This window comes from Cyanistes caeruleus, chromosome 1 (genome assembly GCF_971803275.1).
Source record: "Cyanistes caeruleus chromosome 1, bCyaCae1.hap1.1, whole genome shotgun sequence".
Lineage (NCBI taxonomy): Eukaryota > Metazoa > Chordata > Aves > Passeriformes > Paridae > Cyanistes > Cyanistes caeruleus.
The window spans coordinates 132244673-132533030 of record NC_141701.1 but is presented as its reverse complement, the minus strand read 5'-3'; the positions used below and the strand labels follow the sequence as shown (position 1 = coordinate 132533030).

General features: G+C 39.3%; 4 protein-coding genes across 13 annotated transcripts; 3 read left to right on the top strand and 1 right to left on the bottom strand.

Moving 5' to 3' along the window:
* The first annotated feature begins 21126 nt into the window (after positions 1–21126).
* On the top strand, positions 21127–68351 carry ST8SIA6 (ST8 alpha-N-acetyl-neuraminide alpha-2,8-sialyltransferase 6). Of its 4 annotated transcripts, none has more exons than XM_086859776.1 (9): positions 21127–21393; positions 21621–21716; positions 30604–30702; positions 36161–36247; positions 46977–47121; positions 49473–49585; positions 50731–50823; positions 53726–54198; positions 68033–68351. In XM_086859776.1, the coding sequence occupies exons 1-8, from the start codon at positions 21299–21301 to the stop codon at positions 54192–54194; spliced, it is 1197 nt and encodes a 398-aa protein (XP_086715902.1). In that variant the 5' UTR covers positions 21127–21298; the 3' UTR covers positions 54195–54198; positions 68033–68351. The 4 variants fall into 4 exon arrangements, with proteins under 4 accessions (XP_086715902.1, XP_086715893.1, XP_086715882.1 ...); XM_086859767.1 differs by lacking the exon at positions 68033–68351 and adding an exon at positions 58454–65959; XM_086859756.1 differs by having other exon boundaries at positions 21147–21393; positions 21621–21737.
* Positions 68352–82906: 14555 nt separating this feature from the next.
* Positions 82907–92945, bottom strand: VIM (vimentin). Its single transcript, XM_023945926.2, has 9 exons — positions 90820–92945; positions 90611–90671; positions 86506–86601; positions 86204–86365; positions 85591–85716; positions 84684–84904; positions 84548–84591; positions 84055–84140; positions 82907–83548 (listed from the first exon to the last, which is right to left on the bottom strand). Exons 1-9 carry the CDS (start codon positions 91746–91748, stop codon positions 83507–83509), a joined length of 1767 nt encoding a protein of 588 aa, XP_023801694.2. The 5' UTR covers positions 91749–92945; the 3' UTR covers positions 82907–83506.
* A 10976-nt stretch (positions 92946–103921) lies between these two features.
* On the top strand, positions 103922–132814 carry TRDMT1 (tRNA aspartic acid methyltransferase 1). 7 transcript variants are annotated; one of them, XM_023920262.2, is made up of 12 exons: positions 109815–109980; positions 111374–111531; positions 112078–112187; positions 113836–113912; positions 115374–115445; positions 118867–118932; positions 120348–120417; positions 121701–121784; positions 122282–122655; positions 126545–126602; positions 127607–127736; positions 132204–132814. In XM_023920262.2, exons 4-12 carry the CDS (start codon positions 113875–113877, stop codon positions 132302–132304), a joined length of 993 nt encoding a protein of 330 aa, XP_023776030.1. In that variant the 5' UTR covers positions 109815–109980; positions 111374–111531; positions 112078–112187; positions 113836–113874; the 3' UTR covers positions 132305–132814. The 7 variants fall into 7 exon arrangements, 6 of the variants coding, with proteins under 6 accessions (XP_023776028.1, XP_023776029.1, XP_023776033.1 ...); XM_023920260.2 differs by lacking the exons at positions 109815–109980; positions 111374–111531 and adding an exon at positions 103922–104061; XR_002861501.2 differs by lacking the exons at positions 109815–109980; positions 111374–111531 and adding an exon at positions 103931–104061 and having other exon boundaries at positions 126430–126602.
* An 8450-nt stretch (positions 132815–141264) lies between these two features.
* Positions 141265–283476, top strand: CUBN (cubilin). Its single transcript, XM_086859110.1, has 67 exons — positions 141265–141510; positions 141672–141801; positions 142124–142216; positions 143192–143230; positions 144017–144118; positions 145009–145112; positions 148738–148864; positions 150302–150470; positions 151203–151334; positions 152525–152620; positions 153168–153289; positions 155444–155630; positions 157360–157478; positions 158945–159176; positions 160503–160684; positions 161472–161634; positions 161838–162028; positions 165926–166082; positions 166840–167018; positions 167513–167675; positions 167916–168132; positions 169124–169254; positions 177303–177489; positions 181029–181189; positions 181693–181874; positions 182536–182692; positions 185150–185337; positions 198136–198295; positions 205593–205774; positions 211952–212126; positions 213733–213914; positions 219065–219221; positions 220910–221026; positions 223295–223408; positions 225019–225147; positions 225441–225573; positions 228522–228727; positions 229638–229819; positions 231405–231594; positions 232244–232441; positions 232774–232920; positions 233800–233990; positions 234284–234467; positions 235777–235951; positions 236990–237168; positions 239001–239210; positions 239512–239652; positions 241110–241291; positions 242855–243026; positions 243580–243786; positions 246712–246861; positions 247706–247827; positions 249675–249900; positions 251759–251946; positions 254184–254340; positions 255591–255740; positions 262841–263041; positions 265248–265377; positions 266253–266470; positions 276463–276668; positions 277538–277700; positions 278138–278346; positions 278977–279124; positions 279235–279416; positions 280528–280693; positions 282516–282751; positions 283140–283476. Exons 1-67 carry the CDS (start codon positions 141392–141394, stop codon positions 283245–283247), a joined length of 10902 nt encoding a protein of 3633 aa, XP_086715236.1. The 5' UTR covers positions 141265–141391; the 3' UTR covers positions 283248–283476.
* Positions 283477–288358: the final 4882 nt, after the last annotated feature.

Below are 288358 nucleotides of genomic sequence, written 5' to 3'. Positions count from 1 at the left end.
AGATTTAAAGACCTTTTCCTCCTGGGGACACTGAGCACTGTTGAATATGGCTTGATAGGCCTGGGCCAGGCCCCAACACATTGCAGTGTCTTCTGTGGAGTGCCAGGGTGATAAGACACTTTTTAAGAATATTTTGTTTCTTTCCTGGATTCTGCACGTATTGAGGGGTAAGGTACAAACACCTTGGAGGTGGTCACTGCCCTAGGGACTTGCTCATGCAATCCCACTCACCCCACCACTCTGAACTTTCCAGATTTTGGGGAGATCGCTGGGTAATATTCTTAATTATATGTCTGTCCTTAAAAAAGGCCTGAACCATTTGCAACAACATGCTGGCTCCTAGCAAAAAGACCAGTTGGGTTTCAATGTTAGTCACAGGATATTCAAAATCTTTAAAATTCTTTACTACTGTAGTCAGCCTGGAGGACAAGAAAGAACAGAGGAGGGGAGGGAAAAAAAAAATAGGAAGGTGTTTCTCCAATACATTGTTCCTCTGAGAAAAAGCCAAAGGTGTGATTTTTAATTGTTCCTAGCAATTTTTGGTGTTTGTTGTTCCACCAAAGCACAGAGGTGCCTGCAATACTGAATACATCCACGAGGCTGGTATCCCGACAAGCAGCACTGTCATCATAAACCCAGCCTATGAAATAAAGAGAACATGTGCTGCAAGTCAGGTGTTACAGGTATAACCTAGACAAAACACCACAAATGTGGTGGCAAACCACAAAACTCAAAATGTGAGGGCAAATAAGTCCACATTTTAATTAGCAACTATTGTTAATCCAATACAATGAGGGTTTATAACAATTTTAACACACTCTGGCCCTTATCTCGATCTTTGGTTCCCCTGTTCAGGTGCCAAAAAAGGACTGTCATAGTTTTCAGCCTGGCTGGAGACAAAATACCACCCCAGCTGTTCACTCAATCCCCCTCTCTCTGGTGGAATGGGGAGGAGAATTGAAGTAAACCTTGTATGTTGACACAAGAGCTGTTTAATAATTGAGAATAAATTAAAATACAGTAATGATGTAATAATGATAATAAAAAGGAAACAAGCCATTGATGCAGAGTACAATTGCTCATCACCTGCTGACAGATGCCAGACTTTCCTTCCCAAACCCAGATCAGCCATGCTTCCAGGTATCCACTTCCCCCCAGTTTATATACTGGGAATGATGTTCTGTGGTGTGGGATATCTTTTAGGTCAGTTTGGGTCAGCCCTCCCATCTATGCTTCCTCCCAGTATTTTTCCTTTTTTGTGCATCTCTTCATTGAGACAAGGAAAAAAAAAGTCCTTGACTTAGAATGGAATAACTTATCCAAAAAATGTATCAGTGTGTTATCAACACCTCTTTCATTCCGAATCCAAAATATGGCTCTGTAACAACTACTGAGAAGAAATTAACTCTATTCTAGCTGAAACCAGGACACTGAGATAGGTAAAATAGTTGTTAAGCAATATCCAGAATGCTTTCTGCCATAATACCCTCTCTGAAGCCTGCTAACTCAATGGATTTGAACTTCCCTGTGCTTTGCTACACTGCATGACTACAAATTTTATTTCAGGGAAGGAACAGAACTGGTGCATCCACCTGTGTAAAGAAGTGATAGGGAAAGGTTCTGAGGAGTCATGAAGTAAGGAGCTGGAGGCTAAGGAGCTCTGTGAGGGGGACATGGACACGGACAGCGCATGGACACCCTGACATACAATCAGTGAATTTAGTCTCCTGATTTTGCTAGGCCAAAGATGTGGCAGCTGACACATTCCTAATTGAATTGGAAGCATCAGAGAGCCCCTACTGCTATCCAGATCAGCAAAGGCAGAAACCAGCAGGAGCCTGGCAGGAGCATCTGAATGGATGCTCATACTGCTGAGTATGGCTTGCAATAGGAGTGGGTCTGTGGGGTGAAAGAGTTGCCAATGTCCAATGTCCACACTGTCCAGGGTGGGGGCATGGAGGAGACTATTAAAGCCATTAGTGGTTAGATCCCACTAGATACAACCCAACCCAGAAGCCTGTCTTCTGGTTTAATTTAATCTGAAAGCAGCCCATCTTGTGTACTCTGAGACAACTCTGCAAAGCAAAGAAAAAGAGGATTGATAAGGGTGACTGATTTTAAAAACATTCCCTGAGTGAAATGCCCTCTCCATTTCTCTAACAGTATATAACAATAACCTGAATGGAAATCATTCCCATGGGCATGAAAAAGCTTGGTTAAGAGGTGAACTAATACTCATGGGAAACAAAGCAGTGCTTGTTCCAGAGTTCTCTGTTTAGGATGTTGAAGTATTTCTCACGCAGCTGTTAACAGTTTGTAAAATACCATAGACCCATAACTCCAGCAAATGCTGATCACCTGTGCCTGGGTCTCTGGTCTCTGGCACCACAGACCTCTGATCCTGCTGTGGGGCCTGGGGTGACGCTGCATAGCCAGTAACACAAACCCATTTCTATTTCCTCTGATCATTAATCACTCAGAATTTCATTGGTGCTTAATGGCGATACTTCGGGCTCTCCTATAGAGACTATAAGATTTCATGTACTTGGAGCCCTTCTGCCTTTCTAAGGCACTCACATTTTCTTTTTCTAGGAATAGCCTTGGCGATAAAATGAGTCACCTAGGCCTCTGCCAACAGTGAACATGATGACTGACACTTAAATGGCACCTTTCACGCTAGGAATGTTGAAACCTATGTGTGGAATCCTTCCCTGGCTGCTGGCTGTGCTGTCAGTACGATGCCAGAGCCTTCCTACATGCACAGACCAGGAGGTCTCAGTGTGAGGATTCAACACCCTTCGTTACTGCCTTGGAAAGGATCTGTGTGTGAGGCTCTGACATGGCTGGCAGGCACAAGTATTACACAGGGAGTTATGGTGCTCCTGTGCCATGCTGCAGGGAACAGCAATGGAAGGGAACCGTGCAGGTCCTCTGGTGAGGTTTCTGCAGCCATGTCACAGGCATCTCTTCTCATCCCTCCTAATGAGCCAACAGCTTGATTCTCTAGCACACCAGTGGTCTCCTGAGTGCTGCAGAGATACAGGCAGTTGAGCATGAAAAGGTAAGTGACATGAGCTTTATGTTTATTCTGTTCCTACTGGCTTAACATAACCAGGACTTCACTGTGTGCCTTAGAAGCATGAATTAATTTATAAGGAATGTGGAACCTAGCAGCACTAATGATAGAAAGAAGACTAAGTTTTTAATATTGATAGTTTATGGAACACTCTTCATGGTCAGAATCACAACAGAAAAGCATCTGAGGAGCAAACAGCTCAGCTGTTCCTTCAGCCAGCCAGCCAAACACATCTTCAGCTTCTCTACCACAAACTACCTGATTCAGAGAAACCCACGAACTATAGAAAAGGAAATAGAAAAGTAAAACTGAACTTCTTTTTTTCTTTTATGAAACTTGAACTTCTGCAGGGCTGATTCACAAGTTCTTACATGATAATACTGCACGTATCAAATAAGAATATACTTCAGTTACAAGGGAAGTCAGTGTTGCTACAGCCAGAAGCAAGCAAGTGGGAGATTGAAGAGGATGGTGTCATTCAGTGTTGATGGGAGCCTTGGTCTTTTGAAAGCCTGTGCACATCTGCCCAGCAACATCAGTAGTTTTCTATTTAAAGTCAAACATTGGTTCGCTGAACCTGACTCAAAGATAACTGCAGCTTGTTTCAAAAACCTGGAAAATTAATCGGTGTGAAATGTATTGGAAAACAGAACGGTTATTCATATGCCTCAGCAGATTCCTTATTAGGTAAAACAAGCTTTTGATTGTTCTCCCAGGACATACAATACCTCAATATGCTGCAAAATAGGCTGTTAGAAAATGAGCCAGCACGACTTGCATACCTCAGTGACCACTTTTGTGACAAATGCAAATGAATATTTTGAATCCAAGGTCAAAGTCTAATCATTGAAATGGCAAAGGCTTAGTCACTAACTTTAGATGTACTCTTCACCCTATATGAACAGCCTGCCCTGGGCTGACTGGGACCCAGTGGGGTTTGCAGAGGGCAGGGACCACTGGTTGTCCCTATAATGAGTTCCCTAGACAGCTACAATGTAAATTCTTCACAGCAGATGCAAAAGAAATAAGCATGGGATCAAAATCCTCCTATGGAAAAGGAAAGTACCACACATTAAAATAGCAGTATTAGAAGCTCATAAAACAAAAGGAAGGCTTAGGGTTCCAGATGTATCATCTTACAAATGGTCTTTTACAGTTGGCTCTACTCCTTGGAACCACTGAATCATTTCCTACTTGGGCACGTTTGGAAATGTCAGCTTTTTCCAATTCAATCCTATCTGGTTGCATAGACTGAAAATTCAGAGTGGCTCAGTGCCTAAGTGTGGGAAAGACAGTTGCATAGAAGAATATAAATGAATTCATCATGCCAGCAGAATTAAGCTCATTTTAATAGCACCGCCCCCTACCCTGAACAATGCTAGAATAAAAATTAAAAGGCAAGTCCTTTAGCAGGAAGAAAGTGTTCCTTTTTTGGTCTACATTGCTTTTCAGTGAGTAATGATAATAGCATCCATAATAATTGGATGCAGAAGGTCTGGATGCTCTCTGCCTCTATCCCTGAGGTATGGGGTGATGAAAAATTATGTTGACTTAACCATATGTCCAGAAGGATTAATTTTGATTCTGTAGTCTTGGTATCAGCTGCTACCTCAAAGGCGATGAGTGTGATGGTGATATTTCTAGGCTACTGATTACTTGCTATCCCTGACCTGAAAAATGACAAGATCCCTGATTTTACATGTTTCCAGCCTGACTACAGACTACTGCTAGGAGAGAGAATTATAAGAGATGGTGAGACTGCTTTAAATACATCTTTATGTCTGGCCAAGACACCTATTTCCTAGCCCAAGATGTTATTTCATGGTATGGGTTCATTCAAGTAATATCTGGGATGAGGTTAAGTCAACACCACATAGTGCATACCACAGCAAAATCCCTGCCCAAGCTGGCAGAGCCCCTGTGGCCAGCAGCACCTGCACAGGCATCAGATCTTCTGAGCTTCAGTGCTTGACTTATGTGTCCATGTTATGTGGGCAATATAAAAAATGTGATTTGCTTGATGATTTTGGAGTGCAGACAAGTAATTTTTAAAACCTTGTCAGCCCCTCTGTGGTTTGTGCCCTCCCTGGGGCAGCGCTGCATGCCTGTTCACACCACACAAATCCTCCAGGGTGCCCCCAGGCCACCCCCAGCAGCTGGTGGATGGACTTTTTGTGCTGGCAAGCAGCTGGCCTGCCACCTCCTGCCTCATCCCCTTCCCCACAGGCAGCACCCAGAGCAGCTGTATGGGGCTGATGCTGTTGTGCCATCAGACAGAAGCTTCTCTTTCAACACTGTCCAAGTGACTGGGATTTTGAGTGTCTGGTTAATGGCACTAGTACAGACTAATGGAAAACCAGCTTGATACAAATAAATTGTAATAATCTCCAAGTGAATGATTTCTAATGTTCTGTTAATATTTTTAAATAAATCAAACACCACATTTCTAGAAGATGTCTACATTGTGAGTGGACTTTTTCACTGTACAAAGGGTTTCACTCTGCTGATGGCTGTCTGCAGGAGAGTGGAAAGAACTTGACCACAAAGCAGCATCCATGGACATGTAATTTCACAGCATCACAGAATCACTAGGTTGGAAGAAACCTCCAAGATCGTTGAGTCCAACCCTGCCCTAACACCTCAAATAAACCATAGCACCAAGTGACACATCCAGTCTTTTTATAGGCACATCCAGGGATGGTGGCACCACCACCTCCCCAGGCAGACCATTCCAATACTCTATCACCCCTTCTGTAAAAAACTTTCTCCTAATATCCAACCTATATCTCCCTTGGTGCAGCAACAACACAACATTTATACCCTAACCACACTGCGTTTTCAGACATTCATTTGTAAGGATTTTCTTTTTCTCTTCCTGAAAAAATTGCATTTTTATGGGTAAAACAATCAGTGAAGGTAGCCACAGTGCCACTATCCCCTTTAAATTATCAAAAATAAAAAATAAGCTGAAATAATACAAAGCACAGCTTTGATGTGATGATTTCTGGATGTCATCTATTATTCATACACACTGTCAATGGTTCATAAGTTCTGGTCTGTTTTCCCATGTAAAAAATCTTGTTTTTCATGCCTACAGTCATGCAGTAGAAAAAATAGCATGATCAATGACCTCAATACAATGAAAATAACCCATTTAAAATGATCTGTTTGCATACAGTCTAGAAGCTGAAAACTTCACATCCCATTTCTGAAAAAAACCCCAACCCAACAACATGTCAGGGAAACAAAATTTATTTTCAAATAGAAATTAATTCTTTCTTACTGTTTTGAGTGAGGTATTTGAATGAATTCTTGCAAATAACACTGGACGAAATTGGGAGGCGTTTTTAAAAAGCCTGGAAAAAGGAAAAAAAATTGCATTTTCTGATAACGTATCCCTCTTCATAAAAATTGCAGCTAGTCCTACCTAACTAGGAGCTGTTTGTGGGCATTTCTCAAAGTGATGAATGGTGTCTCAGCGTTTCCTTCTCTCTTTCTGATGATCTGTTATAATGACAGCAGCTTTTATCATATCTCTATTTGTGAGGGCCCCTCGCTTTCTTCCTTCTTTTACTACAGAAGCTCTCAAAGGAAGCCTTTGTGTGTCAGGAGAAGCCAAATTAACATAATACGTAGCATCTATAAATAGTTGCTTCAAATTAGGCTTCTACAAAACCTTGAAGCAATATTTCTTTGGGTTCTTTTTTTCCTGCTGCTGGTAAAAGATACAATGTCGTATCACATTTTTTCCTTCATAAAACATTAATGTTTTTCTTCGTATTTTGTATATTTTTCAATGCTTTGATCCAGCCACAGGTAAAAGATGGCCAGTTCATCATTCCTATATTTTCAATTTGTGCAAAAAAGACATTGTTAGAAATATGGCCTGTGGTACTGGCAAATTAATTACCAATGACAATGCCAAATCATCTCTCTTGAAGTTAGATCCTGGAAAACATGGATTTTTCATAAACTCTGCTCCTACATTTTTTCAGACCTTTTGAGAATTGCTTCCAGATGTAAAAAAAATTGGAAAGAACTTGTAAACTGAGAAGGATTAAGACAAGGCTAATTAAATCAATGTCTGGTATTATTAGGAGCATGAGAAAATGTTAGCCACTATTTGTACATCATAACGACCGAGTCATGAAATTATCACATATCCAATGCAAATGAAATAACGGAATTATTTCTCTTTTTTTTCACATACTTCCCAACCAAAGTGTGAAATTCAATTCCATGTAACAAAGAAGTTCAAGAGGAATTTGGAAAAATTCCCTGAAGAAAAAACCCTTAGGTTTTTCTTTAACAAGACAGTCAAGAGATAACCAGTAACCTAGAGATTCCACCGAGCTGAGGGTTTGCACTAAGGCAAAGCTTACTGGTTGCATCCCTCTCCTTTTGATTTTTTCTTTTTGGACATTGTTGTAAAGAGGCACTGAGGCTGCCCTAAGCAGATGTTGAATGTCTCAGGTGTTGCCCAGGCTGCACTCTGGAGGCAAAGACACGGTGTCTCCTGGTACGTGTCAGGACGGGAGGAGTGCGCATCAGCCCCGGGCCCTTCCCCACATCTCTCATCTTCAGGACAGTCTGGCACAGCCATGGACTGCCAGCGCATGGGCACGGCTGTGAGATCTGCAGAGAGCCATGGGTATTGCTGGCTGTTTGAGGGCCTCTGCACCGAGCTGTTATTGCTGTGAGTGTCAGTGAGTGTGGAAGGAGGCAGCAGTTCCAGCTGTGCCAGACAGCAGCAATCTGGCCCGTGTGCCGCTCGCCGTCTGCTGCGCTGGCACAGGAGGCTCCGGACTCTGCTCCAACAGTGGCTGCAGCTCTTCTGCCTGCCTGATCATTATTTGTTTGGGGCTCTCTTCTAAGGACCAAAGGGTGAAAAATGGTTCAAAAAATTATCCCTGTGAACTACACAGTCTCTTTTCCACATTAGCTGCTTACTAATGGCTGATATTATCAAACAGAGCTTTATAAAACCTAGGAACACATCAGTTCTTCCAAAATACTATTTTTTTTTTCCTTTTGGTTTCTTTAATATTGAGGACCTTCCTTTTTATTTTTTTTTTTTTTCCTTCAGCAATTTTAAGGAATAATAATAAAGTCTTTAAAGGAAAATCTTGGCTTTTCAGAATCTCATGATTCCAGTGACTAAGCAGTGAGGGAAACACTAAATGACACAAGTTGCCTAATTAAATCACAGGCATGCTTCAGTTTCTTGAGATTTTGTCCTGAGAATATTTTCCTGATCTTCAAAGCAGCTAACATTTTAATCTTGGCCAGGGAAAGGCAACCACTCCTAATCTAATCTGATCTAATCTAATCTAATCTAATCTAATCTAATCTAATCTAATCATATTTAGGTTTTACAATTAAATTAACTTATGACCAAACTGTTTACTTTTTAATTCCATGGCAGTATAATACATTGCTATATCCTGGACAAATTACTGATCCCAGTTCACGTATAAAGGCTATTTATATAAAGTTTAGACTATAGTATCAAACAGCTACTCAAAGAATGCCTGTTTTTTTCAAATTAAGAATAGAAGGTACATTGAAAAAATCCTATGAAAACTATTATTTCGAACTAACAGGGCTCATCAGTAAATATTCTTTGAGAAAAGGCAATAGTTGAATAATCATAAAACCAGCTTCTTGTGTAGCCAAGCTCACTGTGTTTCTGAGGAAGCACCATCTACATTAATTACTACTTCCCCTTCCCCGTAACAGTCACTTCTTCAGGAGGAATTCACAAAATTAAAATACCTTTTTATTGAACAGGGGGATGTTTTGCATGATGGAGATTCTTTTAACACTTCCACTTCTGTAACTCAGTACAATGACTCAAAAGCAACAGACAAAATTTCTTAAAACATGTTCACAGGATATGTTTAAGAGAAGATTTCTTGCCCTGTTTTAATTTGACTGTCATTTTTCAGGAACTGCAGTGAGTCTTTTTTTTTTTTTTTTTCAGATTAAGAGATTTTTAAAATACTCTTGCCAACCCTTTATTCTTTTAAGGAGTTCAGCTCCTCTTTGTTCACTAAGATATTCCAGCTGTACTGTAACCCAGGAAGGCCTCCTGCATGGCTGGGCTGTGTCTGTACTCACCATGTTTTGTGGCTTTCAGGGTTCTTTGTGCCCAGGCACATTAACCTGGCACATTCGTGGCTCGGAACATTAAAACCTGTGGCAGCTCCTTTTCTTGAAGAGGCGTGCTCGGCCTGAGAGAATATGAGTTGAAGAGACACGTAGGTGTGCCACTGAGGGACATGGTTTCCTGATGGGCTTGGCACTGCTGGGTTAAGAGCTGGACTCTATGACCCCAGAGGTCTTCCAGCTTAAATGATCCTACAGTTCACTGATTTGAACCTAGACTTTCATTAATTATTGTTTTTCTCATGAATGCAAATAAAAAAATCAACCCAATATTCTTTCCAAGTCTCATAACTTTGAGGAGAATGGACTTTTGATAATTGAATTCCCAAAGCAAGCACACACTTTGTGACTTTCTTAACTGGAACAGCATGAGCCACAACCCTGGTAGTGCTCTGTGCACCAGTGCCATCCAGTCAGGGTACCAGAGCACTTCACAGATGATGGATGAGTTATTTTTGTGGATGCAGGATTTCTCTGCATAGTTCCTACCAACTAATTCTGCTCTCTGGAGAATTTAACAGCAAAACCGCCTTTGATTTTTTGTGGTAAGTGCTTGAAAAATTCCACCTGCTATAAGGTGAGTGTGGAAGACATCTTCTACATGAAAAGGATAAAGAGTAATTTTCACTGTAAATTCAGGAGAAATTGAAGTAGATAATGTGAATATAGCAGGGTGTCCATGGATTGGATAATTCATGTCAATAACATGCACTGTACCAAATCTAAAGTATTTTTCCCACATAATTAAACATGCAAGTGTAATTAAACCCTATATCTACCAAGTTTAGTCCATGTCAAAATGTGACTTGATTCAGCATTGTGTCTCTAGCAGAACTTGTGTGCCAGACTATGCAAGTAATACTCATTTCAAAGCTTGCTGTCACCTCATAAAATAATATGTCTGAATACATGAAAAAAAAATCAGTGTTTTCAGATGAGGACAGGAACACTTTAAATTCCCCTAAATATTTCTCAGGAGAAGAGGGCTTTACCTCACCTGGAGCTGAAACAGTCTCTGGGTTTTTTACGCACATTATAATAAATATCAGGTTAAATATGTTTACTTTTGGATGAGATAAATTTCTCTCCAGAAGTGATTATCATTCATTTAAGTCTAAATGGAGCCAGGGTGAATGGTTCAGATGTGAATGTATATATTTCATATGACTGTATCTGATAATATGAAACCCAGCCACGATGTGCCATCTGTGTCCTATAAAAGTAAATTTTTGTGTCTTTGTTTTTTAAAGATCTTCTACATAAATATATCTAATGAGGTTGATACTTGGACTGAAAGATATATCATTTCAGGTTGCTCTTACAAGGTTTTGTATCTATAACTCGCAAAACCAGGTTGTTTGTACATAATTTATTCATTTTGCAACCTGTCTAGATAAACACACTATCTATAGGCTATTTAAAAACCTTCCCTGTGAAAGGGGAAGTAAGTTTATATTTCATAACTTACTTAATTTCCTGAAAATGCTCTCTTTACAGAAATAAAAGTAACTACCTATATTCTCAGGAATCTAACCCAAACTTCCAAATTTTATACTATTTTACCCTTACGATTACAGAATAGGTCAGTACAGTCAAATGCCAAAGGGGGAGCTCTGTCACTTTTTCTGTTATGTTAACTGAACACAGAAGCACACATGCTATAGCCTACAGAAAATAATGCCTGTTTGCTATAACCAGGAAAAAACCCAGGTGAGATCTGATCTTCATGTGCCCACCGCAGAGCCCCCTCAGCGTTTCTTCATCCAGACCCTGGGGAAAACACAGCTCCCATCCCTGCTGTCCCCTCCAACAGCTGCTGCAGCTTGTGATTAGGATGATGCTTTGTGTGGGGTGAATAAGTGCGCAGCTCAAAGCACCACCACGCATGTCACATCCATCTTAGGACCTCAGCCAGCTTCTACCCAGGGCATGGGCTCCTACTGGAGCTCTACCAGTGCTATTCTCCGTGCTCTGCTCACATCTCCCTGGCCCACACCTCTTTCCCTAGCTTCCTACAGAACATCTGGCAACACCTTCTCATCATGCATTGGAAGTACACTCACGTAGTAATGTGTTCTTGCTTTTGTTTAGCATGAAATATTTTTGTATCTGCTAAAAATTGCCTCTGTTTATGAGTCTAGATAAAATACATGCTCAATAAACGTAAAATGTCAGCAAATGGTAAAACAGTATTTATAACTGGACTAATCCAATGACCAGTCTAAGGCCAAACACTGAGTTATAGTGCTGTGTTGCAGCTTTACGAATTATATGATGTCTGAACAGAGAAATCAACATTTTTGAAGTCGCTTGGCACCTTTTAATTTTCAGAGATAATCTTACTTCAGATCTTGACATGCACCACTGATCTAGACAGGAAATGAGCCCTGGACACTGCTTCCTGTCTTACAGGGCTCAGTAGGCTACATGCAAACATCCTGTGCAGCAAATCTTTCAGATACCAGCCACTACAAGACTTCCTCAGCTAGATGTTAACGTGCCTCAGAAATGCAAACATGCAATTCAGTGCTGAAATTTTTGTTCACTGTGGTTGAGGAAGGGTCCTGCAGTCCACAACTGCAGGACCATGTCCAGAGAAGATACAGTTACCAGGAACCAGCATGGGACACCAACGAGACAGGCTTCTGTTCATGAAACCATTTATTCAGCCTGGGAACAAACTCAGATTCAGAGACAGAGAGCACCGAACAGAGGCAGGGAGATGGGTTTTGAGGGACAGAACCAGGGTGGAGTTCAGGGTCAGGGACCAGTAGGAACACAAGGGAGAAACCCCAGGGGCTCAAACCCAACCAGAATACCCTGGGCTGCCCCCAAGGAGGGGTCTGGGGCAACTTCATCTAGGCCTCACATGGACCATCCCCCAAAGCAGGAGGTCAAAATTCACACACATTGCTTGCAGCCATGCCTCTCACTTTAACAATGCTTATCTAAAACTAAATCTTTGCCTCCCTGAGGCACCTCACAACAGAAGGGATCATGTTCCATCTCCTCCAATGTGGACTGAATTTGTGGTCTCAATCTCATCCCCGGTGAAAAGATTGCTGGTTGCTGGGGTCTTTTTCTCCAAAAGGGAAATTATTCCACCATACACATTACTGAAGACCGAGGCACACAAGACATAAAAAGATGTTGCAAAGGCTGAAGCACTGTCTCTCTTGAAGAAGAGCCAAGTAATGGGGTTTGGGGCAGCTCTGGGAAGTGCTGCTGCATCTGCTTGCAGCTCTCTGTGGTACTCTCTGGTCAGCTGTCACATCAGGGGCTCATTCAGTTTCCATGACCATACCCAACAAAAAAATTTCACATATTGCTTACTTGTTAAATTTTCAGTTTGCTCTTAAGGACAGCCAAGCTGAGCCTGAGCGCATCTGGGGAGCCTGAATAAATTTTCTCCAGCTGCAGGTTCCAAGTGATGATTCCTTGCTTTAGAATTGACTTTTACACGCACTCAGCTATTCGGTCAAATGCATACTCATGCAATATGCAAACACGACATTAAAGGCAAAGGATTTTAAATGCTGGTATTTAAAATGCACATCTCCCCAGCACATGATAATGGTACTTTAAGTATCAGCATTCCTCTCAGCTGAAAATGCCCTCATTCTCCCTCCCCTCTGCCCTTAGTGCTCAGGCTCCACACACTTCACATGCCATCCTGTCCTCCACACTGAGCCCCTGTGCTCCCCAAGCACCTCTTCACTGTCCTGGAACCTCCATCCTCCTCTCCTTGCTCCTGCTCTCCCTTTTGGGTGCTCTTCCCAAACGTTGATACACCTTTTAGATTTCTTTGGATCTACTGGTGATGCCAAGGCTGTTCAGTGTAGAAGACTCAGAAATGGTGTATGCAAACCATATATTTATAAACTTAGTCTATTTAGATGGACTTGTTAACTGTAGGGGATATCCAAATAAGTAGTCTGGTGATAAAGCTCTCAGGATTAATAAATGAGGTTGGTCAATCTGTAAGAAGAAAATGACCATGTCCTGCAGCAAGTCTCACCTGGGAGCTAGGTACTGAATGCCTGTTCTGAAAATAATGCTAAACATACGGGTTGTTATTGATCCCTTTTGCTCAGATGACACTCACTCTTCCTAAGCTACGTTTGGTTTTCCCCTCTGGTAGACCTTAATTCTTTTCTGCCAGGCCATCAAAGGTACTGGATATAATAACCTAAAATGTGCATTCTCTGGAAGTACAGTAATTGAGAGGGAGACAAATAGATAAGTGACTATCTGAGGACTGTAAGAGAGATTCTGGCTCACCCAGCACACAGATTTTGCAGGAATGGCAGTATATTTGCAGAGCCTAATGAAAGTGAGCCAGGGCTGCAATACAATCAGCAAGGCCTGCCACTGAGGTATGGGATATCAGCATATTTACTGAAGTCCCATACCTAGAACTACATGTTTAGAGGAGAGAGACAGAGAGAGGAGAGAGCTGAGCCAAATTGATGATGATCTTCCATGAGAAGGAAAATGCCCTAACTCCCTCCCCTGGCCACCTTCCACAACCCCAGCCATGGCACGGGCCTTCCAAGGTTTCTCACTTTCTCCCTATGCCAGAGAGGGGCTGTGCTGCTTTGCAACTGCTTGAGAAGCCCCAACCCAGGTGCCCCACTGCCAGTCCTTTCCCCAGCAGGACAGCAATGGTCATGCACTGCTGAGATGGCTCTCTCATATGTTGGCATGAATCCCGGCATGTTTTGGCCCCTTTTGGACCCTGGTCTACAACCAGCATAATTCAGACAGAAAATTACTTCAGAATGGAGAAAAAAAGACATCTGAGCCAACTCTGGTATACAGCAAGCATTCCCAAATGTCTTTATATCTTGCTAGCTCTTAAAGTACCCTGGATTTATTTCTGTTTGGAGATAAAAGCTTTCAGTTCCAGTTTATAAATGGCTCAAGATGTTACTAGACAAATAGAAATAAAGAATTGTGTAGAATTTTTTTCTCTCTTTGCTTTCACTGATGATTCTGAAACAGAAAGTCACCCTAATGCTAAGAGGTAGATTTTTTTGTATGGCTTATCTTCCTGTACTATTTCTCCTCCCAGGATGTGCTGAAGGTTCAGTGACTGTCTTGCTTTTCCTCATCACTGCGTGGATATGCTCCCTGACCTGTGTAAACACTGATGTTTCACTTCAGAGACACACTGAGCTTGCAGAGGACTCTGGCAGGTGCCTCACCAGAAGCTCAAGACTGGCCCCAGGTTAACACGTGCTTAAAACTGCATCTGAGCGAAGGGAACTTGTCAAACCCTGACTTCCAAGCACCCTCACAATTACTTTACTACGCAGCTTTTACACAGATTTATGGGATATGGTTTCTTCTCCAAGTGATCTCCTTTTCACAGCAAGGTATCCCAGTCACAAGCCCCATCTGGCTGATCCCACTGTTGACACCCGCATTGACACCCACATCCCTCACCTGCACACCTTTGGCACTCCCTGTTGTATCATAGACTTATCAGCATTAACTTCACCACTGCAAATAGCCTAAGGTATCTTCATCTACCTGATGATAGAAGAAGGAAAATCTAGTATTTGGAGCTGCTATGTTTCTATGGAGCATTGAACAATTTTTACTGCAGAAGAGACTGTGAGAATCACTATTATGTAAGAGTATGTCTGGGCTGCAATCTGGGCAGTTATATTTTTAACTCTGTTTAATGAGGTTAATGGCTTTTTCCCAGTTTAAAGACAGAGGTCCTGTCTTTCTACCTCAAATCCATGAGTTCATGGTGCTCTGTACCACTTTTGTGGTGTTCTTCCATAGCAATGAAGTAGTCTATCCCCATACTTTGGCACATTCTTCCTTAATTTTACTCCATCAATTTCAACAAAGTATAGGAATGGTTAAAAAAAAAAAAAAAAAAAAAAAAGCTCTAGCCTTTTCAATGCACTGTGATCCCAAAAAGACATTTGAATCTGATCAGTCAGGCCACCCTCTTCATGAAACTCATTGGATAATCTTCCTATCCCAAGATTATGCCTTCATACATTTGTCCTTTTTTTTCCTTCTTCCAAGTGATCCATGCTATTTGCTCATACCATGTATTTATTTTCCTGAATTGTTGCTCTGATTTTTCATAAACATAAATTATGCTGTCTGGTCATCACACCCCAACACATGTATTGTATTATAAAAGATGATTCTGGACTCTACTATGGCCTCTCATTTCTATCACTGTATATTTTATATGCACACTTCAACAAACATGTGATCCCAAACAGGATTTTTCTGCAGATGGGCAGCTGGGCTCACTGTTTCACACTCAGTGATGGAAAGAAATGTTTTGTTTGACTTAATTACCTCAACCATTGACCACAGTGCCCAATGAGAACCCTTCCATTCCGTGACATCCTTGGAGGCATATTCCCCCTTCAGCCATGCTGGCATTTTAAAAGCCTCTGGGAGCTGTACAGTCAGTCTGCATGCTGATCTATGACAAGTAAATGCTGCTCCAACAATTTTTATCAGTGCTAATTTACTTGCTTTGTTTGTTTGCTTGGGATTTTAATAATTGTATTAAAAGTCTTTGCTCCTGATGTACTTGACATTGTGCCATTGGTCCATTAGGATTTGGTTGAGTGTTGTGCATTATTTTTAATTTGCATTCACAGTATGCTCTGTAATAACTCCCAATGAATTCTAGCAATGGATGCTGTGAATTTGTATTAACAGCAGCACTGTTTGTGCAACTGTAGTGAAATTCTTTGCAAAAGAATACTTAGTGCATCATCTCCTTTAGCGATGGAGATCAGAGCTCCAAATAACAACAGAGACTTGGAAATTGTTCCTGGGCTAATTGTAATGGAAGGATTCATCTTGGATGGAAATCATTGCCACAAGCTGCTGTTGATGCCAGAAGTTTACATGGTTTCAAAAACCAATTAGACACAATTATGGAAGGAAAATCCATGAAAGGCAACTAAACACAGCTAGCTCTAGTTCAGAAATTCCCTGAGCCATTGATTGCTGGAAGCTGAGAAAGGGTCCTAGGGATGGATCACTGCACAGTTCTTCTCTGGGATTGTGCTACTGGGCACTGCCTGAAGAACACACTGTTCTAGTCTGACCCAGTATGGCCTTTTGCATAGTGTCATGTTAAGATGTCATGCTGAGAGCCTTTAGGAAGAAAAGAGAATGGGGAAAAAAATTATCTCCCTTCAGGTTAACAACTTTCAAATTTTTCAGTTTCTGAATTAAATTCCTCCTTTGTACCTAATTGTAATTCAGATCTCCTTGGCCCAACAGCTTCCTTTGGAAAAGCATGCATGCTGGACTGAACGACAGTCATGGGCACATAACCTGCAGTGCCCTTAATTGGATGAAGGCTCACACAGTGGCTGGCAGTAGAGCACGCATTTTCAGTAGTTACTGGCCTCAAGATTGCTTATGCTACAAGACTTTTTTTGGCAATGAGTATTTATCTGCCACTGGGCTGCATCATCGTTGCTAAAGAGGAGAAGCTGGTTTCTCAGTTAAACTAAATAAAGGAATCTGGTGAAGTGCACACAATATCTTACTCTGATGGATATAAAAACATAGCTTACAACAGCAAAAAAGCATTTATTTTGTGCATTTATTTAAGAAGCAAGTCCTGCTGTTGGTTACAACAGGGAGCTAATAACACCAGGTCATGTGTTCAGTCCCCATACAGATCATTCACTTAAGAGTTGGACTTGATGATCCTTGTCTGTCCCTTCCAACTCAGAATATTCTGTGATTCTGTAAGTATGACATCTTATGAGACACTCAGAGTCCTGAAGACTTCTCCATGTGCCCTGATTTTTTTTTCACCTTGACCTTCTCCAAGGAGTTAATGGTGCTTGACTGGATGAGTCATCACTGGCACACTTGATGAACACCTCAAAGTGATGGTACATGTGACTGCTTTTAAACACCTGATAATTTAGCCAGGTTTATGTAGATCTTAACAGACTGTTTACTGGCTGAATTTAGTTATTAAATTATTATTTTAATAAAGCCTATTTTTTAAGTTGCAGGACACAAAATTCTGTCCCGAAAAAATAGAGAAAAAACATTAAAGCAAGATAAAAAGCATAGCAGCAACAGCCACACAAGGTGATTATTTGGTTTGAACTTTTTTTTCATTTTAATGGGGTACAGGAATGCATTACTTTTTGTGATTTTCCTTTAGTAGAATGATTGGGGCCATTTGATGTCTTGGAGTCTGGCAGACGGCACCTTAGTTCTTGCAGTTTATCATTATGTAAAACCACATTGCCCAAAACCGTGGGTGGAAATAAATGAAGTTGTGAAATGCAATGAACCAATGATTTTTTCCCAGTTTGAAACACATATGTTTCAGTTTTGTGAATTTGTTGGAAGTTTTTTTGCTAAAAGCACTCATATTGTGAGTGCACTAAAAATACCAAAACAGTTGTCTCGCACCAACACCTCAGTCTGGGGCCTCTCATGCTTCCCCAGAACATGGGACTCCAGTTTCACTGAACATCTTTAGTACCTTTCTCTTCTTCTTAATTGTGACAGTCATTTCTCCTCCTATTTGCTATAACTAATATCCCTATGACAGCCATTGCATAGATGAGAAGGCAGCACTAGGAAAGCATTTAATGAACATTAATTGCTTCTTAATATGATTTAGCTGCTGGAAATAAGAAGGCTAAGCTGGCTCCATGTGACCAGCAGCCCTACAGGCACCTCCACCAGACTCCTTTCGAGATGCAATCCTGCTGACCTGGGGGACAGCAGCTTTTCATGGATGAAAACCGAGGCTGCATTTTGCTTTTCCAAATTAGCAGCTAAGTAGGGCTGTAGGAGCTCAGTAACAAAGTCATGATGATACCACCTGGCTGATTAGTGATCTCTTCCTTCTGTGCAAGCCAGCAATTATCAATTCCTGCTGACTTCAGAAGCTAATGGGAATCAGAGGATGGGGGATGCTGCCAAGATGCAGCAGCTTCCAGCTGTGAGGAAGATGACGAGATGGAACAGAGACTCTACGTAGGCTGTTAAGTCTCTGTCTTTTCCTGTGTGGCATCTTTGGCACCTGTGCCTTTATCATTTTGACCATCTTCATTACATTACAACACTTCTGACATGGCAACACCATGTAAGAGAAACTTGGTCTTTTGAATTCAGCATTCCTAAATTTGAATTCTGATTCACCTTGATTCTCATCTCATGCTTCAGTAGGGTCACTTAACCTTTCTACTAAGCTGCTGTGGCAGGAAATTAAGGTTGGTAACAGTTAATGATACTGTGACAATCAATCAATACGTTTGTAAACTTGTTAGTAAACAACAAGCACCAAGTGCCAAGTCTAGTTTAAACACATGTTGTTTATAATCTTCCCATTTTCTTTGCAAGAACTTTAATGACACAAAAATTAACCTTCTGATCTTGGGGGAAAAAAAATAAATCTTTACTTGTATTATAGACTACCGTTGGCAGCAGACCTCTAACTTGAAATATGATGTCCTAACTGGCATCACTAAATTTCCCATGGATTAGCTGACAGTGATACCTCAGGACTCACGGGAAAACTGTATTGCAGAGAGAAATGACAGTGAGGGCGAAAACCAAATCTTTTTCTGGACTGTAATTCTTAGTCTTCTTTCATTCAGAGCTGGAATTGAATACCAGTAGGCTTTTAAGATGAAAGATGTATTGTTTTACATAGGGTATTTAATGGGTATTTTGAAATAGCTGATGATATCCACTAACATAAGCAGGAGCCTTCATGTTTTACAGAGGTGATGGGGGATTGATATTTTTTAGTATCTGCTGATCAGTGAACAGACACATACCTTGAAAAGCTTGACTGTTAGCCCCCTACTTGTTCTTATACAGTGTCAACTGGTTTTATAGGATAGGCCCAAAGCAGGCTTTTGGGAAATGGTGATGAACATGAATCACCTTCATATTCAAGCTGTTTATAATTCATTACAATCTCAAACCAGCAAACTTCTTCAGGACTTCAGAAGTCTTCACACAGGCTTTGTTTCACTATTACAACTAAGTATCTCAAAGCCAAGAAGACATCTGAACTGCATTCCCAGGAGGACTGTGCAGCGAGCCAGTGAAATACCTGCAACCCCTTGAGGAACCAGCCAACTGCTTCTAGCTCCCTCTCACCAGCACCCACAGTCCTGCTCACCAGCAAGCTAATCAATGCCCCAAAAACATCATTAGATGTTTTCCTGCATAGCCCATCACGATCACAGATGGTGTTGTGCTGTTCCTCTGGGGTACTATAGGCATGCTGCCTCTTATTGTCATATCTAACCACTCACAATATCAAGTCAGTGTTACTTCATTAATATAGCTGCAGCAGAGCAATGTTGAGACTTTCTAGCCATTGTTTGATGAGCAGCAACATCAAGGCTTAAGGAAATGCTCACAGATACAGAAAACATGAAGGATGGGGAAGAATCTGCAAAAACAAGGTGTCAGACAGCTCATGAATGAAAGGCTGCTGTAAGTCACAGCATCTCTTCTACCCACTCTTTTAATAAAGGGGGCCTAGTTATTGCCACCTTGTCACCTTTACTAGGTTTCTCATACCAATGGCTGGCTTGTAAAAGCAACACCGTATTGGCAATTGAGAGACAGGGACATCCAATTCAAGATCAGAAGACGATTTTATTTGGTATACAAAGCATTTATACAGGGTTTTACTTGTATGGCACTTACAGAGAGTTCTATTTTTGGTAACATTGTTTACACATTCTTCATAACATCACTTCATCTGGTAACGTTATCTTATCACAAAATTTCACATCATGTTTTCTTGGCCACTTATTGCCCAGGGAGCACTTATCTGTGTCTGTCTCTCCCATGGTTTCTGCTCGATTAGGCCTAAGATATTAGGCTCCTTTATCAGTTCTATTGTACTCTGTTTTATTCCCCATTACACTGAATGCACCATTAGGTAAAAAGATCCAAGCTTACTACAGAAACACTTCTTTACCAAAACCACTGCAAATCACAGAGTCATAGAATGTTTTGGGTTCAAAGTGACCTTATAAATCATCTGGTTCCAACTGCCCCTTGCCATAATCAGGGACACCTTCTTCTAGGTCAGACTGATCCAAGCTTGCTTGAACACTTCCAGGGATGGGGCCTCCACAGCTTCTCTGGGAAATCTGTTCCAGTGCCTCAGCATGCTTGCTGTAAAGATATCTTCCTAATATTCCATCCATACCTGCCTTTCAGTTTAAAGCCATCATGGTTGTTCTATCACTCCATGCCCTTGTTAAAAAGTCCCTCTCCAGCTTTCTTGTAGGCCTCCTTCAGGTATCAGAAGGCTGTAATAAGGTCCCCCCAGAGCCTTCTCCAGGCTGAACCACCCCTTCTCAGCCTGTCTACACAGCAGAGGTGTTCCATCTCTCAGATCATGTTCATCTGATGACCTCCTCTGAGCAGGTCCACATCCTTCTTATGCTGGGGGGGCCCAGAGCTGCACGCAAGTATTCCACGTGGGGTCACTTCTATCCATAATATACATACTTTCATAACATACCTTTTATAAGAGAAAACACAGGGCAAGTTGGCTATTATTTTTTAATTCAGATAGAGAGCCACTGAAGTAGCAGCGACTTCACTACACCAGCTACGGGGCAGAGCTGTCTGCCCTCACCGGGCATGCCCCGCACCCCGCTCCCGCCGCCGTCCCGCACGGCGCCCCTCTCCCCTATTAAAGTTTCGGCAGTTCCGACTCCCTCGCTCCGCGGCCCTCGACACCGGGCAGCGCCCCGGGCAGCTCCCCGGGCGGCCGCCAGCACAGGCCGCCAGCACAGGCCGCCCGGGTGCCGCCCTCACGCCGGCCGAGCCCACCGCCCCCCCCAGCAGCGGCGGGCCGGGCCCGCGCGGCGGCCGCGGTGGCTGTGGGGCGGGGGGGCCGATGGCGGCGGCGCAGGGCTGCGGGCGAGGGGCGGAGCGCAGAGACCCTGTGGCTGCCATGGCCGCCTCCCCCTCCCCGCAGCTTCCCTTAAATACTATGGGGCGGCCGTAGCTGCGACGGGCGCCGCCGCTGAGCGCACCATGCGGGCTGTCATCGCCTTGGCCGCGGCGCTGGGCAGCCTGCTGCTCGGAGGCTGTCTCCTGCGCCTGGGCGGCCAGCAGCCCCTCCGCGCCAGGTAGGGCGGCCTCGCCCGCGGTCCGGAGCCGGCTGGGGAGGGCGGGAGGAGCGGGACGAGCCCCGCGGGGAGCGGCGCAGCCTGGCGCGGCGCCCCCGGCTTGCTCTGGGCTCGGCGCGGGCGCTGGCGGCTCCGAGCGGGTCGCGGGCAGGAGAGCGGCGCCGCTCTCGCCGGGTGATGTTCTATCACTGGTCCTGATAACTTTGTTTTACCGTCTCGCTTGCCAGGGGCTGGGAGGAGGAGGCAGGAGTAGCGGCTGTCACGCCGAAAGTGGTGCGAGCCCTCAGGTCTCCCCTGACGCCCCTTCCTCACACCGAGAACAGGTACGGGCTGGCCGCCCGCAGGTGGGTCCGTGAGGTCGGGTCTACAAAAGCAGAAATTCGCCTTCGCTTCGGTTCATTCTTCCTTTTGTTTCGGCAGCTTGATCAGAGAGAGCGTTAGAGATCATTAGAGCAAATGACACTTTGCTTTAACTACAATGAATTATTTGCTCATGGGCCCTCTTATTGATGTCTGTCACTCTGCCCTTGGTTTTGAGCCCAATAAAATATTGCGTAGACCAGTTTTGTTAGCGTATGATGCAAAAAGTGCCTGCTGAATGGTGTATTCCAGGCACCTTTCATTCTTCTTTCCAGGAAGGTGGAGCTGGGTTATACTGCTACTGTTTTTGTGATCTGTTTTTGGTTAAAAATACAGATTCATAATTTAAAATTCACAGGATGAAGGCAAGACATATGAAGCCTATTTCATTTGGGTTGACATTGTACTTTATGGGAGCCCATTCACTTGATCCTGTGTCTTGACCTTTTAGATCAGTGTAGATCTTTTCTTTACAGTCTGTTATTTTATACTGTGAAGTTTAATATGAAGATACTTCTTAAAATCAGCTGTGAAACATGTTGTGCCATACATGCAGACTTCAGTACTAATGACTATTGTTTTCATGCTCCCCACACACTGTAGGAAAACTAAGAGTGCAGAAGACAGTGGTGTAATCCACTCATGAGATAAATACTATGTAAGAAGTAGTTTTGAAATATTTTTGCTTTCCTCTTTTACTTTATATGGTCTTATTAACTTTGCAATTACCCTGACTATTATATGGTAATATAAATTATGGTCAAAAACACATTATAAAAATTAGAAAGAACTTAAGAATTGGATCTTTCACAGAAACTGTGATGTCCTTGTGTTGGAGACAGTGGTGACAGTGCAGTTAACCTTACTGAGGCCGCTATCTCACCCAATGTAGCTGAATTTGACAGCCTATGCTTTCCCTAAGTGAATGCAAGTGATGTTAGTTATAGTAACAATTGCAAGTGTACCCTAAGAGTGCATATCTTATGTGTTTCTGATGAGAGACCCTTGTGCTCCCTCCCTCAAAATTTAGAACTTTCACGAGCTGTAAGTTTATAGCATCTTTCAAAATTAGAGTCAAAGAAATTCTGCACAAGTTTCTACCTGGTGTTATGAGCTTCTAGCCTGCTCTTTCCTATTCTCATCTTTTCCCTTTCTGCTTTTTTCCCCCTCCTCTCCCCCTCTTAGTAATGATTTTGCAGTATGTACTGTTCTGCATTGTTTTGGGTTTTTTTGTAGCCATTACTCTGTTCTTCTTGCCACTCTGTTTTGGGTTATGTCTGTGGTTTCCCCCTGGCCCGTCTCCTCACGCTCTTCCCTGCTAGTTTCTGAGCTGCATCTCCTTTCACTCAGCCCTTTGTGCTATACCATGGAGTCGAATTGACTAGAAATGCTGGCAAAGAGCACTTCAGAGAACAGTCTAGCTATTTCCCATCTGCTGTTAGTACACTCACAACTGGAGCAAAGAAAGTAAAAACAACACATACCAAAGAGGTATGAAAATCCATGTCATGTTTTCAACCTCCGTAATAGGGCAAGTGAGATTGAGATTTTAAATATGTATTCTTCCTTGTTCTACTTGGAGCATGTTTGCACCAATTTGAAGCTAGTTTTGGTCAGCCTGAAATTGTATTTCTTCATGACTAAGTGAATGCAAAAGTGTGTCAAGTAAATAATTCATCAAAGAAAGTTTCAGTTTACTCAAGCTCCTGTAACCGTAGTGTCTTTGGAGAGATGTCTTGCCAGCTGAATCCAAGAGTGGATGTGCTTTCTCACCTGAGTGACTATGCTCAGTAAGCTGGCCTGACAGGAGTTTGTGGTGCATGTTTGGCCTGTGAGAAAGGAGAGAGAGCTGCTGTACTGGACTGACTGACTGAAGCTGTTACTTCATGCAGAGAGCAGCAAGACTGGGCAGGGAGCCATGCTGGAGGGGTTTGATCCAGGCAGCAGCTGGACTGGGCCTGGCTAAGGGCCATGCTGGAGAGGTTTGATCCAGAGAGCATCTGGACTCCTTCAGGAGGTTCAGACCTATCCCTTGGTGATGGAGATGGATGGTCTGGTCAACAGGAATTAAGATTCCAGTGTGCAGTGGGGAAGCATGATTCTCCTAAAAAACCCTGATCATTTGAATGGTTTTGCTGTGTTATTGACAGCAATGCCATTTCCTGCATAAGAGGATGTACATGGATGTTTCCAGGTGAGGAAAAAGAAAAAAAACCTAGACACTATCCTTGACCTCTAAGTATAAGTAATCTAGACAATCTTCACAGTCACAAGCTAATCTTTTTTCTTATCATTATTTCCTTTGCTGTTGGAGGCATATTTGTAACCAGACATCTCCCAAAGAATGTCTAAGGCCCTATTATTCTGTTGCCTTGCAATATTTAAAGCTAATCTGTTCTTTTACTTTGAGTAATTCTTTTAAAAGGATGGAACTGAAGGATGAAAGGATGAAAAGCAGGGGATTGGATCAGTCTCTTAGATATTTAGGCAGCTATTATGTGCAGCAATGTTTAAATACATGGTGACCAGGCATCTAAAGTTCTCTGAAGATCTGTGTCTTAGTAAATACACTTGATGATGTGGTTTGTCTTACCCCTTTTTCTTGTTAAGCATTAGCTAATTGGAGCAATGTGACTGTCTCTACAGTGCAACTTACATGTTTAGTCTTGGGCTCATTTCACAGCCTACTGTGGCTCTTAGTAGGGTTTCTTACTGAAAAAAGTGGCCACTGTTAGTAAGATATGTCTAGTAGTCCCCAGATTTATTCATGGAACCAATAAAATTTATATTGCAAATTCTCCTATCTATGCCTCATGCTGTCCTCTTAACTTTCAAGCTGTAACTGCAAGAATAATTTCTATTTTCTTAACCAGCAGTACAACCAAAAAAAGAAGACTTGCATTTTTCCCACCTTTAGACCCCTGGTCTTCTCTCTCTCCTTTTCTCTCTCCCCAGCTGTGTTTGTGCAGGCTTAGTTGTTTGTGTAGTGGTTGCATTAATAGTGGAACAGAAGGCTCAGTATTGCTAGTGCTTATCAGGGGAAAATGAAAATAGTAAGAGAAGCTAGGTAGTATTTTCTTTGTTATGAGGCCCAGGGTGTGCTAGGTTAAATTTAGGCAGAAATTCTAGCTCTTATTATACTACCCTGGAATATGTAGCATATAAATAATGTCAGCTCCTGCAAGGGAAGTGAAAATAGCACTATTTATGTATACTTATAAAAAAGTAACAGGGCTGCAGTACCCTAAAGAACTGACCACCGTTACTGTGTTGCCAGTTTTAAGGCATTCACTTACTATTTCCTTATATTGCTGTCTGTCTTTGTGGGTCCAAGGCAAGCACAGTGTGAAGACCACTGAAGTAATTGAACAGTGGGAGGACGTGATTGAGGAGCTATGAGTAAACAAGTTAGTATTAATAGAGTGTTCCATAGTGTTGATTTCTCCAATTCCTCTCTCAGCAGCAGATCTGTATGCAGGCCTAGGAAATAAACAGCTATACTTAATTAACAATGCTACAGAGACCTGTACATTCAGTGTCCTGTCAAAATACTGCATTCAGGCACTCAGAAGTGGAAGAAGAGACAGGCTAACACCACAATTATGGATTAGTATATAGTAAATTGCACTGATATACTAGTATATTGCACAGATACTTTGCTATGGTTTATACTAGTCAGCAGTGGGGCCCCACTTCACTAATTTTACTGCTCTCTTATTATTTTGCCCCTTCATTTTCAAGTGATGTGTGCAGACATATTTTAGGAGCACACTTTGAACATATGCCTCATGTATTAGTTCTGTCTAAATGAATAGGTGATCAGTTGAAAGCTGCTGCCAGGAGTCATTTGTGTTGTGACAGTGGTGAAAGGTTTACCAGACTCTTTCTGTTTACTTGGTCCAAATGAAACTGCTCTGTCATTCTATCGTGTGCCCTTGTAACACGATTTTAGTGTAAGTCCCTTATTATTTTCACTTCCCCTACCATGAGGCTCTGAATGTTACTTGTCATGTTAGCTGTCATGCAGTTTATGGATTTTATAAATAGAAAGTATCTGACGTTATACATAACCCTGGTGAATGCACAAGAGGGTCTTTCAAATAATTTAAAGGTGCAGTTTGTGCATTTCTTAGCATTCCTTAGATAAGCAATACCTGTATAGGAATTTGAACAAAGATAGTAGGATCAGTCCATTTAACAGTTACTGTGATTAATGTTTCAAGATAAATTCTTACTCCTGTGGTTTGATGAAGCCATTTTTATAGTCCATTTCACCAAGAATTTAAATTGTGTATTGCCTTATTAATCAAGGTGTTGTGAACTTTAAAAATATCACCGTATTCTTATAATTTAATTAATTTGAAATAGTGTCAAAGACAGCCCTTAAGAGCGCCCTTCCTAGGGAAGTATGGATTGTGGTTTTTTTAATAGTATTCAACTAACAGATGATGAGATTCAAATATAAATTAGTCCCTTCAAGGGTGAGATTAAGATGGAAGATATTCACAAACTGGATAATGCTATTCAGTGTCATTTGGTAGAACGATTAAAAATGGGCAATTTTGCATACAGAAGTTATCCTTTTTAGCTGGAGATGCTCAGCTGGAACATGTTTAGATCTCTTCTGCTGCTTCAAGGGCAAGAAGCTTTAGAAAAGAGCAACAACTGGTTCTGCTGGGTGTGGAGTGAATAGCCAATGAGTGGTATTTTCCCTTACTTTCAGTGTGGACTTACTAGGGAGGTGAAATTTTTATTGCTTTACTGATGCCAAACAGTTCAGTTCTGAGAAATTTTGAATACCTCATCCCACATTCTTTGTTTCCACCTGATTTTGAGGGATTTCTAGAGGAGTGGCCTTTCAATCTTCATGTTACAGTATAACTCACAGCACCACTTTTCCTTTTTCCATCTGCTTTTTTTTTTCTTCCCTACCATTCCTCCATCTCATGCCCATTTCATTTTCCAGCTCTGATAAGTGGGGTTGAATTTTTTAGAGGGTTTCCCTTTGCTTTCCCTGCCTGTACCTTGTATCTTTCTGCTCCCCCAGAATGCTGTGTTATTTGACATGCCTCTCTGGTGATTCCCAGCACTACAGTTCCCTATTGTCTCAGGACTGAATGCTACAGGAGCAGCAAAAGGACTTTCCAGATAGTTCCTGCATTTCTTATTCTAAAGGTGGATTCAATCCTTGTCTTAAACAATTTTACAGTTTGAGGATCTGCTGTCTTCCTGAGAGCAATATATAGAATAAAAACGTGCTGATAAATATGGCACATGGTCTTAATCTACTGTGGATTTATTAAAGTACAGATGGTGTACTTCCTGAGTTCCTAGAATTACCATAGGAAGTATGTGGTCCTCAAGCTGTTCGTATATGATTTAAAAAAACCCTGTTTTTCAGATTTGGTCCAATGAGATTGGCTTTGAGAACATCTAAGCCTTAAGGAAAATACAACTGAAATTTCCTTGTATCATCAGTTTTATGAGTTCAAACCAACAGAATGTTTCTACTTCAAGTTCTCATTTAGCTTAATAATTAACAAAATTAGTTGAAAGTAGCCTGATATCCGTGTTGTTAGGCATGTCATTTGATTTCATTGTGGAAGTTGTAATGCAGCTCTAAGTATTGAATAAAGACTGTCCTCAACTAGGTCAGGTAAATTAATTTAGTGGTAAGTGTTGCCTTGCACAATTGTCTGATATGAGCAGAAATTTAATCTGAGTCTGATGCTTGCACGACTTTGCCATGAATAATGCAGTAGAAGTCTGGACTGCTTCTTGCACACCCATTTTTATCTAAATGCAAAAAGATTTCATTCATGTGAAGCAGAGGGCACTCTGACAGTGAAACAGAAATTCAGAAACTTAACTTTTAATGGAATGAGTCATTGTTTCACATCTCTTGCAAATAAATTGTTTTAATTTTGTATCTTTTGCACCACATAAAGAATGTTAAGTAAATTTTGTGTAAAAAGACACAGAGGAAGCATTTTGGTGATCTATCATGTGGGTGTAAAAGCGGTCGTGAAACTTTAACAACAAAACAGAATAGGGACTTGTTCTTTCTTTTTTCTCTGACTTCCTCTTTTTTTGAATTTTTCAAGTCTTGAAAATGAGTGCATAAAAACAATTGTGTTAAAAAATGAGGCAACTTGCTTGCATCGATCTTACGAATTTAAAAGGACTAGAAGTCTGTGGAGTAAAGCTTGTATTTGAGAGAATATTTATTCATTGCCCCACAGGTCTCAGAACACAAATTAATAAGAAGCTGTAAGGACTTGTAATGGCTGTGTGCACAGAGTTGTGAAAGAATGCTGGTGCTCTGCTGCTGCCTGCTAATGCACCTCACAGGGATCTGCTCTGACTTGGCCATCCTGGCAGCCTTCACATGTTAGACAGGGTCTCTTCTGGCCAGCTGTGGCTTAGAAGGGCTGGGGCCACTTCTCAAATCGGCATCCAGTTCTTAGGTTTTAGTTATAATGAAAGTACATGCACTTGGTTTATATCAATAGTTTTGGGTTTTTTTTCTTTTCTTTAAGATGCTGTTTAGCCAGCTAAACTCTTGCCTGTAGCCATTTCTCTTACTTCAAGCTGCAGCTGTAGAATAATAATTTGTGGTTATTGAGTTAGAGAAGCAACAGAGAGGAAGAATGATGTAGTGTTAACTAAATTTGTTTGAGAACTGGAAAGAGCCTACCTGGTTGTTCTGCATAGACAGAACCATTCAGACCAAGCTGCAATAAACCTGTATACATAAATTTTGTAGGCAGAAAATTTGCTAGCACTTGCTATGTGAGATCTGCAGTTCTTAGCTCTGAACTGTGTTCTCTGAGAGCCTTCTGCTATTTCTATTTCACTCCTTGAGGAAAAAAAAATAACATAAAGAGCTGTATTTAAAGCAAAGACAGCCAAGGAGCTCTCAGTAGGCAGTGCTGGCTGTTACTATCTATTGAAGTCACTGCAGAACTGAAAGGATAGGGGTTTATGTTCTGTTGTCTTACTGCTGTCCCCAACAGGAGGCATACAGACTGGATACTTCCTCAGGGGCATTGAGATTACATTGGGAAGAATTTCTTGGTGGTGGGAATAAAGGAAGAGGGCTGTTCTCTCTCCTCTGCAGCCTACATCCTGTGGAATTGCTACTAGGGTGACTGAATCTCTAGAAGAATTAAAGGCAATGAAAGAAAAACAAAGGTGGTTCCTTCCTTTCCTGCCAGCTAGGAACATGAGTCAGTTCAGTAGTAAATAAGCAAGCATTTCTTCTTCTTTCTACTTTAGCCAGTAGTAAATAAGCAAGCATTTCTTCTTCTTTCTCCTTTAGCCAGTATTCTCATTTGAAGTCTTTAAGAGAAGGCTCAAGAGGGACCTTATTGATACCTGAGGGTGCAAAGAGGATGGAGCCAAGTTCTTCTTACTGGTTCTCAATGATAGAACAGAGGCAGTGGGCACCAACTTAAACACAGGATATTCCCTCTGACCATCAGGCATCTCTTCTTCACTGTAAGGGTGACTGGGCACTGGCACAGGTTGCTCAGGTAGATTGTGGAGTCTCTATGCTTGGAGATATTCAAAAGCATCTGGACACAGTCCTTGCTCACCCTCTCTAGGTGGCTCTGCCTAAGCAGGGAGTTTGGACTAGTTGACCTCTAGAGATGCTTTTCAACCTCAACCATTCTGTGGTTCTGTGGCTTGAAATGGCATCTTTGCCAAGCAAGGTCTTTGAAATCAGCTTGTCAGGAATGTTGTTGCTAAGGGGTCTCCATGTTATAGCAGGTGAAGGCAATGGAGTTTTGGTCCTTGTCAGTAAAAGCAGTAATGGCTCAGAAGCACGGTGCATTGTGTGCAAAGGAGGAAGGCCCCTTTGCTTTGTGAGTGCCTCTGCACAGAAATGTTTCAGTTGTTCTCTGAGAGCAGCACACAGCATCTCTGTCTTACATGTTTCTACTTCTGGTGTGGGCAAATAGGGTGCAATGTCCAAGGGCTCTGTAAGTAGTGAATCTGTGGAAAGAAGCAAAAAGGAGGGGGAGTTAGCAGGAAGGAACATGGTGCAGGGCAGGGAAAGTAATGCAAGAGGGAAAATATTTATGATAAATGGCAGTCCACAGAGTGGAAGGCTGATGTTAGGAGAGGGTGATAGTATGAGATTGGACCTAGATACAGGATGAACTGAGGTGAATAGAATAAGACCTTGGTATCTCACTCATTTACTAATTTACATCTCAGTCTTCTACAAGGGCTGCCCAGAGCAAGAGGACCACATGGGAGTCTGGTGAAAATAAGACAGGAATTAAAGATCACTATCTGACACTTGCCTTGGTTCCTTTTACATATATTTGTTCTTTCTGTGTAAATAAAGAATAAACAATGCAGGAAGTATTATGCCTGAGTCAGTAAGGTAAAGTCAAAGATCCACTTCACCTGTGGTGTTTCCTGTATATATTATATTCACTCTGAATATTGCATTTCATCAACAGTTTGAGGAAATCACATCTGCTAAATATTTTACTAATGAATATTTTAAATATCTTCAAAACTTAATGCTCAAGAGGCTTTCCATTTAATTTATTTTTTTAAAATTACATTTGCTGATTATAGTATACAGTGGAAAATATAATTCAGACAATGAAATAAGGTTATTTTAAAGAATCAAATATTTTATTGTCCCTAGCAGCAAACTCTTTTACTAACAGGAGCTTCACAACATAAGTCCATAAGATTTGTTAGGTAATGTTTTCAGCTAAATCAACGGTTATTAATCCTATTGTCATAGCAAAGTGAATGTGACATTAGTAGAATATGTTCTCTCTTTTAAAGTTTATTGTTTTTTTTCCTCCTGCTCCCTTTTAACAGAACGACTCTTAATAAAAATGGAATTTACCAGTTTGAACAGGCTTCAAAATGTAAGGCAATTCAGGACAACATTTTGTCACCATCTATCAAGAAAAAAAGGTAGGTGTTTGTTGTCCTTTCTGCTTTGTTTGTTTTAAATAGAAGGGTAAAAGATTGTCCTTTTTTACATAATTCTTGGTTTATTAATGTGGAGCTATGCAACAGAAAACTGTATTTGTTCAACCAATGTTTGCTGCATTTTTTCTTTTACATGGGTAAGACTTATTCAAGGTGGGATTTTAACAGTTTTATTTTCACAATACAAGATTCCTTCTTATCAATTACCAACATTACATTCAAAGTTTTTCACAAAAATATTGAGTAGAAGTGTGGGGTATAATTTCATTTCTGAGAGTCTTTTCCCTGCCTGGTGGACACTCCTCCCTGTTTTGAGCAACTTCAGTTAATGATTCTGTTTAGCATTGTTGACTAGAGTAAGTTTGGAAATGTACTCGTATGAAGACTTGCTGGTTAGTTGCATGATTGCATTGTGATAATGAGTCCACAGGAAACTAATAGTCCAATTCTAGACACATTGAAAAAACCACCCCAAATTAATTTTGGGTTTCAACTTGCTGTTGTGTATTTTTCTGGCATGGAGAAAAATCCAATTTTAATACCAGTCCTGCTCAAATTTCTCGTGATTTTCCAAGGTGAAAAAGGGAGAAGCAGCCATTATTTTTGACATGTAACATCTTTTCCTATATGAATGCACCAATAAATAAAAGGATGCACCAATAAATAAAACATTGTAAGTAAGAAGGGCTTCCCATTAGGACTGCGTTGCAGCTTAAAATGGATGGTGCCATGCTGTCTTTAAAATTGGGAGCTTCCCTCCCCACACCACTCCATTTGGGAAGAGAAATGGAACGCAAAACAAAAGATGAGCTACAAATAATTATGTGCCTTTCCCTATTCAAAGTACCAGAGAAGTCAAAGTTTTCCTTAATGCCAAAACAACATTAAATGATGATTTGAAAACTTACTCTGTCTTTGCCCCTTCCTCGCCTTTTTATTGCATTTGAAGTTTTTTCACATCTTAAGTCACCGTATTTCCAGCATTTCATCTTTGCTCTTATTATTACTTCTTTATTTATTTCTTTTTCTTTCCCTCTTCTTTGCAACCTCTTATGCCATCAGTATTCCACCTCTTTCAGCAATGCTATCACTGAAGTTTTTATGCTTTTGAAAGGTGCTAGACCACTATGTTACTGATGCAGTCATAGTGAGAGTTGAAATGTAGACTGGCAGAGGTCAAAGAATGCAGTTGACTGAAAACTTGAGAGTGACACCAAGGGAAGGAAAACCAGTCACTGTATTGCTTTGAAAATCCACTTACAGCAATATTAATGCTGTTGTTTACCCCGCACATTGCAAAGTTTTACAGTCTTTGGAGATGAGTCCTACATTTTGGAGCTGAGATTATGTACAAGACCTTCATTCTGTGGTTAAAGGGGCTGTACCATTTAATGAGGCAGAAGATGAATTGGGCAGGTAGCAAGAGAAACAGATGCTTGGAAAAAAGGAGCAAGAGGTTGCTTTTTGCCATGAATATTGCAGCTATTGACCTTCACTGAGAGGAGTTGCAGGGATTTTGTTGCTTTTACAAGGTGTGACCCATATGTGTGGTATATGATGCTTTATTTTTGTAGTTCTAGGCTTGCAGGGACATTCTGGACACTTCTGCTCTTAAGTTGGAAGAAAGAGAAAAGAAATTACTAATTTAAAGGTTATCAGATGATTTGATAGTAAGAAATGCTATGTAAGTGGGAAGTTATTATTATAGCAAGTGTGTGCTGGTGGTGACAGAGAGCCTGAAATACTGAGTTTTGCTAGCAGTTTTCCATTTTTATTCTAGAGCAAGCTCTGTGTACAATCTCCTGAGGGCTTATAAAGCTGTAATTTTTTTTTTTTTTGGTTGCATTAAAGTGTCCAGAGGCAAAACAGAGCCTTCCCTTATTTTGCATTTCATGCCATAGTTTCTATTTTTGTTTCTTTTTTGAGCATAAACTGCCAAGTAGAAATGTGGGATTTTTTCACTCCTGTTGCTCAATCTTCTAATTCAGATACCGTTTTTTTACAAGTTGGTACTTAGTTTTAGCAAATAACCAGTGACACTGCATCTGTCTGTTCTGACATTTTACCTGTTGTCTCGATACTATCTCAATGCTTTGGTCCTTGCTGTTGTCCTTTACATATCTGCCAAAAATTAGAAGATACTAATACTTTGTCAGTGCTTTGAATGTGCATAGTAATTCCAACTTAGCCACTGTAGTTAGTATAGAAGATCACTGCTTACCTGACAAAAACTCTGGGGGGGAAAAAAAGAAAAAGCCTTCCAGGTGTTGTCAGTCAGGCTCATATAGTATAAGTGAGTTTCTTAGGACAGGAAATTATTATGGTTGTGATGCAGGTGGCAGATAAAAACAGGACAAAACAAAACCTGTTTCATTCATTCACTCTTCTCAGCACTGTAATTATTATGTTGTCCAAGTATTTTTATAGCTCAATTTACCTGAGCTTTTTTCATCTTAATAAAACCTTTTTAGTATCAGTGAATATGTGCTGTAGGCTCCTGGGTGCCTGTGGAAATATATGTAATGTGCCAGCTCTTTAAAATGGAACAGTGGAGAAGATGACTGTCTAAGTTACAGCAGAGTCGTGAAATGATTCCCTGATAACGTGAACTGTTTCCTCTGGAGAAATGAGTCCCCAAACCTCCTTTAAACCAGGAAGTGCTAATATTAGCTTTCTGACAGGAAGACAAAGCTTTCTGACCTGTAAACCCAGCTGTAACAAATCTCAGAGCTTCATGTTGAGTCTTTAAAAAATTATTTCTAGGAATACTCTCTGTATTGGAGTTCATTTCATGGAAACTTTTTATTGGTGTGAGCAGATGCCTTGCAGAGCTGCCACAGTTGGGAGCTCCTGTCCTCCAGGACAGTGTGCTGGGTTGTCTGTGCTGCCTGTGGCACTGTGCCAGTTGGTAAAGACAGTCCAGAATATCTTGGTAAGTCACAAGAGGAGCTAAACTGGATGCATGGGGTGAGCAGAGGTGGTGTTCTGACTCGTAAAGGCCTGGAAATGGTGCTCTTCTGTGTGAGCTGGTGAGCAAGAGCAGTTCCATCCAGTAGAGACAGCTGTGGAAAGGCTGCAGTGTTCTTGCTTCATAATTGGTGTTTTTACCCTAAGCACATTTTCGCTTACAAGTATGAGAAGGCCTTACAGCTTCTGACAGTGAGTGCCTGTGTTTCCTATAACGTCTCAGAACTCACATTATGGATGATGCTTTCATTCTTCTTCCTACCAAATGTTTCCCTGTAATTTGCTAATAACTTGTCAGTCCATGACTGATGAATAAATACCATGAATAGATGGTAATTTTTTGTTTAATTTCTGACTCTGATCTTCATCTTATCAATGTCTTCAAGCTAGAATTTTCTTTTTCTATATATTTTTTTCTCCTGGATAATGATAGCCTAAGTAACTCTTCATGGTTTGTTGTCCTATTAATTTCTGAATTTATTTTTTTTTGTGTAAGTCCAAGCATCTAAGAGTGATTTCTTGTTTAGATTAAGGAATGAAACCAGATGAGTTATTCAACATCAGAATAGACTATTTCAGTCTTGTGCTTTTATCTCATCTCCACCCCACAAACACTCCCTGCTCTGCACTGCTACTGACATTTGTCTGACCCCATGGTGACTCAAGTTAGGTATCAGTTTAAGCAGGAAGATAGTTCCATTTTCTCTGGCTGCGGTTCCAAGGCAGCTGCCAAAATAGGAGGGCCTTGATCCCTGTTCATCCATTTCCATCAGTCTTTGCTTACACTGGCTGTGGTGTTAGATTATATCTTTCTTATCTGGTTTAACACAATAAGGAAGAAGGAAATGGGTATGCATATCCTTTTCCTTCTTTTTTTCTTTTTTTTTTTTTTTTTTTCTCCTTTATTTTTTTGCCCTGGTAGTGTAAGTGGCCTATGAAGGCATTTGACAAGTGCAAAAACAAGCAAAATAAAATAGGTGGGGTCAGGTAGGTACCCATAGTGACACAAGGGAGTTGGACTGGAAGGAGGAAGAATGTACTGGACCAGGTCAGATCAGCTACAGCTGCAATAGAGCTGGGTTTTTTCTTTTCCTGCTTCTGCCAGTTGAGTTCTCTTGAGTTGTAGAGGGCTCAGTAGAATCAGTTTAGTCATAATCTTCTAGTTCCATTAAGAGTTTGCTAGGCGTGGAGGATGAAAATTGTACATGTTGTCACAGGTGCAAACTTGAGCCAGAGACCAGCATAATGCAGCATTCCTCTTAAAATTATAATTTATTTTTCCATGTGGAAATTTGACATGCTTTTACTCAAGGTAGGATAAATGAGTTACCTTTAGCAATTGCAGTACTTTCATGAAGCAAACAAGCTGTTTATTCAAATGTGGAGCAGATAGAAGGAAGCTTCCAGGTAATCGACCTCTGCTGCTGCAACCACCAGTGTTTTTATATATTGTTTTTTATTGATTCTCATGCTCCACTTAAAAACAAGTGATCTTTCTTTCCATCCCAACTCTTGAAAAACTGTTCAAATTAGACACTTAAGTGACAGCTTGAACAAACTTGTGATCATATTTTTGTTAAATAAATTTTGTTAATATTTGTTAAATATTGTATTTTTGTTAAATAATGCAAGTTAGATATTAGACTAGAGTCCCATAGAATTTTAGTCAAGGCATCCATACCATCTTTTCTTCCTATTCCCCCAGTTGTTATAAGTCAGTTATTGTTTCTTAAAAGCCTGTCTTATGATTCAGGCACAAATGGGAGCAGTGGTAACATTGAACATGAAAGCAAAAAGTGTCTTCATTCTTTCAACTTGCATATTACAAAATATTTCAGTTATGAACAAATTTAAATCTCTTAAATAAATTTTCAAGAGCAGAGGTCTTTGGTAGCAATGTAACCAAAGTTCTGGATCATGGCAAATAGTAGATTGTTTTATTTTGGAGACAGTTTAAAGGAAAACTTACATCTGTAAATATTGGTCTATTGTCTTTACATAGTTGAGCTTTGAGGACTCTAAAAAGTAAATGAAAGAAAAGGCATAAGAAGTGTTATGTTTTATCTTGGCCTGCAAGAGCCACTTTTCAAAACACTTCTAAGGTTTAAAGCCACCAAGTACAAGAGAGTTATTTATATTATTTTGGAATTTTGCACTTGAGATGATTTCTAATAACTTCAAAGTATTTATGGTCAGTTATGTAAGTTGGAAACAAGTGTACTTTTGAAAGTTACTGAAATTCATTAGGGCACCAGTACTAAGAAGAGATGTTTAATAGGTCACGCTAGTTAAATGAGGATAGTGCTGTTAGAAATTACAAAAATAAAATAGGTCATGGAGTTCTAAAAGCACTCTATTATATATGCACCACACACATTATTATTAATAAATGCATAATTTGAATGTTTTTAGATACTGTTTCTAAATATACATACAGATATATTCTAGTGTTTGATGTTGTTTCCTTTTTTAGATACTCAGAAGATTATTATCTTCACATAGTCACAAAACTGCAGAACTGCACCTGGATAAGGAAACCAGAAGAATCTACAAAATTCAGGTAATTTTCATTGTCTCATTCAGAAAAACTGTTTACCCTAGATTTTTCTAGCAAGTCATAAATTTAAATATTCTCTTTTAAACAGATATTTTTATATACCTTGTTGTCATTTCTATGAATTTTTTTATGCTGGGGTGCTTCTTATTTGTTGGAATTTAGCTAAGCAAACTGAGTAGAATAGAAGATCTACATAAGTAATTTCTAGCTTAGATCACATCTATCTTCACTATGATGAATAGTAAGCTAACAAGTAGAATGAATTAAGCTATTTCTGGCATAAAACCTACAGTGTTAAAAAAGTATTGGCATGTTACTTTGTCTATCTGAACTGGCACTGTGGTAAAAGTCTGTAATGAAGCAGTGTGTTCCTTACCCCAAGACTGTTGCCTGTATTACAGAAGTGCCCAAGGCACTTCATGCCCCTGAGCATGACAGCACTTGATTCCATCTGTCCTTGATTGGGATGGCACAGAAGGACGTGCTCAGTAGGGATGGTGAGCTCTGAAAAGCCTACACTCTCATTTGGAAATCATGCTGGTTTTAAAGAACAGCTTCACTGTTTTCTCCAGGGGAACAAAGCCCACTTGAATTACATTTTTACAAGGATCAGAATTAAAGATTCTGTCATGATAGTTAAAAATAAATAAACTGACCTATCTTCCAACTCTTTGGAGTTAACTAGCATTGAGAGCTTAATATCCAGATGCTCAGTATGATTCCTTTGGAAGAAGTAGTTTTGGGGTGGTGGGGACAGGGTAAAGATTTTGTGCAACATAAATTGCTGTGTTTGCTGTGTATCACAGCTGACTAATGCTGTTTCCCAAACCTGAGGTAGGAATATACATAGAGTTAAAGAAACTGCATTGACTCAGGCAGGCCTTAGCTGTGCACAGAGCTATTAAGCATGATAAGGAGCTCTAAAGTAGCCCATTCCATTTCAGAACAGGCAAGTGTCTTGCACAAAGCTGACAGGAGATGAAGCTGCTCTCATCTGCTCCTCACCCTGCTACATTTGGGCTTTTTGTTTTCCAATCTATTTTTCTTTTTTAACTTCTCTTCCTTCCAAAGGGACCAGCCACCATGTACCAGCTATTTTCTACTGTTTCTGCTGTACTGGGTGTTTGAATCAGTGCCACAGTAGCAACTCCTTGGTCCAGCCTGACATCTTCATTTATTACTTTTACAATCTCCCCTCGACCAGGCCAGCTTCTACCTCTTCTAGGCCTATGGGAATCAAACATCCAAAACTGGATCCATCCATATAAGACTGGACTTTAAGTACAGGAGGCTTACCATTCCTCATGCTGTCTTTGGTTTGCAGCAAGGAGTGTGGGTGATAAGTAGTCAAGGTGGGTTATGCAACGAATGATAAAACTGGAAAAATTCAAAAGACAAGACTGTGGGACACACTAAGCCACCAAAAAAGTGCAGACAGTATGTACACTGAAGTGATCTTACTAGCTTTAATTTAGCTCAAATACCAAGCAGAAAACTATCTTTTAAAATCCATGTTTCAGTAGAGGCTTGACAAACTTGTTGCTGAAACAGTGTTTAAGGGCTGTGCTGTTCTAATTTCCTTGGTTTTTAGCATCTGGAGTATTAGCTAGTTCATATGTACATAACCCATGCTGCAATTCTGATGACAGTACTATGTATTCTGTTCCTGACACTTGTTCTGATTTGATGTCATCTAAGATTTTCATTGATATGACTAAATGACTGGTGCTTTGGTGTGTAGGGCATTGTGAATGATTATTTTACAAAAGATGGGTGCTTTTGCATAAATCTTGTCTTTCTTTTTTCATTCTCAGTCCTCTCTTGTTTTTTGGAAGTAAGATATTAAAAATTTACAGTTGTCCTTAATCCATGACCATACTGGAGATTTTCAAGGCTCTTAACAGTTGGTCAATCGAGTCTCTAAAAAAAAAAGATTTAAAAAAGAAAACCAATTTTTATATAAAATTTTCTGGCTAAATCTCCATGCTGAAAGCTCTCCCAGACTTCTTTATCAGACTTAAGCCTGAAACTGGCTTTGGAAGGGCACTTTAGCTGAGAAATGATGCATTAATGGAGCTATGGGGGAGAAAAAGTTTCTAGAGTTGTAGTGAGATAAATGAATTAATAATCCTTGGGCAGTATAGCTCTCCTTTTTTCTCACTTAGCCCGGTGTCAGTAATAGCTGTGTAATACAAATATTATACAGTCTGAAAATCTCATTAAGTAAGTAGATAAACACACCCATTTGCAGAAGAGGAAATTAATCTCTGAGGGGTTGTGTAGCAGAAATTGGGTACTACAGCCAGCCGCCTTCAGCAGGAGAAACTTGAAGCTGCCTGTGTCACATTATTCACCTGCCAGTGCCACCAGAAGTCTGCCTGCTGACAAGACTGCAGAGAAGCTGCTTGACTTCTTTTCCTGTTTGTGCATCTGTTAAATGGAGTGAACGCTTAGATGCTTCTCAGGCACGGTGTCAATTTTATGACATCTCTCTATTATCCTGAAGTTCTGAAGAACAGGCATGCATATTTATAAGAGAGTTAATGTCTTATGCTTCAGGGCGTAAACTAACCTCTAATTAATAAGGTTCAAGAGCAGCTTCTCCTGGGTAGTTAATTTTTCAGAGCAGCTTTCCTGAATTTTCCTTTGCAGCTTTTGCTGTTGGCTTCCTTCATGCTGCTAGTGGAGTGAAGGAATCTAAGCCAGTAACTCCTATGTTCCTAGAAAACAGCACTGTGTGCCAAGGAGTACACATCCATTCTCATTGTAAGCTGCTCTCCCAGCAGATGCAGGCCAAATAAAGGAATATAAATTAGAAGTGCAGTTTGGGAAAGAAATACTTGTCTTTTTATTTGGCAAAAGGCTTGCAGCTGACAGCCATGTCTGGAACAAACTACAGTGGTTTTGCCAACTCACTGTTGGAGAGCAGAGTGCAGGACTCTAGGCTGACCCTCTACTACCTGGCTGAGCTTTGTCATGCAGCTGTGCAAAATGTGTCCATTTGTTGTCAGTGGGCTGCCCTTTTCCAAATGTGTCCCTCTAAAGCTGCTCTGCTGTGCAGGCTCACATGCTCTTGGCTAGGTTGCTGTCTGGCAGTGCTCACTGGTTCTTGACAGTATGTGATGTTTACACATTCGTTTCTCAAAATCAAGAACTGGGAAGCAAGTACAAGCCATGATCTCTTTAATACCTCCCATATCCACAGTCGCTCTTCTGTGGTTGGTTTTTGTCCAGACTGTCAGGGAACAAATTCCTGACATTTCATTTCTTTTAGTGTCTATAATGGTGACATTAGCATTTCCAGATATAGGCTGCCCTCAGAGGAGCAAGTGTAAGCACTTGGTTCATTGCTCTTGAAACCTAGTTAAAATTTACTGTGCCTCACAGTAGTATTTGTCAGTCACTGTTAAAAGAGTGGTGTAAGTAGCATCCTGCTAACAGTGATTTTGGGAGTCTTCTCCAACATTTACTGCTAGGGACATATAGAAAACTAATTTTTTATTTAGATGTTCTCCTTCATAAAATCCTCTTGAAAATCTCTTGACCTTTGTAAAATTTCTTTTGTTCTTTACGACTCTTCAATCATCTAGCATTTCCACATTATGCTTTTGTTTCTAAGCCCACCTGAATTCTTCCTCCCTTTTCAGATTTACATCAGCTCTAACTTGTTTTAGAGAGAACAAGTCCTTGGATTTCTTTTCTGTAACAGAGAAACTTGGTACCAACTTGGAAAAGTGGGAGTAGTAATCTCACAGCTGCCTGGAAGGGTTATCCTTAAAGATCTAGGAAAAAAATATGTGCTGGGTAGCTTCCTCTGCAAAGGATCTCTAGCTACAGTCAGCAGAGTCTCAAGTTCCCTAGGTAACCTGAATATTAATTATTATATTAGTATTCTTCAAAGGTTTTCCACTTTAAAGAAATATTTCATTACTGCAACAAATTACAGAGCCCAATTAAGTTCAAGCTGTAATTGTTTTTTACACCTCCACATCTCTCTGCTTTACAGACTTTTAAGCTTAATTTACTCTCATTTGGGCTATACACTGATGGTATCAAATAATCTGCAGGTTTTCAAAACAGTTGCAACTCCAGTTTTTGCATAAAGCTACAAAATAGTTAAAACAGGCCTCAAAATGAGGGGAGGAAGGCTGAGCAGATGCTGTGTTTCAGAGAAGCCTCTGAAGATTGTATTTCTGGGCTATCTGACTGATCTTGAAGCCTGTCAAAGCAATGCAACAGCACTTCGGGAGTAGTATCATATTGGAATACTGAGCTGTGGGTACCGGGCCCTCTCCCCATGGAAAGACCATTCCAGATAAACCTTCTTTGCATCTCATAATGTAGGGAGAAGAGTATTCCTTGGTGTAAAGCACAGTTTTAAAATTTCTGATGTCACACTTCAGTCTAGCTGGCAGAATGTTGCCCCCATCCAAAATATTTTAATTTTTTTCTTTTTTTAAAGGAACATTACTACTTTAAAAAAAGAACATAGTCTCTTAAAAAGAGGGTTAAAAGATCAACCATTTTCCTAGTCCTATTATTTGCCCTCTCCCTTTTTATTCCACTTGACCTCTATTGCCCTTTTCCTACTTTAATATCTCTTCTCAAAACTGTGTTAAACATTCCTGCAGATTATAGAACACCACTTCTTGAAGAGATTAGTTTCATTGTAAGCTACACTCTAACCCATATAAGAGTATTGCTTATCACATCTGTGTACTGCAATGAGCCCCAGCTGAAACACAAATAAAACACACTGCAAGGTCAATTTATGCTTATATAAGCTCGCACCACCACATAATCAATAGATTTTTAAACACTAAACAGATCAATATTTCTGCTGTAATCTCTGAAATCTTCCAGTTTACAAGAAAATACACCGAACTCAGACTGCAGAATGATTAAGAATACATTTGCTGCACAGATTTAACAGATGATATATAAGATAATGAATATATATTCAAAGACATATTTTATTTCAGGAAAGAAAAAGATGGGTGGAGAGATAGTAATTAGTGACAGTTTGAAGAAATGCTTGGATCCTTTACTTGGGCCACAGACTATTATATACTTTTCTAAAGGATGGAGATTCCTATGAGGAGAATCTAATTTTGGATTAGTCTGAGCTAATTACGTCTCTTTGGTTTGAAAATTTTATTACACTTTTTACATATTCAGCCTTGATTTCATATTCAACCCTTTTGGCTTTCTTTGTCTTAGATATTTATGATGTTACTTCATTTATAGGCAATTCAGGGGCTGTCAGTGTAGCATTCCCCTTCAATGTGTTCTGTTTCAGATAAGATTTAACCATTCTTTTCTTAAAGTTTGGAATATGGCATAATATGCCTCATTGCACTTTGATTGACACATTGACTTGGATTGATGAGAGCCTGGAGAAGCCTGTATCATTGTCTAGAGCCAGTGCAGTACAATAAGATAATTACTTGCTTATTATAAAATGTTATAGCAATGGACATAGATATAAACTAGTCTTCCTGCTTGTATCTGTGCCCTTGGAATTTTCCTGTTACATAGTGGAATTTTTTGTGTCTTTTTCTACTGTCACAACAGTCTCTGCAGTATGAAACCTCAGTTTTTGATGTCTTCACATGTACAGCACAATAACTCACATAAGGTAATGATTACAAATATCCAAGCTAGGTAAACTGTCAAAACAAACTTAAACGTTTGTGTTTGCTTCTTAAGCAACCACAAAACTTTTTCTGGTTTTTAGTAATCCATGGACTTTTGTTGCTTGAATGCTTTGCTCTTTGTTCAAATGGCCTTACAAGATGTGCTGTGAAGTCCACTTAGCTCACAGGAGTTACAGCTTTCAATATTTGCTAGTTTTAATTTGTGTTGGTTCTCTTTTATGTGATGTTTTGATTTCTAGGGTAACTGAAAATCCACAAGGAGATATGTCTATGTGAGCATTGCTGGTGTCAATAATGTGCAGGTGCTTTTTAACAGGAGTGATATGATACTGTTTTTGCAAACAAACATTCACTCTATAGATGTTTGTAAATGATGACTTAAAATCAAATAGATTTATGCCCTTACTGGAAAAAGTTCATCCTGATCACTGTTAAAATACTCCAGTTGTTGAAATGTTGCACCTTGCCTAGGCACTCTCTTTCAATGTGTTTCCCAATACTGAACTGAAGCTTTCCTAGAGCAAATTAAAATTATTTTCCTCACCCTTCCCATCATGGCCTTCAAGGACAGTTGAGCATCTATTATTTTTAACAGTGTTTTGAAGATTGAATATTTTGATACTTTTGCAGAGTCTATCTCCATCCATTTTTCTCCTCCTCCCACCCCAGTTTAGTCCAAAGCAGTGAAATATTTCACTGTTCTCAGCAATGACAAATGCCCTCAGGCCACAGATCCACAGGCACTGGTATCATACTGAAGCATTTTCAATGGAAAAAGCTTGGAGGAGTGGGAAGTTTTTAAACTCCACAGAAGCTTTTTACATAAAGACAAATTTCACCCTCATCAATTCTTCCCTTGTTACTCAGAGTAAGGGTAGTGCTGGCTTTTGAACCAGCTGAGAGAGTCTGCTAGCCCTTGACTCTGAAATCTCTGATCACTATGTCAGTCATTGATTGTTCTACCTTTTGTGGTCCACGCTGAGTTGTTGAAGATGTTGAGGACGTGTGCACAATGTGACTTGTCAGCAGGCATGTGCAGCCTGTACAGAAGGCCCAAATCAGCTAAAATGGATACATTCATACTAGCACACCAAGGTAGCTAATTTTTCTGCTATCTTGGCTACAGAGCAACTGCCAGAGCTGCAAAGAAACTATATCAGCATAATTAGAGCATGTGTATCCAACTAAACACAGTGCACTATCCATATGAAGTGTTTGTAATGCAGAAATGTTTGGAAACGTGTAATCAAGGCAACTCTGTTACTGTTAACAGTTCAGCATGGAAAAACCTGCATAACAGTTGGGAAGTAACATTATTTGGCTTGTCTCACAAGCCAAAACAATTTTGGTAACTTGCTTCAAGAAACCAGGATTTTTGTAAGGTCTCAGTGGCCATGAAGTTGGAGAAATTATTTGGATACCATAGGCTTAAAATTCTGTACCAGCTGAACAACAATACAAACATCCACAAAGGAAAATATTCAGTGAAAGCATATGCTGAGGAACAAAATACAGTCTTCAGTGCAACTATCTATGACTCTGTGTTGTCTAATATCATCAAATCTTCCCAAACAAATGCTGCACACCCCTCTGCTCAGGTTAGTCCTATGAGATATATATTACCAGTCAAAGTGGTGTAGTCATTTTCCAGGTTCTGATTTTGTTCCTCACTTATTACAAGTGACTGTTCTAGATAATGCAATCAACTCCCTTTCTGCTTATCTTGGCATAAGAAATATCTGTGTTTGGAGTTATGCCTTAGGATTTGAAAATAAGTCTTAGATATCACTTAGCTTCCAAATCCCTGCAGGAGAAATTTTGGAGGAAAAGGCTTTTCCAAATAAGAAACTGTCAGTAATAACCTCTGCTACAGAGGAGATATTTTCCAAAACTAGTGCCCCACAACGCTTGGGTACTTTGACTTAAGCTTCACCTTCAGTCTGGACTTGTCATGCCATGACTGGATTATAAACACCTTTTGTTCTAGGGCAACGCCTCAGTCTCTGATAAAAGCTGGAACTTAAATCTTCTTACTGTAAGCTACATTCATGTTTTGAAAGTTATGAGATGGATGCTCAGCATGTATAGCAGCATCCTATTTTCCAAGAGCTGCTTCCATATCTCAGGGTTTTCTCCCAAACAAAACAGACAATATGAATCACTTTCTAGAAAAAAAAAAAAAAAAAAAAAAAAGAGTTACTACTGTTTGGTGCTGTTACAATCACCTTACAATCATCTTAAGTTTCCCTCTCCCCAAGTGGCAGGATGCATGAGTGAAAAAGTTGTGTTGTCTTTTCAACTCATCACATAGAGTCCTTGTAGGATACATGTGTTAATCTTACAAAGTAAATGCTCTTCAGTGTCATCATCTCCGACCAGACCACATCTGAATGACATTAATACTCTGGTGAAATTGCAGTAATAGATTGCTTGAACTTCCCAGTCTCTACCCGTTCCTCATCATTTGCTGTCAGTTGTAGATTACCACGTGTCACAGCTTGTACAAAATCCTGTGTGAACCAATTGCTGAATGCACTACTGTGGGTATTGCTGTCTGCAGGTTACATCCATTCCCACTGGAGCTCTGTACAGGGATGCTTGAGCACAGTGGTATTCTGTGTCATGATTTGATTTAAGTAAAACATTTCTATTGTTACCACCAAATTTTTAGCACAGATGCTCTAAGAATATTTGTCATTACTCATTATGTATTCTTTTGTTCTTACTGTGTTTCTGGACTAGCTTGCCTCTGTTTTACTTCCTCAGTGAATCCATAATATTAATTTAAACTATTACTTTCTTATTAATTCTGGTATCTGTTTTTCTTCTGCACTTTCTGCTTTTATTGAAGCATTTATTCTTGGAATGAGTAATAAAAAGCAAAGCCATGTCATCTCAGTTAAGGAACGGAATCTGTTATCAGTTTGCCTTCTCAAGATCTGGCAGTCATCACACACAAAAGAGCTGTTTTACTTGAGTTGGCAGGAATATTCTGGCATTATTCCTTTTCCTCTGAACGTCCAGTGGTTAACACAGATAATGTTTAGGTGTGTTTCATTTAGCTTCAAGAAAATAAACAAGGAAATCAGCATTAAGGGTTATGTAATTCTTTATTTACATGTGAGGTCCAGTGAAGGACAGCTGCTTCCTGAGGGGCAGGGTGTGGGATCCCAATGCAGTAACCTGGCCAGCAGAGCAGAAACTGGCAGCTGGGCTCATTGCACCCCTAGCCAGGAATGAGGCAGCCCTAACCCAGGCATGGGCACCTCCCTGGGAACATGATGGACACAACTGGAGACTGGCCCTGCTGTGGTGTCACTGGGGCAGCAACTGATGGCTCTGGAGGATTGAAATAGGGTCCTGGACCCTAGACAAGACCCTGGACCCTGGGCAGCCCCAGGGTGCTGGACAGTAGTGAGGCTTGGTGGTGCCCTTAGGACTTGACAGTGAGATCTGAATCCTCTTATTGCTACAGTATTAAGACTGGAAAGATCTGGTTATAGCAAAAAGGTGACTGAAAGAAAAGCAAGTGTGCTTCAGTCAAAAAACACTGGTTCAATCACATCCAATGTTCTCAGACATTTGACTCTACTACCTTATTGCACCCTTTACCATGTACTTAAAATAGGATACTATATATGTGTAGAGCAATTGTTTTCACCATGTGGTTATCTCCTGACCACAGAGCATAGCTGCAGTTCCATCCACAGCCTTGTACCTAGTGGTTTTCATTGGCCACAAATCTTCCCTGCCCCTTAAGATTTTGAGCAGGGCAGTGGGAATCACCATGTTTAGGGAGTGGAGTCGAATGCAGCTGATGGAAATTTGAGCCTACTGGTTCCTCTCTCAGAAGTGACGTTTCCTGGTTACTCTTCTAGTGTGGTTATTTCAGATCTGTGCCATCCCAGTGCTCAGTCTTTCCAAGTGGTCCTCATACATCTGGAAACTTTGCCTTGGAGGAGTTTTAGAACTTCATTAGGTTCTAATGGTGATTTTTTTTTTTTTTTCTTCTCAATTTACCTTCAGTATAGTATTTTCAAAATTCTGGGAATTCTGTTATAAATGTATTTTCTTCTCTAAATTTTTAGTAATTCTCTTAATATCTTACCTAATGAGAAAGCTGTGTCCTAACAATTGATACATAATGTCTAGCCATGAATATTTCAGCCTTACAGCCTGAAAATCAGATCCCATGGCATCAGAGAGGACGTTGTTGCCTAAAGCAAAATGAATTATAGTGTTTTGGGTCTGATTTCAAAGGTCTGATGGGGATTTTCATTTCATTTCATTTCATTTCATTTCATTTCACTGTTAATAATGTAGACTGTTTGCACACATAATATTTTTATAAGTTTGGAAGCAACAGGGATTGTAAGATGAGTGATAGTCTTCACTCCCACAGAAGGTTTGAGTGAATCCCTGGCATTTTTATTTATTTAAGGAATTCTGCTAGGTGTTTTGGGGAGCAGCTAGGCTATCTGTCAAGCACATAGGTATCTGTCTTCTTTATGTGCAAGTTGTGATGTGATAACACCAGAGGTACTGTACACAGGAAAATTGTGATGAACAGTTGAAGAAATTAATAATTAATTAATTGGCTTGCAACCATCTAGAAGTTCATGAAGTATCATTGCCAATACCTTCCATCTCTATCTCTTTTATTTCCTTTTTAATTTTTCCTTCTTCAGCCTCTTAGTTTCTTGCAATCACTTGTTCTATGTTGGTGAAAATCACATTTTTAATCCTTTGGGGACTGAAGTCTCACAGTGCTACTATATGAATCTTAGCAATTAATAATATTGAGGAGATTGATTACAATTTTTTTCTCAGTGGGAAAAGGAGACCAAGAGATAAAAACAGTTATCAGTTCTTGGTCTGATTAGTTTCTGAACATTTGCTCTGAAAATGGACTTGCTTAGCAAAGCAAGTCAAAGGAAATGACATCACAGAAGGCTAACATAGCCTTTTACTGCTAGTTAATTCAAACTGGTGTTCATTGATCTGGTTCTCTAGCACTGCTTTTCTACTTACTTGCCTGTCTTTAAGCAGGTTTTGTTTCTTTGTGTTTTCTGCAGGTCAGAATTAGCTTCCTGCTGTGATGCAGTTCACAATTTTATTGCTTCTCAAAGCAACAGCCCACTGGGAAGTAACATGAGTTACGAAGTGGACAGTAAAAAGACTATCCTCATTACAGAGGACATTTTTAAGATGCTGCCTGTGGTAAGAACTGTATCTTTTTATTATAATAACTGTATCTTGTTATTATAATCACAGTGTATATATTTTGAGTTAGTAATTGAGATGCAGTGATTCCCCTGGAAGAGAACCATCAGCCCCTGTATGCACTTTATACACTTCTTTATTCAGCTTGCAAGGTAGATTGTTTTGTCTTTCTTTTAGCCTTCCTCTGCAGTGGTAGAGGCATTTACAGATATCATAGATTGGAGGTAGAGTTGCTACAGAACACAAGCAGTGTCTGGCTTGGCAGCCATTTGAATTCAGGAGCAAATACTCTGAGAATGTTTGCCTTGCTTTTATCATTCCCGTTTTTAAAGGCATTTCAATCTGGAAGAACATTTCATGTTCCTCATGTGCCTATGCCATTTCCAGGCTTGGGCATGTAATTTATGAAAGATATTTTGGTGGTAAACCTGATACAGAATAGCATAGAACACAATAGAGCAGAACAGAAGAATGTCAGTTGGAAGGGACCCACAATGATCACATAGTCCTACTGCCTAATCAGTTCAGGGCTGACCAAATTAAAGCAAGTCATTAAGGACATGGTCTAAATGTCTCAAACATTAAATGTCTAAATGTCTAAAACATCAGCTGGGCACATCAACCACCTCTCTTGAAGCCTATTCCAGCAACTGACCATCCTCTTGGTAAAGAAATGCTTCCTAATGTCCAGTTGAAACCTCCTCTGGTGAAGCTTGGAACCATTCTGATGTGTCCTATCACTGGATGCAACAGAGAAGAGATCATCACCTTCCTCTCCCCTTCCCTTCCTCAGAGAGCAATGGGATTACCTGTTGTTTTCTCCAAACTATACGAGTACAAAGTCCTCAGCCACTTTCCATAGGACATTGTAGTGGTTTTAAATCATCAGCCAATCTATCACAGGCATTCGTTCCAGTCCTTTCACTAGCTTTGTTACCTACTGGGGCAGGGTGTTTGTAGCCAGAAACACAAGATGAGAAAAGGCATCAGATTTTGTACCTCAGGATTACAATAGACATACAAGATCTTGAGACTAGACAAAGAATTTTTATTTGGTTTCTTGAACTTAAGAGCAGATGGTATCCCTCTTACCCATCTCTGGCATTCTTGATTTTTGAGATCCAAGCTACCATGAGTCTAGTTCTTCCTAACACTGCTGTGAATCAGTCTTTACTGATTTAATTGCAATTTCCATTGAAATTTTGGATTTGATTCGAAATTTATCTGGAGAAATGAAAAAGTAATATGTTTTATGTACACATATACACACTAAGGTGGCCAGAATTGCCTGGTCTTTGTGTTTTCCTACCATCCTTTCAGAACTGAACAAAATATTTGAATATGTTATGTAATACATAGGCAATATGTTTGCCACTTCCCCTCACACTTTTTGCCTTGTTCATAACAGTGTTCCTTCTTGCTTCTCTTTTGGCAAGCTGATGAGAGAAAAAGGACAATGCTTTCCATAAGCAAGTTTTGACTCACTTTTACAACTGGGTTTAATTTCAGTAAAAATTTTTTACTTTGTTAAAAATATCCCAGCTGTTGGTCTCTGGTAACCGTCAGTGCTCCCACAGCAGAAGAGGTTGAGCAAGACATATGAAAAGTTTCTGAGACTGGGATAACAGCCAGCTATATTAACATCAATCTAAATAGCCAACAATGTACATTAATTTTCTAGGTTGTGAACTGTGCTGGTTCTCAAGTGGATGCACTTAGCTCCCACTCAGCTTCCCCACTGCAAGACAGCAAGCTGTAACAAGAAGAGGAGCAGAGAGGGTGAACAGCCAGAAACAGTAACCTCTTCAGTGAGGCTTCGCATGCACAAAGAGTTAAGCCAGGGCACATCATTATCCATTACAGCATCTTCAGGTTCCCCTGAATTTGTTACTCTGCTTCAAATGTAATTGTGTGATGACATAAGTAAGGAGAATTTATGAAGTTACCTTCTATTAGCTGAGAAAGTAAATTACTATATTACAACCCCCAGTCTGTTACAGTGAAAAGGAAATTGGGTAAAATTAAACCACTTCAGTATAAATTAGTTCCTTAGCTTGTCAAGGTTTCAATCCACTACTAGATAATTTTAGTGTTAAGTATATTTAGAAGGTACCCAGTTTTAACAATCCAGTGTTATTCTCTCAAAGTTCTGATAGCAGAGGTAACAGTTGTCTGTCTGTTGGTGCCTATTTTTGGCTTTTGGCTGTCCAGGTTTGGAAATCCTGTCTGCTAAATGGTGAATGCTTTTACTGTGATTTACCAGATTAAACCTGAAAGAGCAAATAGACACAAAGAAACAATCAAAACACCTTATAAAGAATTGTCTGCATCTTTTTATTTGTTTGCAGTCCTCTCCTCTTTCAGTCTATCCCTTCAAGAACTGTGCTGTGGTTGGAAATGGAGGCATTCTGAAAAATTCCAGCTGTGGAGCTGAAATCGATAGCTCTGACTTTGTTTTCAGGTAAGAGCTGCTTCATATTCCTGAAGTGTGTCCAACATTCTAAAAACTTGGCAGAATTGGAAGTGTGTCAATGCCAGTTTGTAGCAATGAGGAAGGATCTTGACAATTCTTTATTTCTGCCTCTTTAAGGATACTTCTGCTTTGTTGCTTTCTAATTAAAGAGCAGGCTGGATGATACATGTATGTTCTGTGATTGATAAATCACCTTGCAGTGATGTGAAATGTGATTATCTGGGAACCTGACATTTCTGGTCCTTTAACATCCTTTAGGAGACTGGTGTTAAATGTCACATGAGTATCTCTGGTTTAACAAAGCATTTACTTAGCCATAGTTTGGCTCACACATGTAGCTACTTAATTGCCCCGATATTTGTTTCATCTGTTACTCATTTAAAATATTAAGCATCTATTTAAGTAGTGTTTTTAATCTCCCTGGGTAGAAAACCAGGCACACTCTGAGCGTAATTTTGCCTACTCTCTCAGTATGTGACTCACAGTTTGTAGTTCATGCAGAAAAACAGAGCAACAGAGGGAAGGTTCTTTTCTCAGTGATGTTCAATCACACATTCTGGATTTTGTTTCCTTTTCTTACTTTTTCCTAATATTTGGGCTTTTGAAAATCTAAAAAAAAAAAAAAAAGTCTTTCCAGTTAGACAGCTATTTTAATGAAAATGGGAAATCTTTGTAGTAATATGCTAAACTTGCTAAGTAACTGAATTAAAAAAAAATACTTTCTTTACGTTTTACAGAAATCACTGTTTCTGCAGTAAGGCAACTTATGCTGTTGTTAGAAGACACAGTAGAAGACTTTCAGCAGAAATGCATTGTTTAGGCAAGAGGGGTAATAATTCCTAGCAGCCAGCATAGGGCATTCATAGACTGGCTTCTCCTGGGATTTTGACTGTGCTCCTGGTTTGTGATACAATTTATGAAAATGAGCTCTCTGTGCCCTATTTTAACCATCTGTACAGTAGATTAAATATCTTTATTAGAAGTGCTGTAAGCCTTATTTAATATTTGTAAAGTGCTTAGACATCCCTGGGAGCTGACATGAAAGTGTCATTGCACAAGAGAAGAATCTGCAAATAATAACTGTAAAGCATTTCTGGCACACATCTGTTTAAGCAAATGTTTCTCAATTTCAGGTGTAACCTCCCTCCAACCACAGGAAACATTAGCAAAGATGTTGGCAATAAAACAAACCTTGTGACTGTTAATCCGAGTATCATAGCTCAGAAGTGAGTACTACCGCAAATCTGTTTCTGTGCAATGGTGTATAATTGTTTAACATGATTTCGATTTTCATGGAAATCCATTGGGATACCAGCATAGAGAGCAGTACATGTAGATTACCTCATTAAGCCTTAGTTTTCATGTAAAATATGTACTAGTCTAAATGGAAATCTTCTAAACCTGGCCTTTTTTGTAGCATAAAGGAGTCAGCAATATCCAGATTAGCAAGAGCTTTGGATGATACTAGTCAACAATTTATGGCAGACTAAAATTGGTGATTGTAAGTCAAAGCCTCTTCTTTTCCCCCCATGACCTTCACAATCCCAAGCATTTAGAAAGGAATTGTAATCATAAATCAGGAAAGCCTGGAAATGTGTGTCCGACTCTATCAGCAGTACTGTGAGTGCATGTTCCTAGGTAATGTGCTTAGAGGCTGTTCTGATGAAGGCTGTTTCCTGAATGGAGGCCCAGCTTCTGTAATCCATTTTTAAAATCCGTATGAAGGCTTCTTGCTCACACACTTTTTTCTCAGAAGAGGTGGATTTTTTTCACCTTCTTGATGAAAAGAAAATCTAATAAGGCCAGCCTGACTAATCTGACATCTTCAGCAGGCTGGAACGGCAGCTTATCTATGAAAGGGACTGCTGTGCCATGTTATTTACTGCTTGCTAATCTTACTGTATCTTATTGTCTGTCATAACTGTATTGTCTAAAAGACAACATAAGGCAAAGCTTTTTTTTTCCCCTTGAAAGTAAGAAGGAAAATGTGAGTACACAGAAATTATTAACAGACATTTTTCATTGATTCAGGGATAGAACTTCATTTTTTGCAGTGAGTACTAATTATGTTAATGCTTACCCAATCCTTTTTGACTTTAATGAAGACAAATTATTGCTTCTCCAAACATAGATTTAGCTCATTGATGTTAGTGGGCCTGCACAAGGATATAAGGAAAGAAAATTGTCCAATGACTCAGCATCCTTGGTGACTTCTGATCTGATCCACAATTTTTCTAGGCTTAATCAAAATATTCTGTACAGCTGCACTCATTTTTTAGCCAAATCAAGTCACACTAGGTTTAATAGGAGTTACACCGAAGGAAATGGGAGATAAACCTGTGGGAGAATTAAGTGAGAGTTTAAGATGACTTTATGATTTTAAAAAGAGTATTTATTTAAATATTCACAGAAAACTGTAAATGCTTTTGAAGAAGAAGCAGAAAACAACTTGGTACCATTTAGCAGAAATGGTACCAACTAGCAGAACCAAATTTCTTTCTTCTCTCAGAAGACCTATCCAGACATTAGTAATTTCTAATTCTTTGTTTGCATTCTGGCTTAGTCTGATGTTATTATTAAGGTTAATCAGCTTTTGAACTGTTTGTTCAAACGTAGGTGAACACTCTTGGAGAAAAGCACAGTTCTTGCGTATCCTAATGGAACTGAGCTACACTTCTCCTCAGAGTAGCAGAGCTGGAAAGGAGATTGAGACACTGTTGAGCTGTCCAGGTTTCTAGCTAAGAAAGAATAGAGATTTGAATTCTGTTCTAGGGGCTTAGTATTTTACATTGAGTAAAAACAGAGAAATTTCTTGTAGTGGAGGCCAGAAATTCACCTTTTAGCCACTTTTCCTACACATAGGCTCAGGCATTTCTTGCTTGTTTTGGCTGTGTGACTCTAACATACACAGAGGTTCAGGGTCAATAGGAGGGCCTGAGTCTCTCTCATTCCTTTTGTTTCAGAGTCTGGTGGTAACAGCACTTTTCTGGGAAGCAGAAGCTATAAGTTTAAACCCTTTCAGGTTGAGAAGGGGTGTATCACTCCTTGCACTAATTTAGTCGTGCATGAGGTAACTCTTCCAATGAATGTTATGAATGGAAATGGCAGTGGTTGCTGTCCTCTGTCTTGAAGTGCTGCATGAAAAGAGGGTTTGAACCTACTCAAGTTGTGAAGAGAAATGAAACCAATTTTTCCAGCTTCTTCTGGAGTCATTTGCAAAAAGTGGATTCCAATAGCCTTTAAGAGGTGAAAATACACTGCTCAAATAGATGACTCCTACAAAAGAGGACTCAGTGCTTTGAGTCCCAAAGAGGGTGGAAGCTCCATATGTTTAGGTGATTCAGAAAAGTCTGATCTATAGAGGACATAAGTTGAGTGACCCCCTCGCTTGCATCACTTCTCAGATAACTTGGGAATTTCACTAGTCAGTATTTGAGAGCACAGAATTATGCAGTGGTGAGAGCTAAGTCTCTTTGCTCTTTGTTGAGGACCAAAAGCACCTGAGAATAAATCCTTGTCATATGTGAAGCTAGAGCTCTAAGTCTTTATAGATCTTTATAGATCTCCATGTGTTTCCTTCTAGTTGAAGGACATAAACAGGAATGCCTTTATTTTTAGCTATTTTAAAAGTATGTCCTGCCTTGAGCACACACTAATGCTCCAAGACTGCTCACCTGCATCCTTGGATTTCCACACAGGGCAGACAGAGATTTTTGTATACCTGTCAACGTAAGAAACACATTTCACAAACACATACAATACAGATTTTAGTACATGTATTTTCAAACAGAGAAAGTATGAGAACAATATTTTTTGGCATTCTTCTTAATTTCTTGGATTAATCAATTCTGTAAACATGTCCTAGTCTCATTAGCAGTGAATCTGAGCTTCAGTATCTCCTGTGTTGCCAGTTCAGACCTATGCAGTGTGTTCTTATTATCCAATAGTCATATTTTCATAGCTGCACATAGGACAACTTATAATAGGATGATAGAGATTTGCAGTGTAGACAGGCTGAAGTGCTGCAGCAGAGTTCATAGCACATCTTTGAAAGTGCAGTTGTGCTGTTCCAGTCTGTAATGTTTGTATCAATACTACATTCCATTCCTACAATTTTGTACTTTGCAGATACAACAAGCTAAATGAAAAGAAGACAGAATTTCTGGAAAACATTGCGGCCTATGGAGATGCTTTTCTTTTACTGCCAGCATTTTCCTTCAGAAGCAACACAGCCACTTCTTTTAAAGTATACCACACTCTGAAAGAGTTCAAAGCAACCCAAAGGGCAATATTTTTTCACCCCTCTTATCTGAAAAGTCTTGCCCAGTTCTGGAGAACTAAAGGTGTGAAAGCCTACCGGTTGTCATCTGGTTTTATGATCACTAGTGCTGCTCTTGAGCTGTGTGAGAATGTGAAGCTCTATGGTTTCTGGCCTTTCTCAAAATCCATAGAGAAGATGCCAATCAGCCACCACTATTATGACAACCAGCTGCCTAAACCGGGTTTCCATGCAATGCCCAAAGAATACAACCAGATCCTTCAGCTTCATGGCAAAGGCATTTTGAAGTTGCAGTTTGGTAAATGTGAATCAGACTAAAAAGGTAGGTCCTGTTCTTACCACATGAAATGTCTTTATTTCACTAATGTGCCAAGGGAAAACTTGTTTTACAAAGTGTATGTTCTTCCTTAGAGAGACACTTCTACCTTACACTCAGTTAAACTCGTATTCCTGAGTGAAAGATTGGATCTTTCTGAATAAATATGTATCACAGAGTTGAGAAATGTTTTCTAGTTGTGAATACCAGATGGGGAGCATAGCTAAGTACGAAGTATCCCCATAATTCATAGTCAATCAGAAGTTTTTTCTTATCTCAGATACATCTCTGCCAACTTATGTTTGGTTTGGTATCAGTTCCTTTAAGAATTTAAGGTACCAGTCTCCTTTAAGAATTGCTTTATTAAAGGCATTCACACATCCAAAATGAGACACCTAATCATGGCACAGCCTTTCCAGGTGTGTACAGAGAGCAGAGTAAGAATGAGGGTTGTTCCATGAAGGGGAAGCATGCATCTATGGCCTCGTTGCCTCTTGTTAGGTAAAGATTTGAGCAGTGTGCGCTCATGGCCTGGGGCTGCAGAGCAGCTTGTGCATGGCAGTGAGGGAGCTGCCATACACTACAGCAGATCTTGCTGAGCATTTTACCTTGAGGCAGCTCAGAATCTGGGAGTTACAAACATAGGATGAAGTGTCATTCCTTTTCCTCTGTTCTTTCTGTCCCAACCCCTTGGACCTCTACCTTCTGTGTATTGCCTCAGAGAAATGCAACACAGTCTGGCTTCTGACCTTGAGCCAATTTACTGTGTACACACAGCTGACTCTGAAAAGATTTGTCTGCATGTTTTCAATCTTGATTTGCCCTGTTGACAAAATAAGACCAATTTCTGTGAATACTTCTTCATCTTTTAAGCTAACTCAGAAATTCCTAAGCTCACTATACTGTTGTCAGAGTCTTCTTTTACAGAACTCTATTTTTCCAGGGGGTACAAGTTCATATAATAGTAAGTGAAGTGTACAGTAGAACTACCATTGTATTCTATATACTTTAATTGGACTGATGTAATCTCATGACTATATTACTCAAGTTAAATAAATAGCATCATCTTGTTCAAGCCAGAAATTTCAAGTTGAAAAGCTAAGGGTGCTTTTCTTCTTGCTAGGTTCTGAAATGTACTTGAATATATCCTTTGTGATATTTAGAAAACATGTTGTCAAAGATACATTCACACTTAGTTTATCATCAGAGAATGCTAAGTTTTAAAATAGCAGATTGTTAATACCAGGAAGGGACAATTTTATTCAGTTTCAAGGGTTTTTTTAAGAAATAGAAAAATAAATGGCTTTCAGATTATTAGAATAATATAAAACCTATTCATAGGTGAAAAGGGACCTAGAATCCGTATAGTGAATCCATTCTCCTAGTCCATGACAGGAGATTACCTAGGGGGAGTTGAATTGTATATATATATGCAGTTTCATGTGGCAAAGATATGCTTTTTTTGCTTGTAAAAGGTTGCAGTATATTGGAAAGGTTAAGAAATACATAATGTATCTTTTCTTAGTGGCTAAGATGTTTATATCCAGCAGTTTCGATTGTATTTGTTATTCCTATAATATAAATCATTGGAGACAAACTGTGTAATTTTAATTGTAGGAACTACATGAGCTAAGAAAATGCAAGCCAACTCCTTAGAAAAATTTACTCTAGAGAGAAGCAGATAGAAGCCACAAAAATGTTTAAATATCTGTATATGTTAATTAAATGCTGTCCATGCTTGACAGACTGAAAATCACTTGTGGCCAAATTTGCCAAATAAGCTGTAAAGAAAAAAAAACAAACAAAACCACAAGAAGAATAAGTTGTGATGCCCTAATTTGCACTTATATTTACAAAGAGAAAACCAAAGGAATGCTTTCAGTATGAGTTACCATTCTTCTAGTATTATCAGCTATTAGAGATAATTGAAATTCTATAATGAGTATATTTTACTCAAGATGACCTTTTCTAAAAGTTGAACAATCTCCTTTCTCTTTTCAATTTCCATTTTAATTTCTCCATGCTCTGTGTTCTTCCCTCTTAGTGGGTAGCTGGAGGTTCCTTACACCTATGGGTGCCCACAGAAGGCTCAGGCAGAACCTCCCACACACATTACTGGACACAAAAGTTTGCTGCTGTAAATGAGGAGTGAAGGAAGCTTCTCTGCTGGGAGCACCTATAGGGAGAATATAATTGCATCCCAATGAGTCATTTTTGGCAATATTGCTCCTAAACACCATCCTTGCCATTGGAAAGGTGATTTTTGTCTTATTGGATAGAGGGAATTGTCAGATATGAGAGCCCTGTGGAGTCCCACAAGGTGGGAAATTCTGCCTTAATATCCTCTCGTGTACCTTTATGATTATGTTTAACAGACATGTACAGGTCATCACTAAAGCTGGTGCCCACATTTCACAGAGGGTCAAACAGAAAATGCAGCAACAGCAAAATCTTGAAACATAATTAATGATCTTTATTATTTTGTATTAGATTACCAAATCATTTTTACTGTGGCCTCGCAGCTAAAGGAAGTTTTATTTGTTTTGTGGTTTAACCTGATAAGCCTGAAGGGCATGTCATTAGCTCCAAGTAAACGTAGGTTTAAGGAGGGGAAATGACCTGATTAATATTTTAAAATAGAAAAAAATCTGATTAGAAAAATTGTCAGATGATAAATTAATCAGGCTGGCATAAATTTGATTACCCAGAAGCCTGGTTAAAATGCAAATTTTGCCTGACCGAGAATCCATCAGGTTTTCTGTTTCCTAGGAAAAGACAGCAGGGCAGACGAGTATGTGTTGCTTTGACATACAAAGCAGTAACATTAAGCATCTGCTCAGAGAAGTCAGTCAACACAAACAAAAAAAACACAGAAAGGAAGAATGAAACTGAGACTCTGAGCCTGGGGAAGAAAACAGTCCTCAATTGTCTGAGCAGAAGGACTGAGGGAGGAGGGCTTGAGCAGAGGTGTGCAGGGGGTTAGGAAGTATGAACTGCTGAACTCTCCACTGTGTATCTTACCTGGAAAGTACAAAGTAGGTATGAGTTTTTTGACTCCAACCAAATGATTAAATGTGATTTGTTTCTGAAAGCGAGCAGCAATGACTCCCTCCACTCAAGGTGGAGCTGCCAGAGCAGCATCCTGTAAAGCAGGGGAAGGCCTGCTTACTTTCTCAGGAACTAACATAAAAATGAATAATTTTTTTCCAAACTCTGTCAGCATGTGATATTTTTTTGATCTTGAAATTTGCTACAATCCGAGTAAGTGATAAATACTATTACGTGTAACCTATTTATAACTGTAGAATACCAACATGAGCTTGAATTCTGTTGAAATTCTTCTATGCTTGTGGTGTCCCCATGTAGCTACAGAAATGAGAACTAACCCATAGTTCACTTTTAATTACCTTGAACAAAATGATACCATATTTTAAAATAAGGACACCTCTGGATTCTTGTCAGGCAGCCAGATTGCAGACTATTTTTTGACTTGGGCAAATATTATCCAATGTGAAATTATTAGTTATTGAAAGAAATGTTTTCTGCCTTAGAACCCCTGCAGTACAGCTTTTAAGCACCTACTTTGCTCATGCATTCAGTGAATTAAATTAAAGTGTTAAGAATAATGTCAGTAATGAAACAAGTGGAGATAAATTGTTTCTGGTTTAGTTAAAACCTACCAGAATAGAAAAGTATATATTAAATCAAATTAGAATTTATGTTCAATTTCAGTTCAAATGAGGAAGTATTTACATATCTAGAAGGGTTTTATTTTGGTTTCCCACAGCAGAACTATCCCGTTGAAGAAACAGAATAATTGCAATCTCTAGCAATTTCAAAATATGAATAAGATAATATAATTTAGAACATATCAATATTCAAATTAGCAATGAATGTGTCCCCATGAAGGTACTGGCTAGACCTAGCCTTGGTTAGCTTGGGAAGGCTGAAGAGTGTGGAGCAAGTGGGGTAAGTGCAAGCAGTTCTGGGGGTATTCAAATGAGGAGTCCTCCTTTAGAAAGATCAGCTGCTTGAGTTAGACCAAGCATGAGAATTCCAGCTTAGCTAGGAGAATTCTGAGAGCCTTTGATTCTGTATAATAGATTGCACAGACTCACAGCCTGAAATACAGATGAAAAGCTGATGCAGAAGATGCAATGCATACACAGAAGATTAAACTATCGGCTTATTTCAAGTATAACAAGCAGTTTTTCTGCTATTCAAGAAATACCAATAACATATTTTATTGTTTTAATTTCAGGGTGATGATCCTAAGGAGGCAATTTGTGTGTATCTCAGCAGTTCGGTGTTGGATTTGCTCTGATGTGATTTTGTGAGCATTAAACTGCATTATTACAATAGAGAAATATTTTACACTTGGGGGGAAAAGGGAGTGATTTTTTCACACAGTGACTGATACATTTAAAAATTTTGAGTAATCATTTTTTAAAATACAAAGTAACAATAATTTGGAAAATTCTGAAACTCCTTACTGCTGGTTTAATGGTAGCAAAGCACAATCTCAGGATGGTGGCAATATGTGACATTCATCATGTTTTGCTTCTTAGAGGATCATTAAAATATTTTGACATAAGTTCTCTGGTTTTGTTGATATCACATAGTATAGGCAATAGTCTCTGTATGGTGGCTGCATGAGTTGGCAGTGAATGTTTTCAATTAAGATCTTCATCCTGTAAATACTGGCATTTGTCTACATGAGAGAAGTGATGAGAAGAGCTGCAGAGGAGTAATAAATTCAGAGCCATGTCTTTCTTAGTTTGACCCAGGGTGCACAGATGAGAAAATCCCTCAGGTCAGAGGTAGTTAAGTGGTTTATGTGCTTTCATTTTGTGGGCAGTAAGTAGTGCTGTGGATTTAACAAGCTTTCATTTTGTGAGCAATAGATGATGCTGTGGATTTGATGGGATCACTCATATGAGTGATGTTAATTCTAAGAACAAGTGTATGAAGGACCAGAGCTTTATAATTATTTATAAACCACTCTGCTTGCTTGTGTTCCTGTATAAGGTCCAGTTCAGCTCCAAATGAGAACCGTGAACCTGGTTCCACACAACAATCCCCAGAGCATGACTTTGCACACATTCTTGCTATTGCAGCTCTGTGTCTTGTTTGATACATGAGATGAAATTTCCATTAGAAAGATGATGGGTACCAAGCCTATAATTCAATTTCTTTTCATGTAGTATAGCTTGTATTCATGTTACTACAGATAATGAAACTGCACTAAACATTATTAGAAGGATGATCCTTTTACCATCAACCCCAAGCTCTTCTATGCCAGGATGTATGAGAAAGCCAACTACATTCCCCTAATTTATACCTGTGTAGTTCCTAAAGTTTTCCATATGGTCCAAGAACACATATGGAGCAACACCCAGCAACAAGAGAAAGTGAAATATCAGCCCAGAGGAAAGAATCAGTTTAACTTTTACAGGAGCTTTGGCAAGCAGTTGTACCCTAGCTTTTACTGCTCTACTGCAGAAAAAAACCCCAACCAAGCAAGCAATCAAAATTTAAAAATTGTAATAACCAGTTTCTGTTAAGAGTTCCACTGATTATTTTGAGAATCCTTTGATTGGTAAGTTCAAAGACAGAGTGTCCTTCTTCTACAGTCAGATACTATCAGGTATTTTGTTTAGTACAATTCCTTTTGCTACTGCAGCATTAAATCCCAAATCAACTCATTTAAAGAGCATTCAGTATTCCACTCTTCCAGGATTATATCTGAAAAAAAAATTCCCACTTAAATGAATTGGACCTTATGAAATAAGGTTCAGAAAAGCCTTTTAAATGTATATTTCATAAGAGCATTACTGTATTGTAATATTTGAAAGCTTACCTTGGAGCAGTTTTATAATCACATAAACACTCCTGGAAGTATTAGAATCAATCATTATGGTTACAGGTCTGTTGATTGAGCATCTGGATCCATTTCCAAGATAATGATCTCAGAATCCAATATTCCTCCTACCCAAGCATAAGTGTCCATAAATTCTGATTACAGCTATCAGCAATAAAGTACATTTTTTTGAAAATAAGGGGTTTTAAAAAATACGTAGTGCTTTGGGGAAATAACTGATGCCACTAGTACACATGAGGTCCTCTGAGTGTCAGTAGAGCCTTTAACAGAAACAAAGACAGCAGAATTGAGCTGATGAGTCCATCTGCATTACCAACTGGTAACTGGAAGAGGGGAGCACAGGGGTTTTATTTATTCTGATCTGTTCCAGTTCCAGCACCACAATCTACATTTTTTCTTTCCCAGCAATAAAATTTTTGCCATTTTCTGGCCACAGGCATCTATTGCTCATGTGCGGACAGCTGGCTGCTGCAAGAACCTGCACCCATGTTATAGATGGTTGCCTACTGCAATATCCTAGCTATAGATCAAAGATAAATTTGCTCCCAAAAGACCTTCTCCTCTGCTATAAATCACTCACATGGAGTGTTTCTAGTAGAAGCTGTGCAAAGTGATGTAGTTGTCCTTTGGGCGAAGCAAACAGCTGAGGTTGAGAACCTTGCTGCATTTCATCCAGACAGACAAAGGCCACCTGTGTTCATGTGAGGACTGTAACTTATTCCAGTCTAGTGTAGAGCAGTGAGGTGTTCTTGGCTGTGTAGCAGCTACATGGTTTGTCTTGGGAAAAATTCATGCATCTTTTACAGATTTTTACATTGCATCCAGAACAATTGCAAGTGCTCTATGTGCACATAGAGATAATGTAAGATCATTCATTGCTCAGACTAAATTCAGTTAACTACTCAGCATGAGTAAAGGGGAAAAAACTGATTGTGTGAAGTAGAAGATGGGGAGAGGAGAAAATGTAATTTATCTGCAGGGAAGAAACCACTTTTTTTCAAAAGCATTTGCTAATTAGTACCATGTTGCACTTAGTGAATAAGTATAAATAGTGTACCATGACACGCCATAAAGAGCTGAAGTTACTCTGTGTTGGAACTCTTTCTGTGCAGCTACATGATTTGAAACACGTGTATATTAGTAACTGGAAAGACCACCAGAATACATTTTAAGAGATGTTTATCCAAAAAGAGAAAGTCTATTCTGGCTTCCTTGATGAAAAGAGGTCTTAACTGAAGGAATGTGATGTAGCACTCACAACTGAGAGCAAGTGGAAATTTCTGTACTATGGGCAGCCACTGACTTTTTAGCACTGTTTCCACAAAGTTTAAACTTGCCAATGACTTGAAGACCTGATCTTCCATGCTCTCAAGGCTCTCAGTGATTTATGGAACACTGGGCTGATAAGAAATTCTTGACAGAAGTGTTGACCTTTCCTACCCTTTCCTACAACTGCTCTTAACTCTCTATAGAATAAAAATATACTCTGTCAGACTTTAGATTGAGATCCTCAGGCCTTGCTCCAGACATGAAGTTAGTATGAGATGTTAGTTGCATCCACTTCACTCTACAGGAGGGCAGATGTTGTACTCAGCCTTATTATAGCTACTGGTGCTGTGTGCGGGGTGGCTGGCTCGTGTTAATTCGGGTGCAGGCTGGGCAAGTTAGTAGTGGCATTTCTGCACCACAGGGTATCATCAGATTGCTCAAGACTTGCTGAAGTACACTCACTGTGGGAAATGATGTTTTCTTGGTTAGCTGAGTACATTATTTCTAGTTTATTTAAGACCTTTGCCAGGTTAATAATAGTAAATGGATTTTATACCTGGCTGGAAATGTTTATGACACTTTTGCAAGACTGAGTCAACATCAGTTTGGATTAAGAATTCTTGAGCTAAGGTTAGTAAGGACCTTTCAATTCTCTCTATTTCACATCAGAAATACTCATTTTTAGGATTTGTGGGCCTCCGATGCTGTCACATGCTGTGGAATGAATATTGAGATTAAATAGTTTTCTAAAGATAGAAACACTGACAATGTGCTAATATTTCCACTGTACCTTTTCAGACGCTGACAGTGTCCTTGCACAACTGCATCACAGCATCATTAGATTAAAGCCTGCCTTTTATTCCTTTTTCTCCTCAGAATCTCTAATGTTGCATCCTCCTTCAGCATCCAATGCTGTCTTGAGTTGGTTGTCTTTACCCTGTGGAGTGTTATGCAGCTCTTTTTAGTGTCTGTTAGGGAGTTTGTATGACTGAATCAAACACTGCTGTGCTTGCAGCATAATAAAACATTCTGTAAATGACTGGGTTTACACCTCAAGGAAGGCAGCTTGGTGTGATATTCACATTGCCTAACTGGAGCTGCTAAAGTTGGTCTGTAGCTGCATGGTGACTTAAGCTGGAATGGCTGCAAGGTCCATTCCCTGTCCTCGTGCTGCACCTCTCCCTTCATGCTGTGTCTGACCTCAGCCTGTCCCACACACAGCTGTTTTGGCATCCTGAGATGGCAAAACCCTACCATGGCAACAGAACAAGAAAATTGGTTCATGCCAAGAGATAGGGGAATTTCAGAGTCAAAGCAAAGGAGGGGGCAAGATCACTCAGGTGGAATTGTAGGGACACAGTAGGTGCCTTTTGTTATCCAACAGCTGTTGGACAGACCCAGTGGCCCCCTGAAAGCTTGACCACATCCAGAAGGTAACTTCTCTGAGGCTCTGCCTTGTCAGAATGGAGAGATGGGCCCCTGCAAGGGGGATTGGCAACACAGCAGCTGTTCAGGTGGGCCGGAGCCCATCTCTCCCTGTGGTGCCAGAAGGTGCTTAAGGCATCTACACTAAGGACTCTGGGTGCCAACACTGCTGATTATTGCTCACCCTTCTCTCCCATTACAGTCATTTTAACAAGCTGGCGACCCCAGTAGATTCAGAAATAAGCAGAAAAATTCTCAATTCACTGATGGTAAACTTGCATAAACTTGCTTGTTATTCAGCATGCCTTTGCTTTCAGTCTCTTTTAATCCCAGCATCTAAAACAGCATCTGCAGAGAAAAGAGGTGAACAAGGCCTGAGGGGGTTGAGAGTTTGATTCTCTTTCCTTTGTGCATTAGTGAGATGACTGACATACCACCATGCTTGACAAAAGATTAAATTCTCTGCCTTGAGTGACTCAGGAAAAGAAACGAAATTATCTAGGTGACTTCTGGCCTTCTGTGGCTCTCTAAAGCACTATCAAAATTTTCCTGTTAGGTATTAGTTGATTTTATTATGTCCAAATATCTGGATCAGTTAATTCATCTGGGTTAAATTGATCATGTACACCTTGAGCCTGCACAGACTCTGTGGTGGAGCTGCAGCCTACCACAGCAGTCTAGGTTTAGATCCATTTGACCTAGAGATCTTTTTTTGTCTTTCACTTCCTCTCCTGTGACAAATTCGTGGAGGGAGGTTCTGAATATCCATGCAGTAGCTTCTCTAAGGACACTCAGGTCCACAAAGCACACATCCACCTGTATACAGGAGTCTATGAGATCAAACCCAAGGAATATTCTGTGGAGGACTTTATTTTGTAACAAGTCTGTCTCAAACAGCTAATAACCTCTTGCAGCATGCTTTGAAGCAGTAGGCTTCTTACACACAAGTCTTTTAGTTAAATGTATCTTAGTTTAAAATATTCAAAGCAGTTAATCCTTCATCTTGTGCTACTTGAGCAGCAGACTCTTTAGTCTCTAGGTCTGCTAGCCAACAACAGTGACAAGGGGGCAAGTAGTTATTTTAGAAGGCTCAACTCTCTCTTTATTATGAATTCTGTCATTCTAGGATCTAGGATCATCCTTCTCTGAGTTTCTGGACAGAAAAATTTCAAATGTTGTTAATCTCTCAGGCTACTCTGGAGAAATCCTTAAGGCTTTCCACCCACAGCATACAACAAGTGGGCAGATTTATATTTATTAACCTTTGTTTCAGATTTTCATAAAGTATTTAATTGGCTCAAAATTATCATTATGATCAAGTAGAGCAGAAATGCTCTGCAGCATGCCACTAAACAAAGGGAAAATTGCAGCTATTTCATGGTCTCCTTTCATAAGGGCACATTTCAGAACACCATCCTATTCTGGGAACACGGCTCACCAGGAGACTGACCCGGGGTTACTAGGTTACAGCTACAGGGGTAGCAGCCTGTCAGTGAGCTCTCGGTGTCGAGCAGATTCCAGCAGTGCAGCAAGAGCTTAACACGAGGGTAGTACATCAGCTTGAGTTTGCCACTGACCAAGGCGTCAGTGTAGTACTGTGATGTGTGGTGATTGAGCTCACGTCACTCTGAGCACGAGCAATAACTGCCCTTGGGTAGCAGGTGTTGGCAGATGCTGGTTTAAGGATGAAAACAGTCTGGTTGTGAAAGACAAGGAATGGCATACTCGTGTTGCTATCAAAGGAACATTCAAGTCTGCTTTTTGCTAAATCTTGATGCACCTTCAGCAGTATATCAGTGTGTGTTGCCACACCTGGTACTTCTGTGTCTTGTCTTTGTTTCATCCCTCTTTTCTCCAGTGTGGGATAAAACTCGCAGTGCATGATGGAAGTATTTAATGATCCCATCATGGTTTCAAGGTAAGAGCCCATCAGGATGAATCATGCAAATGGTTATGACAGGATAACCTGTTGTCAATATTGCTGGGTTCAAATTCCTCACTATTCACTTTAGTCCCTGACAAGAGGAGATTCTTCACAGCAAGTCTGTAGGCCAACAACATGCTAGGCTTCTCCACTCTTGGCTTGGCTGTGAGATGTTTCCCTAAAAACACTTCCTCCTTGGTGGATTTATTGTCAGTGTTTGCAATACAAACCCATTCTTGAATTCTTGTGACACTGAAGTATAACAGCGGACATTTATGCATTTTTATATGTACTGTTTGTGTAGTGGCTTCATATGTATTCTTTATCTTAATATTCTTGATATTCTTTTGAGTACCTAATTAAAATTATTTTAAATATTCTTATTTTTTAATGTCACCAGAGTAAAGTGTGTGGGAAGTTACATAATGTCATCTAAAAAAACAGCCATACAAGCCAAAATAATTTTAAGGGTATTTGACTGATTTCTGGAGAAGTATTTTCATTAGTCATTTGGACACTTGCATCTTAGTTTTACCTTTCTAAGACAGGCCTAAGAGGCAACCTCTGCTTCTGATTTAGTTCAAGGTCTACAAGGGACAAAACAGGTGAATGGAGAGGTCCTACAGAGGGCCACTCCTCAGGGATGGCAAATGTGTGGCTTTTCTTTTCAGAGACTGGTCCATGTGTCAAAATGTAGTTTCATAAAGTTACCATGATAGCTTTTGCCCAGAGGTTTCATTGTCTCTTAAAATGTATATTGTTTGCATTCATTTCAGCTCCATTCTTTCCAATGCAATTGTCAAAGCAGAGCTTATTCCCCCTTGGAGCTGGTAAAATTGTGCTCCTCCACATGCACCAAACTCTCTGAAGCTGCTAGTGTAGGCTCTGCTGCTGCTGTTCCAAAAAGGTTCCTCAAATTCTCTCCGTGCTGAACTTATGTATGTTTTCAGACGTGAACTTGATATTGTCTGAGTAGAATGTGTGCAGCGTAATATAGAAATGTCTCTGTGCAGGGTTTAGGAGGAGGCAGGAGCCCCTCAGCTGTGTGTCTGTGCTTTTATTACAGAGAACCAAGATGAAGTTGTACTGTTTAGTCACCTGTTTAATTTGTACTTTCTTTTCATGTTTTAAGTGCCTGATGCTTTTTTTGTCAAGGAGGCAATGGTTTCACTGTTATAAGGCATACTTAGAATTCTGTACTTGTTACCTGTTCTGTAATAGAATATTTTTGCAATTTATGTTTGGAAATAAAGACTTATTAGGCATAATTGTGGTGGATTGTTTCTTTTGTGAATTCTTGAGACTAAACAAGCAAAAATGTGTCTCCTGAGGCTGCAGCATAGTAAAATGCATTAGTCTGAAACGTTTGGAACAGTATTAGCAACTGACAGTAAAAATGTGGACAGTTCCTTAAAATTGTGCAAGATAAAAAACAAGCTGTGTTTAAAAGCAAGTATAGGGGATTGGGGCACTGGTACATGTGTAAATATCTGTTGCTTAAATGGTACCTTCAAGTGATTTCAGTCTTTTATTGAATGGCAACACAATTAACTACTTTTGTTGCTTCTAATGACTTTAAATACTTTCAAAAATTATTTATTGAAGAAACATCAAACATGGAAAAGAACCAGATAAGAAAACAATTGTTGCCATCTTCCTCTGAAAATAGCTCTAAAATTTGAAAATTATATCTAAAAATAACCAAATGCTTCAAAAACAATGCTTAATGGAAAATGTTTAAACAACAGATGCAAAAGTTTTTTTTATACAAAATACTGACCATGAGTACATGTCTGATAGATGTGTCTCTAGTAGCTTACTACGCGTATTTTAGTCCCTTACGTTGGGGTTTTTTATTAATATAGCTTTTGGTCACATACAAAATACTTGTAATGGATGAATTTCAAACAGATAAAGTTCAGAGAAGGAATTTTCCCTCCATGTGTTTACTTTTTACTTTTGGGCAGAAGGCAGTCAGAACTTCTGTGCTGCTTACTGTGACTTCTCCAAATAGAAGCTGACTGCCTCGTTAAATCAGGTCAAATATGTACGTGCAGCTGTTTTGTGAGGAGGACTATTATCCTTTAGGGCCCTCTAGGGACTGAACTGCAATTGCCAAATTTTATTGCAGACAGAACAGAGGTTTAGAACTGAAGGCTTTTATTTGTTCTCATTGACCATCAAGTGGCTCCTGCCTGAAGATGAAGATCTGGATCTTTGTGTCCTACTTCCTTCCCATAGTGCATGAGTTTTTCACTGATGATCAGAACCAAAGGGTTTCTCTTTTTTTGCTGTGCTGGCAGCTGGAATGGCATATATGAGTGATGCAGATGCAAATATGTCCCCATAATCAGGGCAGGTTCTAAATCAGAAGTGTGATTTCTGCTGAGGAAAGTGTCTTAGATTGAGTTTAGTGATCTCAAATATTTATGAACAGCTAAATGCTGAAAGAGCAGCACAGCCGGGTGATTAGGACTGCTTGGTCCAAGTACAGAATAACTGAGTGCAGCCCTAGTTGATGCATTGCCTTGTTATTATCCCCTGTTAAGAAGGGGAGCAGTCTGGGGGAAGTCAGCTGGACAAGAGGACAAGGGGAGGGAAGTGGTTGTACACTGAGGTTATGCCTGTCCTGCAGTCGTTGTGCCTCTGGATCACACCAAGATCAAACCATGCTCCTAGGGGCAGAGCACCTACCATCAAGGTGGCACTCCTGCTGTGGAAAACACTTGGTCACTGGCATTAGAAGGGCTTTAGAAGGAATGTTCCCAGGAGCAGTTATATGGTTCAAGACTAGGTTAGGTTTTCCTCTTGCCTCTGTTAGGCAAAAAGTGTCATGTGAAGATTTTACAACATGAGGGCTCTGGCTTACTCCAGGAGAAAATGGCCAAAGTCCACAAGTTAAAAGCCATGGTAGTGGGCTAGGGAATCTAGAATCAAGGCCACAGCCCAGCCAGCAGCTGGCAAAATACACAAATGGGCTGAGGAAGTCATCAGCATTTTAAAAGGTGAAGATAGATTGCCGCCTTCTCAAGGATCCCAGTATGCCCATGTTCTGGTAACTGAATGTGCCTGATTTTTGAGGTAGACAGCTAAGTTTTAGCTTGCCTCTTCTATCCTGTATCAAGTGTCTGTGTCATACTCACTCTGCACTAGAGCAAATTAATACTGAATAGGAATTTTTTAAGGTCTCATGACCACTGCAGGCTGATAGATGGAACCATCTGGTTAATGGAGATACCATAATGAAAGCATTAATTCTTAAGCAAAGCACTGCAGATCTTTTATCATGTAAGTGAAAAAAAAGTGAAGACTGATTTTAAGCTGCTGTCTGTTTTCCACAGCACAGGGAAGCAAAGCTGAATTAGTCCAGGAGCTCACATACTGCTGCTGTCATCAAAGGAAGAAATGCTGGATGTGCTGGTAAAATGGAATAAGCATTAGAAGTTAAACAACTTTCATATTTGAAATTAATTTTATTAGGTTATTTGAGAGACTGTTAAGGCAGAAATATTCTGACTGAATTTTATGCACAATGCTGATTGTGTAAATCCAACCCTGTGGGAACATTGGTCCTTTTTGTTTAGCTTTTAATCTTTGTAATGACAAAAATTGTTCTTTTATTATGTGGCAAGTTTAAATAAAGTAAAATCACTCAGTAAATGTCCCTCAGTTTGAACTGCCCGTTTAATGCTGATAGTTTCTCTTGAACAATATGCATTGTGCAAAACCCTTTGTAAGTCCAAGCAGGACCCCAGGGGGGCTACAGCCTCCCACTGTGTGTGCCCTCTTACAGAGCAGGACCACAGCTCCACCCTCGGGTTCCTGCCTGGAAGGAAGAAATAATGGGTCTGCGTCACCCACAGGAGAGGAAGGAGTTGAGGTGGGAGGTGGCATGCTGCCTCAGTAAATGTCCTGATGTTGGATTATGATATAAAGGAGAAGAAAAAGAACTTCTGTAGCTGGATTTTAAATTAGTTGGTCCTCTTTAAAGAAAAAAAAAAGTTTTTTACACTCTCAGGAAAGGTTTCAAAGCTGGATCAAAAAAGACAACGATGTTCTCAGAGGCATTGGAGTAGAAGAGTAAGAGACAAGTTTAAGATCCTCTGGATATGCCTGTGTGTGATACATCATAGAGAAATGTTACAAAGGAAGGATGAGAGGGTGTGATTATTAAGTGGCAGAAGGAGTGACCAAAAATGGAAGATTGCAGTACTCTGATGTTGAATTCACAATTCTCTATCAAATGCTGGTGTAAAATAACTGTTTTAAAAAGCCAAACATTATGAAGTACTGAATAGCCAAGAGTGGGAGGCAGATGGACACCTCACCTTCAGTTCTAAAGCTGAGTGAGATGACAGGAGGAAATAGCCCGAGACTCATCTCACCACCCACAGTCTCCAGTTTGAGGTAGGGAGACTTTTATGCCAAACTCCACGGTCCTTGAGTACAGGAGGCTCCCTCATAGCCAGCATGACTACTTCATATATAAATTCTTACATCATAAACACCTACATTTACTAGATCAGCCCCATCATGTTCTATGCTTTTACTATCTACACTGAATGTTTTTTCAACAGTGCCTGAATCACAGAGCTCTGAACTCTGTTGGCCCTATTCACTTTGCTGTAATACAGATAATAATTCCTAGGATAAAATCTCTTTTTCTGAATACATTTAACATCTTTCAGAAGAGTCTAAAACAGAAACTCTAAGAACATGAACTTAGAGCACTTTCAAGTTCATCTTACTTGCAGTCCTGAAGTGACAACTGAGGTATGACATGAAGTAATTATACAGATTGTGTTGTATGGGCTCTGCAGGAGCTGAATAATTTGCTAAGGATATTAATTTTGAAAGCCAGACAGCAAGAGATCAGCTGAGATGAAAGATCACTGCACAGTGACCTCAGACCAGGGGAAAAGAAAAAGAAGAGAGGGGAGTGTGGGCCAGCTGAAGAGTTCAGTGCTGTACAGTCTAGCAGTGAACTGAAGTAGATGCATTTTAACACCAAAGGTGGTTTCCATGGAACTGACCACAGGTATCATCACTACAGTTCAAAGTCACCACTGTGGATTCCCTTTATGGTCATAGAGAGAAATGGAGTATAATACAACCAGCTAGTTTTAGTTGTCTAAATTAGCTTGTGATAAATCCTAGATTCCCCAGTTTATGGAGGGAGTGTGCAGTGACTAGCTGGGCCATCACACTCCATGCTGGCCCAGAGTTCAGTGTTCCATCCTGGGAGAGTGGGTGAAATGCAGGTGCAACCCCAGACTGAGCTACCACCTTCCTTATTCATACCCAGCCATGACTTGACTGAGGCCTGATCAGTACCCTGTGGCATTGCATCTTCTGAGCAGGGAAATAGTAGCTAAGTAGCAGACTATGTAACATCCCTTACAGACAGCATATAATGAGATCAGGTTATAAGGATTCTCTGAAAGAGAATAGGGCTAATCTCTGAAAGATTATCAGAAGGAGAATCTATACCAATAGGTATAGATTAACCTTTGTGAATAAAAAATCTAGTGAACTTAATTTCTTTGACCTCTAAAACAATTTTCACAGTCACAAAAAGTTAATCAGAACGTAAAAGCTCTTTATCAAATGTTCACTGTTGAAATCAGTATTGGATTTGTGTACTTGAACTGCTGTGCAGCCCTGAATAGACACATTAAAAGTGGTTTAATCCGATTGTACTTTGGCTTTAGCTTAGTTTGTCAATCTAGCAGTGCAAGTCAAACAGCTTTCACCTTAGGGATTTTCACTGCTTCGCTTGGATAAATTCATTAACAAGCCATAAAGTAGCTGTGAGTCTGAGGGATTTTGGAAGCCATGGAGATGTTCCTGATGGTGCCAGAACCTGGAGGTAAGCAACACTAACCTGGAGGCCAGTTCTCAGTGTAACACAATGCTACAAAGAGAATGTCATGAAGCTTGACTGGGCAGTGTATTCATTGAATCTGGATATCCACACTCAGAGAAGAGGTAAGCAGTAGTAAAACCATGATTTTATGCTAACAGGGACACTCCTCCACATCCCCTTCCTCGATATGTTCCACATGGCTTCATCTGCCATTTGTCAGAAAAAGTGTCAAACTATTTCAGCTTCACTAAAGTGTTCACTTGGCCAAAAAAACAATGTTCTAGTACACCTAGACCAAAAGAAAAGTCTGGAATTGACAGGGTTATCACTGCTACGGAGTCACAGACTTCATGTGGAAACACAGACACACCCTGAGCTGAAGGCCTTGGGCTCAAGGATTTTGAACACGTCCAAGGATCCTTGACCCCTTGTGGTTTTGGCTGCTAAGGCTCAGTCTGTACTGAAGAAAAGCCTGGCCTATGCAGCCTGTCCCTCCGGTAACCATCTGGGCTGCCTTCTGTAGTCAGAAACAGGCCCTTTTTCCTATCCATCACTGTGCTGTTATGCCTCCCCTAACAGCAGAGAGACAGTTTTAACAGGAGGTTTAGGGTTTTGGCAGCAAAATTAAGTGAAAAGATCCCCTTGTTTACTGGTTAAGGTTGTATCCTTGCATGGCACATTAACTGTATCAAAGCTCTGACCTGGGTAGCACAGGCTCTATCCACAGGTGATGGTGAGAAGGGGAGCCAAGCAGTTCATGGCCATCAGGAATCTTTTCTCACTTTCCACACACCTGGAAATGAGGCGAGATGTTGCAATTCAGATGGAAGCATGCATTCGTAGGGAACTTCTCAATCTTTATGTAGTGGGAGTAGGGAGCAATCCCTGGCTTTCTCTATGGCCAAGCACTTAATCCTATATTATTCCCTGTCTGAAAAGTGGACAGTAATGCTTGGTCTTCTCCCAGTAGTGTTATGGAAGTAGATAGTGCATCCTGAAGTCTATTTATGTCCTGTTTGATGGAGACCATGCATGCATGACCTGCAGACAGACAGCATTTCCTGTCCCTGAAAATGGCAGTTTATCTCTCACTGCTGTTTCTCACACAGCTTAATCTATGCTTGGTTGGCTGTGACATAAAGCACAACTGGACAGTTTAGACATATAGTGCCATTATTATGAAATTTAAATTACAAAGATAGAAAACATCAAAACATCAGGGACAGAATTTATCCTTTCTGATCAGCCTTTCTCCTGCATTTTCTTACTATTAATTTTAAACCAGAAGTGTTTCCTTCGTCCCATAGTAATCACCATCTCCAAGAAGTGAAAATACTCTTGCAAAACTAATAAATGGGAATCTATTTGCAAAGATATTTATTTATGCGCCCGGCACTTCAGGGTGCTTAGAGGGTAATCTCAAACTGTGAGCTCTGCACTGTGTAAATTTAGAAGCGATTTTTCTAAATGTCAAGTATTTATTACATGAAAAAAACATTTAGAGTGTAGAGCAGGTCCCCAGTGATATACAGCATTTGGGGAAGGGCTTCTTGGATGAACAGAAATAATATTTGAGAGATGAAAAGCAAATCCTCTATTTGAAATTGCTTTGTGTACATGGAAAGGAGCTTGAACAAAGGTAGAAGACCAGTTCAGTACTTTGTTTTGTCTTATGCATAAAATAGTGGTTTTCCAAGCCTTTATAACCTCTATAACAATCTGTCTTTTGTCATCCTGCAGCACTTCTACCACCTCTGCTTCTCCTTCTTACCCTCATAACAGCTCCAGCAGGCTCCATTCAGACCACAGAATGCAGAATTTATTCATGTAGGATTTTAATCACATGTTTATCTTAAATATCAACATATTCCAGTAGGTATAGGTTCTCACCAATCTCTTGTGGGAAGCCTGTGATGTCTGGTTTTCTGCATGGAAATATGAGAACCATCAGAAGCAAGGGAATTAAAAACTGAAGTTGGCCTTACAACCACATTAGCCAGGTCCCTGAGCACTCTTGGGGCTCAGGGGTTTATGTATCTCCAGTTCTCTGACCTGATTCTCTTCCACCAAAGCACAACTTGATCCAGTGTTTCACACTGGCCTCTGGGGATTCCTGAATTGTTTCTTTTTAGCAAAGGCTGAGTTGAAGAAGTCATTAAGTACCTCAGCCTTGTCCACATCCTGCATCACCAGAACACCTGCCCCTTTCAGCAGCAGGTCCACATTTTCAGTAGTCTTCTTTTTGCCCCTTATGTATTTATGGGAGCTTTTCTTGTTGCTCTTGACATTCCTAGCCAGAGTCAATTCTGGATGGCTTTGACTCTTTCCTAACTATGTCTGTTTGCTCAAAAGGTGTCTCTACATTTATCACAGGTTACCCAACCCTAATTCTACGTTCTGCATACTTCATTTTGAGGTCTGAGTTTTTCCAGGAACTCCTTAGCAATCCACACAGGCCCTCTGACATTTTTGCTTGGCTTCCTATTCTTTAGGAGGGATTGTTCTTCTGCACAAGGAAGGTGATTGTTGCTTATCAATCAGCTTTCTTGGACCTCTCTTCCCTTTAGGCTTCTATCCCATTGGACTTTTTCAAGTGGATTCCAGAAGAGACCAAAGTCTTCTCTCCTAAAGGCCAGAGGTGGGGTCTTGGTCTTTGCCCTGCTGTCTCCTCTCAGGATACTTAACTTCACCATCTCTTGGTCTCTGCAGTCAAGGCAGCCTTTGACTCTCACACCCTCAGGGAGCCTTCCCTTTTTTGTAAGTGTGAGGTCCAACAGGGCACCTCTCCCTACTGGCTTCTCTGTCACTTGGGTCTGAATGTTTTCATCAATGCTCTCCAGGAACCTCCAAGGCTGTGCTCTTCCTCCAGCAGATAATGGTATGGTTACAGTCTGCTCTGAGGACCTGAGCCAGAGAATGGGAGGCTGTGAAAGTCCTCATCTGCTTGTTCTTCCTGTTCAGAGTGGACACCCTCTGCCTCAGGCACCTCCTTGCCTACAGAGGTGCCTGATACCTTGGGCTGGGACTGCTCCCTCTGTTGTTCCACAGCAGCCTGCCCTGTTCCCTTGCTGGGGGAGGTGGGACAGTCCACGGTGGATAAATCATTCCTGCTCAGCCCATGTGGGGAGCATCTACAGTGCTTGATCATCTGATGACAGTAAGTCAAGGTCTGTGGATAGAAGTCCTATGTTTTATTAGTCCATCTAATAGAATTGGGGGAAAATGACAAACTTTCATCTGAAAGCTTTTATTCATATCTGAAAGAGATGCTGTGAAGTTCAAAGCAATTGCTCCAAATTCAGTTACATAGGAGCTCTACCACCCATAGAGGAAAAGGCAGCTAGAGAATCATGGGTTAAAGAAAAGCTGAAAACATATCTTGCAAAGGACAGGGAGAGACAAGTAATTTACAGCCTGTGAGGAAAGTGGAGAGGTTAGTGGTGGAAAGGATATAGCAGACGTATAACAAACACACCAAAAAACGCAAAAAACAAACAAACAAAACTGCAACAAACCCTAGAATCCAGAAAAATGAAAATGCTGATTAGACACAAAGATATTTTTTCAGACACTTTATGTCCTGGTTTTATGTGGGAATAGAGTTCATTTTCTCCCTAGCACCTGGTACGGTGTTTTGGATGCAGGATGAGAACAATGTTGGTAGCACACTGATGTTTTGGTTGTTGCTGAGTAGTGCTTGCACTGAGCCAAGGACTTTTCAGGGTCTCATGCTCTGAAAGTGAGGAGATAGTTGGAACAGAGAAGAGCCAGGACAACTGATGAAGCTGTTATCCCAAAGGGATATTCCATACCACAGAACCTTGTGCTCAGGATATAAACTGATGGGAATTGACCAAGAGGGACAGAGCTCAACTCAGGGATGGGCTGAGCATCAGTCTGCAGGTGGTGAGAAATTGTATTGCACATCACCCTTTTCTCCTGGGTTTTATTCCTCTCTCTTTTTCTTTTTGTAATCTTTTTCATTGTAATTATTATTAGTAGTAGTAGTAATAGTTTATACATTATCTAAATTATTAAACTGTTTTTATCTCAATCCCTGGGTTTTTACTTTATCTGGTTCTTCTCCACATCCCACCAGGGGTGAGGGGGCAGGGAGCAAACAAGTGGTTGTGTGGCACTTAGTTACCAGCTGAGGTTAAACCCTGACACCATATTAAACTGAGAACTGTCCACTATTGTGCTGAACAGCTTTCAAGGAAAAGAAAAGGAAAAAGAAAAGGAAAAGGAAAAGGAAAAGGAAAAGGAAAAGGAAAAGGAAAAGGAAAAGGAAAAGGAAAAGGAAAAGGAAAAGGAAAAGGAAAAGGAAAAGGCTACCCAAATTTAAAAGGACAGTGAAAGGGACTACTAGACTTTGACAGAAGTCATGTCCAAATGAGAAGCACAGGAAAATTTGTCAGTTGAAAAGTAGATCTCTAATGATATGGATCAAATACCTGTTCAAGTGGCAAGTAATAAAAAACACTTTCAGACACATCCAGACCATGATGTCTGCCAGAAATTCAGTGCAGCTTCAAGTGAGATAGTCAAGAAGTAGAAGGATTACTCAGCAAAAGTTTGAAAAAACTTAGATGAATGCAGCTCATTAAGGAAAAGGTGAAGGAGCCCCCTGAGACAGATGAAGAACAATCTCAAACTGGAAAGGTTTTGAAACAAATCAATACATTGACAGGTAAGAAGAAGGCAGAATGGCAACCATCAAGCAGCTCTGCAGCAACTCAGCATGAAGCTGCTAATTTGTGAACTGCAATGTGTCTGGTATCAGAGGAACAGACAATGGCTGGTATAACTTCAGACTCTCAAAAAGCGACTCCAGGGTGATGCTGAAATCTAGAGAGCAATAATGCTAATGTTTTTACCTGGCAAGATCAGGAGGAACTGTGAGAGCAGCTGCACTGGGTAGGATTCCACATGCATTTTTTCCCAGAGAAAGCCTAATGGATGTGGTGGAAACATCTACAGCATTATACAAGTTTTGTGCATAACAGTGGTGCAAATGGAAGATTTTGTCACAAAATTTTGAGTAACAATAACTTCAGAATTCTAAGAGATACAAAGGTCATGTTCTCCCAGTTTTAAGCTAGAAGTCAGAAAATTACATAAATAATGGAGAGCCTTCACTGTGGAAGGAAGCTGTCAGTGGGCTCCCACAAGTGTTCATACAGTGGACTTTACCCTTCAGTACATTCCCCAGAGACCTAGCCAAGGCTGTCCAGCAGGTTGACAAAAGGAAAAAGGGCAATCAATATTAATGCTGAGCTCAAAGATGCAGAAGGGTATTGTGTTCCCAGATAACTGGTTGATCAAATGGGGAATGAAAATTTAATGTTAGTGACGGCAAAGTAGGGGGAAAAAATAACTCATAGCTATTTGTCCTTAGGAAACAGATCTTTGAGTCACTTTGGATAACTTTCTGAAAACATCATCCCAGTACTGAGCAGTGATCAAAAAAATAGCTAGGGTATTTTTACTTACTTTGAGCACAAAACAGGAGTTCTCATTATGTCACTCTGTATTGCTCCATTGCACATGTTCTGAAGATCACATGCTCATAGTCACCTTGTTTTAAATAGATCATGGCAGAACTAGAATAAGTAGAGTGATGAGGATTATTAGGGTTACAGGATGACTTCCTGATGAGAAGGCACTATAGATGTTGAGACATGCAAATGTGCTGGAGGAGAGTGAGTAGATAATCATAGACTCACAGAATGTTTTGGGTTGGAAGAGACCTTAAAGATCATGTAGTTCCAACCTCCCTGCTGTGGGTAGGGCTGCCTTTCACTAGACCATGTGTTCAGAGCCCCATCCAACCTGCCCAGAGAAGGGAAATCTGTCAAATGAGGGGTAACATGGAAGGTTTCACAACACAAAAACTCCTGGAAAGTCAGCAAAATGATCAGAGAATAAGGACAAAATCAAAAGGCAATGTTCTTCCCTGGTATACTGTCATATTATGAATAACACTCTGTTAGAAATGAAAAATATAAAACTACTCAAATCAAGTCAGACAACTTGATCAATAGTCTGGATAAAGCCACTGGCTCAAAAAGCCCCTGATTTTCTCTTTGCCTTAAAAAAAAGACTGTTTCAGGAATTGGAGTCCTCTTGCTTATTCCCTTTTTCCCAGCAAGCTCTATAGGATTCTAGGCAGGTCACTGGCCTGACCCAAAATGGATTTTCCTATGTTGTTGTAGAGCTCTGGCCTTTACTTCCTAGAACCCCCACCCCACCCCTTCCATCTGCCAGGCCACCCCTTTCTATGGATCCTTTTTATGACTAGTCAGTATAATTTGATATGATAAAGCTAAGTTTTCTGGAAGAGGTGATCCTTCCCTTCTGCACAGCCCTGGTGAGACCCCTGTGCAGTGCCATGTCCAGCTCAGGGCTCCCCAGAACAAGAGAGAGAGAGATAGATGTACAAGTCAAACCAAGGGCCATGAGGACAATGATGAGCTTGGAGTACCTGAAATAAAAGTAGAGGAGTCTGAGAGAGCTGAGACTCTTAGGCCTGGAGAACTTTAGTCTCAGGGGGATCATATCAATTTACATCATACAAATACCTGGTGGCAGGAATACCAAAGACAAATCCAGTCTCTTCTTAGTTGTATCCAGGAGAGGGTCTAGAGGAAATGGGCATGAAATGGAAAATAAGAAATATAGTTAACATGTAAGAAAAGCTTTTTCATTTTGAGAGTAACTGAATACAGAATAGGATTTGGCCATGATAGAATCATACCCAACCAATGCAAGAGTTTCCCACTCGAGACCCCTCCTAGATCACAGTCCAGAATTTTTTAGCCTAATGGATCAGGGAAAGTACTTTGTGTGGTAGAGAAACACACTTCCACAGCCACCCAGCTGTAGGGCACTAAGAGCTGAGAGGAAAAGTCAGGCCAGCAAACCTGGAAAGAAGGACTGCTGAAGCAGACAGAAAGCATGTTTGCAATTACGTCTCCAATTTGCAAAGCGAGCTTTAAAAATACGATTGTAATGGTTTACAGTAGGTAGGAGCCAAGGTATGTTTGCAGTAATTAAACTAGAAAACTTAAAAAGCTAGAGATGGGAATGGAAATCTGATCTGCACATGGAGGGCTTCAGACTGCAAAACCTCCACATATTAGTCACTTTTTCATATATTATATATTGTATAAAACAGCAGAGATCTTCTAGCTCATGCATTGAAGTCTACAAAGTGTCTTAAGTTGGGAGATCTGCACTTCAAACCCTCCCCTTAGTTTGGAAAATATGGACTTTGAATCTGGGTCATTCTCAGATCTTGTATATGGCCTCTGCCAGGTACAGAGACACACACCCCTATCTGAATTTCTGCAAGATTCCCAGATCTTCACAGCAGCCCTGGGGGTGCTATGCTTAGGATGTGTGACTAAAACACTGTTGATGGTACACTGATGTTTTTGACTGGACAGTGCTTGCAAGTCATCAAGGCTTTCTCTTTGTTTCCCAATCTGACCCATCAACAAGTCTGGCTGAGGGTAGGAAAGACACTGGGAAGGAACACAGTTGGTACAAATGACCTGAACTGGCCCGCAGGATATTCCATACAATGTTTAAGCAGCTCGATCATCAGCAATAAAGGCTGAGGTAAAGGAAGAAGGTGGTCATTGTTCAGAGAGCAGGTGAGCCTCTGTCTGGCTGTGGGCATAATGTGTGACTGCCTTTAGTTTTCCTGAAGTTTTACCCTGCTTTTTTCTTCACCTATTAAATTGCTTTTATCTCCACTCACCAGTTTTCTTACTTTGTTTTTTCCTTTTTTGTCCCCCATCTCACTGGCAGTGACAAGGACAAGCAAGCATTTCTGTAGGAGCTTGGCTGCCGGCTGAGTTCAACCCACCACATTTCTTCATCCTGGAAATGTATTTATATGCTGTCTGTCGAGTCTGAGACATCTGTTTGTCTCACTGACAGTAGCAGAGAATAACTGCAGGACGGTTCTTGGAGAAAACATCTCTCTCTCCCTTTGCAGCCATAGCACGCACCCTGCAGGCAAGGACCCAGCAGCCAGAAGAAAGGCTCCTTGCAGGCTGCCCTTGCCTTGCAGTTCACGTCACCCACCACAGGGAGACAGCTGCAATACATCTCTGGGAAAGAAACCGGCCCAAAAATGTCAGGCTGAGGAGTTTGTAGGGAATCTATGACACACCACTGTGCAGAGATGTGGCTGCTGTGAACTTGCCCTTTCCAGAATGAAAATTCCAGCAATGAGTTTGGTTGCTGTGGACGGAATCCCACGAGCAGCTTTTCCCTCTGGCCAGCTCGTGGGCCTAGGGAATGGCCTTGGACTGGGTTGGGAGAGGGCCTGTTAGCCAGAGCACTGCTGTCCTTAGTGCAGAAGGAGGGAACGTGGAATGATCTGATATGCTGAGGACAGGAGAAGAGTCTTTTAGCTAAGGTAACTCTACACTGCTGGAGATACCAATTTTTCCATGACTGTGCTATAGCTTTCCTAGCTGAAACTGAGAATTTCACTTAAACTGTGCTTTACATTGGTACCCCATGGTGTGTGAGCTTCATTTTGGGGGGACTTAATCTGAAATCTAGACTGGGAAAATACCTGGACCTGAAATCAGTAAGAGCCTTAAAAGTACACAGTGCTAAACACCTTCCCAGTGGACCCCTGAAATTGGCTTCCACTTCTGATCTTGACTTCTGTGCTCCTTTCAAACAGGGCTGCCAATACCTCACCTCCTGCAGGGGTGTTGCAAAGGGCCATGAAGAACAGCAGAGGATGCTGTTTAGGCTCCATGGGTGCCTAAAGGTGATTGAGAATTTACAGGATATGTTTAAATGACTGACTAATGGGAAAACAGACCAGTCTCAAAGTGCCCAGTAACCCACTTACATGTGGGACCTTGCACCTGCCAATAGGACTCTGAATGTGAGCCTTGTAAGTGCTCTAATAACAGGTGCTGGGCCTAGACTGGTGGGATTTGGCCCAGACCCCAGATGGGAAGTTTCCCAATGGGCTGGGATGAGTGGTTTCCTATCAGCAGTTTTCTGAAAGTTCCTCAGATGCTTTTGTGGCTTTGCCCAGGCCCCTGTCAGTCCATGGGGCAGCACACTGAGGCTTGAGGCTCCACAAGGCCAGCCCCTACCACCATGACAGGCAGCTTGCCACCATGGCTTGCCACCACAGCTTGCCACCATGGCTTGCCACCATGCTCTCAGCAGACTTCAGCCAGTTCCTGAGCAATTTAACCTCACACTTAAGCTGAACATTCAGAACCCAGAGCAGTCTTGTAGGTATTTCCTCCAAGCACTTGTATAAAAAATACAGATGTTCCCAAGCAGCAAAGCGTGGCATCAGTGGCAGCACGAGATTCATCTGGAGAGGAGAGGAGAAAAAAGAAAAAGAAACAGGAACATGAACAGAAAAAAAGAAAAAGAAAAAGAAAAAGGAAAAAGAAAAAGAAAAAGGAAAAAGAAAAAGAAAAAGAAAAAGAAAAAGAAAAAGAAAAAGAAAAAGAAAAAGAAAAAGAAAAAGAAAAAGAAAAAGAAAAAAAGAAAGAGGGAGGGAGGGAGGGAGGGAGGGAGGGAGGGAGGGAGGGAGGGAGGGAGGGAGGGAGGGAGGGAGGGAGGGAGGGAGGGAGGGAGGGAGGGAGGGAGGGAGGGAGGGAGGGAGGGAGGGAGGGAGGGAGGGAGAAGTATATTTGCTGTATACTAAAGCAGACCAACTGGATGGCAGAAGAACTGCGTTAGTGCACGCTCCCAGGGGTTTGGAATATGGAGCCTCTGCCTAGCAGTTTCTGTGCTTTGCAAGATTATTATTAAAAAAAAGAAAAAAAGAAAAAAAATTTAAAAAAAGGAAAACAAGGTTCTGGCTACATAAGGCAAAACAAACTAAATATGAGATTCTCAGTCATCTGAGAGGAGGATTATTTTTGTTGACTGTGGGAACAGCTTGCATATTTGGAGGCACTGACTGTAAGCTCACAGAAGCAGCTTCATGGGGCTCGTTGGAGGGCAGGACAAGCACAGAACAAGAGGGCTGCCCTACTTGGTGCAGCTGCTGCTGCCTGCAGTTATTAGGATGTGAAATACAGTTCTGAGGTCAGCTGCTGCCTCAGCACTAAGCAGTTTTCAGTAATAATATATGAGCATAAGGCTGGTGCCCCTAGAGCAAACACCGAGAAATTTACACAGCCACTGTCCACTCTCCACCAAGAGGGTGCTCTTGCACTCACAGGGGTATGGGTTTCTGAGGTTTCCTGCAATCTTCTTATCCCCTTGGCAACTAGGTTTATTTTTTATTTATTTATTTATTTTCTAATTATTCCCAGGACTGAGAGCTCTTCCACTTGCTACTCTGTGTTCTGAGTAACGCCAGACACTGAAGAGCCAGGAATAACTCCTTTGCTGCAGTCAGTGCTGGATACAAGCACTTCTTTTATCTACTGAGTGAAGCAATCAAAGACAACAGAAAGCACTGAGCCAGGTAGCTGGTGGCAGAGTGGGAGCAATATCTGAAAGACTATCACAACCTCCAGAGGCCAATGTGCATTTCAAAAAGCACACTGTGCTGTGGGTCCCTGCCCAGAGCTGCCAAGGGTGCCTACCATCCTCTAGCAGAGCTGGCTCTCCCTGCCCACACACTGCCAGATCTCACATTGCTTTAGGGGCAAGAAATTACATTTACCATTGTCTCAACTTTTTCAATAACTAGATCCAGAGAAAGATTTAAGTAGTCTGCAACAGGCAGGACATCAGCCCCTTATTCCACTTGTCCTGAAAGGTTGTTGACACTCATGCCTATAAAGTAAGATATTACACATGCCCAGAGCTGTTATTATAACAGAAAATACTTCCCATAAAAGCTCATTTGTGCTTTTTCTATCAGTCTGGTTGTTGAAAGGTAGTTGAAAAGCTAGTGTCTTTAATCTCTGCAACATGAAAAAGGCTGGGTTCACTCTCAGTTTCTAGTGAGACTATCCTACCCATCATATGGTGGACCACTGCTTTGCTGAGGCAAAAGCTGTGACTTGGGCCCAGGCACTCTCCTCAGAGACACTTCTGGCCCTTTTTGCATGAAGGGAGTCACCAGAACAAACACTGGACCAGCTGCAGGACTTTTGGGAAGTACATAAAGCACAAGCTGGACAGGGACATATCCCAGCCTAATCGATTTACATGTATCAGACCATTTTTGGTGTTACAGCAAAGAGAAAACTGCCCTCTGGCCTGATGGGAAGTGGGAGGCTGAAGTCTTTGAACACTTACTGGAGGAAAGTGGGGTAAGAACAACACCATGCCTTGTTTGAAAATTTACGTGCTTTTCTGCTGTGAAGGATAACTGCAGCAGTTCTCCCTGGGTGGCTCAAAAACTGCTCTCATGCCTAGGCCCTGCCTTCAGCTTGCAGGATGCCTGTGTGTTGGAGCTGCAGAGGGTTTCTTGAGCACATCCCCAAGCCCTGTCCACCTCCCTCTTTACTATCCTGGCTGCAGGACTCAACCTGCTGCTGCCACCAGCTGGGATGAGGAAAGCAGCCTCCTACTGCCTCCCCAGTGCCTGCACTACATCCACTCAGTCACACACTTGAGAAAAGGTAAGAATAAGGATGGAAAAGGAATGAATTGTTTTCATCCCTATCAAATGGAGGTAACAGTGAGTTTTCTTTACAGATCAACTCCCAGATCCCAGCAAGAGTGTCTGTACAACATGGAAGTACTACCCTGACCCTGAATGCTACTCATATTAACTGAAAAATTTCAGTTTGCAGTTACACATTCCAGAAAATTTGTACCTCAGTAAAAGCTTACAAGGAAGCAGACTTTACAGAAGTAATGCAGAACACAGCAGCTACTTTTATGGGGCTCTGCTGTGGGCCATTATTGTGTTTAAATTTGAGAAGTGTTTTGATCTGCAGGAGAAAACTTAAGCATTCAGAGAAGACATCAACTTCCACTACTGCCTCCTGAAAGACTATGGCAAGGCAGAGTGGAGCTTCCTTGTTCCCATTCTGCTGCATTTACACTGATGTTCAGCAGAGAACACCAAACATGGTGGCTGGCTCTCCTTCTTTAAAAGGGGTTTAAATACTGGAATTGTCAGCAAAACATCAAGCTAGTGTCTCCTAACCCCCACTCCAGCCAAAGCCTTCATGTAGCTTCTTGAATACCAACAAGCCTTTGGGAACTAGTTTTTCCTGGAAAAAATAAGTTAATGCACCAAGTCAGCTGTTAACTTTGCAAGGTGCTGTCTGAGATAAGGGCTCACATGAACTACTTCTCTGCTACATAACTATGTTTTATAAAGCCAAGTTTTAAGGTACTTCAGGCATTCTGACATTCAGTAACTGCATTAACTAGTATATGGAAGCAAGATTATTTTTTATTAGCTTGAAGTATCATATTTTATTCAAGTGATAAGAAATATCATAATACATTATGCATCTGCCAGTTATAATCCATTTTAATTGGTTCCAAAACCTAAGCAGTAAATGAGTAAGACAGTTTATCTAGTTAAACTGAAAAAAACAGCATTCCACACAGCCAGTACTAGAGATGTCAACCGTATAATAATTCCAGCATTATGTTGTTATGGCTTTCCAGAAAGTCATGAAGTTAACAAATTAGAACACATCAAGAGCCATTTTCCAAAGATTTATTGAAGTAGCGACAGGTTGCTCATACTGTGCTGGAAAAAGCAGTTTTATTGAATTCAGATACTTAAAAACAGTATTGCAGCACAAGATATTGCTATTTGTAAACTAGACTCCATTGTAAACTCTAATCCTTCAGGGAGAGTCAGTTTGCAAGATCTAAGACCTATTTCCTAGCATAATCATCTTGCGCTCATGGAAAAACTGCAGAAAGGCACTTGAAAGCTGTTTCTTCCTTTAAGACATGGACTTTTTCAATCTTGCTGGTAAGAATTTCTCCTTTAGTAAGTAAGCATCTTCACACTTCAGCTTTACTCCAAGTCATCATGATGCTGGGAAGTTTCATTAATAACCTAATGAAAAACAAATGTTTGCATTAAGTTTTAGTAGGAAGATTTTTGTGGTTTTTTTAAGTTAGAAGTGGAACATCCATTTCCAAAATGTGAACAAGTGGGTATCAGTTCTCACTTATGAGAAATTCTAGTTTGTAAATAGCATAGAGAAACCATTCAAGTTAATTAATTACACTAACAATAGCATCTTATCCTAAGCACATAAAGTATCTCTGTTTACTGCCACATGTTTTCCTAAGGAAAAGTTTTGAGCATTTGCTAACTCAGCTAAACTTAAATACTCAATACACAGGTAACAGTCACCAACTAAAAGTCTTACTATCAGATGAATTTTAACTTTTTTTTTTCCAGAGAAACCTGTTTGCTATACCTGTATGCTCACATAGCTTGGAGTGCCCCTTGCTGTTGTATTCAATAAGTACTGCCACATACAAGCTGCAGTAACCAGCAGGGAAACTTAAGAATTTAATATAACCAGCTCTGATAGAAATAAAGTTACCACCAACCTGTCCATCTCTAGTTTCCACAGTCTTAATTAGAAGTGTTCTCTTTGAGTGGGTGTCAACCATTGGCTGAGACTCAATGTTGGTTTCTGCAGAAGAAGATGCATTATTACCAGCAGTCTAGATGAAGTGCCTCCTCAGATAAATGCAGTGTAACAGATTATAGTGTCTACTTTCAGAATCCAAATTTACTATGCAAAGAAGCCTCCTGCTCTGAATAAGCCAGGTCTTCAATATTTTCTCTGTGTCCCCTAAAGCACTTTCAGCAGGTATCCAAATCAATTATTTGCTATGTACCAATATTAAAAATATGTATCCAGGAACAAAAGAGCTGCTACCATCCAAGGTTAACTACTACTGTAGTTAGATTCAAGAAGAGTATTCACAACCAACTGCACTTATACAAGTTTAAAAACCAGCATAAAAGAAAAGCATCCAGAACCCTCATGCTAACAGTAGGGAAACTGCCTAAACTGAAATAGCAGAAACAGCTTACCTCTCAAGTTCAAAGCAGCAAAGGTTGGAATAGGCATGTTAATCCTAAAGGAAAAAAGAAATGGATAAAATCAGACATGGGTATAAAGTATCTCCTAGTAATTCCCAGCTTTAGAAAAGTGTCTGCATGTGATTACCTGCTCTCTTCACCCTCCAGCAGTTTTCTGTAGGTGGCAATCTCAATATCAAGAGCCATCTTTACATTCAGCAGGTCCTGGTACTCGCGGAGATGGCGAGCCATTTCTTCCTTCATGTTCTGAATCTCATCCTGCAGACGGCCAATAGTGTCTTGGTAGTTAGCAGCTTCAACAGCAAAATTCTCCTCCATTTCACGCATTTGGCGCTCCAGGGACTCATTCTGGAAGAGAAGAGTGAAATCAAGCACTGCTGCAGTTCAGTCACTCTTCCCCACCCTCAAGACCCTTAACATTTTAAAGAAGAGAAGTTGTGGCATCCTTTCTGAAAATGCCCAGACATGTCCCAAATTTGTCATGTCCTTATCTTCCCTTTGCAAAGTCAAGGAGAGTTATTCTGCTGCATGATCTGAGGTGTGCCACATACTTGTTCTATTTACCAGGTGGCAAAGCCATCCTTTACAGTAAGCCCAACATATACAGTTCAAGTCAGCATGTAGGCAATCCTTAGTAGAGGAGATTTGCAGGTGTGCTAAACATTTATGTCCATTTCAAACCTGTTTTTAAGTCAGCCATGTTCTAGCAACAGCAAAATTTGCACCTTTCACTGCTCCTCCAGGTTTTTTTTTTTTATAACTTTAGCTGTACCTGGCAGACAAGAACTAACAGTCAATACTATAGCAAGAGAATGAACTTGTTGTTTACAGCTTAAGTAAGTCTAATTCAATTTATCAATCTAGCCAGTGGACTGCTGTGCATACACACAAATTGAGCCCACAGCATCCTTTTCAAAAGTACTAACGTGCTGCTGAATTGCATGGCAGGTCACCTGCATTCACATCCAAATTAACAATTAAACTGCAGAGCTTAAAGCTGCAATGAAGAAGAGCAACTGCTGTCTTCCACTTACGCTTCCCTTAAGAGCATCAACTTCGCAGGTGAGAGACTGGATCTGTCTGCGGTACTCATTGGCTTCCTGCTTGGCCTGGCGCAGGGCATCGTTGTTCCTGTTAGCAGCTTCAGAGAGATCTGCAAACTGGAAAACCCCACACTGGTTAGCACAACACTTCTGCAGAAATGGTGAAACAGACCTTCTGTGGACACAGCAGTTGAGGGCAACTGAAGGTATTACAAGGGTTAGCACCTGAAATGCTTAAATATTAGTATTACTCTTAAAGTGCCTCTCCCTCTCTTTTTAAATGTCATTTTAGAATTCATAGCAAACTTTCATACTTGTTGCCCCACCCTGTACATTTCCCATCTTTTCACTCATTTCTCCTGTACTTCATCCAACATCTGCTTTCAGGTACAAGCACAAGAAAGACTCCCAGTGAGCACCCATTACTTTGCTGTTGTAGCTATGGCACAAAATGTTTCCCGTTGTACCCTTCCCAGACTAGGATTGAAAAAAGACTTTGTGTCACAGTTATGTTCACATCCATTATAGAGACAGAGGGAACAGCAAGTGTTGCAGAAAAGCAGCTAAACAGAATTAGTTCCAGTGCCTAATGCATTTTACTTACTTTGGACTTGTACCACTCTTCAGCTTCCTGAAGATTCTTAGCAGCAACACTTTCATACTGTTGGCGAACATCACGCAGGGCCGCAGTAAGATCAGGCTTAGAAACATCCATGTCAATTTGGATGTGCTGCTCCTGGAGTTGGGCCTGCAGTTCTCGGATTTCCTTAGAGAGAAGCAGACACTCAGCATTATTGCACAAAAGCACACAGATCATACACAGGTGGGGACTCTGGGATAGAACCAGCAAAGAGCTTCCTTGCTAGACAGTCTGCATCTAAACATAGACCTCATTTCTCAGCTTACCTCCTCATGCAGCTTCTTCAAGAAGACAATCTCCTCTTGCAGGGACTCAACTTTGCGCTCAAGATCAAGACGTGCCAGAGAGGCATTGTCAACATCCTGAACAGAGAAATGAACGATTCATAATCTTACAAAACTGATGTAGAGAAGTCTCTTGCAGAAAGTTCAGCAGCATGCAGACTGATACTACACCTGAGCTTTTTAACAAAACAATAGGAAATCCCAAGCTGTGAAAAACCTTTTTGCCACCTCCTGCCTTAGCCTTAATAATATGCACCTTTATTGTAAATTTGAAAAACTATATGACATATATTGATTATATCATCTTTGCTGACATGCTGCTAAGCATGATCAAGAGCACACAGATCATAGTGGGTGTAAATCTTCCAGGTACTTGAGTCAGAAGTCGGCAGTAAGTGCTTCTAGCTTGACTACACTGACAAAGAGTTGCAATTTGCAAACTTCCACTCTTTTCAGTGGGGCTTTTAAGTGCAACACATGTGACTTCATGTCTGTCAGTGGTCTTAACTTATTGACTCCTTGGTGAACGAGCACAGAGCCCCCCTTAGGGCCACAGACTACACTTTTAAAGCACACTTGTAAAGCTGGTGAGGTACATCTAAGAAATGCAGCATTCACTTAATGCAGGCCAACAGCTCTCCCTTGAGAAAAAGAAGGTCTGAGCATAAACACAAACTGAGCTACTCATCATTGCCTACACCCTCACAGCTGCTGGCAAAGACTCCACCTTTTGCTGGACAGAGATAGTCTTAATCAACAGCAAAAATTCATTTAGGGCATAACAGAAGACACGTCATGAATGTCACAAGGGAGCAACTTTAATTAGTTCAAAAACAGAAGACTAAACATTGATTGGCAACTTCTTACATTTTGAATGTGTAGGGCATTTAGTTTGCAAAGGGGAAGATTTTTCCTTTCACTCTAGTTACATACACAACCACATGCTTGTGCTCACAGGGTATTAACATGTCAGGTTCTCACAGCTTACTCTAAAGCTATTTTGGATTGCTGAAAGCATAAGCATTCCTAATCAGCAGCTCTCTTTATTATGGCACCTTTGAAATAAGGAGTGTTTTCTTTAGACTCCTAGAAAGCCTTTCCTTGGATCACTCCTACTCTGGGGTAAGGCCCTTGCTCCAGAATTGTTCTGTTTACTTTATCCAGCAAAATACCCCCTTCATGTGTCATTCTGTAACTTTTCTATCAATTCCAGTTTTACACCCACAGTTCATATCAATTCTGTTTTTCAGTTCAGGGAAAGAATTTCCTAATTAATTTGTTCTCCTCCCCCCAAAACCTCTCAAGATCATTCTGGCAGAAAAATACATGGCTATGACCCAACATGTTTACATAATTGGCCAGACATCCAAAGATTTTCTTAGAGGATTTTACAGAAATCTTCACCCTGAAGGCTATTAAATTTTTTTTATAATTGAATAGCTACAGGATTTTGGGACCTTAAAGTAAATTGAAAACAATTTAAACTGAAGACACTATACGTGGTATGTACTTTACTATATGCTATCATTCATGTATTCCCCATCACACAAGATTTAGTGTTTCAGTAGTTCCCAAATGTGTGGAGAACCACATAAATGAACAGGCTACCTGTGGCCTGAACAAGCAAATACATGTCACAGATACATGAAGCTGGAGTATGCACTGATTTTATCCTAGAGATTCTTCGATGCAAGCCACACACTTAGCAGGGTTGAGCACCCATATTTACTTAAGACAAAGCTCACATTAGCCAGGACATGACCTGGTAGGCTTTTCACAGGTTCAGGACCTATTCCTTGCTGCTAGATTAGCTGGCAAAGCTGCAGGAACTTTCTCACTAACTGTGATGCTTGTCCTGCCCCAAAGGAAAGTCCTCACTGAACTTTCACATATACTTTATGCAGTACACCCCTCAGCATATGAATAAAATCACTTCTTTGCCACAAGATGTGATCAAAAGGAATGAATTACAATACAGTGCATATGAGCTGGTCAGTCTCTGAAACAGGCAGCTTTTGGAAAGAAAAGCTTAAGTATTCATTCTTTATTTTAAAATACTGAAGTACACAACTGCTCCATCAAATAACAAGTAGCTTTAATGATACATCAGAACAGCAAAGCATCTGCTGAAGTGTTTCAAATTTATGAAACTATACAACTTTCCAGTGGAAAAATATAATGGTTTAACAGAACACTGTGCATAGTTTTAAAATGGAAAGCACAACAGGATATTTCAGCTTCAGTGTTCTATGAATTTAATTTCACTTTCAGAAGAACAAAACTTAGACTGAAACAGATTTAGGTTTCAAAACCTGCATGTTAACTCCACCCTTGCCAGTAAGGAAAAATGAGGTACAACTGACATTCAAATCAAGCACATCAGGATACACCAGTTATGTCACAAGTGGTTTTAGTGTAGCGTTTCCATAGACAGTGATTTTCATTTCTCATGCACAAGCTACAGTTTAGAAGGTTAAATGGATCCAATTCTGAATGCACACATCTGCTAGAGGCTGAGCTCCCGAGTGACCCCTTTCCATAGAACAGGGAAGAGCTGGATAATGAGTGTGGGATATGCACAGCAAGCCAAGCTCACTTTAAAGCCTAGAGCCTTCATAGGACTCAACTGGATTGAAATACAGGCATGCCTACAGTGCACCAATTAAATATGAAAGATCATGTAAAAGCCAACCTTAAGTCAATTGATCCTTCAACTGAATTCAGCAATGAAAGAGAGTAGATGAGGTTCTCTAAAACTTAAATTGAATGTTCCTTCATAGAACTTCACACTACATTAAATTGTCTTAGCACTCAAAAAAAACCACAAAAAAACCCCACAAAAAACAAAAAAAAACCCCAGAAGCTTAAATTAAATCTTAAACTAAGGTTGTTTAAAACTTCTGTTCCCAGAACACCAGTGGAGACTGAATTCCCAGGCTCTGAATGGAAATAGATGTTTCAGTTTCCCCACACTATCTCTTGAACACACCTGCTCTCCTTCAAGGACTGTAAATATACTGCAGACAAAAGCCTTTCCCAGGGAAATACTGACAATCAAGTGCTGATTTCCTGAATAGTGACTTCTGTTAATGCCTATGAAGAGCTCTGGGACAAAGTCAGCCTGTACCCAGCTGCCTGGTGATAAGGGCAGTCACTTCCAGTCTGAAAGAATGCTAGCAATGCTGGTTTACACCAGCAGTTTTAGGGAAGAGACCTTGTTTTGAGAAGGCACATTCCTAAATATCTCTTAGTCCAAACAAGGCTTAATCTAAGTTGAAAGCTGGTTTTGCACAAGTGAAAACTTGAGCCTAAGAATTTTTGAACACTGTTTGCACAGTTGTTTCTGGTTGTCATGTAGATTTACTTTAGCTGGATAACATCACAGCATCCTACAAAAACTAAACTCTAACATAACTTGTTTCCTAGGTTAACATCTTCGTTTTACAGAGGATTAAATTCCACGTTTTTAATGGACACCTAGAGGAGGCAAGCTCAATCCTGTGACCTCACCCTAAGGAACATATTGTCTACTTCTTGTCAGCAGACAACACCCGCATGAAAAACCTTAAATTTGAAACTGTTGCCCTGTTGCTGTAATGTACTGACCAGTGATTCATCTAAAAGGAGTTCTGTTTTGTACAAAAACTGGCCCATAATAGACACATTTCGCTAGAAATGTTCCCGCACCATTACACATTTAGTAAGAATGCAGCCCACTGCGCCCTCCCCTCCGACACAAAGGGATCTATTATTTCAATCTGCTGCCACCACACTTGCCATAATGCCTGTATCTGCATTCCACGGTGAATCCCATAGAAACCATTAATACCCTTCAGCCAAGCGAGCAGATGGCCCCCTTTCACTTTTATTGGATCGGAAAGTGATTCCACGTTGGGGCGCTTTTTGTAAAACGGGCTAGACTTGGATAAAGCAGGACAATAGTTCCCCTCCCCTCCCCTCCGACTGCAGCATCCCCCTAAAGAAAACACGGAGGGCTTGCGTGAGAACTGACGGAATCGCTTTGTGCGAGGAAAGCGAACTCCTGCGCTCCCACCCTCCGCCCGACACAGCCTCCACCACCGCTAACCTGTCTGAAGGACTGCAGGGTGTTCTCGGCCTCCTCCCTCTGAAGCATCTCCTCTTGCAACCTGGAAGGGGCAGGATAGCGGTGAGGAGGGAGCGGGGATCACCCAAATCCCCCCGCCCGGTAGCGCTCGGGATGCGCAGGGGCCAGGGCGGGAGGGAGGCAGCGGGAGGCGGCGGCAGCCCCGGCCCGCGTTCCCCAGGCACACTTACTTCTCCCTCAGCCGCATGATGTCGTCGGCGAGGTTGTCCCGCTCCACTTCCACGCGTGCCTTGTCGTTGGTGAGCTGGTCCACCTGTCGCCGCAGCTCCCGCATCTCCTCCTCGTAGAGGTCGCCCAGGCGGGACGTGCCCTTGCCCTTGAGCTGCTCCAGCTCGGCCAGCAAGATCTTGTTTTGCTGCTCCAAGAAGCGCACCTTGTCGATGTAGTTGGCGAAGCGGTCATTAAGCTCCTGCAGCTCAACCTTCTCGTTGGTGCGGTTCGCCTTGAACTCCGTGTTGATGGCGTCGGCCAGGGTGAAGTCCACGGAGTCGTGGAGCCGCATGGGCGGCATGCTGCTCCGCAGCCGCACCGACGTCGTCTTGCTGGCGTACATGCCGCCGGGCGAGGCGGACACGTAGCGGGCGCTGCTGGGCCGCAGGGCGCTGCCCAGCGAGTAGCGGCTGCTGGACGTGATGTAGCGGCTGCCGCTGCTGGGCCGGCTGCCCCCGCCGAACATGCGGCGGTACGAGGAGTTTTTGGTGCTGATGCTCATAGCGACGGCGGCGCGGGCTTTGTAATCCGGGAGCGGAGCGGGACGGTCAGAGCGTGCGGAGAAGAAGGGCGGTGGCCGCGGCCAGGGCCCCTTCTTATGGGCACCGCGAACCCGCCCCGCCGGGCCCGCCCCGCTCCGCCCCGCCCGCGGGGAAGGGGCGGCGGCCGCCGACACAAAGGAGGCGAGCGGGCGGCTCGGCCGGCGGGGCGAGGGGCGGCAGCAGCAGCTGCAGTTTGTGCTGCGGCCGAGTCCCCGGAGGCTGGCGGGTTTCCGCCGGGGCTGCGGGACGTGGCAGGGTGGTGCCCCGTCGTACAGCGGGCAGGACGGGGGTGACAGCAGCGGCATCTTCGGCGTCGCGGAAATGGGCGCTGGGTTTCCCCCTTGCATCTCGTTTTCGCGCTCCAGAGTGAGCGCGGAGACTGCAAGAAGGGTTTGGCAAGTGTAATGTTATGTCATAGGTCTGGCAAAAACACTCCGAATAACCTACTAAAACCCTTCTATAGGTATGATGTATGATGATCTAAGAACTTTTTCATTGCCTTTTGAGCTTTCTGAACGAGTAAGATCAAGGGAAAAAATATGCTGACTATCCATAGAGGGTTGACAAGTGTTCAAAATAAACAGCTAGAAAAATAATGTGTGTTGTCTTTAGCAATCTCAGCGCCTATGCTTGAGACACAAGTTTTACACCTTAAATATGTTTTCCGTGTAGCTGGGGAAGTAGTAACAAGCCTACGGCTCAATTCTGCCATTGTAACAATGTAACAGGACATGTAACAATGATCCCAGGAATAACTTAGGGGTTTTTGTGTGGACAGCCCATTATTGAAATTGCTGCATCCAGGGTCTTGCTCCTGAATAATAACTAGGATAGTTATTAATTTTAACAAAGGTTTGTTTCTTCACTGTTGTACCCAACAGACTTTTGCTATTAATTTTGATAGGCACATGGTCAGGGTCTTAGGAGACCACCTGGCAAAATGATAATTAATCATTAGCTATGATCTGCAAATATGTGTGCAACATAAAGGGACAGACAAAAATCACAGTGTTTCAGGAGCAATTTTAGTATCAAAATGGGACTACCAGCAATGGAAAAGAATGATGTAGGTAGTACAGCACAATAGAAATGGCATAACAGAGAAAAACTTTAGTAGCAGCAGATTGTTTCAGCATGAATGCAAGGATGCTTAAGGAAGATGACAGAATCTCTGCCATTTAGATAACTAAAAACTTGAGTGGCCAAAGCACGACTCACACTCTGAAATTCTGCACAGATGCATCAGGTAAAGGACATCTTTTTCCTCTTAGCTATGGGAAGTGAGCAATACATTGTAGAGGTCTTATCTGTAATGTATCATTTCAGCACTTAGAGGATGCAAAACTACCATCGATTTTTGATTCTTTCTAGCTTGCAGTCCTGCAGGAAAAAATATCTTCACTCGAAGTTCTAATAAACATGAACAGTGGGAGAAAAATGTAATCGTCACACCCCAGTTCACACTAGTCAACTATTGTACTTCAGGTAATGTACTTTACAAGGAAGAATGTGAACCTGTGTATTTTAGTAAAGATCTTTTTTGAAGGAAATTCTGCTTTGCTTTCACTCTTTTGGCAACCAGAAGTGCAGGAATGCAGTTTGTATCTAAATGTAGGTCCTTGAGGTTTTAATTTCTTTTGTTCACTGAAGCTTAGTCAAGCAAAGGAAGCTGACAAGGTTGAGCTACTGAAGTGCTTGCAGTATAAGTCCTGGGCTACAGCTCATTCCATTCACCCACTGAATAAGAGGCAGAGGTCACACAGCATTCCTGAGGCTAAGGGTTCCTGAAGCCCAGCCTGGACGCTGTTGTGCTGCCCAGCCCTCTCAGAGCTCTATTTAAGCCATCAAGTTTGAGCTGTAAGCCTTTGTGAGCCCTGGCACAAAAGTACATACTCATTCTATGAGTAGGCAAAAAGCTAAACAGCACATAACCACGAATCTCATGGATTAAAGATGCTGTACTCAGAAATACTGATAGCCTTAGTAGACTGTTGTTTTTTCAAAGGTGTGCTGGTGTCCCATCTGTTTTTTCCTAACAGAGCACAACTTATACATCATAAAATGTTCAATGGCAAGAATAATCCTCATTCAGAAAAGCCTTTTCCCCTAAAATCCAAAGTATTTGTTTTAGTAAATATGACCTACCCACTTCATGTTTCAAGAGTAATTTCCATATGTTTATGTCACTGCTGCCATATGTGCTCTTGGCCACCTGCCTCATTTCCGTGTCTCACTATGAAATGTTCAGATATTGTTGGTTGTTGGGACTACAGTAAACCTTTAAGTGCCTTTTGCTGGTTGGCACTTACACAGATGCACAAATGGAAGAAGCTGTAAGTTTCTTGCAAGCTATAATAAATTTAATGCACATTTGCAATGCAAACCCCGAAGGAGATTAAAACATGTCCCCTTGAAATGCAAAAAGATCCCTACTGTCCTTCTCAGAAACAACTCTGTCTCAGTGTAGCCATAAACATCATGGAGAGTGTATTTTGAATGGAAATGAAATCAAAGTAATCTGTCTAGTTTCATGGAAAATGTTATGGGACTCTCAGAGGCGGTGGCTGATGGAGATCCTAACCATTTCTGACATGAAGAACAGACAGCTAAGAGCATCACTCAGCACCACGCTGGGGATTAATCATAAGCTACTGCTTGTCATCTGTGCTGTTTACTGCGATGCCTTCCCTTGCAATTCCAACATGCAGTCATGCAGCTGCCTGCTCAGCCTGCAACATCACCTCTACAGAAGTAGATCAGAGGTAAGCCAATGGCACTCTTGAAAAAACAAACAGGTATGTTTATCATAAGAGTTTCAGATCACACTGAAATGTTCTTATTTGCCTTTTTTTTTTTGTGGGTTTTTTTTTCAGATAATTATGTATTGATTTACTGCCAAGAATTAAATATGGAATGAAGTCCTAGGAATTTAATAAAAGGACACCTGTATTGTGTGTAGCTTTCATTAATGGGGAAAATGGATATGCATAGAGAGAAGGCACAGGTGCCTGAATGGATTGCGTATCTGTTGTACCACAAATTAAAAAGTCCACAGAACAGAATTTCTGTTATTTCCTTGCAAAATTATGTTCGTCTGAAAATATCACTGAAAAGACTGGAATTCACTTATTTTTTTTTTTCTTTTTTCTTTTTATTTTTTTTTTTATTTACTATTTAATTTAAGCAGTAAGAAGTGAGAGCAATTTAGTCCAAATATTACATGTGCTTTCCAGTTAAATAAACCTTGACAAAACAGATGTAAATGCTTTTCTTAATCAGATTTACACCCTTTTTCTAAAGTTTCTGCTTCCAGAAGGTGTAAAAGCCCACATAAAGATTAAATAGCCATGAAAAAAACATCCTGGCATACAAATACAATAATTTTTGCTTATGGCATCTGTAAGCCCTGGTATGCATGGGGCTGCAGAGGCATTCCTTAACACATCCCCTGCACCATGAATATTAAACAAACTCTGGGTAATAGGGACACACTTTAACATGAGGAAATAAAAGACCCTTAACACCCTACAGACAATTGAACAGGATGAACACTCTGTAGTGCTCAGCCAGAGCAAGTGCTGTGGCCTATCACTTGAGTGACTGCTGTGACTTCTGTGTCTAAGAACACCTTCACCCATGGCCTAAAAACATGAAGACTGCTATGATTTTGAAAATAGAAAGGTCACCATTTAAAAAAAAAAAAAAAAAAAAAAAATTCTGGCTCTAATCTTCAGCTGGGATAAGTCCCTCTCTTTAGTTGAGAGCCAAGTCTATGGAGGAGACCCCAGGAAAGGCCAGTGCATCTAGGGAAGTGATGGTTCTTCTGAACCCTGGTAATCCATCTCCCTACATTCTGACTAGGAGAAGCTGATTTGGATTTCTGAATATCACCAGGCTGTAGAACATCTAAATGTTCCAGCATTGAAATCTCTCCTCGTGAGTAGCTTCCTTGACTAATTTTTTTCTTGAGAAAGAAACTGGCAAATTCTTTTGTGAAATTTATTTTTAAAATTACGTTGCCTATTGTCATTTCCAGCATTGCAAAGCATATAAAATTGGTATGACTAGCTGCTGATTTTTTCAAGTAAATGACTAGGCTCTGTACTCAAAACTAACCAAGTCTGTCTAAAATTTTCTATTTTAATGTATAAAGAACTATATGAAACTAGCAGGGGTTTCATCATAAAGGAAATTATTTGAACATGAGTCAAGCCACCCCATCGCACGATTTACATTTCCAAAGAATTATTATTATCATGAATTAGGTTCCTCTCTACTATCACTTCTAACTGCCAGAATAGGACGTTTTCTGTAACAAAATAGGACAATTCTATACCAAACCAGGTGCTCATTTTCAAAGCTACTACAGCCCTGTGCCCTGAGGTTATCTCAAACATCATGCACACCTCTTGGAAAAGAGATAAGAAGAGACAAAAAGAGAAATTTTTAAACTCTATCACAAGTATAGCAATTTATATAATCCATCTCTTAAAAAAAATAAAAATCAAGAATTACACTCTGTCTCACTTCATTTAACATCAACAGCACTGACTGCTGAATGGCTGCAATACAGTTAGCAATGACTGGGACATAAAGAATGAGGTTTTCCAAACTGAGAAGAGGTTTGGCAAGGTTTAAGGCTCAATGCCAACTGTTTAAGCAGAAACTCTTTAAGCAGAACTTCTTTCTTTAACCTGAAACTCTTTAATCAGAACCAATTTTCAGAATACACAAAGTCTCTCAGTCTTGATTTTGGGTGTCCCAAAATAAATAATTTGAAATTTTATCTCTCCACATCTTTGTTTCATGAACTTTGTATATTTCAAATACAGAACCAAGAAATTGTTCAAGGATCATGACAGGCACTTTATAAGGACATTTAACCTAAACATCAGATAAAATACTTGAATTAAGCAGCTCAGGTTTTCAGGAGAATCTGTGCAAAGTGCATAGTGTGTGTAGCTTCTTTCTGTCCTTTGCCCCATTGCTGACCTGGCCATCTTGACCTTGCAATAGGTTACAATTCTACAGCAAATTTTTGGCCCAGGTAAAAGAGTATGAATGAACAGTCACTTGTCACGTTACAATGGGAAGCCCTGTCTTGGTTCACCTTTTAGATTTTGAGGTTGCAAACTTTTGCAAGGATGAGCCATCCATCCATCCATCCATCCATCCATCCATCATCCATCCATCCATCCATCCATCCATCCATCCATCCATCCATTCTCTCTTTCGGAAAATCTAAAAGAAGTTATCCTTGTACACCATTAATGAACCTTCTCAGTTAAACACTTACTACTTCTTTTTGGCCCAGCTTTTTCAAATCAAACTGCTTAAAGAGCTCCTCTAGCCAAAAAACAATTAAATCTGAGAAGTGATTTAATTCTTGTCTCTTCCCCAATTCCATCACTTACACAAAGCATAAATAGCATAATGTTTTCTTGCCATGATATACCAGGAAATGATGGTCTTGCTGAGGAAGAGGCAGGACACAGCAATGGAATCATTAATTGCGTGCAGCAATTGTTCCATTCTTCCTTTGAGATACCCAGGACAAGCAGAACAGTACTAGCCCCTTGAAGGCCAAGTTTTCAGTGGATTCCTCAGTCCAAGTTCTTGTGCCAAATCCTTGGTTCCAATGAGACTCATAAACTGAGCGTACATTGTGTTAGCCATTCTGGGATTAATTGGCTCCTTTCAAAGGGAAGAGGCGGTGCTGCACACACCCCAAAGCTGAGAAGGCTGAGATTCTAAAAAGACATTCTCTTTTTTACATGCCAGCTCTATGCCTAATTTTCAAGCATAAATATATCCAGTTGGGTTTAAGGAGGGAAGATGATCCAGATTTAAGATGCATAATATATTGTGGGCCGCAAGGAATTGAGTGGAAAATCAGTTAAATATCAAATGCATATGGCTGGAGAAGAAAGAGAGCAAATGTCTGGAAGAGTAGAGGTGTCCATATGTTTTCAGGTGAAATGGTGTCCTGTTTCCCAATAGAAAGAAAATTCTCTGTCTACCTGAAATTTGCCTTAAGAATTTGGTCTTGTATATAGTCCAATGCATATACTGGGCAGGAGAGAGGTTGTGTAGGATGACAGGAATAAAGACCTAACAACTATTCAGGAGCTTTGTAGATGTTTCAGTTTTGCTAACTTAAACTTTTGCCAGTGTTTGTAGCTGTTTATTTGACATGGATCAGGCATTTTTATAAACTCCATGACAGAATTTACCAAGCCTGCCATGTAAGTCCAGCACATCAGGATGAAACAACTTTCAGGTCACATGTCAGCATATTTCAAAGGGAGAGAGAGTCATGGTTTTCCCTGAATATGGTAATGCCACTGTCCCACAGTTGTATTCCAAAAATAATCGACTTCTATTGTATCAAGAGGAATCTTGAGAGATATCCCACAGATGAAGGACACAGTACTATTGTGGTACAATATACATGATGCCTGGACTGACAATGACAGTGTGAATTATTCACAGTTTAGGTTAATTAATTGCTTGAGTTTCATATTGTTAGGTTTTGAACAAAAGTCCTATACTGTTGGAGATGAGTGCTACATCTGACTTGGCACCAAAACTGTGATAAAATCTTCCCAGTGGACAATTCCAGCAATCTCTCATTGTATTTTTTTGGTGAATTATGTGAAACATATTTGCTGGAGTTTTAAGTAAGCCAAACTCCCTATCACTGAATTCTGATACTGCCAGTTCATTCTTGTGCAAGATTTCTCTTCTTCAGAAATAACTATTTTAGGCTTTCTTGGCCCTTTAGGCCAGAATTTTTGGGGCTTCTCTCTCCAAGCTGTCTTGGCAAAAATAACATTTAAATTTCATAGTCCTTTTTCTAAAGAAAGTTTCTTTCAACTTTAGAAAAGCCTAAAGCTTTTGTTCTTAGTTGAGGCAAAAGGGAAAGGGGAATGGACCACAAAAGCAGCCAAAAATGACACTGTTATATTTGTCCTAGATTTCTTTCACAATAACTTTTCAATTTATCCTTTATTTCAGTTTATCCTTACAGAATCTCACAAATTCTTCAAATCTGTGCTTTATTATAGACTATTTTTCAAGAGACTTTTGGGTAGATATTAAATTGGTGTGTTTGAAAGATATCCATAGACATGTCCCAAGCCAGAAAGAGAATTTTTTAAGTACAGTAACTTTTGTAATTGCAATTCATAACTGATATCAAATAGTTTTATATTAGCTTTAAAGTAACTCATTTTCAAATGCTAGCAATAGAACAGGGTAGACCTCTCTGTGCTGTCTAGGCACCAAGTGTTCAGCTTCTTGGGCAGATTTTACAGTACTCACTGTGTACAATTTTGGTTTATCTAATCTGAAGGTTGCTCAGCAGGGCCACAGTTACAGCTCTGCTGTGGCTGCATTAAAGGTTTTCTTTCTCTCAGGAGAAAATACCCTTCTTCTGAAAGCCTACCACCATGGCAGATCTCATTTCCTGTGCTAACACTAGTTGCTAGTCATAGTCAGAGATTAAACTCACCACATGGACTGAATGGAAAAAAAAAAAAAAAAAGAAGTTTGGGCAGGGGCTGAACTCCTTAAAAGCCAAAACTGCAGTGTACAAAAGCTGTAGGTGATGCTAGATGGCCTTGTGATCAGAAGGTGTGACCAGCACTGACATACAGTTTCAAGTCTTTTTCAGTTTGCACAGTAAAATTGTATGAATTATACGGGGATACTGGAGGTAAAAATTCCTGCCTTAAGCAAGAAGTTAAGAGGCATATCCAGGCTCACCGTCTGCATTTCCTTTCTTTCTTTTATCTCCCCTCCCCTCCCTTTGAGAGAGCAGCAGGCACCACATCATTTCCTCCTGCCTTTGCAAGGGAGCTGGGATCTCCCACGCCATTACCTCATCCTGAACTGATCCCCCTTTAACAAATGCCTGGCTCTGTGCTTGCTGTGACCCTTCAAAGGTCTGAGTCACAACACACTCACTAGCAATCTTTTGCCTGACTGCAGGGGCCTTAAAGAACACTGTTTTGTTCAGTCCAGTGAATATAAAATTTTTTATATTACTTTTTTTTGTCAAGCACAGGAATATACAAGTTCAAGAAAGTCGATAACATAATGTAAATATATGTCTCTCATCCGGCCCAGGTAACCACCACAGGCCAAATGTAACAAACAAGCCAGATTTATTTAGATTTAAATGTATTTAAACCAGAAAAGTAAAGATTTAATTAGAGAAGCAATGTATTTTTATTCCTTACTCCCTACAGAACATAAACCTAGCACAAAAACCTGAAAATAAAATCCCGAAATGGAGCTACTAATATCTTTGAAAAGCAAAAGGTTAAAAATGTTTGTGTCTGATCACTCTTCCAAATAATTTCAGCTACTTAAATTTCCCAGATATAGAGTTCTTAGAAAATGTATTGAGAGCGGCTGACAAACCTGGTTTGATGTGGTTCTCATTTCTAGTCTTGCAGAAGCATGGCATATAAATGAAAATCATAGGCTTCCTTAGCCATGCAGCCACAGCCCAGCAGGCTTCCTGGAAGCACCGCCTCTGTGGTTGACAGCTACTTTTACTGAGCACCACTTCTGCAGAAATCGGCTCTGATAAATACCCTCCTGAAACGTAACATCTGATGAAGATTGACTTTGATAAACTGCAAAAGGTTTTTAGTTTTATTAGTAACCCACTGGGCCAATGGTTATGGAAGCAATAATTGATGCCATATGCTCTCAGTGATTTTTTTTCAATTCACTGGTTGCATTGCATTCTTTCCTGGCCACAGTGATTTCTGAGCTAGAACATGAGCTTCGCTTCCAGACAGCTGAGATGTTTGCATACTCTTCCTGATCCTCACCTGGGTATTTAGCAGGTTGTATTGGATCTTTGAACAGAAGAAGCATTTGTTGTTGCTCAGCCATCAGTACTGATATTTGCTTGTACTGAAGTTTTGGCTGATCACTGTGAAAGCCCTTTTAAACATCTGGTGTACAAGCAGAGATAGATTTTCTCACTCCATGTTTTGAATATAGAGGAGATGCGCACAGTCACTTCCCAGCTTCAGGTCAAGCTTTCATCACCCAGCCCTACACTAGGGTTACATTCATGGCCTTGACAAAGCCCAGTGACAGGCACTGCAGACTGGCAGCCTCCTGGCACAGCTGGGAGAGAGCACAGGCCCTGCAGCAAAGGGGAGGGTAGGGAGGAGACTTAACATGTAACTGCTTATGGAGTTTTGTGTGCATTTGTTGAATTATAGAAACAGAGCAATGGAACTTTTCTTCTCACTTTGAGATCAAGATTACACGGTCCAGTCATATTTTTTAATTTTGCTTTTCAGTTGCCAAGTACAATGCAGAATCTTAAGGAAGGGGTTTTGCATGTTTCTGTAATGTTCTAGTGAAGCATTGCTAATTGTAATGTTCTTTACAATTCTAAAGCATTTTAAGAAGTGAAAATATTGCAGTGGTTTCATGTTCCTCTTATCACGTGTAGCTGTTCCACTGGATGTGTTTGTTGATTACCAAGGCAACAATTTCAGACCTAGCATGACTACCTGTATCGTGCCACTCATCAGAGATGTGGGCAAACTCCAGAAACTTCTGCATTGAGGAAACGCTGCTAGCTGGTAGGAGGCAAGAGTTTTCAAAGCTGTCTCAGTGAAAATGCTGATATCACATGCTTATGTCAACAACTTTAAAAATATCATTAAAAGATCAGTTTGCTTAAAATATATTTTACTATAAATATATTCAAGCCAAGCAAATAGCTGCTTCATGAATGCATTATCATAGTTCTATAGATGTTCCCATTTAGAATAAATTAAGATCATTTTGAAAAACCTTTCATTCGTTATTTAAAGACAACTACATTGTGGAGCCAAAATTCATACATGAAAGAGCCCATACTTGTGTCCTAAAAAATGCCAAGTCCAGAGTTGGACTTTGGATTTTAACTCTGTTATTAATCTCCTCTGTTAATAAAATTAAATGTTCATGGAGTTTTACAGGAATCCTACCCATTCTATAAGCATGGAGAAGAGTAAAAAGGAGCTGTCACAATACTCAAATTTCAGTAAGTCAGAGAGTTCCAATTGGGAAATTTTGCAGACACGTGGCTGCTTTGGGGTCACAAGACAAAGTATGAGCAATGTTTAGCCTGCTCCATGGCAGTGGCAGCAAGATTTTCTGAGTGGAGTATGACAATTGCTTTCACAGGGCTCACCCTCTCTCTGCCATCTTTCCGAGTGTTCCTGTGAGAAGAAAGATATGAGAGGCCATGGATCTCAACACTTCTCAGCCATTGCCCCTGTCTGAAATAAGTACTGTGCCTTAAATACTATTACATAAGTTTGGATCCAACAAGTATGGTTATTATTATGTTTACTTTACATTTTTAAAGGGAAGAACAGCACAAGAAACTGCTTCCAGATTCCTTGTTTTCATTTTGGTTCTTTTCGCAGCTGTCAATTAATAACAAGAACCAGGTTAGGGCAGACAGTTATACAGAATTATAAAAGTGACTGTTGCCTATTGTTTAAAAATGAACACTTGGGAAATTTTGGTTCTTCCCATTCTTTGCAAGAGGAAGCCAATAAAATCCCAATCTAGTTTATGAATTTATTTGTTGCCAGAGTGGAGGCATGTTGATCATATTCTCCAGTTTACTACACTGAAAGAGGAAGTAGGTGGAGGATTTCCCCTAGGCAGGGAATGTTCTACTGCCACCAGCACAGTAGTAGTGCTGCTTTTTCCATCAGACTTCACTTTTCCTATGTATGAATGGCAAAATACCTTGGAGTCAGGGAAAGGAGAAGGAAAAACAGGTCTCAGCCCTGTCTTCTTGTCTGCTTTAATCACTCCAGGTACCAGGTTACTCCAAATAAATGAACTGTTTCAGGCTGACTACACCTCTCACTCTACACAGTATCTAGCATTGCTGTGATCTGTAGGTTATGGGAAGAGTAAGACATGAAGCTCAAACTCATTCATCAGCTTTACTGATTCAATAGTCTAAAAATTGCTTTTTTCTTTATTTTCACCTTTCATCTATATTTTGAAGGGGTTCTAATAAAGTGTATCTTAGCTGATAACAACCTTGCTCTTTGTAACCCATCTTTATCATCTTGACCAATTTTCTTCAGAGCCTTCAGCATCTTTGTCCCATGACTCTTTTCTCCAGCAAGAACATTTCTAGTTTTGTTGTGATTCGCTTTTCTCAGCTCTCCAACAACCACCAATGCACGAAACCTTCATGCAGCTGGTTGCAATGCCTGCTGATCTCCTCTGGTATCTCAGCTGCTGCACTTCCTTTCACGTATCCTAGACGTAGACTTGGACTTCTTGTTTTAGTCACCTGCTTACTTCCATGGCTGACAAATAAAGCAGCAGCCCCAGACCCTGATAACAAAGATCCACAAATGACACCGCTGTTTCAAAAAAACTGGCAAGGACTGATATTTTTACTTTGAGATTTTGTTTCTAATTCCACTGTTTTCCACAGGTGATGCACACTGTATTTTGGAGAAGTGCATTGAAAGGCTGCAGACTTAATTATTTTTTTGCTCTTCAGTTTCAGCTAAAAATTCTTCCCCCACTGCAAGTTAATAGGTGGGAGCTACTATGACACGCTGTATGAGGCAGTTTCTAAGGCAAAAATAGCTATTCCTTAAACCCACCGTATTTCTGACAGGTTTCTTAAGGGCTCCACGACAATATAATTAAATCAAGAAACTAGTGGAGAAACATGTTCAGGTTTGGGTTTGGTTTTTTTTTATTATTATTATTTATATGTTTCATCCTCACTTTACAATCTGAATCTGCAAACTGAGGTGTAGATGACTGTCTGCTTGACTGTGGTGGGTAACCCATGTAACAGCAACGTACTCACTCTGGTTGATATATATATATAGACACACATATAAAATATTTGTTTAAAAACAGACACTTTGCAGAGGCAACAGTATCACTGAGTAGTCTCTTCTTTCTCAATTTAGCAAGAAGCGTTGAGGCAAATTAGGGCAGTTTCTTAAGTTATTTCCTTCTTTCCTGTGCGGGCTTGGAAAGGACTTCTCGAAAATATCCCTCTACGCCGGACTCACGGAACAGCCGGGCCCACGGCACCGCCGAGGCCGCAGCCAGCAGCTGCGCTCCGGGCGGGCCAGCACAGCCCCTGTCCTGGGGTCACCAGGGTGACTTAGGTGACTAGCCCTAAACCAGGACACCCCCTCATGAGGGCCAGCCCCGCTGCGGCCCGCACAGCCATTCTCTCGCTACGCCGCCCGCAGTGGTTTGGCCGACGCCCAAGGGAGCCGTGGCGGGCAGCGGGTCCCTCTCCCGCCCCGTCACGGCCAGGAGGGCGCAGGTGGCGGAGCCGCACGCAGCAGCCGCCCCACGGACACCTCAAGAGGGGCAACAGGGCCGACTGCACCGGGGCTGGCCTGGCCCTGCTGACCTCGCCCGTGGCTCCCGAGCGATCACCAAGCCCGGGCTGCCGCTGCTCCGGGGCAGCGCAGGCCGGGGCGGGCGGGGGGAACGAAAGAGCGGCGGAACGGGCGGGCGGCGCTCGGGGAGGCGCCGGGCGGGCCGGCGGGTGAGGCTGGCCGAGCATGGCGGCGCTGCGGGTGCTGGAGCTGTACAGCGGCATCGGGGGGATGCACCAGGCCCTCAGAGGTACCGGCGCGTCCCGCGGGGCTCCGTGCTGCCTGCCCCGCACGGGACACCCCGCCCTCGGGGGCTCCGTCTTCTCGAGGGGACCCCCGCTCTTGAGGGAGGGGGGGCAAGTAGGGTGCTCCTCTTCTCGATGCGGCGGACAAAGGTGGCCCCTCTTCTCCCATAGCCCCTTCCCCAGCCCGGCGTGTGGCGCCAGGTACCCAGCAGCACATTGGGACGGAAATTAGGGATCCCTGCGCCTTGCTTGGCCCAGACCCAGGCTTCTGGAAAGGCCGTGATTTTGTGTTTGTTTTTATGAGCTCTGTGTAGTACAGACGCACCCCGGCTGCAGATGGGACGGGGATCACTGAGATGCCCGGCATGATAACCGCATGAGCCGGGGATTCCCACTGGCATGTACGTGGACTTGGTTTTCATAGGCCACAGTCAGGTGAAGAGCTGAGCTGTGTTCCAGTATGACCAAGCCTGAACATCTGAGGCTGGTGTAACTTTTGATAAATATGACAATTGAATGTGGAATTTGAGCTGGTATAGAGGGTTGACACCAGCCCATATTACCAGGTGAGTTTTTGATCTGGTACAGGGAACCCTGGAGTTCAGTTTGCTGAATTGTTAAAGCATGACCTGGGTGACCTTCAGCAGGTTCTGTAGATTCTCTGTGAATTTGTTTCCTCAAATTAAAAATTGAGTTAGGACTATTGATTGGTTTGTAAAGTACTGTCGACATTACTACTTTGAAGTCCAGCTTTCAACACACATTAGTATAATTTATGAAAATCACCATAATAATTTTAACTGTTACTACAATCCTTCAAATCCTTGAGTCTTCAGGAGCACTAGCAGAGAGCATTGTCATAAAAATATCAGGTAGAAACTTGCCTTATCTTGCTATTTTTTCGGGGAGCTATGGAATATTAAGAGTATGCTTACAGAGTAAAGTCCATTTAGCATAATTTATTTACTTAAAACACACTCAAAATTGCCAGAGCAGCATTTTTCCTACTATCCTATTTTTGCTGTGAATATGTGCTTTATTTATATAAATATGATTATATAAAAGACATTTTATTTATTATATCTAAAAATACACAACAAAATAGGTTCCTACATTGTTCTTAACCACCTGTTTTGAGGATGTGTATTGCTTATTTCCAGAGACATTCTTAGAATATTAAGTGGAAATAAGCTTTGTCTGGAACTGCAGATTTTGGAGGTTTTGTAGAATGAAAAGTGTGTTATACCTTCTATATAGTGTGCACACTAATGGTAGCATGCTGCTTTTCTAGTAACCAGATTTCTGAAGTGATGGCAAGATGGCATGTTTTCTCTATTGGATTTGATGTATTTCCATATTTCCATAAAAAGTGGACTGGTTCTTGAAAGTACTACACCATGTTTCCTTCATTCTTTACTGAATTATCAAGCTGCATTCTTGCCATAATAACAGATGTCTTAGAGCAGTTCAGTAGTGTGCTGCAATGTTTAATAAATTATAATGCTAGATGCAATATCCTGTGAATTTCCACCTGTGACAACATTACTTGCAATTCAATGAATACTTAAAAGGGTGGGAATGTTGAGAATGTCTCATTAGATTATCAGAATACTGTAAACTTTTATCCAAAAGGTACACAGAGTTAGTGATGCCCCGGTGGATAGTTACTACACGTATGAAGTCTTGAAATCATGTCACTTAATGGTGTAGTTTGAAGAGTGGAGGATTTAAGTAAACCCCTTGTATTATTTCCTGAAAAGGTAAATTTACTTCCATGTTTACTGTTTCTGAACTTGCTGAACACAAGTGATTCAGTGTCAGTCTTTAGTGTAATTTCTATTCTTACGGGTTTACATTTGACTGAAGAAATTGCAATAGGTATGAATAGTGAGACAGATTTTTCTGTAGTGGTATCAGCCCAAGCAGATGAAGGGACTGTAAGTAAGGATATTTAACTTATTTTTGTTAATGACCCTAACTAGTTCAAAATGGTCAAGTACCAATTGAAATTTGTGAAGCGAATAGACAAAGCTATTTGCATTACAGTTGGTATAACATTTTTTAATCCTAGTGCATATGTTTTTGGGAAGCATATCAGAACTCAGCCCATAAGTATTGTGTTGTCTCAGGAAAGGTCCAAACCGTACACTTCTAAGTGAAAATCTTGTTTAGAGTCTTGTTAAAAGTAATAGGCAACTTAATTAAAAGGTGTCCCACAAAATTTGCACTAAATTAAGCATTTAATAACAGGTATGAAACTGGTTTTGATGAATTTGATTTCATTTGGTAGCAGAGTGGGCATTTGATAATTTCTACTGGTTTTTAAAGTCCTTTAGACATCTGGATTCAGTTTTCTTATAGTTTATGAAGGAACAAAGTTAAGGGGTATTGAAGTGTTTGCTTTTACGTGCAAATAAAACAGAAAAGAAGTGAATGTTCTTCTGTAAGTACTTTAATAATGTGTTTCTTACATGTTTTTGGCCTGTATGTGTATATGAAACCATGCTGTTTGAAAAGGTTTCTGATCCTATCCTCCATTTAGCAAGTGGCAGATTGTTCAGCATCTTCATTTTAAATCATATATGGAAATATAAGAGGGGTTGTGGGTTTTTTTCCCATATAAATATGAAGTTTGAAAGAAAGGCTTCCATTTTGCCAGTGCTTCCATAAGCCAGATGCATGATAGATGAAGATTATGTATAATAATATATTATCTTGATATGGTTTCTAGTGAATCTATGAGCCAAGAAAAATAATAGGAATATGTAGAAAATAGAGGGAGCATATGGTATTTCAGTGGCAGCATCCCAGAAAAGCCTTTTTCTACAAAAGGGGTTCTGCAGTTCTGGCAGCCTAGTTCCAGGCCATGTAATGGGAGCAATGTAATGGGGCCAGTTATGGTTAGTTCTGCTGGTCCAACTTTCTACTTTTCTGTGAAATTGCCTGTGTTTCAATTGGCAAATAGGTATTTCTCAGGAAAACTGACACTGACTTTTCTACCTTGATGCCCTTCTTGGCTGTGATCTTTCAAAAACTGAGTAATAGGATAGCTTGCAGGATGAGGATGTTTGTTGTTTTGGCATTTGTGATTAACATAGAATGTATTTGGCACCAAATAGCATACAATTGGTTTTGAGATTGTCCTTGCCTACAGTAAAAAATAATTGAATTTTCGCATATTGATGGAAGTTTACAGTCTCTTGTAAGTGTTTCTCTGTAAATAGTACATAGTAGTACATAGTTTCATAGTTGAATCACATTCTTTTTGACAGTTAGGAGAAGGTTGTTTTTGAATTTGGGTTTCAGTCTAAAGCTGATAAAGGAAAATCTTGGGGATTGTCTAGCTCTGTGTTGGTACTTCTGCTATACATAATTCAGCACATGCAGGATTTCTGGTTTTAGATTTTGAATGCTTTATAATAATATTTTAACACTGAAGCTCTGCAAAAAGATACAGTTTAGAAAGCTGAGCTCAGTTAAGGTCTGAAATAAGAGAGTCTGTTCATATTCACACTCTTGAAAGATTGAGGCAGGTAAGGAATGAAAGTACATTTCTTTCTTTCTTCCCACCTTGTACCCTAAGCCTTTTGGGATTTATAAAGATAGATATTTAAGTCATATACATCTAAATCTATGATAATTTTTTTTGTGTGTGAGTGAACTTGCTCTTTATAAAGTGCAGAGCTTCTGCAGTGAAAAATAGTGGTTTATTTTTAGAAAATCTATGGCTATGAATTCATTTCCTTAGCAACTTTCCATCAAACAAACAGCCTGCTCTTCCTCCTTCCCAACCAAAACAAACTTAAACTGGCCTATTAATTTAGGCAGTTTTCCCATGAAAAATAGGTTCCCTGTCTCTGCCACAAGCATTTGTAATTTGCCAGGTCCCTGCAAAAAGTCTTCTTGCATAAAACACTAAAGGACATATTTTAAAAAATAACCATAATTTTGCAGTGTTAAGTTGGTGATATTTTTCCTCTGCAATTGTTATATTTCAGTTTTACAGAGTAAAAACTTTTGTTTCTTGTGCTCTGTCATGCATGCTTGCTCATTTTACTTGATTGTCTCTGTGAATTGCACAGCACAGTAAACTGGTGTGTGTATTTACACTGAGCAAAGCTATTCCACCAGGAGAGGCAAAGGAGACAAAATTGGCAAGGAGCTTTAGGATTCAGCACAATGCAAACCAAAAATATTGCTGGTTAGAGCGAGTTTTTACACCTAAACTAAATTTAATGCTTCTCCAAAATATAGCTCTTTGTTGCACAGGATAGTACCAGTTGTGCTATAATGTAAGTTTCTAAAGTTTATGTGGCTTAACATGATCAAATCCTGTACAAATAGAGCAGTGAAAGAAGTTGCTAAGTATCCTTATGCAGGAAGCAAGTATCAAGTTTGCTGATAGTCATGTTGACTGTAGCCATGGACAGTTCAGCCTAATCATTTCAGCCAAGAGCTGACAACTCAGAAATTAAATCTTTGCTCTCTGTTTTAAAAGGAAGCAGGACTGACAAAACTTGTGACTAATCTTCCCTTTTCCATCTGTTTCCATATACCTGTTAGAATAGATAATTGTTCTGGCTCCTATTTTCCAATATGCTGAAATCCACCAAACTGCCCTTGCTATAACACAGTGTATTACATGTGTTCTGTTGACATTGATGACTCTATTGCAAAAGTACAGTAGTGAATATAAACAGATCTATGTTAATTTTAAGGTCTGCAGAAACACATGACAAAGGAATCAATTCTGAAGAGGAAAAGGACAGATATTGTAATGTCAGAAATTTTATTTCTGGCATTTGAAGGTGATACTCTTTGGGTTTACTTTTTCAAATTAAGCTAATGCAAACGTCCTGTCTTTCTTTGTTTCAAATGCATCACCTTCCAGTGTCCCTTTCCCTCAAGAATGACAACTCCATAGCCAAAAGGACTTGTAAGCATTGTGTATTCAACAAAGTAGAGAACTGGGACCCAAAGTGTGATTGCTGCCTCTTTAGGCAGTTTAAGACAAAGAGTTTCTGCTGTCTAGATCCAAGAAGTTTTAAGCTTTAAGTGTGAAATCAGTACATTACTAATAGGATGATACGAATTTGATTTCACCTGCTTTCAGCCAAGAGAGAATATTACAATCTAGTCTGCCTAAAAATAAGTCCTAACACTTTCCTCAGTAACTTCCCCTTCATGTCTGTGGCTTCCATCTAAACTATATCATCTTGCTCAGAAATTAAAATCCCAGTTCAAAAACTGCTGTTGAGGAATCTTTCAAACCATGTATTCCAGCAGCCTCTTAGTTTCACTTAGGAAATGTGTGTTATTTTTTCTTTAGTCTGAATAAAATGATACTGTTATCTGTATTGTCATAATTCTCTTAAATATCTGGGTTTTGAAAATTGGATGTACTTGTTTGAGTGGGATAAAAAAACTCTCCAGAGCTGTGTCTGTTTCTGTATTGAAATTCTGCTATATATTTTGGGGAGTTGATTTAACATCCCACCAAGTCAGCGATTCCCAAGTTGGTTTTGTGTCTTTTGTCAGTGGGGATAGTTACACACAGTCTTGATTCTGTTTTTCTTAGACTCTGCTTTCAGACTTTTTTATGATGCATTCCTTATAGTAATTTTCAAGTAGTAAATGTAATTTCTATAGAAAATCAGAATATCGCAGTTTGACATAAAGTTATTTAACTTCCAGGAGAAGTTTTTTTAAAATGTTGCATTTTCACATTGTTTGAAATTTACACAAGCTTTTCTTTGTTAGGTTGGATGTGTGAGAGCTGCTTGTCTGCTCAAGCTCCTTCATGCGTTTCCAGGGCATTTCCACACAAATACGCTTAATCAGCTTTTAGAGGGAGTCTGTTCCGTAACGGGAATTCCCAAGTGAGCTGCAACTTTTAGATGAAAAGGAGGAGAAGCTTTTAAAAGGTTACCAGGTGTTTGAATTAGGAAGAGAGGATCTTAGGGGGAATACTTTGTGAAAAGTTTCTGTCCTTTTTCCATGCTGGTTTACATCTCTGGTTTAGACTGAACATTGTATTGGAAGGAGATTCAATCAGCTGTGTACTCTCTCCCAGTATCTCCAGGCTTTTGGGCCTGTGAAGTCCTCAGTAGCTCTTTTTTCTTGTATGTACACAGGGAGATGTTGGATGGATGGCAGTAAAAATGAGTGTCTGAATCATGAGTTGTGAAAGAAAGCACACAGCTTGCTTTCTCCATTTCCCTTTGTGTTAATTTAGATAATAATTTGCGTGTTTTGATTTTTTAAGTTTTATTTTTCTTCTGGAGTACCTGGAAAACACAGCAGGGGTTAGTGTGTTAAGAACCGAAGGAGTAAGTAAGAAAAGTGGTCTCTTTAACAGTATTGGACGTTTGTTCCTGTTATTTAGATACTGCAGTTTTGTTTTAGGAAGATGAGAGTGCTGGTTCTTGAATACATTTGTAAATTGAGACATTCATCCAGCTTCTTTTCACGCTAGGTGTCAGTGTTAACATACCTGTTCTGTAATCTCAGGTGTAGTCATTCCATTGTCCTTGTGGATACACCTGTATTTAGTTCTCAGTTACAGCTTGTGGTCAAAAAGTCAAGACAGTGATGGTAAATAGTGATTTGTATGTTGACCCTTAATGGTCTGTAAGTATTTATCTTGTGAAAATCCTTATCTTTTTACCCTCAATTGCACCAAGTAAACCTAGAAGAACCAGCTTGGTCCTTGTTAAAATGTCCGCTACAATCTTTTCAATAGCCAGATTTCTCTTTCATCCTAGTTTTGACTAAGATAGCCTTGAAAACCTGAAAGATAGTAGATGGATGGTAACTGCATTATTCAAAATTAAATCCACTGGGATCATCCTAGTTGGGCTTTCATCCTCTGAAACTGTAAATAATTAGCTGACTAGAAGTAATTCATACGGTGTCTCATAAGGTCATCCGTTAATGTGTTACTTGAGCTATTGTGAGATTATGCAAAGGCATGTGGCTATTTGCCTTGTTACTTTTGGTTTACAAAAGTTTTTTTTAAATTGCCTGTGTTTCATCTGAGGCTTTGTAATGCTGACCATAATGTAAATATCCTGGTGGTTGATAGTGATCTCAGGTATCAGGAGGAAGGGTCACTTCTCTACCTGCAGCTGTAACAGTAACCACAGCCCATCTTCTTGGATAAAAAGCCTCAGTGAAGGTATTGTGTTTAGTAATAACAAATGGTGTGACATGATGAGCAATGGAGTAAACACTGCTCTTTTTATCTCTTTAGCTGCGGTAAAACCTATTACTCTCTTACTCTATAAATTAACAGTTGTTTATTTACATTCTTTTTAGTTCATTTTTATTTCAGGGTTTTAGCTGTGAGTTTGTTACACTGGCCTCTTCAATAACACCTCTGTCCAAGAGAGGAGAAGGTGCCAAGTTTGGTATTTTGGGATCTGTAGCTCAAAGGAGGCATCAGTTAAGTTTGAGGCCTAAGGCTTTACTGAAATGTAAGTGCAAGTGTTTTTCAGGCAATTTAAAAGTTTTATTGGAAGAATAGACGTATGTTAAACATATTGGTGCTATTTTTTTCATAATGAGAAGTAGTACACCTCTAAAGTAACGCACTTACTTCTTGTAAGTTGTCAGAGGATAAGGCAGTGGCAGTGGGGCTTGGCAGGTTGAGTTGGGGTTCCTGTAGCCAGGGAACTTGCTGGCCACAGAGACCTGTACAGAGGTGGAAATGTTGAAGAGGTGCACCCTGTTTTGAATTTTTTTTTCTACTAATTAGGTGCTGCTAGCTTCCATTTTTGGATATATAAAGAAAGGAAGTATTACCCATATGATTAGAAAAACAGTTCTTTGTTTTTTTTATACAAAGTTTCTAAGACAACAGAGCAGAATTTGATTGTGTAATTCGCCTTTTGTTTTTGAGTGATGCTGTAGCACAGCTGTGTTAAAGCACAAATTAGCAAAATTAGCAAAGTTAGCAAGTACATTTTTCTAAGAGTAGTAAAGAGAAGCTAGAGTTTTCAAATTATTTTCTTTAATTTTAGAAAGCTGCACATATGCAGAAGTTGTGGCTGCTGTTGATGTGAACACTCTTGCCAATGATGTTTATAAGCATAACTTTCCCAGCACACCATTGTGGGCAAAGACTATTGAGGTGAGTAATTAATGTGGTTTTTACTGTAGTTTGGCATTTGTAAGATGTAAGTTGTTTTCACTGTCTTTATTAGTAACAAGAAAAGCATAAAGATTTACGTTATTATGAATAAAACAGTTTTACAATAACTTTGATTGCCTGTGCTGTGGTGGCTTGTTGAAGTAAGAAAGATATTCATACTGCAGGCTTTTCCTTAAAGTCTTGCCTGCTGCATCAAGAAAAGTTATATAAATGTCAAGAGGAATGCTTACCACTGGTAAAGGAATGTCAAAAATTATATTTTTAGATTAAAAAAAATATTTTCATGTACTTAAAAAAAAATTAATTAAATTACTTGGGGACATGCCTTTGTTTTGCAGTCATAATTTGGTTCAGAGAAACACAGCAAAATATATTGGATTGAACACTCTTGAATCCTTTTTTAATGGGCTCAATAGATAAAATGTTTTAGGAGTTCTGTCACTTGCCAAATTATTTGAAAAATAGCTAAGTAAAATTAGATTTTGTTTTAATAAATGAGAGACAAGGTAGGCATGGAGTTTTGATTGGATCGAGTCAGAAATTACCGTATACTTCTTAATCTTCTTTTATGGTTTTACAACATGACAGTAAAAGATACTGTGTCTGTTTTGAGACACCAGCTTAAGTAAGAGTTAAATAGGTGGCAAAAGGTTAAATGCTTATTCAGCACTCAATAATAACTGGCTAAACTATAGTTTATAGTTTTATAATGGAAAAAAAAGAAGAATCCTTGCCTGTGTCATTTTATAGTAGACAAGATCTGATTATTAGAGTCAATAACACCTTCTTCAAATATAATGGAAAAAAACAGCAGCTTTTGTTTGGTTTTCTGAGGGTAGCTATGTTATATTTGCTGTATAGATATCCCTCAGAATATGTAAGGAGTGATTTCTTTGCCCAAGTCATAGTTACCTGATCATTGTCCTTCTTTCCTCCTCTCCCCTTAATGTGTTGACTTTCTAGTGTTGGTGAAAATTTAGTTTAGAGGAATTTCTACCTGTGTAGTTAATTCCTACCACAGACCTAATTATTTCTTTTATGAGCAGAATTATTTTTGTAGAGGAGAATTTCAACCAGACAGTATTTTTGACTAATTTTTATAGGGGAAAATCTGTGAAATAAACTTTATAGGGTGCATTGCCAGTGTGCTCTTAAGAGCTAAACCCCATTGTTTGGATCTGTAAAAATGATAATATTTACAGTTGAGCTACTTTCATTCTCAGATGTTCTTACACATATTTTGAGTATGTTAACACTGGTTTTGATGTACAAAGACTTTGTATCTGAATAATGATACTTTATTTTTGGGAGAAATAACAAGTCGGTATCTACTGAAGGAATCACTGCACACCTCAGAGAATGAGCGGATACAAACCTCAAGATTATGTATAAATGCTAACCTTATCAGTGTTTTGTTTTATATTCAGAGCACTGAATGCATATTTACATTTTATGGTTTTCCAAGGTAGAAAAGATTTTGAAATTGCTAGGTCAAATGAGAGATTAGGTATTTTTTTGCTGAATACAGCATGCAGTGGAAGTAAGAGGGATAGTTTGATCTAAAAGATGTCTTGGGAATTTCATACAGTTCACAACTCAACATTCTTCTATTTTTTTCTGTTGTCAGGGCATAACACTGAAAGAATTTGACAGATTATCTTTTGATATGATTTTGATGAGTCCTCCCTGTCAGCCATTTACAAGGTAGGTACAGAATGCTTGGGAGAAAAGTGCAGTTATAGCACTATATACGGTCAAAGGAGAAATGTTATCACAAGTGACACTGTGTATGGGTGATCTGTGTATCTTTCTCTTCCTAAGAGATTTGTTGTAACTCTCTTCACCATGATGTTTACTGAAGCGAAAGAAGTGCAGCAATTTGCATCTTAATTGTTGATCACATTTCTTGCATATGTGTACATTAATTCAGTTTAAGTTAGGTAAGCTTCTTACAGCACCGATTTTGTGAACTGTATTATTCCTTTAATAGTGAAATTAGTGTTTAGGAGTGCTGCCTTTTCCTTTTGGATATCAATCTAATATTTTCCTGGGGCAACTCCAGAAGGAGGGTTGGAATTTTTCAGTTCTGTCTGAGACTTCAGAGTGTAATCTGGTTCTATTTGTACTTTGAAAATTGCACATGCACACAGATAGTTTATTCTGAAGAATATTTCTATTTTAGCCAAGACCAGAAGGATAATGACTTTGAAATGATTTTGTGGATGATAAAGAGAAGTATCTTCCTGATTAAGGACTGAGTTTACTGAGATGTTATTTGTCAGATTAATTTGTAATTCATATCATTAGACAGCAGTAACCAGTGGGCTAAGATTCTAGTAACTGCACTCATGCAAAGTAGTGGCTTCATGAAAAAAGTCTGTTGATGATGATAATTCTGGTTGTGTAAGAAAGCATATGTCATTGAATGTTCTAAGATTGAAAAGAAATCTCTGTAGAGTGGTGCTGATCTATAAAAATGAATTAGTGCAAACCTATGATGTATACAGTAAACATTTCAGATTTTTTTCTTTATAATACGATGAAAAGAAAAATCTGCGTGACTGATTAATTTAGATGCATGCTAAAGCTCACTAAAGCTCTTCTACAAAGCTTTTATTTTTTTTTTTTTTAATGAGCTAATACAAGTATAAGCTAGGGAAACAGGCGTGGAATCATTATCATTTTTGTAACCTACATAATCTGTACAGTTTAGTGTTACAAAATTGGTTCCGAAGTTATTCACATGGGGATCAATCCTGCTAAACGGTGAACAAAGAGGCTTTAATTCATAGAAATAATTTAATATATTCAGTGCAAAATAGCAGGGTATTCCCAGAAACACAGTGGGGGTTTTTTGTTCATTCAGAGCCAAGTATATTCAAAGGCTTTGCTGGACAAGACCAGAATGCTAAAGACTTTGCAGACTGGGAAGTGGATTTCATTACCAAATGCTTCAATTTTAACCTTGCAGTGAGCTGATGGATTCCAGGGGCAGACTTTCATTCCTTAGAGCATCTCTCAGGACACTGCCTCTGTCTGTACGTGATGCTTTTGCAGAATCCCCTTTCAAAACTCAAAGCAAAGTGTCAGCATTCTGTAGAAAAATGTAACTCAATTGTCAGTCTGCTCTGAGTAATACATTGGTGTTTCTTTATTCTCTCTTAGAATTGGCCTGCAAGGTGATGTGTCCGATCCACGGACAAAGAGCTTTCTTTATATCCTTGATATTCTCCCAAGGTACAAATGAACTTCTATTTCCATTGTAAAGCCCCTTTTGTAACTAAGGCTTTGTTGTAACTAGGTCTTCTGTATTTCTGTGAAACAAGACATCTGTAATGTTTTAGAGGGATACTTCTAGTGTTGTGTTGTATTCTGGGTTTTTATATGTTTTTATATATATTTATATATGGGTACATATGAGCATATGTAACTTACAAAGACTTGTATTTTACTAATGCTGTAATCACCTCATTGTTGCTGTGTATGCTTTTGTTGTCTGGTTTCTGCATGCCAGTTTAAACTGTGCCTAGATGATAAATGAGAAGAAAGAGTTCTTTTCAGTTAAACATCAAATTTGCATAGATTTTACATAGAAGCAATAGGTAATATAATAGTTTGTATATTAGTCTCATGGAAACATGACAAGTTTTTAAAATACTGGGTGCCAAAAGCTTAGATTCAACATACAGTCATCTTTCAAAGAGTTACCATTTGAAAGTTGGTTTAAATATGTTATTGACTGTACACCGTTAGTCATCTTGCAATGTCTTCCATTCTTGAAATCTCTGTCCTTTTTGGTGCTGCTAGGTATCTTGGGGCAAACTGTGTATTTTTGGTTGTAGCACAATGTCTTGTTTGGGGTAGTAATACTAAGGAATTGGAATAGCACTGTATTGTCTGAATAGAGTCTTTGTATTAATCTGTCATTTTTTGCCTGGTCAGATCCAGTTCCTAATAAAAAAGCCTTAATTATTTGTATTAATGGCAGTCCTGTGTCACCTGGAGACTAGGACAGCTCTTCCCTGTATATTCCTCCATGAGTTCATCTTGCTGTAGGGATTGGAGAAGGACAGATGAATGTTTGGTATCTCTTTTTTTGTTTTTGTTTTTTTTTTTTTTTATGAATGCCTTCAACACAAAAGGAAGCCAGTACCACCAAAAAGCCTTTCTTTCAAACTGCTGTTATCACTGGGAGAAAAGGGTTTTCATCCTTGTTCTAGAAACTTCATGCAGCCAACAACCTGAAATGGAACTGTCTATGCCCTTGCCATGAGCAGAGAGAACAATGCCATGTATGGCTGAGTGGCTTGGCAAGGCCATACCTAAGAAATCTGTGTCAGAGAACACAGAATAAACCACAGATATCGTAGCCCAGTAAGTGAGGCAATTTTTAGGTTATTGCTACTCCCTTGCTTCTGTCAGACACACAAAATTAGGTGGAGAATGTGGGTTGTTTAGAAGTTGCAAAGGATGTCTTTTGTGGAGTAAGAAATGTAACACATGTTTCTAACTGATTGTTAAAATGATAAATAAATAAAAGGCAGTTACTGAGTAAGTTAATAATTTGTCAGAATAATAGTATTGTCTATATCCTTAAAGGCATCCTGACCTGGGGATTCCTTTCCATTAAACTGAGACATGGTTAAGCGGCTGGCTGGTTTTGGACATTATAGTGCATGAATATGAAAATATTGCTTCCCAGTTGCTGTGGGCTTAGCTGCATGAACAGCAGAAGCTTTTCCTTCTCAAAACCAGAGCTTTAGACACTCCAGGACCTTTATTTTTATCATGACGATGCAAAAGACCTGGGCTTGGCTGTCTCACTTTTATCTCAGTATTCCAGGAGACACTACTAATGTCCCTTATCTCCTTGGGGAGGGTTCTTGAAGTAGCACCTACTCCAAGTAGTCACTAGAAGGTTCACCATGATGGCTTCTGTAGAGTTTCTCAATTCCAGTGGATTTGTGTTTTACTAAGATAGTACTTATGTGTTTTTTGAATATGATACATTTGTGAGACATTGAGTATGGAGTACTTCAGCCCCAAAAAAGGAAATTCTTAATATAGGAATTATCCCTTTACATTTTACATTGATATGGTATGCATGCAGTTTATGAAAAGTGTGAAATAATTTCTCATCCCTTGGATGTACTTACCTTTTGTTCAGCCTTTTATAATGAAATATTGCTGAAATGAGGTTCAGAGGTAGCCTGGGATGACAAATATTAGAGATAATGGAAAGGACAATTTTAAGATCTGGAAAGGCCTAGGAAATCCTTGAAGCACTCAGCCAGCAAACAAAGTCCAATTCAAATGGTCCAGATACTGTCTGTTTATTGTGTCCAAGCCATAACCTGGCAAAATTCAATGCTAAAACATCAAAGTGCTGCTTTTACAGAAACATTTTTAATGTTAATACCTTGCCAACTACTTAACACTTCCTTGTTGTACACTGATTATTTTCCTTGTGATCTGTCAATCCCCTATGAGTGCTTGCATTTCAGGCTGTGCTCTGGATTCATTGCTGAAAAAGAAGTTTCATAGTAGTCAATGATGAGGAGTGTGGGTAGACATACCAGCAGATATATTCTCCATTCCTCTGCAAGGAATTTGGCTGCTGTTGCTTTTTTCAGCTTAGTATTATTTTTTCACTATTATTTTTAGTATTTTTATATTTGACTTATTTTCTTGCACATTTTCCAGTTTCTTGGAATGCATTGGTTCTTTTATTCATGTGATGACTTTAATTAGTGGTAATTAAAAATGTGCTGAAACAAATTCTGCTATGATTCGTTCCAGTGGAAGTCCAAAGTCACTAACTTCAATAAGTATGAACCTGCTGTCTGGGGGCATTAATATCCTACTTCTGTATGTTGTTCTGAGATCCTCCCAGTGTGTGAGAGACATTCTGTGTCTACAATGGCCTTACTACAGTGCTACAGAATGTTCCCAGAGACTTGAATCTGAATCAGTCTGAATCATGCTTCTAAATTGTTGGAACGATTGTTAGAGCTGCTGGCACAGTTTGGGCATGTCAATTTCTCCAGAAATTTAATATGCTGTTCTTGGAATGTGCCTATTTCCAGACCTTTTTACAGATCTTGCTAAAGCTGAGACACCTCCTTCCCTCCCCCCCATCAAAATAAAGAAGTCAAGTTTAGAAAGTTGAGAATATCTGCAGTTTGAACTCTAATTATGTTGTGTTTCTTAAATCAGTTAAATTAATACTGGTTCTGATGTGTTATCAGTAAGGTTTATGTGACATTTTGACATTGATTTTGGGTACAAGCACTTGAAAACAACAGTTTTATGTTTTATGGCTTAGTAGCAATTTGTGTTCCCCCAACAGTTATATTTCCTATTACATACTGAATCTGTTGAATAATATTATTGTGCTTTAGGAAATGAACAGTGTTAAACATTTTCAAAAGTACATGCATGGAGTACAAGAGGGTACAGCTGTTCATCCAAATATAGGTGGGATTTGTGGTTTTCTCCAGCAATCTGCATTTTTAATATGGTTGTTTTTTAAAGGATGCTAAACTTTAACTAGCATGATGTGGAAATACTTTGATCTTTTTCCTAGCTAAACAGATCAGTGGATGAATATAATGTACGTTACAACTTGTTACTCTGATTTGCTTTTTTTTCCTTGTAGGCTTCAAAAGCTTCCAAAATACCTACTTTTAGAAAACGTTAAAGGATTTGAATCCTCTTCTGCCAGGTAAACTCTAGTTAATATATGCAGGTTTTAGTTTGCAAAAAGGTTTCTATTCTAGAAGGAGAAGTGATTTATTCTTTAGAAGGGATTTTTATTTCCTAGCATTGGAGTTAACAAAGTAGTTTGAGATGGGACAGGAATTAAAATCTTAGGTTGTGAAAAGAACTTGCTAGATAACCTGTTATGTCTCTAAGCAGATAAAATACAACAGTATTTTATTTTTTTATATTATTTGATATTTATTTGATTTGATTTGATGTTTTCTTTAGAAAAGGTCAGAATTTGTTTTCAAAGAAAAATAACAAAAGGTGTAACACTCAGAGGTTTCAGAGGATTGTTCATGACAGGATGCCATGGTATCTTGTGTTATGGTCACAGAACAGTCTAGCAGCTTTCTTGAGTATCTTTGTTGATCGTAGATTATCCCTGGGTTCAGGGCTGCCATTAAATGGTCAGAGAGACACTAAGAAGGTTCTTAGTCTGAAATATGGAAGAGGAAAGGTGTCACTACAGTTACCTAATGACAGCAGGTGCACTCTCCTCTCTTGTGACCAAAGTAGGAGAAAGAGAGTTGCAATCTTCCTTCTCAGTTCTTGCTGGAATAGAGTGGGGTCTTTCCATGCACTCCTTAAAGCACCAACAGCCACCTTGCATATCATGCTCTTAATGAATTTGGCAGGCAGCTGGGAGACATTGAAATCAGCTCTCTCACTGGTTCAGTGATCACAGTCCTCTCTTGTAGAGCCCAGGATTCCTTGCCTTGCTGGCCAGTGCTTGGGACAAGCTGTGCTTCAGAAAACACCTCGGTTATGACACTTGTTTTCTCTTACGACACCTGGGATGCAGTCTCACATGCAGTGCCTGGTACGGGTCACAGCTCCTGCCTTTTGTATAGTTCCAGCCTAGTGCTGTCTGCGTGGAATACAGAAGAAAAGTATTTTTAAGATTCTTTCCCTTAAGTCTTTTTCCATTGTTTATAAAGTAGTCCCACCTCACTTTTATAATCAAAGCCACTGATTTTTGTCATCCCTCAACTTAGCCTTTTTGTTAGGCTTGGCTGGTGCTGTGTATGTGAGCAAAAGGAAGTAGTGAGTCCCAATAAAGAGACTATCTTGCCCTCTGATTGCTTTCCTTGTTGACACATTACAATTATTCTCCTAGAGATGGGATTTTTTTTGAAGAGGCATTTGCACTGTAGTAAGAGTGAGGTGCCATTGAATGTATAATAGTGTGTAACACTGAACTTCATATGTTATCTCTCAAATTCAGTAATGGATGATGTATCAATAATTTGCTGTCCAATTATTTCAATGAATGTTTTGGTAAATATGATGTTGCATTTTATCTGTTTTTATTTAGGATTAAAAAAGGGGCTAATGGCTATGTGAGGGGAGTAATTGCTTTATTATTCCTTTCAGAAATGAACTTTTGCAAACACTAGGAACATGTGGATTTAAATATCAGGAATTTCTCTTGTCTCCAACCTGTGTGAGTACTAAAATTGCTCTAATATTAGTTAATAGTTCAAATTGCACTGAGTCCAAGAAAATTTGAAAATTCTCTTTTGTATTAAAAAAGAGAGTCATGCCCAAAGCTGAAGATACACTTGAATGAGAAAACCAACTGACATGACTTCTAATTTCTCATACTGGCATATTCGTATTGCTGTTTGTGTTCAGATCCTAGTCCCATGTTGCTTTGCTGCCATTTGATATTTTTAAGAAGGCATGAATTTACACTGTAACCAGGAAGGTGGTTTTCCCTGCAGGAGCCTCATTGCTTCAGAAGTGCTGTGCCTCTGGATTTCCCAGCACAGAAAATGTGACTGTTTCTTGTGGGAGGAGGAGCTTTGTTTCCATGTTACCCTGGCAACTGAAAAAAAGTTTGAGAGTGATTTTAGATTGTGCAAGACTAACTGGAATCAGTGAAGTACCATAAATATTTGAGAGACGCTAATCAAGTGTAGCTTGAAAACCAATTGTGGTAGATTTTTTTAATTGTTAGATGTGTTATAATTCCTTGTTCAAAAAGGCAAAGAGAGACTTTTTTGCTTTCAACAGGAAACAGATAGTACCTGTCCCAAGAAATCATGAGGCATGTAAATTTTTCTTCTTGCATCACATAAAATTTTCTTCATATTCAGTTACAGAGAAAGTCAAAACTATGAGATACAAAGTATAATTGCTCACTTGGTTCTTTGGAAGTACCTAGGTATGGAAGTTACAAGTGTGTAGGTGTTATCAACTAATACCCAGAGAATACCCTGGAAAAAAGGAGGCTTCAGGGTGACCTAATTGGAGCCTTCCAGTACCTGATGGGAGACTACAAGACAGAGGGACTTTTTACAAGAGTCTGAAGTGACAGGACAAGGGGGAAATGGATTCAAACTTAAAGAGTAGTTTTAGATTATAATCAGGGGGAATTTCTTTGTGATGAGGATGGTGAGGCACTGTAATGGGTTGTTTAGAGAAGCTGTGGATGCCCCATCCCTGGAAGTGTTAAAGGCCAGGTTGGATGGGGCTCTGAGCAGCCCAGTCTAGTGGAAGGTGTCCCTGCCCACAGCAGGGGGCTTGGAACTACATGACCTTCAAGGTCCCTTCCAACACAAACCATTTTATGAATCTCTGATTCTGTGAATACTGATATCTCTGAAGTCACAAAATATGTTATAGTTCTGTTACTGCATGTAATGGCAGATAACTTGTATACTGCTATAGACCACTTTTTCTCAACAATCACATGGACTAAAGGCTTCTGAATTTTGATTACAGCTTGGCATTCCCAATTCTAGGCTGCGGTATTTTCTAATTGCGAGGCTTCACCAAGAACCATTTTCCTTTCAAGCTCCTGGTCAAGTGAGTCTATTCGTGTTACTTGAATTTATTCATTTCATGAAGATTGAGGGTAAAATTTTCAGTTTGTGTTGACGAATGGAGAAGAAGAATTAGTACTCCAACAGAAAAGTTAAATTCTGTGTGCTTTTTTCAGCCTGGATATTGAGCTTTGTAAGAACTGATGTGCATGTCTGTTGCTTAGATGGCTTTAAACAGTTGGGAGATGTGTTTTCTAGCCTGGTGATGGGCTAGAAAACAGGTCATACTGCTACATTTTTTACACACTTGGAAAAATCTTTTTGCAAATGCAATTATTTGAAGTTGTTCTGACATCATTGCCAATAGATCAATAAATCTCAATGCTATTGTGTTTGAAAACCTCATGAAAATAACACCTAAAGGTTACTTGCTTTATTCTGAACATATCTGAAGGAATTTTTACTCACTGTATGGTCGGCTGTCAAGTTGTTTATTAAATACAGTTCTTTAATTTTATTTTTGTCACAATTTCCTCTTAGATATTGACAAGATTCCCAGATCAGGATCCAGAAGATTTACTCAATGAAGAGGTTGCTGACACAGTGGGTGAAACCAGTTCTTCTTCTTTGTCCTCTGAAAAGAAGAATCTGCATCCAAACATTGATCCAGATTGTAGCAGCAAGGAGAGTTTACCAAAAAGGGCCTTTCTATTTAAGCTTGAAACAGTAGAAGAAATGCAAAGGAAACATAATCAGGATAACGATTCTTCTATTCAAATGCTGAAAGACTTCTTGGAAGAGGAAAATGAAGAAATGACTCAGTATTTTTTATCACCAAAGTCCTTGCTGCGCTATGCTTTCTTGTTAGACATTGTTAAACCCACCTGCCGAAGATCTACGTGCTTTACAAAAGGGTAAGTTGCCAAGAAAATGTCTTGCTAAATCATGTCCTGAAATTTTAACTGTATTTTCTCTCTTATGTCCAGTAAAATCACAGAGAGGTTTCATCAAAAAATCCTAGGCCTTTGAAAGAAATTTCCATATATAGCGTGCTTGTTGGTCCAATGGAATGCCTGCATGAGAATCTGTCTGGCAGAACATCATGTGCCCACTCCAAAAAGGCATTCACAAAAGACAGTTCCCATTGTTGTTGACCTTCACAGAAGCTTAATTACCCCTGCGGAAATATGGTTCCAGTAGACTGGTATAGTGCTGATTCATTAATGAATTTCTTTATATTGCTCAATGAAGTTACAAAGTGTCATGCATGACAGATCCATTCCTCATTAAATCTGTCTCCACTGTACATTTTATTGATTTCTTGGATTTTTCAGCTATGTAGATCAGAACAGCTGTGGATTGTCATGAAACCAGTTAGGTTGTTGTGTTAAAATCATATTTGATGGAGCAGAACATTGGTGCTTTTCTGTCTGTGATTTGTGCCTTGCAAATTTAGGTTTGACATCTGGAAGTTGGTGAGTGTTCTGGAACTCTGTGAACAACTGGTGAAGAGCTTTTCCAATGAATGCATTTGTATTGAAACATTCCAGTTGGAGCCTGCAAGTTCATGAGACTTTTTAATGCTGATAAATTTTTACAATTGGATTTGTTTTTTGAATTTGCTGAGTGTTTAACTAAAATGGCTTGGATAATGAGTTAAAGCTAATTGTAACTTTTTTTTAAATTAGTAGCAATTAGACTGCCAGATTGACAGAATTCCTGCAGATTTTTTTTATTTTTATTTTTAACTTTTAGACAATAAAGAAGAAAAATAATTTCAAAAGTTGGAAATTCATGCAATGGGAAAGGCCTTCTCTCAGCTCTCACTGATATATATGTATGTGTCTTTTCTGCCCTCACTCTTTTGAGTTGAGGAGAGTCAGCAGCTTATGGAATCTCTTTCTTAAGTAGTCAAAAAAACCCTTTAGCCAGAATAGTGTCTGATGTGTCTTACATATGCCTTACGTGTCATTGAAAGTAACTGGCCACTTGTGATTTCACTAGAATACGTCATGGTAGTTGGTGGTCATGTTTATCAAAATCACACTGAAGGAGGCTCCTGAATAGTTCATATCAAGTCTCTGTACACAGCAGTGGAAATCTGACAGCAGGGCAACATGACTCTTATCCCTCTGCTGATACGGAGGTACTTGTGGTGGTAATTCTGTCTGATTTACCATCTTTATTCTGTATTTCAAGAGCCTTTGGGAAGGAAGGTTGCCAGCATGGTTCTCAATGTAATCATCTCGTTTACAGCTCTGTATTAAGAGAAGGTTTATAATTACATTTCATTAAAGTCACTTTCGGAGGCCAAGAATAAGTCCCTGCTGTATCTGTTCCAGAAGTTCTGTTTTCATGTTTCTCTGAAACATGAGATCTAGGAAAAAGACCCCTGAATGGGGTGGAACAGCCCTCCAGGTAATACAGAGAATCCCTCTGCTGCTGTGCCTGTCTGGTGTCTTTCTTGTAAGTTGCACTGGCCATCAGCTTTGAGAATGGGAGAAAATTTTCCCTCTTTTCTCTTTGGTTTTCAGGTATTTCTAGCAAGGTTCATGTGATGGAAATAATCTGGGTATGGCTCCTCTAGTCCTTACTGATTTTTGCTGTACCAGTATATCTTTTGAAAAGCTTTGGTGGAGCAAAATGTAATGGCCTATAATGTGGGAGAGATCAAGGAGGTAATTCTGTGTGCCCTTCTGACACTGAATTCCTGGGCACTTAGTGAATGATTGCTGAGTTCAGGGAGAATACCAACACCATGGTTTCTCTTGGGAATATGTTTGTGGCAGATGAAGTTTTGAAAGGAAATTGACTATTTTAAAGGACAGAGAAAATGAAAATTATATCTAACTTCTCTAGATACGATCATTCTGGACATACTTAAAATTTTTGATACGCTATTGACATGAGAAGCGATACCTTTCAAAATAGTGCAGATACCAATTACAGAAGAGCTTTCTCACTTTGTGAAAATTACTTTTTGTCAGTCATAATATATGACACAATGTACCCAGAAAAAATACACGTATGAAATGAGAAGATTTTTTTTTTTCAAAGCTTACAGAAATAAAAGAGGGAGAGAATCTTGAATCAGATGAAAATTGAAGAAAAATTTCTTAAGCCAACTTCTTTCATTATCACTTGGAATGAAATGTCAGAAAATCAATACTTCATTTTTTTACTGTGACAAAATTTAATTATGTTAATAAATATTGTTCTGGGTCTAAGGTAGGAATGTTAACTTTACCATGGTCAGCAGCTTCAATAATAATTAATGACAATCCAGCTAACATTACATTAGCCATATGCCCACATTTGTATTAAAAAAACACACACAGCCATCAAAGCACATGGACACCAACTGGACTTTTTTGGGGGGGCAGGGGGGAGGAGTTCTGTACTTTAATGCAAGTTATTTAGACAGGAGTATTTATTTCTCCCAATGAAACTCTTCAATACCACTTTGAATTTTATCCCATTTATTTATTTTGGCTCAGTTTTATTAAACTGCACTATTACCAGATGCTATATAAGAGGAAGAGGATGAGAATTCCTCAGTGCTGTGTGTGTTATATTGTTAAACTTGGTGTTTGGGGAATTTGCAGAATGCAGCTAACCCATTAAAGGTGATGTATTTACAAAACAGTTAAGTTCTATGTGTATTTAATCTGTAACAGTGTTTAGGTCTTCTGATCTCGAGGAAGATTTCTAACCACTTTGTTTTAAAATGGGTGCTGCTTTGGCTGTTACTGGCAGATCTAATTGTAGTTTTTTCAGCTGAGGGTGAAATACTCAAGACTGAGCCATGCTGGGTAATTGTGTCTGTGCTGAAGGATGAGTATTCTTTCATTCACTGTGGAATTAGAGAGGCTTGAAACATAACTTGTGCCATGCTTTAAGAATGGGTCCCAAGTGGAACAAAAGACCTTTATAATTGTCTTTATAGTTGTACAGATTAAACTAGAGAAGAGTGTCTGTTAACAATTGATGCAGACCACATCCCTCTAAGGCAGGGGATCTTCTGAAGTTCTTCCACAGGGCAAAGCCATCTGTTGTCTTGACTCACTCTTTCTGTTCAGAATGTTCAAATTGCCATAGTTAAACCAACAGAGCATGTTTCTGAAAGCCCATAATTATATTTAAATGATAGCCTTGAAGAGACTACAGAGTAAACATCTTAAGCAATCAACCACCAAACATGCAGAACAGCTATCATAGGTTTCAGAATGAAAGTTTACTTACTGTTTACTTGGATTTAATTTTTTTCTTCTTTCTTTCTTCTACTGCTCTGCATAGATGCCTGGCCATCTCCCTTCCTTCAGTGGAAAATCCACCAGGAAGCAGAAGTTAAACCTGACCGAAGCACTTTGTTCCTTTGATGTGAAAGCTGGAGGCTCACACTAGTGGTCCTCCTTTTAATAAGGAGAGCTGATTTGAACCCCTGGGGCCATTTGACCATTAATGCATTTTTCCTTAATGTAAAATTGGTTTAGGCAATGTAGATGTTGGTTTTTGGTGGTCCTATGCTTGAATTCCTTGGCTGTGTGTAGTTGTCATGCATAAGACACTAGTGTGGATAAACCCTTGAGCACTGAGGGCAGACTCATCCCCAGAGAGCACATTCAGAGGGTACTGCACTCCAGGGGTTAGCAGAGTTTATAACAAGGCTTTCTGTTTTATCTATCCAGGAGGCTGTTTGATCATCCAGGCAAAGGAACCCAGATAACCTCCCTGTGTCTTTGCAGTTGTCAATGCTATGAAATCCTGTGAAAATATTAATTTCAGACTGTTGTTGTTGTTAAGGTATGGACATTATGTAGAAGGGACTGGCTCAGTTCTGCAGACAGCAGTTGATGTACAGGTAAGTATGTAGTCTAACATAGAATGACTTGTTTTTAAAACACTAGACTTCTTCCAAAACTTGTGTTTTTTTCTGTCTTCTCTATTGTTGTTCTGAATATTATATGAAAAAATCTTTTGAATCTACATTTTATGACAACTGAGTTTCCAATTGGTTTACTTTGTGTTCCTAGGCAGCAGTTTGTCTAGACCAAAATTATATCTGTGTCTCTCTGTGAGGAGAATATGAGTTGCTATTAATTTATTATCTGTCATGTCATACAGAGGTTTCACAGGGATATGTGAAAACCTTAAAAATTACTAGTCCTATGGAGAACCTACAGTACACTGTTATGAATAATGGGCTGTTTTTTGTACATATATAGTTCAGTTAATATTGTCAGATGTTTAACATGTTTGACTTTCAAAATTTTTTTGAAGAGTTCTACTGCTGGTAGTAAGTTCATGACCAAGTGGTATTTAGGCATTGGGGAAGGTAATAAATGTTCTGGTTAATCAGCATTCAAAGATACTTTTCCCAAAGCCTGTGTTGTACACAAGCCCTTCCTCCTGCACTTCTGTGCTGGTCAATGATATTATAGGGCATTTCCAAGCATAAGAGGAATGCAGCTCTGGAATTCAGAGTAATCTCAAAGTGAGTGTATTAAAACAGCTGCATCCACACAGCTTAATTTGTATGAATAGTCTGGTATTGAGTTATATTAAATCACTGTCCTTTGTCATTAAAAAATGTTTATTTTTTGATTGTCCCATTAAGTATTGGTATAGCTTGGAATTGGAGGAAGAAATTATGAATGTCCTCATGGCAACATTGATTTCTTTCTTGAAAGTCCATGTGTTGAGATGTTGGCTGCAAAAACAGAATACAAATGACGCTTTCAAGCAAAACATGCTGTTGTCTTTGTCACTTTGTTAGTTAAAGAAATATTCTATTAACATGTGACTGTAAATTTTAAATATTTAGCCTGCATCAGTCATATTTCTTGGTTTTAATATTCTTCATAGCTTGAATCAGTGTTTAAACACATTGACGAGTTACCAGAAGAAGAGAAGCTTATGAAATTGTCAACACTAAAACTGAGGTACTTTTCCCCAAGAGAAATAGCAAATCTTCATGGATTCCCTTCAGAATTTGGTATGTGCTGCAAAATACCCATTTCTACATTATTCTTCAGAAATGCCAATGTATGTTTTGTTTTTTTTTTTTTACTGGGACTAATCCAATCTTTTTATTTTGCATTTCTTTCAGACCACTCAGTTCTTATGATTGGTTGATTCTCATTGTTTGGCTAAATTTTGTTTCTCTAAATTTCTACTTTTTTTTAATGTTTTGTAAGAGACAGCTTCTGTGGTGAGGTCTATATTTATTTTATTTATATAGCTTTTCTTCATAAGCTAAGAAGAAGGTTTTGGCATGCAAAATGCTCTGTTAATGAAGCGCAATGAAGGAATACCTTTGTTAAAAGTTGAAACTATTTACTCAGCAGCCAGTGTTACTCACAAATGTGGTAAATCAACATATCCTGCCAGCTTAGGAAGTCTGTTTGTGGTTCTCAGTGTTTGAGCTGCCTGCCTTCTCCCTTCCACACATTTACAGCTGCTGACAGGGAACTTCAGATGATACAGATAGTTCTTTGTTGAGGAGTTACCAATCTATTGAGCCATCTCTATTTTCTGTAAAAGACAGTTCTTAGTCAGTTACTTCATTTTCTAAGTGGTTTTCTTTTTGAAGAAGAAGGAGTCAAGCAACAAGACTCAGCAGTATCAGTACACTGGATACACTTCAATAAGAATTAAAACTGAAGTAAATTAATCAGAATTTTCTTTGTAAAAAAGGGAAAGCAGCTGTTACTGTAAAAGTGTAGCTGTTACTATCTGCTAAGAAACTGTCCTGCTGACATCAGATCAATTTATTGTCAGTCAGCAAGAAAAGCATCCATGGAATCATCGAAAGGTTTGTGTTTGAAGGGACCTTAAACATGATCTATTTCCAACCCCCTTCTGCTAAACCAGATTGCTCAAAGAATAAGACAGCACTGACCTTGAGTAATTTGTCATTTTTTGCTTTGACTTCTGCAGTAACTTAGAGTTCTGAGAAATGTGATTTGTTTCTGTGTATTTCTTTCTTTCACAGTTTTAGTTTGTTTTTTCATATATTACTTGTTATATTTGAAATTGCTACATTTGGAGAATATTATCAAGGTTGCAGAGTGAAGCTAGAGTTGCCAGCACTAAGCTTAGATGTTTATGAATATAAACACACAAGAGTGTGCTGTGTTGTTACTTACCAACATGCAGTGTTTTTTCATAGCCTCTCTTCTTTAATGGATCAGTTCTATTTTCAGACAGCCTTTTAGCACAACTCTCTTCCATATTCATGTAGGCTGATGTCAAGATACTTGAACTTAACAGAGCTGGATTTGGCTTGTATAGGCTTATCATGCTGCTCAAGGTCTCTTTTGAGCACCAAATTTCCCATTTTCTCTTTTTTTAGATACAACTGGGGTTTTTCCACTGTTAAATCAGTCTCTCCAACATTACTGAGAAGTGCAATAGGGTTAATGTTGCTTGTATTTTACAAAGGGAGAACTGAGACAATGGAGAAATTTATGTTTGGAAGGCTCCATTACTTTGGGGTGAGCAGTTTGTGAAACCTGACTTTCATGGTATCATAGTGCTTGGAGTGATACAGTGCTTTCTGTTCAGAGCTCATCTGCAGAGACATCTGTGAGGTTCAGTATTTTTGCAAACCAGAACTGAACTCTGAAGACAAGTCAGGCTTTTGAATTTGAGGATTATCCAGATCATCACCATATAACAATATGTTCATGTAGCAGACCTGTCTTTTGTTGGTTGGGATTCCACCTCTCAGAGGGGAGTACCCTTTTGCCATAATTATGGCAGGTAGTATTATAAATGTTTTACAATTCTTGCAGTTCCCTTCCCTTCCCTCTCTATATTGCTTTTCCAACTTTGATGACACATAAAGCAAGCCTCTCTCATTCAGTGGTTTCCTCTCGAATATACTCCTGAGTCATAGGCAGAACATGCATTTCCCCCTGCACTGAGTCACAAGTCTGACATTTCTTTGTGTTTAAAACTTCTCCCACTTTTTGCTTAAAAAAGCGTTACTTGAATCTTGGCTGATAGAAGTCTTTAGTGAATTTAGGTACTGTAATCTCAGTTTCCTTTGAGAATTTGCAAGCTCTGTAATTTTTTTTTGGAAGTGGATATATTTATGGCTGCAGCAAAGGGTGTTGCCCTGAAAACATTTCTCCCATGCTAAACTTCAAGTAATTATTGTGAAATATGGTATTTTCAGAGCAAAATGTGTTATAAGTTCTCTGCTACTGTATTCTGTAGTGACAGCAACATTTAGGTTGAAATTTTCAAAACTGGGAAGCTTGGAATTGTACCCACTGCAACTATGTTATTGGTGCAAGAAACTGAAGAATGAGGAAACTGTAAACTGAAAACTATGTGAACAGACTGTCAGGTTCTTTGTAACAGATGCTGTTACTAGTGCAGCTACAGTATCATCAGAAGAAATGTGATTGTCTAAATGGTTCTGCATTTTAAGAAGTTGATGGCCTTTTCTGATATGTGAGGTCCAGTCATTGTTCATTCTTAACATGACCTGATTTATTTGTGCTTTTAACATCTAAATGTATAAATAGTAATTGCACTATAGTTCTATGAAATACTGCAGTCATTTGTCTTTGTCACTCTGGTGGGTCCCACAGCAATATCATTAAATGTGAACAGAGCATTCTTGCACCTGTGACCTGCTTTCATGAGAGTGATGTAAGGATGTGTTTTCCATTTTTCTTATTAGCAATGTATGCAAGCTTTTAGGAAACAAAAGCCAGCATGGTAGGGAAGTACATACATGCTGCTAAGATGTCAATGTCCTCAGGTACTGTGTGTGACATAAATGCTACAGTGAGAGCTGTGCAGCAAGTACCAGCATACTGGGAGTTGTTGAATCTAACCTGATGTAGGCCACTGTGGAGCCAAGAAGATAGAAAGTGCAAGACAATGTTAACAGTCAGAGGGAGGAGGCTTGGGATAAAGGAAACCACGAGTTCTGAAGATGAATTCTTGGCTTTCAGTTGCCAAAAGGTAGAAGGAGAAATTCTGACATTTTCAAGATTCAAATAGGCTTCTTGGGCTGTAAGTGTTTGTGTGTGCACATGTGTGTATGTGCATAAATACATATTTATTTTCATGTATGCTCTTAAAATGCCTTTATTCTGTACCTTACTCATCAATGGAATGTGAAAACTCTATCTAAGGAAGCATGTATGGGAGTGCAAGTGATTGTTCCAAAGACACAAGAGCAGTTGCCAAAATGTGAGTGCCAGGAAGCTGGACAGAGTGGATGGAGCTGGCAGAAGATGTGTTTACCAAAGCAGTCCACATTCGAGGCATTAATAACTGGCAGAGAAGAATGGAACAACTCCTCCCAGACACCACCTCTTCCTCAGAGCCTACTTTGGCTCAGTAACCATCCAAGCACATTCTCTTCTCAGTTCTCTCTGGAAGAGAAATTTTTCTGAAGAGTTGTGAAAATTTCAGAGCAAACATATCACTGCTTGTGCTCATGGTGTGCTTGTGCATCTGAGTTAATTGGGGTGGTGATGACCTCCAAGTCAAAGTTAGGTGTTTCTTCATAGAGAATGATGAAATAATTGTGACCAAGTTTCAGCAGTTTACTATATGACTCTAACAGTTAAGTCACCACTCCTGTTCATCTTTCACTCAGGTTGAAGCAAATGTACTGTGCCTCATAGTTGGGGTAAGGTAAGAGTGCAAGCAAGGATGGAGCAGACAGCTGGCTGCTCAAAACTGCTTCACTCTCAGCAGCTTGTTAGTCAGTACTCAACACAATCCTTCTACAACACCTGGGCTAGTGCAGTTTTTACTGGCACTCCCTCCTTTTTGTCAGGCCATGCACTTACTATGAGAAGGACATTTCTGATGCTGTCTCTATTTCTGAGTATGTTTAATGTGGTCAGCATTGAATTACATGGAAAATTCTACTGCTTGATCACTCACTGAATAAACCTTGCTCATCATTTAATCTGTATGGGTGGCACTGAAGAGACTTGTAATTTGCCTGAGCTATTGGAGGGGATCATGTGGGAAGTACAACATAAAGGTTATTGAGAAGTGCAGTTTAGTCCATCTGCAGAAATATCACATTTTCTTTCTGCTGTGGCCGTGTTCTTCTGTGGATGCAATCTAGAGTAGCACTTGTGCAGGGATTTAGTGCTGCTGCCCCTCCCTGAGACTGCTGAATGTTTTGAGCTCTCTGAAGGGAAGGTAGATCAGCAGTAGTTACACAATAGAGGAATGTTTTGAAGTTTCTTGTGAAACCTTAGAGATGGTAGTATTGGTAATAGAAGAAGTGATACAAATCCAATGAATTAGTTGTGAATTGGTTTTCTAACCTCGTGAATTTTTTGAGGGGGGCTGGAGGGAGGGTGAATCCTGCTGCAAACTGTGATAACTGCACTAAGAAATGTTGACTGGAAAAAAAAGACTAAGAAGTAGTAACAAAACCAGACTAGTGATGTTGCACTATATGTTTTTGTTTCAGGTTTTCCTGAAAAGGTAACAGTAAAGCAATGCTATCGTCTTCTGGGAAACAGCCTCAATGTACACGTGGTGGCAAAATTGATCTCATTTCTACTTGAATGATTTAGAACCTGAAACTGATGCATATGGACTGGTGACAGAAAATACTTTAATCTTTTAGGAGAAAGCTGATGGAACTTGGACGAAAAACAGAGCTTACCAAGATATCTGTCCAGACATTATGCTGAACAGTTTTGATATATTTTTAGTAACTTGCATTCACGATGGATTTAAACTGTATAGGTGTTTTATTTAAATGTCAATTTACAGGACTTATTTGCTTTATTTAAATATTCTTTTTAGTTTGCTGAATGGAAATAGCAGTATATGCAAATGCTTCAATGAGAAAGGATAAGATTATTTTATTTTTTTATCTTAAAACCATTTTCTTAGTACTGTGTGAAACTGTGTCAAAACTATTTTAATTAGGTGCAGAGACCAAGTTCTATGTGTAAAATGTCTTCATCTTTAAGTGTAAATGATCCATTCTGAAAAGATTTACTGTATATATATGAAATTTTAATGTGATTTTTGTAGCTCATGAAACTATTAAATTCAGTATTTTATATACAATTTTTAAGACTTAGTGTTGTCCTTTATGGTTGTCTCATCTACTTTAAATACTTGTAGGAGCCCAACTGTATTTGTCTGGAATGATTTGCCTAGGTGCAGCTGAATGAAAATATTTTAAGATTATCACAGGCCTGACAATAATTTTCCTGTTTCTCTTCTCGTATTATTCAGGATAAGATCATTGCTCCTTACGAAGACCTACATGTAAAAGACATTGAAAAAATGTCAAAGCCTCATGTTTAGGTTCCTGTGACATAAGAATGGAAGAAAAATTATATGGGCTTCTGAAAATTTCTTTTCAAATCTTGGTAGTGCTGGGGTAAGGATGTATGTTGAGGTGAAGCCACTGGATGTGGCCATCCTGAGTGCCACTGCTGCACAGCACCTCATAGAGCTGGATTCAGTGGGTTTGTAATCAAGACTTGTGAGTTCAGTACCTCTGAAATAAAAGAGAAAATGATGGGAGAACTGAAAGCCCTCTAAAGAAGCATGTGTTCCAGTTGTGATCTGTCCTCGGGATTTTCCCATTGGTATCTAGATTAAAAACAGCTTGAGTGAGGAAGAGGCGAGATGATACTTAGAAAACATCCCATCCTTAGGGACATTCTATGCCAGAAGGCAGAAGGATTTTGTAGTTGATCATAGTTCCTGTGCACCTAAGCAGTAAAAAAAAAAAGTTGCCAATCCTGAAAATGAATGAGTTTTCTTCTGCCTCTCCCCCCCACCCATGGGATGACACAGGAACAGTCATGGTATGTTCCATTTGGGCTTCATAGTGCAGGCGAAAGTGAAGATAGAGAACAGAGCTGCTGTAAAGATGCAGCAGCTACTTTCATCTGCTGTAGTCCTGAAAACAATTTCAAAATCAATTTATGTAGATGAAGTCATGCAGCTTTATCTTATGCTGACTCCTGCATGTTTCTTCTTCAGTCTTGATTTGCCTTTTGCTTGTGGACTATTAAACCAGGAAAAGCTTGGGTTTACCTACTTCAGCCTGTCTGATTCTCCAGGAGCATATTGACCATTTGTGCTGTTCCAGCTGTAAAAGAGAAATGGAAATGCTTTCTCCTGAAAGCACCCTGGACAAAACCCTACAGAAGGATGAGGTTGGCCTCTGTCCTCACCTGACCACTTGTAATACTGAAATGGAAAAAAAGTACTGTTGTGCTGGCTACTAAACTGCAAAGAGCAGGTGTGGTATTGACAGTGAACCATGGTTACCTATACACACAGTGGTTATTGTGTAGATTTATCAGCCAGATCAATAACTAGTAGCTGTATGGTCTTGTTCTTGGGAGAAATGTGGTAGTTTGAATATCTGTTGCTATCTAATATGTTCCAATATGCTACAAAACATTGGTATGAAAATCAATACAATTTGTCAATACATCAATTTGATGTATAAATTGGAATTTCCTTCTGCTAAACCATATAAATAGTCTATTCATTCTGCTTCACTGTAGTAATATTTGGGAAAATGTCACTATTAACAGTTAATTTTCAATTCTTTTATATGTTGAACATATCTTAATGCTTTATAGGTCACTTGTAAGTGAGCAGTGTTGAAGTATAAACTGAAACATATTTAGCTGCACCTAAAACTGCTATAGTAATACAGAGCCTGTTTACATATTGACAGTGAATTTTAATTCAATGTGTTTATGAAGACTGAACCTGTTTGTTAATTTGAGCTGTTTCTGAAGGGGACAAAAAATTGAAAGAATTCAGAGCTGTAAGTACATATTTGTGTATTTTCCCCCTGCTAACCCTGTCATACCGGCACAGATAAATTGAGTGACTGCTGCTTATCCTCTTGGTTTGTCATTAATCAACTGGTTTACTGAGTGCTATTGGGTTGTACCTGCTTGACCTCACTTGATGATCATGTTGCTTCCTTTTCCAAGCAGTCTCCTAATCCTAAGTACTTTGCAGCCTACATCATTGCTGTACTTTGCAACTTCAGCTTAAGCATTTTCACAGCAATGAAATGTGATTACAAAAGCAGCTGAAAGGTGAAGAAGTAAAATCTGGAAAACAGCTTTGGAAAGGGAGGGAGATTTCCAGAATCTGATTTTTGATTTTGTACCTCATTGGTTTGCACATCTTAATTACATTTCATTATCATGAATGAGGTGATGTGGTTGTGTTCCCTCAAATTTGAGAATTTCCACTGAGAAAAAGGGTGTCATATTTGGTGGTGTTGTATTTATGTAGTCATTTTTGAAGCTTGCAGTAGACTTTAAAAAATCTTCCCTATACCAGCTAGTTTGTATCTGAGTTAGTCTGGAGTTTCCCTGTACTCATGAAGAAACCTGTCTAGCAGCAAAATTGCTAAAATACCATTTTTTTAATGCAGTGGGTTTGAGTATTTTTTGATGCTTGAAGTGGAGATGCATCCTTCCATGCAGTGAATGTAAGGCTCCTGCCCAGGTGCTTTTATATCTCACTTTTGACTTATGCCTCCTAGGAGAATTATAAGGATTTTCAGGAATCTTTGTATTATAATCTGGGAAAACATTGATTGGTGATAACTATTTTTTAAATGTAGACAAGGAAAAGCCCATTTTGGTTTTGATGGAGATATTTCAATAGAAATCTGAACAGGCCCAATGCTTTAAGGACTATACAATTCTGTTTTAGCAGTTGTCACACATTTCTAAAATAAATGAAAAATTTAGAAAATATTTTTTTACATCTCAGGGATGAACTATTCAATTCTGAGCTCCTCTTTTGGCTTCTCTATTTGCTTGCTGTTCAAACTAATTTTTAACACTAGAATTCTTGTATAAATACTGAATTATATTTATTTTCTTTAGCAGTTTAATATGTATTGTCTCTTAATAAGCCACTTATTTTTTTCTGTGTGGTGTTTAAAGAATTTGACATATGAGTAAGGATTTGGAGGAGATTAAGTAATAATAGGTTAAGAGCACTAGGCATTTCTGAGCAGTCTTATATAAATAATATATAAAATTGAACTGATCAAATAAATATCCAAGGAAAAATAATATGAAGCCATAAAAAAGTAGACACAGAGCACAAAATTATTCCAGTAGCCATTTTCCTTTTGCCTGTGCAAATATGATTGTTGTAGTGTTATAACCTCATTAGGGGAAGTTTATGAAATACTGAGTAGTGATAGTATATCAGTTTAAATGTTATTGTGAAGAGCAGGACAAGATTTGTGATGTTTTTATCTATAGTTGATTGTAAGATTTGGAGAATTTATATAGCTGTTAAAGAAAAGAAATAGTGGCCCAAGAGGGCCAGGCAGCTGTCTGTGAAGGTGAGACAGCTGGATTGTTCTCTTTGTCTTTCTTCCACCTGGTCCTGTTGACAGTGGGAGGAAGTTGGATGAGGAATCTTCTGGTAAGAGCTTTGGTGAAACAAGAAGCAGAGTTGGAAGGGTTTAAATCAGCTGGAACACAACACTTTTACTGAAACAATTGTTGGATCAAATGTCAGATGGCCAATCTGGTTGGAGCACTTCACTAGGCTTTGGGAAACTGCAGCAAAAAAGTTCCTAAAATCTCCTCAAGGGAGGAATGTCTCTGATTTTAGATGCAAGAATACATCCTGATGTCCCAGCTTCAGTGAGAGCATGTTTGTCTTGTGCTTTTGTCCATGCACTGGGCTGTTTTAATTCAAATTTTTTTAAATCTAATTCAAATTTTTTGGAAGCAAAGCATGTTGATGTTACTGATGTATATTTTCATATGTAGACAGCAATAAATAGTTTTGATTAGTTCAAATGTTTGCCCGTATATATTTTAAAAAACAAGCTAATCTCATTCTGTTTATAAATAATGGGATTAAAATGGGATTCTTCCCAGAATTAGTATTTTTTATTGGCATTTTCACTGTATATTGACCACAATTAGTACATGGCATTACTCATTCTTTGCACATGTGTTGTAAGGTAAAACTTGTGGAGAAGGAGAAGACTGGACAAGTTGGTGTAAGAAAAATCCTTTGAGAGTACTCAGTAAGTAGATTTCTGACTGAGATTCCTGAGCTGCAAATAACTGGAGGCCAAGAGAGTATCTAGGGGAGGTACTGTATGTCCTCACCTCTTCCTATACCCTTCATTTCCTATCTGCTTTTGGCCACTGTTGGGGAGTGACCTGGATGATCCACTGACCTGCAGAGATCTTTTCCAGAATGATGTCTCTTACTGTTTATTTTGTGTGGTGACAGATTGCCAGTACTTGGCACAGCACCAACACACAGCAATTGCTTTACAGACAGCTCAGACTGAGGTTCTTGGTAAAAGCAGTACAGACTAGAATGAATCTGAGGGAGGTTGTGCAGCCAGGCCCATTCAGGGCTTTAGGGTTATCAGTGAAGAAGGGTGCCTGTGCAAATGGAAGTCCCTAAAAATAACTCCAGTGTATGTTAAAACAATTGGAATGTGTTAAAAGGACTGGAATAATCGATAAAAAAGAGCACTGCCAATACAACCGACTGGAAGCTTTTCATTAACCTAATTGCAAAAAAGAATGAAATGGAGTATAGGAGGCATCAAAGTGGTTAGTGGTTTACAGAAACAACAATGTGTAGGAGGAAAAACCAGGAAGACAGAAGAACTAAAAAGTCTCTAATAAGGAAAGTGAAAACCAATGTGTTAAATATTCCTTGTGATAAGGAATCCAGGGAGAATTTAGACAGCAGATCAATTTCTGCTTAAGTAGTTAACTAAATCAAGACTCTTTGTCATTTGTTGTTAAAAACTGAAAAACTCAATTTCCTGGCCAGGTAGTTCAACTTCATTAGCAGGTAACTTATGAACTTCATCAACTGTGTTGAGGAGGCAGAATCTTAAACAGGTGTCAGAGGGCAGAATGCTGAAAAGGAAATGAAATCCTTAAGAAGGGGTGTGGGAAATGAAGGCTTGTATCAACTGCAGCCCCTGGGGAAGGTGCTGAGGCCATAAAACTCTCTAGACACTCTTTAAGAGAGGGAAGGAACTGATGATGAGTGCTTATAGGTAAGGAAAAGCAAGGGGAATGTTACTTTTCAGAGTCACTCGTGTGTGATGTAAACCCCGTGGTTGCTGATCCACTGCACAGGGCCTGTCACCAACTTTGCTTGGTTGTCTCAGACCTGCAGGGACACACGGGAAATGCTGAGTTACCTATGGATTGTAGTTTACACCATGAATTTTCACAGTGATATGGAGGTAGCAGTATAACTTCATATGTTGTGTGCCACTTTTGAACACTAGAGTATTATTAGAAAGAGGAAAGATGAAAGAGGATCCAGGGAAATGAAGAAAGAAGTAATGGGAGATATGAGCTCAGCTGAGGGAAACCTTGTGTAAATGTGCTCTATTTGGTATTTAACCAGCAATGGACTGGATTTATAATTATTTATAAATATTTAAAGTGATAACATTGAATAACAAGGTTTGTGGGTTTTTTTTCTTGGCATCTGTAGGGGAAAAAAAAGGATTATTTTTTATTCTTCCATAAAAAGTTATCTGGGTTTGGATTCACATCAATTACTGCTCTTCCTCCATTTAAGCAGGCAACATTGTCAAAAACTCATGTTATGTCCATGCATTTGAGTTACTTCCTAGGAATAATTAATGTGTGTTGAATTTTTGGCCATGATTTGAGTCAACTCTTGTCTTCTACACCAGTGTCTTTTCATTGCAGGCACATACTGCTGGAGAAATAGAGGAATACCACCATTTCATTTCACACAGCTAAACAAGATGGTGGTAAATTGTAGTTCCTGCTAGGATAAACTGCAACCAGAATTAGAAACAAACACTCCATTACTCTTGCCAAATCTGTACACAACCTAAGCTCTTTAGAGCTGTTTTCTGAGCCTTCGTCTTGGGGAGGTAATGAATGACCTGTCCCAGGAAGAAAGGTTTGTGCCAGCTCTTCTTGCTAGAAAGAACAGCCCCTATTCTTGTGCCAGACATTAGTATATTTTCCATTATATGACTCCAAAAATGATGTCTCAATCCAGTATATTACAGTAAAATTAGAAGGTGTGGACCTATTTCTCTCCTTAAGGTTTATAGATTTCTCATTTTGGCCAGCCTAAGGTGCATTCACTAGGAATAAAGACTAAATTAAAATCTGGAAGGTCTAATGAAATGGAAAGTAGTGTGTCATGCAAATAGGTGGGTGCCCAACCCTCTCTTTCCAGCATATGATCAGTGCATAGTCAAAATCAGCTGGTCCTCAGGCTAACCATTTTCTGAGTTATAAAGCCTGCTGGAAGAGAAGGTGACTTTCTTCTTGTTCCTTGCATTATCAGCCTTGTCTTGCTCCTTATGGTTTATTGCTCACTGGTTATTGGTTTTTTTGAGTTAATTAGTTGGAAAGGGAAGCCTGAATCGAAGGCTGACAGGTAGCAGAGAGGGGCAGTGCATACTCAGCATGCAGAATAAATGAACAGAGGAAAGGAAGGATTCTGTGGGCCACAGCCGAAGGTCAGGATGGAAACTGCCAGCATACAGTGGACTTTGTGAAAGTTCCTGGAGTACACAGACATTCAGCCAGCCTGCTATGGAGTGCAGGTGTAGTTGGCCCAGAGTTTATTCAAATTGACCTCCAACTGACAGTTATACAAACTCAGTAAACTTTTAAAACAAAAAGAGAAAAAATCCCCACTAGACAGACTTCAAAATAGACAGGAAGAATGTTAATGAGCACCAGTTTAATGGACAGTACCAGGATACCCAGAGGCAGAAGGTGTCCAGTCAACTAGACAGAAACATTGATAATTTGTCTATGCTGTCCTATTTTTGAGCAGTGGTTTCAGAGCAAAAAGCATAACAGTAAATAAAAATAAAAAAAAGGTGGAGGGACAGATTCTCGATATAAATTTCAGATATTAAAAAACACCTATTTTGGATTGAATGGAGCCATTGTATTTCCAACAACTAAGGACACAATTCTGTATTTTTATGGAAATATTGTCCCTCATGTTGGTAAAGGACAACACATGAAAAATTCTCCTTATGTTTCTCTGTTCTGGCAGGAACAACTGATAGGCTCCCTGCTGCAGAGCAGGTGAACATCCAGAGAGCTGTCCTTCTTCTACCTCACCAGTAGGTACATGGGGTGGGTTGTCGCTGTGGGTTCAGGAGGAGCTTCACCACCTTTCCAGATCCCTCAGGAGTAGTGGTGACGGTTGGGTTACCTCAATCACAGCCATTGGGGACACAAGGGATGTGTTCAGCAGGCTGGCACTCTTCTGAATTCCAAGGTAAGTTTATGAATCATAAACACAGATAATAAAGTATAATACAAATCTAGTTTTTGGAAAAATGGTGGGATACAGCCTAAGACACTATGGTATTCACAGTGAAGATCATGTTAACTGTGGCAGCACCACAAACATTAGCTGACATCCTGACTTCACACTCATGTTCTCAGTGTGCATCTATCTCTTTTGGAGATGAGATTAGTATTTTTCATCACCATGTTAAATTTCTTCACAGGTTTTGAGCTCGTAATGTTTCCATCTGTGAAAGCTGTAGAGTTCATTCAATCCCCCAGCTCCAGGGCAGGTTCCACAAATCTTTGGGATATCTGTAGGTGACAAGTACAAACTGGAGCAGAAAGACAGACTGAGCAGGGTTAGGAAGTGTAGGAGCTCCATGGCTTCCAGGAAGGTCTGCAGCTTAAAGGATGCTGATGTTACCTACGAGCAAGAGCAGCTACAACTGTTGCTGCTCTTCTCAGTAGAGTTCTGAAATTGAGCAACCTGAATAAAATGTCTACTAAGAAAAAAGGTGAAAAAGAATGGTGGTGGACCTGGTTGTCGGGAAGCTCCTAGCATGAGGAAAGAACATGCAGTGAGCTCCTCTAAGCAGGAAGAACAAAGCACAGCAAAGTCTTGTGCAAGGGGAGTATGGAGACTCTGGCAAAAGCAAAGGGGAGGTGGGGCATGGAATCTGTCATGGCTTTCAGCAGCAACAGCCTGAGCCTCAGCATCTGGGGACTGAGTTGCTCTAGAGTCAGAGCAACCATATTCAGTTAAAATTGTACTTAGCTGTTGTAATCCATGGGATGTTGTTCCATATTGCTGACTTGCTTTTGTCATCTGCCCAGTAAATTACTGACTGGAAGCTTCTCTTTCAATAGAAATATTCTTTGCCAACCACTGTGGGTTTTACATTTGGGGATGGGTATTTTTTTGGTAATGATTTAGGTCCTTTAGTACTGCCAAATAATCTTTCCTTTGCCCCTGTGGTGCAGCATGTAGGAGAGCACTTTCTGCAGATTGCAAGGTTCTCAGGGACACAAGAGGTGCTCAGCTGTACAAAGGGCAAAGACATAGTGATAAATACAGGCAGATTCCATTTAATGACCTCTCAAAGCTCCTGAACCCAGAAGACAAAAGAAGAAAAATGCATTTAATGTCTAGGGGATTTGTGTGCTGTCAATCTTTAATTAAGGTATCCGAGATAAAGTTCACCCTTGCAAGACAAGGCAGCAGAATGGGCACCTTGTGAAGAAGGAGCTGTGTGAGAGCAAAGGGCACCTGGGCTCACAACAGCCCAATCCAGCACTGGAGGTTTCACTTCAAGTGCAGGACAGCTGGAGGAGAGCAATGCTTTGGGCTTCTCCTGCTCCTGGGCTTGTAGCTGTGTTATTATTACTTACTGGATTGAGCTGTGACCCAAACCACCATGAAAAAAAGAGGCAGAAAAGAGCCACGTATGATGAGCAGTAAGTACCATTGCTTGCAAATGTATTTGTTATGGTGGCTTGTACATGATGGTAATGGGAGCAGAATGGCTTCACTACATCTCTATTGTACATACTCTGTGGCAGATATATGTAACTAAATGATCTCTTTATTTTATTTTATTTTTCCCAATACACAACAGGCCTCGTTTATCTTCCGAGCAGGGTAATTTAGTGTTCCATGCTGGCTCCAACAAAAATATTGAATTTAGAACTGGACCACTGGGGAAAGTAAAAATTAATGAAGAAGACCTTGCAGAAATTTTTAGTCAGGTGATATAGTTATTTTCCATTAATGTATTTTCATTTTCAATTCTACATATTAATAGTTAAATTGTTTTCACAAGTGTTGGACATGCTTTGTATTTTATTTTATATTATGTATATCAGCAGTCTAATATGAAAGTAAGCCATTGCAGACTTGTAAAGTAATCATGTCATTGCAAACGATAATGAGAAGATTAAATTGTGTATGTAGTAGAGCTCTCTGTATTTAAGTGGACTTTATAATAGTAAAGTTATGCAAGGACTAAACTTTCCTAAGCTTTTGGAAAGTCAAAGTTTGTTTCACATTATCTCTACTGTTTAACTTTAGGTTAGAGAGAGTAGCACAGAGATTCAAGAACTTAAAACAGCCAGTGGTGCCTTGCAGAATGTATCCCAGCAGATTACTCTGCTGACCTCCAAGGTGAGCCATACCTTCATGTTATCCTCCTCCAGCAATCCCAGGTTTCCATTCCTCACACTAATATTAAACAGCCTTCTTCATTCTGATATTTCTGGACCCAGTTTAGGGAACTGGAGCAGAGTCCCTATTTAATATCAGCTTGAAGTCTGTGTTTAATTTGAGATACTTATTCAGTAACTCTGTAGACAATGGAAATACTTCTGTAAATTCCCCCAAAATTTCCAGTTCAGTGATTCTTCTTTGTTCATTGTCAGCATCTGTATTGACTATATCCTCTGACATTTATGGATAAATTCTGGAAATGGACCATATATGTTTTCATAGTTGCTAGGCAGGTATCCCATTCCATAGATGAAATGGGCTATAGGGGTTTGCAGTGGAAAGAAAAGACGGTGGCAGTAATTTTGTCACTCCCTGCTCCTGAAAATTTTTTCTATGAGAAGTTTTGCTTGCCTGATTTAAGTGTCTTTTGTTACAGTGTTTCCACAAGTTCCTTATAGGAAAATATTTTAGAGTGTAATAGACCTTCCTTTAGGGAAATTGTGCTAGTATGTATCCATCACATTCTCTGATTCAGTGTTAACTTGCTGTTTGTGGTTACAAGCCACTGAGATGTGGAAACCCTTTTCTTGGCTTTTGTGCTCTGTCCCAGACCTCTGTCCTTGTTATGCATGTGAGGTCCCAAACAGGAATAGTCACACTCTCAGTTTTCAGCACCTGAATGCATCTTTGCAAGATTGACTCTTGCCTCACAGATCCAAGCTGGGACATATTTAAGCTGTCATTTTCTGAGCAGCCAAACCCACCAAAACCTCAGTGAATGGGGCCTCATTTGGATCTGACTGTCACCTGGTTTTACATACCAGCTATTCTCTTTTCTCAGAGGAAAATGTTTTGTGAGTTTACCAGTTTCCAGCAAGTACCTCTGTGGCCACTCTCATACTAAGCACAATGTAATTCACATTTCTTTTGCAGATCCTGAGTCTTGATAACAAACTTCAAAGCTTACAGCTGGTAAGTAAATGGGAAGCAAACTAGAGATCAGAAAGAAAATCTCAGCCTCAAGTAAAGGTTGTAAACCAAGTAAAGCCCCAAGAGAGGTTTCAATGATTAAACAGCTAAATGATTTCTTTCCTCTCATGCATTCCTCAGGAAAACCTTTTTTGGTAACAGAAGGTAAAAAAAAAGCACCAAGATTTGCAGAGGAGATGATATGCCTTCTTACAAAATATAAGCTGTGTAGGAGCCTGCATTTCTTAATGGAAAAACAGTTGTGCATTCAAGAACAGCACGTAGATACCAAGGAGAAGTAAAATTTTCCTTCCCTGGTCTGTCAAGATAAAGACCAGAAACTCAAACTGGATTTTTATTGTACTGGAGCTAAGTTTCAGCTGTTGCCTGCTTCTCCAGTAAGCTTGTGACAAGCCACACCTACAGGTGCCAGTAAAAACAATTGTCAGATGAAATAGCCATGGAATCAAAAATACAAGATGACCCTCCATCTAGACTCCCAGTCTGCTGCTGACAAACAGTCTCTACTAATATTTACCTTTTACAGGGCTTTTCTCATCCTAGTGCTTGACCATTCTGTGTATGAGAATCACAGCATCATTATTTTGTACAGGGATAAGTGAAATAGCTGAAAACTTTTACAAATCAACCTTTCTTAAAAAAAAAAAAAAAAAATGTAGGAGGAATTCAGGAAAGAATTTGGAAAGAAAAAAGATTTGTCTTGAAAATAGATGCTAATGGAACACCAGCTGAGCAGAAACCTTGTTTTCTACTTTTCTGGAATTTCAGGACATCCAGAGGAGAGCCTGCAGTAGTAACCCCTGTAAGAACTCAGGGACCTGTGTAAACTCACTGGATGGTTTCTTTTGCCTCTGTCCCAGCAACTGGCAGGTGAGTCTTTGGCCTCCTCAACTACAGAGTGTGTATTTCCACTGTGAGACTGCATCTATGTTAGTGTGATTGCCACAAAGCACAGTATTTGGGGTTGCTCAGGACAGAGTGAGGTACACTGAACAGCAGAGCAGCAGTATCACTCGTTGGCCAGAGAGCTACATGTTTGCTTCTCAACAATATTAATATATGTGTGTAAAAAAAGAAGCTCAAAGCATCGGGCCAAACCCTGTGCTGTTACATGCAGGTGATGGCCCATGAAGTCAGTGATTCTTGGCAGTTCCCACAGCAGAGAATTAGTCTGGTTTTTGCTGAGCACTGAACTGAACTGGCTTCCTTGCTGTTGACCTTACACAAGGATAGAGAGAGACGGGGGGAAGGGATGGATATTTATTCAGTCTTAAACAAGTAAGACAAACAGGGTGTAAATAATAAAAAATTCATTCTGAATTTTTAAATCTGGAGACTTTACTATCAAATGCTTTAATGGTGCACCAGAGGTGAAAATGTTATATCTTCTTCTCAAAGGATTTCAACTTAAATGTTACCCCAGCAAGATTTGGGTCAAAATTGATGTGCTTTCCTGATAGAAACAGATTATAAGAAAATTTTCTGAGTCTTTTTTTCTAGTTGGAAAATGAGGGGATGACAGAAATGTGCTGTTCACATGCTTTCTTACATCTGAGACATTTATCCCCATCTGACTGATAGCAAGGGTCACAGAAACACAGCTGAAAAATAAAGTTTTGTTATTGTGTTTCATAAGGGAAGCTGTATTGATAACAGCCCATGGTTTGTATATCTTTGAAAACCATGTTAAACATTGGGTCCATGGTTTGCTTCATTTCTCAGTTATTTGGAAAATAAACTGGTTTTCTATTTCATCTTAGGGCCCCCTGTGCTCAGTGGATGTTAATGAATGCCAGATTTTTGCTGGAACAGAATTAGGCTGCCAGAATGGAGCAACTTGTGTGAACACACCAGGCAGCTACAGGTAACCTCTCAAAACCAGACACAAATATCTCGTGTAGAATACTCTGCTTCTTTTGTGCCCCATATCATGCCTGCAGCACTAATTCTAGAAATAAATCTGTTTAATATCTATGCTCTATAACCCCTTGATGTCTAAGAACATATAAAATCCTTACTTCACTGAGCCCACTGCAGGCACAGACACAGAAAGGCCTCCAAAGCCATTGCCTGCTTTGACACAAGAAGGTCTTTGACATCGACCCATCACACAGCCTTCCAGGGGAGAAAGCTGCAATTTGAAGACTGGCTCCAGTGGCCCACCCCCCTGCTGTAGGTGCAGCTGCTTTAATGGGAATTTCCTGCACCATGGGATGTAGCTGGGGCACTGGGAGGCTCGTTCTGGTCTGCAACCAGTGCTCCCCAACGTGCCCACAGAGCACAGCCATGTGTCCATCCCTCCACTATCACCTCCCCCTTGAGATCAAAGGGAGTGAGGAGAGGAAGGAGGTGATCACCTGTGATCACTGGCATTCCCAGCACACTGATTTGGTCAGAGCAGGGTGCTAATAACACCAAAATCATGGTTCAATCCCCATGTGAGCCATTCACTGAGGCCTGGACTTGATGATCCTTGTGGGTCCCTTCCAGCTCAGAATACTCTGTGAAATCAGAAACAGTTCTCTGAAATGTGTTCATCCCCTCCAAATACACAGGCACTGCTGGGACATCAGCAAAGCAAGGAATGCACAGTGCTGCCAGGCAGAAAGGGAGGAGAAGTGCTGTCTGCAGCCTTCTGCCCAAGGGGGTTCCTGGGCTGCCTGTGTGCTGGGCCCCACACTCATGAAGCCCCTGGAGACTATTCTTCTCTGACTGTGCCCAGCTCCTTAAGGAACATGCACTTGCTTACAGGGCAAGCCATCCCGAACACTTTGTGTCTCATTCTTCAAAATGTCAAAGAATCTGGTAAATAAATAACTTTCACATATAATACAAAGCTATCCCTGTGCAATGGGCACAAACATGCTGGAGAGCATGCCACAGCTTTCTGCAAAGCATTTTGTCTCCTGCTTCAGCATAGAAATCTTAGCCCCCACAAATACTTGGTTGATGTAACACTGGCCTATAATGCTTTGTCAGTTCTTGGAAGAACTTCAAACAAAGGGAATTCTCCTTTGCTTCAGCTCTCCTCATGCTTCAGCATTAACACAGTCTGCTGAGGTGTCACTGGCACGTGATGCTTCCTGGAGGTTTACTTTGATTTTAAAGGATGTTTCTAGTTTGTCTGCAACAGATATTTGTCAAGGAAACAGCACACAAAGCAATCTGCCTTTATTTGTTTCTTATTGTGCTCAGAGAGGTACGGGTGTGTGACTAAGTTAAGGTTTAAGGTCTGCTGTTTTCACAAGCATTGTCATTGTATTCATACGGTCACGATTCCCCAGTCTCTTCCCTGGTGTACTGCTTGCCCTCCTTGGTACTTGCTGAATCAATGCTTCATGAAATGAACTAAGACTTCTTCATAAGTCATTGAAACCTTAATATTGCTGCTTTTGCATCACACACTCAGGATTATGATATAGTCCCTTCCCCAAATCCATTGTACTATCTTTAGTTCTCCTTTCACATATTGTCTTACTTATTTCTGAGTGCTTCACAAACACTAAATCCATCCACTGGCAGAGCATGACATCTCTTTCCAGCAACTGTGAGGACATTGCTGCTAAGTTTTCTGGGGCTCAACAACCCAGGTCACCTCACTAATGCTCTGGGATAGTTATATACATCATTGTGGACTGCCTGCAAAGAAAAGGGTAATGTTTCCACAGCCTGCAGAGATAATACCAGGTGATGGAAAGTACTGGATTAGGTACCATGAAATGGAACATAATACAGTCTTCACCCCTGGTTCATATTCTTTTTCTGCACGCTTTTCCTGTAACTCAGGAAAGCTGAAACATGAGGAAAAAGAGCAGGTATCCAGAAACACCTTCCTCAGTCAGAATCTTAAGGAGTCATTGTATCAGTTGGATGAAAGGCTGTGAAAGTCCCCATCTCTATCAGACTTCTGTGTCACAACCAAAACAACAGGGGCCTCATCACAACGTGTTCATGTGAGCGAGTCATGTGGGAGAACCACGGCAGTGCCAAGCAGCAGTGCATCACAATTTGGCTGAAGTGTCTTGCAGTGTGACCTACTTCTTGAAGCTCTTCTCTGAGAAACTTCAGATGGGTAGCAGATTAATCTTTGCCAGAGTAGACAGGAGACAGTGCCATTGTTCTCCTTTGGGGATGGTCGGATTGCCTTGTTGTGTCCTTTGAAGTTGAACATGAAGCTCTGAATGTGCTTTAGACATACAAAAGTCATCTGGTTCCCTGACCTGTTGCCTCTGTGCTTGCCCAGGCTGAGCTGCTGCGCTGATGGGAAGGTGTTGCTCTGCTTGCTGTCTCTTACAATAGTGAACATGCTGTCCTGCACTGCAGACTGCAGTTAAGCATTAAGCTGTTGTGGGTTTTTGAAGCCTAAGTTTGTCCTGGGTGCACTGTTTAGTTACCTGCAATTGGCTTATGAAACTGCTATTTCAGCTGAGCATGTGACATGGTGGAAGGGACAGCAGCAGCTTATTTTATATAAATTGCTCCAAGGTCCAGGTCAGCTGCACTAGAATACCCTATTCCCAATTCTGCAGAGAAATGCTTTTACAGAGCATTTTTTTATTAGGCAGCTTTAAAACAATCCAAGAAGGGTGTGTACCTGCCATATGTCTCTGCAAGCTGCAGACATTGCAGTGTATAACTTGAATCCAAATGGGTCTCACTGTCATTTTATTAAGAAGATAGTGATCTGATAGGAGATTTTTTCTGTACAGTTATATCTCTTTTAGTTGTATTTCAGAGCCTCAAATTTTATCTATGTGGAAATAGAGCCAGAGAAAAGGGAAACATTATCCAATGGCTTAGAAGTTCTCAGTTTCAGTTCCACCACATGTGTATAATGCTGTAACCAAGCTCTGCCCTATAAATAACCTATATGATGTATGTGGAAGTTTTCAAACCAGATCTTCCAAGTAGAATGCCTTCTTTCAATCCACTACTTTGTTCTTCCCACCCCACCAACCCCAAATTCCACCTCTTGCCCACCACTCATCTCTAAAAGCTGAGGTGCTGCTGAGACAGCAGCTGTCTATGGTTGTGGTGTTGGGATGAAGGTACCCCACTCTCTAGGACAGGCCAGACATTACATTTCTGCATATTGCTAGAAGTATCTGGAGTCATATGATGGTCATAACTGAAAAAGGATGCTTAGGTGCTCGTTGAGTGAAGTGGGGGTTTCCATCCATGGGGGTTTCTGTTTAAGTCTTATGTTAGACTTTTCTTTTTTTCTGTATTTGTGCTTATGAATGTAACAAAAGGCTGTAGATCCTTCCATAGGGCCAGACAGTCATGAATATACACAAGCCTCAAATGATTCTTGAGTCTCTGCTTAACAGGAGATTTGCCTCTCTGCATGATCATTAGCAGGATTGTTAATAAAGGTAAATAGATGTATTTTGTAAGGAACACCCCATAAAGTGGAGAATGGCAATGAACAATCTTTAACAGTGGTAGAAAGGCAAAATTTTGATTTTTCTTTTCACTTTCACTGTTAGCTGCTCCTGTACTCCAGAAACCTATGGGCCTCGCTGTGCCTTGAAGTTTGATGACTGCCAGGAAGGATCTGAGACACTCTGTGAGCACGGCCTCTGTGTAGACGAAGAAAGAGATCAGCCCCACAGGGTAAGGGACAATGTATAAACTTCATTGTACAGCACAGCAGGAGTAAGCAACAAATACTGCTGAGCATGACAAAACTGCATAGCACAAACTGCTGCTGGAAAACAGCAAGAAAGGCCACTATACAACAAAACAGCCTCTCTGCTGTACTAAGGGTGGCAGATAGAATAAAAATGTCATATACCTTGTTAAAGGTACGTGTCACAGTATTAGATCTGCTACTACATTCATAAGGATCTTGGGAATATTTTTTTATAAGTAAAAGTCTTATTTGAAATATAATATTCTTACTGTTCACTATTTTGGAAGAATTAAATGGCTAGAATATTTTACTGCTTAAATTATTAAGGACGACAAACAACATTAATCTTATTTTTCCTGGGAAAAGGCATACCAGTGGAACATTAGTACCAGGGGCCTGGAAGCTGCCAGGGCTGCATGGTGACTGTGTGGCTGCTGCTCATCTTTGGTTCTTCTCGATGTCAGCTGGATGTGGTGTCTGACTCCAGGCCCAATCTTTCCAAGCATCTGCACTGGGTGGATGCTAGCACACACTTGAGTGCTCTTCTGGAGCAAGCCAGCTCATTCCATTTGGACGAGAATCTGGGTACAGGGTGTTCACTCCAACGGGACAGATGAGCCATGCCAGCTTCAGCTCTTTCCACTTAGAGCAGCGCTCCAAAACCACCCAGCCAAGCTTGTGCTCCTTAATGCTCCTATATGCACCATTCCAGTCACAGCACATATTCTTTGTGCTTTGCTATAAAATTATTTCTTAATTTTTAGAAGTTTCACAACTCATCACTTATTTTCTGCTCACTTTTTGTTGAGAATGGTTTTCAAAAGGGTTCAGTGTTGGCTTAACAGTGTCTGCTCCTGTGACAATCAACAATAAAGTTCCCATTAGCTTTAATTGGACCAAAGCTAGATAAACGCTGAAATCTGGCCATTAGTAAAATTTACTAGAAAGAAAACTGTTTTCCTAAAAGAAAACATGTATTTGCAATTTAATGTCATTGCTGCACATTGCATAGACTACTGAATAATTTGATTAAAAGAAAACAGTTAAGATGATTTCAGGTTGCTTATGCTTATCTCTGCCCTGGCTAAAAACAAGTTGATGATTTTTAGTTACGTTTATCTACAGCTCATAATTGATCTTATTTTCTCTGGGAGCTTTGGGGTAAATTACAGTTTTCTTTTATGAACATAATGAATGAGCCCGAGTTGCTTCCATAATCTGAATAAGTAAATTCAGAGGAAGAAATAGACTGAGAAAACTACTGAAGCAACTTACCAGACAAAATGTGCAAGCCATGTAATGCTCTGAAAGCTTTCTTGCTATAGTTTGAAAGCCATTTTATGAAATTAACTCCTTTTTGCCTTTCTCTTGACAATTGCAAATTTCTTAAATATGCAATGTGATGTTTTCTGTGGCAGCCCAAGTACCGCTGTATCTGTGAGGCTGGCTGGATGTCCCCTCCTGGCAGCCCTGCCTGCAGTGCTGATGTAGATGAGTGCAGCCTCCCTAATCCTCCGTGTTCACAGGATCCACTTGTGCAGTGCCACAACACTCAAGGCTCCTACACATGTGGCCCCTGTCCCACAGGTATCTCGTCCTTCCATGCTCTCAGGTTGGCAGAGGTACTACTGCCTGTGTATCGTAAGCACAGACACAGCATGCAGATCAGAGTAACTCCATGAAATGCTTTGGTCTGTGTTCTAAGGAGCAAATGCAGGTTATGTTTTATATAGGTAACACAGGCAGTGGAGTCTAATGCATGATTTATCTCATTCTAAACTGAGCTCCTAAATAGGTATCATGTTCATAGATACCTTCCTGTCCATCATGTCCTATCACCTTCGCATAAGAGATCTGCAGTACTTTCACATCTGTATGTTTCCTGCCCTAAGGCAATATAAAAGTCTGATTGTTACCTCAGACTATATAACCTATGATTACTCTTCCTGAGCTGGGCAGGTGGTGTCTATGGGAGAAGATTTAAAGTGTTTCACTGAAGTTGCAATACAGCTTTCCTGCAAAATGAACATAAGTGCACTAGACCAGAACTGTATCCTCTTTATGTAAAAGTGTGTTTGAAACTGAAATATCCAGAACACAGTTTAAACAAAACATTCTTATACATGCATCTCTGTCCTGTTGTGTCTGAAACCTAATTTTCAGACCGGTATTAATTTTAATCAGTTATGAGAGAGAGAGATCTACTCTTGTGCTAATGAAGTGCAATTCAGTTGTACTCTATGAAAAGATTTGGTCAAAGAAGAAATCAAAAAGGCCAGGCATTTTCTTTTTGATGTCTTTTCTGTGCTGCTTTTTTAGGCTGGCAAGGAAATGGCTACACTTGCCAAGACATTGATGAATGTGCAAGTAATAATGGAGGCTGCTCAACAGCACCCATGGTCCAATGTATCAACACAGTTGGATCATTCCGCTGTGGACTCTGTCCACCAGGTAAAATGGATTTCTTTTTGATAATACTATGGAAGGGCTTAAAAGATGAAGATTCAGCACATTTGAGCCTGTTTTGGGGTAGATTTAAGAAGCTGAAAATTTGTTTATAGAAAGAAATATACATAATACTGTAATAGAGAATGCAGAGTGAGTCCAAGTATATTCAAACTGCTTCAGCTATTAATGAACATTGTATAGAGTATGCCTCTAAAGATGATCCTCTGAAATGTGTTTCTCTTGTACTAGGTAGCTGTTTTCAGTGTTATATCCTTGATTTGGTGAAGTACTTCCTTTACAAGATCATTAATGAGAAAAAAGGATTGCATAATTATAGTAGTGATTTCATTGTCTTTATTAATTGAAGGAGTATCCTGTGTGCCATAAATCACAGACTGTATTGTCTTCAGTAAAAAAAAAAAGCCTTGATAATTGTCATGCTCTGAATGCTATCTGAGGAGACAGTGTTTCCACTGCAGTACAGCTCAAGCGGTGGAACTTGCATCTTAGGTCTTTATAATTTATGGTTTACGATTTCAAATGCTTTTTGAAAAGTATGGTATCAACACTAGAAGTATAGCAGGAAGAAGTCTTTCTAATTGACTTTTTGATTGCTATTTAAATGGCAATAGACTGCAGGTAGTGAAGGCTCCTAGTTATTGAGTACTGAAGGGATATCACCATGCTGGAAATGCAGTCTCAGACAAGTTTTGATGATGTCAGCTCTGGCCATAAGGAGCTGTGCTGCAGTGCTTTGGTCCTGAAGCTCCTGAGAGGATCTGGGTGTTGTGTTTGAGATCCAAGGGCTGCTTTGGTGTGCAGGAGGAAAATGTCTGGATGTGGTTAAGGCTGACTGGATGTAGATGTGTAGGGAGGACAACACACGGTGACTGAGAGACATGGGTTTCTGTGGTTTCACTGACTTTACCTATATTTGGCATATACTAATTTATCTTTTTTTCCACAACTATGGAAGGATTTATTTACAGTCAGAATCCATCCCTACAATGAAGGAGCTACAATAAGTATGCCAGGTTATACTTCAGGAGCTATCTCAATTCTTTCTTTTTTAACTGCAGAAGACAATGATTTTACACCATGAATTACTGTTTTGCTCACCAGTTGATTGTTTTACTGTCAATTCTCAAAGAAAATAGTTTGTTACAGACTAACTGAGATTTACCTCTGAACAGGTTATGAGGGAGATGGACAAACATGTATCCAGGTTGATATCTGTTCAATAAATAATGGAGGGTGCCATCCTTTGGCTACTTGTACCTCAGCTCCAGGTATGATGCTTTCTTAAAGACTGTAAGGTAATATCAGTGTGAATTTCAAGGAGGATCTGGTTAGGATGAGTCCACTTCATAGTAACATATCTAGATTGCAGCCCCTTTGCCACAGTCAGTTTTGCCTCACTCAAAGGATTTTACAGGCAGGTCAGCTAAAGCCAGAAGACTTTTTCACAAATACTGGGAGAAGTAGATTTAGTCTCTACCAAAAAGAAGACTTTATCCTAAAACTGTGGAGACGTTCACCATTTCTCTTTGATGCAGTTTTCCAGTTATACAGCTGCTTTTACCATTCCCCTTCCCATAAGTACCCTTTGACTACCCCACCACTTCCCATGGAGGTGACCTTGGACTCTCAGGTACCCACAGCAAAACAACACTATGGCTCTTTACATGGTCAAACTGGGCACTGACCAGGGAAGGTGTCAAAAGATCAAGTAAGTTAGAATTATATTAAGACTCTACTTCAACATGTCGAGGACATTTTCAGACACTGGTATTATTGTAACAGAATTACATTCTATATCTTGTCTTATCTCCCAAGGGCCCATGGCACTTTGCTCCTGCAAATCCGGGTACACGGGTAGTGGATACGGGCCGAGCGGGTGCTCTCCTCTCAGTGACATCTGTCAGCTGCAAAACCCTTGTGCAAATGGGCAGTGCTTGGTAAGTGCTGGGCTCCTCACATGTGGTGACAACATTGAGTAGTTATAACCAGTCAGAGAGACTTGGTGAGACTGAAGACTGAGTGCAGACATACTACTAGGAATGAGGCAAAGTCAGTGGAGATGGCAAGATTAAGGGATATATCTGAGGAGAGCAAAATGAATGTCAGGGCACACAAGCCATTTCTTTCTTTGTGAAGTAGAGGTAGCAATCCTGGCGCTAATGGCCTGAGAAGTTGTTGAGCAATGCCCATGCTAGCCAATGGAATGCTCATGCTGATGGGAGAGAGCTGTTCTTGGTGGCATAGAAAAGTAATTTACCACACTGAATCATGGGGAAATTACCCATGATAACAGAACCAGTACCTCTGCTGACCTTCAGACTATTAATATCCAGCAGAGTTGCTTATGAGTTCGTAGTCTGATCTTGTGAAAGCACTCTGGAGTCTCAGGCTGTTTATATGAACATGGAAAGGGCCTTTCAAGAGAATTGGTTGCACTGATGGTAACCAAGTCTTTTGGATCTAAATTGATAGGCGGTATGAATTCATTCTCATGCACAGTGAGCATTTAGTTTGTCCTCATGGACCCTGTGAAGGCTTTTTAGGCTTCCTTAGTGAGGTGTGCTGTGCCCTGGAAAGTCCATGCTGCAGACCTGGGGATTTTGTTGTGTAAGATATTTATGATGATGATTTTGCTGAAATGCTCACAAATGCTATTTTTTTGTTCCAGTAGAGTCTTCTCCCATTTATCACCATTAGGCTGCTGATATTCCCCTTTTGGTTGTCCCTGGAGGCACAGGGAAAATGGGACATAAGATATGGATTTGGCAGTGATAGGTTAACAGCTGGATTTGATGATCTTAAGGGTCTTTTCCAAGCTAAATGTTTCTATGATTCTGTTGTGCATTACCACTTGCTTTTTCAATTTTCTGTGTGAAATGTGATGGTCCTCTCACACTCTGCTCCTTACCAGCATTACTTGCTCTCTATTTTGTATTTTATCTACTGTGTCTTCACTCATATTTAAAGATAGGCCCTTTTGTGCCATATCTTATGTGCCCATAAGATACTTTTTCTGACTATTTACTTCATTTTAGTCAATCTATTAAAATATATGACATCTTCCCCTAAATATATGCTAACATGCAACAGTAGGCAATCATGGCTACAAACTAGTAACTGAAGATAATAACACAGATATTTAAGTGATGGGACTACAGAAGCATCTAATAAAATAGAGAAACAACTATATTTGGCCAGTATAATAACCAAGGAAATATAATGTCAAGTAAGTATAAGGCAACACAGATCAGACCTTCTAAAACAACATTCAGAGCCCTAAACACACATCAAAACCCTCTTCCATCATACTGAAAATCTGTTTGGAACACAGAGGACATGAATAGATAATGGAAAAGCAAACAGAGAATGCAATACACTGGCTGTATATCATCAAAGATGGGATTGTAGGCTGTACCAGGGACCATGTTCTGCTTTACCTTTAAAGATTATGTCTAGAAAATAAGAGATATAAGGTAGGAGGATATATGAAATTAAAACAGTTACAGATATTTCCATATCTGTATCAGACTTGATTATACAGAGAAGCAGTATAGGTTGCGGCAATGAAAATGGAAATACACACAGAATAAAGAATAAAGCTGAAAAGGTGATGAAATTGTTCCCCTTAAACATTCCTCAGGATGAAAATGAAAGTTAACAGCCCAAATAACTGCAGTGCAGAATTTCCAGAGAAAGGCCTTGAGAGAAATCACTCAAAAACCAGTTATCTTGCCTTGCTATTAATAAGGTTTAGGTAGTATGATTGACTTGATTCTAGAGTGATCATTTTGAAACAAAGCAAAGAGTTTTCTGACTGGCTGAAAGGGTTTTGATTTTTAAGAAAGTAATGTGAAAGAGCCCTGCTAGGAATTAACTTAATAGAAACACCCAAAGAGATAGATAATCTGATTAGGCTTCATGTTTATTTTGGTATTCACCAGTGACCATCAAGGCCAAAAAATTCAAGGTTTTATTTCTTTACTCCAATATCTCCTCATAAAATAAGTGTAAACACCAGTCTTTCTGCTGACTCCATTGATTTTTTTAGGTGATTCATGCTGATAGTTTATTTGATTTATTTATATCTGTAGGCAACTATCTCTGGCTATTTCTGCCTGTGTAATGCGGGCTGGACAGGCCCTAACTGTACAGAGAACATTGATGAATGTACCAGCAACCCGTGTCAGAACGGGGGGACCTGCACCGATGGGGTCAATGGCTACTCCTGCGAGTGCACCAGCGCCTGGACAGGACCACAGTGCCAGACTGCCCAGCAAGGTACAGCCACAACCTCCTCCCCCTCCTTCCCTCCTGCCAAATGGGACAGCAGCCTTCAGCCACTAGATGCTTGGTGCATGGGATTAACCTGTGAATAAGAACTGAGTTATGATGTGAAAAACAGCTCTGTGTTTGGTGGATTAGAGGTCCCAACCCAAATTCCCTCCAAGTCAGAGTTTTCTATGAGCTTCATTTATAGCTGTTTTGTTTAGCAGTAGGAACACAACAATGAAGTTGATCTGCAGGCCCACTGGCCTTGGCTGGATTCCAGACATCCTAAAATCAGATCTCTGCTCCTGAGAAAGTGGTCTGGAAAGCTGTCTGGGAAAGAGGATCCAGTATAAGGAGAAGAAGAGAATATATTGATGTTTCTCTTTTGTGCATGTTATTTCACCTGTTATGAAGCAAAAAGGTCCTGATGTTCTTAGTCAAGAGGAAAAGTCAGAAAAGGTTTTCAAAAAGAAATTTAATGAAAGAAATGCTAGGCATGAAAATGGTGGACTCTCAGTTTTATACTTACTGCAAGGTTCTCCCTTTTCCTCCTAATATAATTTATTCTGTTTATTTGAGAACTATTTTTTGCCATTAATTTTAATTACACAAGGTCAGGACAGCATTCCAGTGAGTCCAGTGTCCTTGTGGCAACAGAAGTGGCTCATTTTTATTGTAGATTGCTATGAAGAAAGCAAATTACATTTTAATGTAATAGAGATTGTACAACTTTCACTGATTCCCTGTGAAATCTGCTCTATTTTAGAGCTATTTTAGGCCTTTTTCTATTTTCCTGAAGTATCTAACTAGTAATGTTTTATTATTAAGTCCACAGGAGAAGAAATTTTATTTTTAGCCATTATAATGAAGGGATAGGGAACCAATTTTTATGCAGTAAGGAATCATACTGTACCACCTATTCTTTTAGTTTCCAGTCAATGAAGAAAAAATTTATTTTCTTACATGATCATTTTGAATCTGGTTGAAAAAGGTGAGATGTTTTAAGCAGACATTTCAAATAAAACTATATTATTTTTACCACTTCTTGAAACAAAAGAGTTTGGTGAGAATTGGCTATTTCTTTAGAATCAGTTCAACGTTAAACTACAGGTGCTTGGTGCACACTGTAGCTGTATGTGCATTACATTTTGGCTGCTTTGCAGACATATTTTTCTGTAGCTGTTTGGGCTTCTCAGTTCTCAGTTCCCATGCATTGAATGGTTCAGTGAAAGAACAGACCATGGTATATAATAAAAGAGATTATCAGGTCCAGGAATCTGACCAAAAAGAATAAAAGGAACGATAAAACTTCTTGAGGATAATTTCTATGAAGTACCACTACTGAGAAAGACAATTTTGCATCATGTTAACTTCAAAATGCAAAATGCTATTTCATTGGAAGGGAAAATTTTGAGATTCAATCTGGAGGTATCCTTCTGGAAGCAAAGCAGTTTATGGACACTATCATGGGACAGACTCAATATCTTTTGGCAGTATCCACATGTTCCAACTGATATTCTTTGTTCTTTTTCCAAGAACTATCTCTCTTTCAGGGAATTTGGGCTTTTTTGAGATGTCATTCCACTTGAAAGGAAGTCCTAAAGATCCTTTAATGGAAGTACTTTTCAACATTGTTTTAAATGTTTAAGAAGAAAAAACTATGCCAAAAAAGACGTTTTATTTTACTCTGTACAGTAATAGCACAAAATCTGTTTAATTTTCTATCTTTTTTTTTCAGTTTGTGGAGGATACCTCTCAGGCTTGAGGGGCACTTTCAGTTACCCTAACAACCCACACAGCCAGTGGTACAGCAGTGGGGTCAGCTGTGCTTGGGTTATTGAAACTAATCCCAGCAAGGTAAAATAGAGTTCAACTTAAAGAAATCCTCAGCTTATCAGATCAAACATGACTATATTCAAGCTACGTGTGTTCCTATGTTGTGATCCAATCCCCTCAGAATAAATAGTTTTTCAAAAAATAAATTGTCAATTCTTACAAGCCTTCAGGCTCCTTAGCCTAAGGATTTGCTTGGGTTAGATTTTCCAGGCTTTTTCTAAGTAGCTGAGGGTTAGAGTTTCTTAATCTACCTCCAGCTACTGAAGGGAGCTGCCCCACATTGCTTTAGAATGTGATCTGTGAATGGCTGCATGAGAAATGCTGTGCTCTGATGAGCTCCATGCGTGGTTCCTGTGCTAAGTGAGTTGGTCAGAGCCTGGTGCTAACAACACCAAGCCTGTGGGTTTGATCCCCACATGGGCCAACTCATCACTTAAGAGTTTGACTCCATGATCCTTATGGGTCCCTTCCAGCTCAGACTGTTCTGTGACTCTGTGACCCCAAACAATTTCATGTTTCTGGTGTCTGAGTGCAGAAACATGGAATGCTTAATTCATACTCTCAATGGCTTTGTGTAATAACAGCATTTGATTTTTTTTAAGGATTAATTTTTAAATGTTGCACACAAATATATATTCTGATTCTGATTGCAACTAACAATTCCACCTGTTTTATAAATAACAACTACAAAATATACTACTCCATAATTTAGCATGAAATTTCTTCCTTGGCATCTAAATATTTTATGTGTTTTGTGGAATGAATTAAGTAATTTTATAAACCAGTGCTTAACAGTGGTTTATATTACATATATACAGCATTACATATACACACATATGTATGTGACATGTCCTTAGCCTTAAGTCTGGGAGACACCACTGTCTTCAGCAGAGCATATTACAGCACATCAGTGAAGAATATGAACAAACTTAAAGCTGTGCATGTCACTAAGCATCCAGAACCAGCTTTAGAGACACAGATTTTGTATGTGCGAAACAAGATCATTGAATCTTTTAACTCCCATTACAGCATTTCAACCATAGCAAGGGTGAAAAATGCTAATTATCTGATGAAAAAACTGCCTAGGGAAACCTGGAATAAGGTATTTGATGCTGTGTTTCAAGCTTTTCCCATGGCTTGAAATTTACACACACACACACACACACACACACACATATATATATATGTATATGTATTTTGCACATATAACACACACAGGCAAATGGTCTCAATTATTAATTTGTAGAAATAATGCTCTTCCCAGAAAATTTCACTGACTAAATTCTTATCTGTCTATCTTCTCTCTTTTGACAATTAAGATTATTTAACATTCTTTCCTGGAACATTTCAAGAAATGACATAATGGCTCTAAAGCTCATAGATTCTCACAGTTGCATTAATGCATATATCTGCTCTATGAAGTTTCTGCACATATAGTGTCTCAGCAGATGACAAAAAGAGATTTCTTGCTTTCTTGCTTCTATTAGATTCTGCGTATTACTTTCCCAGTCTTCCAACTGGGGACAAGTAATGAGTGTAAGTCTGAATTCCTTCAAATCCACGATGGGCCTTCAGCATCAATGTACATGCTAGGAAAATACTGTGGCTTCCCAGGTCCTGCAGAGCTTTTCAGTTCCCACAACTCTCTGTATTTTTGGTTATACTCAAACCACACCATTGCTGGAAGCTTTACTGTTTATTGGGAATCTCTGGATCCTGGTAAGTTGATGAAATGCCAAGCATCTTCATAGTTTTGGAGTAAAATTAATGACTTATTTCCTTTGATTAGGAAACATTAGGAACAGAAGGACAGTATTTTTCAAGGGAGTGAAGCTGAAATGTTGACATATATATCACTTGAAGATATTTTCAAACTCTAGCTCTAGGCCTCTGCGTGAATAGCTTTCAATAAATAGTTTTTTAAGGCTGCTTTACACCTCCTGTGAGGAATCCCCCAGAGAGCATGTGTTTCTGGGGATGCCACTCATTTAGTCAGTTCTCTTTTCTCACAGAAGTTTCTAGTACTTTGAGCAAGTAAGTCAATGGTTTGTTTTGTCATTGACAATTTACAACAGCCTAAATGTTCCAAAAATTATAGATTGTAAGGAACTGGGTTTTAAAGGATGTGTGAAGTTTCTGGTATGATTTGTTGAACATTTCTGCCTGAATTCTTGGTAATGTTAATTGGGTGATTGTTCCAGACTGTCGGGCAATCCATTTCCAGAGATAAACTTCAAATCATCTCACATAACATTAGGGTCACTTCAGTGCTTTGTATATTATCTAGAAACAAAATAGTGCAATGGCTTGTGTCTTGAATGAACCATAGATTAAAAAATATAATCTCCTTATTTCTAGAAATATTTCTTGAAATGCTTTTAATATGATTTTTGGTGGTTTTTTTTCTTTCAATTGTCACTATTAGATCAATAATTACTAATTGACAAATATGAGTACTGAAAAGTGAAAGCAGATATTTTGGAGGAAAAAGTAGCACTAACAAAAAAATCCAAAGAGAGCAGTGTAGATGAGATTAAACTAGCTATTCCTGAGGTATAATACATGATGTACCCCCTCCCATTCCCAACTGTTGCACTGATGTTATTTTATTACAGGTTCATAAAACAGCCTTACCTGCCACTATATTTTCCTTTTTTTCTTTCTTTCTTTCTTTTTAATGGAAGTAGTCTTGTAATAGAATAAAAACTGGAGACTATTTATGAAGTACAGAAATCTAACAGAAAGTCAGACTGTTTTAACCCATTCCAAACATGGTGCTTCTGATTATTGTTCTTAAGGCATATTATTCATAATTGGGTAAGAATCTTTCTTTTACTGTGCAAATCAGGAAATATTGGGAGTTTTCCTTTTAAAATTGAGTTGCAGAATTAAGAAGAAACCTGCTGGTTTTTTTTGGCTTTGTCTTTGTTTTTTAATTTATTCTGATCCCAAAGTGGTAGCTAGTTTTGACACTACAGGATGAATCATCTTCTGACCCGACATGCAGTGATAAAGACTCTGTTGTTCCATGTCTCTTTCTGTTAGAATGTGGCGGTGAGCTGACAGGTACTTACGGCTCAATAAGCTCTCCAGGATATCCTGGTAACTATCCTGTAAACAGAAATTGCTTCTGGACCATCTCAACCAGTCCTGGCCTCCTCATCACATTTGCTTTTGGCACACTGAGCCTGGAATACCATGAAAATTGCAGTTATGACTATTTAGAGGTAAAGTGTAATTGTGAATTATCACAACATTTTGTGGATATGTTATTGCAAAACAAGATATTTCAAAATTTTTTTTAGGTACAGAAGGGGACTGTTTGAGCATTTAATCCTGGGTTAAAATGCTCCTTTTTATTTACATATTCCAGCCATCCATGCACAATCAGAGACAATAGGACAGAAAGGGGAGGAGAACCTGCTTCACAGAAGTCCTGTGACAAAAAGAATGGGATTCAGGCCAAATACTTGATGGGAAGCTTTCACTTTCTTACAAAGTTCAGTCACCAAACTCCTTGTCAAATGTCAGCCACAGAGAATTCATGAGCCTATGGGCAACTATTCAGGAAAGGGATCTAAGACTAATAGTTTAATATTGTAGCTCACACAGCTGTCCACGACCTGATGTATAAGCTTAGGGCTTTTTGTCAAATATGACACAATGTTTACAGAACTCACCAATACCTTTCCATGGAAATGAGAAGCCAGTTTGGAATAGCATGTTGAGTGCAATGCAGAGCATGACTTCAAGAAAACATTTCAACAGTGTATTTCCTGATACTTTCTTTCCCTTTCACAAAACCCTTGATGACTTCTGGCAGCAGCATCGCAGCTCTGCTGGCTTCTTGGTTTCTTGGTTCCTCTGTGTTTAGAGGAAATTTCCTATGAGCTTTCCCTCCACCCACCATCCACAATACCTCTGGGGCCTCTGAGATAACTTAAAGAGTGTTGGTACTGTTCACAACTGGCACACGTATAAGAATCCTAAATGTTGATCTATCATTGTGTCTAGATTCGAGATGGTCTTCTTCCACAAGACCCTGTCCTTGGTAAATACTGTAGCACTGGATCTCCACCCCCACTCCAAACCACTGGTCCATATGCATTTATTCACTTTCACTCTGATGACTTGGTTACTGATAAAGGCTTCCATATTGTCTATACAACATCTCCTGGTAAGTAAAATACTCAGGATTAAAGGTTGGTCTGTGACATTCTTGAGATAGAGCCAACAACACATGAATGGATGTAATTAACACTTGCTCTTTAATAATATAGTAATTCTTTTTGATTTGCAGACATTGTACAGAGGCAGCCTCAAAAGGAGTTACTGTACTTATGAATATCTCTTTTGTTGTTTTTTTTTTTCTAAATATAGCAGATCCAAGTTGTGGAGGAAATTTCACAGAGAGTGAAGGGGTTATCACATCTCCTTTCTGGCCCAACCCTTATATCAACAGCCGACAATGTGTCTACATTATCCGACAGCCAGAGGATGAAAAAATATTCCTCAACTTCACCCATATAGAGCTGGAGAGTCATAGTGGTTGTTCAGAAAATTATATAGAGGTGATTCCCTTAATCAATTGATATGAAAGTTTGATTGCATGTGTGTACAAGAGCATATATAATTTCTGTCCCAAGGGCCAATGCAGAAATAGGTGCTAATCAAATAACTAAACATACAAATTTACTAGGGACCAAAAGTCACAGGGGCTGAAAGTGCAGGATGGTGCATTTGGAGTGAAGCAAAGGTAAGAGAATGAGAAAATCTGTCTAGCTTAACACTAATTCTTAATTGTCTGTACATGATTAGGGGGGAGTTTTGACATTTGGTAAATGCATGTCAACTGCAAGAAAAATGCCATTTTCTGGAGTCAAAGTGTTATATAAAAGATCTTGTTCTGACGCTGAAAGGAAACACACCATATAAATTTTTATATACACTTTCCCAGGGAAATGGTTGAATTACCATTCATGGAGGTATTTACAAGATGTGTAGAAGTGACACTTAAGGACGTGATTTAGTGGTGGGCTTGGCCAAGCTCAGTTTACAGTTGGACTGTGAGATTTAGAGGTCCTTTCCAACCTTAATGACTCTATGATTATTATATGTATATGTATATTATATATACATATGTAAATCTGGGAGTTTATTGTTGCCATAACTGAAATCTTACAAGTCTAATTCAGGAATTGTTTTTATTCTAAATCTTGTTGTCAAAGAAAACAAAATGGTACAGATTCTCTATATGGAAAATGTAATAATAATGCAGTACTAATGTTGGTACTTAGTGTGATCCACTTGAGGTGACATTTGCTTTTACTTTTACTCCTAGCTCTCTTCATTGGTTTGCAATGTTGTGTTACATACAAATTTGCAGCTGTAGGGTGCCTTTTAAGTACATGAGATAGCATGTTTTCAATTCCTTTCTTATCCCTAAGCCCAGTTTTGTGCAGCTGCCGCTCTGCACCCCTTGATCTGGCCGTGAAGGAGGTCTGGTGCAGCGCTGTGCGGGCCAGGGGCAGGGCCTGTCCCCATCCCTGGCCAGGGAGCAGGGCTGTCCTGGGCCAAGGGCACCTGCTGGGCTGGGCATGGACTGAGGCAGGCCAGGATGGGGGGCACAGGGGCAACCTGGCTCAGCAGAGCCCCTGGCCGGGCATGGCAGCACTGTGGGGAGACAGACTGACCAGGCTGCAGGTTTGCTGGGGCAGGGGCTGACATGGGTCCTGAAGAGTGGCAGGGTGCAGGTGGAGGCAAGGCTGGCCCCAGTGGGTCATAGTGGTGCCCTCAGAGCCTGACAAGCTCCCTGTGTTGCTGGCCGTGCCCCTTCTCCTATCATGGCATCCCTGTTCTCTGCGTTATGCCCCGGCTCGCCACGTCTCAAGGCCTCTACTGTCATTCCCAGCCTGTATTTCTCTGTACAGCCATAAACACCTCATCCCACATGGGATGGCTGCTTTGTACCGCTGCCTGTAAAAAACTGTGTCTGTGCTGTGCAGAGCTAAACAGAAGGAAAACAAACTGGGCACGGTCAGCAGCTGATTTGCAAAGGTGCCGCCCCGGCTGAAGCAGGAGGGAGCCATCCCTGAGGCCCCAAAGCAGGTTCCAGCGCTGCCAGCCATGAGGCTCAATGGCAGTGCAGGTTTGGTTTTGTATTTAATCTCTTCTTGACCAGTGAGGAACAGGCCCCTGTGAGCTCTATGCTGTCGGTATATTTTTAAAAGATGTTATTGTGTTGACATTGTTCCTTTCTCTCCTGTAATTCAAAGACCTAGGTTGGAATGAAGTGTAATTAGTCTCTGAAATGAGAGGGGAAGTGTGTTTAATGAAAACAGACAGCTTTTGTTTGTTTGGCCTGCTACTCCTCTTGCCTAATTGCTGGCAAAACAGCAGCTAAATTCACAGTAGCCAGAGAAACAAAACCATTTCTGTTGAACACCATCGGTTTGTATTAGTTCAGCAAGGCATTTACCTCACTGCTGATCAGTCACAAGCCCTTCAGTTTCCATGTGCTTCTGCCCTCCTCTTCTTCCTGCCCTCTTACTCTGTGGCTCAGCCCAGAGCAGAGAAATTGGACTGACATTTTCTGGCTGGGACAGTCAGTGAAACCAAAGTACTGTGATCTGTTATTAAGGCCTGATTTTTCACATGTGCTTTTATAAAATACTGTCCCACTGGTTCATCTAGGGAGATAACTTTTAAGTTACTTTAAAAGTCACTCTCCAACAACTCTTTTGTCACTTTGGAAAGGTGCATTCCCTGGCTATACCTGGCTGTACCAGGAATTATGTAGACTTTCCACAGGGACCAGACACAGCTCACAGCACTTTCTCAGGAAGGGGTGTTTAGTTTCTTGCTAAGCAAGGCATCTGCAATAAGAAATTAGAGACAATAAAACTTATTTGAGAAAGGCTGTGACATGATGATGCAGAGGTAAGATGCTAGCCAAGGCAGCCCATTTTCCATGCCATCCTTCTAACTGGCAATAGGAGACATTACTCAAATACACAGTTTAGAGAACCTGTTATTTTTATCACTACTCACTGGACTATATAAACAAAAAATGTAAGGAGAATCAGATCAAGAAAAACCTGTAAACTCCTGTGAATTACTGTTCTGGAAGTTGTTCACTGCTTTCTAAAGATTTACTATATATTTTGGCACAAATTCTGGTATCAGCTGCTCTGCTGTAAATCCTGAATAATTATATCACTTTAAACTCAAATTAGAGGGAAATTGGAAATATCTGTTAGTCAGAAAGACATCTCACCAGCTTTAGACTGCAAAGCTGGGCAAGCAGGCCAGCCACTGCCTGTTCACCAGGCTCATAAGAGCTCCTTACCTTCTCTCCCAGCCATGGATGAATACAGCTGAGGAAGAAAGAATTCTTTCTTCGTCAGAGAGGACCTGAAAGCTGGATGTCCCTGGTTTATTAGCGAATTCACTGGAAAGATTTTTTGGCTTTGACACCACATAGATGCATTTAAAACCAGTTCCATCTACATGAATTACTACCACTTTAACAGCAGAAAAAGGTGTTTTGTTTTTGGGAGAATCTTTGGGACAAAAATTGCATTTTTTTGCTTGGGCAGAGAGCAGAGTACCTGTCTTTTGGATCTCAGGTTGTTGTTGCCCACTTGAAATGAAGCAGGCACCTCAGAGATATACTAGGGCTCTGCCTGGATCCCTGGTTGTAGCTATTCTTACTCATGGAATATGGATTCAGGGTCTGATATCTTGAAGTACAAATAAGTCTTTCCCTTCTACTCCCCTTGATAACAGGATTTATAATCAGCTTTAGGGAAAATAAGATACATTTCTCCTTTGATTAGCAAATTGCTTGAGGTCAGTAGAAAGGCAGTGCAGAAGGTAAAAGCTGGATTCCCTGAAACAGCCTCATTGCCATGATCATGAATTGAACCCCTCAGATAAAGGAGTGAAAAGATGTCAGATGCTTTAGGGACTTGGAGTTGCATCTCCTGTTAGTAAGCTGTCTGCCTGCATTGATGTATGAGTGTGATGGGACAGATGCTTGTTCTGGAGAAGTGCCATTGAAAAATCACTTGAAACTTCATGGCCAGAGCAAGAAAATCAAAAATACCCTTTTTATCGCCAGCAGATCTTAGCGCTGGCAAAAATTTCACAGCTATCATTGGTGAACACCCTACCTACCTACCTTACTTTTGGAAATGTAGGCATAAATAGTGCTAAAACTGTGGTTCGTAGAGAAGATCACTTAATCCTAATGTCCTGTGACAGCAGCATGTGTTTGTGTCTTCTGTGCTGATCATCTGATTGTTCCTTGGAGCTCTCATAAGTCCTGTGCTTGTGCCAGTTACTGTGATGGCTCTTTGCCCCTCTCATAAATATGTAAACCAGTTATGTATCCTTTTGTTATGTAGCAGCTCTTGTGACATATATTTTATGATCTAATACTTTTCTTTCCTCTTTTTGATGACTAGGTTCGAGAAGGTGACAGTGAGTTGTCTCCTCTTATTAGAAAAATCTGTCATAATACACTCATGTCTCCAATCACTTCTACCAACAATAGTCTTTGGATCAAATTCAAGTCTGGTGCTTCCGTGCAAAGAACTAGCTTCAGGGCTATTTATCAAGTTGGTAAGAGGAACTGGGCATTTGCACAGTGAACTTATATGTAATTTGGACATTTTCAGTTTTTTCCATGCTATATTATTCATAAAATAGGTCAAACACAAACTTCAAAAGAAAGGAAAGAACAGAGCAGAATAAATTTATTTATTTTAAAAGATGTCTGCAGCAGGTTTGCTGTAGGCACTCCTAACATGCTTGGAAACATGTCCTTTGTTACTTTTGAACATGAAATTAGCTCAGATGGTTAGAGCATATTGCTAATAACAGCAAGGTTGTGTGTTTGATCCTCATATGGGCCATTCATTTAAGAGTTGGACTTGATGATCCTTGTGGGTCCCTTCCAACGCAGAATATTCTGTGGTATGATATTAATGGTTCTGTGATATGGTACTAATGATTTATCACTTCATGCTGACATACCAAAGATGTTATATCTTCAATGCCTAAATCTTTTTATCTTCATTTTGCCTATCTTTAAGTTCTTAACCACCAACAAGGCTATCTGTGTCTGTGAAACAAATGAGTCAAATCCATTAGTTTTCATGGGCACAGTTTGGTCTTCTGTATGTATAGCATGTTTAGGCTATACCTATAGTAATTTTTTCTTTTAAATATGTTTACTTGAGTGATCTGTAATAAGAAAGTTTAGGGTTGGTTTTCTTCTAATTTCGTAATGTTACTTGATACATATCATACATCATCATTATGTTACATTCCTTGAAATCATTCATTACAAGTCCTGATTCCTGGTCTCTCTTGGCAGCCTGTGGAGGTTCCTTGTCTGGAGCAGGTACAATCCATTCACCTTATTACCCCAGGATGTCCCCTCACCCAAAGACCTGTGAGTGGATCATCTCCCAGCCAGCTACCCAAGTGGTGGTTCTCAGCTTCACCAACTTTGACATTCGAAATACAAGCACTTGTGATTCAGACTACATTGAGGTAAAGAACAATACACATATACTGTGAATAATAGATACCTATTTGCAAGTTCCTTCTAATATTTATCTCCACCAAAGCAGAAGTTCTTGGCAGGCAAGCACTCCTTTCAGCAGTCACAAAAGTTTTTCCAGATTCATAATGGGATCCCAAAGCTTTCCTTGGTTCTCCAAAGATCTTATGATTGTTTTGATAATCAGAGATATGTATAAGGTTTCCTTAAACAAATAGGCCTGGTTTGGGAGGTTTATGTGCCATTTACTACTGAGAGTGTAAGACCTCATCTTTTCTCCATCTGACATACTTTGTGTGGGACAGTGCTTCTCTGATACCCATAAGGTTGTATTTTATGTGCCTATAGTAGAAACCACACTGAAGAAAGGGTAGGGTTGACTTCCTAAGGATCTCTTTTATGTAGTTCTTATTAATTACTTTATGCTGAATACTTGAATGTAAGAAAAATTTCTATAGGATATTTTGAATACAATGTTCTTCAGGTCAGAGATGGCAACAACGGAGACTCTCCTATTTTGGAGAAATACTGTGGTGCAGCTGTACCCTCTAGAGTGCAATCCACACGGAACAATCTCTATATCAAATTCAGAGCTTCCTCACTTGCCAACCTTGGCTTCAGAGCTCAGTACTGGCCATTAGATACAGGTAAGGATTGTTTAGCTCTTTTCTGTGTAGAATGTTGGTACTTTCCAAATTTTCCCACAAGCTGAAAACAACTGGAAATCAAGTCTTAGGATGGCAGATAAATTCTGAATCGGTTACCATGTGGTATGCATCAAGGAAGAAAGACTATGAAATTTCAGAAAGAAAAGTAACCAATTTTATAAGTGTCTAACTGCTTTTTTATAAACATATTATTTGACCTGATATTTTAAATCTCTGCAGTATGTGGAGAGACTCTCACTGGACCGTCAGGAAGCATTACAAGTCCTGGTTATCCAGATGTGTACCCACATGGGATTAACTGTACCTGGATTATCAATGTTCAACCTGGCTACTTTATCCGCCTGACATTCACTTCATTTAACTTGGCATTTGATTATGGTTGCAGAAAGGATTATCTTGAAATATATGACAACAGCACTGTGCAAAAATTGGGAAGGTAAATATGTCCATTAGCCTACAGACCTGTGTTACTGTGGAGTGAGTACTGTTCTGACACTGACATTCAATTTACTTCCTTAAATTTTGTGTATAGATTGTTTTCTCTTCATCACAGAAACAATGGCAGCAATTTCTCTGCTAGGATAGCAAAGGCAGCTTGCTACTTGACCATTGAATGAGAAGCACATTTAATAAATAATGTATTTGGAGAAAGTAAGTTGTGTCAAAAGGATAGCTCTTTTAAGGACAGGTTTCAATAGCTAGCTGTGTCCTGCTCCATTAGCATTTTGATTTATGGAAAACAAATTGAAAAGCATTAATGTACCTCTGCCCAGAAAAGACAGGATTTTAAAGACTTGCAGAAGTGAAAGAAGGATTACTTCAAAGGCTGAACATTTGTATATCCACAAAAACTACATTTTTTGGGATTTAATTTTCATTTTCTTCTGATACATAATTTTATCTTAGGGAAGAATATTTTCTTTTATTCCACTTTTCCAACTGGTATATAAACAAGGTTTTTTTGTTGCCCTAGAATTCAGGAATGTTTGAACTGCTTGAGAACAGTATCCAGCTGTAGCTATAGACTGTAAAATAGTTGGCTGGCATGGCAGTATTTTGGAAAATATGGAGCAAATGACTCTCATAACGAAGAGCATTTTGCAATATTAGTGTTTGGCCAGCCACTCTGACTCCTACAAAAGAACAGTCTTTTTTAGGTACAGCACAGTATAAATTCAAGAAGAATTTGACAACTTGATGTAAGTCAGAGTTTCTTCTCTGATTTTGTCACACTTTAGATTTGTACCCTTGTACATGTAGTGTGCTGTTTGGTCCCATGACACATATGCCTGCAATCTGTATCATCCAAAGGAGAGAACCGTGTATGTGTAGCTATTCAAATTTCACAGGAAAGCTGAATTCTCTTCCAGTGATACAGATCCTTTAAAAAGTACTGCCATTCAACTTGGGGTATCTTTTTTCTGTAGATACTGTGGAAGATCAATTCCACCATCTCTCACTAGTGGTGGCAATATGATGACATTGTCCTTCACGACAGATCACAGCATTGCATCTGAAGGCTTCTCAGCTAATTATATCTCCCTGAATGCATCCAAAGGTAATATGTCAGGCTGTTCATTATGCAAATTAAATGTTTTCAGCTGTCACTGTAAATAACCACTACAAGAAATAGAATCATTATTTTCTGTGTTGCCAGAAGACTTCCTGGTGCCTCTTCTACTCCTTCTTATTCATTCTGCTTTATTCAAAAGCTTTTTACTCCCTAGGAAAGCGGAAAGCAATTTCTGTAAGCAGCATTGTTGCTTTCCTTAAAAAGTCAGTAAGAGCTGGCATGGCAGAACTTCATGAATTATTTAGGAAAAGTATTTTCTGAATTTTCTTTGTCCATTCTTCTGAGCTGAGTATGTGTGATCTACGAAACCTAGTGATCATGGACAACTCGCTTGAATGGAAGACCCTTGGGTGCCATAAAAAATTAATTTAGTCTCTGTAAGGTTCAGTATTGATGGTGGGTAGAGAAAGGTCAATTAGGATAAAATTTGATAAAGCAGCAAAATAACCTGAAAGCACAAGCAATTTTTTCATTACAACAGAGTGCAACATTTCTGTCTCCACCAGAGTTCAAGGCTCCTGTTATACATTAATTCCCTTTTTAAAGTATTTTCTAAAGGGCTAAGACTTCAGTGAGGTTAAGGAAGAATGACTGCTCATTCTCTCAGTTCTCTTTTGGACATTAGGAGGATTTTTTTTCACAGAAAGGGTGGTTAAACATTGGAATGAACTGCCCAGGGAAGTGGTGGAGTCACCATCCCTGGGTGTGTTCAAGAAAAAACTGAACACAGCACTTAGTGCTATGGAAGGTAGGGGGACAGGGTCTGCCTAGCAGAACTAAACCACAAAGGAGCACAAGGGAAATAATATAAAAATGATAATGTGTTTATAGCTGAGATGTTTGCTATCCGTCACTATCCAGTTTCTATGTGGTTTCCATGTAGTGCAGACTACAAGGGATTTGTTAGATGAAAACCAGAAATTCATAGTACTCATCTATACAGCCACAAAGTACCAATGGCTGTTCATTGTGTGCTTTTAATTTCTTTAATTTTCCTAATTCCTGAATTTATTCAACCTGTTTAAAAGCACCAAATTTTCCAATTCCTAACTGCTTTCTTGGGGATGGATATCTTGGCCACATTGGCTATTATTTTATCTCTCAAGCATGTGTATAGGCAGAACCAGTACAGATTTTGCTACTGTGGTTTTATTCACTACCAGATAATTTACAAATCCAAAGAAACCATTTCCTCAGCTGCCTACATTTATATTCAGGTTATCTGGTGTTGAAACCAAAAAGCCCATAGAAACAATTAAGATTTAATGAGAACTATTTCAAGGAGGAAATTTTTATTTCTTAGAAAGTAATAGGCAAAAAACCAAATTCTACTTTTGAAAATATTTCCAGGAAAACTCTGTGGTTTGAAATCTGAATTCTTACTGGTGAGAAATTGTGAAATTATCATCCTTATAAAGTCTTTTTTTTAGCCTTTGTTTGCAACTGCAAACTAAACCTTCTGTAAATATCATTGTTGCTTTTTCATGTGATATATTTTCCTTTTAACTCACCTCAGATTATTATAATGGGTGGATTGATTCCTAAATATTCTTATAGCAACTTTTCCCAGAGTCCTTCAAGATCAAAGTATTTTTTACTCAACATTAATCTGTATTTCTGTTTCTGTTGTAGCCATATATGTTTCTGTGGGTCTGTTAGTCATTTCAGTGCTGTCCAGTTTCACTTTTCTGCCTCCTTTCTTCTGTATTTCCCTCCCCCACCACCCTTACCACCACCATGGTGATGGGCTTTTGTCATCTTAATTCAAAGCACTGCAATGTGTGTCATGTGGAGTTCCAAATGCATCAATGCTGTCCCTGGAATGTTTTCAAATAATGCCTTAAAAATGCACATCTGCTGTCTCTTTGATGCTTTTAACAACTTTATAATTGGTTTATATGAAATGACTGCTGTGTAATACCTTAATCCAAACTCTATGTTACATCTAGGAATTTCTTTTACCATAATGAACACAAATATCTTTACTATTCTTCAGCCAACCTGCACTAACTCTCAATTTATTCTCACTCTTGGAATAATCTTTAGAATAAACACTTTTAATTTCAACCACTACAGCTTGTATAAATATGGCAAAGTAGGAGATAGCTAGTGAAACTGAGAGTAATAAACTTACAGAGAGGCTGAAACTGTTATTTGGGTTTTTTACATAGATTTGTTTCTTTTGGTCCAGTACAAGTATAGCAGTACCATAAAGTTTTCATAAATACCAGAGAGTTAAAATTCATTTTTTATTAAGAATAAAGTGCTTTGAAATATCTGTGGCCTGAGAGAAGGCAAACACATATGTGTATGTGGATTTTGCTGTGAGTAGCAACTCCTCACTTCCCTGCAATCATATAAAGTTTCGTTTTCCCACTGTGAGATGTTTAGGTCTGATCTTCATGTCATGTATATCCAGTTACACTAAGGTAGCAAACTGCTAAGCATAATAATGTCTGAGAGATACTAAAACTATGCCTTTTTTTCTTTACATCTGCTGCTAATTTAGATTTTTTTCTGCTAAAGAAAATATGGTTCTAATAATGTTTCTTGTGCAATAAGAATTCTTCATATTTTTTCAGTTGTGTTTTCTTAGCTAGCTAGAGCATAACCAGGATCAGAACTTGTCAAAGATGTTCTGCTTCATATTACACATTTCAATAGTCTTTTGCCTGGAGTTATTTCAGAGAATAAGCTATTGAAAAGATGGACAAGATTCTCCCTCTTCCCCCTGCTAAATAAATAGAAGTTAAACACAGAAGGATATGTAGGAGTGAATTTTGTTTAATGCAAAATGAAACTAATTTTCTACTCCATTCATCTTGGTAAACAATGTTTTTGTTAGCATGGCTTATCTGTGATATATTAAATACTTGAAAAGTAGCCTGAAAAGAATAAGAAGCAAAGCTGTATTTCCTGTCAAAAAAAGAAAAAAAAAAATGGAATGCCACAAGATGCAGCCATGGTCATGGCCCATAAAGTGCAAACAATTGTTTTAGCAGTCTGCCAGCCAGTAGCTGTGAATAGCTCATGTAGCAGCAATACAGATGGAAATCCTTCAGTCAGACATGCCCACAATACTCATTTTAAAATGTGTATCACACACCTAAACTGTAGGCATCTTGGATTCTTAGTTGTTTGTCATCCTTCTGTCATTTAAAGGGAAAAGTCACATGGAATGCAAGGTAATATTTTGATTTGTTTCAAAGAGTCCAGGTCAAAACTACCAGACAGATGAATGTCACAAAAGCCATGTAAGTGTTGTGGAAGATTTTAGCATTGCTTTCTGCCAATTTTGGCTGACCACATCACAAAAAACCCACATAAAAATATCAAAAATTCTTTGAAAGAGTTTAGTCTTTCCTAGAACTTTTGTGCAGGGTCTTGATAGATACAAGCCACAGTTTTCCAGTAGGAATAGTACTGGAATCAGTGCTATTATATTTTTTTTTCCCACGCAACTTCTTCTTATGAAATAAGTGGGAATTCATCTGTTTTACTTTGAATTGGGGTTTTGGCAGTGTGTTTGATTTGTTTGTTGGTTGGTTTTCTGTTTGTTTGGGGTTTTTAAATTTTGTTTCTTTCTTTTGAGATACTTCATTTCATTCTTTCTGCTAGGAAAAGTTAACTTTAACAAGGTTGTTAAGAGATTGCCTTCCTGACAGCCTTTTTCTTCCTGGTTTTTCTCTGGCTTTGGTGAAATATAATTTTCCTCATTATCATCCTGAATTGAGAATATTATTTATCAGGATGGATAATCTGGTTTTAAATATCTTTGTTGTGGATTATATGTTAGTTACAATGACTGTTTGGATGAGGCAGAGTTTGAGAAGGATGAGGAAAGAGAAAAACATCTGTGAATCCATTAATTTAAAAGTGCACCTGAAAGTGTAGTGTAGATTTGTGTGTCTTCTTCCTTGATAGCTGAGTATGAGTTCCAATCTTCATTTCCATCTTCCTGACTGAACCCTGGAATTATTAGGAGCATGATGCCTGGCTTTGGTCTTCAGCTGAACGAGCAATGACGAGAATGGAAAGCTATGTCTGACAAACAGGTGTGCTCAGAGATGTACAGAGAATGCTTGAATGAGGTTGAATTAAGACAGAAAATAAAGCTGATGGCCTATGTGTGTCTTGGGCATCTGCTCAGCTCACCCCAAGTCTCAGGAAAAAGGCTCAACTGGCTGGTACCTGACAACTTGTTAGGCTGCTGTAACTTGGCAGTGTTTGATCAAGGTGTTATTCTGCCTATAAAAGCCAAAATAAGTGAGTGAAGTACAACTCCATGGTATGTGTGTTTAGGTGTAAAGCAGAAGGCAGACAGAGATTCTTTTTGAACCATTGTATCCAGTATTTTGAGAGAGTTTGGGTCCAACATGCTACAAAAGACCTTTGTGTGCCTCCTTGGTAAAAATCAAGCCCGTTAGCATCTGCCAGCAGCAGTAACAGAAGGCTCTGAAGTGCAGATGTGCTTTCACTTTGCCTGTGGAGAGGCATATACTTCATGTGGTGATTTCTTCTTTCTTTTCCTAAACATGCATGGTACTACATAAAGAGTGAATAGTTAGGAATCCCGGTTTTCCTTTGGTACAATGAGATTGGAAGAAAAATCCCATGTTGCATACTGCACTATTGCTTGATTTTTGATTAATCAGGATTGTGGCAACTGATTGTATCTCTTTAGGGGAAAAAATACGGATATAATTTTCTACATTATGCATAATTGCATGAGTGGTAGTACAAAAGCTGGCATTTTTCTCTGCTATTGGCTATTACAGTGGGTTACTGCCATTTATGGCATTTTTTTCAGAAAAGCTAACACATTCAGTACTAAAATCAGAAGGCAGATTGAATAGCTTTCAAAACCTCATACACTGGGCAAAGCTAGATGTGTGATTGTCCTCAACAATTGCCTCTTTCTGTTTTTCATGAGCTGTAGTAAGTGTCTTCCAACTAAACTGAATTAATGCTTTTTTCCAGACACATAATAATCACATATGCTATTAGACTGCTTTCTGAACTTTGGCAAAGGAGTCAAAGTACTTTTTTCCTGCTAACTTTGCTAAGTGTTCACTGAAGAGTCTGTTATTGCACAAACACACCCCAAAATGTTGTTAGGGAGGTGAGTGCTAAAGGGGAGTGCCAGCTCTCCTCCTGAAAACAGAACACCATGAATTAATCCAGTTACCAGAAAAGAGTTGGCTGTCAAGAAACATGGGTTCATCTATGCTTTTTTTAAATCCTCATAGCAGCCAGCATATTCCATCTATACTGGGATTTATTTCACTATAGCCAGAAGTCTAACATTTATAAGACAATCACTGTTCCATCTTCCATGTTTATTATCCCTTAGTTTATAAAGATTGCTAAGTGAAATATAAAGTATTACAGAGCATCCAGTTTAGAACAGAACACTTGGGATATAAGTTTCTGTCTGGGTTCCTCCCAGGAAGAAAAACTTTGGTGAGGGAGGGAACCTGGACAATTCTGTGGAAATTGTTATTAAAAGGGCTGATAAAAAAAAATTTGGCTTCTGTAGTGCTAATTTTACTGTAAGGGTTCTTATCTAGTACACCAGTTTTAATATTCTACAGGTTGAAAGCTGTTATTCTTTGTCTCAACCTTTGAGAGAGTAAGTAATGGCAGTATTGCAAGACCTCTAATCATAAAATATGCACAAGTCAGACATCTATCCCTCCAAATGCAGGAGGAAATAATAGGTTAAAAATAAGTAACCTAACAAATATACACCCATTTTCTTTTTAATTTTTTACTGCTTTTTCTGTAGTGGTCTTTTAGGAAAACTTAGATCACATTTCTAAGTCAGATTTCTAACCCTTCAGTTAGCATTCTCAAGAAAACATATGACTTGAGGATGTGAGGTTTGATGATAAGCACTTCATATCACAAAACACCATGGGAGCTGGCAGCACAGCCAGGGCATCATAAGGATTTACAAAGCAGCAAAAGGGTCTTATGGTGACCAGGACCAACCTGTTTGTTACGTGTGTACAGTTAAGCATATCCGTGGTGGAAAACATAAATTACTAAAATTCTAGATGAAGACTTTCATGGATAATGATTTTAGGTAAACTAGTGCATGAAACCTTTTTGATTTGTCAATACCAAAACACAAGCCAATGGCAGAAAATTACTACCCTTTTTCAGTGTCCTGTTTCTCTGTTCTCCCCATGATGAATTAGGAACATGAGTCTGGGAGCCAGTTTTGGGAGTATTTATCCCACAGAAAATGTTTGCAACAGAGGCCTTCCAGGTGACCCAGAGTGAAAAAAAAACATTATTAAAAATACACCATTAAAAGAAAAAGTGTTTCAATAGTTAGAATGGCTAGAGAACAGACATAGAAATGACCAACCTTAGACATGAAGGGCCTGAAGTGTAGCTCCATCCCTTCCCCCTAAGTTGTTATGCAATTAAAGACTGAAGCATAAACATTGCTACACTGCAGCTGTGCTGTGTTAAAAAGCAGATCTCAGAGATCTCTAGCAACCACCTTAAATGAGCATAATTGAACATAATATTTTGTTTGCTCTTTTATTTCTATTTATTCCTCCTATTTGGTAGGAACTATTTAATTTCTTATATTTGCAGTCTGTAGGACCTGAAATGGGGAAATGGAGGACCAGAATGAGTCCCCAGGGTCCTCAAATCCAGTCCAAAATTTTATGCCACGCCCCCTTTCCTTTTTATTTTTAGCTAAAAGCTACAAAATGTGAACCCCTCCTTAAATTAATCAAACTGTGTCTTAAGAACAGTGTCTTAAGAACAGTGGACTGTTTTCTCCCTTCTGCATCTGTTATGCTGATTGGATCATTGCTATAGAAACTTACTTCCTAATAGAAACTTTCTCCTAATTTCTATGTATCTGTACTAATGGACTTTTTTTAACTTCAGAACTTGTCCTGTCTTTGAGAATGCATTCTATTTTTCCTTTCTTCATGCTTCTTGATGCTTGTCTGCTCTTGCTAAGCCAAAAAAGTTAAACTCTTCTAGTGTCTCTTGCCTACCAATCTGCTAACTTCCTGCTATCTCCACAACCTCTGTCTTGTTCTCATTTGATTTTCAGAACATCAGTGACCATGGTTATCCACATTTTGCCAGGTGACATGTCACCATTGCATTGTGCAGTGACATCAGAATTTCCTGTTTTGCCTGAAAACACCTGACAAAGTTCACATTTCTTCTTGCCTTTTTTGCAGCCATACCACAAACTTTACTCATTGACTGTGATCAACTAATAGACAACAATTCTTCCTTCCAAGCAAGGTTTCATACTATTTTATAGCAAATGTTTTTATTCCTACTCATTATGCTTCTGCTTTGAAAAGAGCTTCTTTTTACTTATTGCTTAGGTTCTACCTCAGCATTAATCCACCCTACTTTCTTCTTCCCAGCTCATACATTGCTCACAAAAAAAAATAAATAATATTATGTCATTCACTTAAATATAAGACCTTAAGTAAGACTCTTGTGTCCTCAAATTCTAAGGATTATACCACTTTCTAACTTACTTTCACTTACAGCCAAAAAAATGGGAGAAGGAATTTAGATATAAAATCCCCTCTAACAGGTTTGACCATGGGGAATGCTTGAAAACAATGTAGCTTCTCCTCATAATTAGAAACTATATTCAGTTTCCATCACCATTGCTTTTCAGAAATTTAGGAATCCTACCTTTCGTGTTCAGCAAAACATCCCTTTCAGTTTCCTTTCTCTGCTTACTTGGGCTTTAGGACAAAGCCATCTAGGCAGCTGAAAGTGCTTTTATGTTGCCTATTTATTATAGACACAGTGTTCTGGTAAAAGCTGAAAAAATCAACTCAACTGTAAGAAATCCCACGAAGCAGCTGGATTCTGGTTTTAGTTTATACTGTTGATGTTCAGTGTCCAGGAAGAGTTATAATGCACAGGAACACAGGATGTTTGCTCCTCTGCCTGTTGAAAATAGAAATTTCCTGTTAATTTAGCAGACATATGACATTAATTCATCTCTGTTTCTTTTCTTTTTAAAGTTTGCTCACACAACTACACTTTTGAAACTGGTGTTCTAACATCTCCAAACTACCCCGATAACTACCCTGTGCGGACTGAGTGCATATACACCATCACAGTGGGGATGAACAGACAGATTGTGCTGACCTTCACCGACTTCAAATTGGAAGGGAATAAACGCTGCACAGAGGATTATGTAGAAATCAGGCAAGGCTAATTATTTCTCTTGTCCTTAGTGCTGATTGTACGTTGTCCAAACCCACTTAAGCATGTTCAGAATCTTTAGTTTTAACTATACAGCTTGCTGTCAGTGTGGGAAAAGGACTTCCAAGAGAGCTTTAAAGGCTACCTTTTCCTCCTCTCATCCTGCTCTGTTGTCAGCTTTCCCACTTGATAATTTCCAGTCCTGAGAACAAGTGGAGTGTGTGGACTGTGTTCCCATGCACTGCATTTTGATTGTCTTCCTTAGTGCAGAAACAAAGGGTTGTATTGTCTGTTTTGTGACATTCTCCATGATATTTGAAAAGTCATGGCAGTTAGGTGAAGTTCCAGGTGACTGGAAAAGGGGAAGCATTGTACCCATTCTTAAAAAGTGTATAAAAAGAGGACCCTGGGAACTATTGACCTGTCTGCCTCACCTCTGTGCCTGGGAATATCATGGAACAGATCCTCCTAGAAACTCTGCTAAGGCACATGGAAGACAGGGAAGTGGCTGCAGACAACCAGCATGATTTCACCAAGGATATTCTTGACCAACCCAGTGGCCTTCTGTGATGGAATGACTACATCAGTGGTTGAGTAAACAGCTACAGATGTCATCTGCATGGACTTCTGTGAAGCTTTTGACACAGTCCCCACATTCTTCTCACTAAACTGGAGAGAGATAGATTGGATGTGTGAATGGTTTGAAAGATGAGGAATTGATTGGATTGTCACATCCAGAGGGTAGTGGTGGTCAATAGCTTGATGTGGAGATGGAGATCTCTGACTCAGGGTCTGTACTGGCACTGGTGTTATTTAATATCTTCATTAATGACATAGACAGTGGCATTGAGTGCACCCTCAGCAAGTTTGCAGATGTCACCAAGCTGAGTGGTTCAGCTGACACACCTGAATGACAGGATGCTGTCCAGAGGGACCTGAATAAGCTTGACCAATTGGCCCATGTGAACTTCGTGAGGTTCAAGGCCAAGTACAAGGTCCTAATCCTGGTTTGGAGCAACTCTCAGTATCAATTCAGGCTGGGGAGTGAATAGATCAAGAACATCCTAGTGGAGAAGGACTTGTGGGTGGATGAAAAATCAGAGAGGATCTGGCAGTATCCCCTTGCAGCCCAGAAAGCCAACTGTATCCTGGAATGCACAAAAACAGCGTGGGCAGCGGGGCAGGGGAGGGGATTCTGCCCTTGTGCTCTGCCCTGGTGAGAGAAACCCCACCTGGAACACAGCACCCAGCTCTGGGGCCCCCAGCATAAGGACATGGACCTCTTGGAGTAAGTTCAAAGGAGGACCATGAAGAAAATCAGAGGGCTGGAGCACTCTCATATGAAGACAGGCTGAGAGAGTTTGGATTGTTCAGAAGAAATTTTTCACCATGAGGGTAGAGAGGCACTGGAACAGGTTGCCTGCAGAAGTAGCTGATGCCCCATCCCTGGAAATGTTCAAGGTCAGGCTGGACAAGGCTTTGAGCAGCCTGGTCTATTTAAAGATATCCCTATTCCTTGCAGAGTTGGGCAGCATAGATGACCCTTAAATGCCCCTTCCAACCCAAACTATTCTATATTCTGTATTTGTATTTATAGTGTTTAGACAGCAGCTACTCTAGGAGGTAACAAAGGAACATATAAATAATCTGCTATATTTTTCTATACTGGCATCACCATTAAAGTTAGGATACTAACCTAGTGATTTCTAGGAAATTTTACAGGACAGAGACAAATAGAAGAAAGTAATATTTGCAGGAAGGAAGTACCTGCTTAGAGCACAGCAGCACCAAGCACATATCCTTTCTGCTGTGTGGCTGCAGATGGATTTGCATTTTGCAGTGTTGGTGCACCCATTCCTGTCCTCATGAGCCAGCTCTCTGGGTGAACCATACCTGAAGAATGCAGTGTGTTTTTCAGACTGAGCATGCTAAGAGTTTCCATTACATCACTGAGCACCATGATAAAGCTCATCCTGAACATTATACCAGATATTCTTTATGGGTTATTCCTTGGTAAACAGTACCTTCTTTTTAAAGCCAAACAAAAATCTGCTTGCTGAAGTTGCAGTACTGAGGTTCTGGATTCCATCTGAATTAGCTGGGGTTTTTCAGCTGTACACACCAACTTGAGAAAGTTATAACAACCTGAAAAGTTTTCTCAATATTTTCTAAGTAACACATTTTTTTTTTTTTATTTTTAGAAAAACAATCTGAGATTAAATTTAATCTAACTTTATTTTAACAATTAACACTTCAATTTGGGGTGACCCAAAATGAAAACAGGCTGATTTTTTTCACTTTTTCACCTTAGGAACTGGAAGCATTTATTTATAGCATAAATCTAACTCTGTTTTCACTGTGAAGAGTTCATCCACGGTTTTAAGATATGGACAGAACATTCTAAGTGCAACTCAGCACATTGCTGCTGCCATGAATGGATTTTTAGAATGTCTTTTCAAACCTGATACTGTTAAATGGGGTAGCTACATAAGTCTTAGGTGAAGTGCCACTCTCGTTTCTTGTCCTGAGGTGTCCTCTGATAAATTGCATTCAGCCAACTAAGAAAATTGTTCATCTGACCACAGCTGCAGAGGCCAAGATGCAAGTGAGGGGAGTTCTGGCACATTTCTTCAACTGCCAGTAACATGAGACAGCAGCAAGCAGTTTAAGCTGGGAGGATGACAAGAAAAGAGAGTGGCAAAGACTACATAGAAATTTTTCTCAAAAGCAGCTGTAAACCTGTGATATGCAATTGAAAGTATTACTGTCCACTTAAAAGGCATCATAGCAAGATCACACACATAAATAGATTATAAATTATCTGCTATTGTCTTACTGACCTGTAGGTTGTTTGTAGTATCAAAGTGCTTAAAGACAAGGTCAGGAAGCAATTGATAAGCAGGGTGTCACTGTCTTTGTTATTCCCATAAGGCATGTGCAGAAGGCAAAACAGAACATTAGCTGTGAATCCTGATTACAGTATTAAAAAATGTTACTGGAATATTAATTAATCTAAAAACAGGAAAATAAGTGGTTGTAGAACCAGTTCTGAAGACTAAGAAAAATATTTCAAAACATGCACCACATCAGTGAAATTAATTAAAAAATGAATTCTCATTTGTATGGTGGCACATAAACATGTCTTTTTTTAAATAAATCATCTAGCTTTGTGCCAGGCTAAATAGTGAGGAGTGAGAAAATGACTACTTCAAATTAGAATCTTACCTTTGGTTGCCCCAATGATTGCCACCTTGTAAAACATAGAGAATGTAGTCTACCTGAGACACTTCTCAAGCTTGTCATTGTGTTGGCACATTCTCAGGTTGCTGAGATGAGAAAGTGACATATCCAGCAAGCAGGTGGTTGTGGCAGAGATTATTACTGCAAGTAGCAAGATTCAGTATTTGGTAGCAGTATTTCTGTTGAAGATGAAGAGCCAGGATTAGTCTTTCCCAGGCCTGAAAGAAACACAAGATTTTTGATTTGCTAGTATTTCTCATGGTATCTCTTTGACCAAAGATTTTTCTTCTTTACCATTCTAGAGATGGAGGCTATGAAACTTCTCCTCCTCTGGGAAAATACTGTGGTACAGACCTGCCTCCTGTTATAATTTCTCATGGTAACAAGCTGTGGATAAAGTTTGTAAGTGATGTATTTGGCGTAAGGAAAGGATTTTCAGCAGAGTGGGATGGTACTTCAGCAGGTAAAATGACTGCATCAAGTACAGAACTATTTTACACATCTTATTTTTGATCTTCTGTTTGTATTTCATTTCTCACCTTTTCCCTCACAGTTTTTCTGCTTCCAATCTTCTAAAGTCTGTCTGCTAATTATATAGTGACATGTATGCATATTCTTAAGATCAAGGATGTTTCTTGATCCTTGGGCTTTCTTTTTTACTGCAGAGAAGAGCAAAATATTCCCTAGATAAAAAGCTGCTTCAATTTTCTCTTATGTTTAGGAAAGCAGTAATTAAGAATTTAATGAAGAGGTTTCTAATTTCTAATTTTTCTCTATCACAAGCATCCCTCAAATTTGATAGTTAATACTTCTATTTGCTACGGGCTCTCTTCTGCTTTCAACATTGATGGTTGGATGCAGATTTTTGGGGCATTGGGGTGTCAGTAGTGACAGTCACAAACACTGGGTTTAGTTCTCTACTGTTCTAGTTGTTAAATGTTGGTTTGCTTTTGCTGCTATTTTCAGGTTGTGGTGGGACTTTCACAGCAGCTTCTGGCTTCTTCATGTCTCCCAACTACCCTATGCCATATTACCACAATTCAGAGTGCTACTGGCTGCTCAAAGGAAACCGAGGCAGTCCATTCGAAATCCAGTTTGAGCAGTTCCATCTAGAATATCACCAGAGGTGCAACTTTGATTACCTTGCGGTAGGTGCCCCGTGACACTTTGCTCCATAGGAGGCAGATGTAGGCTGAGTACAAAGGCCAGGAAAAACACAGGGCCTTGGTTTTCAAATATTCCTAAGTGAACAGACTAAGAACTGAAAAGCTCTGTGTTGTTGTGCTACCTTAAACTCACGGAGCCATGAGAGGCAAGGCAGCAGAGTCTGTGTAGCTGCTGTTAAGAAAAGCATTTATGTCTAGTTAGAAAGAATCTAACAGATAGAAACAAGATCTGTCTGTATGTTTTAAGTTTTCTGTGTTTTGAACCAAGGCCTTGATATGTTTTCTTAGTAAATTATATGGAACAATTGTGTCAATAACCATATTGTTAATCCCAAATTTCATATTTGAATTGTCCCATAAATTATTTGCATATTTTTAATAAAATTGAAATGGAGTGCTGTGTTCCCCTCTTGGTGACTAAGCCCCAGAAAACCCACTAGTATTCAGTTACTGGCTTCCTGTTTTTGCTTATTTCTGAAATGCCTGCCAGGCTTCCTCTGAGCAGAAATGGAATTTAACCTCTTGTATACCCAGTAACATTTCCCTAAGCAGACATTTGTCAGGGGGAAATTAACTGTATTTGTAATGTCATCAGCTTTATTATATTTTAATTTTTCTTTTTTGTTTTTGATTTTTTTTTTAGATATATGATGGCAACAGCAGCAATGCTAGAGAGCTAGGTAAATTTTGTGGGGATCAGATACCACAAACAATCCATTCCAGTGGTGACAGTGTGTATGTAAAACTAAGGACAGACAACAGTCTGCAAGGTGGAGGTTTCTTAGCCAAATACAAACAGGGTAAGTAAAAGAAGATGAGATGTTTCTGTTGCCCATGTTGTCTGTGAAACTGCTTGCAGTCCATGATTTTACTTATTTATCAGCACAGTAAAATGTATAGAGCATGCTGATGACCCAGATTTTCTAGTCTGGTACAGTTACAGAACACAGAGAGCTAAAAGTTATCTGCCCAATAACTTGTGATGAAGACTATCTCCTCCTTAGGAAACAGCTAGTAAAGTGCCTCTATTTCTATTACCTGTACCAGTGGCACTTACCACTCCAGATTTACTCAGAATTACAAGTGCTGGAAGTCCATAACAGGGTGGATTTGACTGTTCTTGCTCTTCTGCTCCTTCAGGCTCCTGAATTTTTAAAAGAAGGCAGATACAGAAAGATTCTCTGGTCATAGAGCTGCTTTTGAGGCAGGATGACAAAGGATAACAGGAGTTTCTGTCAGCCAGACTGGATCATTGTGGGTGCTTGGGATAATTTAGCCTATAAGGAGCATTTTTAATTTTTTATATATCTTGTGGTAAGGGTAATACTTCTCTTGAAAACATTTTTTTTGTAAAATACCAGAAGAAATATTAAAATAATAGCATTTTTAGAAAAATACAAGACACGTGACAAAGTTATTTTATTCCCAGTCATAATCTTGAATATAGTCCTGGTGTTTACTTTTCTCTTAATATTTTTTTTTTTATGGTTATATGCACATTGGAAGATATGTAATTTCATCACATACAAAGTGATTTGTAAACATCTCTGTGTCCTTTAAATATGACATTCCCAAGTGACTAGGATTGTTGTAGGTTTATAGACATGAAGTTGTCCTAGGTTTGGACAATAGGAAATGGATTACAAAAAGGCAGAGCTATTCATTCATGCGTGACACACACAGCAATTAGAAGAGGGAGGGAGCCTTGGCTCCCTCATTCCTTACAGATATCACTACATATTCATCTACCAGGTACTTTTCAGACTGCAATGTCAGGAGGATATATTATAAAAGGTTCCCCCTGCCTTTCATTAATTAAACAGAAAGAGCACTTTCAAAGCACTCAGATGTAGAACCTGAGCTATCAGATAATGTGATTTACATTCATATTTAATTCCTGAAGATGCACCAGAGAAAGCTTTTAATGGCTTGCCCAAAAGCTAAAATTATGTAGGCAGTATGTTGTAAAATAAGGATGCTTAGATACCAGATACATTTACATGTACATGAAAGAAATTTAATGATTAATTGGAAAACGCTGCAAAGGAAAACATGGTATCAAGTTACCATCAAAGGCACCTTTGTGCCTGATATGTTTCTGATAAAACCCTAGGGGATAGCAGATTTTACCTATCTTGTATTCTTCAAAGCCTATTTTGTACTCTTCGTCCTGCCCTTTCAAAAAGTCATGTGCTTCAGTGTAGCTTTGCAGACAAGCTCCACTCCACCTGACCCTGACCTGCAGCTGTATCCCAAGCATTTTGAAATACTGAAAGCACAGACCTTCAAATTGATTGGATAGAATAAAAAAATGTGCAGGAGGTAGGTGTACTATCCGTGGTGACAGACAATAGAACAGTTATGCAAGTGAATCTGAGCTATCTCTGCTGTTCAAACACTGCAGATTTGCTGCATAAACCAAACAGCCTGGTCTGCTCCCTGCCTCCTGCCCACTTCCTGTGCATTAATTACACTGCTCTGCTCCCAGTACACATTGTGTGCTCTCTCCTGACAAGGGAATGCCCACACTGATATTTTTGTCTTTGGGGAAAAGTGGATACAGGAAAATGAGACTCACTTACCTAATGCCATAATTGTAATTTTGTTCTTTATTTAGCTTAGTTTATTTTCATTTTCTCTGCACTTCAAGGAAAGCTCTTATTATTCCTTCTTATTCTAGGATGTTATTGAATGTTTCACAAGGAAAATCATGGCTCCTTTCTTTAAAATTTCATTATCACATTCTCTTCCTGGGGCTAGAAAGCCCAATACTAGTAGTGTACTTTCCATTGGTTGTTCTAGCCAGGGATCATAATTTTTTTCCTAGTTAGCTGAAATAAACCACATTTATCTATTAGGCAATATTTCTTGAGCACCTCCCCAAATTGTTTCAAATGACAGGGTGCATTTCTATGATTAGTTAAAAAAAAAGAAAAGAAAATGTGTTTCATGAGTACCCATGTATTTAGACTTAGAGAAGACTGCCCAAAAATATGAATGTACTATATATACTGATGTCTACAAGTGTCAGAAAAGAAGGTCAAAATAATTGATTCAAGTTTGAATAGTTGGAATTTTTGTTGAAATATATAAAATTTGTTCTTCAATAAGTCACAATTCTCTTCCTGCATGGCTTCTCTAATCTGAATAAAAATATTTTTCACCTTGTAATGCTAAAAGTAACTTCAGTTAGTAATTTTTGAGATATTGGATTAATAACATTGTACAAAAATAATCAATTACCACTTTTTTTTCAGTTTGCCATGAAGTGCTGACTGTTAATCGTAGCCATGGTATATTGGAAAGTTTAAATTATCCAAATAATTATCCATTAAATGAGCACTGCAACTGGACAATCCAAACTACCAAGGGGAACACTCTCAACTATAGCTTCACTGCCTTTGATTTAGAAGGTGGATCTGACTGTGATCGTGACTTCTTGAAGGTATGTGTCTGGATTCTAGAAACAAGAAAAAACAAGTCTTTAACAACAAAGAAAAACAGTAAGATTGCAGAAGAGCAAGGGGAAATTTATCTTTCCTAAATTTAACCATTAAAGCTCAAGTGTTAAATCCAAACTATTTAATCCTGTTTCCTCAGTGATCAGTAGGGAGTGAAGCATTGCTATCTTAAGACAGGTACCTGCTACCTTAAGAGGGAGGTGTGTGTCTCTGAGAGGATGAATCTCTCTCCAGGTGCCTTGGTTTGGTGCAGTCTGATTTCCACCTTAGATTAGATGCACTGGATTTCATGGGCAAAGTGGGATGTTGTGATTCCAGCTTCATGCAAAGAAGGGGAAATCTTGATATCAGAAATCTTGATATCTGCATCTTTAAAGGGACTAAAAAAAAATTTAATGCACCCACAAGCAAAATGTGGCATTTTTAGGTAAATGAAACCATAGAGTCAATCTAAAGCCAAGTAACCTTTATTTTTATTTCCTCAAAAATAAATATTTCAAGGACAAAAAAAATGTTTTCTCAAAGTTTTCTAAGAAAACGGAAAAGTTATTTTCTCTCAATTTTGCACTTAGTACTGTAGGATGAAGAGGTTAGTCATGATCATTCTATACTGTGGATTATAATCTCCTGACTACAGTTTTGTTGTTTTGCTGAACTAATTCATCCTTCAGATCTCACCCTTGTACAGGACAGCAGCATGTATGCCCTGTTCTCTACTTAGGTTTTTGCAAAAGAAGAACTGAAATTTAGAGAAATCTTAGTGAAGACTACTTACAGCCAGGGAGAGGACTGTGAAATAATACCTGTATTTCTTGGGATATTTACACCCAGGTATTACAGAAGGTTCAGCAGCAGACCTGTTGATGGCCTAGTCTGCTCCTTCTAGATGTCCTCCCTCACTCCCTCTACCTTGTTACTATGGCAGCTTTCATAGCTCAAAATTGGTAGTAAATTGGCAAAAGCGATGTTCTTCCAGCTTTCTTCTCTTTGTGGCCAGGAATGGAAAGGAAGAATAGACATGTGAAGAAAATAAACAAGGGAGCACTGTATTGAGAACTATTAAGCTCTGGTTTGTTTTTGTGAGGAGGCTGAAAAAGAAACATTGGAGCCAAGTGGAGAGGCCAGTGCTAGTCTCAAGATGCCTAAGGCCTTGACTCATGGAAAGCAGGAGCCCTGCACACAGTAGCCAGCCTGTGAGGAGCAAGGAACTTGCCAGAAGACACTATTCTAGACATAAGTCAAGAGTGGAGGAATAGTGCCAAGGGGCAAGGACCTGATCCAAAGCACTTAAAAGAACAGAAATAAAACATATTGGAGAGAGTGAGGAGACAGGAGCACTCTGCTTAACAATTTTTCAGTGCTTTCAATCAAAGAAAATACAGACTGAAAGAGGTATAGAAAAGAAAGGGAAAATAAAGTTGTGGAAGTGTGTTAAGGAGGCTTTTATTTGCAATTCATGTAACATTTCTTACAAATCTTTCTCCAAATGCCATTAAGAAATACCACTTGGAAAAGATGTTCTCATTCGATTGTTGCATGCTGCACAAATATGTGCCATAGTGTAAAAAGAGAGCGAGGTTGAACCAGCCAGGGAATTGAATAGTGTGTGCTCCCACCCTGCATCTTGCGAAAGGGAACCATATTGGCAAGGCTAGGAATGTGCTGTGGTGTAGGGGAAAGGGGGAATCATCTGGAAAAAGTGTAGAGTTCCCTTTCTAAGCAGACTACAGATATTTGGGGCTTTTCTGTTTGAAATCCATGTGGAGCCTGACACTGCTGCAAATTGGAAAAAAAGGATTATTAAAAGAAACCTCATAGCCATTCAGATAAAATAAATTACTTTTCTGCCACATGTCAGTTTTGAGATTCCTTTATTGCAGCAAGGTCTCAGAGGGGAAAGATCTGATGCTCTCACTGAGTATAACACAGACATAATCCTGTTCATTGTAGTCTAAGTAGGTGATGCAGAGACCATATGCCGGAGTCCCTCACCATTTTCTTGAAGCAAATGGGAAGCTGCTGCTCAGACACTTTCCATGTAGCTGTGCTCATGAACCAGAGTGGCTGCTGGTGCTGATCGAGTTCTCTTTTCCTTGGGAGGTTTTAAGTGTCCCTTCACCCATCTTGTTTTGGGTTTGTGACAGCAGCTCTCCCACCTCAGGCTCTTACAGCAGACAGCAACACTCTCTTAGCTCTGTGGCAACTGGCAGTAGCAGCATGCTGCTCCATGGCAGCTAGCAGATGGCAGACTTGGTGACAATATTTCCTCCTACTTGCTGGGGGGCTGGGGACAGGAAGGACAAGAGTTAGCTGTTAGGTTGCATTAGGTGATGATCACAGTCATAGTGGCAGAAGGAGTAAGGAGAAGTGGTATGATGCTAAAGGACAAGACTAAATGTTGCAGAGGTGTTTTGGCAGAGAAATGACCCACCTTAACAAACTATAGTCAAGAAATGACAGTTACAAAAAAAAAAAAACAAACAGAAGGATAAAAACCGTTTTTAAAAGTTAGAGTGAGAAACAGATTTATGGACATGTGGACATAGTTTTATAGTCTCAAACTTAAGCTCTATTTTTTTTGAAATCTTTCTGAATTCTGAAGGGAAACATCATGGTGCTTGGTAGGGTGGGGACAGCTAGACTGAGCAAGCTGTTTTCCTGAGTACTGCTGGACCTTGCCTGCTGGACGCAATGGCTTTGGCCCCAGTCTCCATACTGGAAAAGGGCCTGTTCTTCAGCTTTGTGTTTAATTATGACTGACACTCTGGCCCAGACCCACATAAAAAGAGCATTTTGCCTCATGACTATTTCAGTCAGATATACACAGTTAATTAGCTATTTGCTCCCTGGCTTAGTCCACATATGAGTCAGAAGTTATATGTGTAATGTCAAAACCAAAAATTTCTATACACTGGTATTTCTAGTGATTTTCAGTTACCAAAGATATTATCACGCCATAGAGCAAATAACTGTTTCACATTAAGGGCAGGAAAAATATAGTCAGATGTCCAGTGAGTACAAGTGAGTACAAATACAGTGCATGGTTCTTCCAGACTGAAATTCTGTCACATCTGTACAATGAGAAGTCAGCTGTGTATTGTATTACCTATTTCCTTTTCTCCTTTGATCTTCTTGTCAGCTAGGCCACCTTTCTACCAGCTGGTAGGTGTTACTCATGGTGAGCAACACTCTCTGCAGGGAACATTAGGTGACTCCAGCTTGGTCTGGTCTGGGCAGGACCTGCATCTCCACCACTTCAGCATATACAACAATTTGTATGTGTGTCAAGCAGGAAGGAAAAAACTCTGCTCTTCTGACTTTGTGGCAATTCTCTGCCTCTGTGTGTAGGTGCCAGAAAATGAAAAATGGCAGTGTGGGAGGGAAGCAAAACTGCAGTTTTTTTATTATGTCAGTCTCTAGCATGAATCTCATATGAGCACTTTCCCAGCAGATGAGCACTGTGCAGTGTTTCATGTCCTGTCAGAGGATGTTGGTTCATTGCTAGTAATGCTCATAGGATGTGTGACATTTTGGAAGGAGTTTTAAGTTCTTGAAACAGTGAAGTTGCAAGAATATGAGACTAATTGCTTATGATAAAGACATGTACAGAAGTGATAATAATAAGATACAAGGCATATCAAATAGGAGACTGTTTACTGGTGATGCTACATTAATTAGATTGGATGGTCTTTAACTTATATTGCTTGCTGTGCCTTGGCTAAATAACCTGACATTAGTCTTTCTAGAGGAGTCATGGGGCTGTAACTAGTGAGATATTGCAGGGAATGACATAGAAATGTCATTCTTTCCTTTACATTCATCAGATTATTAACTGAACAAGCATATATTTAACTCCCCATCCTTAATGATGAATTATCTTCTTAGTTGGTATGGCAGAACATAATCTCTGGGGAGGCAAAGTAGAGAGAATGTCATGTTTTTGCACAGAAGGTGAGAGTCCTTCTGTAGAACTGACATATACTCCTTCCTTATACAAGAAAAATATTATTTGAAAACCACTGATCATTCTGGCTTTCAGTGACAATGTCCTTCTGTGTTCTTCTGCTCAGAAAGTACTACCATTCCTTGATGTCCAGTCTGTTTAGCGTCTGCTTTTATTAATTACATGTTAATGTCCTGGCTTAGGAGTGATATTCTCAAATTTAGTACTCCCACTAAAGACATGCACTGCTCCCCTTTCCCCCTTCAGCTGGAGGCACAAAAAGCAAAGACCAAGGGCTGAGATAAGAAAATTAACAGTATCAGCAACAATAGTAATGACAGAGGGTATAAGAAAAGAAATTATTCATATAGGCAAAAAAAAACCCCAAACTGTAATTGACAATACCAGGCAGCTCCCTCTGTCAGGTTTTCTAGGCCAGAAGGAGCCCCTTCTTCCTGGCCCTGTCCCCTGGCAATGAAGTGAGGTTGTACAGAACAATCCCTGTGTCCTGGTCATGCCCACTCCCACCTACTGCAAAAAATTAACTCTCTCCTGGCCAGGACAAAGGCAGACTTTGCCCAACATTTTGCAAGATGTCAGCAGCCTGATAAACAAATAGCAAAATTGTGTCAGGCAGCAAGATAAATTTCAGAGCTCTCTGTCCAGGTTTCACCACTTTGGTCTGTGCATCTACTGTCAGTGTTGGAATTATCGTTGGGTTAATGCAAAAGAACATCTTATGAGGGCAAACAACTGTCTGATAACAACAAATACATTTCTTCTGCTGCAGGCCTGGACAGAGTTCCACTTTGGACCAGAGCACTGTCTTGCTTACAGTCAGTGTGCTTAAGCAGCCCAGATTCTTTCAGCAACTAGGCTCAAAGTGGTTAAAATACCATTGCACGATTATATGAGGAATAGTATTGAATTAATACAGTAATTAATATGGAGTCTGCTCCTGAGAACTCTTTCATTTCCTTCTGGTGGTAGCAGGATATGTCTTTTTTTCCCCTCTTTTTTAAACCACAGTAGCATTCCAGGGATGTGCCATAATATCCTTTTTCTCCATCTGGGAATACTGCATTAGATAATTGTTGCTTGCACTCATCTGTTCATCCTCCTGTTCTATTAGCTTAACATAAAAATATCTTACCCTGTTTCTAGTTTTACTCCCTCTTGAAATTAGTAAATATGCTTAAGCTATATTAGGAAATTACCATTATTGCATTTTATTTATGACTGTGTCTTTCTAAAGTGCTGCAGGAATTCTTCAAGCACAGGGAATGGCTTTTCTTATGGCCATGCATTGATTTTCTTACAGCCATGCATGTCATTGGTAGTATATTTCCCTGGAGAAGCAGATGATGTATGAAATATACCCACCCAGGTCCTGTACCCAGAAATCAAATCACAGCCTGCTGGCCAGGCTGCAGTGGTATCCATTAACATATTATCATGCAAGCTGGCAGCACAACAGCACATCCCTGAATTCCTTCAGGGGGTTATGAGCCTCCACAAGAAATCCTTCAGTGTAAAACTATAAGGACAAAAGTGATGATTCTCAGGTTTCTCTGCCAGGCTTCACCATTAGTTTACAAAGAAATCTTAGCCCATGCACTGATTTTCAGTGAGAAATCTGGATATTTAAAAAGAGAGTGTCAGGCCAAAAATCTGTCCACCCTAAACCAGACCAGCTCAGGACTCTGATTTTTTGTTTTTCTAATTGCCTGTATTGCCAGAATCAAAGTACACTTTGGTTTCGTTGTTTGAAAGGTTGTGTAGAAGCAAAATTGCAAACACACACAAACCCCTGACCCTTCACAATAGCTAAATTTGTACTGATGACAGGGTTGCCTGGTGCCTACAGAAACCTCAGATGACAAGAAGCACAAGTGAAGCCAGCACAGACTCCTCTTTTGGACTCACAAAATGAGTCAGATCTTCATGGACCTGGTGTTTTCCATACCCTGCCAGCTCATAGCAATGTGACTTAGCCTGTTCCTTCAGAAAAAAAAAGCATGGTACAATGAAATGACTGTGAAATACCACCATACGATGCTAGTGGGCGCGTCCCTTGTTGGAGAAAGACTATTTGGGACTCATCTAGTTGCAGCTGGATTCTTGTTTCCTTTGTTCTTCTTCTGTATTTTAGATTTTGCTGGAAAGCCTGGCCATTATCTATGAGACTTACCACACTCGGCACAGGCGTTGCAATAAATATGTTACATTGTGGCTGGAGAAACTCCATTTAAATCAGGCAAAGCTTCCCCTCATCAAGGGAAGACCCCACACAGCTCAGAAAAAAACACACTGGACTTTGAGGAAGGTCATGTGCACCCCCTGCATTGTTCCATAAGCAAGCCTGAAAGCCTAAGAGGCAGGAATATTTCTTTTTTATCTCCATTTGCTGAGGCCAAGCTGCAACTCTCCATAGTGTCCATAGATATGCATGATGCAAATTTTCTCAAATAAGGGGGAATTCTCAGAGTCCTTCCGGCCCTCTCTGGCCCTTTATGGTGTCAGTGTGATATTCCTTCCACTTACACTTCAGTTCACCTGGGCTGGCAATGCACTGGAGAAGCACAGCCCTGGGCACAAGTCAGCAGCGCTGCAAACTGCTCACACCACCTTGGGCTTTTCCCCTTTTCCCCCCGGAGACACTTCTCTACCCCCTTAGGCACAGCCCTTCCCTTCATAAGGAGCTTTTCACACAGATTTCTGCTGAAGAATAACTCTGGAAATATTATTGTCCCAAGCTCAAAAGCAGTCCTGTTCCGTCCACCACGAGTGGATTCTGGATGCAGAGGAACCGCCTCAATTTCTGCTTTGACGACAACAGTCACTCTACCAAAATAGCAACAGTCTCATTTCCAGGAACGTGATCCCACACTGTCACAAAGGCGTGGATCCCCAGGCACTCTCTTGGTCAGCAAAAGCTGCAGAGATACTTTAGGGACCCATCTGGATTCTGTCCACCACAGCATGTGGCTTAGGAGGAGGTGCCATCCTGATTGAGCTTTGGAGATTTAAAATGGCATGCTAAACAAATAAGGTTTTAAGTGCAGATCTTGGGATGTACTGACTAGGTGGATGTCTCCTAGGCATTCCTTTCTTCAGCAGCAGTTATTTCCTACTCCTGTATCTAAAACAATTTTAAAAGACACACCCTGCATTTCTTACATTCTTATTATTCATTCATTGCTAACAAAAAATATCAGTTTAATATAATTTGAAGAAATAAACCTTCCCTAGAAAGACAGGAATGAACAGATATGACTGTAGTTAAAAATCTTTGTTTTCTTTGAGAAGGAAGTAAGTGCTAATGGAAGAGGCAAAAAACTAATTAAAAAAAAAAATCATTCCAGTGTAATGTGGACTTCAACATTGCTCAAAATTTTCAAAGGACTCTGATTATGTCAGGCTCAGGTTACAAGACAAAACATAGACTCAGATAAAAGTCTTACTATTAAAAAAACAGACATTTATTTATTTCCATATGTTAGATAAATCCCAGCAAGATTAACTAGTATGCCTACATGTCTAAGTGATGCCTGATGTCAAATTCCATTGTACTGTGGAATAAAATGGTTCATTAGTGAAAGTGTGTCATTGTGTGGAGACAAGAAAGGTGCCTGTGGTGATCAGAGCAAGGACTTTTATCATAGCCATCTAGGGCATAAACATATTTAAATAATCATATTAAAATATTAATTAGAATGAATTCTTAAGGAGGGCCTTTTTCTAGTGGCGATTGCAAATTCTTTTCATCATCCAAGCAGAAACATAACCTTATTTTGTTCTGTTTGTGCAGAAGTGTCAAGGTTCCATGCAGTCAGTCACTCAAAGTCTTAAGCTGCCTTTGTTTCTGTGAAACAATGTCATTGTGGTGCTCAGCTAGCACACTGGGCCACATCCTGAAGCTTTAATTTGTTTGGGTTTTTCACTGGCTGACAGACCTGTAGGTTCTTAAGTTTGCACTCTATCCCTTCTGGAAGGAAACGTGTTGCTTGGAAATGAATTCTTTTTGTTTGTGTTAATTCTTGTGGTGATCTCTCTTTAGACTGCATTCTGTTACTTGGATGAGGATTATATTTTCTGATTTTTGCTTCTTTTTGTCTACTGGTAATATATTTGTGGCAATGCCATCAAAATTTCCTTTCCAAAATTTATTTTCCTTTCATTTCCTTTCAGGAAGTGCTATTCAGAAACCTGTAATCACTGACTCTAGTGTTTAGATCCAAACAATCCCATATAAGCTTTCCTGCTTTTAAGAGGAAAGGGATACTTGCGTGTGTCAGACTGTCCTAGAGGCTCTGACCATGGGTGGGACACTCATGGCTCTGTTGCTGTCATCCAAGGCAATGCCTCCTTTCCTGAGTTCTGCAAATAAAGCCCAGGACTGTTGCTGCTGGTCCCTGTATAAAGATTTTCTGACAGCAAATTGTTTGTTTCAAGACTCAGTTGGAGACAATTATTAGTATAATCGCTCATTATTATGATTAATTCATGACATCTGATGACAGTATTATTTACAGTACAATTAAAGAGAACTCTCAGTATTCATAGGATAGATTTTCCTCTCATATAAAACGAAGAATTTGTTTTTGAAGACTATCACTTTTGATCAAGACTATGTGTTATGACTAACTAGTGTATATAAGCAGCTTTTTTCCAGAGCTGATTAGGCATGGGCTTTTCCTCTGCAATGTTTTTCCTGATGAAAACAAAACCCTGTGCCTTTTCATAGAGATAATATTCTCCAGGAGAAAACTGCAGTTTTGCCCTAACAATCCCTCCGCCCACCCACCCTGCTCTCCACCCCCTAGTTTTCTGCCAGGAAAACTGAACAGATGGAGTCTTACTTCCAGTCTGAAAGGCTCACTTTTGCAAGACAGAATAAGCTTGACAAGGCACTCGGCTAGAAAATTGTCCCTACCTCGAGTATGTCCAAATGGAACACATTCCAAGTTTATTTTTCCCCATTTTTTATAGACCTTTATTTCTTCCAAGTAGAGGAAACCTCATTTTCCAGTCAGCTCAGTCCTTGAGCCCCTGCTCCGGTTCTGGTAATGAGCTTTTCTGTGACACAGGTCATGCTCTTTTGCTTTGCTCCTCCAAAGATAAGTGAACAGCTGTGGTCTCCAGGGCATCATTATTGGTGTTAGTGACATATTTCCAGGCTGAAGACTCAGAAAAGCCAAAATGCAATACTGGTGACCATGGTGTCCCCTCAGGAGAGCTACCCAAGCCAAACCCTTCCTGCAGCTTTTGCTAGTCCTGCTTTCCCAACCCTGTTCTAATGTACCGCAGATGGTTTTTCAGCTGCCACTTTGCTGTGGGGCAGTCACACATCTTGATTCATCCCTTAGAGAGCTGGTACCTCCCCTTTTTACCTTCAGGTCAACCTATACACTTGCTCCTAGGGAGCCTGGTAAGGAGTTTCTTCTAACAGTTATTGAGCCGTGCCTAATAATTCATTCAAACGTAGCACATTCCCACCTGGACCCAGTGCCGGGGTGCAGGCCGATGAAATGGAGCGTTCTGCTTGCTCCTGGGCAATTGCTGTGGCTAAAAAGGAGAGGCCAAGGATCTGAATGTGTGTTGCAGGTGTTTACATGTTTTGCTGGTTGAATTGTCTGCCAAAATCATTATGAAGCGCTTGGATTTTCTGGTGGAGGCTAAAAGGTCTGAACAAATAAATATATTACAAAACCAATATATACACAGAAGGGGAACAAGCACTTTCTTCCCAATAGGGAGCTGGAAGGGAGTCAAATCAGTCATTTCTCAAGTCAGTATGGTGCAGGAGTGACTATCACACCACCCTAAAACCCAATTGTCTTGCACAATCATGATGACTATCTTGCCGCATATAGATGGCAGAAGCTTCCTTCGATTTGCAGCAGTTTAAGGTAACACAGCTGACAAAGCAGAGCCTGACTTAAGAAATATTATCTCAGAGATCAGGAGAGAAATTATGGCTCATGAGATCTGTGTTCAGCTTCAGTTTCACTTGCTTGTGTTTGTGTGAGAGCAAACGGTGGTTTGAGAAGTTCAAAATGCCCTGTGAAAACACACAGCTGTTCCCTTCATTTAGAAATGAAAGACAGCTCAAAAAACCCCAGCTGTAATTCTAGCAGTCGTGGTTCTGCCTCTCTCAATGAGTTACAGCTGGCCAGGCACTCAAATTCCCTGTGAAATGCTGCTCTGAACTCAAACCCACGGGGCAGCACGGCATGAAGGGATTGCCATAGTAACCATGCTTTGTGTCTAGAAAAACTGATGGACTGTTTTCAGAGGAAATGACAGAAATGTGGCATTCTCTGTCTTAGATAAAGATAATATTTACTTGATGAATCAAATTACAGAAGATGCATAAAGCTTTTTTGTTGTTATTGTTTGGATTTGGAAGTTTCTAGGTGTGATTTGGTCCATAGCTCTTTAGAATGGGTTTTCATCTGCAATCACTAGAGCTAACAGTACATTGTGAATATGTATCTTGACATGGTTTTAGCTACTATTCAGTGATCTCCACATTGATTCATTCTTCACCATTCATATTTTTCTGGTGCAAGATTTCCATGGCATGAAGCCACAGAAATATGAGTAGTATACCACAAATTTGACAAAGGAAGTACTTTGAAAAAATCTAATTGGATCTGACCTGATTTTATTTTGCTGAACTTATGCTTTGAAAGAATGTGTAAAGCTCTCACACTGGCTTGGAAGAAGGTCCTAACTGTAATGCTGGACATGGGACAGCTCATTTTTACGAGATCATTTTACATGTGAAAAAAAAAAAAAAAGATTGATATTCAACATATTGCCATCTAATCTTTAGGACAATTTATATTTATTTTCAAATACATCTGATCACCATCAGCAATGTGTCTGCAATTAGAAACTTTCAATTTTTTTTTATTTCACCAAGAGAAACCATACTAAATAGAGTGATAGTTCTCAGTTTGCAATACACTTAGCTAGCTTTAAGCTTTTCATTGTATTAGATTGATGGTCATCAGTCATGAAATAGGCCATAGAATATTACCATAGAATTATTCCTGAAATTTGCCCATAACTTCGGGCAGAACTAACTCCAAATTTTTTATTTTTTTTTTTAATTTGAAAAAAAACATTTAAACTGGACTGTCTGCCAGAGGATTTGAAACTATTTGAGTTGGTTTCTTGCCCCCAACTATGCTTTAAATGCATAACAAGATTTCTGAAGATTCTGCAACACCAGCAACTTATCTCCAACAGAAAGGCTGGGGGTTAATGACTCATTCTCATACATGAGTCTGCCAGAAAATATGCATGAAAATTAGTACCTAGCATGGTAATCAATATTTTCTGACATATCCTATTTCCACAGTATGAGTTATACAGTACTGAATTTAGCAGAATTTTTAGTGGAATCAAAGATATAGGAAAAGAAATTTGAATGGAGAGCAAAGATAAATAAACCTTCACTGTTTTTCTGGAGATCATAGATTTTATTCTTTGCATGGAGACAACTTTACAGTAATGGCTTCAGAAGAGAGAAAAGTCTTTGTTGAGATTCTGAAAGGAACCATGCCAAAAATGCACAATGAGAATGTTCATACGTGGTTTCTGTGCCAGTAATTGGCTGGTTGTGTTAGGAAGATATGCTTTTTTTGAGACAGATCAGATGTACTGTCACAAAGTGGTAATAAAGGACAAGGGTTGCTGTTTTCCTAAACTTTAAGAATCATAGTAACCAAGACAGAATCAACAAAACAAGTCCTAATCTGAAAATAACCAGCAATCTGATATTTTAAATCAAAGGCAATCTAGCTAAAATTTTTCATTTTTACTAGCTTTGTAAAAATTACATTCCTCACACCTGAAAAATTGCACTGGGGCATGGGTGAGAACACAGAAATATGTTCAGTGTGATATGCTGGATTTGAAAAAACTTGCAAAACTAGAATTTGAAAGACCATTTAAACCTGTCTGGAGACAACAGATATAAAGAAGTTAAAAAGCTCCAAGTATCTACTATCAGCCCATCAAAATATGTATTGCTTTCATTTAATTGTGAGTATATGACTGCCTTCAGACATCATTTAAATATTTAAATACAGAAATATTTCCCTAGCATTTTGTTGTTTTGATTGTTTGGTTGATTTTGGATTTTTTTTTAAGAGTGGCAATGTTTTAGGAGTGGGATGGAGGATTCCTCATCTGTATTTGGAGAACAAAAAGATTTTCAGGCTGGCTACATCTGACAACACACTGATTGTCAAAATACCAGTACATAGATTATGACAAGGAAATCAAATTTCAGAAGCATGGCTCAGTAAAATTTTCCTCCAAAGCAAGACTTTAGCATGAAATTTTGAAGCCATAAAAAGCCATGCATTAAATTTCCTGCACCTGGGTGCAGTCTTAAACAGATGAAGATGTACACAGAGTTGTCACCAAGGGGTTTGGAGGCACTCAGCATGTTAGGTGCATGGGCAAATCACACTGCTAACATCCTCTTTTTCTTTCTATTTCAGTTCATTGCCACTTGCCCTTTATCTTCCTCCCCAGCAACCCCCAATACACACCAAAACAGAAACAGCAAACCCTTCGTACTGAACACAGTGTGCAGCCAGGTTTAAAGACATATTGGCATTGTATTTACTCATCATTTTACCCAAATCTTTCCACACTCCCCAGGCTCATATTGCTGTGCAAGGGTGGCCAGTGGGAGAAGTCTCACTGCTTTTTTTTTTTTTAATTCATTTTTTAATCCTGTACAAAACATTGAGGAGCTGCTTAATTGGGGAACTTCTTTTTACTCACTGGCATACTTTTTTTAATTTCATTTCAGCTCTATGATGGGCCTGATGCACAAGCCAACCTTATAGGCACTTTCTGTGGACAGTCTCTTCCACTGGCAGGGAGCACTACAGGGACCAGCCTTCATGTGGAGTTTTACTCTGATGGACTGAATGCTAGAAGTGGGTTCCAGATGCTATGGCATGCTAACGGTAAGTTAGCCAGGTTTCCTCTGGGAAGGTAGGTTTCCTTCCCTGTATGTGTAATTCAGCTTATGCCACTCTACGCCATCTAAATAAAAATAACCCATTACAGCTCCAAATCCATTGCATTTCTTCATAGTTCTTCACTTACTTTCCCAGTGGATGTTTCTGCACGTGTCCAACATCAAAGGTCAGCTGATTGGAGATTGAGAGCTATTAGTGAAATATGCTTTCATTTCCAGGAGTAGGTACAGGGATGAGGGGCATGTCCAGAATTTCTGTGCTGAACAGGAGATAGATGCTGTCATGGGTAACTGTGAGTGATGAGAATGAGATGAGAACATTCAGCCCTCAGTTTTTCTCATTTCTGTATACTTCTGTTTTCTGTGCAGGCTTCTCTATAGTTTAATTTAGTGGTACTTGTTTTCTTTTGTAGTGTCCACTTCCAGCTGCCCCAGCCCCATTTCTCTGCATGAAATAACATCGGTCAGGATGTGCTTTGAGTGTTTGTTCTCTTGTTCTTGCATGTCATGAAAACTGTCACAGTCCTTATTCAACAGGCAGGCCTGCATGCCAACTATAAACAAATCTGTTAATGATTGTACAACAGCAAACTGTGTTCGCAAGTTTCTTCATAAGTGGGGCTACAAATGTAATATTTTTCATTCTACTTGTTTAACAGCAATTGTGGACTGTAACAAGGTTAAATCCTGTGCCATTGTACATCCCAAAGGGGTTCCAACCTTGAAAATAATTAAATCACCCCTGTTTCCCGGTCTGTCTTATCAGTCTGTAGCATTCAAGTTTGACAGCGTTGTGAAGCAGCTGAAGTGGGCTGCAGAGGCCCCACTGTGGGTTGCTGAGGTGAAAGGCGTGCTGAACACGGTTTGAATGGGAGTTCCTTGTGCCTACCGCAGACTGCTGGAGCTTGCAGGCTCCCAAAGGGCTCTGCCAGCTCTGCAGAGGTGCCCAGCGTTCAGCGGGGTGAATGAAGGAGCGTTTCTGGGTAAGGGAGGGACACGCCGAGTGGGACGTGTAGCAGGAGCCAGCAGGGGAAGGACCGCAGCACAAAGGTACCTTCTTGTGCTTTGGGGTGACATCATTCTGGAGCTGCACAAAAGAAGAAAAAGCAGAGGCTTTTATGCACAGCCAGATGACATCAGTTCCATACAGTAGCCATGGTGCTGGGTTAACTTGCTTTTCTAAAGCTCTCAAAGCTTTCCAGAATCTGCCTGCATGGTAAACACTCTTGTGCTTTCCCTCCTTTCCCACCCCTCTGCAGTCCTTTGCTGCACTGACGTTTATTTCTGTGTTAGACAGCACTGCCCTTCTGTTAATTCCTGGACACTAAGCTCCACCCTAATGCTGCACAGGGCCAGACTGCTAATGCAGGGCTGTGTCTAAGCAGCAGATCAGGATCTGTGGGGTCAGATGGGCCTGGCTCGTAGGGAATGTCCTTGCTGGCTCAGAACGTCACAGCTGTGACTTCTGACAGCTTGTAATGTGAGTGCAAGTTCTTCCAGAGCTGACCACAGTTGTCATCTTTTCCTTCATTCCAAAAATTTCCTTTTCTTTTTTTCCATTAGTGTCATGCACAAATACAGCTATTCCTCTTACTCTTGGTGGCTACATTGCCTGGTTACCCTAAAGTGCATGAATTAGATATGCCCCTATATTTATACTATATTTACCTCTCCCTTCTAAAAATCTTTCAGGTTCATTAAAAATATTTACTAGAAAAAGTCTCCTTGTTTAGGGGAACTGATCAGGAGATGCAGCCTTTGAGTTGGGTATTTCAGAGTGAAGCATTTGGGTCTCTTCTTCCCTGAGGGCAAATTCTTAGGGGAATCTACCTCCAGATTTGGTAACATCTCACCTGACAAGAAAATAACAGAGCTACATATATTGCTGAGAGAAGAGCTTTTATTTCTGTTCAAGTGACAAATGTGTGCTCTAGAGTTCAAGCTGCTGTGAACTATTCCTCAGGCTGTCAATGTGCTCCTTTACTGGCAGTTGTGAAGCCTCTATGAGATATATATCAAGGACATTCACATATTTTGATGGTAAAGAGAGCAGCACTTAAGTTTGCCATGTGCCTGATACAGTTTGCTTCAGACACTCTTCCCAGCAGCTTTTTCACAGTTGTGAGGCAGTCAAAAAACCACAAAAGCTTACCTCACTGACAGCTGATGTGAATAGCCCCTCCTGCCATAGATGAAACAAAACTGTTTTGATTTAAAACATTTGCATCTGATCTTTCCAGCTGCTGAAGAAACCCACTTTAAAAAGTGGTTTCTTTGAAAACCTAAAGGCTTTCACAAGGATAGAATTAGTAACTGATCTTAGGAGAATGCTGTTATTTATGCTGAAAAGTGTCCTATGTAATTTTAACTTGGATAGAAAGGTCTAGTGCAGAGAAGTCAATTTAAAAATTATTGTGGTTCTGAAATAACACTGTTCTTCTAAGAGGGTTTCGTTGATGAGGATGGATTGAGAATTGATTTGGCTGAATTATTTATTTTTTTTCTGCAGCCAAGGCTTCAAAAGAATTACTTACTGGTGGAAAGCTTGAATCTGCAAGGTGCTTATTCTACTTTCACTTAGTTTTAGGAAGCTTAATATAGGCAAATATATATGGGACACATATTGGGCCTTTGAGAAACAACAAACTTGTGGTACCAGTATGGATATTGCAAAGATGGAATGCCAGTCAAATTGTTTTCCCTAAAGAAAATAATTCAGGAGGCCAAGAAGGCAAAGGTCTCTCAGTGCAAAATTACACCAGTGACAACTGTCATATCTGAGAGACAAGTATTTCATAGACCTCTCACTTACCTTATTAAGCAACGTGCATGTAGGGCCTCACTGGTTTATATATACGCCTGAATTTCATTGGAAGCTCACTCATTTGGCTGCTTGATTGTCAACAGACCTTTTAAATTTAATTGTCTCTTCTCAGCATAGTCCAAATTTTCACCAGCTATTCTGCTTTCTGTTTCATATTGTCAGTATATGTGTCAGGTCAAATGTTAAATAGCCTGCTAGCTCTTCAGAGAAGCACTGCAGAAACAGAGGTTAGACGAAGATGCAGAAGGAATTCGCTGGAAACATTTGTCAGGCATCCATTAGGACTGCTGAACAGAGTATCACCCTGCAGGTCAGCAAGGGAGCTGAATCATAGCTCTATTGTTTATTTCTTGTGTAACCTTTGACAAATTGCCATTTTCTCAGTTTCCAAAAATGACTATTCCTTTTCAGTGTCTTTCTGTCACACTAAATCTAAGGATGAGCAAGGTCTGATATTAACAAATCAGAAAGCAGAAAAATCCTGAAACAGTATCTCACTTGAATTTTTACTCTCTTGCATAAACCCTTATCATGTAATTATATTAATTCCACTGGACAATATTCTATAACCAAACCTACCCAAGAGAGCAAAAGTTTTCAGAATCAAATCCAAATTACACTTCACACAAGTATTATTATAGTACAGGCAAATGTTTATAGTGCATGCTCCTTGCAGTTAGAGTCAACTTACGTTTACTGAAGTGTTTAACCATGAGTACCACAACTGGAAAACTCTGTATCCTTTCATTTCCCTAACTTTAATTTTGCAGGAGCAGTGCCAGTTCTGTTTAAATTTTATGGACAGGGTTTTTCTAATAAGTGGCTAAAACATACCTGTGAATAATTCTGAAAACCTAGCAAACAACAGAGTTTTCCACAGATTACATTTCTGTTCAGCTATAATTATTCATGAGTGTAGAGATTCTTCTTTGGTTAATGAACACCATCTGCTAACCAGACAGGCAGTAATATGGAAAGATCTGTAAATCATCTATTGCACAATCTTCAATGAATACGTAGATTTTAGTCAGAGTAAAGCAAAACCACCAAATATATGCTTCCTAAGTTTTCTGTTTGTTGTCTGATTTCCTAGCAACTAACACCAGAGTAGGTAGTAGTTTTCAGCATTTTTCAGAGGAATTCCAGAACCTTTACACTACAAAAAGAGTATCTCCCCTTTATTATTTTTCCTCTGTTTAACTGCAAGGCTGAAATGTCTAAAATTACTGCAAGGAGGTTGGCACAAACTGGTCATATGCTGTATGTAGTTCAGCTGCAAGCAGCTTTTCCACAGTGCAGCTGTCTGCATTTCACAGCATACAGCAAGACCATGTGTTTGTGTGCTGAGAAAAACTTTTAAAGATGTTCTGCTTCTGCAGAATCTATTTTTTTATTTATCTCTTTTTATTTATCCCTAAAGACCAAATTTTTTCACTTTGTTGCTACAAACAGCACAAATTCCATTAATTTTAATAGAATCAAAATTTTATTTGATGTTTGAAAACTAAAACAAACATTGGGAGAAGGTTTGTATTCATGCAATTAATTATTTGTGTAACTTTGTAATCAAAGTTTCATAAGCATTTAAAAACTTTAATTTTTGATTTTTCTCATTTTGGCATAATACAGCAAGTGAGTTTAAATTTGGAACATATGTTTTAATCTCTTAAGTATTTCTGTGAATATTTTAAAAAAATAAACTATAATCTATATTTTCAGCAAAGCACAACAGAATTGACTCCTCCCTCATCCTTATAAAAACAGAGACATCATGCAGAGGCTTCCTGGCAGCTGGCCAGGGAATTCAGAGATTGTGCTTCTGCTCTGATGTGGAGGTTTCTTGTGGCATATCAAAAAAATTCAGGTGTGAAGTTCACATATTTGCAAAGATCAGTGAGTTCTTTTTCCAGGTATTAGTCAGGGAATTCTTAGGCATAAATTCAAGTAATTCTGATCTTTTTGCAAGCAACTTAAAAGAAATTAATCTCAGAGACCTAAACTTTACCTCCATTTTACTGGAGCACTTTAAAAGAATCCCTCCATTAAAAAATTTAAAAAGAAAAAAAAGCCTTTTCTGGGAACATTTCTAGTTGGAAGTAAAGAAATGGGACACTAAAAACAGTTTGACCTTCTTACTCATGTGCTTCCAGAGACTGTTGATTGAGCTCAGAGGAAATATAAACCTCTCTGGAGAGGGTGTGTGAGTAATCTGAATGCAACCTGCAAGGGTTGCATGGAAGAAAGGTCTGTGCCTCAAAGAAGCACACACAAGCTTTCCACTCTTCTGAGCCATTTCACGTTTAAATAAAAAATGTCTTTTGTGGCTATCGGGAAACCCTTAGTAGGAGAAGCTGAGTCATAACTGCCTGTAAGCTTTAAAATGTTCCCAGCTTTCTTTGGGCTGAGATAAATAGCAATTGGCTTTGTTTTGCCTGCTGAAACTCTCCTGATCCCTGTTCCCACCCCCTCAAGAGCCGAGACATTAAGTCTGTTTCTTGAGAAATCTTTCTTTCCCAAGCTGGGAAAGCGGCTTTTTCCTCCTGAGGTCTGTCCTTAGCGGCTGTGTAATTCCGGCTGCTGAGGGAAACAAAGTCTGCAAATTCCACTGTAAGGCTTCCCCGACACCTTTTTGCCTCCAATTGTAAAATCTCAACAATCTGGTTTTTTTAGAGGAAAACCAGGCCATCTTCTAATGGCACTAGGAGAAAAAAGGGATGGTGGTTGACATTGAAGCTTTCTTCGTCTCCGTCTCACTGATGAAATGTTCATGGATATCAAAGTTTCAGGGTGTTTAACACTTGCCTGTGCTGACAGCCTCAGGGGAGGAAGTGTACCTTTTCTCCATAGGGATTGAAGGCAAGATTGGTTTAAAATACACTTAAAAACTTCTTTGGTTCCTAAATTGAGATGCAATTTGGCATGAAAGATATTAAGGAAAATATTTTCACTTAATTTGAAATCTTGATCTACAGCTTCCTGAAAATATGGTGTAAAGCAGAGCAATGGCCTAATACACCTTGTTTAAATTGCAAATTATTCTTAGATTTAATAAAGATTGGATGAGTTTTACGCATTTGTGTGTATGTTGAGCAGATCAAAGGGGCAGCTTATTCGGTTTATGTTATAAAATATCTCCTATAAATAGAGGCTCTGATACAGATGCTATTTATCACTTCTGACATACCACAGTATTTGCCTCCAGGAATATAGAGCTTATGGTTTGTTAGGTGGTTTTATTAAGTATTTTGGGGCTTTGCAATGTGACAGAACCTTTCCTCTGGAGATGAAGCCAAAGAGATTGATGGAGTGTGAACATTACAAAGCTCAAGTGTCCCTATAAATTCTGTATAAGCAAAAGATTAGTTCCTAATGAAACCCTTGGGGGGCTTGTAATGTAAAGAAGAAAAAAAAATGCTGCTGGAAGGCAGAATGGCACACACAAAATCGGATCAAACACAGAATCCATTTTCTTTCTGCATGTGACAGGTACATAGCCACCATACACTCTTTCCTAAAGGTAAGGTTTCACTATGAGTGTAGCTGAGCTAAATCTGCCCTGATTCTGGGAGGGCTGCTGTGCCTTCCTACCCTGTTTATGCCTGAACTTGGGGACTGAGTCAGAAATAGCATCTTCCCAGGAATTTCATTAAAGAGAGGCTAGTGCTACACTTAGCACATCCCCATAAAGCAATGATAAAACTAGTCTCAGATGTTCAGCTGCTTTGTCCTGTTAAACCAGGGCCTGCATTTCATCCATTGTTTTGCTAATGTTGTTGGTTTTTTTTTTCAATTTAGCTCATAGTATGTAAGAATTTAGTAACCCCAGGGTCTGGGGCGTGCTGTTAGCACAATACTTTCTTATCTGAAAAGAAAATACATAACTCTTCAAACATGGCTTGTTTTAAAATTGCACTGTTACAATTGAATAAAAAAGAGAATGTTAAACCCACTAAGTGTCAGAAAGCTGTTTTATCCACTGTGATCTGGCAGCTTGTAATCATGCTCAGCAGGCTGAGGCAAATTGCATTGTCTTTAATTTTATGATTTCTAAATCAGTGGGAAATGGCATTTTTGCAACAATAGAAAGACCTCCCTATGATAACTTAGCTTGTTCATAGTTTGAAGTCAGTAAGAGCTGAGAATGGATCTGATTTAGCTTCCTTGAACTGATAAAGTTAGAAGCAAATAAAATTTTTTTTTTTCCATGTCTCAGCAGTCAGAGCAGATGCTGAGGTTTGGTATAAAACATGCCAAAACAGGAGGTGAAGTGCTACCTGCACAGGCAGTGCAAACAGCTCCAGCCTGCCATTCTCTTCCCAGGTTCCCTGTGGCAGAGCAGACCTTCCAGCCCAGTGTACACATTAGTCGATGTAATGGGTGCTACTGCCTGTCCTTATCAGAGCTGTCAGTGAGTTTTTCCAGACCTCCTCACTGACAGGATGCTTTGCTTTGTTGTCAGGTTGTGGAGAAGAACTCTCTGGCCCTTCTGGTTCATTTCACAGCCCTGGATACCCCAGCAGATACCCAAGCAATAGGGAATGCATCTGGTACATCCACACAGCGCCTGGTAGCAGCATTCAACTCACCATTCAGGAATTCGACGTTGAGTATCACCCAAACTGCAGCTATGATGTTTTGGAGGTAAGAACATTAGTTTTACTCCTCTAAAATACACAAGTTATATTCATTTCTGTCTGGAACAGATAATCCCAAGGACTGCAGATGCAGAACAAACAGTTCTTCCACAATTCTCCATTTCTTTTGTGGCTAGAGTTATGTTCAACAGGTATTGTCAGGGAAGCCACAAGGTTCTTACTATTTTTTGCTTTTATGTCTTTGGTGACTGTATACCTTAATCAATGGTTTTATGCACTGTATGCTTCCTAACAAGAGAAAAAACTGCTTTGAAAAATTTAGTCTTTAAATCCCACCTCGTACAAAGAACTCAGTGTAGGGTGCTGTACCATGAGGCTGATTTCCTGATGTAAAGGAAGATGGTGGATCACTTACTAACTCAGGTGAGACCTTGTGTAGGGCCTTTCAAGGATGTGGGGAGATTTATAACCCTGAGTGATGAAAATTATGAAGAATCTTTGCACTCAGAAAAAAAAAAAAAAAAAGAAGAGGTAATATCCTAGTCACCTTGAGGTGGTGAAATAAGGGGAAAAGGGGCCTTTCCAAGGATATTCTGACCTGTAAGAGACCCATAAGACTGGATGACCCTGTTCTATATGACATCTTTTCACTCGTGTTGTTTAGCAGCCAGGTGACCAATCTCAGCTAACAAAGTTGAATAGACTTCCAGTACAGGAAGAAGGGATAGGAAATAATTTCAGGAAGAACTTTTTTAGAGTTATAGGCTTTCTTGATTGCTCTCAGAGACATTTGAGATCACTAATGGAGGTACACTTGTGACTTTTAGTCAATGTTAATACATGGGTGGCTTTTTAATGTTTTTGTAATGAATGCAAAAGATTGATTAAGAGAACTTGTATAACTCTGCTGCAGCCTTTCTTCTCTTCTTCTCCTGGATGATGTAATACAGCATACAGTTAGAAACTTTCTGTCCAGCACCCACTCCTATGCTCTGCTGCCCATTCCCACATTCTGACTTCTGTAGGATCTGGATGTAAGGAAGTTGTTCCATGAATTCTCCATCAGTAGCATTGGCAAGTATACCTGTATGTCACGTTGCTGACTCCAGAGACTGTGAGCAGGTGATCTCACACCTACTGGCTGGTTTGGGTATTGATGAAATCAGTTGTATTGCATCTTCATTGTTCTTTGTGCCCTAAATTACCAGATAGAAGGTAATCTGCCTATTAACATCTGTTAAGCCTCTATTGCCCAGAGGAACCCATTAAACAGCCTCCAAAACGAAATTTTCTGTGGATGACCATTTCTTGAATAGTTTACGGACAATACCTACGTCTGCAGATGGTTGCTCAGGAGCTATTGTGATCCAGCAAGAGTACAGATGGCTGGCAACCATTTGTTTGAGAATTTTTTAACTGGGAAGGTATTTCACCTAAAACAAATTGAGTGGGTTGCCAGACACCAACTGCTTAAAGACACTGTTTAACAGGACCCTGAAATCTGCTGCTCCGTATTCCTGAGCAAGGTATTCACCTTAGGTTTCAGGTTTCCTTTCTTTGCCATTTTCAGCTTAGTTGCTATATTTTGCTTCTTTCCAATCACACTGATTCATCTGCACAGATGCTCACCTTTCATGCTTGAACTCCCCTGCCTTCCTGCCCTCAGAATTGGCATGCTTCAAGTTACTTGTCTCCTGACCTTGGTTCATCCAGCTCCCAACACCTGTCTCTGATCTGCTGGCAAATAACCTAACAAAAATCAGCTTACAGGGAAAAATTGGTTCACATTTTAGAGCATGATCAAAGGTCCTGACTACCAGCATAGAGCTCCCCCTGCCAAACTGCAGGCACGTGGTGGACCTTTATGTACTTTGCCACATACATATTTTCTTGCTTTTGTTATAAAATTTATTCATACCATGATTGACATAGTCTGAGCAGAACAAGTGATGACTTGGATTTAGTGGGGGGGAAAAAAAAGAACATGGCTAGCCGTTTTCAGAAGCTGCTTTATCTTTCCTGGAGTTGTCCATCTATGTCCAAGCTGAAAGCCACACATACATTTAAGTTTGCAGAGTGTCACAAAAAAAAAAAAAAAGTTACTGGTGTGGTTTTGATACTGTGTGTTTCAGTGATCACTAAGGTTCCAAAGGTCTTTTACTCACATTATGTTCCTAAAAGTGTCCTAAGTATCTCTGAGGTTTGAAGTCTAATTTTTCTCATGGTTATTCTCCAGATTTCACATTTTCCTTATCTCTGAGTAGTAAGTTCTACTGCTTCCTGCTTTCCTTCACATCAAACAATTTTCCTCTTTTAATAGGAAGTCAAAATCTGTACTAAGTAGCTCTGCACTCTGCTGTCCCTCCATGCCACATTCACTCTTCTACCTGAAATAAGATGTCCTGTAATAAATATTTCCCAGCAATCACAGAACTTGCTCTCCTGGATGCATTTAGCATTTGCTTAGGAACACCCTCATCCCTTTGACCTGGAAGTGAATTTAGGAAATTCTAAGAGATATTTTTCATTGCAACACCTTTGTTGTTAACTTCATTTTTATACTATAGTTTCTTGAATATTTCACCCTTGCACATTTGTCTGAAGCATACTTGTTCTTGTAAAAGGCAGTGTCTCCCTTCCCTTTCCTTTAATGATGCCTCTTAAACAAGCTGTCATTTCCATGTCAGTATCCCAGGACTGCAGTATGTTTCATCAAAATTGTGCAATAATAGTTACATTATTATTTTTTTAATGTGAAATCCTTAGGTTATCCCCATGACTTAAGTGTTTGATGTGTTTTCCTTTAATCTTTCTCCCTGTTTCTTTTATGATATTGTTCCAGTCTGTCTTTTTATCATTGCCATCAAATTCCATTTATTTTATAAATATCCAGAAGCAAATTTAAATTGTTCTTACATGTATTTTCTATAAATGTTTCATGGAAATAGAAGACATTATTTTGCTCACAATTAAAGAATTGAAATAATTTTTAAATGGCTTCTATTGAAAATACATTCATAGAGGAAAATTATCTGCTTTGAATAAGTTATGACACATGAACTATGACATCTTCTTCTTTAGCATGGAACAGATTTTTACAAACTCTAAATATATTCTGCCTCAGCAAGATGTAGCCCTAAGCTGAAAAGGAAGGAAGACTGTCAATCTATTGCACTTCCAAGTCAGATGCTCTGGTCTTCTTATTTAAATATAAAGAAACATCAGGTATTGCCACTGTTCTTAATTCTCTGCAAAAGCCAGACTCTTGCTTTTCTGGAAGTTATATCTGAGCCGGGATCAATGTTATTCCCAGAAAATCTGTGTCATGAGGGTGAGCAGCTGCAAAAGAACAGCTTTCTATTGCTCATAACTTTGGAATGCTGACTGTTAACATTAAATGGAGCTAACGGGGCAGAAGCAAATGATAAGAACAGATTAAAACCATGGGCTTTATGGCGGTGTCCTGCAGCCCTGCTATGCCATGCAATACTACTTTATCTTGGGATCAGGTACTCTGCAGACTAGATGTATTTTTATTTTTTTTTTCAGCTCAGACAGCCTATCACTTTATGAACCACACCCCTGAATTCATTCTTTCCGTCCATTCTCTTTTCCCTCTTTTTTTTTGTGTGGTAACTATTGGTTTTTCTCTTTGTGGCCAAATATAATATTTTATTGTTTTTTGTCATGGAGACACTCAAACTTGTTTTGGTTCCAGCCCTTATGAAAGAAGCTGATTAATTGAACTGGCCTAAAGGAGAAAAGAAAATACACTCATAACTATACAGAGTGTGCCTCTGACTGCTTTTTTATGTTGAAACTGTGCAGAAGCTGTTGCTGATTAGTTAACAATGTAAAGGAGATCCACAAACTTCAGATTTCCAATTTCATATTGCAGTATTTATGCCCCATCCTCAATTCTTTCCCAACAGGTCAATTCAAAGTGTTCAGCTTGGGCCAAGCTGGTTTCTGAGGTAATGCTGCAGAAATCAGCAGGGTTTATGTCAGAGCTGGGTTTGGTTCCCTTGCCCATGGTGTGCAGACAGCCCCAGGGATGATATGAGAGGCTGCTCCATGAGACTTATAAGATTCATATTAGAAACTCCTGCTGTTTCCTCTGCCACATAGCTTCCCTAGGCTGGTTTAGATAATTAAGAGCATGTGTTCCTGCTAGATCTCATGCTGTGGCTCTGACTCAGGGAATGTATCACAAACACATTTTAAAATTCACATTTGAACAGACTTCTGACAAATGCAGCAGTCACTGGGCCTCACAAGCAGCCAAGCAGTAAGATTTTTCTGAAGAGACACTGAGCTTCCAGTGGACAAACAGGCTTCTTCCCCAGACTGTGACAGCTTCATTACAGATTCTGAATCTGAGCTGTGATTTCATACATACTGACTTCTTTTGAATGCCTTGAGACGATCGAATGGACAGAGGAACCATTATCCATTCAAGTCATGCAGCCTCCCTGCAGAATGTAAAAAAGTGCTGTCTCTGTCAAAATAAAAATGTTTGAGCTATGAAGCCTCTGTTATCAGCCACCAAAGCAAAATACTCTCTTTTGAAAATCTAACAGACTATGATGTTTATAGAAAAATTAATTCCTTATTTCTTCTGGGGATGCAAGCCTCAGTTCCTGAGGTCTCACATTAACCTGGTGTCACTGAATTTTTTTTCCAGTTAAAACCAAATTATTTCTCTTATATTTCTAACATCAGAGCAATGTCAGACCCTCTAAGTTAGCAAGCACACAATTAATCAAATTATCTAACAATGCAGTAAACTTAGCCCTGGATGTGGGGGGACTACCTCAGCTCTTTGTTAGACTTGCTCAGATATTTAGCTTAGACAGAATACAAACTAGTTCTGGGGTTTATTAAACAGAGCTTATTTGTTGCCTTGTATTCCTATTCTCTGCTTTTGTTTTTTTGTTTGTTTGTTTGTTGTTGTTGTTTTGGGTTGTTGGGGTTTTCTGTTGTTAGAACTTGCTGTTATCTAGTTTAGTTTTGGGATTTATACATAATATATGCTTATAGAATTAGAATCTTTCTATACTTTTTTAGTTGCTGAAAGAGAGGAGCACATTCTTTATTTGGTGTATCTCTTTTATAGTTTTCACATCCAAAGTTACTGCCAAGCTGACTTTTGCAGCTGCAGTCCTACCAGGGACATGCAGTGGAAGGTGGTAGACTGTTAGTATCGGGTGCCATTTCATTAGCATGCAGGAAGCCAAGAAAATCCAGTCACTGAGGGCTCTAGGCACCAAAATCACATGTCAATTGGAAATTGCACTGAGCATGTGTGTTTTCTTCAGCTTTGAGAGAGAAAAGTAGGGAGAAATGGGCTCCAAGACAAATGTAACTCCACCAGTTACAAATGGGCTCAAACTAAAATCCTACATCCCTTCTGGGAAGCAAGAAACAGGGTTAACAAGGCTTCAGCACTGCCACCTAATTCACTTTACGTGGTTAAAAAATGCATTGTAAGTACATAGTACTACTGTGATGTTTAAGGGAGTGGTGGTTCTCTGGTTTATAACTGCCTGAGGCACACTCTTCTGAGTAGGAAATAATTACTCTTGAAAACCAAACCCCATCTTTTGTGGCAAATATGTATGCTATATATATCCTTGCTTCCAAATAATAATTAGAATGTTGTTTACTTGACTCAAATCCTGTATTTTGGATATTTATGCTGCCTTTGAAGTAAATAAAGTTGCCATGCTTTTTTTGTTTTATCAGAAGGAATTACAAAATCTTAAAATCAATTTAAAAATCATCTTTAACTATGCTTCTAAATATCAATGCTGCAAATCATCAGCACAGGTTCCTGCAAAAATAAGCAGTTTGTCTGCACAGGCATGAAAAAAAAACAAAATAAATGAATCTTGGTGTGTATGCCAAGAGAAAAAAAGGTGCTAATTCTGGAGGGAAAGGGAAGAAGAATCTGTCCAAGGCCCCAGACAGAAAATTCTATTTAATATAAGGCTGTTCTCAAATAGTCTAGAATTCTAAACTTGTTTTGTACAGGTGGTTCAGATACCAAGTAAGTCTGAGGAGAAAATTACTCCATTAGCTGCTTTACATTTTAAAATGTTGAATAATTTTCAATACTTATAGATGGGAGGCGATTTCCTCCTAAAAATTAAACAGTTCTCATGTACTCTGTCTGACAGATACTCTCTTTGTAAAACTTGGACAATATATTTTCCACTTCTAGGTCTTTGGTGGTCCAGATTTCCACTCTCCTAGGCTAGCCCAGCTGTGTGTTTCAAGAGCAGCACAGAACCCACTGCGAGTCTCCACCACTGGCAATTCAGCCATTGTCCGTTTTGAGACAGATGAAGCAGTGACAGGGAAAGGTTTTAACATCTCCTGGCAAGAAAATCCAGGTGGTGAGTATATTGATTAATACCATGAGAAATTCAGGAAGTCTGAGAATCAAGGATCAACTGTGCAAGCATTCAAAGTAGTCAAACAACATAGAACTGAAAGCTGCAAGAGAATTTGGGTGATATTGAATTTGGTAACACTAAGAGATGCTGAAAAATACACAGAGTTAAAAATTGTCTAACTATCTGAAGTCTAGGCCTATTTATGTATATTGTTTAGGTTTCTTTTCTGTATAAGTAATGAAGACATTTCTGCAATCAGCAAAGGATTTTGCATGCTACTGCTATTTCCCACCTACTTACCCATACAGAGTCCTTTATTCACTGAATGATGCTTTTGGTTTTAAATGGTAAAGTGAAAAATAGCTGAGAACATGGCTTAACTTGAAGAACTCTGTGGACTAGACCCTCAAAATATTTGGAGTGATTAATAAACATCTGATCTCTGTAAGGTTTATCCACCCCCCAATGTGATTATTGAACTGCCAGGTTCATAGCCTTACTGATAATCAGTAAAAGAAGAGATGCTTTAAAGACTCAACCATGTCTCTACATTGAAGTTGCTATAAAAAGGCCAGTTATTGGAAAATAATTGCAGTGAAAAGTGATGAGGGGAAAATTCTTGCAATTTTGCTTAATTAAGCACACTGATTCATTAATTTGTCAAGGTTTATACTTCTCTCTCACAAGTTTTATGAGAAAGGCACAAGATTTTTTTCTTAATAAAAGAAGTCTACAATAGCCCTTTGAATTAGTCCCTTCTGAGATCTGTTAGCTTATTTTTTCTACTTAGGCCCCCTGAAGTTTCCTTATCCCTATACAATGTCTTGCCTACTGTACTCTAACCCTCTCTGGCTTCTAAATACCCACTCACCAGAATGCAGTAACAGTATAGTTTTTTATTTTCCCAGCAGGCTGCCTCCACCTACAGCAATCCCAATGCCTTTCTTTCTCCCTCCTCCATATCTTTTTAAGATATAAAAGTTAGTTTGTGTTAGTCCTGTTGAAATCACTGGTACTTTCCACACAGAATCCATCATTCCAGGCTATTTAGATATTCATGAGCACCAGATCTGTTCTGACCAGAAGTATCTGAGGGTGGAGTGCTCAGGAAGCTCTCAGCTCCATAGATAGAGAAGTAAAAATGTGAGGTTTGCAAATGCTGCACTGCTCATGAGCAATGAGGAGCTCCCAGCTCTCAGTAAAGCAGTAATTTTCTTACCCTATACTCAGCTAGGCCTAGTGATTGCTTTCTCAGTAAGGTCTCTGGCACTCATATGAACAGTATTTTGGATTGCTTTTACAGTATCTAGGGTAAAGGAATACCAGCACTAATGCTTCAGCTTTTACAACATCTGTGACTAGCTCGGGGCTACATTACCCAGAACAGTGTTGTTGCATATTGAATTCTAATGATAATGTTATACTTTCCTAAAAGGAATTTCCATTGATTTTTGCTGCACACTTCAACAGTTGTAGAAGTCATCTTGCAAAAGCTTAATGTAGGAAATATAAAGAAGGAGATGTTTTTAGTTTAAAAATAGACGTGGATTCTCACTAAGGATAAAAGAAAAGAGCTTGTGATTAAAACTGATTGTGTCTTTTTCAGGCTGTGGTGGTATTTTCCAAGCTACCAGTGGGGAAATCCATTCTCCAAACTATCCTCAACCTTATAATAACAACACAGATTGTTCCTGGGTTATCCAAGTCGACCAAAGCCACAGAGTCCTATTGAATTTCACAGATTTTGACATTGAAAATCACCATTCATGTAACTATGACAATGTTGAAGTAAGTAACAAAAGAAATTTCAAAAGCTTCCTTAAGTAATCTGGTGAAATGCTTGCAAAATAACCTCATACTGCCATGATGACATTCTTTCTCATTTGTAGTGCAGTTTACCACAGCTTGCTCCAAGCCATAGGATGAACTGCTGACATATAGCAGATTGACCACACTGCTACAAACTCAGGAGAGAGGGAGTCTGCATCCAGAGGGAATTGTTGCTGGCTGATTTTCTTTATGTATGCACTGTTTATTCAGGTGCTCTGCAGCTGTCTGTTTAATTGCTACATTAGACTCACTGCTCTCTTTAAAGCTTCCCAATGCTGCTGTTTTGTGAAGTTTTGTTGGTGTCACAGAAATCAAACTGCTGCTCAATCAGTGCACAACAACGACAACAAATGAGTCTCCTCTTGGCTTTTTGGGAGCAGGGACATGAAATCCTGACCCTTGATGTCAGATTGCACTTCACTCAGTACAAAGGCATGTGTGATCAGTGCTAGTCAGATAAAGCACAGTGGCTGCAGCCCAAAATCCAGCTTTCCTCTCCTTGATAAACTGTCATTCACAAAGAACTCAATTTGGCAGGAGCTGAGACTCTTTTGAAAGCAGCATCAGTTTTAACAGCATTGCCTCGTAAAGCTTTTTTGTACTGAACTAGAAAAAAATAGGAAATGTGTCCCCATTTTGCTGAGCAGAACTGAAGATTTCATTTGCCCACAAAGCATCTTTGTACAATGACTGTTTCTTCTTTTTTTTTTTTTTTTTTTTTCCTTCTGGTTATGAAGCATAAGGAAATATGGTTAGGTCTTTTTATTTAAATCGTCAAATACATCAGGGGACCTTTGAAGAGGAACTTTCAAATCTTCTGTGCTATGACACAGGAGTAGAAAGTCAAAGTGCCTGACAGAAACACAGGCCATCTGAGATGGTAGTATTTGTATTAATGCAAACAAACCATTTACAAATTAAGGGCTAAATTCTGAAAAGGCCTGATATACCAGTTTCTCTCCTAGATCTGATGCCAAGGGATGTTTTCATGTATCTTAACACTTTGTGGAGTACTCAGTTGCATGAGCTCCTTGTGGCTACAAGCACAAGTCTCCTATTACCTTTACAGACTGGATAGGACACTGAGTTTTGAATAATTGAAAAGAATCATTCCCTTAGTGGGCAGAGGAGGTGGCTGTGCCAGAGCTCTTTATGTGAACAGAGTCTGCAGACCATGTGCAGTGGCACCCTTGTCCTCCTAAGCTATAGGAGTATCTGTTCTTTGCTTCTGCTTTTTGGTTTTGTGGGGATGATGAAGAAGGAAGTTGCCCATTAGCTCCAGCTGTGCAAACACAACTGGAGATTCAAATTTGATGCAGACATCAATCAATACCCACCAATTAGAGTGTGGTTTGAAAATTGATGAGGGGGAATGCTGGTTTGAAGCCAAGAGATAGAAAAGGGGTCTGAAGCTTTGGTGTATGGGATAGAGTTTTTCAGTGCTCATGTAGGGGAACCAGCAGGGCAAGAAAGAAGTAAATGAGGTTTCTTTCACTCCTGGTATGCCAATAATAGGAGAATCACTTGTTACCAACACCAAGATGTGATTTGTGTTCACCTTGTTTCAAGACTTGCTATATGCCTCACATGTAGAACAGAGTGAGGGGACAGAATGGCTGGAAAATGTAAGTAGATGTCTGACTATGAATGGTTTAGGAATTGCATTCCAAAAGCCATGTAAATGGAAAATACAGACAGCTAAGGAAGCAGGTGGGTTGTTTTTGTCTCCCTAATATAGAAACAACAACCATGTATGAGTAGCACAGAGGTTCCACCCGTTTCTGTTTTTTGAATTTTTGCTTAGCTGTATGGGTTTTATTTACTCTGTGAGCTCTCTTGGGGCTTCCCTCTGCCTTTGAGTGTACCAATGGTCATTTCCTTAACCCTCCCCCTTCTAGATTCACTCATTTCTCCTGCATTATGACTCAATATTTTATTTTTTTTTCACATATTTCTACCATAAATTTCTTCCTATGTGGAACACATGAAAATGTATTTTTTTTCCTCTAAGATTTTCCATTGCATGTGTGTTATGTAAGCAAAGTGTGAGGAGAGAAAATATTTGTGACTGCCGCTTCTTGGCTGTGCTGCAACTCCTTAAAGCCTGGTGCATTTTTTAGTTCTGCTCAATGATTTCAGATGTGAATCTGGGCAGAGATCTCAGTTCAGCCAAATGTATTCTGAGCCTGTGATGGTAAATCATGGGATAACTGCCCTGAGCTCCCTCTAGAGCCAATGGAGGGAGTGCAGAGAGCACATTTTTCATTCGTTTAGCTTTCTAAATGTAGCTGAGCCCACTTTCTGCACCTCAGTTTTCTTTCTTATTTGTTCTCAGAACAGACGACCATCACTTCATCTGATAAATGAGGGTGTATAGCCTTTCTCTAATCTCAGTCGTATTACGTAGAAAGCAGAAGATCTTTGAGAAGAGTTTTTTTGTTGTCATTATTACCATACTTGAGTAAATTTTTAATTCATCTCTGTGTACTTCTGTCAGGAGAGTGTGACTCTCCAAAATTTTGTGTATTTGGAGAAAAATGGAAGGAGGGGGAGAAATTGTGAATGCACCAGTTGCTGTGTTTTTGGACCATGTTTAACCAATAATGTATCTGATGCTATGCCAGGAGCTCAGGTCAGCAAGAGTTTCAAATATTTTGAGAATGGAGGAGGAAATGGCTCAGAAGGCAGTGCTTGTGGCACAAGGTCCTGAAAAGGGGAATGAGAAATAGCTTATCCTGTCCAGTGAGTTTGATTAAGTAAATGTTATTTTTCTTTGCTGTTGCAGTATAACAAGTAAAACACAGGAATGTAGAAATGTAAGCTTCTGGGAGACAGAGAGGAGGTACAATTTCATTTATTCCAGGTGCTGGCAAGGAGGATCTTTCAAGAGAGAACAGTTAGAAATATGTGGAGTTTTTTTTGGCTCAGAAGACAAAGATTGACATCTTTTTGTCATGTGTTTGTGCAAAATTCAGGACACATTTGAAGAAGGCAATGAGTCAGTTATGTTCACTGTGGAATGGGAATTGCTGCTATGCACAATTCAAATGAAAACTTATCTTTCAAGTAAGCAGATGCATTGGTTTTCCTTAGTCATTCAGCCACAAAAATGCATTTCTGAGATGTTTTTAAAATAAGTTTAAGAAACTGCAGAGACTCAACTCTTGCCTGAGCTAATGTGCGAATATTGTGGTTTCTGATCTAATTGCAAGCCTGAAATCCTCCTGGTCCTATCCTCAGCTGGACAGAGGCATGCAGATCAAAGCCAGCATTTTACCAGGAGTGGTCAGGCCCTCTCTCTATGCCCTCTTGATGCAATGCTTCTTCTCAGTTCGAACATTCAGATAAAATCCTCTCTGTCTAGGAAAGACACTGCCTTAATTCCTGAGGGTTATTTTCCTCCCCCCATTCCATGGTTTGTGGTTTTTAACTCTCGGCAGTCTGATTTATGTACAGAATATATGTGCAGAGGAAGAATGAACAGTGCACACTGTGTATTAGAGGGCTGATTGTGGCAGGCTGCCAAGAGAGAAGAAAAGGTTGAATGGATGGATGTTTTTGGGTGTCTTTACCAGGTACTCATTTTAACAGGCGTTGCAGACTTAATATTCCATCACAAGATCCCACACAGCTAGCTAGTGTTCACAGAATCTCAGGCAAATGTTTAATTCATGAGTACAGCATTGACTATGTAGGGTATGTCAGGGGATTAAGCAGGAGTTTTGTCCCTTGTTTCTTAGCTCTGGGGTTTATTTGAGACAGGTCATCTTTCTCTCAGCTGCTGGTTTTTTTTGGTTTTTTTCACTAGTGTGTTCAAAGACTTTGAATACTGGAGGCAGAAGCATTGCATTGTGTTACACAGTCTAGTTAAAAATTTCTAATTCATTGGTGCTGCTTTGCACAGACTTGCTAGAATGTGGGGCATTTTGAACTAAAGGAAGACATTCTTAATGAAAAGTACGTGTCTTCTAATCTGATGGCATTTGTATGGCTTTTATACAGCTTTTAGCATCCTGGCTTCATTTTTAGGTGCTCCTATCCACATTTTAATCCATATTTTTCTCCATTGTATTAAATGATGTGCAAATGGCAGGGCAGGACGTTAATGCTGAAACAGGAACAGAGTTCAACTGCTGTTGCAGCCCAAAGGCTCTTCCTCTGTGGGTCATGCAGCTGTGCTGGGAGCTCCAGCACTCCTTACTGCTGAAGGCAGGCACTTCTGAGACTGTCCCGTGGCTCCAAACAGAGCAGCAACAAATCACTTCTGCTGAGTGCTAGGGAGGATTAATGGGAGACTGAGACTGTGGCCATTTTTCTCTCTCTGTACTTTCTCTTGTCAAAATTTTGATGTTGCTTAAGTTATGAACTCATTTGTTCTAACTTTTCTGCCCTTCTCTTCCTGATTGTGAAACAGGAAGGAAATAAAATTATCAGCTGTAGGGGGAATAAAAAGAGAAGGAAGCCATTTGTGGTAAAATTAAAAGTGAAGTTTTGTAAACCTATCTACTTTCTTCCTCCTTTTTTTCTTTTTTTTTTTTTTTCTTTTTTTTTTTTTTTCTTTTTTTTACCCTCTGTTCAAAGCACTTCATGTATATGTGTGTAATTCAGCACCTGTTATAAAGCATAGATATAGGCTCTGATCCTTGGTGCCGGATCTAAAAACTATAATCCTAGTGACTTTTTATCCTGAGCCATAGCTCTCATTGGTGTGCCAGTTGCATGTTTGGGCCAGTTTGGGAATCTTTACTGAGACAAGATGTAGGGTTTTACTGAATGAAAGCTACACGGGAGCTCATGTTAGCCATTAACAGAAAACAACAAATATATGGGGACATATGGATTGTTAAAGGAGAGTTGCTTCAGTACCCAATACACATGAAAGAAGATGTTTATCTGGAGAATTTCTGTTACAAGGGTCACAGTGGCTTCAACCTGAAATATATGCATTGCTTGGAAATTGCCACATAAGAAATGTACAGTTTGTTTGCACTGCCCATAGCAGGACTATATCACGATCAAGTATGTGAGACATAAGAGAGAGAATTAAATAGAAGTCTTCTCAATACTCCCATTGAAACCAAATACTTCATTTGATCTTTTCATAACAGGTGTTTGATGGTCCTAATAATGAAGCACCACTTCTTAGAAAACTCTGTGGAACACAGCATCCTCCTCCTATCACATCCTCCAAGAATCTGATGTACATCCGACTGCACTCCGATACAACCATCCAGCACAGGGGCTTCAGTGCTCACTTCACTGAGGGTAATTTCATCCTTAATGCATATTTATCTAATCACCACTTTGTATCAGATACAGTCTTTTAGCACAGCTGATAATGGAAAGTGTCACTTCTGCCCATGCAGCACACCAGTGTGTATCTTTACCTGGAAAATTTTTTTCCAAATTATAGATGAAAGGCTTTAAAGTCTCAGGATCAACTTAGATTCTTCAGTTTGAAAAATGAAATCATACTTTTTATAGCAAGGCATCTAGCACACATCAGCTACCTTTTATTCTTCCTCCCTAGAGGGTTAGCTGTCCATAACTGTCCTGAGAAAAATGTGCAACTGGCAGTTTCCACAGACCTAGTGACAAAATAACATTTTGTATGTCCATCCATGCGCATGAATCTGAAAAGCTATAAAAGAATTCTGTGTGGTGCTGTTGATGAAGTCCGTGGATTCAGGCCTGCACACCCTGCCAAACATCAACAATCCAATTTGTGGCAGACTAATTGGTATTTTACATGGTTTCCTTTTTAATGAAAAATGACACCAACTGGGCAGAATTTTTCATGGAGTTACATATTTTTTGATATCTGGTGATTTTCTTTTACTTTTTCTCAATAATTTGGGAAACAATTTTTCCCCAAGATACAGACATTTAATTTTTGCAGAGAAAATCTGTTTCTCTCATTTTCCTTTCAGGATTCTTTTCATTATAAATTATTGTTTTTCCCAGAAATGTTTCTTTCTTTGAAAATAATGTGAAAATTATAAAGAAAAGGAGGGTTTTGTATCAACAAAAATCTCAGAAACCCCAGTTACTGAGGTACTAGTTAGCTACCTAATTAGGCATTTCTGGCTAACAGCTGTGAGAGCCTAAACTGTTCAGCTTTCTCAGAACACATTTACTGGATTCAGTACTGCACAAACCATGTCTGGTGAGTGAGTGCTCCCTGCCTGGGATGTTAGAAATCCAGCTTCCCACTTCCTGAGAAAACTCAGTTCACTAAATCCCATCTCTTGTTTGGTATTTTAGGCAGCACAGCACAATAAATGAACCCCACTCTTCAGTACTCATCTCCCCACCCTGCAGTTGAAAGCAGGTGTATGTTAAACTCTGACCTGAGCAGTTTTTGAGCAGCCAGTGGGCTCAGAGATGAGGCATGGCAGTACTAAGCACTGTCAGCTGAAGTTCTGCAGTCAGTCAAGCTCTAATGTGTGTGCAACACCTCACACAATTGCAGTTTTGCTGACACAGCTCACAAGAGGATCCTGCCAATGCAATGTGGGGCCACCCTTGGCTGGAAGGTTGTAGACATGATCATGGTTATGATTTTTTTCTTCCTAGCTGCAAACACAGACAAATGACCAGAGAAATGGGTGTATTGCACTACCCTGAAACCAAGTTTTCTTGGCCCCAAGATATCTCTTCTGGGCTATGAAGAGAAGGAAACTATCAGGTTTGAAGTCACTCTGGCTTCTTACAGATGGTCAGCCAGATGCAGCATGGCATGTGGATTCCAGTCAAGAAAGTGCAGCCAGTGTTGGGAACTAATCCTTAAGTCTCTTCTTCTGATTATATACTATGGTGAATTTTATTGTCATTTCATGCTGATGTACCATGTTACACTTTATGCATTCATTTTCACTACGGAATCTAAGCAAGGTGATGTGTATATATAAATATTTATATATGTATCTATATCTTTGTGTTTCATTCTAAAGCATGTGGAAGTTTCATAGAGTCAGATTCAGTTGGGGCAGCAATTTCCTCTCCTCTGTATCCTGCCAAATACCCAGACAATCAGAACTGCAGCTGGATTATTCAGGCTCAGGAACCATGTAAGTAAAAACATCTTTTATAGTTAGTTGGGATGACTAACATCCTCATCTTCTTTTCTGTAATAACAATGCAAAATTCCTCCTTTATTTCTTTAGGAAGTTCTGCATCCTGGTAGTTGGTGAGTGTGGCTCTCCCAGTCTGTCACAAGTCAGATTTCACTGTAAAGAATTAGTGCATAGTGAGAAAAACAATTTACAGCTTTGTCATCTTAGCCAATTTACTGTGACCCAAGTGTTACAGTTATAAATGAGGTGTTGAATACTATGTGAAGCTGGATTCATTTGTGAGAAAATCTAAGTGTTTATATATAATTAAAGCACTCTAATATTTAGCCGACCTTATTTTGGTTTGGAGTTTTCAAGCTGGAGTTTTGTTACATGAAATCTATGCTGTTAACATTAAAAGATTTAGATTGAATAATGAGAAAAGGTACATGGAAATTTCAATTTCAAACACAAACAAAAGTATATAAAATAAACTGTTGTATTGTGCATAGATACACTCTCAACTATTCATAATTTTACACAGATTTGTGATTGTTCATAAAACAGCAAATATTTTCCATCAGATACTGCTACTACCTTTAATACCGTCTATTACCTTTACATTGTATAAGATTTCTAAAAACAATTTGTACATGTTAAATCCTATAATGCTATCCTGATATCCTAATTTTAGATTGCAACTATTCTACTTCAGTTGTGCATATTATATTTAGACATTGTTGTTAAAATCCTAAAATGTTTCAATCATATTTATAAGTTTATTTTGCTAGTTTATGAAATGAATGTCAATTTACCAAGAAAATACCAAAGCATAAATCAGGAGATAAGCAATTCTTTTTTTAGCATAGTTACTTATACAAATAGAGTGTCCCTGAAAAGGACATCATCTGAGCTGTTCATCACCTATACAACATTTATTTTTAGAGACAAACTTTCCCTGGATTCATATTGAAAACTCATACATGACTGCTGTCTCCTGAATTACGTGAATATGAGAGACCATAAAAATGCTGTATAAGAAGTAATGACTTCCTCCACTTACCAGCAGGACCACCCCATGCCTCATGTTACAGCTCCACGTGGCTTCATGACGCCGTCGCATGGCATTACATAAATAAATAGCATCCATACATTGCATTGCATACCCATGGCCAATGGATTTAGCCAATGGCAGGCCACAGCAGAGTTCCTGCTCTGCTTTTACTGGGAAGGCCAACATGTCTCCTGCTCTGGCCACCCACTGTGTTTTTCCTTTTTGCTGTGTATCCTGAGGACCTGCATTGATAGCTGTAATTGATTGACTGGACGGGACACAAAGGAGTTGAGGAACATGCGTACGCAGCTGAATGCCAGTCAGCGGCACCCTGCTGAATGCAGCCTGGGCTCCATGTCTGTCATTTCAGCTTATTCAAGCCAATTAAGTGGGCCCAGTGAGAAGCAAAATATTTGTGTCAAATTCAGCTTGGTCAGTGTGGGAGAAAACTTAGTTATCATCTAAATCATGAGAGTCTTTCTGACCCGCTCAAACTGCATGGAACCCTAAGGCCAGTAGTAACTCCTGTCCCAGACTGGTGTCAAGGACAGCTTCTTCTTCTGCTGGCTATGACTTTACCTTTGTTTATATGATACAAGCAAGAGTATTAGGAGAGTCAAAAATACCCTGAATTAGAAATCCTCTTTTTCATGATATAGCCTGCAGTCCAAGAGTGTGGAAAATCCAATTCTGTACAAGTATAGCTGAGGGTAGTTAATGATCCTTTGACCAGTCCAATTGATGAATATGGAATGTTGCAATATGATGAAAGACGTGGCTCTTTCTAAGCCTGGAGCAGGGCACATTTGTCCAGATCTATGGTATAGATCGCCAAGGGACAGCAGGTCATGGGTGTGTAGGAATAAGTTTTGTTTCTGAATGTTTGTAGAATTTCCATGCTTTATTTTTTAATGTTTTCAGTATATAATGAAGTTGTCCTGAAACAAGGAAACTTAGATCAATTTGAATATGCTAAATCCTGTTCTTCTAATATTGATTGAACTAGAAAGTACTGAAGGTAGTGAAAAGATTTACCAGACCTTTGCACTAAAGGTTAAGGCACTTATATCAAATTAATTCAATATAAAATGAAAAAAACTACTTCAGATTATATGCTTTATGGGTACTTATTGACTTCAGCAGGAAAAAAACCCCATTTGTTTACATATAATTATTTCTCTGTGAAATTACAAACTTCTTCCTAAAGTTTTACTTTTTCCTGTTGCCAGTTAACCACATCACTCTTTCATTCACTGACTTTGATATTGAAAACAATGGACAAAACTGTACAACAGATTTTGTGGAGATTTTGGATGGGAATAGCTATGAGGCTCCTCTTCAAGGTATTGTACCTTTCCCTTGTGTATTTCATATATGTAGGACTACACCCAAGTTAAGCAGGAGAAAGTTTTCTGTTCATGGTCTCCTGCTTCATGGATTTTTGTTCGTAACAGAATCTCTTTGGCCTCTCTGGCCAGAGGAAATTGAGAATGGAGAATAAGTCTTCAGTATGAATGGCAGAGTCCTCCCAGGCTCTGACTATCCTCCTACTAACCTGCAGTTTAGTATTAACTCCGACTGCCTTTTCCTTCCTCCTCAGCTGAACAATACTGGGAATCAAGGAATTCAGTTTAAACCTAATTTCCAGTTAACTGCACAAAAATATAACATAACTCACAAGCACAGCAAATAAGTGCAGTCCATACTAAACACAGGTAAAGGAGCTGCAGACTTCTGGGAGCAGAAAATGGTTTTTCATCGAGCCATGGAAAGCCTAATTTTTTAGCTCTTTCCTGAGTTTTCTACAGCTTTCTTCTGACTTGTCTGGATAGTACCATCCCCTTCAAGTGCCACGAGCAGCCTGAAGCAGCAAAATTCAGAGCCCTGGCCACAGGGTAGTCCTAACTCTCCTTGTATCCCTAGGGCTCCCTCTAATTCCTTTCTGGAAAATTCAGAATGTCTCTGTCTTATTATGCTCTCCCTTGCTCTACTTATGTACATGTTCTATGTTGGCAGTGGGGTTGCAGTCAATTTAAATGGTTTGTAACTAGGAGCAGGACTCTTTTTATGTCTCCCATCCTTGGGTTTCACTTGCCAAAAGGACTTTTTAGTACTTAAAGGAGACATGTAAGAAAGAGGGGAAAAAACATTTTAGAAAGGCATATTGAGATTGTCATGGTTTTAAGCTAAAAGAAGGTAGATTTCAGCTAGACATAACAAAAAATATTTTTACAATGAGGGTGGTGAAGTACTGCAACAAGTTTTTCCTGAGAATTGGTAGATGCCCTGAAAACAGTCAAGGTCAGGCTGGATGAGGTTTTGAGCAACCAGAGCTAGTTGAAGATGTCCTGGCTCGATGCAGGGTGGTTGGACTGGATGACTTTTAAAGGTTCCTTCCAACCCAAAGTATTCCATGATTCTATGATACTAGCTGCTATCTTTCTTTTTACTGCCAGATGCCTTTTTGACAGATCATGACTCATATTCCTAACCCCCGTGTTACAATCCATCATTTCCAGATAGATGGTCTGTTATTTTTCAGGGTTTTTTTTGTTGTTTTGTTGGTTTTTTTTTCATCAAAAACCAATTGAGTGAAATGGAAACCATTGTCAGATATATTTGATAGATTTTTGTTGGGGTTTGTTTCCAATTAGGCAATAGTTCCTCATTTGTTTCATTTTCATTGAGGGAACTCAATGACAGAATAGGCAGGGACGAGGGTGTCTGAAGTGCAAGAGGTCCTTTTTCTGTTAAAAAAATTGCCACAAGAGTTGAGTTTTGTGCAAATGTAATGGAGTATTTCTTTTTTATTTAGATTGAATTGACAACCGCAATTGTAAGCAGCAAACGTTATTCCTGCTTGTTGTCAGGCATTAACTCCAAATGTTAAATTAGCAGTAGTAATTACATGCTGAACACTCTTTTTTTCCCTCTCTGGTCTGCTCTCTTTCAGGCCGTTACTGTGGCACTACTATGCCATATCCTATCACTTCTTTTGGTAATGCCTTGGTGGTGAATTTCGTCTCCAACAACAACGTTACTGCCAGGGGCTTCCATGCCACCTATGCTGCATCGTCATCATGTAAGTCTGTATGGCAGGTGCCACCTGTCCTTATGCCTCTGACTTTTAAGAAAAAAAAAGAGATCCTTTACCTCTTTTTCTCTCTGCCATTTGATTTTTGAACCGCTGCTGTTGCCCTTCCTCTTTTTGGCCAAAATCTCAGCAAGTTCATCAACAAGCTAAAGAACAAAGAGACAAGGAGAAATGCTTTCTTGATTAGCAAGTGCTCTATCTCTATCAAGCTTTTTTTTTTGGGTTTTTTTTGGTTTTTATGCCATCCTTTCCAAACCTCTGCTGTCTCTTTCTTGTTGCAGCCTGCGGGGGTACTTTCCACATGGACAGAGGAGCTTTCAACAGCCCTGGTTATCCCGAGCCGTATCCGCCCAACAGCGAGTGTGTCTGGACAATCCTCAGCTCCCCTGGCAACCGGCTCCAGCTGTCCTTCATGTAAATGCATTGCCAGGGGTTATTATTCAGCCTTTAACAGACCTGAAGGAAGGATGCTCTGTGTTTATTAGGAAATGTAATTACTGAGTGATAAAGATGAAACGTATTTTTAGAGTAACTTGGAAAGAGAACACAGCAGGGGTTAGTGGCAGCTTGCAATCAGTGTTTCCCTGTCTTAGTCATTGCTTATATTAAGGCACATACAGAATTATATAAATAGGTGGTTTATTATTTGAGCAGCATGGGATGCTGAAGAAGCCAGCTCTTACTTATAAACAAGAGGAAATTTAGCATCACTCTACCTTTTTTTTTTATGAAGGACATTCCTACAATGTAAAGATTCATTTTGTTGTTTATTTTATAGCTGATTAATATAAAGGGCCTAGATATTCCACACTTTGTAGGGTTATGTCCCTGGAGGGATCTTGATGCATTTATGAGGTGGGCTGAGGCAAACCTCATGAAATTCAACAAAGTCAAGTGCCAAGTCCTAAACCTGGGTCAGGGCAATCCCAGATATGCCCACAGGTTGGGCAGAGAAGTGATTGAGAACAGCTCTATAGAGGACTTGGGGGTGATGGTTGAAAAACTCAACATGAGCCAGCAGTGTGAACACACAGCCCAGTAAGCCAAAGGAATCCTGGGCTGCATCCAAAGGAGTGTGGCCAGCAGGTCGAGGGAGGATTCTGCTCCTCTCTTTTGCTCCCCTGAGATCCCACCTGGAACACTGCATATGGTTGTGTGGCCCCCAATGTAAGAAAGACATGGAAGCCACGAAGCTGAAAAGAGGATTGGAGCACCTCCCTTGTGAAGATGGGATGAGAAAGTTTGGGCTATTCAGGCTAGAGAAGAGAAGGCTGTGTGGAGACTTCTTATCTACTTAGCTACTTTCAGATACTTTTTAGTATCTGAAGAGGGCTTACAGGGAGATGGAGAGGGACTCTTCATCAGGAACTGTAGAGACAGGACAAGGGGCAATAGCTTCAAACTGAAAATGGGCAGGTTTGGATTAGATGTTAGAAAGAAATTCTTTACTCTGAGAGTGATGAGGCACTGGAACAGGTTTCCTAGAGAAGTTGTGGATGCCCCAAACCTGGCAGTGTTCAAGGCCAGATTGGATGGGGCTCTGGGAAATCTGGTCTAGTGGAAGATGTCCCTGTCCATGGCAGGGAGTTTGGAACTACCTGATCTTTAAGGTCCCTTCCAAATCAAAACATTCTATGATTCTATTCTGAGATTCGAAAATTGATGTTAAACTCTTCAAAATTTCTCCAGTTAAAGCAGAGGAGCTACAACAGGAATCAGAAGAGTATGTGATGGAATTTTGTTTTCCCTTCAGTAAACTAACTTTTCTTTGAACACTTCTGACAGAAAAGTCATGTGGAGAATAATGTGGGTCCTTTACCAGGGCTGTTAGGTCGTTCTTTACCCATGAGGTAGATTTCTGAGCCTACCCTTTTCCGGGCATCAAACAGTGGCTGCTGCCAAGAAATAGAGCACTGACCTTTAGCAAAGCTTACCAAGAGTGAGCAGGAAAAGAAAACTAACTCTGAAAACTGCATTTGCAGTTAATCAGAACAAAAGCAAATTTTTCTGGTAACAAACTCACTGCATAAGGCACAACTTGTTAGGCATGTACTGATTCACTAATGCAATAAAAAGGACATTCTATTCCTCCACTACTCACTGAAGCAGAGAAAAAGCACTACAGCCTGAAAACATTTTCCAATATGTTTTCCAAAAGCCTGAAAACACTTTTCAAAATGCTGCAAAATAAGCAGTAACCTTTAAGAAACAACCAAAAATTCTAGTGTGAAGCAGAAACTTTCAGTGGAACATATATTCACTTATATAAAGTGACACTGAGTAGATGTTAATTCTTTTTCTTCAGTTACACATAGCTGAAAGGCAAGCTGAAAATACTGGAAGGCATGGAGTAATTGTGTTAGAAAGCACTATTTGTTTTATTTAATTTAATTTTAGGGGGTTATAAAGTTTTGTTGGCATGAGGCATTAATTTTTTTCAGCTCAGTCTGAACTGAAATGTCTATCTTGTAATGTGAGGGTTAGCTTTAAATTGTTCTGAAATATATCCAGATGAGTGGTTGGAATCATTTCACAGCACGGTATGCTGAACACATATGGCTATATTCAAATCTAAAATGGAGAAGTTGTTACCAGAATATAAGAAAGCACAAATATTTAAGACATTGATTATTAGAGGCGCTCTCTGGGATCTTTGCTGTATATTAATAACCTGCTTCTGAAAACCATGTTGGCTTGTATAAAAGCATTTCACTTAGAATACCAAATGATTTTTAGAATATATTTAGCATTCAGCTTGGTGCAATAATTAAGAATTTATAGTTTGATTATTATATCTCATTCCTTTTTTATGGTAAAAAATAGTCTAGAAGAGCTGATAACAATCCTTGTTATTATTTTGTACATGCAGATAGCTAAGTCACAGAGGCTAGAGAAGCAGCACTATTTTATAATTCTGGAGAAATTGCTAAGGGATTTTTGACCTCTGAGGTTTTTGCTATAACTAAATCAGCAATTGTTTCAGAGTGTGCTGAAATCATGCACATATGAAGGGGCTAAAATATTCTCTGCACCCAACACTCACTGGATTTACATTAAAAATCCAGATTATATCTCAGGGCTTTCTGAGTTTCGTGGTTGTTCTTGGAGAACCAAGAAATTTTAAAAGGGTTTGAGAACTCTTTGAAATGTGTAACTACACACTGAAGCTCTGTTATAAAGTAAGGGGCTGGAAAATGCACTGTATTGATGGCCTTGGTAGGTGCTGAGGGTTTTGTTGCTGCCCTTTTCTTAACTCTTACAGTAGGATACCATCTACATGGGATTAATGGCCTGGCAGGCCACACTCTGAGGTATGTGGCAGTCATATGCATGCTAATGCTCTTCTACTGCTATTGGAACAGAGCATTTCAGGTGGAGAATAGTAATGGCTGCACCAAAGATTACCTGGAGATTCGTGAAGGGAGTGATACAGGCCCGCTGGCAGGACGATTCTGTGGCAACTCCTTGCCTTCAAATTATACCTCAACTGTTGGACATATCCTGTGGGTCAAATTTGTCTCGGACAGGTCAGGCATGGATGTTGGCTTCAGGGCCACCTTCTCTCACTGTAAGTACATGTAATTTGATTGAAAGCTATTGCTCTTTCATACTACCTTTGAAATTATTCTAAGTGATTGTTTGGCCTCTAAAGTCTATTAGAAAATATTTGCTGATGTCAAAAATCTGTAAATCATTTAAAAAATATTTTGTAAAATATCTGCTGAATGTAAAGGGACGCTCTTAAAAAGGACAGAACAGAATTTGTGTGCATGTAACTGTATCATATTTATTAGGCAATTGGAAAATTAAGAAAAAAGTATTTCTTTCCCAGTTTTCCATTTTGCTTTTTGAGCATGACAGTCTCCATTTTCTGGTTTGATCTAGATGCCATCAACCAGGAAATGGAATTAGAAAAAAAGGAAATTATGCCAGTTTATAGATCCAAAATTTCAAAGGTCCACTGCCAACATCAGTCTGACTTACTGTATGAACAGACTGCTGAAGCTAAACCACAGCCATTTTGATTATGCAAGCTAAACTTCTAATAATTTTCCTTCTTTTGAGATTTAACTCCTTTTCAAAATTAATTATCAATAGTTCAGGCAGGCCTCAATGGAGTCAGAACCATTTTTCACCAGAACACACACAAGCATTTAAAAAAAAAAAAAAAAAAAATCCTTAATGCTTTTGGGTAGAAATGAGCATAAAGTAGTCAGAGACAGGGAAGAGTGTAGATGTGCTGTCTTCCTGCTTCTCCTTCAGGTAGACACACATGGCTCAAATGGATAATTTCCTTCAGTAAGGGGAACACTGCATCTCTCAAAACAAGAAAATAATTTAATGTGCATCTTAGAACTGAGACATGTCTTACAGACTTACAGCACTGTCTAGTCTTGAGTAAGTTAAGTCAGATGGGCCCCCCAGTGTTTCTTTTACTGTACGTGAATTAGAGGCATTAGTTCTCTCTTATTTTTCAGTGTATGGAAATGACATTGTGGGAGACAGAGGACAAATAGCTTCCCCACAGTGGCCCAGAAGTTATCCTCACAATTCCAATTACCAGTGGCGGATAAGCGTTAATGCTTCACAAGTTATCCATGGCCGTATCCTGCAGATGGATATCGAAAATCATCACAGCTGCCAGTATGACAAGCTAAAGGTGATTTCATTCTGAGAAGTTATTTTATTTCAACCAACTTTAGTAAAATGGATGAATAGAGAAACATACAAGATGAATGAGAAACATTTCTGAGGATCTGGGTTTGGCTTATTGTTTTTGCTGTATTGTCCTTTCAATAATTATTATTTATAGGGAGAGTTACTCTCTGGCTCCCTAACAGATATTTCTAATCTGTAAATTTGAAATTTACTAAAAGTAAGTCCACAAAGGTACAATCCTGAATATTACTATTCAAGAATTTCAGGTCAGATACTAAACTGGAATTTGCTCCATTCTGGTTAAGGACAACCGTGATAGTAACATCTCAATGCTTCTAAAAATAAAATTATTTTAAAATCCTACAAGGAACAATTCTTTACTTGCACCTTCTTTGCTCTCTACATCAGTAATTTAGCTGCTGATGGTAGAAAGGTGCCTCTTCTAGTTTGATTGGTTTTTTGTACGCCCCTGTAATACAGTCTAGCCAGGTTAAATAATAGAATAATGGAATAGTTTAGAGTTGGAAAGGGCCTTTTACAGATCCTCTAATCCAGCCTGCCAGCAATATGCAGGAGCTTCTTCAGTACAGCACTCATGGTGCTAAGTAAAATGAACAACAGAGAACACAACTTCTTTCTGAACTTAGCTGATATAACACTTAAATAAGGTAAATCTCTTCTTGCTTTCTTTTTTTTTAAGCAGTTAATTATCCTTTTTTTTATATTTGAAAAGTATAAAAATAAATACTTTCAGTTCATTATTAATTTATTGATATTCAAATGTAATGTTGGTTCAAAAATTAAATAAAATCTTATATTTCATCTCATGTCATATATTAACAGCATTTTTTTCTCCTAACACAGCCTGCCTTTCTTTGTCCCTCTAAAAGCAAAATGAGTTTCTTAAATCAGTTAGGCATTTAATGAGTGCAAATCAGCCTGACCTTTAACCTGACTCAAGGATCAGATCATTAATGTAATGTTAATGTTTATTTAATAATTCCTAGCTTTGTCTACTGGACAATTTTACTGGGTGGTAGATGAGACGAACAAAATAAGCCTGAAAGGTAGCAAAGGAGAAACATCTTGTAACCAGACAAGATTTTGGGTTATAAATACATACAATGAAAAAAATCTTTCTGCATATTTATATGATAGAACTCAAAATATGTACTTTCCTCAGTGGGGGTAAAAAAGATAAAGGAAAAAAAGAAAAGGAATTCCTTTTCTTTTCCCTGGATATCATGGGGTTATTTTTACCATCAAGGATAAAAATTGAACCTATGGACTTTTTTTAAAGTGGGATGTTGTTCCACATCTCAAAAGAGAAGCCCTGTGATAGGGAATGAGGTGAATTTGATTACTTCCATTCAGATATTTCTTCTGTGAAAGCTTCACTTTTAACAGTGTATAATGGAAAGGAAGATTTTATTCCCATTTTGTAAGAGAGGTTTCTCGCTAACCTGGATTTATTGAAAGATCACTCACTCATTTAAAGAGGATAATTTTCTTCTTGGAAATTTGCTGAGTATGGGGGAGATGAAAATCTGACTCTGTGAGGAACAGCACTGTTCTTCTCTCTGCAGGTGTATGATGGGCCCACAGTTCATTCTCGTCCTATTGCAACATACTGTGGTGCAGACCCCTCTTCTTTTGCATCCTCTGGCAGTTCAATGACAATCCAGTTCCAGTCAGATTCGTCTGTGTCTGGAAAAGGCTTTCTTTTGGAGTGGTATGCAGTGGACACTTCTGCAGTCACACAGACCATTGCCAGAGGTGGGTTTTCAGCAAGTTGCACAGTTACAAGTAGTGCAGCCAGTGATACACTCAACTTTACTAAAAGAATTCCAAACCAACTTCACCACTAGAGAAAGCCGAAGTTATTACTGAGGGAAAGCTTTCAGTGACATTTCAATGAAGCATTTTACGATCTTTTCAAAACAATTTCTAGAGACTCTTAAATATACTAATTTACAGTGTTCTAAAAATAAGCATGTTTTTACAGGATCATTTTTCTTTACACAGGTATTTAATTAAATCTAAACATTTGTTATGCTTTCATGGAAAATTATCCCTCTTGAAAAAACATTCTAAAACTTTGGCCACTGTGATATGAAGCGAGCACAATAACGTATGTTAAACTGTGGTAGATGCTCTTAGGTATTTTGTTAGATATTCGTCAAGATGAAAAAGGTCACATCATTACTGCAGCAGGTGGCACAGGAACATCCTTATGGATGAGAATTTTCAAGTTTTATACTTCCAATCCCAACTGACGTTGAAGAATTCCTGCATTACTGTAACTGCACACATCATCACTGTGCCTTCATTGTGCCTCATTATAGGACTGTCATATTACATGAGGGGTGAACTTGGTTTAAAAAGAGGATGCTTTCTTTTTTTTTGGTCTTCTTGTCCGTGACAGGCGCATGTGGAGGGGCTGTAACAGCTGAAGAAACACCTTCATTCCTCTTCTCACCAAGGTGGCCAATGAATTACAGAAATCTTGAGGACTGTATGTGGCTTATCAGAGCTCCTGGATCCACTGTGGAATTCAATATCCTGGCACTAGACATAGAATCTCACAGCTCATGCAACTATGACAAACTTATTATCAAAGATGGTGAGAAGCCAATCTTGCCCTACCCTGACAGGATGCAGTGCAGACCCAAGGTCTAAACACATCAAATTCTCATCTCCACGGAGTTTAAGCAATATTGATAACAATGGGAACATGCCCTAAAACAGTACTCTTCCTCTGTTCTGAGACATTCTGCTAGTTAAAATAAAATCAGCTAAGTCCAGCAAAATATTTGATGATCTACAAAAATATTTCTAAATCTGTAAGAGATTAAAGGCCTTGAAAAGCACCTTCCTGAAAGTGTGAACCACAGCAACAAACAGGCAGATGTTGACTGATTCAGTTTTAACACTAGCATGTTCTTTTAATCTCAGGAGACAATAGTCTTTCCCCAGTACTGGCTACTCTGTGTGGACGAGAACCTCCTGGGCCAATAAGATCAACTGGAGATGCAATGTTTATCCACTTCATGTCGGATGCAAGTGTCACTGGAGCTGGGTTTAATGCCTCTTATCACAAAAGTAAGACTCATTTCTCTTCTCCCCCAGATAAATGTCTGACTTGCTGCTAACAATGGAGTAAGAGCCATTACAGTGTCTGGCATTTTAAGAGCTGTCTACAATTTAATTAAGCACACACACATCTAATTTTTCACCTCTCATGAATATGTGTTAATAAATGTCTGATTCTACAAAGGTAAAATTGGCTATTTTCCCAGCAATATAATTCAACAAAGCATGATTCAACTCAATCAGTCACTTCTCAGAAGGAAGAAAAGCATATGCCTAAGTTTAAAACAGCTCAGCTGAAGGGTGAAAGAATGCTCAACTTATAGAAGGAAATAAATGACTCAAAGCAGAAAGAGACAAATGCAGAAAGCTGTATAAATTCTAGAAGGAATGTCAGCAATTTCCAGCAACAATCCTCCCACATGAGCTCAGGAATGATGACAGATTCCTGTATGGGCTGAGGCACCAAGAAAGTGTTAGGGCAGCAGTGGCAAGCAGGGAAAAATTTTCTGACTGGCAGCTGGAATAGATGGCAGTGTTTTGGTCCATGGTTAGAAGCAATGTCTTCAGACAGGGTAATGATAAGACCATGGAAGGCCCTTGACATTGCTGCCTGCTTATTCATCTGTTAAGACTGAAAACAGTCTCCTGGTCAGCAATTTTGGTGTGTGTCATCTTGAAATCTGTAAGCTTGCATTTTGGGAGACCATTCCTTATGTGCATTGCTATATGTCACTCAGCTCTTCATACACTAATTTCAGCATTTATTTTAACCCATCACATCTTTTAGGAGACCTAATTTTTCTCTAAATGAATAGGTGAATATTTGATGCTTTGGGGTTTTTCTCTTTGCTTCAACTTTTTTTTTTTTTTTTTTTTTTTTTTTTTCAGGTTGTGGAGGTTATTTGCACACAAGCAGGGGTGTGATAGCATCCCCCAGCTACCCTCAAAAGTATTCTCCTAATCTAAATTGTTCCTGGCATGTAGTGGTAAACACTGGATTTATCATTGCTGTTCATTTTGAACAGCCTTTCCAGATTATGAGTGAGGATACTTCCTGCATCCTTGGAGATTATGTAGAGGTGAGATTATTGGCTGAGTCACCAAATCCTCAAAGCTATTAAAGCTACTGAATCTAACAGATTTCAGGGTCAGTAAAGCAGCTCAAGATGTCATGGGGTGCAAACACCTAAGAGAAATATCAAAGATTATATTTCTCTCTATTTCACTCTCTCTCTCTCTCTCTTATTTATGTGCATTAATTAATCACTAGTTTATTAATTTCCCCTGTGGCTGGAAGCATTAAGATGGTGTGTGCACAAAGATTACATTCAAGACCTGTTTGCTTGAGTAACATTAGCAATTTCTGTTTTAGCTGAGGAATGGGTTAGATAATACTGCCCCACCTCTGGTGTCTGCAAGAGGGAATGGACGGTTTTGTGGAAGCAGCCCCATCTCTACCATGTACACCACTGACAATCAGCTGTTTGTCCACTTCACTTCTGACAGCAGGAATGAGGGTCAAGGATTCAAACTGAAATATGAGGCCAAGAGTCTAGGTAAGTCTAGGTAACAAACTTAAATTCTGCAACTTATACATATGTAACTTGGAGTTTGTCCTCTAAAAGGATATTTTTGTTCTAAGTCCCAGCCCTGATAGAATCAGATGTCTGAAAAATGTCTTGCAGTGCATGACTTCTGATCTGACACTCAGATTTCTCTTTTTTAAAGAGTGTCAGGCTCAGGTCACTCAAGATATTAAAAGTAGATTAAAAAAAAAAAAGTGACCCTTTAATAAGGAAGTAGCATTCTTTAATTAGGAAGTAGCATTTACTACTTACTAGTTAGGAAGATATGTTAAAAATTCATACAGGAAAGGAAAAAACTCCTGGAAACAAGACCTTTATTTTGAACATTTAGTACCCAGTCCAAGTGCTAAGTGAAGTTATGAACTTTTCAGGGTAGTGTGTCTAGAAAGGTGTCAACATTTCTCACAAGTTTTACTCCCAGCTGAGAAAATAACATTAATTGCCAAACCTAACTTCTTTGAAAGAATGAACAAAACGGAGACTCACGTCCCAGGAGGAAATCACGAACTTGGCATTTGCAGTTATCCCACTGTGATCATAACAGACACCACTTGGCACACCTGGAGACCTGTTAAACACCATATCTAAGCAACTAAGGCAACCTGTCAATCAGCTAAAATCTCTAAGTGCTTTATTGCTGCCTATTTTCCCTGCTGCCCCAAAGAATTAGCATTACTTCAGAGAATTCATGAGGGGAATAGGTGAAGCTGTACAATAGCATTTCAATCCCTGCAATTTATGGAACTTGAGTAAAGCCCTGGGTTAAACCAGTATTGCTAGAATATAGAGGGGGTTTGGACAAAAAGGTTCTGGTCAAAATAAACATATTTTTGTCAGGTAAAGGACCTGAACAAACCTTCATGTTTGCTCTGACCAGCATTCCTTACACATTGATTATCTCAGACATTTCAGTTCTTGGAAAGTAGAAGCTGAGAATGATTGACAGAAATATTGATAGATCTGACTTGTGATCTTCTTAGCTGTTGGGAATTTGCATAGGAACAAGGCAAGAAACATGTTTTCTGCTTGTTTTATAAGCAATCCAAGGAAATAATAGCAGTTTGAAATGAGGACAATTAAGTAAGCAGGAGCACAGGAATATAGGATTCTACTGCATTAAAATGTTTTCCCACAGCAAGCAATAGAATGCATTTGTTTTTTGATGTGCCTATATGACATCAAAAGGAAACTGTGTTGGAATATAGTGATAAGTCATATTTTTGATGCCTCACCCATTTCCTTTTCACGTTGTTTTTTATTGGTGATTTTTCTTTCCCAGCCTGCGGAGGCAACATTTATATCAATGATTTCAACCCCAGTGGATACACATCTTCCCCCAACTATCCGAGCAATTACCCTCCACATGCTGACTGTGTCTGGACCATAACTGCTCCCAATGGACATGCAGTAAAGCTGCAATTTGAAGATCAGTTTTACATTGAACCTTCACCAAAGTACACATCCACGTTATTTTGCCTATTTTTCTTCAGAAACTCCATTCTGATTTGTCTTTCTCTGTTACTTTCTCTAATTCCTCCCAGAGAACAAACAATTCTATTTTTAAAATCAAATGGGGTTAAATTTTTGAGAGATCACTGAAGCTGTCTGGTCATTGTTTTACATACCTAGGACATTGCAATGCATAAGTATGACACAAAAAGTGAAAACATGCATGATAGAAAGGTGCTTTCTGTGAAATCTGTGCCCTGTAGTCCTTTAATATTCAGATTTTCAGTAATTTGGACACTTGGGTGCTTTTAAAGCCAATGGATTGCCACCATGACACTTTGCCTCCCTCCTCCATTGCTTGGTGGCTGGTTTGCAGTGGGTCTACACATCTTGCCCCCCTTCCTGAAGCATAAAACAAGGCTATTTTCCAGCTGATGTAGCTTCACTGATAGGAGCTGGACCACTGTAAGGGAAAGGTGAGCCTTGAAACATGAAACCACGTCCAGGAAAAATAGTGAAGGATGGAAAATGCCAAAGGTGTCCTTTCTGGCTTCCAGGACACTGCACCATTCTGAAGGCAAAGCTTACAGTTAAGATATTTTGGATTTTTGTATGCCCACCGAATTATACCCCAGAATTGAATTTTTATTCCCTTTATCTGTCTTCTTGTCCCTTAATTCAACACTTCTCAGTGAGAATTAATAGGGAATATCTGCTAAATTTGAATCCTGACAAGAAAATGTATTTAAGATGATCACAGCTAGTTTGCCAGTGCTGTTCATATCCCCACCCAGAATTTGCTCCTGTCAGATCTGATCTGATCATAGACTGAGTTTTAGATGAATCTTTTTCAATGTTTCTAGCACTTCTTTTGATTCAATTGTTTCATAAGTGCAATGGTTTATGATCTTGTTGATTCTGTTCTGGTCACACTGCATGGAAATGAATCAAATTCACTGCAGCTTCATGTCTTTGTGCACGTACTGGGATGATTTTGAACCACTACTGCCATACATTGAAAAGAAAATTATCTCCTCTTCCAGCTGCACTTCCAGTTACCTAGAGCTGCGCAGCGGGGCTGACTCCAGTGCCCCCCTCATCTCCAGGCTGTGTGGAGGTTTGATGCCAGGCTCACAGAGATCCTCAGGAGCTGTCATGTACCTGAGGTTCAGGTCTGACAGCAGTGCCACACACGTGGGATTCAATGCTAAATACTCCATTGGTAATGCTTTCATTTATCTCTTTCTGTGATGTTAGAGAAGATTTTGGTCTCAAGTGTTAGACTTCTGTAACAGGGCTGAAATCAAACCTGTGGGGTGGGCTGACAGGAACATATCTCTTTCAGTTAGTGTTAGAGCTAACATTCTTCAGAATAAGGCTTCAGAATATCAGCATGTTCTGCACCTAGCAAGAGCTGAAGATTGGGAAAATATTAATAGGAAAGAGATAGTAGACCAGCAGCAGCAGAAACAATGACTGCATAACCTCTTGTCAAAGCCAGTTGTCAAAGGAGCAGTAGAAGAAAGGTCAGTGTGCATAAAGTCATGTAACATGGTTTAATTTTCAGCATGCATACTTAGTGTCACTTTCATGAGCAGGGTTCTGAAGGGGAATGTGGAGATCAGCTGAGAATTGGCAGTAGAAGAAAAAATTGTGAGTTTCTCTATGTAAATGTAAATCAATCTATAATAAAGCTACTAGACAAACAGGGGCAGCATAATAATGGGCTGGAAAATGAATGAGCTATGAGAACCATTATTCGTCATCTGGGAAAGAAATACTTTAATTACTTGTTCTCAAGCTGCAAAAACAGGGTTAGAAAGCACTAGAAAAAATTAAAATTCAAGAAAAATTAGTCCTTGATCAGATTCAGAGCAATGCTTCTTTTCAGGGTTTGATAATGTTAATAATCTTCAAAGAATAGCAGCCATTATGTTAGCATCACTTATACAGGAAAGTCTAGGACTGTTAATTTCTCAAAGGCAAACTAGTGAACTATATTGTTTATACAGAATTTTTCTCATTGCATTAGATCTGAAACACCAGCCAAAATAGAGTACTATCATATTTCTGAATGTGAAAACTGAAGAAACTTGCATATGTACATACATATATATACATTTGTTAGTATATGAAGCCAGAATTTACATTTAACCATAACAGATTTACAATATCTTAGCTCTGAATGCCAGTCATCCTGAAACAAAGCACTAATGACTCACAGAACTGTCAGTATGAACACATATGTTACTGCCATGGAGAGATTGTAACTAACAGACACAGAATCCACTACAAAAAAAAAAAATTCAAAAAAATCCAATAAATTCCACCTGGGAATATTGTTTCATAGAATTATGTAATATCCTGATTTGTAAAGGAACCAGAAGGATAATCAAGGTCCAGCTCCTGGACCTACATATGACCTTCCCAAGAATCATACCATGTGCCTGTAAGCACATTTTTGCTGTATACCTTACTACTACAAACTTACATTTGCAGGTCCTGCAGAGGAATGTGTGTCCAGAGAGAGATTATTAAAAATTAATAGCTGTTTTACACACTGTGCAATGATTGTTCACTAAGGCATCACAAGGAGTGAATGGGAAGGGATGAAAGGAAAAAGGAGTCGGAACTGTTGACCCAAACCAGAAGTCAACTTTTGTCTGTCATAAAAAATTGAGATCCACACTTAGCAAGTTTCATTTCTTTTCAATGTACCTGTTATATCTTTGCAAGGTTTTCTGGTAAATATGGACATAGAGATTAGATTGAAAACTGTGAGTTTATTCAAATTATAAGAGATATGAAAGAGAGGAAGGGATGTTTGCAATGGCAGGGTGTGTGTGGTTGTGGGGGATGTGAAAAAAATCCAAACCAAACAAAAACTGATTGAATTAGATTGAAAACATGGAAGACTTTTAATTGGAAGGCAATTCCTCTTTTATTACCACAGTTAGAGAACAAGTCAGTTGTACCTTACCTTTAAGTCTTGTTTAGGATAAAGATCATCTCTCAGGTTCTTTAGTCAACCAAATAATATTCTTCCTTTTGCAGCTCCCTGTGGTGGGACGGTGATAGGACAAACTGGTATCATCGAAAGCACGGGGTACCCTCACCTCCATTATCAAGACAACCTGCTGTGTGAATGGTTTCTGCAGGGTCCCAGGGGCCACTATCTTACCATCAGACTAGAAGACCTAGATATTCAAAATTCTTCTGACTGCGCAAATGACTTCGTGGAGATCCGAGAATACAACGCTTCTGGTCTGAGAATTATTTCAGCATTTGTCTTCCCCTCCCTCATAGTACTATGAAACCTCACCAGAGGTTCCTGAGAGCATTTCCCTTTGGGTACAAAGTGAGCCTTTTCAATGTGCAGTATTTGCTTGTGTTTGTCTTGCTTGCTGATGCAAAGTAAGGCAAACGAAACCCTTCTGTTTGCCAGCAATAACTTGATTCCACTAGTTTACTCCTGCCTGTCTGGTTAAATTGGAAGGTGACCCTTCAATATAAATATTAATAATATATTGATATAAATTTCTCTTTCTCTATGTGACTTTTGCAGGAAATTTGTTGGGCAGGTACTGTGGTAATACTCTCCCTCATGCTGTGGACACCTCTGACAGTTTTGCTTATGTCAAGTTTGTCACTGATGGATCAGTCAATGCCCGGGGATTCAGACTGCGCTTTGATTCCAGTACTGAAGGTTGGATTTGTAAGGTTGAAATATACTCTCAGGAAGCAACTTATACCACAGACCATAATTGCACTAATACAGAATATGTTGTAGGTCACTTGTTCTTGGAGTAGTGTGTATTTGCTCTTAAATTTAAACTCGAGGGAAGTAGGAATAGAGATCTCTGGCAACAACTCTAGCTGAGCTGAAACTTGGTGAAGCAAGAAATTGCCTGCTATAATGGATGTTGCCATCAGTGGAACAAGGAAGCACACTCTTCCACACCTTTTTTCTTCAACAGTCAGTTGAGGGATGTCCTGACATACCTTTCCCATATCCCTCTTGATAAGCAAGATGAACTTATTCTTGTATTCAGTGACCCTCATTGGGAAAAATGTTTTCATGTGTTCAGGTGAAATTTCATGTGTTTCAATTCAAGTCCATTGCCCCTTTTCCTGAGCACAATGACTTCAAAGAACTGCCTTAATTAGGACTGAGGACACAGACCTACTCCTGCTTCACACTTCTTTCACAATCTTCAATGTCCATGCAATGCTTGTCCTACCAAATATGACTACTTTTTTAGAAATTCTTTGCAATAGTCATTCCTTCCAACCCTTCTGAACTCCTTCCAGATCATTTAAAAGTTCAGCTGAAAGCTTTCTTCATGTTTGATTCTGCAGTAAAAAAACAGAAGGGAAAACAAACTCCAAAGGAATGTTATTCCACTCCTAGGATCCTGTTATGCAAACTTAGAAGAGAAAATGTTTTACCAAAAAATTTAATGCAGGTGAATGCAGAGATCTGACTATTCTGTAGAATCTGTGAGTGTAAGGAAAGGGACTTCCACTACACACCATTAAACAATATCTCTCTATTTTAAAAGGCTATTGAGGGTAAGTTGGTAAAATTCTATCATAAGTTTCAGAAAAAATGTATTCTGTATCCAAGACCTTCAGAGTTCCTTCCTCACAGCACAGTTTGATACTCATAACAAAGATAGGAAAAGCAAAAATAACCATAATGAAAAGTGTTGCTTAAAATACCTAAAAGCTTTTCTCTACCTGTTAATCAGAATATGAAAAATACATCTTACATCATTGGCCACTCTAACACCCTGCTTGTTCTGTGTAGCTCTGCTCAGTCCTCTGGAAGTCAGAAATGTCTTGATCTTGTCACAATGAGAGGCTTGTATCATATGGCATCAAAGCCTGTGGGTCACCCAGGCTTCTGAAGGCTGGCATGGGCCCTTCAGAGAAGGAAATATTAACAATTAGACTAAAAGGAGTTGCTATGGCTCAACTGCTTTTATGACTGAGTGACAGAGACTGGCAGGAGCTTGGCTGTTTAGACAAATATATGGACAGGGTAGGCTGATCAAATCAGCCCCTCAGGATCTCTTTTTATCACACCATTGATTTTTTTTTGCTATAATTCTATAAGCAGTGCTTTACTCTGAGAAATGTACCAATATTTGGATATTTCAGAATGTGGTGGGGATCTTACTGCACCTGTTGGAACATTTACTTCACCAAACTATCCCAACCTATACCCACATAACCGAGTGTGTGAATGGAGGATCACAGTGGAAGAAGGCCGACGTGTGACCCTAACCTTTAATGACATGAAAACTGAAGAGCACTGGAGCTGCTCATCAGATTATGTGGCTGTGAGTATTGGGTGTAGAGTCAGAAACTGCTCTTCCTAATCCCTTTATGGAGAATTAATGGACCTAATAAAGTGAAAAGTCACTTATAGGTCTATTTATGATTTTAAGACAAATCATCATTTAATCTGGGGAAAGCAGATAAATGAGAGAAAGTTATCTCTGTAGAGCATCTAAACTCATCTGCTTGTTTTGGAGTATGGAAATTTTGAAATTGTGGCCTAGGCAGAGCAGAAGACTTAAAGGAATCACTGGAGTTGCCTTTTTATCAATTATGAAAAAAAAAATTCTTGGGTTTTTGAAAGTTTTCAATGTCTCTTTTCTGTGCAAGCAAAATCCATCAGTCAGTTCCAGGTTTTATTGCCTGGAAGTTGTTACTTCTATATTTTCTATTGTTAACTGCTGTTGTTACTTTTTGCTGTCAATTAAAAAAAAAAAAAAAGAAAAAAAAGACAGAAATTTCAGCAAATGGCCAAACTAAACTATCTGAACTAAAGATAGGGGAACCTCAGGAAACTTTACTTATATATCACTCTCCATCTCAAAAATGGTAAATATTGGTTATTTTATAATATTTATTTTTGATTTCTGGTTATTTAGTGAAAAAAAATCAAGCCCGGCATGCAGATCTGGGCCTGATCAGATATACAAATGCCTCAAAAATATGATTCCTCTCTGACATTGAAGGACTGTGAGGTAGAGTTTAGCTTCCCACTTGTTCAGATAAGCACTGCAAACACAGGAATTAACTGTAGGATGATCAGAAGCCAATCCATGCACAAGCATGGGGGACTGAAATAGTTATTCATCCCTTGAGGTTTGTAGACAAGGTTTCCCCTGTTTTTCTTCACAGATGCTTTAGACAAACCTTTGGGAGCTGGCTTTTTATCAGTTAATGATCTCTAAAAAGGAAAATTTTTTCTTCCAGCTTTTATGCCTTCAATACTCTAATATACTCCAAGTCTCAGTGGGAAACATCATTTCTGCCTCCCTCCTACACTGCAGAGTAGAGAGAAGGAAATTAATTCTTAGGCTAAAGGGTGTATGAAGGAAACAGAGCAAAATATCTCTGGATCATCACAAAGTGAAATGTTTGAAATAATCAGAAATGTCCACCAACACTCAGTATGTTGCAGAAGATTTTGATAAAGCTGATGTTGGCTTTAACAAGAATACAATGATGATTTGAAATTAATATGATCAGTAGCTGGCATTATTAAGTGATTATATAAATATTGAGTTAAAACATATTGTTCTTCTCAATTAAAAAAATTCAATTTCTGTTTGAAAAACGAGAGAGAGAGAGAGAGAGAGAGAGAGAGAAAGAGAGACAGAGAATGTTTGTATTTCACCAAAATAAGCAAGTTATTTTTGATGTTTACTTCAGGACCTCATCCACTCAAGGCAATGAATGTTTGTTCCAAAGTTTGGGTAGATTTGAGAACTAACCCCTTGTGAGGGACATCAGTGACTTTTGTATTAAAGATGGTAAATACTGTTAAATGATACAGGAGATGCTCATAAGACTGTATATTGGTGTCATAAAAGTTTATTTTGACCCCACAGGTTTACAATGGCCTTGGGCAAAACTCTCCTCAGCTGGCCAAGCTGTGTGGGGAGGTAAATCCAGGCACTGAGGTGAAATCCACTGGAAACACAATGAAAGTCATTTTGGTGACAGATATGTCCCGTGCAAGCAGAGGCTTCAGTGTCTCATATACCTCTAGTGAAGATGCAGGTAGTGTATGTTTTTGACTTAAGTGATTGATCTCTAGGGAGTCATTTCATAGCTGGCACATATATTAAAAAAATACCTAAACAAATCTCTGGTACCTGTTTTCGCTTTCATCTCTGGATGGGAATAGATATTTATCATTAATTATCTGAAAGAACTTGGAAAAAAATGGAGAATCTCTGTGAGCAATGGACTTCATGTGCCTCTGTATGGATCACAGTCCCTGCTGTTCCTACTAATTTATTTTTTTGTACTTAGTCTTGAGTAGGAGATGGTCTGAAGTGGCCTTATTCCATGAAAAATTTCAAAAAGCATAATGCTATACAAATTGGATAATTCAAGTGCTTCCTTACTACTCAGGGGGGTAATGAGTTTATTGTAGCTTGTGAAAGAGCGCAGCTAACCTACTTTTGCAAACTCAGCCTCCTGAGAGGAGATAACTGTCAGAGCCTTACTACTATAGCCTTGAGTCTTTTGAACTTATTTTCCAATAAGAAATTTCTCCTCATACAAGAATTATTACTACTTTTAAATAAACCATATTTTGTTTCTGCAGTTTGTGGTGGAACCCTTATGGCATATGCAGGTGGGAATTTCTCTTCTCCTGGTTATGATGGCATCAGAAATTACACAAGCAACCTGAACTGTGAATGGACCATTGAAAATCCCTCTCACTATAATTCATCCATTTACATATCTTTTGAGGATTTCCACTTGGAACATCACCAGAATTGCCAATATGACTACCTAGAGCTACGACTAGGTTTGTATGTTCAGCAGGAGAGTGGATAAAGATTCTGGTTGTACAACTCTGTTTGTGCCAAATCTCATTCATAAGAATCATGCAGGGAGTGGCTTTTGTACAATCTGTACACTGAGAGTGTTCACATCATGCCTTCCATGATCAGAAGTGGGATTTCACTACCAGAGAAATGGATGCATGGATTTGGTCACCTGTTCTTTCAGGGGAGAAAATGGGAAACTGGATAGACATTTTGGGGGGATAAATAGTTTTGCTGTTTGCAATACTCACCTGATTCTCTCTTTACAAGGGACAATATGAATTTCACTTCATCTGCCTTGAGAGATGGTATTTTCAGTCATCAAAACAATTTATTTGGTCCATTTCCAATTCTTTCCCTGGTCCTGAAATATCTCCAGGGACAGCAGGAATGGAGTAAAGAATGTTTGAATTATTCATAACCTCTGGACTGCACACCCACTTCAGATCCATTTTTGTGTTCTGTAAGATGACTCTCCAAAAAAAAAAAATCCATATTTCCAATGAGAATATATTGCAAAACACACACTGAAGTATTTTAAAGGAAAAAAAAAATAGTCACAGGATTAATGCACCAGTGATATCCTTGCATATTTGAGCATCTTTATCCACAAGAGCAAGCAACTCCAAATGTTACATGAAAGTCACTCAGGTAATTCCAAGTTTAATATGAAAGCTGCAGCTGTATTCTTCATGGAAAGGCTGTACCTGTGAGAGAGAGAGCAAGTTTTAATTTACCAGGAAATTCTTTCCAAAACATGTGACAATATTGAGAACAGGAATCTGTCTCATCCTTATTTGCACTTATTTGAGCAAGAGCTTTTCGTTGTACAGCATTAGTTTGTCCTGTGTAGAGCCAGACCCTGCACAGCTCTGTAGCCTAGCGGTTCTCTCCCATGTATGCATGGAGCTGGGAAATAATAAAAAAAAAAAACAACTCAGAGAAAGAAACAGTAAGATACATTTGCTTTGTTACTCATCTGTTCCTGCCACTCCCACTTTATCATGAACCTCAGGCCTCCAGGCAAGACAATCAAAGAAAAGGAAAGAAAGTGCAGTCTTGCTTTGTTCTACACAGTTTTGTCATCTAAATAGCAGTGTCCATTTTAGTGCTACTAATCGACCTCCAGTTTCCCAGCTAGCCTGGTGTCAAAAGCAGAATGTCCTCATTCATCTGTGTATGCTGACAAGTAACATTTAATGAGTACTGAGATGCAGTAGTGCAGAATACCACTGGTATTAAACATTCAGGTGCTGTTTAAGAATCTTGACACAGCAGATGCTGTAGTTAGGGAAAGGTCCAACTCTACTTGAAGTTACCCAAGAGACCCCAGGTGGATCTGAGTTGTGCAAAATTATTTTGTGATGCCCAAAATTGTTTAGTGCATGATACAATACACTTCATGGTACTCAATAAAAATTTTTAAGAGCAGAATTGACTAATATTTAAGCTAAATGGATGGAAAAAATATTTCAATTTTTTAAGGGTAAGATATTAAGGTATTAAGTTATTAAATTACCATGCACGTGCATATAGGTTGTACATGATAATACAGCTGAGCATATTGCTATGATGAAATATACTCCTAACTTTTGGCTGTTGTAGAAGACTCTTAATTTTGTTTTTCAGACCATTCCCTTCATTTTTAATGAAATGTTACAGCACAATATTTCTGTTTTCTTTTTCTGTCTATTAACAGTCTAGATCTCTGGCCAGCTGGCCATTCATGAAAGCAATGATTGGAGTCACTTTTCACACTGAAGAGATTGAATAACCTGGTTGATATCTGTCACATAATTAATCACTTCATAATATGTACAAAAAAGAAAATGCATTTCACATAGTAATTCTAAAAGCAGTTATTACTACGTTTTCCTGAGACAGAATTTATAATTAATGTCTTCTGCTTATATAGCTCAATATAATTTTTAGTGCATGCTATCAAGACAATTTGTACCATTCTCAGTTTGTACCATGATAGAATTTTATTATATGTCCCTTTTTATCCTTGTTCTTCAAGGCATTTCAAATGGTGAATGTGTTACTTGCATATGACAGAAACAGGAAATTACTCAACCAACACGTGACTTGGAACAACTCTGAAAGGCTTTGAGAACCACCCAAAATTTCCCCCTCTTGCTCTTCACAAAAATGGCCTGTACTTTGTGCAGAGCTAGGAATTGCTTTTGAATGGAGATTTTTAAGACCAGCAACCTGCTATTATTGGAGAAGTGGACTTAGGAATGGCATTGCTTGCATATCATGAGGAATGGCTTTTAGACTTCAAGGATTTCAGCAAATGCTAGCTTATTTTTTTAATTTTTATTTTTTTTTTGTCATACAGAGAACAATGTGTTGAGCTCCCTGGGAAAGAGATGCCCACTATTAATATAGTGATGACAGTTCATGGATGGTGCACATCCCTATACAGTAGAAAACTCAAAATCCCTGTTGACTTTAATGAGGATGTCACAAAAACGAAGGTTCAATAGGTGTCCATGTTATACGGTCCTTAGGCCATCTCTTTCCACTGTTCTGCCCCAAAAGGTCTGTAGTTTTGGGGCAGAACAGTGAGGATTTTGTGTGTCTGATATGTCTGATACAACATATGAAAGTGTGCAGGAGGGCAGGAAGAGGAGAAAAGGAGCCCAGGGTATTGAAAGGATCATTGATATATCTTTGAAGAGAACTTTCTTGTTGCAGAGATTTAGATCCCAACAATGAACTGCAACACTCTGCTTATATTCATAAGAAATAATCAGTTACTAAGTGTGATATGTACTCTTCTCTGTTTTCTTGTCAAAACATAATGAATTGCATGTTTGCACTATTCCTTTGTGTTACTTTAGCTCTTTCAGGACTCAAAAAGGGCTGTGTTTGTTTTTTTTTTTTCTTTCTTTGCTTAGGGGATGCTGATGGAGAGCTAATAGCCAGACTTTGTGGTCAGGCTGCACCATCTGTGCCACTAGTTATAGCTGCCCCCCAGGTCTGGGTACACTTTGTCAGTGATGAAAACACAGAAGATAAAGGATTCTTGGCCCATTACACGTTTGAAGGTAAATGGCTTGATAGACTGCTGCCTTGGCTGACTGAGGCACTTCTGGGGAATGTTGCCAGTCATTAGGTGATAGGGAGAATAGTCAAGATGGGACCAACTCTCAGAGAGGTTCTCAAAAGTTACACAGTGCTAGCCACTATTTATATCTTCTGAAGGAAGCATGTGCTAACAGTTGAACTCTCAGATTTATTTTCTGCCTCACTGTTGGCAATCCCCAAACCACATTTGAGATTTTGCAATGCTCAGAGCAGCTGGTTGCTCTTGGGAATAGGGACATAACAGGTAATGCCAGCCAAGTTTGACTTACTTCAGATAGATCTCTGGAGTGCTAGCAGAGCTGAAATGCATTCTGCTGCTTCAACCTTTGCACTCATTTTGAAATCCACTTGAAGCCATATCAGTGCAAATTACACCACTTTGCCATTTATGTGCCAGAACAGCTACTCTTCCTGTCACAGCTGAATTTAGCCTTGGGCTTATTTGGACACATCAGAAACTTTTTTACTTCATTGTGTTGGTCCAGGGATGGCACTGGTTTGCTTAAGACTGAGATAAACAAATGATAAGGTAGAAGAGGCAGATATAAGTGTCAGCTGGCAAAGGTTTTGCAGAGTTATATTAAGTATCAGAATAAATTCAAAGTTTCAAGGTCATTGCATCCTTTTACTCAGTATTCAATGACAAAGATTTTAAAACTTGGAATTTCCTAGATAAATTGTTCATTTTTAACTCTACATCTGAAATATATTTTATTACTATCACAAGCTGAATAATCTTCCATTCATTTGATTACCGTGTTCTGTTCTGAAAATGTGTTGAAATGTTACTTTTTTTTCCTGCAGCCTGTGGTGGGGTACAGTCAGGTGAAAGGGGAGTTATCTCAAGCCCTAACTACCCAGAGCCATACAGCAATCTGAATCGCTGCTCCTGGGTGTTGGAAGCCCCTGAAGGTGAAACCATCACTGTGAGTAACATGTCACAATTGTGTGCACAGCAGACGGTGTGAGAACTAACTTCTGAGTTTTGAGGAACAGATTTGAGACAATTTGGAATACTAGAAATGTGGAATAATTAAATATCTTCCCATTGATTTTACCTAAAAGAGGGAATGAATTTAACACAACAAAACTGTTTGAAGATTGTCCTTTCTGAAAAATAGAAGGACAAGAAAAATATAACTTGACCCCAAAACAGCATTGACTTCTCCTTTAAACAATGACTTCCTGTGTTTACAAAACTGAAATAACTCATTTTATTAGATGTTCGTGGATATTCTCACTATCATGAGAATAAACATGAGGCTGAAGATTTTTCTTCTCAGTAGGAAAGTTTCAAGCCACTAGAAAGTTACTTTTGTGTCTTACTGGTTAGTCTGAAACATAATATGATTTGTGGTACATATTATGTCAATGAAACGTTGTTCCAATTTCCCAATAAGTATTAAAGGTCTGCCTGAGGTGCTGCTTTCTTGAGTTAAACTCCTGATAGACCAATCTAAGCACCTCTATGAACAAGCAGTACAAAACTTAATTCACTGAATTATTTGACTGATTCTTTCAATCACAGCTATAATCAGTGACATTTATGGTCTGGGTCAGAAAAATATCTGAAAAGCAGTTGTATGGGAACATATTGCAGATTTTCATATGTAATGTCTTTCATTACTTTCCCTATCATGTTTTCCTTGTTTACAACTACAGAGATTAGAAATTAAGACCTACAGTCCTAATTTTTCTGCTACTTGATATTCTGACCACTGCCTAAGTACTTATTTCAGGGAATACAGGATTATTTTAGTAGAACACAAGATTTCTATTTAATCCACAAACTAGTTTAAAGCAGAACTAATTTTAATCAGATGAAAGCAGATTTCTGTTTTGAAAGGACTGAATAGCAGCATGCTCAGTGAAGGCAGACTAATTTTTTCCAGTATAAGCTGCCAGTTTCAGTTGCTGGAAAAGTTCTGAATTTAAACTATTACAGCTAGATTTGTGTTTAGTCTTAGACAGGTTCTTTTGGAAAAGAAGATGCACAAAAGGTACAGGAAAAAAAAATCCTGTGTGTTTGCTAAATTTTCTACAAAGATCCTGCTATTGAAACTAGTTAAAAAGTCCCAAAACTTATGGATACAGGGCCAGGCAGTAACTAGTGTACATCACTATTTCAGCATCAACAAATCCAGGAGTCTATGGGATCAGCAATCTAAATGTTTGAACTGGAAATCCCAGTGAGCATATCTCTCCAAGGACAAATGGAATCGGTGTGGGAGGGAGACAGGGTCAGGAGCTGCCTGTCCAGCCCGCTCTGTTTATGTGATGCATCCAGGCCCACAGGAGCGAACCACAGAACTGTTTCTGTTTGGGTGGAAACAAACATTATTTTTAGCAACTGTTAGTGCATTGATTCAAAATAATAGGAAGAAAAAAATATCCAAGGCTTTCTGCTTGCATAGCTAGATATATTTCATGAACAGAAACTTTAAGTGAAGGAAAGTGGTTCAACACCTGTACATATTCAACACTGTTTTGAAGCACATAATTAGTTTCAAACATGGTTAAGACACAATGATGCCAGTTTTGAACCTATGAATTTCTCTTCCACTTCTGTCTTCAAGCTAAGTAATTACTGTTACTTATAGTGCCAAGATTCCAATCAATACTTGCAGAAAGTATCATGAAGTGAGGATCAGATTTCTGAGTGCTCCCAGAAATCATTGTACCACGATGGCCACAGGATCTGCCTGGAGTTGCTCTAAACCTTCCCCTAGAATGTCTGGTTTTAGCACCTGAATGTCACCTTTGTGTGTTGCAGCTTACTTTTACAGCCTTCCACATTGAAAATCATTCCCTTTGTAAGTGGGATTCTGTTACTATCCTGAATGGTGGCTCTCCAGGGTCTCCTGTCATAGGACAATACTGTGGAAACACCTCACCTGGGACTATTCAGTCTGGTTCCAACAAGCTAGTCATCATCTTTAATTCTGATCACTCAGTTCAAGGAGGTGGCTTTTATGCAACATGGACAGCAGAATCTTTAGGTAAGTTTGCATTAAAGAACAAAAGAAAGACATGCCATCATCTTTAGGATCCTTGAAAGATGCCACTACTAAAAAAATCAAGTGTTAATCCAGTGCTTTCTGATCTTACACAATGAATTCAAATTTGGATCAATTTTGTTCTTTTTAAACCTCCTACTGGCAGTTTCTTGATGGCTGTAAATTGATACCACCCCCATTACCCTCCCAGCAGTTGTATCTATTGTCAGGGACTATTTCACTTCATGAATAACTATTGTTCCATAGTTTGATTTGGTTTAAACAAAACTAGGAAGAAATGAGTTCCAAAACAGAGAGCCAGACAGAATATCTCAAAGAGGATGTGACACCAGTGCAAGATTCTAGAACTTCTTGCACTGTGATGGAGATGTTGGTACACTTTTGAAGGTGGTATCCATGCAGGATTGAATGGTACATTTCTCAAAGCAACCTTCCTTCTCTTGAAATTATCATCACTCTTTTATCATCACTTTGTGCAGTGTACTTCAGGAAGTTATCAAAGGACTAACGGTAAGTGTAGATGTGGCACATGATGGCAGGGCAGAAATGACTGTGCCTTCCTGGCTCAGTACCGAGCTGGCATATGCTTCCTAGTGTCACCTCCATCTGCAAACCTTCTGGCTGATCCTGATCATCTTTCTGTCCACTAGTGATGTAGCTGTATTCACACAGTTAGTTGATTGAGTGTCTTTCTAAACATATCAAGTCTATGCTTGCATGAATATACACTGTCATTTTAGCAAGTATTTGACACTGTTCCCTACTGTCCCTGAGATTTAGTGTGCAATGTAGCCCGCTCTTCAATGGTGTAGTAGATATTAGCCTACTATTAGCACTGTGCCATGTGCATAAGCAGTATTCTCTCTGAAAGTTTTCATTTCTATATACACCTAGTTTACCTTTTTCAGCTTTCTTCTTGTTTGTTCACTGAGAGTCTCCAGGTCTGCATTCTGTATGTGTGACCAAAACTTGGCTTCACATCCTTCCAAACACAATTGCCATTTCTAACAGAGAAGAATGAAAAATATCTTCTTTTTAAGCCTATTATATATTTTTTAAATTAAGAGGAAAAACAGTAGGATGTTACAATTCTTTTTTTTTTTACTCCTTACTCATCCTTCTACTACACTGTATCTAAATAAAAAGGGGCTGCTTGTATTGTATGCATAGCCCTAATAAATTATTCTTGGCACAGTATTTGCAAATATGTTTCAAATTAACTAAACTTATTCTGTAAAAATCTGTAAAATCATGCACTGCCAAAGGGCCATGACCATTCATGACTGTTCCTCTTTATAAATGAATCTGTTAGCAATTTTTGAAGCATGTTTTTCAGCCCATCCCATAATCCCACTGAAATCCACAGGGCTGCCTAGGCTGGGGAAGTCACCATTTTGCCCTGGGTAAACGGATGTAGCTTGAATAGATTCACATGTGGAACTTCAATATTTGCATAGAGTACTTTTCTGAATGGCTGTCACAATGTGCATGCAGGGGGGTGTGGGGAGAAATCTGCACAGTCTCAGATGTATTCCTGAGCCCTGAACTCTTTCAAAGCAGTATTCAGTTGAAATTGTCAGGAGTATATAGATGGACCTTGAAAAAGGCTATGAAGTGGTAAGAATGAGCTTGTGAAGAAAATACAGTGAAGTCAAAGAGTGTAACTACCTCCCTGCTGCAGGGGTGAGAGAAAGAAAATCAAAAGGGGTGAATGAAGTTTCAGTGAGTATCAGGGCTTTCCACTCTCACTTTTGCAGCCACAGAAGCAAACAACCATTTAAAGCTGAACACCTCTCAAAAACATTTGAACATTTCTCCCATCTGTTGCCATTTTTTCCAGGCTGTGGTGGAATCATTCATTCAGATAATGGTACAATCAAGTCCCCTCATTGGCCCCAAAACTTTCCCATGAACAGCAGATGCACCTGGACCATCATTACACATGAAAGCAAACACTTGGAGATGAACTTCCACAGTAACTTCCAGATTCCAGATAGCAATGGAAGCTGCCAGACCAGTTACGTGAAGGTAAAATAATTGTTGAGGTTAGATCAGCAGAGCAGTGTTTTAAGAAGTTATGATTTCAGAATCCTGTTTTGTATTTTTTATGGTTTGGACTGTCAAGGCACAAAACTTGGGAAATGTAAACTGAAGTCCTTGTATCATACAGTCCATTTTCTGCATGCTTTGTAAACTGGCCTGTATAAAATTTTAATTTTCATAGGTTCTTGAGGTTCCACCTCCAGGAGGGTCCCATCAGCCTACACACATCCCCAGAAATGAAAAATATAAAAAAGGCATATATTATTTCAGAAGAAGAAGAAAATAATAAGAAAATAAAGTATAAAGAAAAGTTTCCTTAAATTACTCCAGTGAAGAAAATCCCATGAATTTTACACTATAATTCTACCAATCTTCTTTATAAGAATTTAGACTGTCCTGGTTGTTTAGACTTCTTTTTTTAATTGCCAGAAACAAAGATAGCAATCTGGTCTTTCATATGTTGTCAAGAGCCATTGTTTTCAAAGAAATAGAATAGAGTGGACATGTCTTGAATTTTTCAGTATAATTTTTCTTTCAGGCATTTGGCATATGTTCAGTGGTTTTGTGCTCATTTTCTCCACAGCAATACAACTCCCACTTCAAATAAAGGGCAAAGATAATTTTTGAACATGTAGGAAGACTTGAGTAGCTGTACATCTGATCTATACCAACCAACTTACAAATTGTGGTTGCACTCATTTTTTAAGGCTGTGAAAAAAACCCCACTGCTATTAGATTTGTCTTTTCATAACCTGCTCCAGCAATTAATTGATGCAATGTTACAATACATTTCATTAATATAAAAGTCTTTATGCCACTCAGTAAAAATATTTAATTTTAAATTCCTTAACTGCTCTGAATGACATAAACAAAACTATGTCAATTGGTGATTTTCTCCATAGAGAAAGATCTGAAATTTTTGATGTGCACTTCCTTTTTCCAAATATCTAATTTGAAATGTACAAAGCTGTCTGAAAAGCTGTAGAACAATGTGAGTTGCTTCCATTTATTCCAAACTGAGCAGCCAGAAGAGTGTAATCCAAAATCAATAGTGACTTAGTGACTTTGCAAAACCTTGGCTGGGCTATAGACTATAAAGTAATCCTTCAGGCATCCATTGCCTCAAACACCTGGTCACATGAATGAGGTGATTCATTCATACAGACTAACCCTTGGATAACCCTTTCCTTTCTAGGATGGTCACTTGGAGAAATCACAGTTTCATATGGTTGTACTAGTTCCACTCAATTTCCTCCAAACACATTATTTTAAGGATCAGATATGATATATTTTTGGTATAAACTACAGTAAAAAAACTGTTCAAACACATCAACAAAAATGTTTTGGTTTTTTTTATTAGAGTAAATAATTCATTACTTAAACAGACATTTTAAATCCTGTCAATAAACATGAATCAGAATTCAGGAAAATATTTAAATGTTTAGGAACATCAAACATTTATACCTATGTTTCATTTTACATGTGTCCTGAAATTCAGCACTTAAACTGTGAGCCTCAAGCACATATATAAGTAATTACCTGAAGAGGATTTCACCTACCTAAATGTCCATGTGCTTTTTAGGATCCATGGTTTGATTGAGCTTCAACTCTCAATTTGTACAGTTGTAGTAATACTTTAAAACATAACTTTTTTTTCTTTATTATATATATATATTTAATTTTACTATTTTAGTAACTCTTTACTTGATTTGATACTTGTCATTGAAAAAGTGAATACAAAATAGAAAAAAATTATTAGCATCACTAGGTATTATCTGATGCCTATATATTACCCTAGCGTGACAGCTTTGATTTTTATTTACTGAATAACATAAGGATTGCATGCATATTCATAGGTTGTGTGGAGTTAAGTACGCATAGACAAAATGAAAGTAGGTAATGATATGCATAAAATGTTTTTCTCTTGTCCCCTGGATCTGATCTACATTTGCTCTGTTACTAGCAAGGATTCAATCAAATGACATCAACATGCCCTTCAGACGTCCCTGGCAACCTAAGTTATTCACTGTGACTCACTACTTGCAGGAACCTTTTTGTCACCACTGACTGTGGTAATTAGCTCCAATTTAGACCTCTTACATTCACTGTGAGATGAATCCTAAGTCTACGGAAGGAAAAATTACATATGTAATTCCTGTTGGGTTCCCACAAACTACTTTGACTTTGCAAGCACTAAACCATTTCCAATCTGACCTTGCCAGGTGTGGAGAGGAAATAATGAAGAAGCAGCAGCTTTGTTAGCCACAGGATGTGGAAGTTCAGCTCCTGATCCTGTTGTTGCTCCAAACAATGTGATAACTACAGTATTTCAGTCTCAGGATGCTCCTGCGCCAGGTTTCTCCGCATCTTTCACAAGCAGTAAGTAATATTAAAACCAGATGGCTGTTTAATTGGTCCATTTGGGATTAGTTTGACCTGTGTATAGCAATTCAGACCCTAGTCCAACAAGGCATTGAGGCTTCTGCCCAGATATATAAACCAAGAGTTTCCATACTGAATGCAAAGATCTTTAGTGTCGGACTTGCCCAAGATGCAGCTCTGATTTTGTAGTTATTCTCAGCCACCTTTGCCTTTTCAGTGTGCTGAAAAGAATGAATAGGCTTTAAATTTTAAAAATTCATAATTAAACTTCATGGAAGCTAAAGCTTTAATTTTTTTAAAAGACATTTCTTTAACCATGGCATGAGCTTTGTGATGGTCAAACTCACCAGAAGTAGAAGAGGTACTGCTCAGCTGCTGCTGGTTGCTTGGGGTTTTTTGTAGGATGCTGGCAAAGGAAATGACTTGCCCTTCAAGACATTCTGCTTAAAACAGCAAGAAACTAAGTGCTTTAAGGGAAACACCATGGAATCATACAGAATTCTGACTTGAAACCACTTTTGTTTTTATAATGTTTGCACTAGCATTGTCAGTAACATCTAATAATCTCTTACTGGAGACAGTCGGAGGCTTCATATGCCCGCTCCTAATCTTCTATCAGCATTTCACTGTGCACGGCATTCTTTTAAGCTTTTGTCTTAAAAAAGAGAAACAAAGTCATTAGGATCTGATGGAGCTCCATGAAAATGAACTGTTCTTTGTGCCTGAAAACTTCTGGGTGGAAAACCTTTCCTGCCTCTGCATACAGCAAAGCAATCCAGAGGTGGCTTTATGGCAGACTGCATTCTCCTGGATGTCAGGCATGAAACAAGAATGGCACCACTTACTCTAATGTGGGCATTTTCAAATAAGGCTGAACAGCTCCTGTGCCCCAGTAACCCCCCCCTCCAATTCAGGCACTTTTGTATGTACTGTGAGATTTTGAATTGTGCAGGCTCCACACCCACTAGAACAGCAGTGCTGGGTCCTTCTGGTCAGGGGCTGCAGACCTGTGGCCTGGTTTTATCCAAGAGTGTGACACTCCAGGTGGGGAGGCCCTACACTTCCCAAGAATGCTGCTCTGGGTATGTGTAAGACCTGCTTTTGCCATCATGATATATGGTACCCTCCCTGATTTGTTTTTTTCCAGGAGAGATGAGGTCCTTGTGGACATTATTGGGTTTTGTACTGTAAACCCAGAATAGTTTTATCACCTGGATTATAACTGTGCTTTATTTATTTGATTGCAGGATGCGGAGTAAATTTCACCAGCCCTGAAGGTCGTATTATCTCTCCAAACTACCCTAGTCAGTATGATAACAACCTGAACTGCAATTATATTATTGATCAGGGACCACAGTCACTGGTGATCCTAGAATTTGAGACTTTTCACTTGGAAGGTAATTGGTTCTTCATAATTTCAGTATATATTATGAAATGTAATTTCTTACTTGAAAACATACAAGTCTTCTATCATTGAAAATCACTGATGGTGTAATTTGCTGGCTGGCCACTTCTGGAAATCTTTTACAGACAAACATTTATAGTTTTCAGGGTTAGGTTTTGAGTCACTGAAGTCTTCCAGAAGAATGAAGAGAGATTTCACCTGTTGAATGTCTTGCAGCAATGATTTTGGGAATGTATCAGCTTCTTGGAATATAAAAGTGACTGTGGCTAATCTGGGTTGTTTTTCCTGCCTTTTTTGTTTGTTTGTTTTTTTGTTTGTTTGTTTGCCATTGAGTCTTACAACCTTTTTATCTTAGGCCAGCTGTTTTGCTTTTAAGTGCATCTGTTCCTTAACTGGTAAAATAGATATAAATATACTCAGATGTTTTACAAGGTTGAGAGAATACAGAAATATGAAATTAGGTCCCACTATAGCAGTAGGAAATGCATAAAAGTGACTACCCTGTATATACAGTAATACAAGTCCCTCTTGTGATTATCAAATTTTGCAGCATTTAGCCAAGAAATAACAAGTATAGTATCTTGATCACATTGGTGTGAATGGTAAAGCTTTCTCAACCTTGATAAGATCATAATTTTATGTGTGGTCACGCCATGACAACTCAGAGGAATCAGTATGTCCAAAATACTTGACAGACATCACATGTTTTGAGGCCATCTTAATCTGGTTCCCTTGAAGTCACCAGACAAAGATATATTGAGTAATTCAGTACTAAGTTGGGTTGGGTGATTTGAATTCTTCTTCAAACTCATCAATAAAGGCAGAAAACAGTATTCTTTTCTTTTCTTCTTAAGTTTCCAGATTGTTTTGAATTCAAAAGTATTCTGGTTCATACTTAATTTAGGTCTGAGATAAAGTTTTGTTTTGACTATGATTTTATCAGAAATATTTTTTCATCCCCTAATACAAACCACTGCCTTAAGAATTTTTTTAAAACAAAATGTAAACCATAGAAATTATGTAATTTCTTCACATAGAGGACACTGTTATTCAGCAAATACACTAAACATTAGGCTGAATCAGATGGTGCCAATTTTGAGACCTCTGAGTACATTTACTAATCTGCATTCTGTCTGTGTACTCAATTAATTTATAAATGGATCCAAGCTTTTATTATCAAGAGGGTTAAAGCAGAGAGGTAAGTGATACAGACATAATGATAAACAGATCTAAATAAATACTGAAAATATTCTTCTTCTTGCTGGGCAATTTGTTCCTTTATTTGTATAGGTTTCCTTGGGTTACACCAACTAAAAGTCTTTAGTCACAAGAAAGAGCTCGTGGATATGAGCTAATGGACATCTGGTTAGCAAAGAGGAAGTATGACACTCTCCAGTAGTTGGTTACTAACATTTTTCACAAAATCTTAAAACAAAAAACCCTGCAGTAAAGAAAAATCACCTGGGTTTCAATTGAAACCACCATCTTGAAAATTATCATTGCAGAAATGAAAACTTATTCAGCAGTCACACTGAATATATTTAGTACATGTGCCTAAGGGTTTCCAGTGTGAACTCCATTAGTACTTTTGCAAAGGCAGGACAACGTTTGGCAGCATCTGTTAAAAACATTTCTAGCTATTCCATATGCAAGGAAGCATTGCACCTGCTTAGATTGTTGCTGAGAGTGGCCTTTAAAATTTTAACCATGCTAATACAGATGTTATAGATTGATTCTAAAGTTTAGCTGCATGTCTAATTAACATAATTTATTAACTATTTGACCTCTCAAAAGAAATCTAATTTTTAATATTTTTTTCTATAATTGTTAGGTAAAGAAATTAAATATTTAAAATAATGCCTGTAAAGCATGAACATCTCATTGACTTGAACAGATTGAGATATCTTCTCCAGAAAATTAGAAAGCAGAAGTTGATAGTCTATAGTGCAGTGACATATTGCTACAAAATGGAATGACTTAATGGGTTAGTCACAGGTCTCTACCTTGTAGCAGTTATGTTTTCAGTTATGATGGGATGCCTCTTCTGATTGTAAAGAATGACTGAGGCTGGTAACCCACAGCAGTGATGTGGTGTCACTATCTGGGACCAAACAAACATGACATGCATGTACTAAGTATTAAATATATATTAAGGACTAAATATAACAACAAACACAGCAACAGAGAATTCAAGGAAACTGCATTTGTTGATTTTGTAATCAAAATTTAATCTAAACTGTCTGCTTCTTGGTAGGCAGAACAATTTTTATCTCACTTTGAGCCCCTGAAAATATACATCTAATTTAGATATTCACCTAGCTTTATCTCCTAGCGGTGGAGGAGGGCTTTAAACTCAGAACCAAATGTGTTATGCAGGTGGAGTGAATTACTTTCTGGAAGCCTCTCTCACTCTCTTTACCTATTGACTATTGCAGGAAGCCATAAACAATAGCTTACACAAGATACTTGAGATCTGGGCAGGAAAACATAGGCAAGATTAACCTAATGAATGGAGTTTGCTTAGCTTCTGTGATTTCATCGCAGCATTCAGGATGTTTATTCCTGTGCCAAATTGAATATGGTCACAGAACCTCTCTTTTGATTTGCCAGTTTCAGGAAGTTGCATAAGCTGTTGCTTGCTTCTTGTACTACCACTTGCATTGTTGTGTTTGGTTATTTTATAAAGAACCAAACAAATAGTGTGAGTTTGTTATTCCATCCCAGCTTCTGCAGTCATTAATGTCTTCCATCTGCCCTCCCTCCTTGAATCAAAAGTCTACAAAAATCACATATTAGAATTAGTAAAAAAACCTTATTTGTCTTTCTTGTTTGACTTACTAAGAAAGAATTAATCACATTCAATTTCTTGTCCATTAGATTTATTCAGATGAACATCCTGACAAATTCTCCTCTAGGACAGCTACAATAATGTATTATTAAGTGGTTGTAATACTCTTCAAGTGTGAGTGTAACACACAATAAAGTCAGAGTCTCAAATAATGAGAAAATAGGGAAAATGGATGTAGGCTTTCTGCAGTATCTGCTTCTTGACTTCTCTAGTATTTATATATCCATTTATATGTCCATACAAGGCAACTGTTTTGTGTTTATACCATGTTGATCTGACAAATGTTTTAATAACTTGTTTATTTCTCCTTTTTAAAAAAAACATGTCTGCAATTTTGCAATCTGGGATAGGGTCACAGCTTTGTTTTGGAGTCTGCTATATCTGCTTTCTCAACTGTTACTAGGCAATTCAGAAAATAGACAAGTTTAGCAATAGATTATTTTGAAATAAAATGTATATGAGAAAGAATTTTAATTCCTTGCTTTCAAAACAATATATTGTGCTACAGAGCTGGTTGATATATTGCATAGTGGTATGTTTCTAGGTAATACTTCTACTTTAGTAATTCCTAATTGTATTGCCATTTATATCAGAAGCTGCTGTTGTGAAAAAAAGCCTCATTATTTTAATTTTTACAGCCTTTAAATAAAAATACAGATTCTGCCTCAATACTAAATGAAACAGAATCTATGGCTAAAGACGAAGAGATAGAAAGAGGACAGAGATATTAGTGGTCAGATAGTCGGGGCCCAAATTTGGTAAAGGTTTTTGTGCTGGCATCATATCAAACAAATTATTTTATGGACAATAATGAGACTGGACAGAAATTTCTGCAAAGTGGCAAGGAGACAACCCAAGGAATATTTCAAAATGTAATGTAAGGACAGCTGAAGCTCTTATCATGTGAACTTTGGAGACAAGGGTCAATAAATCAATGCTGAATGGTGCCAAGAGATGATAAATAGAGCCCAGATAGATTACTAAAGGCCTTGAAAGCAAATACATGCAGCAATTCAAATAAACAGGGATGTGTTCATAATATCAGGCCAAATAAATGATCTCTTGAGAAGTATTTGAAAGAAATATTGTCAAGGCTTGAGGAATGAATGGTACAGTGGAAGGATAGGAAAGAGTTTATCTTAAAGATAGTAACTGGAAACTTATGGGGTCACCAACACAGAGAGAGCAGTTGCATCTGTCCTTGCAAATGAGATTATACAGAGCTAATGTGGTGATAGGGAGCACAAGACAGAAGATATCTCATTGAATCCTCATGGATAAATCAGAACAGAGGATACAGTAATACCAGAAGGATGAGTGAAAGCTCTTAGTAGACAAGGTTTTATGAAGAAAAACAGTGCTGGCTGTGTGGAAAGTGCCTGTCAGCTCAAAGAGGATGTTGTCTTGACATCTGGCTAAGAACAGATCTCTGGAGACTCATGAAAGCTATTTCATTGTAGTATAAGGGACATAACTTGGTTTAGAAAACGTCTAAGATTATATGATTAGAGGAAATTAACCACAGAGAAGAATTTTGGATGATGAGCTGAGTATGTGTAGAGGCTGAAAGTATGAGGAGATCTGAATTGGGGAATATTTACAGAACAATGCATTTAGATTGGTGAGAAGTTAAGAAAAGTGTAAACAAGAGAATGAGTTACAGGCTAGAGATCAAATGATTAGTCTTATCAGGATTTATGAGTCATAAATCATATTAGCTGAAACAATGAGGATTCAAAACAAGAACTTAAGAATTTTACTCACAATCCTTGGTCAACCATCTTATTTTTTCCAATGCAGCATTGCACATCAACTTCTGATAAGTATTAGGGTCCTTGGTTTTACTGAGAAATTAGTTTCACTTCTTGCCTTTCTCTGGCCTTTTCAGAAAATGACCAAGGTTGCTTTCTCAAATCTTTCCCATCTTGAAAATAGTCATCTCAAGTTATTTTTTTAATTTGAATTTTAAGATTTATTATCTTTTTATAATTGTATCACATTATCAAATATTCCAAAACAGGATAGGACATGAAGAATATTTTTAATCAATTATTTTATTAACAGTGTAATCAGCTATCTGATGCAATTGGTTGTTATCAGCTCAGTTACTCTTTCTAGAGTCAGACAAGCACCACACCGTATTTGTGTATTGACATAATTGCAAAGCATGTTAGTATACATTCTCTTCATTGAGACAGAAGGAATTTTTAAATTTAAACCTCCAGAGATGATCTAAAATACATCTGACTGCTGACATAATTCTGTTATTCTCATGAAACAGAACTATCACTCCACTCCTACTTGTCATCCTGTTCAAGTTATCTTGTTTCCTGCAACAATTGGAAGCAGCTTGTTTTCACTGGACAATCTGCAAGAATCAATCTGCTACAGCAGTAGGCTCAGTATCTCTCTCTCCTGTTAAAATTAGGTAATTCCCCAGTAATTCCAGGTAGCCCTCTGTAGTTTAAGTAACTGTCCCATTACTGTTTACAGTGATAACTTAATAAACATGTGAGAACCCAGCTTCCATTAAACTTATAAATTATGAAAAAGACAAAGAAAACATCAAGTTATCCTTTAAGTATAACAACTAATGAAATTCATTTTTCAGTATGAGTGTGCTGTGTTTTTCACTGACAACATTAATTCAGCTTTCTTGCGAAACCCACTACTCTATTCTTGCTCCCACCATATATCCCTTGGTGGTGCCAGGCTGTGTACCAGCAACTCCTTCCCCTGCTTATGGCTCCCAGCTGGGCAGGGAGGTGGTGACATGGCTCTGAGCTCCTGGGGCACTGGTGGCTGGTGCTTGGTAGGCCTCTCACATCCCCTGAAAGTGCAGCTCGTCCTTCTTTGGGAACATTCCCCTGCATTCTTACTCAGCTACTGACCTTTTGGTCACCTCAGTATGAGAAAGACTTTAGGCTATTAGAGAGCTTCCAAAGGAGAGCTATGAAAATAGTGAAGGGCCTGGAGGAGAAGCCACATGAGGAGCAGTTGAGGTCACTTGGTCTGTTGAGACTGAGGGGAGACCTCATTGTAGTTACAACTTCATAGTGAGGAAAAGGGGAGGGGCAGGCACTGATCTCTCCTCTGTGGTGACCAGTGACAGGAAATAAGGGAATGGCCTGAGGTTGTGTCAGGAGAGGTTTAGATTGGATATTAGACAAGTGCCCAGAGGGTGGCTGGGCACTGGAACAGACTGCCCAGGGAAGTGGTCACAGCACCAAGCCTGACAGAGTTTAGTAAGTGTTTGGACACGTGATGTGACTCTTAGAGATGGTGCTGTGCAGGACCAGGAGTTGGACTTGATGATCCTTGTGGGTCCCTTTCAACTCAGCATATTCTGTCACTCTGTGAAACTGATAGGACCTTCATATTTTTGAGATCTTTTACCTCAGTCAAATCTCTTTGCAAACAGTGAGGTGTCTAGAAAGTCCTGAAGGTAGGGCAGGGAGTCAGAGAAAATGGTTCATTCCTCCAGAAACCTGACTGCAAATGAGAAGCTTAAAACAGTGGGGAAAAAAATAATAGAATGCTGAACTCCCTGTTTCTGTGTTCCTTTTTTTTTCCCACTCAGCCTAATATCTGCACTGATTTTCCCTCCAAAAAAGATTGCTTTAGGAAATCACTGCAAGATCAAATTTCTTTTGACTTTTTCTTAAGCCAAGCTGAAGAGCCTGAGTTTAGGTACTCCAAAGTTTGAGGAAAATCAGGAAGAAGTAAGTCAGCTCTAAAAATTGCTAGTGTATGGACTACTTTTTGATTTTTCAAAAATCTCACCCTTAATGGTTTAAAATTCTCTGCACTGAGTGCTGAATTCTGCATTTGGGAAAGAAATTTCAGGTAGCTAGTTGCCTGTAACAAGAAGTGCATTGCTTTTATCTGCAGAGGACATCTATGTTTTTGTTGGGTCCTCTTATCTCTTCATAGATGGTGTTCACTCAATTGTGAACTCCCACAAATTCAAGAGGCCTGGAGCCTTTCCCAGATCATAGGATGTACTGAACGAGATGAATCTGAGGTCTTACATACAAGGTCTCTTTTCCTTTTTCTGCCACAGTTTTACTGCATGTTAAAAAATGACATTTGCTTCCTTAGCAAGCAAAAGAAATCCTGATATCCCTGGAATGGAAAGTAATATAAAATCTAATTCTTCTCCTGGATTAGATCTGTATAGTTGTTGCTCAGTAAATCACATGAAGAATATGCTGCTAACACTTCTGCACTCTCTGTCCATGCAGCCCCAGCACTCCTGAGCAGAATTTGTCTTTATGATGGAGTGAGTATCTTCAGTGGGAAGAGCACAGCCACACATCCTCTCATCACTCTCTGCGGCAATGAGCTCCCTGCTCCAGTCAGTGTCTTTGGACCAATGCTGCTCAACTTTTACACTGATTCCCACATTGTAGGCTTTGGATTCCAGGCCAGATACAGAGCAATTGGTGAGTATACACTCTTCTGTATTTCAGATGGTAGAAATATTCTAGATAATGGTTACATGTAGGAAAGCTGTACCTCATTTTGGGAATACCTTAGTTGGGTGGAGATGGTACATTTTCCCACTGCATTTGCTCAAAACAGTTTTCAGGGCCAGGATATGGCACTGTTTGGTGTGTATTAACACACTGAATCATGTGTTGCCTCACAATTCTCATTTCTAGATTTTCCATGGGACTAAGTTAGGAACTGAAATATTTTCCCCTTCCTGTAGAAAAGAAATGCAACCATTTTTGGCAGATTTTGGTTGGTTGGTTGGTTGGTTGGTTGGTTGTTGTTTGCACTGTCTAAGGAGAAACATCACTAGTTTATTTAATTGAGTTAAAGATTTTATCACTTACAGGAGAATGGTCTAATTCTCAGTTATACTAAAATTACATGATACAATATGGGAAACAGAACAGGTAAATGAAAACAGCTATATGCCTTCATTTGATGATCCTCTTGCAGTGACAGGAATGAATGTAAATAAAACTTGGGATATAGATTCATTTTAATTTTTAATAATTATTTTCACCAAAGCTCTTTTGTCATTCACAAGAGATCTCTTATGTTTTAGAGAGAAAATGTGAATTTAAAAAAGAAATTTCCAACTGAATTAGGAATTTACATCTGCACAAATAAAAATATCTCAGAAGAGTGATTTTTATTTCAAAACAAATTTTATTTTTTTCTAGGTTTAACTGGTAGATACCACTTTTATATTTGAAAGCATTATTTTCTAACTGCAAAGAAAAGTGTGAGTTTAGCTTTGGTATTTCCCTTAATGCATTCCTCATGTTCAAAGCCAGAGCAAAAATGCATAAGGCTAAATTCTTTATATGAAATGAATGGTCTGATACAGATAAAACAGAGGGACTGGCACTGAGAAATGACAACGTGCAGTTACTCATGGAAAAGACCTTCATAACTCACTCAAGTCAGTTGCTGCTATCTGACTTGTGACTTCTGACATTTGAGAAGGATAACTGGAGCTTTATTAGCTTGTTGTTCTATACAAAGCAGATTCTGCCAATTAACATTCTTCTTCCCCTTAGTTGCATTGTTTGCTGCAAAAAAATGAAAAAGGCTTCCCCCTCCTAGTGTAGAATAATGCTGATTCTTTATCTTCCCAGCTCCTATCCTTTATCTGCCAGTTCTCCAGGCTGCCAGCCTGAGTCCTCAGGGGCTCTGCATCCAGCAGCACCCTCTGTGGGACTGTCTTTGTTAAGGTGGTGGCCTGGGCAATGGCATCTTCTTTAAAACCTGAAGAACTGTGTGTGGCTCTGAGCTTATCAACAGGATGCAGGGAGACTAGGGGAAACTTTTTTATTTTTTCCCTAAGTTTAAGATTATAAAATGAAGGTTGAAGCTAACAATGGAGATTAGAGTTTGTGTTCCCTGAAGCACTGAAGCTGGGAACAAACATCTACATCCTGGCTGCATTTGCATCCATGGTGAGAAACCAAGCAGTGCCTTGAATTTAGAGCTGCAGAGTTTAACTTGCTATTCAGCCAGAAAACAAATATTCAGTCCTCCAGCTCAGCCACCCCACAGTGCTGGTAAGTCCCAGCACAGGGTGAAGTGGGAACAGGGTTAGTGATACCTGGCTCTATGCATTTCTGAGCAGAACAAACACTACAGCAATGCCCCTGCCCTGACAGGATGTTGACAGATGATGAGGCTCCACATATATTTACTCCAGAAATGTCAGAGATAGGTCTATGAGTGCAGTTGGGACTAATTAGAGGCTTCCATCGGGCCAGGATCTGGATGAAAGAATGTCTTTGCCCACATATCAGCCAGGCTTCTCTTGGCAAACTGGAATGAGTGCAGAGCTATTCTCACTCATGCTGCTGCATGAGGCACCCATCCCACTGCTGCTCCCTGGACCTACTGCAGGACACTTGAAATCAGCCTCAGTCTTTTCCTGCACAGCACCAGTGTGATTTGGTATGGATTAGTATCAACTTTTTATTGCAGTGCTGATTGGTCTTCCACTGCAGAGCACAGCCTGACAGATATCTCACATCTAACACTTCTAGGCATGACAATGTAGACTGCTCCAAATATATCAAGAGTCTTTCTTTCCTTGTGGGTAAACTCTTAAAAGAAATATGAAAGTTAGGGCCAAGCTAGTGACACTAGTCACTTTTTCTGTTTCCTCTACAGCTTGTGGTGGCACTTTCAGTGGCTCTGTTGGTGTTATCAGCAGTCCAGCCCATTCAGTTCTTGATTATCACAACAACATGAACTGCTCATACTACATCACAGTTGGAAATGGGAAAGTAGTGGTCCTGAAGTAAGTAATCTAAACTCAATTTGTCATAAATGGAACAGGGAGGTCTCTGATTCCAGTTAAAACAACAATTATTGACAATATTTTCGGTGACTCTCCTTTTCCAAGGTCAAAGAAAGAAATGGTTACTGAAGACACTTTTATCAGCCTGAGGCTCCCTTCCATCTTTCTTTTTAACTTGTTATGTAAAAAATCACAATTTTAAGTTCCCACTTTGGTTACTGACAAGACAAAGCCATTGCAGCTCATGCTTTTTAGTTAAATTCTGTCTGCCTTTGACAAGTTTATACAAGAAAAATAATAATTCTTTTAGAAGGGTAGTAATCACTTAAGAGCCAAAGTAATAATACCCACCCCAAAGTAGTGTATTGCTGAGTGCATGCTGTCTTGCCTAAGAGAGGGATATTATTGCCACAAAATCTTGCCACGGAGAAATTAAAAACTGATCTGTTCTTCAATCATATGACTGTGAATTAGGAGAATATTTCCCAGCTAAGAGGAAGACTCATTGGCCTGCACTCTGTGCCTGCATTTTATGGGCTGCTCAGGTGCCCAAGGAAATTGCAGCCTGCTCAACTGCAGAAGTGAGAGAGGGTGTGTTTGCATAGGAGACACCTGCTGCTTCATAGAAAGCTGAGGTTGGCTGAGAGCTTGCTTTGCAAGAGGCCCAGTGGGTGAGGGTCCCAATCCTTTGAGGCTTGTTGAAGAGTTTTGCCATGCATTTAATAACTGCTTGGTTTATTCCTGAAGAGACATGTTTTGCCTCTATATGGCTTTGGCTAATGTAGTACTTGGACCTTTCCTCAAGCACTAAAACACACATAACACAGGAAAAGAACTGAAAATGTGATACCTAAGGCTCCAACTGTGTTTTACAGATTCAACAACTTCCAGCTTGAAATATCTCCCTCCTGCTACAAAGATTATGTGGCAGTATATGATGGCTCAGATACTCATGCTCCTCTCCTTGGGAAATTCTGTGGCTCAGAATTGCCTCCAAATATTAAGAGCTCCAGTAATAACTTGTTCCTGGTGTTTAGTACTGACTTCTATGGAGCAGACAGGGGATGGAAAGCATCCTTCAGAGAATCCTTAGGTAAGTGTATTATCTGACTTCTAATCTGCTGGTAAGTAATTTCTTTAGGTGAAGAAGTGTTGTGACCTCCCTCTCTAGGGGTGTGTGAAACAGAAGAATGTTTCTGATTTTGTGAAAATTGAGTGACCTAAGCTAAATACTGTCCTTATGGGATCCCTGCATTCCCGTCTGGTTCTGAACTGATCTCCTTCATTCTTTGCTGCCCTTTCCCTGCCTCTCTGAAGGTATTTCTTGGGTGACTGAAGGTTTAGAAGCACCCAAAGGCCTCTCTTTTGGAGGAAATACAACAATACCTGAGAATTCTTATTCTTCCATAGTAAAAGTTTGGTGGTATGCTAAAGATTCCTCCTTTCAATCTATGCTCAGTTTCCATTTCCTTTCAGTTTCCCTCACACCTTCTAAAGAACTAAAATGTTGAGATCAGTTAAGATTGTGGTTCCTCATCAGGCACCACTGTGCTGACTTCTACTGATTTGTGGAATCATTCTGATTAGCTGGCCATAACATAAATTGAATCATAGTAGGAAGGCACTGGATGCCTTTTGTTTTGATGAATGCAACAATAAGAGGCAGATTTTTACCTTAAAAAACACTTTAAATTTAATTCTCTAGTTTTAAGAACAAGGTGTAAAACGAGATTTTTATCTTCATATCAGAATTGTTTAGGGATGGTATACAACAAATTATTATTACATGCAAATTGATTTCATGTCATCCCTACTACTTTCCTGTATAATTAACTCCATGTCTTTTGTGGTCTAGAAAGAGGTAATTGTCTGGTTTGCAAAGCTGGCGCTCAGACAGATCAGAATGAAAGGCCTTTGTGGCAGAGAAAACATAGTCTTCTGCTGAGTCATTGAATCCCCTCCCTGCCCCTAGCCAGTGACTTTCGCATTTGATAGTCTGAGAAAGTATTTACAGATAAGGAAAATAACTGGTTCTACAGGCTTTGCCAAGAAAAATATTCCCACAACATCTCATAGTTATTACTATTATTAACTCTTCCTTTGCTTCACTCAAAGTAATTGCTACAGGAATGCTTAAGACCTTGTGAGTGGTATTCGAGGTAACTTAATGTTGCTTCACATGTTGCTGTCTTTAAACCCTGAAGTATCGGTTGTTATAGATGCCCTGCAGCCTAGGTTCATATTTCCAGGGTGAGGTCATCAGGAACTCCCCAAGCTCTTCCTCTTCCTGTTGGCATCTAATCAATTTTTTTAGCCACTGACTTTAGATTTATTTGTGCAGCTTTCCAGATAGTCTCCTTAAACACACAACAGAACACAAGCCAAGCTCTTCAAGTCACTACCATGCCTAATAATTTCCTAGAGTGAGGAGGAGAGAAACCTTCTATGAATAAACTTTGACATCTCTAAGATGTTTTGGAGGGACATTTCTGGAGGCTCTCAAGGAAAAAGAGGTTAAGATGTTGCATGGGTTACTCTGGAGTTATGAGTTAAAAGTTATAAAAGATGTCCAGGCGGAGATATCGGTTGTGTGACAAAGAGCCTGTGGTGGTGAGATGCTTAATGGTAGGTCTTTCTCTCTTCATTGTGGGAAGCAAGCCACAGGAACTAAACCACACAGCCATTAGCAAGGATCTTGGCAGTCCCATGATAGTACAGAATAGCCAAAAAGTAGAAAAGCATATTATAAAAGGAAAACATGAGTCACATCCTATAAATGTTTCCAGTTTGGCTTGCCTAAAAAACAGAGCCAGGAAAATCTGTGACACATCTTTGTACTATGAGGTCTGAGATTATGCTTCAAAAAAAAGAGACTAAAACCATGAAGATCTAAAAGCCTGCTATTCTACATGGTGCTTTAGAGAAGCTCCCTCATGTCTGTTAGAAGATAAAGGCCATGTGGTTTTGTAAGAGTACAAATGCAATCAGATGACAATTCATAATGATAAATCTATCGAATAAGGAAGATACTATCTATAGAGGAACAAGAAGCCTCATTCTTTGTTGGATGACAATGAGCACATTATTCTCTAGTTGCCCCAGGGAAACACAACTGGATAACGTAATTATTGCTCTCTGTTTCATGTTGTGAGTGACCCTGAGTATGTATTGGAAAGAAACAAACAGAAACAGTATGTTGTTTCTGTTTGTAGTAAACTAAACTATTTCCTTTCCCCACAAGCTCTTCCAATTTCTTTCCTGATCAGGCTCTTTTAGAAATACTGCCTAATTCTAGGATTACCCAGGCACTCAAAGAGCTAAACCCTGAAATTTCTGCAGAAAACCTTCCCTGATTTTATTAAAACAATTTGTTTTCATCACCGATCCTGCCCCCAACAGAAATTCAAAGTCCCTCCACTTGACAGAAAAAGGACACTAAAAGAAAGTATGAAATAGTGTTAATTTGACAATTGAGCAGCATGTCATCTTTCTTGTCAAATCTCTTTTCTTACCCTGTGCTGCTCCATACACAATGCAATAAAAAGTATGCATTTTACAGGCAGCATTCTTTGTCATAACTCTGTGAGATGGTGTGTTTGAGGCAAGGGAACATGTGGTCCTTGTGATGTGGTTCAGAGGGTTTATCTTTTCACTATTTCTGCTGCTAAGTTTGGGCACTTACCAGACTCATTTTTGGAATCACTAGGACATACTCTCAGGCAGAGCTGGAAGATACCAGCCTGCTTCAAGTGTTAAATTTGTGGAAAGACAGACTCCTCTTACCTTAGTTACCACTGACCTTTTTTCTACCTTTGTTTTCAGTCTGTAAAATGAGAATTATAACTCTTTTCCACAGCGAGCATGTACTCCTCTAGACAATCAATAAAAGGATGAGAAGATAGAAATCAATATCAGTTTAAGGCATTTGGTTACATGAGATGTCTCTGTAAAGGAAGGAAAGCTAAAATCTCTCCCCAAAGAATGAGATCTGCATATACTGAGCTTGTGACTTGGCTAAAGATCTCCTGATTATCTCTTAAGCTCTAAGGGAAGATCTGAGTTTTTTAGCTGACCCTGGCTGGCAGGGACAGAGCCTGCACACACCTCTGCCATCCCTGCTGTAATAGCACAAATAGCACTTTGGTGACAAATGGAGCTTCTGCCTATTCCCATTCAGTAATGGGATGACCCTCTTGCCTGAATTTGTCATCCCCTGAGGCATATGATACAACAGCTATGAAGACATAAATATTTGGGATGTTTTGTTGTTTTAAATGGTCAGAAATCCCTGTTGGAAGATATAGCTGTGATTTTAACAGGAAATAATTTCTCCTTGAAAGCTCTCTGCTCATGTACATAGCTCCATTGTCTCAGTGATGAAAAATGCGTCACATTCTAAACCATCAGAGAAGGATTGAGAGGTTGTCTGAAATTCAGGCCTGCTCACTGAGGCTTTCTAAGATATTCAAATGAATGTACAAGAAGCAAAGTGTTGCACATGGTTAGATGAGTGAGTTGAGTCAGAAGGCTCCTCTTGAGTTTCATTCACACAATACAGGTAAAACTGCAGCAGTCGGGACAGTGGAAAAGGTGGGGTGAAAGAGGGGAGGAAGATTGCCTACTTTCCTCTACTGCCCTAAATTCTGCTTGACTTCAAGTTGTGACCAGTTTTTTCCACTCCCTTTTTTATACTATCTTCTGTGAACATGCAGGAGAAATCCAAGTTTATGTGTTGTGAAAGACTAGCATTGTGTACTGGACTAATACCATTGTGGTCCCTTGTTTGCATTATTTTGGAGCTTATGAGCTCATGAGCCACAATTCCATTGCACAAGGCACTGCACAGAATAAAGCAACAATCTAATGTCACAAAAAGATTATGATTTAAACACAAGATGAAGAAAATCCAGTGGATATAGACTGGCAAGAAGAATAGGGCAGCCACAATGAGAAGACTAGTGTTGCTGGCTCTAGGGCAGGAGAAATGTCTCCTTTGGCAACCATTAGGCAGTTGGAATGTTAATTCCTGAAACACCCCATCCTCCACATTGTCCTCAGTTCGCTCAGTGTTTCCCTCAAGGGTCTCTCCATTCTTTTTATACAAATCATCATTTCTATTGAATGAATACTAATAATTTTACATGAGAAAAATAATCATAAGTAAGTAGAGTTTAGAAGAAAAATAGCTGGAAAAATTCATCTTCCCTGATATACCAGAAAAGTGCATTAATATGTAATTTGCATAAATAATCTAGTTTGCATATAATAGATTATAATCTACATGCTTTTCTTCTTGATAAGATTATCTGTAACTTGCCTGATAAATCACCCAGGGGTATCTGCCTTCCCTTATTCTATTTGCTGTGTATTGGATTACTAAAAGCCTGTCACTAACAGGTTGACACTCACTCCTAATGAAATTACAGTCTATTTCTTAAAAAATTGATCCAGTAGAATTTTCTCAGCATTTTTATGCTATTTTATTATATCAACAGCAACAAAAAATGTCACATTTCATTCTAGTTCATGTTCTGTAAACTGAAACTATGGCTTACTCTATGTTCAGTTTCTAGGGGCACTTTTTCCGCAGTGATCAGCATGCACAGTTGCTGCAGAGTCTTTTTGGGTTGTTCAGAATTGCTGAAAAAGCCCCCACAATTCTGAATGAGCAATATAAGGTGTAAAATATTGGTTTGGATATTCTGTTGCATAGGCCAGGGGTAGGTGACCTTTTGTGAGTCATATTTAAATTCTCATATGACCAGAAAGAGTTCATTGCACCGATTTATGTAATTAATGTTGGTACCTGCTGTAGGTGGTACCAGGCACCTGCACTGATAACAGCAGTTATGGCCTGTTATCTAGAAAGCACATAACATTCAGCACAGCTGAATCCTGTAAATTTTTCTTTCTGCACCAAAAAATATTTTAGAAGTATGTGTCCTTGACTGTGGCATGTGAATGTAGTTGTATTTTCTCATGCCTTTGGAAATGCAGCGGTGACTTGCAGAGATTTCACATCCCATTAGGACTGGTTTCCAGGGGTATATCTCAAGGTATCCAACCTGAACTTGGCACCTGAAGAGGGTCTAGCTGAGAAGTAAATTGTCTGAATGTCATAAATATTCTGGCAGAAACTTCTTTGGGCTTTGAGTTCACACAATTTTTGCCAAGTATATTATCCATTAGTATTACACATTTCATTACACTGCCATGCATAACTTATGATTAGTTTTATGTATTAAAATAAGTGAATAAATTGTGGCTAATAATATCTTTTCTTGATCTTATTATAGTCTAGGAAAATAAGAACACCCATGACAAGATCAGAATATATGATCACAATTCCCAGACTGTCTCTAAATGTATTTTGGGGCTCAAATATAAAAATATCCATCAGCTTGAAATCTCACTAAATTTAGAAAGCATTTGCAGTGTTGAAATACATCTCTTTGGTGTCTGAAAACAATACAACTGTTCAGCTAAAGGATAGTCTACAAATGCCTCTCAGAAATGTTAGTTAATTAGTCACAGGGTCACAGAATGGGTGAGGTTGGAAGAGACCACAGTGGGTCATCTGCTCCAACCTCCCTGCTCAAGCAGGGTCATCCTAGCAATATGCAGCACATTGCATAGGACTGCATCCAAACAGTGCTTGAATACCTTCAGTGAAGGATTTATTCCTCTAAAGCAAAATAAATAGAAAGGGCTTGTATGCTCAAATTGGAGATAAGAAGAAAAGCAGACATTAAAATAAGAAAATTCTGTCTAATCTGATCAGAAAAATCGAGGTGAAAATTTATTTTCAGACACAGTAATTACATATCTTTGTAGTGACTAAATGGTTAAAAGCTGATGGGATATTCAGATTAATGGCACTTCACAAAAGTGTGAGTGAACTGTTGACATGAATTGTCTTAGCTTGACTGAAGTCAATGACTTCTTCACTGAAAATCTGTCCTCTGGTGAATACAAAAAAGAGGTGAGGAGACATTTCTCATTTGCAAGAGAGATCTGAAAAGGCTTAAGTAGCTGTGGTGCCAAATATGAACACTAATTCAGTATTAGTAAGTATTGGAATTAGGAAAAACAGCATGTCAGCCTCTGGTCTCCCAGACAAGCATCAAGGAGATGGATAGGACAGTACATTGATCATAGTTTTGTAGGCTTGGCACAGAGTATGTCTGAACTGTTGTATTTGGTATCAGTCCAAAGAACCTTAAGAGTACAAATTTCATCTGACTGCATTTGTGAAATCTGGCTAAAGCAGAATACTGGGGCTTTACAGTCCTAAATGTCACTGCTAGTACCACTGCCAGGCCATCAAACCAGTCAAAAAGCTTTTCTGCATAAAGGCTAGATAAGGACTCTAAAGGGCCTTATCCTTTCAGAGGTCTCCTGAAATGTTGCAGGCTCAGTGGAGAGGGCCTGCAGCCACACAAAATCAGGATGTTGGTGCAATGATTGCCAAACATGGGAACAGCCCAGCTTGAGAAGGTTCACAACCTTCAGTATCAGCCATGAGACAAAGGAGAAGAGTAGAATTTCTCATTCCAGCCCTGTCCTGAGCCTTACTGTTTGAAGTCAGGATCCAAACAAGGTATGAGCTAATTGTTAGAGCCACAGTAAGTCCAGCCACTCCCACACACTGGAAATAAGACCCATCAAGAAAGAAGAATTAGCCTTAACTGTATTACTCTTTGCTTATATTCATCTTTAGTTCAGATCAGAGAGAAGTCAAAGAGTTCTCAGGGATGCTTCTAGGCAAAACCCAAAGAGAGTCAGAAGTCTTGGAGGGGATTTTCATTACTGTCAAGCAGAACTGGACAATTTCTTTTAACTTTGCAGCCTTCTAGTAGCTTTTTAGGGTGCTCATTTGTAAAAGAAGGGAAAACCAGCAAAATCACTTTGTTGTCTTTTGAAACGTCAGTGGTGTAGTTGATTCTGATAGATTTTAAGCTATTCAGTAGGTTACCCTTTCATTGCACCCATACCTGTATAAATGAACCTTACCCCTGGCTGTACTTCAAAGGCAGGAAGCTTCAAAGATTTATCTTCATCTTCATTCCATATCTAAAGGGTATAACTCTTAACAGAGAAACATGTGCTTGGTCTCTGCTGTAATGATTTTTATTTGCCACAGGGAACCTTCATTTCCTTCTTTTCTGAATGATCCTTGAGCCTTTTAGTTTCACTAATGTTTCCCACCAAAAGCAATTAGAGATGACAGTGTGTGCCCTAGTTCTGATAATTTGCTTCTCTGGCAAGCTGTTTATGAGAACAAGATTGCCATCTGATTTATGATGACCTTATGATTGTTATTTCAAATAAGAAAGCAAAGACTGAAACGAGACAGTCAGCCTTGTAGTTGGTCCATCTGCTGACATACAGATTGCTCTATAAGGTACATTTCTCATTATCTTAATCAAGTTTAGCTTTTAATATTTAAGAGTCTTATCTACAAATGAACAGACTTCCCAGTCACAGATTTTGCCTGGATTTTAGCTGCATTTGTTTCTGGCTATATTAGCCAGTGATGAATATCTTTCCATTAAATATCACCTGCAGGCTGGATGGCTACTTGTTAGCCTTCTGCTCAGAAGTGGTGCTGACTTTTAAAGCAATGTGTTGTGTCCTGGCTAAAATGCAGCGAGATAGTGTTTCTCTTAGTTCCCTCCTGTTAAACAGTTGCTTCCTCATTTACTTGTGGGTGTTCCCTTCATCTACACAGTTTCACTATTGTGTAACTTCTAGTGCCTGCAATCAGACATAACATTGATCAGCACTGAAATGCACCAGGATAGAGGGATTTTTTCTTTATTTGGCTTGATGTAGAACTACTTGATATCTGGTCAGCCTCGAGTTTAGCCTTCATTTTATAATGTGCTGTCCTGTAAGCATCTGACTATCCCAGCTGAACAGGCCAGTCATTGTGAAACCTCATCTTTATTAACTATAAATCACATTTTCAGTTATTTATCTCCCCTTAGATGATATTGCTGGCTATACTATACTAGCTAGAATTAATTTTCTGATAAGGAGAATTTGGCCTGCTTCTCTCTCTGTCAGGTCCTTTTCATATGCTGCATACACAGAGCTTACCCACATGTGTATTTTTTGTCATTAGAGCTGTCTTTATAGCTGCACACTTAGCAGTGAATTTCACCACTGAAAAGATGCAGACATTTAATATTCAAGAAAAGGATGATCCCACAGCCCTGAGAGCCTTCTTTTACATGGGTCTGTGGCAATTCCCTGACTCATGTTGCCATGGTCTGACTGGCATCTCCGCAATTTGGCCTTGAAAAAGGGAAGGGGAGCTTTGTTAGCATCTGACCCATATAGCAATAGACTAAATATTTCAGGGCTGGATGGTCAGACTATGATCTTTGACTGGCGTTTGTATGCTTAATGTTATGTTTAAATGCTTGCAGTTGATAGCCTCAATAAATTGTTTCAGGGGAATAGATCATGCATAAGGATGAACACAGAGAAAAAGATAGGGAAACTGCCCTCTTAGGGCCCAGGCACCCTCCTGTCTGACATTTTCTTCTTTCCTAGACTATTTGTGAGAATGTGATTTATTGCTCACATTTCCCCTGCTGTTGTTCTCGCCTTCTGCAGTGGCACTGGAATGAATGCTAACACTTTTCCAAGTCTCTGACTTCATAAAATGCCCACGAAATAGGACTATATTAATTCCTGGCTTTTTCACTTTGTAATAAGTTTCTTGCATTCATTTTTAACTGTAGAAAAATTTGAAATCTAATGTTATTAGGATTTTGGTTTTAAGCAAACTGCTTTACAGGGTGGGGTTTTTCTGGCTTTGGTTGGTAGAGCAGGATGACTTTCAGCCTTAGTCATTCTGCTTTAACCACTATAGTCTCGCAAGCCCCGGGTTACTGATGCAATCCTGATGCTTGGATGCTGGTTTTTCACCATCATGGTCTTTTGTAATACTGTAGCTCAAGTAAGGCACAGTATTATATGTCTGGAAATGTATCAGTGTGTCAAGGTTAAGTCACTGAATGTGCCAGAGAGGCATATTTTACATACCCAGATGAAATTCTGAAACTCTGCTTGTGTTTTAGCCACAGCTGTAGCTTTATTTTTTACTGAATGCTCATAAATGGATTTGCTGCAGAAGACAACAGGCTTGCAGTTACTCCTCTGCTCTGTGTAGTTTACAAAAACTCTCCTCAGATCCCAAAGCAAGAGTAAAACAATATTTTATTTAAATTCCGAAGTAAAATAAGTGGCCAGGAGACCTCATAGAGACTGAGGAAGGAAATAAATGAATCGATGATCACATTTACTAGTCCAGTCCAATCTCTGGAAATCAAACTATTAAGAAAGAAAAAAAAAAAAAAAAGCCTGTCAGATAGTCTCTGGTTTTTTGCTTGTTTGGAATTCAATCTGATAAATAACTGCTTTTCCCCAAAGGTAATTTCTTTCAGTGTGACTGACTGTGTTGGGTTCAAGTTTTCACAGTAAATAAGTCAAGGACTTACCCCTGGCTGTGGGAACCAAATGAAAAGCAGCCTGCATTTCAGGGGGGCTGTAAGTTCCCACCAAGCAAAACATTTCCAGAAGTAAGTCCCTTTTAGCTAGATTTGTGAATACGGTGTCAGCCTGCCAAATTCAATCCCTCTAGGTTGCAGCTGTATTGCCAAAATAAGCAACTTGATTTATATCACATTTTCAAAGCCAACAGTTCAGTGCCCCCTACTGACTAAATATTTTCAGCGGCCAGCAAGGATCCCGTTCAAAGGCCTTCAGACCAATGCTTTTCCATTTCACCGCTGCCCTCTGTCTCCCTTTTAAAGACTTCTATTGACACATTTTCAAAGTAAATGCTGTTTTTATATTCAACAAAAGACATGAGCCTTTCTTAATTCACTCTATGAAATCTAATTGTGATTCATGTCTCTCTTTGTGTTGAAAATCTTTTAATCACTCAGACCTTGCAAGACAGGACAGTAAAATACTGTAGCACAGATAAAAAGCTCCTGGCTTAACATTAAAGAGGCGAAGATTAAATAAATGCCAGGAATTGCTGTTAAAAAGCTTCTGCTTCTTCAACAGGACCTCAGAATGGCTGTGGTGGTTACTTGTCAGCTTCAGCTTCTACCTTTAGCCCTCCAGTCTCCAATGTGACCAGAAGATATGAGAAAAATCTGGACTGTGTATGGATCATAACTGCACCTGTAAACAAGCTGATCAACCTCACCTTCACTTCATTTCAGCTTGAAGCACAATCTGCTCAGATTTGCAGATATGATTATGTCAAAGTAAGACAGCTGAGTATTTTAACAAGAGAATATCATTGAGATGCAATCCATTATCTTCTCCATGAGGCTAACTTAATTAATAGAAGATGATCTTAAGAAGAAATTAAATTTCTTAATATAGTTAAATTTTTTCATTGGGTTACTACTACAGATGTCATTCTGCCTTTCTGGAAACCAGCAAGAGTTTTAACATTACACACACTTCTGCTCTTAGACTGCTCATTTAATGAGTATTTATTTCATAGCATAGAAACAAAACAAAACTCAAACACATGTAAAGTAAAACTTCAGAGTAAACTTGCAGATTCATTATCATACACAATTGCTTGAAAGGACTAGAATTAATAAAATTTTTCATTTTTTTTATCAAAAGTCTTGGTGCTCAGTGCTCACCTGTAGAAGCTATTTTCTTGGAGATGAGCATACAAAACATCAGATAGCAGAATGGTGCTAAACAAGCTCCACCAAGGAATTTTATAGATCCTATTAAACATTTGAGATACTCAATGAAACAAGAAATTAATTCTACATTTTGATTAATAAAATCAATCTTCTTACTGAAAAGCACTTTTGAGGTTACATATAATAAAGAAATGAGAGGGCCAAATTAAAATGTAATCATTTTTTGATAGATTTGCTGAGACAGGACTAGAATGATCCATAATGAGATTTACCCTGTCCAACAGAATTAGGTTACATGGCAGTGAATAATTATGGTTATCAAGAACATCCTGTTAAAGCACAAGAGAACACACTGCACTTTCAAGTAAATGAAATTGTAAAGTAAGGAGGGGTCAGAGAATTTTATTTCTCTTTATTTGTTTGTTGTGCCTAAACTATTAATAGTTTACATATTTTACTTCTTTCAGCTTTATGATGGAGATAATGAAAATGCCAATTTAGTTGGCACATTTTGTGGATCTACAGTTCCAGCTCCTTTTCTTTCTACCCGTAATTCCTTGACAGTGAAATTTGTCACAGACAATTCTGTGGAAAGGGTGGGTTTCAATGCCACCTACACCACAGTAGATCGTAAGTATACATATCTATGAATACATATATATTGTTACAACTCCTTTATAGAAATTCATATTTAAATAATAGCTCGAAATTTGTTCTAGACATAGGCCTCAGGAAGTGGCAAAGACAGTCAGTAGCACAGCATCTTTAGGCAAGCTGAAAGCAGCTTGACCCCAGTACAATTCTCTTTGGTCTTAGCTGGTTGGGAGGAGATTGTCAGTCTGGGAGTGCAAAACAGGAATGTTCACAGATTATTAACAAACATTTCTTTGAGTTTTATGACATATATTTACTCCACTAGAATGTATTTTGCTTTTTGTTTTCCTGCTAGAGACTCAAAGACAAATACAAAAGTATACTGTCCAAAACTCAACTCCATTTGAGTTTTGCTCAAAAAATAGTTTTACCTAGTTTTCACTCTGTGATGCATTTGTTACTGTTTTACACAGGCCTGTGTGGAGGAATCTATAATGCAACTTCTTCATCCTTGACTGCAACATCTCCTAATTTTCCGAATGAATATCCACCATTTACTCTCTGCACTTGGGTCATTGACGCCCCTCCACAACAGCAAGTCAGGGTGGTGGTAGAGGCCTTCCACCTCCATTCCAGCCAGGACTGCTCTCAGAACTACCTAGAGCTCCAGGATTCACCAACAGTAAGAAATTTACAGGGGATAACATTCCCCATTCCCATTCAGCTCCCTTCACTCTTTGGAAAGAGAGAAGAAGCCTACTATTTGGTAATATATTCATTAATGATTCTGTGTGAGGGGCACATCCAAAGCATTACTCACCATGCCCCAATTAACATGTGATAACTGTACACAGACCTCACAGAAGCACTCTATGCCTACATGGAGTTAGACCTGGACACAGTTTTTCACAGGTGAAGCAAGTATCAGTGATGCCAAACTTAATATGTAGAAAATACTGTCCCACAGCAAGTTTTCATTGTGCTTCCTCCCACCCAAGAACCATAATAAGAATGCATACTCATGCCAGGAAAAGTGTTAAGAAAACACCAAAAAAAAACCCCAATATTTATGTCCCTCATATTCCAAACCTTCTTTTATAATTTATTATTTTGGCATGACAATGCCTCTTATATTCTGTTTGTTTCTAATAATAATTCGATGTGAAATGTTGAGATATTAAGTGATTCCCATGAGAACTTTAAAATACAATTTCATAATTGGTATAGGAAGTGTTGAGAGATTTATTTACCCTAAGTTCAGTACATATATAACTGAATTATATTAAGTAATTTGTGATGTATTAAATTCCAGCAGAGCCAAGGGTCAGTCCATAGATTCTGTGGCACTGAAACTTTTCCAGTACCTGAATTTTATTCTTACGATCGCACTGCAATTGTGACTTTCAAGTCAGATGAATATATGATTAACAATGGACTCAGATTTTCCTATCAAGCTACAGGTAAGCTTGAAGAAATGTCCCAAAAAATCTATTCTCTTTCTTTGTTTCATACACTGAAATGCAATACAGAGATCTGAAATCCTGACATGTTTCTGGTTTTCTGTCTCAAGGTTGCAGCAGAGAGTATAATCAAACATTTGGCTACCTGAAGAGCCCTGGCTGGCCTGGTCATCACCCCAATAATGTGGATTGTTTTATCATTCTTCGAGCTCCTCCAAATCACACAATATCTCTCTTTTTCCATGCTTTCAGTTTGGAAGACAGTATCCAGTGTTCACGTGATTTCCTAGAGGTATCATGCAAGTATACATATTTTGTGAGCCTATGTAAAAAGTCTTCTGAATAGGATATTAGTACATTTGGATCAAGTTTGGATCAAGTCTGGGTTGAACTGACTAAATTAGGGACTAATTTAGTGACAGAGTTTTATGCTGAAATGTACTTAGATGTTATAGTAAAAGGTTAAATAATACACCCTAGTAAGTCCAAACCCAGTGAATAAATAGTTTCATTATCAGCTAACTTATCCTTACCCAGCTCTTGTTGAGGTGACCCAGTTAACAGAGTCACCTGGAATAGTTTATGTTTGATACTAACATCTATGCGTGAACAGAAAGCCATAAATCTGAGTGGTTTTTTTACATCAGGAGATTCCATCTGCTTGAAATTTTCCTCGATAAAGTTTTTTTTCCTAAAAAAGCAATTTAAAAAAAAAAAAACCAATGAAACAGAAACAACAAACTCTAGTGACAACTGTAAGACACCTGCAAAAGTACTTTGTGTTAATAGAAAGCCTACACCATCCTCATTCTTGCAGGTTTCCCAGTTCACTGGCCAGATGACAAAAATCAGATGTCTGTGGCAGAATCATTATTTAGCTCTACTTTCATATCCTCTTTACTGTCTCAAGAAATGGATCTAAGCACCAGCATTATTGGAGTGCAGAAAAAAAAATCAGATTAAATCTGAGCTATGTAATATGATCTGTGTCTTAATGTGACTGGGGAAAAGAGCAGTCTGAAGGGTAATGAATTAATCTTTTTCTCTGGAATATTAACATTTCTTATGAAAAGCAAAACACAGGCTTGAATTGCATAAGAACATCTTAGCTACTAGTCAATTAATTTTTTTCAGTCAGGAGATATACACACTATAACATTTAGTTGCATGTTTTTGATATTTGTTCTGTGCAATTACATATAAAACTCAGACTAATTAACAGTCTCTTTCTCTTTCTACACTAGAGTATGTGGTAGGAAAAATAGGTGTATTAAAATGACAGCTATAGTATGTATGCAAGTTACTACTTAGTTTGTGCTGTGTTTATATCCATGAATAATTGTGCTGGTGTATATAACTGCATAGGAATTTAATGCTGACAGTATTTTTTGTGTCCCCTGAAGGTCAGAAATGGGAGTGATGTGCAATCACCACTACTTGGCAGGTTCTGTGGAAACACTGTGCCCAGCCCCATCTTCACCCAAAACCATGTTGTCTACCTTCATTTCAAGAGCGATTTTTCAGGGACTCATGATGGATATGAAATTACTTGGACTTCATCATCAAGTGGTAAGGCTGTAGCTACAAAATAATGCTACATAGAAGGAAAATGCAGCAATGTGGAATTCAGCTCTTTTTGGATCCTTCCTCATCACCACTTTAGACCTTCCCTAGCACCCACAGTCCACCCTGTTCAGTCACCAGAGAGAGGTAGTTGCTCCTCAAGACTACTGGGGCAAGATTCATTTCACAAGGTGGAAGCAATTCCCTCTCCTAATGTTGGATTTAGAAACCTCAGATGATGTCCACTTAAGATGAAGATCTCCTTGTTTGAATGGGAAGCTAGAAAATATCAGGAACATCTACCTTGGGATCCACAGAGTGGTGGTGCTGGTGGTGACTCAGCTGGCTCCAGTACTCCAGTTGTGATATGCCTGAGGAGCTAGGCACAGCTAAGCCTGAAGAGGACAGGAAGTTGCCCCAAGAAAATAAACTACCTGTAATACTGTGTAGTGACTATATAATGGACATATTAATAAATGGCTTATGAAGTGGCAGTAAACAGCTGGGTAATAGTTTCTTCATGACACTGAGTCACTAGAGGTAGGAAAGTTTGTGACCAGAAGAGAAGTACTGCAGAATAGCCATACAGTACTGAGTGGCCCAGTGATGGAAAGACAGAGAAAGCTCAGTGTAGGAAAGTGTCAATAAAGAATGTGATCCAAAAAAATGACAATCCTAACTTTACTTACAAAAATACAGGCACTGAGTTGACTTCTAGTAGTCAACAAGATCTTAGGGGTAAAATAATTTAACGAAAACAAAAGTTCACTTAGAGTTAAATAGACTCGCATAATGATAGAAATTGTTGGGAAAGGAAGAGAGAAGAAATAGAGAGCCGCTGTATAAATCCATAGTTCACACACAAATTGAATGATGTGCACAATCCTGGTCTCTTCTTCTTATAAAACATCAGGATTAACAAAGGGCTCAACATTAAAAGTGGCTTCTGTATGAGGTATGCTGAGACTTTTTAATCTTGTTAAGAAACTACTGAAGTCTATAAATCTGAGTGATATTGGATGATAAATAGTGATCAACTGTTCACTGACTTTTCCCATAGAAGAACTAGCAGCCATCATGTAAAGCCAGGAGCTCATAGGTTCAGAACAAACTAGACACGCCAGTTCTTGACACCGTATGCAGTTAAACTGTGGAGCTCCTTCCCCCAGCATGCTACAAATTTACATGGACTCAAGGGCTAACCACACAAGTCCATCTGATAAACATTATTAAATAGAAAGGTGCTATCTCTGGAAATTGTAAACTGAAAATTCTTGGAGACTGTGAGGGTAATCTGGGGCATGACCTGCACATTCTTATTCTATAAAGTTGCATTTTTCCTAGATCATCTGCTTCTGCCCACTGCTGAAGATTGAATTTTGGTATAAATGGACTTTGATTTACTTAATATGCCTAATTTCTCTGAGTTGTTCTCTGTATTTTTCTATCCCATGAGGATTTACTACTTTTCATGCCAAAGTACAGTCACAGCAAATTAATCTCCAGTAGAGTAGCTGGGAACTGAACTGACCAAGGCACGGACTTAAAACTTCAGATCCTGTTTCAAAGAATTTGGAGGTGGGGGGTGGGGGGGTGGTTTGCTTTCTTGTAATATTCAGTGGTGGTCTAATGCCTGTGGCACATTCTTAGGCTGCTGAAACTAGAGCCTCAGTTTTATCTCCTATTAGTGTTCTTAGCCACATTAGTTGTCCCAGCTCACAGTCTCTCTGGTTTGCAGCGCTACTACTGATACCGTACTAATGTACTACATGGTGTATTATCTTGTGAAACTAAGCCTTCTAGGCCAATTAACAGTATCTGCTTCCAGGATGCGGCGGAACATTGTACGGCACCACTGGCTCATTTGCCAGTCCCAGCTACCCAGCGACTTACCACAACAACACTGACTGCGAGTGGGCCATTACCGTGCCCCAGGGACGACTTGTCACAGTGAACTTTGATTTCATCAGCATCGATGACCCAGGGGATTGCAGCAGGAACTACCTGACCCTCTACAATGGGCCAGATGCCAGCCATCCCCCTGCTGGGCACTACTGTGGGACGGTACGTATTGCCTTCCCTCTGTCACCCCAGAAATGTTAAAAGGAGTTTTACTGTTTCATCTACAAGACCATTTCCCTAATTCTGGCATAAATGCCACACAGATGAGTGGAAGCGAAGGCATAAAGCGAGTGTGGTGCCTTAGAAGCCTTTCAATTCAGACCGTACAGTGACATCTAGTGGGAGGCATCAAACATGTTTGCTCCGTACTTCTATTGGCATTTTAAATATTTGCAATGCCCTAAGGGAAAAATGCAGCAATAGTTACTAGAAGAGACCTGAGATCACTGTCAATCTATGATCCAATTTGTGTCTCAGTTTTAACTCTCTGACTGTCTCTTCCAAAGGATCTTGCTGTTCTATAAAGCTTTTTATTTTTCTTCCATTTTAGGACACAAACATTGCTCCGTTTACTGCTACATCTCATCAAGTTTATATAAAATTCCATGCTGAATATGCGACTTTACCATCAGGATTCCAGCTAAGCTGGACAAGCTAAAACACTGACTATGAGAAATATGTTACCATTCCTTGATATCCTGAAAAGACTTTAGATGATGAAGGAGGTTTGAAGTCCAGTGATGATTATTGCAACTGAAGTAAGGCCGTTTAAAAGTTACTGTAAATGTAGCTGTTGTGAATATTTGGAATTCTGAAAAAAAAAAAAAAAAAAAAAAAAGATGTCCCATTGTGCTCAAAATAAACTACTACCTACACAACTGGGAAAAGGAGGTTTTGCTACATATTTTTTATATTCTTCTACATAATTTCAAAATTGTACAATCAATGCTATAAAAATTTAATTACCCAGGATAACAATTACACATGAAGTTGATGAGAGGACTTAAGACATGAAATCATCTTCAATTTGTTCCCTAGAGTTATGTGGTTTTGCCCCAAGCATCTCTGAAAACATCAGCTTAAGTTTTATTCAAAATATCTAAAATCAGAAATTTCAAAAAAATGGTCCCTTACACAGATAAGTGTGCTGAAGAACTTTCATTATAGTGGGCATTGGGTATAAGAACCAGCTGAATCAGTACTTGAGCATTCATTGACGTTTAACGTAGCAAGGACATGATATGGTTCTAAATCTTAACCAGACTAAGAAATAATATAAAGATCATAGCCCTGTGTTCAATGCATACAGATATCAGTGGTTATACTTATTGAGTTATATTTTCAAGCTTCAAAGTCTATTTTACAACTGAATATAAAAAACTTCTGAGACTTTCAGTAACTACGTCACCCTTCTAGTCAACTTGTAGGCAACTTCCTGTACATTTATGAAACAGATATAACTTTGGAATAGGGCAGACATTAAAATATCAATTGACCATTGACTGCAATTAGTTTTTCCCTTCCCCAGGCTAACACACATCATATATAAAAGATGTTGTTGACAGGGTATACAGAGGACACTGATTCCCACCACTAAGCAATTTTTGTCACAATCCAGAACAAATGACCAATTCATTTTCTGAATGTCAGCTGTGATTGACAGGCAAGAGAAATTTGCACCACAGGAAAGGAATGGGGCCCTTACCAGAATCCCATTTCACAACTATTACAAGGAATAATACAGTGAAAGCAATTCCTTAATGTGATTATTGAAGTAATTAATTATGAAAGGATCTAGGAACTCTTTGAGGATTTCCCAGTGAATGCCGAAAAAGCCATCATTCTACAAACATTCAAAACTTTGAAACAGCTGAGAAGATACTCTGGTTAAGATAAAATCTAGAAAAAACAAAGCAGACAAAAGGGACAAGCTATGAAATATGACCCAAAATTCTCTGGTGGTAATTTAGAAAAAGAGAAACCTGTGAGGTCACACTGGCCAACAGAATGAGGTGTAAGCCAGCATTTTATAACTGTCCAGGGACTAAGAAAAATTGAGCCCATGTACAGGTGATACTTCTGCTAACATGCCTAGGTATAACATGTTAAAATTCAGAAGTATCTGTATTTGGATGACATTGGAAGGCATCTGTGATCTACTGAGCTGCTAGCAAAACAGAAAGTTCCTCTAAAGGAAGACATAAAAGTTCATATAATCAAGTTAAATATTTTTGGATTACTAGTCTAGAAAACTTTTGCTGAGAGTCCACTCAAGCTGACCCTGTACTTGCAGTCAAAGGATGATGCAATCTTTGTCCATATTGTTTATTAAAACACCCTATAGTGGATAGCAAGCAGTAAAGAAACATCTGAACAGTCTGAAGATAAAGCCACAAAATAAATTCTAAAGACAGCAAACTCCAAGTAAAATCAAGCATGAATTGAGTGGTTTGCCTGCAGAGATTAGGAGGACTGCATTTCTCCCCTGTGGAACGCTGCATCACAGGCTTTATGAATGTCCCTTGTGGCTTTGACCTTCCTTCCCATGAATCACCATGGATTTGGTGCAGTTGGTGCACCAAATCTGCAACTGGCAGCGAATCTCCTCAAGATCTGGATGCTGTCACTTGCTGCTAGGTGGCTGGACATGGAAGCATCTGATTTTAGGCAAGAATCAGCTTGGCAAGAGTGTTGTCATTTTCTGCATTTCACCAGCCCAGAGCACAGCTCAGCTAGAAACCACACATGAAAGGGAAAGATATGTCCTTCCAAACAGCTCCATGCCACTGCAGGCAGTGTTCTGTGGTATGGTCATTGCTCCTGCTAAAAGTGGATCAGCCCTGTCAGAAATGAGTTCTCGGGTTAAACATCGGCCTTTTCGGAAGTGTGACAGAGCATAAACTGACAAACAGAAACCTGTACGTGGTTTTAATGAATGCAGGTCATTAGTGGCTTTCCGAGGCTGGTGTCAGAACCAGTTTAAGGACACCAAGTTGCCCAAGGACACGGCAGTCCCCAGCTCACAGCACTGAGTGCTCTGGTGACCTGACATGTGCCAGAGGCCATTCTGGTAACACAACCTTCGCCTCTAAGATCTCGAGGGGAACTCCAACTAAACTGGTGAGTTTGCTGAAATCTATACTTCAGAAAGACTGTTTTCATGAAGAGAAAAAGCATGTTTCATTTTAAAGCAATTAAATGCTTTTGGACATTTTTTATATGATAAATACTTGCTGTTGGCAAGATCTGTCGTGTCATCAAATTTTGTAAAATCATTGAAATTCTGCAGAAGAATAAAGAGCACTATGAATGAGAGGAAGAGAAATTTTTAAGGTTTATTTTTAAATCTAACAACAATTAACTAATGCTTGGTGCATTTTTAAATGTTAGAAATACTCAACACCTATGCATAATTTTATTTAAAAATGAGTAAAATGCATGATGCTATTTAGAGAAAAAAGAAAAATGTCCAGCAGAGAATTTGTGCCCATGAAAACTGTTGAATGAAGCTGCTGGTACAAGGTTCAATTGATCCAGCCCAACTGACTCTCGCCAAAAATAGTCAAAGTCTAAAATTAAATTATCAAATCCATTCTTTAAAAAAACAAAGGAACAAAGTAACCCACTGCTGTCCTCTAAAATTTTATATGAGGAACCACAACAAAAATACCAACTGCAGAAGTACTAAAGTGGAGGTTCTTAGAGGAGAGAGCTGATGCTAAGCCATGTTTCTTTCTTGGAAGGTAAGGAGCAATTTAAAACACTTGCTTTAAAATGAACACACAGCAAACACAAAGAAGCAGAATCAAACAGATAATCTGGAAATAATTATTCCATCAAAATTCTATCTGCTTTTTGCAGTGTACAATTCAAAAGACAAAATCTGTATTTAATAAGAAATAAAGCTTCATCTCATAACACTGCCATGAAAACCTTTGCTTTTACATCTGTGCATATTGCTATTTAATAATGTCATTGTTGTGAATGCTGCATGTCTTTATTGTAATACTGCATGACTACCACCTCCCTCTGTCAATGACAAAGCAGATAATGAATGTGCAGGTTTTCACTTTCTAGAGCCAGCATGTTTTTATTTTACATGTAAAGCTTCTTTTGCATGTTACTATAGATGTTTATTCTTATGCAAAAGTGATTCTATGAGGCAATTATATGTGAATGGTAAGCCCTCCGAAGACTAGGATTTGAAGAATAAGCACTAAAATCTCCGTAACAATGTTTTTAATTGCCCTTCCCATGTGGCGGGACTGTTCTTTATAAATGAGAAATAATACCACAATGAGATATTCTTACAATTATAGTTACTTGAAGTAAAGGAGACAGAAGACGTAGAGCTAAAATGCTAGAAATTATGAGTTTAGATGATGCTAGTAATCCTAGAAATCATGGTACTGGTCAATTTAAAAGAGTAGCTAATTTTAGTTAAACTTACAAAGCAATTTTGACTGATAACCAGTTTTCAATTGGTTCATTAAGCAAAGGAGGAGGTGTCTCAATTTCCCATAATAACACAGGATATGTGTCCTAGGCACCAGAATTAACATATTTGGTATAATTATTTTTTGTCAACTGCTGATCTAAAAGTGCAGAATTTTTCTGCAGTCCTAATTAAAATGAAATGCAATAAAGAATCATGGGATTGACTATATTGTTCCAAATACAAAACAACTGGATTACTAACAAATAAATCTTTAAAATATTTATTAAATTATAATAAAAATAGAGGCCAAATTCTAGGAGTTTGTTTTTACAAGAAACAAATGGAAAAATAAATATTGCATGCCAGTTATCACACTTAGTGAGTACAACACTGATGGATGAATTTGTAGTAGCAGTGCCCAGCACTACACAACTGGTTTTGCAGGGGCGTGTTGCTATTGCATCTTTTTGATTACATGATATCCCTGCATTAATGTTGCTCATTATCACAGCTTTTCTTAGAGTGGGAAAACAGGGACAAAAATAGAATAATACTGTAAAACGTCATTTCCTTGGTTAGTATAAGTACCTAGGACAGCAAAAGCAAAGGAGGCATCAGAGCTACTCATTCCCTTGCTGATCTCCAGCACAGTGAGAGGAACCAGCAGGAGGAAGGTCCAGCCATCACTGCCCGGGCAGAGCAGCTGGGAGCACCACTGCAGGGGCAACTTCTGCCTCCTCTGACCACCACAGGGGAAGCTGCAGCTCTGCCACACAGTCATGGCCATACATCTACCTCACAGTCACCTGCTTTAGCCTGCAGTCCTACGGACAGAAGGCACATGCCAGCCTCTGCAATGAATTCAGGCATCTGCTCTACAAACATTTAAGCCAAGCGACAGATTTAGAACAGATCTGACAGATATCAAAGATATTTTATAGTTGTTTCATAAGCAAAAAATCAGTAGCTGGAAGGTACAGCAAGACCTAAATTGGAAAAGTCTTTACTGTGAGCTCAAGCACTGTACGTGTGGGTGGGCTCTACTGGCCCTAGGTACAGGCTGACCAGCCTCTAGCTGGGGGTATAGAGGGAGCTAAGGATATCTGGGGCCAAAGGGGTTTTGGAATGTCCACATGTACTAGGAAGAGGAAGGGGGGATAAGAGAGGGAAGACTGGATGACTGCAGTGACACAGACCCTCTGCAGGAAGTGACTCTTCATCACTGCTGAAGGGACAGTCTGAAAAATCAGTTTTCGTGATCAAGGACCTTTGAATAGAGTACCTTGTGCATCTTCCTTACAACTACTTTTCAGACAATTGGTACTCAGTGC

Bases quoted from the DNA above. Each gene is read 5' to 3' on its own strand.
- TRDMT1 (XM_023920260.2), top strand. From the start codon at position 103,998: ATGGCGGCGCTGCGGGTGCTGGAGCTGTACAGCGGCATCGGGGGGATG. The intron at 104,062-112,077 runs GTACCGGCGCGT...CTTTAATTTTAG, and splicing joins GATGCACCAGGCCCTCAGAG to AAAGCTGCACATATGCAGAA. The intron at 112,188-113,835 runs GTGAGTAATTAA...TTCTGTTGTCAG, and splicing joins TGTGGGCAAAGACTATTGAG to GGCATAACACTGAAAGAATT.
- VIM (XM_023945926.2), bottom strand. From the start codon at position 91,748: ATGCAAGGGGGAAACCCAGCGCCCATTTCCGCGACGCCGAAGATGCCG. The intron at 86,602-90,610 runs GTTAGCGGTGGT...TTCTCTGTTCAG, and splicing joins CCCTGCAGTCCTTCAGACAG to GATGTTGACAATGCCTCTCT. The intron at 86,366-86,505 runs GTAAGCTGAGAA...CTTCTCTCTAAG, and splicing joins TGAAGAAGCTGCATGAGGAG to GAAATCCGAGAACTGCAGGC.
- ST8SIA6 (XM_086859756.1), top strand. From the start codon at position 21,299: ATGCGGGCTGTCATCGCCTTGGCCGCGGCGCTGGGCAGCCTGCTGCTC. The intron at 21,394-21,620 runs GTAGGGCGGCCT...CTCGCTTGCCAG, and splicing joins CAGCAGCCCCTCCGCGCCAG to GGGCTGGGAGGAGGAGGCAG. The intron at 30,703-36,160 runs GTAGGTGTTTGT...TTCCTTTTTTAG, and splicing joins CCATCTATCAAGAAAAAAAG to ATACTCAGAAGATTATTATC.
- CUBN (XM_086859110.1), top strand. From the start codon at position 141,392: ATGCTTTGGGCTTCTCCTGCTCCTGGGCTTGTAGCTGTGTTATTATTA. The intron at 241,292-242,854 runs GTGAGTATTGGG...TTGACCCCACAG, and splicing joins GCTCATCAGATTATGTGGCT to GTTTACAATGGCCTTGGGCA. The intron at 243,787-246,711 runs GTTTGTATGTTC...TTCTTTGCTTAG, and splicing joins CTACCTAGAGCTACGACTAG to GGGATGCTGATGGAGAGCTA.